Source organism: Monodelphis domestica, chromosome 1 (assembly GCF_027887165.1).
Source record: "Monodelphis domestica isolate mMonDom1 chromosome 1, mMonDom1.pri, whole genome shotgun sequence".
Classification (NCBI taxonomy): domain Eukaryota; kingdom Metazoa; phylum Chordata; class Mammalia; order Didelphimorphia; family Didelphidae; genus Monodelphis; species Monodelphis domestica.
In genome coordinates, this window is record NC_077227.1 from 483,306,993 (window position 1) to 483,570,391 (window position 263,399).

The window sequence follows — 263,399 nt, forward strand, 5'->3', positions numbered from 1 at the left end:
TAAAGGGAATAGCATGTGCTGTGTTTGTAGGTAACCAAATAGTAAGTGCATACTAGCTAATAAAGGACTCTCTGCTAGAGGAAAAAATGAAAAGGTTGGATAAAAGCACAACTATTACCTGGCTTGGTGAGAAGAATTAGGCCTTCCTTGATAGATTTTAAGAAATGATCCCAGGGGGCAGCTGGGTAGCTCAGTGGATTGAGAGCTAGCCCTAGAGATGGGAGGTCCTAGGTTCAAATCTGGCCTCAGACACTTCCCAGCTGTGTGACCCTGGGCAAGTCACTTGACCCCCATTGCCTAGCCCTTACCACTCTTCTGCCTTGGAGCCAATACACAGTATTGACTCCAAGACGGAAGGTAAGGGTTTAAAAAAAAAAAAGAAATGATCCCAGTGGGAAATAAAGAACACTGTGGAAGCAGAGAGATTCCAAACCTATGATAAGAAATTGGGAAACAGAGGGAAATGAAACCAAAGAGGAAGGGAGAAAGGGTTTTGATTGTTGTGGGTTCATAATAAGTCTAAACTACATATTAGACATCCTCAAAAGAAGAAGCACCAGTACCTGCTATGGAAGCTGTGACATTCAGAATTCCACAGAATGATCAAGAGATTCCATAAAGAACAAGGGAAATGAATTTTCACTAGTAGGAGCACCAAAAAAGATTATGTAAAGAAGATGGAACTAACTTCTCAGTTCCTATATTGCTTAAGTTTTCTCTGCCAAGAAAAGTGAATTTCAAAATGGGAAAGCGAGAATAAAAGTGGTTAACAGGGAATTAGAATCTAAGTGAGGATAGGGTAAGAAAGTAGCACCTAGCTTCCCTCAATGAGTTTAAGTCACAAGACCTGAATGAATTACATTCTAGTTTGTTGAAAGAATTTGTTTTTGTAATTACTGAGTTACTGCTGATGAATTCTGAGGAAGCTAGGGGGTACAGTGGATAGAACACTGGAAATGCAGACTGAATCTTAATTAGATGAAATTTAATAGGGATAATTGAAAGGTCTTGAACTTGGATTTTAAGAAAATTCAATTGTACCAATACAGGATGGGGGAAATGTATGCAAGAAGCAGTTCATTTCAAAAAGACATGGGGAATTTGATGTATGGAAACTTGAACTTGGGCCAACAATATGACATGATAGCAAAAAAACTAATTTGAGGTTTCAAAGCATTATTGGAAGCATAGTATCCAGAGTAAGACAGATGATAGTGTTCCAACCTAAACTGGCTACATCCAGAATAATGTGCTCTGCTTTGAGCACTACATTTTAGAAATAATTCTGACAATAACAGTCTAGTTAGCAATGGCCAGAATGGTGAGGGGCCTGGAGAGTACACCCAATAAACATCAGGTGATGAAACCATGCATGTTTAACTTGGAGAAACCCTTGGAGAGATATGCTAGCTAGCTATTCTTTTTAACCTTTCCCTCCTCTTTTAGAATTTAGTATTGGATCCAGTGCAAAAGTGTAAAAGGTAAAATTATAGCTGAGACTGAATATAATAATTATTTTTGTTGTCAAGGATTTAATTTATAAAATCCTAATGAAAAAAACAAATCAGCTGGAAATTTTATGTTGTTTTAATTGATAGTGGAGGAGATTAAGGAGAAGGAAAAAGGAAAGGAGTAGGTTTTCTGCTCCCCCCCCCCAACCTGGCTAGTACCCAGTGGGGAGATTAGGAGATAAGGTTTTGGAATATGAAGGAGGAAAGAATCAGCCTGACCTCCAAAGGGGCTCAGCTAAGATGCCGGAACCTGAAATCAGCTCCAGGGCAAAACTTGCCACCAAACTCAGACAATAGCCACAACCACACCAAGATGTCGGAATGCCTAGCATGCTGCCAGCCAGAGTTGTCTCTCTGGGAAAAAAGGAAGAAACAGGAAGTGACGTGCCTTATATAGACAGTTTTATATCACTTTCCTATGTCTCATCTGTACCAATGATGACTTAGATTGACTTAGGACAGCCCAGAGGTCTATCCTTTTTTTTGTACATGTCTGTTGAAGGCCATTTCTTCATATAATTAAATCTTGAGTTTGATGCAGACCTTCCTAATCTTGTTAAACTAAGAAGGGTAGAGAATGTAGAATTTCCAAGACCTGATTCTGTTATTCCAAGTATCTCCATTGTTATTGATCAGGAAATAGCTAAATCAGATCTTCTAAAGAATGGTCTGATTAGGGTGGAATAGTTTTAATATTCACAAAAGACCATGAAGGGCTAGACAATTGGGGTTAAGTGACTTGCCCAGTCACACAGCTAGGGAGAGTCTGAGGTTAGATTTGAACCCAGGACCTTCCACCTCTAGGCCTAGCTCTCTATGTACTGAGCATTCAGGCTGCCACCTATGCTAGTTATTTTTAAGTCTGTAAAGGGTTGTACCATGGAAAAGGGAAGAATAGAGCACAGGCCCTGGAGTCAAGAAGTTCTGAATTAAAATTCAGCCTCAGATCCTTACTAGCTATGTGACCTTGGGCAAGTCACTTAACTTCTCTCTGCCTCAGTTTCTTCATCCACAAAATTGAGAAAATAATAAAACCTACATTCCAAGCCTGTTATGGGGATAAAATGAGATAAAAATTTGAAAAGTGCTGTGAAAAACCTTAAATTGCTGCTGCTGCTATTACTCCTCCTCCTCCTCCTCCTCCTTCCACCTTCATCTCTACTGCTACTACTACTACTACTACTACTACTACTACTACTACTACCATTACCATTAGCAACTACTAGGATGATGACAACAACAAAGATGTTAGTAAAGACAGCTACAACAGGAAAGCACCACATTTGTCCCCAGAGTGGAGAACCAGAAGGCATTATTGTGGAATTCTGAGACAGGCAGATTTAGGTTTTATACAAGAAAACACTTCCTAACAAAGAGGAAGGGAATGCCTCAAGAGGCAGTGAGTTCCTCATCTCTGGAAGTCTTAAGTAGAGGCTAGAAGATGGCCTGGGAATGCCAAAGAGAAGTGTTGATGATCTCAAATAAAAACAGATCCCTGATGGCCACATATTGAATTAGAAAATCAAAAACTTTACATTGCATTGCATCTTTAAATTTGTTTTATTAAAGATTTACCAATCACATTTTGATTTGGGATGGACCTCACCCCTAAATGTTGTTGGCAGCATGGGCCTTCCTTTTGCCAGTTTGATAACTGAGGAGGTTTCTTATCAGCTATAAGATAGATTAGATGATCTCTGAGGTGTCTCATTCCTGCCTTGGTCAGGAACTTCTGTCTCATTTTTCTCAAGACCTTACTGACAACCAACTTATTGTTCTTCCTCTCCCCTAGAGATCATGGCTTCAGTGGCCTTGTCTCTTTTTTTTTAATATTATATTTGCTTTTATCTTATATAAAACAGAGAAACAGCTTCAAAGAACAAAGCCTCAATTTGTGCCAAAGAAGCCCACAAGAGTCTAAATCCCTGACTGGACTTTTATGCTATAAAATGCTTGGATATTGTTAATAGCCAAGGCCTTCTGCACTGAGGAAGAGCAGTTGCTGAGAATAAGGACAGGGGAAACGAAAAGAATGAGGAAGTTTAAGGGATCTTTTAAAGGACCTGGTTTCCAGGATATGCTTTAAAAACACAAAAGATGTAGACTCTAAATGATCACTTTATTGCAAATATTAATAATATAGAAATACATCTTTTTTCTTTTTTAATCTTCACCTTCTACCTTAAGAATCAATAGTGGGTATTGGTTCCAAGGCAGAAGAGAGGTAAGGGCTAAGCAATGGGGGTTAAGTGACTTGCCCAGGGTCACACAGCTGGGAAGTGTCTGAGGCCAGATTTAAACCCAGGAGCTCTTGTCTCTGGATCTGACTCAATCCACTGAACTACCCAGCTGCCCCCTGGAAATGGGTCTTGATTAATGATACATGTAAAACCCAGTGGAATTGCTCATTGGCTATGGGAGGGAAGGAGGGAGGAGGGAAGGGAAAGAATATGAATCATGTAACCATGGAAAAATACTCTAAAATAAATAAATAAATAAGTTTTTTTATAAAAGAATAATAAAAACATATAAGAAAGGCATCTCTTGTCAATGGGTTGCTACATGTCCTTAGGCAAGTCATCCCCCTCTCTGGACCTCAATCTGCCTATATGTAAAATGAGGAAATTTTAGTATTCTGTGGTCATGATGACAATGACAAAGTCAAGTCAACATTGTTGGGGGAGGGGGTTCACTAAGTTTATATGATAAATTTCAGCTATTCAGAAATAGATCACTCTGGAACTTGGGGCGTGAATGAGAGAAAAATATCGAAAGAACATATTCTCCTCTCTATTTGGGACCTCACAGACTACAGACTCAGCAAATAATCAGAGGAGGAATGGATGAGCAAATGAGTGAATGGATGAATGTCTCAGTGACTAGAGAAAGCAGAGGTGGCAAGCAGCTATGGAAGTGGGGGGGGGGGTGAAGGAGAAGCCAATCTATTGTCTCGGGAAGACAGGAGCAGCCAGATTAATCTTGCTCTTGCCCCCATCTTCCCAGCTCCTCTCACATTGTGAGAACAGTCTAGAACTCAGGACCCTGCTCCATCTCACTTAATAGGTACCTTTTTGCCAGTCATGCCTGCTCCTGCCTAACCTTTTCTTCTACATTCTCTGAAAGTTAGAAACATCTTTTGTATTCCAAAGGCCAAAGGGCTGAACTTGCCTTTAATTAAAATGCACATCCTTTAATTAAAGGCCCCATAACACATGAAGGGCATTCATTGAAATACGATGTGTGACATAGTCATTACCCTGCTGTTAATTACTAATTAATGAAGCTATTTCAATTAATAGCTTCCCCACTGTCACTCTCCCTTTGACAGGGCCCCGTGCTGAGAGCTGTCCTGGAATCACAGACACTCATAACTCCTGGAACATCACCAAACGCTGCTGGTTGAATATTCATGCTGGAGACTTTAACACTTTTCAATTAAACATAATAAAGTAAAATTCCTGTCAAAAGTATATATCAAACATGCATCAGCTCTTCCCTTCTCTTCCATCCTCCCACCCCCCATTCCCAGCTTGTCTGAAATGACTAAAGAAGAAAGTGGAGTTGTGGTTTTGCTTTCCCTCTTTTTCCCTCAATCAGCTTGGACTAGGGTGTGGCTTTGCAAACGCAGTTGAGGCTCAGGCCAAGCTGATGGATCTGTGGACTCTGCTACGTTCTTCTCCTTTTTTCTCCTTATAGTTCTCTTTCCCCACCTTGGCCATGATCTAAATGGCACAAGCAGGGCTTCTTCTGGCCCTTCCTTTCAGGGGCAAGGTTAAATCTCCTTCCTCCTTCCAGGAGGTGAACCTGGACTATTGTAATAACCTCCTGGCTGGTCTCCCTGTCTCTGCTCTCTCTCCTCCCAGATTCATTCTTCACATACTGCCAAAATATTCTTCTTTATACCCAAGTCTGATCAAGTCTGTCCCCCTTCACAAATCTTTGGTTGCTCTCTATTGCCTATAAAATAAGAAAGAAATTCCTTAGTTTGGCATTTAAGACCGTCCAAAATTTGGCTCCAACCTACTTTTATAGATTTATTTTATTCTCCTCTTTGTGATCGCTAGGTCCCAAGCAAATTGGATGACTCACTTTCCCCCATCTCAAATTGCCCAATCCTGTCTTTGTGCCTTCATTTACATCATGACAATTGATAATTGCAATTAAACGATGTTGTGGGTATTGGTTATTTATCATATTTTATGTATTTATTTATCTATATTTCTTCCTATTTTATAGATGAGGAAACTGATGTCCCAAGAAGGTAAGATTTGCCCACTGTCACAAAGATAGTACTCAGTGGAGCTGAGTTTTGAAAGTAGGTTTCCTGACACCTTTCTCTTTCTAGGCAGTTAGATTGGCCTAGACAAACACATTAGAACCAAAGAGAGAAATTTCCCAGCCTTGGTTCAGCATTATGAAGCCTACTGGTTTTTATTATGCTTTTAATTATAAAGCAATTATGAACTGATCTGACCATTTTGGAAAAACCCTCTATAATTAGACAAGAAAAGTTACTAAATAGTTCGTTCCTTTTTACCCAGAGATCCTATTACTGAGACTTTATCATAAAAGGGGCTATTGAAAACAAAAGAATAGATCTAAATGTAAAACACCATTTATAACAGCATTATTTGTGAAAAGAAAAAAAAAGCTAGAAACCAAATATGTGTCTGTTCATTAGGCAAACGGCTGAACAAATTGTGATATATGGGTGTAACAGAATTATTACTGCATTTTAAGAATGACAACTATGAAGAAGTAAGAGAATCAAGGGAAGATTTGTATGATGAATAGTGAACAAAGAAAAACAAAAGAATAATTCACAAAATGATTGCAACAACATAGGGAAATTTAGGCTCTGTAAAAACAAAAGATATGATAGCTTTATTTTAAAATGTTAAACTAAAGTCAACAGGGAAAGGCAATCAAAACCCTGCCAAGTACCATGTTCAGTCTCAATACTATATTGTCAAAGGACTCTTTTCTGTTAACAGTTAATAGACTGGCTATCTTCTAAGGAGATGCTGGTTTTAGAAGGGGATAGGGGCAAAGTTTTAAAAAATGTATAAAAAGCAATCAATTTACATGTTTTTAAACAAATTGTAAACAATGCGGAGTATGGGGTTTTGCACATGATATTTTTATGCATTTGTTTAGTTAAACATTTTGTGGTGGTGCTGGTTGCAATATATATATGTGTATATATATTTCTATATATATATATATATAGAAATATATATAAAGCAATCTAACTGCAAAGGCTGTTAAGGGTTGCTTCTATTATTACATTTATAGCTCATCTAGGCTCTAGGACATTTTTAAACTAATTCCTGCTCTCACAGAGTCAGAGTCAAGTAAATCAGTCAGTTGGTCAATAAACATTAAGTGCCTACTACATGCCGGACATTGTGCTAAACAAATGTTTAGTACTTCTGAACAACTCTACCACTGAGTAACTTGGGCAAATCTCTAATGTCATTGACTCAAGTTCCATCAGTATGTTTCTTCCTAAGATTACAAATTGAGAGTCATTTTATTCAGCCAGGAAGTCTTAAGTAGTTTATAGGAAAAGGGTATTTTCTAAGGTAGTAGTTGCTCATGCAAAATATTTTTCCAAAAGTCTGTGACACACTCTCCCACAAGTACATCACAGAGGAATATGAAATCAAGCTTAGAGGGCACATTTGGGAGAGGGGGTAATTTACAGGTTCCTTGTTGCTGGAAGTCTTTTTTTTTTCCCATTGTTGGAGTTCTCAATGTATACATCCTTTAGACATGATGCAGTTTCTTCAATAGGTTCCTTGTAGAGCCATGAGCCTACATCCAATGTGTCCTAAACTCCCAATGAAGACATTGCCATCAGCTGATGCAGGGGTGTCACTTGGAAGTACATACAACATTCTTGAAAACCTTCAAAGTTCAAAATATCTTCCATTGAACAAAGGAGGTGGAGGGATAGAGATCTTACCAAAACCAAATTCAGGGCCCCACTTCTCTGACTTTGACACCATGTCTCACTTTCTCTCATTTTAGAACTTCCCTCAGCCTGGACTCTCCAGGCTGTAGCTTTTTCACACTTGAACATCCCTCCACCACACCAGCTCCTTCTTCCCATAGTAAGTTACTCCTGGGGCATCTATTTTCGGGAGGAGTCCAGATCAGGCAACATCTATTCTCCTTCTGGCTCTGCTTCTGACTTTCCAGATTTTGACACTATGCACTCCCCCTCCCATGAATGCCTTCATCCCCTCACCTTTTTATCTCCCTTTAGTATATTGTCTTCCATTAGAATGTAAGCATCTTGAGAACAGAGATTGTCTTTCTTCATGCTCATATTTGTATCCTTAAGGGCTTAGCACAACACCTGCCACATAGTTCATACTTAAAAACTTATTGCCTGCCCTTTCCCACCTCCAAGCAGTACCTCCTTCTTTGGGGGAAAGCCATATTCCAATTCCCAGAATGGCCTCAATTACAAACTAGTTTTATAGTTTTTAAACATCCCCAGGGATATGGCCAAGTTCTATCAGCCTATTCAATCTTTCCTCATTTTACAACTTTATTCCAGTTCCAAGTACTTTTGATAATTAGTTTAAAGCCTTTGATTACACTAATTACACTGTGGCCAGCTCAGTGGCTGATGAACCTATGCCAGGAATCACCTTAACATGAAAAACCCCAGACTCCCTGCTGACAGCTCTCTGGACAAGACTGGCTATCTTGTCATCCTGTTGGTACCTCCCTTTTCTCTCTTCCCCTCTCCATCTTCCCTTTCTGTGCTATCTTGTCTCTTTAAAATGCACATTTCTTAGAGGCAGCTGGGTAGCTCAGTGGATTGAAAGAGAGGCCTAGAGACAAGAGGTCCCAGGTTCAAATTTAGCCTCAGACACTTCCCAGCTGTGTGACCCTGGGCAAGTCACTTGACCCCCATTGCCTAGCCCTTATCACTCTTCTGCCTTGGAACCAATACACAGTATTGATTCCAAGATGGAAGGTAAGGGTTTAAAAAAATAATTAAAAAAAGTACATTTCTTGTGACAATAAACATGCATAATCCAATGGAATTGCTTGTCAACTCTGGGGTAGGCAGGGAGGAAAGAGGAGAGGGAGACAGTATATGGATTATGTAACTTTGGAAAACTTGTGTAAATTTATTGGAATAAAATAAAGTTTAAAAAAATTTTAAATAGAATATAAACTCCTTGAGAGCAGGTAATATCTTATTTTCCAGAGTTTTATATTCCAAATAGCATATTTCCTGTCATATAATAAATGCATTATCTATCTGTCTATCTTCCATCTACCAATCTATCTTTCTATTGTTCATCTTATTACTGGAATTAGTATGGGATAGCTTGAGTAAATGAATTAACCCCATCCTAACAACTTAAAGTTTAGAATGGAAAATTCCTCATTAATTGATGGGCTCAGGTATGAGCTACCATAAATTCTGACTTGCCATAAGGGCCTGGGTTCCATTTCCTTTGGATTAGGATGAAACTGGTCAAGAAGACAAACTAGGAGCAGCAGAAAGAGGGACTGGCTCCTACCTAAAGGCCACCATGGAATTGTTCATCACTTCTCTTTGATTTGGTCACAAAGATATTATATATGTATGTGTACATATATATTTAACATATTTTATACAGTGCATCCTGTTATATAATTATACATGTATTTATATTATATACATACATACATACATATATGTGTGTGTGTTGGAGCCAGGTCATAACAGAGAGGCACAGTGGTAGAACAAAAAGAATCCTGGCCTAAAAAGTCCAGAAATATCCATTCTTGTGATATTGGACCAGCCACCTGACTTTTCTAGACCTCGATTTCATCCTTTGTAAACCAGAAATGACAATCTTTGCCCTTTCTAACTTCCTGGCTGTTTGTGAGGATGTATGAAAGTCCTTTATAAACTGTGAACTGATTGTATGATTTGGCTAAATATAAGAGTTTGGTGAAAAGGAAAAAAAAAACAGTGGTCTGGGAGCAGGAGACTAGAATTCTGGTCCTGGCTCCTTCACTGACAAGTTATCTAACCTTGGGCAATGCTTTTCCCCTGCTGGGCCTCAGTGTCCTCATTGTAAAAAAAAAAGTAGGGGATAATAATGCTCGCACTTCCTATCTTACTGGATTGTTGTGGGAAAGGTTCTTAAAGCTCTAATAAAATAAAATGTCTCTAGTTATTATTTTAATAATGAAACCAAACGGAAGGACCCTGGAGCCTTTCTTTCTCGTGTAGTAATGATCCAGGAAGGGAGCTGGGGCTGGTCATCACTCAGGACTTCTCAGTCTGGACGTGCAGACCGAGGCCTGGTCAACAGCTCCCTCTGTTGGACAACAAGGAAACTCTCCATCATGTCCTACTGAAGAAAATATTCTCCTAACTGCTTGTTCCTTCTGGCTATGGATCACTTCACAAGCATTTCCTAACCCCTTAGTGTGTTTCAGTCACTGCACGGGGTCCCAAGGACAGGCACAGGGAATGGGATAGCATTGGGAACCAATGGCAGCAGAGAGGGAAGTTGGCTCTTGCTCATCCTATTGAATGAGGAAATCCTCTCTGCTAATAGAAGTTGGCACTTTCTCTACAACTTGTAGACTTAGAGAGGTGCCTGGAGAACTAAGAAATTAAGTGACTTGCCCAGGGCCACACAGCCAATATGCATCAGCCTGATGTCCCTGCCTTGAACCCAGATCTGCCTCTCCTGAAACAATCCTTCTTTTCTCTTTTTAAAATACAGTTAAGTGGCAGCTAGTTGGCATAGTGGACAGAGTGTCAGGCTTGGAGTCAGAAGGACGGAGCTGTATAACCCTGGGCCAGTCACTTAAACCCAATGCTTAGCTCTTGTTGGTCTTCTGTCTTAGAAGTAATACTAAAATAGACAATAAAGGTTTAAGTAAATAAACAAATAAAAATTCAGTAAACATTGATTAACTATATACTATGTGTAGGACACAGCTAGGTGCTAGGCCCTGTGGGCATACAAAATTTAGATAAGGCACCATCCCTGCCTTTTTAGAGCTTTTAGGGTAGTTGTCAGTTAATAAATATTAAATTAAAACAATTATTAACTATTCACCAGGGACTGTGCTAAGAGCCAGAGAAGACACAATAACTGTAATATTTAACAGCACATAATACAGGAAGGTTCAGAGAAGGCCTCCTTGAGAGGGCAAGTGCTCAAGGTGAGTTTAAAAGGTGTTAAGGATTTGACACATGAAGTGTCAGGAGAGATTTCCTAGCATAGAGAATCAAGGGAGAGAAGGCATGGAGGAAGGTACAGGAACCAGTTCTGAGGACAAAGGTTGTATTACAGAATGCAGGGTGAATAATACTAGATAAAGCTACAAAGAAAAGGTGGTTTAAGGATCTTCAATAGCAGGGAAAGAAGCATATGAACTGTTATGGGGTATGGATGTGTACCCCTGGGTTCAGGATGGATACCTTTTGCAAGAATGAAGACTCCAAAATTTAGCTTAAAAACAAAAAGAGAAATTTATTAGTTTAGGGAGTAATGTTGAGTGAGAATGGCCAGGAGGAATAGCAGGAGGGGAGCAGTTTCTTGGGAGGACAGCATGAAAGGAAAGGCGGTTCTCTGTAAACCTCAAAATTCCTCAGACTTATGAATGTTAGGGGTTTCCCCCATTGGGGAATCTTCTACTTAAAAAAATTCCCTAGCAGATGGTGAGAACTCTACTTGAGTGTGGGGGCTCCTAGCTATGGGAGTGTCTCTGCTCCACCCTACTTAAGACTGCTTTAGGACAGAAAACTGTTTGCTAAACAATGAAAGTACTTTGATCCATGCTTATGGAAGGGACAGGAAGTTCTTTGAGTCATGGCTGTTTTAGAATTGATACAATGGGATACTAAGTACCTATAAAGGTGGGGCAACTTGTAAACTACTTAAACCTAAAAGGGTGATAACTTATTCAGAGGTTTTTTCTTAATGAAATTTGTGCATTTTTTCCTGACTTACTAAAGAGATTAAAACTACTCAGCTGTGAATTCAAAATGGGCGGTCCTTTAGAAACATCTACAGTGATTGGTAGATGTAAGGACTTAGGGGAGGTGACAGAGAAGATTTTGCCCTTAAAAATAAGAGCTCAGAGAAGAGCAGGGAAAGGATCTCGATTTCTGACTCTCATTCTGAAGGAGAGCTCCTTGAGGAGCTCCTCTGAGGGGCTCTGTCCCCCTGGGGTAGGAGCTCTGGAGGCTCTTGAGAGAGGCCCTTTGAAACAATCTCTGGCTGGAAGACTCTTTGAGGAAGGACGCTGGCCTAGTGTCACTAGTATCCTTGTTTAGTCAGACCTTGTGGTGAGTGTTAAAAAACTGACTGATTTCTCTTTTAAGACTCAGGTCTAAGCCATATTGGCTTGAGGCCCTTCATACTTATTCCTTTCTTATTCTCTCTCTCTTTCTTTGATTACTCATTGTATTGTTAATTAGAATCTCTATAAAACCCAATTGACTTGGGTATTTGAATAATTGGTAATATTTCCCTGGCGACCACCTTATATTTGATTTTAAAACCCAAGACACTGTAGTGAAACATATTTCTGTGGTCAAATTTACTCATCCTCTCTTATATCTATCACAATTTATATCTTCCACTATTTTAATCACTACAGTTTAAGGGCTTAACCATTTTAAATCTCACATCTCCCATCATCAGTTCTGGGGCTTTTATACTTTTCACAACAGATGCTATGCCCTGGTGGGGACCTGACTTAGAGTGGTAAGCCCTCAGGCATTTGGTGGGGTGGTCATCTGACTGGGGTCTGCCTGAAGCATAAAGATTCATCTCTTTGTCCATCTTAAGTCTTCTCAGGGGTGGGGGTGTCATTGGGTGTTTCCAGGTTCAGAGTCACAAGGATACAAGGGCAAGGGAGTTTCCCTGATAATAGTTTATGGGGTACAGTGCCCATGTCAGAACTTTACTCAAGACAATATAGAAGGGGCAACTAGGTGGTACAATGGTTAGAGCACCAGGCCTGGAGTAGAGAGTAGAGAGGATCAGAGTTGAAATCTGGCCTCAGACAGTGGACAAGTCTCTTAACTCCAAATGCCTTGCCTTTCTGTCTTAGAGTTGTTTCTAAGGACAGAGCACATGGGTTTGAAACTGCTACTCACTGTGTTAACATAAGCAAGTAACTTAACTGTGTGACCCCAAATTCCTTATCTGTAAAGTAAGTAGATTAGACTAGATGATGACTCAGGACTCATCTAGCTCTAATTCTAAGAGTGTTTCACTGTAAATAATATAATTGAAAAAGCACTGAATATGAAGGGAGCCAAAGGAATTGAGGTTTTATTTGGGCTCATCCTGAGCTTTGTGATCTTGAACAAGTCATCAAATCTCAGTTTTCTGATCTATAAAAATGAGATAATACTGGTGTCAACATGGAAATATAGAGATCCCCAGTTTATTTAGTTTGAGTATAGAAACCCCAGGTTTTGACCTTGTCACAGGAGAGTTTCCCCCTGAGGGAAGGTCCCTCTTCACCAAGACAGTGAACTTCCTGGTAGTTTGGGTGGGAACAGCTAATCCCATCCAATATTGAACATCCCTTTTGTCCCAATGGTTTCTTCCCCCTAGGCTAAAGTCCATGACCAAGGTGACCCAGCCCTAGGCTGAGTCTTTCCCTTTTGTGTCCATTGTAGGGCCCCAGCCCCTCACTATTATTCCTGTCTGGAACTCTTCATTTTCCTTTCTTACCATTGTAAAGTCAATCAACTGTCCCTCTAATCCTAAAGCCCCCAGGTCACCTAGAGTGGTATATAGGTTCCCCAAGTTCTTTTGTTCCTCCGAGTCCATCCTGAGTCGGTGGCACTCCCAGAGGCTGGTGACCAGGGCTTGACTCCGGTGCAGTCTTGGAAATCAGCTTTGTTGTCGTAGTAGTAGCGCTAACCCCTTTTCCCTTGATTAAAGAGTGATTTTGACTATTTAATAGTTCTGTGTTTTTTCTAGTTGACACTGGCTTCCATAAGAAGTTTGGAGAATCAAATGAGAAAAACATATGTGTCAACCTGAAATACAGGGACCCAAAAATCTAGGTCAATTTGGGATCTAGGAACCCCAAGTTTAGTCAGCTTGAAAACTGAAGACCCCAGTTCTGGTGAGAATACACCCTGGAGGAAGTTTCAGACTGTCAACTAGAAAAAACGCAGAACTATTAAATAGTCAAAATCACTCTTTAATCAAGGGAAAAAACGGTTAGCACTACTAGGTTATGACAACAGAGCTTCTTCCTGCACAGAATCTGGACGTCCTGGTCACTGACCCCTGGGATGAACAAAGGAATTTGGGGAACCTATATACCATTTAGGGAGTCCAGCGACAGAGAATTGACATCACTATAGCTACAAGGAAAATGGGAGTGTTCAAACTACACTGACAGGATGTAATCAAGCTTGGGAAAAGAATCATAGCTAGAGGCTGGGGTGTAAAAGAAGGGGATGCTTACAATAGATACTGAAGGATGGTTCCTGCTCAGGTGTGGATCTTCCTGGGAAAGGTTCTAATACAATAGGGGAGACTACCTAAAACAAAGAGCGTCCTTAGCATATGCTTATCTCACCCAACCAGGATTTTCATTTCCCTGAGTGTCCCCCACTCAGTCTGAAACTTCTAACTTGGGATTCCCTTCTGGGTAGATTCCCATGGGAACGGGGAACAAGTACAAGCTTTGAGGTCTCCAATCTCTAAGCTAGTCCTGAAAATTGGGGTTCATCAGATCTCACTAGGTAACAAGTTTGGGATTCCTAGATTCCATGTTGAAAAGACTGAATAATAGACCCTAAAGTAAACAAAAATCCCAGTTAGGTGGGGCTAAGCAAATGCTAAATATCCTTTTTGTTTTAGTAGTCTCCCCCACCCCCATTGTATCTGAGATCCTTCCCAAGAAGGACCATCCTCTAAGCAGGGATCATCCTTTCTGTGTCCCACCCTAGCCTTAGGCTATGGTTCCTTTCCCAAGCTTGATAAGTGTCCTGTCTGTGTAGTTTGAACATTCATTTCTTTGTAACCACAGTGGCACGCCCAGGGACCAGTAGCCTGAGTAGCCTGAGCAATTCTGCTCTGTGTGGTTTAGGGGCGCTGGGCTCTGTGTGGTGGCCTAAATATTGAACACTATCCCTCTCCTGATTAAAGACTTGGTTTTTCTGACTATTTAATAGTTGTGTTTCTCCCAAGTTAACAAGGGGTGTGGGGAGCAGAGGGAGAAAGGGACTTGCTAATGTGAAGGGTATATGCCCTAAATCTCTACCATCAAGTTGAAGCTGACTTTCCCCTCTGCTCCTAATCCTGTCTGCACGACTATTCCATTCTGTTATCCACATTTCATGAAATGTAGAATTCTGCCTCTTGCTAGGAAGGGCAGACATTCAACAGTTCATGTGTCTCAGAAACCTTCTGAGAAACTTAGTTTATAACCTCCACATACTTATATCTTAAGGAAATTTGGGAGAGTTCTCTTCCTATAAAAAAAATTCTATAATTAGCCAAATGACTTAAAACATAGACACATATGTGAATGAGCTAAAATGAAGAGGACAGTCTTAATTTTTACTAATCTTTTAATGACCATCATTTAAATAAAATTCTGTCTGGTTTAAATATGTTGCCTTTTTCTTCAAAGAAGACTCAGTGAACATCTGGAAAAATGTCATGGATTCTCCAGTCATGAGGTTAACCAGCACACTAGTTGATTAACAAAGAGTTCCATTAATAACCACTTTTACTCAAAAGAACTTAAAGCATGCCTCCCACTGTGATCTCAGAAGCCTCATAATAGCTTTTTGAGGTAGAAATGGGCAGCATGGCTATTATTATTTCCATTTTACACATGGGGTAACTGTGGCACAGAGATAAACAATGTCTTTCCCAAGGCTTTATAAGCAGGCAGAATTTCTACTGCTATCTCTTGGACTCCTTAGACAACATTGCTTCTCTGGGGCAAAGCTGGCTAGCTTTCCCTTGCAATGAAAGAAGACTATCCAGCTCAAAAAAATTTGGCATCTAATTGGGTAGTACTCAAAGTCCTATGGATCCCCTACTGCAGAGGAATCCCACAGCCAGCTGCCAACTAGCCATGGCTTAACTAGAATGTCTACAGCATTCTCAGAATGCAAAGTAAGAACATACAGAGTTGCTGAGGGAGAGAGAGCAAGAACACGTGTGTTTTGAATCCACAGGCTCAAACAGGACTCACAGCTGATATACTCTTCTACTGACATGAACAGAGTTGTTCAGACAACTGTATGTCTAGGAAATAGTGGGAAAGCTCCCCAGAGATCCTTACCCCCAGGGATTTCACACCTGATAAACAGTGCCACAAAGTTTTTCACTTGCATTTGGTTTTCCTCATCAGTGGAACCAACCTTTTCCCTTAGAAAACTGGCTATCTTTTCCCCATGAACAATCACATGGAAATGCAACTCTTTGTTGATTGAGTGGTCAGCTTCCAGCAGGAGGCTCAAAAGTTAAAGTTCTTCATAGGCAGAGCTGAAATCCACCCTCTGGGCTTCTCCAAATACCAGGAACATACACAGTCCTAGATTACTTATGATGGCCACAAGATTGAAAACTGAAGTCCAGGAGCCAGTGGTTTCAATCAGATATCCTCCCATGCACACCCCAACAACACCTGAATCAAGGAGAAAAAAGAAGAAAGGATTTACAACTAAAATGACTCATAGCATGCTCGATCAGAGAGGTTGAGAGTGGGATATGGAATCAGGGATGCTGTGGGGAAAACTGGGATTGATCTCTCAAGGATTTGAGATGTGCTTTGTCAATGTGGAATCTAGAAGCCCCAAACTTGTAGCCTAGAAAGATTTAATGATCCCCAGTTTACTTAGCTTAAATTAAAGATGAAAGCCCCAGGTTTGACCTTGTCACATGAGAGTTCCTTCCTGAGGGAAAGTCCAGCTTCACTAGTCTCAGACAGACAATAGACCTTAAAGTAGTTTAAGTGGGGATGGTTAATCCCATCCAGTGTTAAATATCTCTTTTGTCCCAATGGTTTCTCCCCTTAGGCCAAAATCCTTTACCTAGGTGGCCCAGTCCTTGGCTGGATCTTTCTCTTTTGTGTCCTTTGTAAAGCATCAACCCCTCACTGTTATTCCTGTCTGGGACTCCTCATTTTCCTTTGTTACCATTGTAAAGTCAATCAACTGTCTCATCCTTAGTCTACATGTTCCCCTAGAAAGCAATTTGAGCCTCCCAACTTTAATGGCTCCTTGGAATTGTCCAATCTAGCTCCATTGGCCTTCCCAGGGGTCGGTGACCAGAGCAACCAGAGTTAAATTCTCTTATTCTGGGTAGGCATGTGGCACAGCTCTGCATAGAGGCCTAACTTAGCACTGTACACCTTTCCTTAATCAAAGAGTGGTTTTTCTGACTATTTAATAGTTCTGTGTTTTTTCTAAGTTAACAGTTTCAAACAATCCTAACTTCTGGAATCTTATTTTCAGATCAGAGTGTCATGCTTTTAGGAGGTGCATTAGCAAGAAGATCCAAAAAAAAAGCAACTGGGTTGGAGAAGTCTCTGGAAATTGCCTCATGTAGGGAAAACCTGAAGGACTTGAGGATGTTAAGTTTAGAAAAGAGAAGCTTAGGGGAAGAGGAGGAAGCCAGGATATGAGAGCCTATCTTCAAATGTTAAAAGGACTATCATGTGTAGGAGGGAGCCCTATTCTGTATGCTACTCTAGAAAGTAGAATTAGAACAAATGGATAGAAATTATAAGACAGACATTTAAGGAAAAACTTTCTAAGAACTAGAGCTATCATCTACTTTATAAACAATATTCAAGCATGAGCTGGGTGACCACCTGTGAAGGATACTGCAGAGAAAACTTCTGCTCAGGATAGGAAGCCAATCTAGAAAACCTCTAAGATCCTTTCTTATGCTGGATTCAGCTCAAAGGATTCATGAGATCCCACTGTTCAATTTTCAGTTTAAGCATTTACATCTTGGAAATCAACAATAAATAAGGACTTGATGTGTTGAATTGTTGACTGTCTGGACTTAATAAAATACTGGAGAAATTTTTTAAAATACATATTAAATTTAAAAATCTATCATGGGCACCTCCCCACCTCCACCAGAACACCAGCTGTTAAAAAATTTACCAGAACACCCCTGCATCTGACCCTGAAATTCTAGGATAATAACACATTTTAAGGATGTTATCCAAGGCTCTATCTGCACCTTGTGAGAACAAATGTCTATTTTTAGCTGATAAACAACCTTTCAGGGTAACAAGTCCCAGGTGCTCATTGCCTGTCCAACATTTGGCTAAACACATAATTTAAGTCAATGTCTGAGTCTCAGTCTGGAACACGAGAGTTCCTGTATCTATCGTAATGTTTTCTGGGGTCCTCCAGAGGTCAGCTCGTACAGGACAGCATTAACTTTTAACTATATAAATGAAAGAAAATGGGCTAGGTTCATTCTGTTGATAGGGTCTCCTCAGAAAATGATCTTGATTTCCCAGATGGGTTTGGTTCTAGGAGTACAGTCACTTATACCACAATTTTCATCAGTATGTTAGGAAGAACTCTGAACTCTGGCTGAGCTCAGGACTTAAACTCTGAGCTCAGTGCTACTTACCAGCCAAGGCTCCAGCTGTGTTTGCTACACCTGCAAACAAGACAGAAAGGAAAGGAAAGTGTGAGCAAACCTTTCTGCTGATGCTTATAGGAATGGGTCCTGTGTCACCTCCCTATTTGTGCTTTCCTGGGGGATACAGTAGCAGGGGTCTGGAATCCTTAGACCCAGCCAAGTGGCCTTGCCTCCTAGGGAAAAGCTGAGAAACAACATGGCAAAGGTCTCCCAACCAAGGAATGTTTATAAGGCTGGCTCCTTTGGGACGAATTCCTCCCCAGGGGTGGGGGAAAAACTGTCTCTATTCAGAGTCAAAAATGCATCCTCACCAAATAAAAAGCCAGCACAGGATGGGGCCAGGTCCTGAATGTTAACTGAAATTCCACTATTGTAAAACAGAAAAGAAAATGAAGGTAAGTTCTAGCAGAAGTGGAACAGTGAATTCAGTAGGTGAGACCCCAACACTAGACTAAATCTTCCAGAGTGATAAGGAGGAAAAAAAATAAAAGGAAAGAGGGATAAATTCCGTGAGGGAAAATAAACAAAACCACCAGAAAGAGAAGACTTAGATCACCCCAGGAAACTATCATAGTCTTTGATCCATTAGCAAGGTCACCAACTAGGTACATAGAGACCTTCAACTCTGGGGTAGCTTTTGACATTAATTTGCTTTGTGACCTTGGGCAACCCATTGCATCTCTTGGGGCCCCTGTTTTCTCATCTATGAAATGGGCACAGAAGCTCTCAGCATGGCAGCAAAAAATTATGAGTAGAAAAGGCAGGAAAAATAAATAATAAATCATGTAAATATCAATTGTAATGTTCATATTGGAATAGAGTAGTCATTCACTTAAAAAGCAATTCTAAGTGGTTAATTCAACAGAAATTACCTGAGCTTACTATGTGAACTACATATTGTTTCTATGGAAGAAAGAAGGGGGAAGTGATAAGGAGACAGATGTCGTGTGACCGTATATTAAATTATCTCTAAAAGATACAATTTAATTTATATGGATCATAAGTGTAAAAACCAAGCCTGCTTCACAAACGTTTTTCCCTTTCAAAACCCTTGCTTCAGTGTTCATTTTTATGCTCAGTAGCACATCTAAAATTAAGAGACAAGTCACTATACTCAGAGATGCAATAGTGACTTTAAAATTTGTATGCAAAATGAATCTGTTGAGTACCTACTATGTGCTGATCACTATGGTAGATGATTAGGTGAGCATGAGGATGACACAGAATAGACAACAATCTGGTAGACAGAGAAACCTCTTACCTGTGGTTAAAGGTCTGGAGTCCAATAGAAGCTGATGCAAATATAATAGATTTACAAAAGCTCCTCGTGTGACCCAAACACAAAGCAAACACACTGGACAGACCTAAACCCATCACCTGTTAGAAGAAGAGAAAGGTCACTAGCACTGACTCAGAGCATCAACTTCAGATAATGAAATCACTCCCTATCTTGGGTGGGAGGAGGTCATTCTTAATTCTCTGAAACAATCTTTATGAGTAAATTGTCCCTGAATGGCAGGACCACTGGCCTCCCAATCAGGTTTTGCATTCAGCAGCAGCTGGCACCACTGCAAAAGTTCCAGCTGCAGATCTCAGACAAGGAAGGAGGTAAGTGAGCTTGCTAGTTTGTCCATAAAGAATATTGATTTTTAATTAATCAATAATTCATTATATATAGTAAATAAAAATAATTAATAATAATAGGAATTGCTCTCATTTTGTAGGAAAACTGATTTATAGAGATATTGTCCAACAAGTCAGACTAGAAAGGCCTTGAATTTAAACCCATTACCACATGTTTTAATCTCTGTCACCCTTTATAGAGAACTCTAGGTGAATGAGACATCCTCTGACGCATGCCAGTTGTATACATGTTGATCTCAGTCAAGAAAACAAGCAACATTAGGAACAGGAATCCAGCCATCAGGAAAATTTTCTGGGCAACCAGAAGCCAGACAGGGAGGATCTGAGATAAAAGTGAAACTTGTTTTCATACCTGCATCAGTTTGCGCACAGTGATGGTTCTATAGCCTGAAATGGGGAAAATGAGATTGTTATTTCATACTATATGCTACCGAGAATCTTCAATTAAATATTTTTTGGGGAAAAAAAGCAAAAAAGGTTCATCAGTGCTTGATTGGGTCCTCCTGACCAATTCAAGGACCATAGAACAGTCTGCTAGGAAATCACAGTGCTGGCTGTGCAACTATGTCAAGGAAAGAAATGTTTGTCTCCATATCGTCTATGTTTGGGTTTACATCTCTGCAGGACAAAGTAAGCTGGGAGGAAGGGGGGACCTTGTATGGTACCCCCTTGAACGGGTATGTGAGTATGTGTACTTCCATGTCTGTTCACCATCATCTAGGAGTATCAGGATAGCATGGTTCAGTAGAACATGGATTTGGATGAAATGAGATGAGAAACTTGAAAGTGCTTGGAGAAGTTTCAAGGCATAGTATTATTTTCTTTTTCTTTTTGAGAACTAAGTATCAATTCCAAGACAGAATTGTGATAGGAGCTAGGCAATTGGGGTTCAGTGACTTGCCCAGGGTCACAGAGGTAGGAAGTATCTGAAGATTTGAATCTCTGGCTTCCCATCTCCAGATCTGGTTCTTTGTCCACTGAGCCATCTGGCTGCCCTGCCCTTAACAGTATTATTTTCACATGCCACATGTCAAACCATAACAACTAATTAACACCTAGATAGAGTATGGTCACCAAAAAGATTAGTGATGTCTTCTAACCAAGAGATAGAAGAGTTTACAACTACTATCAAGGCTTTCCTTTAAAAAAAAAAATCAGCCAAGAGAATTGCAATCTTAAATTGATTGTTTTCCAGTCCAGTCTCCCACCTTTTTAATCACCAGGTCTAGCCCCTTTGTTTTACAGAAGAGACTGAGGTAAAGAGAGAAGTGACTCACCCAAAGCTTAAGCAATTGGTATTTAGTCATCAGCTAGGACTAGAACCAATATACTTAGAACTTATACTTAATTAGGTTCTTTTTTGCCTTCCATCCCGGACTTCAGTGTTTATAGAAAGGTTTAAAGATGAGATGGAAACTACTTCCATTTGGCTCTGGCACCTTGCCTAGGCGAGAACACTCAACAGCTTTCTCACTTATTATATGTATCACAACTAAATGATGTGGTTTCAATCCTATCTTTACAAAGGAAAAGTCACTGGGCAGGGGAGGGTTGGTAAGGAAGGAGAGAATTTGCAACCTAGTTTTTTAAAGGTCAAAAATAGAATATATTTTTAAAACCCAAATGGCATATAACAAAGATTCATAGTTTTATATGATATACAGTATTCTTTATATGTTCTTCAAATTTTCATGTTTATTGATATTCATCAAGTTTATAATAATAATAAAGATTTAAAAAAAAGGAAAAAGGCAAGCTCTAGGAACTACTGGACAATCCTGTCCCTTTTTTGCTGATGAGAGGTACAAGCATATAAGGTGAAAAGGGTGCAGCGCCACTCTCCTAGTTGTTCATTTAATGACTTTTCCTCAGCCCCGGCCTCTAGCTCTCCACACATTTGGTGGGGAGGAGATGGGGTAAGGAAAGAGGATGCAGAGGGGTTCCAGGAGAGGGGATGCCTATCTATGATTGCTGTATCTCAGGACCTGTGGAATCAAGCTAGCAGGAAGCAGCAGAGAACAGCAGACACTCCTTACCCTGACTGATGAGGTGATCCGAAAGAAAACCACTAAACACGCTGGTAGGGATTGCAATCAGCCAGGGGATAACATTGAACACCCAGCCCTGAAAAAGATAAACCACCCCCAGAGGGAAGATTAAGTAACCTTCCTGAGGCCAACCAGGCCTTTCCCCAGAAAGTCAAACTAATGGTTCAAGGATTCAGTAGCTTAGGACATAAGTCTCTGCCACTGACTGCCCTGCCAAAAATAACCAGTCTGGGCGTGGAACTGAAAGTTAGGACAATCCTGTTAATAATGGGTGGCCATGGCATTATCACACTAGTGTAAATGCAGAAGGTCAAGGTAACAATGCTGGTATTAAAGGCTGGGAATTGGCAAGGGTTTATTTCATCAGCACAGAGATTTCAGAAGATCCATATCAGAATCTGAATGAAAAACAAGCCCAGTAAAATTATGTTTTTGGTGGTCAACACAAAAAAGAGAGGAATAGAGCTAGGCAGAACCACAGAGAAGCCTATCAATAGAGTTTGGAGAGGTGGAGTATTAGGGGATTTGTATTTTCCTTCTATTTGTGTCTCTGTACAGTGGAGAGAAGGAGGGAGAGAGGGAGAGAGAGACAGAGACAGAGACAGAGACAGAGAGACTCTGGAATCTAGATCACAGGGAAAAAGTCTTGGGCTCAGTAGAAACTACATGGCATATAGAAAGGCCTGAGATCCTTCCAGGGGAGAGCCTGATCAGGTCCAGACTCAAAATGTGTCATTATCTGTGCTCAAAGTGGGGAAGGAGGAAGATAAGGGACACTGGAGATCTATCCCTCAGGAATCAGAAATAGAAACAGGCTCCAGAACAAGAGGGCTGACGTGCTTTGGGAGAGCTTCCTGTAGGAAGTTTGGCCAGCAGGAGACACATTTTTCCTTTATCATGGATGGATCCAACTCCTTCACTCATCTAGAAGTCTCATCCCAATGCGGCTGCAGCAACAGGGACTTGTCACAAAGACTTCTACAAAGCCCAATGGAAGAAGTTTTGATAATAAATGTTCATCAATGAAATTCCCTAATAGCTGCTCCTAGAGCATAAGGTTTAGTTGCTTTAATGCTTTTTGTTCTGAGAATGAATATGTCCTTGGACCTCCCATTCCACAATGATGCCACTGATGGTGATTGATAGGGGATTCGAGTAGCCATAATAAGAAAAGAAGCAATGTTGGCTAAAGACATGGGGGTGGGGGTGGGGAACCAAGGTAGGGACTAGACTTGTGATTTTATTGGTATAGGGAACTTTCAGGTGAAAAATTCCCTCTAATGATGTAAGTCGGCACCTTCTCTGAACCTTATAGTCTTGAGACTTATCTATAGTTTCACATAAGCAAAAATGTTTATAGAAGCACATTTTGTGGTGACAAAGTAGTCAAGGAGATGTTCATCAATGGGGAACTAGCTAAACAAATTGTGATAAATGGATATAATGAAATGTTACTGTGCTACTGTAAGAAATAGCAAGAAAGATTTACATGACCTGATTCATTGTGAGAAAGAGGTAAGAAAACAATACACAATGGCTAAAGTCACATAAATGGAAAAAAACCACCATAAAACAACTGAAAAGAAATGCCGTAAAATTATAAAGAATAAGTTTGTCCCCAAAGAAGAGATATGATACAACACCTCCCCATTCATTTGCAAATGTGTGGGGACCACAGATAAGTGTGGAATGCTGTATTTTATGTCAGATCTTTATGTACTAATCAGTTTTGCTGAGAGGAAGGCAACTTCTTCCTTTTTTTCTTTTTAAAAATATTCTTTGTTAAAGTGAACAAGTTTCTGAGAAAGATAAAGGGGAAAATCTAGTTGATGTAAATACAAAATATGTGTATGGGGATCCATGGGTGTGGAACACTGTATATGATGCCAGATTTTGCTACCTCTTGATCAGTTTTGCTGAATTATTTCTCTTCCTTTTATTTTTTCTTAAAAAACAAAAACAATAACAAAAAAAACCCCTGTCATTTGGCTAGCCCAGTGGGAGATGATGGGAAATCTAGACAACCTAAAAATAAAAGTAAAAAAAAATCAATTTATTAAAAAAAAACACCTTTATCTTCTATCTTAAAGTCAATACTGTATATATATTGGTTGCAAGGCAGAACAATGAAGGCTTAAGCAACCTTCCCAGGGTCACAAAGCTAAGAAGTATCTGAGGCCAGATTTCTCTATGACTGGCTCTACCCATCGAGCCACCCAGCTGCCTGCCCTACAAAATCAATTCCTTAAGAAATAATGTTGCCTAGAACACTGAGAGGCTAAGTAATTTGCCCAGGGTCACAAGCAAGTAAGGGTTGGAGGCAATCTTCTTGGATTTGAGGCTGGCTTTTTATCTACCACATACTGCCTCAATGTAAGGTAAATAAAGCACATGTCATAAGGTATAATAATGGACTGTAGGTCAACGATAACCACTAATCTGTGCAATGCCAGGACCAAATGCAATTCCTTCCAAACCAAGTGTTTTTATTGCTTCTATATGTATCTTCCAGCTTGAACTGACTCTTCTTCCAGCAAGAGGCAACTTTAATCCTTTCACTCCTTGAGAGGGAGGTCAACCTACCTTAGCGTTGGGGAAAGTTTCCTTAAAGAAGGTTGGCAGCCAGGAAAGGAGGATGAAAAATGAACTGGCAGAAGAGAGCTGAGCGAATATGACTGCCCTGTTAAGAGAGGAAATTGAAAGGGAATTTATAGGCCCAGAGGGCTGTAGAATGAAAAAATTAACCCCAGTATATGCCAAGCAAGCAAAGAGAAGAGTTAGTAGTTGTTTTTTTAAGCATTTGCCTGAAGAAACTGCCCACTAAGTTTCTGAAATAGGTATCCTTGATATAAAAATATGGAACTACTATTACCAGAACCTGAACTTGGAGTTTTGACTCCTATAAATATAGGCATTTGCCCTAAGTCATGTATATGCCTTCTGAACTCTTGTCTTCCTTTTACCCAGAACCACACCTTTTCAAGATGGCACAATGAGTTTGGAGATAGAATACAGCTTTAGTGCAAAGCAAAATTAACCACCTCCCTTGGGGTGGAACCCACAATCCTGGCTCCCTTCCTTTCTACCACATTCTAACCAATCATACAAATATTTACTCACCACACAGGAGGTCTTCTAAATAACTGTCTCCAGGGAACCTTTTTCTGCTTGGAAATGGAAAAGCCTTTTGCCAAAATTCCCAAAGACATTACAAGTTCTGGAGGAAAGAAATACTTAAAAGCAAATCTTCATTCAGTATCATTGAATATACCATACTCACTTGGAATTAATGGAGCTCATTTCCAATAAGTATATTTATTGTATATAAAATATAATTGTATAACCCCCAAAGCATGGGAATCAGTCAATCCTTGCAGGATGTCTTTGAACACTGTACATTTAGTAGAAATGAATACCCTCATTCACTTATTCAGACTGTATTTGCTGAGAACTTATCATGGAACAATAAAACAGTCCTCTCATGGCATTCATATTTGTCCCTAATTCGAGCCACCCACAAGGAAGAAAAAAAATCAAGAAAAGTGAAACCAATCACTTTATAAAAACGGTCTTACTCCAAGACCACAAAGACTAGAGTTGGGCCTTGTTTCCCAACCTTTAACTAACCTTTTCACAGCAGATGCGATCTGATTTGGTTTTGAGATATCCTAAAAACATTTATTTTTATCCAGTCACTTATAAAAGCGAACTTTTCATTCCATATTTGGTAAATTTAGAGGAAGGGAACCAAACCTGTGATTGAAATTTGTATAGGAAACTTCTAGGTAAAGAAACTTCCTCTAACCATACAGGCTGCAACTTAACTGTGAAAGAGTTATTCAGAGCACAAAACAGTTAAGTGGCTTGCCCAAGACCATACAGCCAGTAAGTTCAAACAAGGGCTTGAACTAGTCTTCTGGGCTTTAAGGACTTGAACCTAAGTCTCCTGAGCTTCAAAGCCAACTGTCTGAGTTATGAAAACTCAACTAAATTTAACTTTTTTTTTTTTTGAGAGTTCTAGAAAGTTTCTTTTGTAGGACAAATTGAAGTGTCTGGCTCCAAATGAAAAGTTATCTTGTTACAAAGCTAAAAGACTCTCTTCCTGATGAACTCTTTTATGAACTCTTCCCACACAAGGAAGGCACTGTGTCACTTTAATACTTTTCCTTTCAGATGCTAACCAATTTTAATGGAAAAATGGTAGCTGGACCACAAAAAACTACTCCTGAATACAAAACTCATAATTTTGGAAAACAAATGCTAAAGATTGTTATTATTTATAATTGGGAAAGATGAAATACAAAAAACATTTTGCATAATTGCACATGTATGATCTAGATCAGATTTCTTACTATGTCAGGGAGGGAAAGAAGGCAAGAATTCAGAATTCAGAGTTTTAGAAAACTAATGTTAAAAAGTATCATATGTATATATATACACACAAGGAACCACTTAAGAAGCTGTCTCAGAATCTGTTTCTGGAGAAGAGTCATCTTGAGAAATACCTTTTTTCCTCAGCAGGTATCTGTACATAAAATAGACCCAAATCAAAGTGAACACACCAGAGAAGTAAAAGACACTCTGCCAGCCATACCATTCCAAGAGGAGAGAGCCAGCTCCTCCAATCACCAGGGTCCTGAAACAAAAGGAAAAGAAGGGATAGTAGTTATAAAAGTCACTAAATTGTTCATACCCACTGACCTAGTAATCCTGTTACTTGAGACATATCCCAGAAAAAACAATATATAGATCAAGAATCAGAGCATACTTCTAATAGTTGCAACAACAACAACAACAAAAAACCCACAACCCAACTCTAAAAACAAAGAAGATGTCCCTGGATTGTGGGAAGGCTGAATAAATTGAGGTATATAAAGGTAATAGGACATTATCATTATCCTTGTAAGACATGATGAATATGGGGAATTCAAAGAAACATGGAAATATCTGTAGGAGCTGACTAGAATCAAAAGAAAAATATATGAATTGTCTAAAATAACCTTGTGGGCAGTGATGTGGCTTAGTGGATAGAATGCAGGGCTTGAAAGCAGGAAGACATCTTCTGGGGGCAAATCTGGTCTCAGACATTTACTATCTGCATGACCCTGGTGTCAAGTTACTTCACCTTGTTTGCATCAGTTTCCTCATCTATAAAATAAGCTGCAGAAGGAAATGCAAATCACTCTAGCATCTCTGCCAAGAAAAGCCCAAATGGAGGCACAGAGTCAGACAAAACTGAAGCAAATGAACAAAAGATAACACAGCTGAACATCAGTCAAATTCTATAACCAATACAGGTCTGAGGGAATAGATGATGAAATACCCTTCCCTCCTCGGGGTTGAATGCTGAATATTTCAACTTGAGACTGTCATATGGTTGTTCAGTCTTTCAGTTGTGTCTGACTCTCCATGAGCCCATGTGCCATAACTATCTCTGGGGTTTTCTTGACAAGGATAATGGAACTGTTTCCCATTTCCATCTCCAGTGGATCCTTTTGTTAGGCAATTAGAAGTTAAGTGATTTGCTCAGGGTCACAAAGCTAGGAAGTGGTGGAGGCTAAAAAGATCAGTCTTCTGGAGTCCAGGTCCAACGCTCTATCTACCAAGTCACCTAGATGCTATTAAGTTTGACATCCTAGTTAAAGTTTTGGGGATGTTTGGATTTTCATTCAATTTCTCTTCTCTGTGTACTCCTGAGGCTCACACTTAAAGAGATCATTAGTACAATATTTCTCACCTATTCCTCCACCCTTAGCTACATTCCAATTTTAGAAAAGGGAGCCAGGGAAAGCCCAAAGGTGAGAATGAGGAGGGAGGGTATTCTAAACATAGGAGTTAGAGTCAAAATGCATGAAGTCAGGAAATGGGGAGTATCTTATTTAAGAAATAATAATAAAAAATAATAATTTTAATAATACCTAGAAGACCAATGGCATTGGATCACAGAGTGTGTGGAAGGGGGCAAACTCCAAGGAGACTAGAAAGGCTGGAAGGGGCCAGATTATGACAGGCTTTAAATGCTAAGCAGAAGAGACAGCTCTGTGTCTCAGTGGATTAAGAGCCAGTCTTAGAGAAGGGAGGTCCTCAGATACTTCCTAGCTGTGTGACTCTGGGAAAGTCACTTAACACCCATTGTTTAGCCCTTACTGTTCTTTTGTCCTAGAATTGTTACTAAAACAGAAAGTAAGGATTTTTTTTTTTAAAAACTTAAGCAGAAGAATTTATATTTGATTCTAGTGGGTGGTAACAGAAAGTACCTGAAGCTTATTGATAAGAAGGGTGACACAGTCATACAAGTGAAGAATGAAGATAACACTGAAGTTAAAGGATATGAACAGGCAGTTTTCAAAAGAAGAAATCAAAGCTATCAATAGTCACATAAAAATGCTTACAAACATTAATAATTACAGAAATCAAATTAAAACAACTTTGGTACTACTTCACATTTATCAGATTGGCTAATAGAATAACAGAAAAGGAAAATGACAATTGCTGAGTGGATGTATATGGAAAAATAGGGATACTAATGTACTGTCAGGGGAGTTGAGAATGGTCCAACTATTTGGAAGAATCATTTGGACATATTCCCAAAGGGACCACTACTAGGTCTGTATCCCAAAAAGATCAAAGAAAAAGGAAAAGAACGCATATGTAAAAAAATATTAATTTTTTTGAACCCACATCTAATTCTGTGGTGGCAAAGAAGTGGAAACTGAGGGGATGCCCTTCAATTGTGGGTTGGCTGAAAAAGCTATAGCACATGATTGTGAAGGAATACTATTGTGCTGTAGGAAATGAAGTGGATGGTTTCCAAAAAACCTAGGTATGATATATATATATATATACACACATATGTATGTATATATATATATGATGCAAAGGTAAGTGAGCAAAACTAGAAGAACATTGTACACAGTTACAACAATACTATAATGACTATCAACTGTGAAAGGCTTAGTTATTCTGTTCAATCAATGATCCACAACAATTCCAAAGGTCTCAGAATAAAAAATAAAATGCTATCCACCTCTGGAGAGATGGATTCTAAGTATAGAATGAGGCATGTTTTCTTTCATTTTTAAATTTTTGTTGCTTTTTTTCTTTCACAGCATTGCTAAAGTGGAAACAGGTTTCGCATGACTTCATATGAATAATGGGTATCATACTTCTTGCCTTCACAATGAGTGAGGAAGAAAATTCAGAAGTTAAGATAATTATTAAAATCTTTATTTAATTAAAAAAAACTGAAAGACCACACTGAAGTTGCAAGTCTACGAAGCTGGGAGAATGCTGTTGTTGACCAAAATAGTAAAATTTGGAAGAGGGAAAGATCAGGGGGAGGAAGAAATAATAAGTTCAGTTTTGGACACAGTGAATTTTAGATGTCCATAGGACGTCTAGACCTCCTATTGGCCGTAGGTGATACAAGATAAAGTCTGGAGAGATAGTAGGGCTGTACAAATAGATGTGAAAATCATCTGTATAGAATAGATAATTGATTCCAAGGGAGCTGATGAGATCACCAAGTAAGAGAGTACAGACAAAGAAGTGAACAGGGCCAGGACAGAGCCTTAAGAAATTTCCATGATTAGTGGGCATGACTTAGATAAAGATCCAGCAAAGGAAGGTAAGAAGGAATGGTTGGACAGGTAAGAGGAATTCAGGGGAGAGCAGTGTCACAAAATCCTATAGAATAGAGAATTTTCAAGAAAAGAGGATGATCAAGTATAAAAGACTAACACTAAGTATCAGACACTTTACTAAGAACTTTATAAATATATATGATCTCACTGGATCCTCAAAACAACCCTGGGAAGTAGGTGCTATTATTATTTCCATTTTAGAGATGAGGAAATTGAAGTAAACAGCAGTTAAATGACTTACACAAGGCTGTAGGTGTAGTAAGCATCTGAGGTCAGATATTAACTCAGGTCTTCCTGACTTCGTTTCCTGTCTCTCTATCCACTACTCTACCCAGCTGCTCTTCAGAAAGGTAAGAAGTCTGAGGTTGAATACTGAGAAAATGCCACTAGATTTGGCATTTAAGTTATCATTAGTAATTTTGGATCAAGCTGTTTTAATTGGTGAGATTGGAATCCAGGCTGTGGAGAGTTACAAAAAGAGTAAAAAGAAAGGAAAAAGAGGCCCCAATAGCAAATTCTTAATCATGAAAGAGAAGAGAGAGATAGGATGATAGCTAGCAAGGACAGTCAGATCAAGTTAAGGCATTTTTTTTTCTTAAAGGATGGAGGAGACATGGACATGTTTGTTGGAGCAAAGAAGCATCTAGCAGAAAGGGAGACATTTAAGATTAGGACAAGAATGGGGATGAAAGAGGGAGAAAAGATGGAGAAATCTGGAGAAGATAAGATGGAATAGGTTCAAGGATGCATGAAGAAGGGTTGGTTTTGGCAAGGAAAAGGGCTAATTCTTCATATGATATAGGGATAAAGGAAAAAATTACAAGGGAACACATCGAAGTGATGTGAGATAAGGAGGAGGGGGAAGAGGAAGCTTTTGGTGAATGGCCTCAATTTTTTTCAGTAAACTATATGAAGCAAGGCCCTTAGCTGAAAGGGTAAAAGGAGATGCCATAAAGGCTTAAGGATAGAATGAAAATGTTTGGAAGGACTGCTGTGGTGAGTGTGATAGTGATCAATTTGGGAAATGTAAAAAAAAATATCTTACAGCAGTGAAGGCACAGTTGAAATTATGCAATAAAAATTTGTGGTGGGCCTAGTGAGCTTGGTTTTGTCATTTTCTCCAGTTTCTCTCAGGAACACACAAATAGAGTTGAAGGAAGTAAATGGTGGAAAAAAAGTCAAGTTGGAGACTTTGCAAGGGATGATTGGCACTAGAATTAGGTATGGGGGGAAGGGCTGATGGCCTGACATACACTTGAGAAGTGGAGGAAGTAAAGGGGCAGGGGAGGACATATCAGTCAGAGATGATCAAATAATGGAATTTTGGAATTCATGAACATGAAAATAAAAGATGAGAGGCTTTTAGTGGAATGCAAACTCAATATGAGTCAATAGCATGACATGGAAACCCAAAAAATCTGAAATACTTCAGTTGCATTAAGAAATACATAGCTTTCAGATGCAGGAAGGGTGGGTGGAGGGGAGGGAGGGAAATAAAGTGATTAGTGTAACCAAAAGATAAGTAAATAAATAAAATTAAAATTAAAAAAAAAGGAAATACATAGCTTTCAGGAATAAAAGAAGGTGATTTGCCCTTGTTTGCACCTTTGAGAACTATGTTTAGATGGGAGGGTTGAGGGGAGGGTGTTATATTGATAAACTGGACAACATATAAAGGAAAAGTTGTCACCAGTTCCCTTAAAAAATGTCCTATGAGAATAATTTGAAGGAATTCTGAATGGTTAGTGTTATAAGAAGGGAATTTGTATTTTGATTTGATCAATCAGAAATTTAGACTTCCCTTCCATTTGTTTTGAATTTGGGTCAATCAGCAACCGGGGAATTAATCCCACAGGCACTGCCCCCCTGGGGGGTGTGCCAGGCTAATTGAGGAATTGTTATTAGTTCCTGGTGGGTGATATATAAGAGCTAATGGGTGAAGGGAAGGGCATATAAGGTAAGAACAGGCAGGAAGCAGAAGGGTTGTTTGGTTTTTTTTCTGAGACAGACTCTGGGGGTATTTCTTTACCTCCTCTCTATATTTCCCTCTCTTATTATGTTTATCTTACTATAATAAAGATATTAGAGCTACTAACAGTCTTGTGACTTAAGGGTTAATTTCTATAAATGGCAACACCACATTTTATTATTCTTATAATTTAGTCAAACCCATTCTAACCATTACAGTGTAAAGAGGAAAAGATCTCTTTCCTCAAGAGGATAGGATGTCTATGAAGGCCTGCCATGTGGAAGAGAGATGAAACTTGTTCTTTTTGTCCCCAGAGGGCAGAATTAGGAGTATGAGGTAGAGGTGACAAAGAGACAAATCTGGGTTTGATATAATGAATAACTGCTTATAATAGAGCCATCATAAAGTGGAATTGGGCTGCCTCAGGAGGAAGCAGATTTCCCCTCACTGCAAGACTGAGGAGGGGATTCTTTGTTGAATGTAGGTTGGACTAGATGTCAGGGGAATTCCCTTTCCAGCTGTCAAATTCTGTAAATCTAGAATTAAGAATGTTGGATCTGGAAAACATCTTAAAGACCAAACTCTTATTGACAGATGGAGAAACTCCAGAGATGGAAAATCACTTATTTAAGGTGAATTAGTCACAGAACTCATACTAGAACCCAAGTCCCCCAACTCCCAGATCAGTGTTCAATCCACTGGGCCAACCTGGTGCTGACTAATGTTCTAATGCAAACACCAGAAAAATCTCAAGTTAAAAGAAAAAGTTTGAAGTCTCAGTCAAACCAATATCCAATTCTGCAAAATTATAATAATAGTAAAACCATCTCTAGTTATCCTGTAATAAATTTTTTCTGTTTCTTCAGAACAAAGTATCCTAAGAAGCAAAAGAATGCTGAAATGACTTCCTTCTCCCCCATCCCACCTGTCTTTCTCCATCTGCCTCAGCACAAGGTTATCTGTCTGTGCCCAGAGGAAGGCAGAGGCTGGGCTATTATCCAGTCAAACAAATTAAGCCCTACCTGGAAATCATGTGGAGCTTGTGTTTCTATTTTCCTTGCCCTATGGTACTGCTGCCTCATCTATGCCACAACACATGCTGTCCAAAATTATATCGGGACAGCTACAGAGGGAATTTGAAAAGAAGAGAGGGAGCAAGGAATGACCCATCTCATGTCTCTCAGCACAGATAAAAAGGAAACAGATGAAGCAACAGTCTCCCCCCCAAACCATTTGCCAACTAAAAACCCCAAACCCTCTTGACACTAAGAGAGGGGAATGTGCATAAAGGAACAACATTTCAAAGGGCATGAATAGTTTCAGGAACAAGTCTCTGTTCATCTCCTGGAGCAACAGCCTCAGGCTTCCAAATCCAGAAATGATGCCCTCCAGGATGCCTGTCATCCAGAGATCCAGATGTACCCTGTGTTGATGTCCTTTGTTGCCACAAACAGTCCCTGGTATTTCTTCCCATGTGTCATTCTTGGGAGGCTGAATTGTTCATGGCTCAAATTCAACAGCAGTTTAGCTTGAGGAACATGACACGATGACATGAGCTCATCATCCATTTTTTTCTTTTTTCTCTTCTCCCTATCCCCAATATTATTACTGTGCTAATAGAACCTACCCAAACTGGGAACCTGCACCCACAGTGCTATAAGTGAATGCTCGCTCACTTTCTCGGACTTTCTGAGACAACAGGCTCGTCAAGGCAGGAAAATAAACCCCTGGAACAAAAATAACAAAAACAAACAGACTAATCAGACAAAAGAGAAAGATTAATGCCTTCCCAATCACTCATTCTTTCACTCACTCATTTGACAAACATACTTATTTAATTTGGTTAGATGATTTGCCTTGGAGGATACCTGGGTGGGTCTAACCAGCTCCCCACTCTGAGTGTGGTTAAAATAATCATCATCAACATAACAGAAATTTATATAACACTTTAAGGTTTATCAAGTGCTTTACATATACTATTTCATCTGATATCCCAACAAAACTATGAAGTAGATCCCACATATGCTTGTTATTATAGCTACTTTACACATAAGGGAATCAAATCTTAGAGTAGTTAAATGACTTGCCCATGGCCACAAAGCCAGTAAATGATAGAAACTCTAACAAAGATTTTTTTTTTAATTATAGGTCATGTTCTTTTCTGACCTGAGAAAAGTAGAGAAAATTCATGGAGAGCACAGGAAACTCTAGCACTTGCAAAAAATGGAATGTCTGACCTTTAAAGTGTTTGTGACCTTCAAGTGACTACAAAGGTAGAGAGAATGTCACAGAAGAACTGAGCATGACTGTGAGAAATATGAATGAATATCTGCTCTGCCTCCCTCACAAGGCTGTCATGATATTCAAGACAATGCAAGGATAGTTCTTTGTAAACTTCAGAGTGTTATTCATGTTAGGAATTGTTGCCTCAAGTCATCAGAATGTTTGAGAATAATAATTCTTTATAGGGGTGGAGCCAAGAGAGCACCATAAAGGTAGGGACTTATGTGAGCTCACCTAAATTTTCCTCTAAACAAGGATAAAATATCACCTCAAAACAAATTGTGGTATGGCAGAACCACTAAAAGGATTGGGTGAAACAATTTTCACACTCAAGACAATTTAAAGGTCAGTCTTACTGAGTAAAGGCTCTGGCCAGTGAGCCAGCAGATGGGGACACAGCAGGCTGAGGCTTCCAGAACTCTTAGCTCACAGATGGTAAGAATATCAGACAACTGTTCAGAAGGAATTTACAGGGGACACTGCCAGCACTGGGAGCAGGACTCATTGCATCACCCATATGTAGTTTTGGATCAAAGTTCTAGGGCAAGGAAAAGCACTAATAGAAGTGAGGACCATAGTCACAGGTCCAGGGGAGAAAAGAATGCTTGTGGTCAATCACAGACCATAGCACAGCCCAGAAGAGCAGTAATCACACCTCTCCTCAGATAATACCACCTTGGAAGAACTGAAAACTTATAGCTCCCTGGAATTAGCTCTAAAAATAGCAGAATGGAAAACCAACAGCTTGGAACAGTATATTGTTCACCTCAGAACCAGAGACCAATTTTAATATTAAGGTCAAAGTCAAGAAATAAGCTAGAAAAATGAGCAAGTTATCAAAAACAAACAAAACAAGGAATCTGAACATAGAAAGAGACTATGGTGAAAGAGATTAAAATACAAACTCAGTAGGAGACAAAAAAATCAAAGCAGTTACATGTAAAGCATCAAAGAAAAATGTGTATAAGTGTTATCCTAGAAAAGAATTTCTGAAGAGCTTGAAAAGAATTTTTAAAATCAAACAAGAGAAGTAAAACAAATTGGGAAAAGAAATGAGAATGATGCAAGAAAATTATGGAAAAGTCTCAATAGCTTGGTAAAAGAGACATCAAAAAAAAAAAAATCCTGAAGAAAACTACCCCTTAGAAAAACAATATGGGGCATTTAGGTGGCTCAGTGTGAGAGCCAGACCTAGAGACAGGTCTTAGGTTAAAATCTGAGCTCAGATGCTTCTTAACTATGTGACCCTGGGAAAGTCACTTAACCCCCAGTGCCTAGCCCTTATTGCTCTTCTGACTTGAAACCAATACACATTGATTCTAAGATGTAGGTAAGGGTTAAAAAAGAACAAAATAGGCCAAATGGTAAAAACTGGCACAAAAAATTCACAGAAGAAAAGAATTTCTTTAAAAAGCAGAAATGGCCAAATGGAGCAGACTGTAGAAAAGAATTCCTTAAAAATTAAAATTGAGCAAGTGGAAACTAATGACATCATGAGACATCAAGAAACAAATCAAAATCAAAAGAACGAAAAAAAAAATAGAAGAAAATGTGAATCTCCTACTAGAAAAACAATTGACTTGGAAAAGAGACTAAAAAGAGACAATTTAATTATTAGACCATCCAAAAACCATGATCATCATCTTAATGTCCTAGAATCAGAGATGCTAAAACAGAAATTGAAAGAATCCAGGGGATGTAGCAAAATTGAGACACTAATACACTGTTGAGTAGAGATGTGAACTGATTCAACAATTCTAGAAGGAAATTTGGAGCTATACCCAAAGACCTATAAAACTATGAATACCCTTTGATCCAGTAATGCCAATACTGGGTCTATATTCCAAAGAGATAATAAAAAAGGGGAAAGGACCTATTTATACAAAAATATTTATGGCTGCTATTTTTGTGGTGGCAAAGAATTGGAAATTAAGGGGATGTCCATTAATTGGGGAATGGTTAAACAAATTGTGGTATATAATGGTGATGGAATACTATTGTGCTATAAGAAATGTTAAGCAAGATGATGTCAGAAAAAGCTGGAAAGATCTGCAAGAACAATGAAGAGCAAAATAAGCAGAAATGGGAGAACATTATACAGAGTAAGAGCAATATTGGATGATGATTATCTCTGAAAACTTGGCTACTCTCAGCAATGCAAGGATCTGGGACAATCCTGAAAGATTTGTGACAGGGAATGCTATCCAATTCCAGAGAAAGAAATGTTGATGTCATCTTTCACATCAATATATTTTTGGTTTTATTTTGGGATTTTGGTTATGTATGACTTTGTTCTTACAACAATGACCAATATGGAAGTATGTTTCACATAACAAATGAAAAAAAAAGAAAAAAAAAGAAAGAATCTACCAATCACTTCATGAAAAAGATCCTCAAATGAAAACTTCCAGGAGTATTATAGCCAAATTCCAAAGCTCCCCAGTCAAGGAGAAAATACTAAAAGCAACTGAAGAGAAACAATTCAGATATCATGGAGACAGGATAAAAAAAAAGTCTTAGAAACTTCTACATTAGAGGATCAGAAGGCTTGGAATATGATGTTCAGGAGAGACAAAGGAGCTAGGATTAAAATCAAGAATCACCTACCCAGTAAAACTGAATATAATCCTTCAAGGTAAAAAATGTATATTTAATGACAGAAAACTTTGAAACATTACTGATGAAAAAAAAAGCAACAGTTGAATAGAAAATCTGACTTTCAAATGTAGGACTCAAGAGAAGTATAGAAAGGTATATGTGAAAGAGAAATCATAAGGGATTTAATAAGTTTAAACTGTTTACATTCCTACATGGAAAGATGATCCTTGTAACTCCTAAGAACTCTATCATTGTTAGGGCACTTAGATGTAGTACACATAGACAGAGGGTATGGGAGTGAGTTGATTATAATGAGATGATATCCAAAAAAAACTAAATTAAGGGGTGATAAAGAGAGATACACAGGGAAAAGGGAGGGGAGAGGTAGAATGGGATAAAGTATCTCATATAAAAGAGGCATCAATGAGCTTTTAAAGTGGAAAGGAAGATGGAGGTGAGGGTGGTAGGTAATGCTTGAACCTTACTCTCATCAGAATTGGATCAAAGTGAGAATAACAAACATAATTGGGTACAGAAATCTATTGTACCCTATAGAAAAGTATGAAGGGAGGGGAACAAAAAAAAAGGAGAAACTAATAGAAGGGAGGTGGATTAGTGGTGACAAGGAGCAAAATACTTGAGTAAAGGAGAAAGGAGAGGGAAAGTGAAAGAAATGAGGGAAAGTAGGATGGAGGGAAATACACAATAATCAGAACTGACATGAATGTTAAGAACTCACTGACAAAATGAAAGCAGACCTACAGTTAAAGTAGGTTAAAAACCAGAATCCTATACTATGTTGTTTATAAAAGAAACACATTTGAAGTAGAGAAACATATAGAGAGTAAAGGTAAGGGGATAGAGCAGGATTTATTATGCTTCAGTTGAAGTAGTAAAAAAAAAAAAGCAGAGTTAGCAATTATTATCTCAGACAAAGCTAAAATAAAAATAGATCTAATGAAAAGAGATAAACAGGGAAACTACATTTTACTAAACGGTACCACGGACAATGAAGTTATCAATGCTTATATATGTTCCAAATGGTATAACATCCAAGTTTTTTAAGGAAAAGATAGATGAGTTATAGGAGACAATAGACAGTAAAAATATATTAGTGGGGATCTTAACTTTCCCTTCTCAGAACTAGATCTTTCTAAATAAAAAATAAAAAAAGTTAAGGAGATGAATAGAATTTTAGAAAAGTTAGATATAGACGCCTTTACAAAAAATTAAATAGAAACAGAAATCAATATGCCTTTTTCTCAGTAGTAAATGGCAACTAAACAAAAATTGACCAAATATTAAGGCATAAAAACGTCAAAACCTAATGCAGAAAAGCAAAAATATTAAATGCATACTTTTCAGATCACACTACAATAAAAATTACATTCAATAACAAGCTACAGAAGGAATGCCTATATTACAGAAATTACAGCAATTTCTCATAAAGATCACACATTATGAACCAGAGGAATTTACATTAAGAATGCAAGGTGTAAGAATCTAAATTTAGGATTTATGCCAAATATAAGAATTCTAAAGTAATATTGAAGTTGCTGATTTAACAATATTACAGCTTAAGTCAAAATGACTTTTAGCAGCTTTATTTACAAAGAGGTGGAAATAGTAAAAGTGGAAAAATATAAAAAGCCAGAAAGTACTGCCTAGCTACCAATACCCTAAATTTAATCCTAATGCTCCAGACCAGATATACAAATCCAAAAGCAAATCTCAACAGAATCCAAAGTGCTAATTAGGAAGCCAAAATCTAAAGAACCAGGAGATGCTAAAGAATCCACCGAGAATCTTCAGTCTACACAAGACTAAGACCACCAAGAATCTCACCAGAACTCATGCTGAAGGGAGCATACCACTGAAGCGCCAATGAGTAGAGAGGGTCTCCTCATCGAAGAACCAAGGAAGGAATCACTCCACTCACCACTGCAGGATCCAAAGGAAGATCCAAAGTCTCTTCAATCACCAAGGCAGGCATGACTAAGCCAGAAGATCCAAAGAGAGAAGTCCTGAATCCAGAAAGCCATGGCCTTTTTATACTCCTTTTCCCACATCACTTCCTGTCTCTTCCCCTCTTCACAGGAACCAATCAGCTTCCAAACTGCTTAGCCCTACTCAGGGCTGAACAGTCCCCTTTGGAGGTGAGAGTTTCTGACTTGTGAACTCTTCCACCTAGTGACAGGTCAAGTATTAGAGGTGTTTTCAGTTTTTGATTGATTAATCTAAAGGTTGCTGACTGATCTTCACAAAGGCTGATTCAGTATTAGGAAAACCATCAAAATAAGTGCATATGTAAATAACAAAACCAATAGAAATCATACAATTATATCAAAAGGATCAGAAAAACTTTTGACATATACAACACTAATTTCTATTAAAAACACTGGAAAACATAGGAATACATGGAGATTTCCTTAAAATGATAAGTAGTATCTACCTAAAACAAACTACAAGCATTCTTTACAATAGGGATAAGCTAGAAGTCTTCTCATTAAAATCAGGATAAAGCAAGGATGCCTATCAGCAACACTATTATTCAATACTGTTCTAGAAATGCAATAAGAGAAGAAAAAATAGAAGAAATTAAAATAGGCAATGAACAAGCAACAACTATTACTCATTGAAGATGATATGATGGTGTATACAGAAAGAATCTTAGAGAAACTAGAAAACTATTTGAAGTAATTAAGAACTGTAAACCTTAAAATTTCCCAGACCCTACTTTATAAGATTGTATTAAGACCATTCCCCATTTGGGCAGTGAACTCTACTTAAAGCAGGAATGTGAAAATTCTACTTTACCTACTTGGGTCTGCCCTAGGTGAAGATAAAGTTGTAAACTCTTTTCTGAACAATGAAAAGTACTTAAACCCATACTTTTCTTAAGCTAAGTACCTATAAAGGTAAAGCAACTTGTGAATTTACAAGGAACAAAGAACTGGAAAACTTACTCAGAGCTTTCCTGGTGTGAATTACTCAAAAATCCATACCTTCTTAGGTGTGGACTAAGAATGGGCGGTCCTTTAGAAACATCTACAGTGATTGGTAGATGTAAGGACTTAGGGGAGGTGACAGAGGAGATTTTGCCCTTAAAAATAAGAGCTCAGAGAAGAGCTGGATCTGATTCTGAGGGAGCTCATTTTGAGAAGACTCATTCAGGGATCTCACAGAACTTTAGCAAGGTTGCTGGATATAACATAAATCTACAAAAATCACATGCATTTCTATATGTCATCAACAAAAGTCCAGCAGCAAGAGATAGAGAAATTTCATTTAAAAGAACAATATAAAATACCTGCCAAGGCAAACACAGGAACTAAATGAACACAATTAAAAACTCTTTTCATACAAATAAAATCAGATCTAAACAACTGGAAAAATATTAATTGCTCATGAGTAGGCCATGACAATATAATAAAAATGACAATTCTGCCTTAAGTAATTTATTTATTCAATGTTATTCAAATCAAACTACCAAAATTATTTTATAAAGTTATAAAAAAAACCAAAACTCATCTGGAAGGACAAAAGGTCAAGAATGTTAAGGAAATCAATTGAAAGAAAGAGGCCTTGACATACCAGATCTCAAATAACATTATAAAAAAGGAGTAATAAACAAAACAACCTAGTAGTGGCTAAGTAGATTGGGACATCAGTGGAATAGATTAGGTATATAATACACAATAGTAAGCAATCCAGTGTTTGATAAACCCAAATATCTAAGCTTTTGGGTTAAGAACTCACTATTTGACAAATATTGCATCTCACATCATATACCAAGCTAAGGTCAAAATGGGTACACAATTTAGACATAAAAGATGATATCATAAGCAAATTAGGAGAATATGGAATAGTTTACCAGTCAGATCTAAAAATAAGAGAAAAATTTATAACTGAACAAGAGATAAAGAGCATTACAGATATAAAATGCATAATTTTGATTATATTAAAAAGGGTTTGCACAAACAAAACCAATGGAGCCAAGATCAGAAGAAGAAAACTAGGTACAAATTTTATACTGTTTCTCTGATAAAGGCCTCATTTTTCAAATTTATAGAGAACTGAGCCAAATGTATAAGAATGCAAGTCATTACCCAATTGATAAATGGTCAAAGGACAGGCAGTTTTCAGAAGAAGAAATTAAAGCTCTCTATGGTCATATGAAAAAAGGTTCTAAATCACTACTGATTAAAGAAATGCAAAATTTTATTTGTTTTTTATTTATTTTTGAAAATTTTATTTAGTCAATTTAGAACATTTTTACTTGGTTACAAGAATCATATTTTTTCCCTCCCCTTTCCCCACCCCTTCCCATAGCTAATGTGCAATTCCACTGGGTTTTACATGTGTCCTCAATCAAAACCTATTTCCATGTTGTTGATGTTTGCACCAGGATGATCATTTAGCCTACATCCCCAATCATATCCCCATAGACCCATGTAATCAAGCAGTTGTTTTTCTTGTGTTTCTACTCCCAGTTTTTCCTCTGAATGTGGATAGTGTTCTTTCTCATAAATCCCTCCGAGTTGTTCTGGATCATTGCATTGCTACTAATTTGATTGTGCCACAGTGTATCTGTCTCTGTGTACATTGTTCTCTTGGTTCTGTTCCTCTCACTCTGCATAAATTCCTAGAGGTCATTCCAGTTCACATGGAATTCCTCCAGTTCATTATTCCTTTCAGCACAATAGTATTCCATCACCAACAGGTACCACAATTTGTTCAGCCATTCCCCAATTGGAGGGCATCTCCTCATTTTCCAATTTTTTGCCACCACAAAGAGCGCAGTTATGAATAAAGAAATGCAGATTTTTAAAAGAGCTATCACCTCACACCTATAATATCAACTAATATGACAGAAAAGGAAAATGTTGGAGTAGATGTGGGAAAATTAGGGCATTAAGCACTGCTGATGGAGATGTGAATTGATCCAACCATTCTAGAGAACAATTTGAATCTACTAGGTCTATATCCCAAAGGGTTAAAAAAAAAGAAGAAAAGGAAAAAGAAAAAGACCAAAAATATTTAAAACAGTTCTTTTTATGATTTGATTTATCTAGATCTGATAGAGGAAGGTTCAGGTCTCCCACTAGTATAGTTTTACTAATTATTTCCTCCTTCAATTCCACTAGTTTCTCCTTTAGAAATTTGGATGCTATACCATTTGATGCATACATGTTGTTTACTGATATTTCCTAATTGTCTATACTGCCTTTTATCAGGATATAGTTACCTTCCCTATCCCTTTTAATCAGATCTATTTTTACTTTGGCTTTGTCAGATATCATGATTGCATCTCCTGCCTTCTTTCTCTCAGTTGAGGCCCAATAGGTTTTGCTCCAATCTTTAATTATAACCTTGTGAGTGTATACCCACCTCATGTGTGTTTCTTGTAGATAACATATGGTAGGATTTTGGTTTCTAATCCACTCTATTTGTTTTTGTTTTATGGGTGAGTTCATCCCATTCACATTCAAAGTTTTATGATTGCCACTTGTGTATTCTCCAGTATTTTGATATCCTCTCCTAGTTCTGTCCTTTCTTCTTTTGCTATATCCTTTTAAACCAGTGGTTTGCTTTTAATCAGTCTCCCTAATCTCCACCCTTAATATGCTTCCTTTTCTTCCCCCTCCCTTTTTGTTCCCTTCTTACTTTTTTTATCATGTTAAGTTCCCTCTCTATTTCCCTACGTTTTTATACTCCCCACCTCCCCTACACCCCTTAATTTTCCCTTCTCACTTTCCCTGAAGGGTAACATAGAATTCAATACCCCAATGGATCTAGATGCTCTTCCCTCTCAGAATTGATTTCACTGAGAGTAAGGTTTAAGTATTACTTATTAGCACTGTAAAGATTAAAATTAGGGAATATGGGGAGACTGAGGCAGGTAGAAATTAGTTTCTCTCTTCAAGGAGTATTATATTTTTTAGAGGTTTATTAAGGATTAAGGATTAAAGAATATACAAGTAAGAAACATGTGCCTAGGCCAGAGGCCTAGACAAAATAACCTCACATTACGCAAGAGACGCGTCTGCTCCAAAACGGAAGTCCAAAAGAGCGCCCAAAACCCTTTGCCACCAGCTTAAATCCTTCCTTGATCTCGGCCCACCTCAGAATTCCCGTGAGATTACAAAGCATTTTGGGGAAGTGGAGCAAAGGCTTGTGGGGATTGTAGTCCTGTATTCGAGTCTATTTTTTACAGCACTCTCTTCCTCTCCTTCTTATAAGAGTATTCTTCCCCTTCCCTTCCCATGCATATCTTTGTGTGATAAAGATTATCCGATTTATCTTATTTCTTCAAGTATCTCTTGGTGTCATTTTCAATTCCCCCCTCCCTTTTTCTTTTTTTTGCGTATCAGCTTATATCGCTTAAAACAGTTCTTTTTATGGAGGCAAAGATTTGAAAATTGAGGAATGTCCATCAATTGGGGCATGGCATGACTAAACAAGTTGTGGAATATGATTGTGATGGAATATTACTGTGCTATAAGAAATGATGAGCAAGCATTTCAAAAAATTCTGGAAAATACTATGGTATAAGGAAAGATGAGTGGGATAATTTCAGAAAGAACTGGGGGGACCTTTGTTAACTCATGCAGAGTGAAATAAGCAGAACAAGGAGGATGTTATACACATTAACTGCAATATTGTAGAATGATCAAAAGTGATAGACTTTGCTACTAACAGCATTACAATGATCCAGGACAATTCTGAGGGACTCATGAAAAAGAATGCTATCCACGTCCAGATAAAGAACTATTGAAATAGGAATACAGATGAAAATATATGATTTATCATTTGTTTATTTGGATATATGTTTTGGAGTAGTGGTTTTTTAAGATTATTCACTCATAGAAATGAATAATATGGAAATATGATTTGAGTGATAATACATGTATAACCCAGATGGCTTGTCAGCTCTGGGAAGGGGGAGGAAAGAAGAGAGGGAGATAATATGGATTTATATAGTTTCAGAAAACTTATGTAGAAATTTATTAAAATAAAAAATTCACATAAAAATAATAAAAATAAAATTATATGGAAATGTGTTTTACATGATTATAGGTATAACTGAAAAAACATAATTGAGGATATTAGTAGCAAAAGTAATAAAAATCATATGATTATTTTTTAAAAAAGAAAAATATGGGAAGACATATGAATTAATTCAAAATGAAATGAGCAGAACCAGGAAAAAATTATACACAGTAAAAGCAATATTGTTGTAAAAATTATACACAATAACAGCAATAATGAACAACTGTGAATAACTTAGCCATTATCAACAATACAATGATCTGTAACAATTAATTCTAAAAGACATATGATAAAAAATGTTATCCATCTCCAGGAAAAGAAGTGATAGAATCTGAATTCAGATCAAAGAATACTTTTTTAAACTCTTTTTTCTTTTGTTTTGCTTTGGTTTTGTTCTACGTTTTCTTTTACAACATGACTAATATGGAAATGTGTTTTTCATGACTGCATATGTATAACCTAATATCAAACTGTTGGCCTTTTTAATGTTGGGGATGTGAGGGAGAGAGATTTTGGGATTCAAAATTTTGAAAAATAAGTGTTAAACATTGTTTTCACATGTAATTGGAAAAAAATAAGACTTCAAATAATAATAATAATATTAACTTCTTATATTTGGACACTATTTCCTATGTATTTTCTCACTTGTTTACCACTACACATTCATTCCCCCTTTGTGTTGTGAATCTTAAAAATTCTCAGACCCTACTTCATAAGATTTGGTCAAGACCATTCCCCATTTTAAACAATGAAGGTACTTGATCAAGGATGTGAGAACTCTACTCCACCTATACTTAAGCATACTTTAGGGGAAGATAAAGTTGTAAACTCTTTACTGAACAATGAAAAACACTTAACCCATACTTATAGTGAGGCCAAGCACTTAAGCTAAGTCTATTTTTAGATCTAATAGAAAGGGGTGCTAAGTACCTATGAAGGTCAAATTAATCACTAAAAGGTCAAGCAACTTGCAAACTTGCAAGGGGCAAAGAGGTGTGAACTTACTCAAAAGTTTAGTCTACTCAGGTGTGAATTATTCAAAAGTTTAGTTTACTCAGGTGTGAATTAAGAATGGTCAGTCCTTTGGAAACCGTCTACTGTGATTGGTAGATGTGAGAACTTAGGGGAGGTGACATAGGAGAAAATTCTCTTTAAAAGGAGCTCAAAAGAGGTCTCTGGGTGATTCAGCTTGCCAGAGCTGCCTTGAAGGGCAGTGGTGGCTGGCTGAAAATTCAGTTTGCCAAAGCTGAATTGGAGCTCGGACTAGTTGGAGTAGCTGGGTCTCTCTGAACACTAGAATCTTGCTTGGGACAAATCTTGTGGTGAGTGGATTAAAGAGTGAATGATCTCTCTTAGGGCTTAGGCCGAGGCTGACCTAAGCTGGCCTACCCCTTTTCTCTTTATTTCCTCTCTCCCTTTCATTAATTCCTTAATTTGTATTAATTAAAATCTCCATAAAAACCCAGCTGACTTGGGTATATTTCATATTTGGGAATTTTTCCCTGGCGACCACTTTATATTTGATTTAACTCAAGACAATATCTTAAAACCATATTTCCGTGGTCACAGTTTATACCAACCACTCTTTTAATTATTACAGTGTTCAATAGTAGGGAGTTTACTACAAAAGCTATATAGATTAACAGGTGGGATAGCCACTCATATATACTCTTTGCGTGGGTTTAGTCTTGCATTCTGTTTGGCTTTATGGGACCTCAGAGACTAAAAAAGAGAAAAAGGGGAGGGGGGTCAAATAAAGAACAGTTGCCTCTTAGAGACTCACCTTGAAACAGCCCCATGAGTATTCGGGAGAGAGTCATAAAGACCAAGTGGGCACTACTGATGTGGGAGAGCAATGGGGTAACAGCTGTGATGAAACCCCAAGCTGATGCTGAGATCAAGATGACTTTGTCTCCTCCAATCCTGGAAGAGAGAGGAGATGGAATTTACATGGGAAGAGGATGGCACAAAGGAAGAGGAAGAAATGGAGGAAGATCACTCTTTTTTCCCTCTGACTTCTCTTTCAATCTGTCTTTTCTTGCTTTTCTCTTTCCCATTATTTTTCTCCTTCCCTTCTCCCTCTTCTCTTGCTTTTTTCTCTGATTTCTCTCTTTCCCCTCCCTCCAACTTTCTTCCTGTCCTTTTCTCTGCTCCATTTCTCTTTTCTCTCTCTCTCTTCCACTTTTTCATTATTCGCTCTCCCTCCTTCCCCCTTCTCTTGCTTTTCTCTTTCACTTTTGTCTCTCCCTCTCTCCCATTCCTCTCTCCTTTTCCCTCTCTTTTCTCTCTCTCCCTCTTCACCTTTTTGCTTTGCTCTTTCTTACTCTTACCCTCTCTGTCCCTTTTTCTTCTCACCTCCTTGCCCCTCTACCCCTTCTTTCTCCCCTTTCCCTTCCATTTCTCTTTCTGTCTCCTCTCCTCCCTTTTTCACTCTGTCCTGTGGTATACATGGTTAAAATGACAAATATGAAGAATTCAGAGATACATTGGGAAGATTTGGATGAAATGAGGCTAAAGAAACACCAAGACAATAATATACATGAATACAATGTGATAATGAGATATAAAAGCATTTGAAATGTGATGAATTGTGATTCTCTCAGTCCTAGAGAAGTGATAAAGAAAAGTACCTTCTTCCTCTTGGTTCCTCTGTCTTTTGGCCTTTATGTATGTATGTATGTATGTGTGTGTGTGTGTGTGTGTGTGTGTGTGTGTGAGAGAGAGAGAGAGAGAGAGAAAGTATGTGTATAGATGGATACATTTCCTACATTACAAGGTAGGGGTTTAATGTTCAGGATTAAGGAATTATGAGGGAATGACTGCAACATAAAGAGAAAAGGTGACAATAAAACTTTTTTAAGAGGAACTAGAAGAGAAGTTCACAGTTGATATGTCACAGCAGGTGAAGCCTTCTATTAGTCAAAACCACTAAACATCCAAGAAAACCAGTAAATGAAAGAGTCTACAACTCTTCTGCCCTTTTACTTACTTAGGTTCCTTCACTTATCTTTTCCTAACAAGATCTAAGAAACTGACTTTGATCCCTTAACTTATATTTGCTCTGAATTATGAGGATAACTTCTCTATGTATCTATCTGGAATCCTTTCTCTTTCATTACAATTAAAAAAGAAAAATGACTATTTCTTTCTTCTACATAATTCTCTAACCATTTTTTTCCTACTTACTAAATATTAACTAAACTAAAGGCAAAGTTCCAGATTCATTCCTTAAGAAATGTGGGGGAAGTGGGGGGGGGGCAGAGAAGAGAACAAGGATGAGGGGAATTATATGATACCAAACACAGGGAACATTCAAAGTGGGAAAAAGTGAACTCACCGATCCCCAAGGTGGCCTCCCATTATCTGAGTTAGGCAGTAACCCCAAAAGAAGCTACTCAATAAGATCCCAGACTGCTTCTTGTTCCAACCAAAATCTTCATTCATTGAGACAGCACAGATGGGCATAGAGACCCGGGCACAGTATAGAAGACATGTCCCCAGGAGTAACATCACAGTCCAAACCTGGCATTCAGGCCTAGGAAAAGCACCATGAAAGCAGTCAGATTATCAGGAGAGCTCACCCAAGTGGGAAAGGGAATTTTTTTATTCCCTTTTTCTATTTTAAGTTAATCAATCAGGAACTTGAAGTAGCCCTACTTAACATTTAGTAAGTCACTAACAAAGAGAGTTCACAATTACTTAGTCATTAACACTTAGTCCTAAAAAAACCACAAACACTGTTCCCTCCCCCCAAGTGGTAGGCAAATTGGGAGACTTTGATTGGTTCCTGAGATGTGTTAGACTGGCCCACAGTGAAAGGAAGGAGAAGCCAGAGAGATAGTAAGTGACATGGAGAAAATTGCTTATAAAATCCTGCAAGGACATTCTGATTCACTTTTTCTGCCTTAGTGGCTCTTGATGAGGGAGGACTTCTGTGTTGGTGTATTTGTGTTGGAGGGATTCTTTTGTCTTGGACTTCTGCATTGGAGATGATTCTTGTCAGGAAAATAGACCCCTACTCCCATATACTTGATTGGATTTTTAGTGATAGTAATAGGTTTAAGATAATCAGTATTGTGAATCTAAAGTGATTAGTGTAAATTCCATTAATATCTTAATACAATCATTAGAATTCATGATTTTAACAAGAATTCAAGGACAAATTTCCTCATATTCATCATTCCTTACAGTAGCAGGCTATTTGGCATTCAATTCAACAGAAAATGTTTAAGCCCTTAGTCTATGCGAAATATTCTATAGTAATCTGGAAAGGATACAGTCTAGATAACATTTCCTGCCTTCATGGAGCTTACATTCTAGTGTAAAAAATAGACTCGAATACGGGACTACAATCCCCACAAGCCTTTGCTCCACTTCCCCAAAATGCTTTGTAATCTCACAGGAATTCTGAGGTGGGTCGAGATGGAGGAAGGATTTAAGCTGGTGGCAAAGGTTTTTGGGTTCTCTTTTGGATTTCCATTTTGGAGCAGAGGCGTCTCTTCCATTATGTGAGATGATTTTGTCTAGGCCACTCTGGCCTAGGCACGTGTTTCTTATCCTGTCTTTTCTTTAATCCTTAATAAACCTCTAAAAAATATAATACTCCTTGCAGAGAGAAACTAATTTCTACCTGCCTCAGTCTCCCCATATTCCTAAATTTTAATCTTTACACTAGCAAAGAATAAGGACACAAATGCAAACAATTATGATGCAAAAAATTACAGAGTAAGTGAATAGGAAAAGTGCCAAGCAGAGTGCTTTGTGAGCTGAGGTTGTGCTCCTCTGTTAAAGATTGGACATGTCAAAGACCTCATGGAGAAGATGCTTAAGCTGAGCTTTAAAGGATGAAGATGATGGGGCACACTAAGCAGCTCTGAAGACATGCAGTTCAATTTGGGTGGAGGGTATTTTAAGTAGAGGATAATAAAATAAGCTAAATCTTAGGTAAAAGGTATAGAGGACACTAAACTGTGAAAGGCTCTAACTGCCAGATTGACTTCAAATTGTACTCTATAAGAAATGAGGAAGTATTGAGAGCTAAGTATCTTTTTTTATTTAAACCCTTTTTAAAAAAACCCTTATGGGGAAGCAGGGTAAAAAGAAGAAGGTAAGGGTTTTTAAAAAATAAATAAACAAATAATAGAAAATAAAAAAACCCTTACCTTCTGTCTTACAAAAAAGAGTTGCTATTAGGGCAGCTAGGTGGTTCAATAGATAGAAAGCCATGCCTGGAAACAGGAGGTCCTGGATTCAAAGTATCATTTCCAAGGCAGAGGAGAAGTAAGGATTAGGCAACTGGGATTAACCAGAGTCAAGGAAGTGTCTGAGGCCAAGTCTGAACCCAAGACCTCTTATCTCCAGGCCTCGCTCTCTATCCAGGGAGCCACCTAGTTGCCCCAAAGTAGCTTTCTAATAATATCCATTATGCAGTTTCTCTAATTAGGATCGTTGCTAATAATTGTCACTAACACTGTAAAATCGTTATTCTATACCTAACAAGCATCAACAAAAATTATCCAATTAAAAAATTAATTAAAAATACATAGTCATAAACTCCAAATAATCTATAATTTTCTAAAGCAATGTGAAGGCAGAGCCAAGACGGACAAATAGGAAGAACAGTCCAAATCTACCCCCAAGATTTCTCCACATAGATCTAAAAAATGTACCAGATGAAGGTCTAATTGGGAAAACCAAGAAAATGTCAGAGTGAATCATTTTTCCAGTCCAGGTCATCAAAAGAAGGTCGAAAAGTCAGAGGGAATGTAGTCCAGAATGCAAGAAGAGGCTGTGCATCAGGATAAGAAGAGGTTCCAACTTTTGGCACAAAAAAATCTTTATTTTGTGCAGGATAATAGGAACCAACTGACAGTTCTGTTAATCACTACCCAGTTCTGAGTCCCACTGAGGAAGAAACCTATGCCTAGAGGTGATGCTTAAGAGGCTGTGAGGGCCCTAAACTATTTTTCAAAAAGAAGCTCTGATATGAGCAGAGTCTCAGTTGTAGCCTTCAGCCCAAATAACCATGAGTCCCTGTCTATTTATATTTATTTTTATTTATATCCCCAGTTCTGCCAAGCCCTCCATTACAGTACCTGGTGGGTAAAAGATGCCTGGATCACTTTCAAATGGGCAGTTGGTTTGAAATAGCCAAACATCATGTGTTTTATAAGGGAAGGAATGTGGACTGGAGACTTCTCACTCAGGAATATTTTTTTTTTTAATTTCCTTTCACAGAGATGTCCTAGGAACTGGCTAGAAGAAGGCTCAACTGAATCAAACAGGAAGGAGAAGTATGAAATGTGGAAGTTTCAAAAAAAAAAAGAAAGACTAATTTCAAAGCAGAAGCAATCTACCTCAATTGAGCTATATGCATCTCAGGGAGAATCTACATGCTCCCCGCTTTTGAGACCATCATATCACAGTTTCCCAGGGCAAAGAAATTAAAAACCAAGAATCTCCTCAGGTATTATAGAACTGAGGAGTGACTTCTGTATTTCTGCTGTTATATATAACCAAAAGTTGACCCACCCTATAGTAACTGTTACAGGAAAGGGGCCTTGGGTAATCATTACTTCCGTTTTTCTGGTAATTAAATTTTTATTGGAGCAATTCATATATCTAGACAATAAAAAGAACTAAAGAACTTACTCTGAATGGTGGCTGTTTCTCTAGGATCCAAAATAAATAAATACTCATTTTTTTTTTAAAATCTAGACATGGAAATTTTTTAAACATCTTTTTTTGTATTTTTTCTGGAAAGAGGAGAGATATATTGGGAAATGTAGGCTATATAAAACAAAATGTTTGAACAAAAGAAAAAGTTTACAGGTGGACAGAAAAGGTTCCAATTACTCATTTTCAATCACTCTCTGTAGGACAAAGTGAATGGGTCAGGTCATTCTTCTGGGAGTTTAGTTGTTACTATTGTTGTTAAATATTGAGAAAGGAATATAAAAATGAGAACATCAAATAAGCAAGGCCTTGCCCAAACAAAACATATTAATTCTGACCCAAACCAATATGTAATACAGGTAATTAAGCCTTTACTAATACCAGCTTATATTCCAAAGAAATGGGCTAATTATGAATGAGATACTGTATGCCAAGCTCTTTAAATTATATAAAGGTCAGCTACTATTATTATGTTTGGAACCCATTCTTACCTATTCATTAAAAATAGGTTGATCTTTTTATTATCCTAGTTTCTATATTTGAAAGTATTAAAAAAACCTATTAAAATTCTTGTTTTTTAATAATTCATTTTAACTTTCTCATTACTCTGAATAAATCCTAAAGATAAATGTTTTACATTAGAAAAGTGGATTTATTTTTTAAGTTTTATTGATGTGTTAAAATATTTTTATTGATCTTTTGTTTTTACATGATAATTATTTCAGGATGTACTCCCCCTATAACTGTCCCACCCAAAGAAAAAGCAGGTAAGCAAAAACATCTATATAGCAAACATACTGGAAAGTATATAAAATATTCAACACTCCTAGTCTTTTACCTCAGGGGAGGGAAGTATGCATTTGCTCCAGGGACAAAAGTGGACATTACAGTGACACAGGCTTCCACTTAATTTTTTTATTCTTTTCATTACATTATTTTGATCACTGTATATAGCATTTTCCTGGTTCTTCTTCCATGAGTTCTTATGAGTCTTCCCATATTGCTTTAAATTACATATTTGCCAATTCTTACAATGCAATGATATTCCATCTATTCTTTTCATTTCTCCATATTTATTTTCTATAGCACTTTTCACAAATGTTTTAAATGTTCTCTTATCTCTTTAAAATCCCATTCTCCTTCTTTACTCCAGTCTCTGATGAAAAAATCCTCTCCTTAGCAATGCTAACCCCTTTACATATATCCTTAAACCTAATAATTCCTTTCATCCCAATCAGCAGATTACCCTCACAATAATCCTTCTCTCACTAATCTTTAATCTCTCCCTCTTTGCTGACTCCTTCCCTGACTCCTAGATTTCTCTCATTCTTAAAAGACTGATTCATCCCTACCATCCTCCTCAAGCTGTCATCCTATAGCTCTCCATCCTTTCAAAAACTCCTAGAAAAACCTGTCTATACTTTTCACCCCTCTACTTCCTCTCCTTTTACTCAATTCTCCACCCTTGACAATCTAGGTTCTGATCTTATTACTCAAAGAACTTGCCCTCTCCAAAGTGAGCAATGATCTCCTAATTGCAAAATCTGATGACATTTTCTCAGTGTATAGCTTTGATCCTTTTGAAGACTCCTAGGTTTTCCTGTCACTCTTCTCTCGTTTCCCCTACCTGTCTGACCACTTTGCTGGATCATCATGAATATCAGATCCCTTAACAGTTTTTTAAAATTAATTTGTTTGTTACATTAAAGTTCCCAGGTATCTCCCTCCTTGCCTCCAACTCCCTGCACTAGATAAGGCATAGTTTGACCCCCCAAAAAGTATATATAAAACTATGTCTTGCTTGTTTCTATTTATCAGTTCTTTCTCTAAATAGAAATCTCTCATATTTAAAATATATAGAGAGAACTTTGTCAAATGTATAAGACTCTGAGCCATTCCTCAATTGATCAGCAGTCAAACAACATGAACAGTTTTTGGATATATATATATATATATATAAATAGCATTTTTACATGACTATACATATAGTCATATAAAAAATGTTTTAAATTATTATTGATTAGAGAAATGCTAATCAGACCCTTTAATTATGTGAGTGTTCCCTAGGCTTTGTCCTGAATCCTCTTTTTCATATTCTTTAATTTCATACTCTCTCTCTCTGGGCATTTCCAGTTTGCTTTATTGTCCTCCTCCCCTTGGGTACAAGTGTATTTCCCCACTAATACAAGCAAAACCTTGAATTGTTTTATATATATTTATATATATACCTATATATGTGTATATGTTCTCTCTTGAGGATAAAGTCAAGTTTGCTTTCATCTTTGTATTCTCAGGACCTAGCATAATGATTAGTATATAGTAAGAGCTTAAAAATTTATTGTTAATTGATACTCATAAGCTCCCATGAGCTTAATTATCATTTCTATGCAGGCAACTCCTAGATCTAAATATCCCTAGATTTTCTCCTGAGCCTCAGTTCTGTTTCACCAACTACATAATGGACATTTTCAAATCAATGTCCCTTAGACATCTCAAATTAAATATGTCCAAAACTCATTATTTTTCCTCTCAAGTCCATTTTTCTTTCATACTTCCTTATTTCTGTTGAGGGGGCCAACATCCTTCTGGTCACACAGGGTTCTCAAACTAAAAGCTATTTCTAGCTCCTGTAAGAGTTAAAATTTTGGGGAAAACTGAGGCAGGTAGAAATTAAAACTCTCTAGAAGTATTATATTTTTAGAGATTTATTTAAGATAAGGAATTTAGGAAGAGGCCCATTTAACCTCACCTACATCATGAGAGAGACGTGTCTGCTTGGAAGAGGAAACAGGAAAAAGCCTTCAGTAGGCAGAGAACTCCTTTAAATAATTTGTGATCTCGCCCAGGTGAGAATTCAGTGCGATTACAAAGCATTCTGGGAAGTGAGCAAGGACTTCTGGGGACTGGAGTCCTGGGTTCAAGTCTCCATTTTTACACTCCTCACTAACTCTTATCTCACACATCCAATCAGATGCCAAGTGTTGCTGATTCTACCTCCACAATATCCATATACTTTCTCTCTATTCACGTGATTACTCCTCCAGTTCAAGTCATCACCTCTTGGCTGGATTGCTACAAAAGCCTCCTGTTTGGTCTTCTTCCTCCGAGTCTCTTCCCACTCCAAACTCTCCTCCATATAGAAAAAAACTAAACCAAACTAAAACACACAAGCCTGATCATATCATATTCCTGCTCCAAAAACTCCAGGGGCAACTTCTTACCTTGAGGATAAAATACAAACTACTCTAATTATCTTTAAAGTCATTTACTTCTTGGTTCCAACTAACCTTCCCAGCCTTATTAAACCAGCCTTCTTGCTCTTTCTCCCCCATGACATTCCATCTCTCATTCCCATGCCTTTGCAGAAACAGTGCTTGGAATGCACCACTCCTTTATCTCTGCCTCTTAAAATTTCTAGCTGCCTTCACAGCTCAGCTCAAAGCCACTTTCTACACGGGACCTTTCCTGATTTCCACGACCACTGCTAGTGTTGCCATAAAAAAATTATAACATTTGTTCTACATATATCTGGATATAATATAAATGTGTATTTATGATATACACTTAAATGTATACATGTTGTCTCCCTTGAGAGAACAGAAACTAAGTTCCCTGAGGGCAGGGACTATATTTTTTTTGTCCTTGTATCCACAGAACGTAGCACCTGGCATATAGAAGATGCTTAATAAGTGCTTGTTGGGTGATTATATTCCATATACAGGGTAGATTTCTGTTACAATATAACAGGCAGCTGTGCTTTTAAACCACATGCTATTTTCTCAGAGGTCCCTGCTCTTCCAAAAGAGTCAACAGCAAGTCTTGGACAAGCTGTCATAAGCGGACGGAAACTTTCACCCAACTGCTACTGCGTCTTAACAACTCCCTTCTTAGCCCATGCTTGCCTTCCTTCCTTCCTGGGGTGTTCATGTGAAGCCCAGCTAGTCTAACTGAAACATTTCAGCTCTTTAACCAATACATTCCACTGTGAGCACTAGGTAAATATCTAAATATGAAGTGACACAGCCAGGATTGTTAGGGTTATTTTTTTTTTTAAATGCTAGCCAGTTGGATACAAACCCCATGTGTTTGGGTAAGGTAACAGAATGTTCAGCCAGCCCATCAAGTGTGTCTGGGAACTAGAAGTTTACATCTCCATTGTACCCTTGTTTTCATCCACAAAATACCCCTATTCTGTGAGGTTCTGTTCAGAGGTGACCCAACACCTCTTTTCCTTTGGTTTTCATCTAAGCAAAGCAGGGTCTAGTTTAAACGAGGGCACCCTGTTTAAAAGTATTTGCCTCCAAGGCAAATATTCTACAGGATAAGAAAAAAAACTATAAGTTCAATAAAGAAAGGGTGAAAGTACCACCAAAGCACACATTTCAGTAACCAAATGTTGTCAGAGGATTTTAAATACATAAAGAAGGCCAATGACACAAAGTTTCAGGCCAGGGTCAGTTATAAAGGGAAGTCAGTCTGATTCTGGGGCAAGGTCTCTCTACTCTCATCCACCCTGTCCTTGTAAAATTGTACGCCTAGAATACCTTTGATCCCTAAAAAGTTACAGATATAAATAGAATCTTCCATTAAAAAAAACAAACTCTTTTCAACTTCCTTCCTTACTTATGGTTCTGAATCAATTGGATACACCTATGGTATAACCTAAGGTTCAAAAACTATTCAGAATATTGGACTTCCTATATAACCTAGGCACTCCAGAAAGGTCAATGAGAGAAAATGAATGTGAAAAAGTAGGTGTTTACCTTTCTATGGAAGAGTGGAAAGAGTACTGGATTTGAAATCAGAAGACAGGAGCAACTAAGTGGTTTAGTGGATTGAGAGCTAGCCCTGGAGATGGGAGGTCCTGACCTCAGATATTTCCTAGCTATGTGAACCTGGAAAAGTCACTTAATTCCAATTGCCTAGTCTTTACTGTTCTTCTGCCTTGGAATCAATAATTAGTCTTTAAATCAGAAGACCAGAGTTCAAATTCCTTGTTACTTACTTTGGTGACTTCGGACAACTCACTTTCCTTTCCTTCATCAGTAAAATAATGAGTCTAGAGATTCTTTTCAGTTCTAAATATTTGGGTGAGAGTGACTAGAATTATCACAAAGACTTAGAAAATCATCTATAATTATCCTGAAATCCTTGAGAGAGCTGGGAAGAATATTAGAGAATGCATTGAATTGAGAGTGAGAATTGCCCCTTAACAGCTCTGTGACTTTGAGCAAGTTATAACATCTTTGGTCCTTAGTTTTCTTAGTTGTAAAATGTGTTATCTAATAGTCTTTTCATCTCTGAAATCCAATAATAGGTATAAGCTAAATGACATTAGGAAATCAGTCTATTCAGAAATCCATTTAACCCAGTGGAATTGCTTGTTGGTGGAAGAGGGGAGGGAAAGAACAGGAATCATATAACCATAGAAAAACATTGTAAATTAATTAATTAAATAAATATTTTTTAAAGCAATTTATTTAAGCATAAAATCACCTAAAGGAGGCTGCTGGATAGCTCAGTGGATTGAGAGCCAAGCCTAGAGATGGGAGGTCCTAGGTTCAAATCTAGATTCAGACACTTCCCAGCTGTGTGACCCTGGGCAAGTCACTTAACTCCCATTGCCTAGCCCTTACCACTCTTCTGCCATGGAATCAAAATTCCAAGATGGAAGGTAAGGGCTTAAAATAAATTAAACAAACAAACAAATAAGTAAATAAAATCACCTAAAGCTTGAAGGTGGCATAAGACCACAAGAGATACCAATTTGGATTTCCTTTTAAAAAATCATCAAAAAAGATTATAAAAGTGGACCTCTGAAACATACTGCACAAATTAAACCTGAAATTAAAGACAGTAGCTCAATAGATAAAGGGTTCTCTATCTGACAAAAACTCTTTCATAAAGCTAAAAAATAATAATCTTTCATCATATTCCACAATAAGCTCCAAAACAATAAAATGTAAACAAAAAAGGTAACAAAATTCAAAACTAGAAGAGAATGGATGGAAGTATCTTTCACAACTAAAGACAGAGTAAGGTTTCATAGGCAAAGAAGGGATAGGGAATATAAAAAAAGAGAAAAGATAATTTATGTGAAACATAAAATTGTTGCACAAATAAAATCAATGCTACTTGAATAAGAAGAGAAGATACAGAGTGAGAAAAAACTTATATTAGATAACTTTATTTTATTGGATTGAGATTAGATCTGTGATTTCACTGATATAAGGAACTCTAGGATGAAAGAACTTTCTTTGCTAAAGTAGGCTGCTATCTTCCTTATTATTGTATTATCAAGTTGACTAATGCAAAATGAATTGCCTAGGATCAGGAGGAAAACTTGAACTCAGATCTTCCTAATTCCCTGGCTAGGTAGATCTCTTTACTAGCCCATGATGCCTCTTATAAAAGCAGGATATCCAAGATACATAAAGTATTGACACAAACATATAAGCCTAACAGGCAAGTTTCTCAATCTAATCCACTCTAATCAAAGTGATCAAAGGGAATAAAGTTTTAAAAATAATGAATTCAAACAGTAATTACATGACACATTCTCCAAATTATCGATAAGTATATAAACTAAAACAGTTCTGAAATTTAACCTGTCACCTTTCAAACTGGCAAAGATGATATAAAGTAGAAATAGTCTATGTTGGATAGTGGCATAAAAATAAGCAACCCTAATAAAACTTTTAAAAAAGAAATAAATGAAAATTACTTTAGAATAGAAAAGATACCTTACCCAACCACACCCACCCCAAAACAGAGAGCTACTTTGATCTAATAGGAATGTCTTTAAAACCACAGTAGTCCTATACCACTCAGAACTCAAATTTCCATTTCTTAAACAGAATAGCTAGTTCAGTTCCAAATACAAGCCAAACAGAACAGAAAGCATATATTGTCTATACTCCACTCCCAATGTTAATTGAGAGGATAAAGAAGGAAGAAAATTGAGAAGAAATGCAGACAGCTGTTATAGTTATTGAGCCCTTTCCTCATTTACAAGTAATCCTTGGTGGTAATATTCCTGCATTCAATCTCTTCCATAATGAGAGGCCATCTTCCACATCACTGTAAAAATAACATTCTTAAAGAATAGATATGAATTCCTAACAGTGTGACCCTGGGCAAGTCATGTAATCCCAACTGCCTAACCCGTACCACCATTGGGCCTTGAAATTGATACTTAGTATCAATTCTAAGATGTAAGGCAAGAGCTTAAAAAAAACCCAGATATGACGATGTTATTCCTTTACTAAAAAAAATAGTGGCTTCCTATTTTGTCAATAGGATTACTATGCAAATTCTTTATCCTGGCATTCAAGTTTCTCCCATGCCACATGGCTCCAACTTACCTGTCCAACCTTATTTTACATTATTCCCTATCACACATTTATTTATTTCTACTAAATTGGACTATTCCTTAAATAATCCACTAGCAGCCTCCATGAATTCACCTAAGTTATTTTGCAAATCTGGAATGTGATCCCTCCTCATCTCTACCTGTCAGAATCCTTCAAGGCTTAGCTCAGTATGCCTCCTTTCTTTAGCAAAGTCTCTGTGATTCCCTCTACCCACCCAATTTTTAGTGTTCCCTCTTTTTCCCAAGTAACCCTGTATTATAATTATCTAGTATGTATTGTATCCCACCCTCATGGAATGGAACTTCTTTGAGGGCAGAAACTAATTTTTGTCTTGGTATGGTATCCCTGGTGCCTAGCAATAAACATTTGTTGAATCTATTTTAACTTTTAGAACTGAGTTCCAAAGTTTCTTTCTCTTGATTATTGATTAGTTAAGGAAGTTCAAGGTTGTAAATATAATGATGGGGCTCAAGATACAAGCAAAACATTTCCTTTTATATGATGAATCCACAGATTTCTATGTGAACTGGAAAGACCTACATGAACTGATGTGGAGTGAAATGAGAAGAACCAGGAGCACATTATACCCAGTAACTGAAACACTGTGGGACTATCAAATATGACTGACTTTGCTACTACAAGCAATGCAATGATCCAGGGCAATTCTGAGGGACTTATGTGAAAGAATGTTATCCATATCTAGAAAGAGAACTGTGGGCGATGAAATCCAGAAGATAACATAGGATTTATCACTTGTTTATCTGGGTATATGATTTAGGGTTTGGGTTTTTAAAGATCACTCTATTACAAACATGAATAATATGGAAGTAGCTTTTGAGTGATAATATATGTATAACCCAGTTGAAATCCTTGTCAACTCTGGGAGGTGGGGAGGAGAGAAAAGAATCATGCAAACAAAATTTTTTAAAATAAATAAATCAAAGTCACACAAATTTCTTTTTGCTTTAAACTTCTAATGCAAAAAAACCTCCTTTCAGAGCTGACTAGAAACCAAAATTCAGTTCTTCATCCAGGAAAAGATTTCAGATCCCTTTATCTACAGCCCTGTTGTTTCCTGTGCCTTGCCCTTTCTGTCAATTGCATGATTGGAAGAGAACATGACAACCACCAGCAAATACTATGGTCAATTTAATCCTATTCCACAAACCAGGAAAGTGTTTGGTAACACAATAAAGGAAGTAAATGCTAAACTGCTAGCCAGTCTAGCTGCAGATAAAGCCAATCTCATCTACCAGAGTGAGCTGGTCATAGGACACAACTTCCATCATTTAATTTGGTCCTAAATTGATAGCCTGAGTTTGCGTACTCTATTTCTTCGCCCTCCAACAGGCAGAATCCACATTCTTCCATTCTCACTTCAGACAATGACCTCTAGAATTCACTCCAATGTCAAAGAAAAGACTAATCGTCTATTCTGAATGTTACACATCTGTTAGAAGTAATTTAATTTAATTCAGCATTTATCTAATATCTAAGCAATTTCTAGCTTAGAAAGAGCTGAGGAAGAGAGGGGAGGGAGAGGGGAGAAGAAAGGGAAGAGGAAGAGAAGGGAGGGAGAGGGGAGAAGAAAGGGAAGAGGATAGAGGAGGAAAGGGGAGGAGGAAGATAAGGGGAGAGGGAATGAATGAATACCAAACTAGCATAGTCTCCCCATGTCCTCAGATATACCCCTTGCCCAAGAAGGTTTGAGGGAACATTTACAGGAATTTTGAAAAATTCATGATATATTAAACAGAGTTTGAGGTTAATATTTCAGAACAGTTCCTTATAGAAGTAGAACAATTAGTAAATTATTCCATTCCTTAACCATTCCCCTCAAGAACTGAATATCTTTTCTGAATGAAGGATGGATCAGAGCACCATTACTTCAGAAGATGGGGAAAGGTAGTGACAGTAATAAGATAAGAGGTATTCTTTGTTAAAAGTTTGGTTTCTTTAGGCTGTTAGGTGGATCAGTAGATAGCAAGCCAAGTCTAAGGTTGGGAGAACAGGGGTTCAAATATAGCCTTAGGCATTTCCTAGCTGTGTGACCCCTGGACAAGGCCTACCCCTTACTGCTCTTCTGCTTTGGAACAAATACATAGTATTGATTCTTTTTTTTTTTAAGACCCTTACCTTCCATCTTGGAGTCAATAGAGTGGTAAGGGCTAGGCAATGGGGGTCAAGTGACTTGCCCAGGGTCACACAGCTGGGAAGTGTCTGAAGCTAAATGTGAACCTAGGATCTCCCATCTCTAGGCCTGGATCTCAATCCACTGAGCTACTCAGCTACCCCCACTTAGTATTGATTCTAAGAGAAAAGGAAGGGGTTAAAAAAAGATTTCATTTCTTCCCTTAATCTATTTCTCTAATTAAGGCCTTTTTGTTCTCAACCTATAACCTATGTTGAAGAAAAGAGAGGAAATCTAAAAAGGGCTGTTAGATCAGAGAAATATTGTTTCTTACTGCTAAAAAAACTGAAAAGGGGCTTTTTAATATGATTCTGCACCAAGAAATTGTATACTGATGAAGTATCAAAGGCATGACCCCCCACCTTCTTCTAGACAGGAGAATAACTTTCTGTTATCCTTCACTGTCATGCCTTATGGGTTGGCTTCCATCCTGGGGCTGCTCCCTTCTTAATCTCACCCAGCCACAGAGGCCTCAAGAAACAGAGTTGATGAGACAAAGATGCCACAACTGCCTTGGAGTTACATATTTTAAGTGAGGGCAAGAATAAATCTTTTACTTCATTTCTTCTCTGGATCCCCTTTTGCCTTGCCAATAGCAGGCATTCAGGAAGTACAATGGGCATTTTGTAAAGAATAGTATGAAAAGGGCTGAAGAAGTCCTAAGTATGTGGTTGCCTTTAAACAATTATGACAAACAATGGGAACCCAGGTCTAAAATCTATCACTAATAAGCTGAGTAACCTTGGGCAAATCACTTCTAAGTGGGTTTCAGTGACTTCAGCTGTAAAATGAATATAATAGTGTCTACCTAGCTCAGAGCAGTATTATAGTGATGTCAAACAGCAATATTTTATAGTGAAGCATCTTGAATCAATCAATTCACAACCATTTATTAAGTGCCTTCTATGTGCTAGATAGTCTGCTAGGTGCTAGAGATAACAATGACAAAAATAAAACACTTATCCTCAAGGACCTTACATTATATTATGAAAAACTAGCAAATACATATTTAAGAAGATATAATATAGAAAGTAATACAGAGTCATGGCAGAGACTAGCAGCCAGGAGATTAGGAAAAAGCTCATATAGGAGATGAGGCTTGAGTTAAGCTTTGAAGGAAAGTAGGAATTTTAACAGGCATGGAGGACAGCTTGTGCAAAAGTACAAAGATAGAAAGTTGTCTGTAAGGCACAGTAAGTAGGCCAGCTAGGATGGACCACTGGGTACAAGCCAGGGGAGTAATGTTAGTCTGGAAGGGTTATATAAAGTCAGATTTTGATGAGTTTTAGGTGCCAAACAGAAGAATTTGTATTTTCTCCTAGAGGTAATAAGGATTCAGTAGAGCTTTTTGTACAAAAAGGAATGGCAGGTCAAATCTGTGCTTTAAGAATACAATTGGGGGGGAGGGGCAGGGAGGCAGGGGGACTGATAGGTAGCACAGTGGATAAAATGCCACACCTTGGAGTCCCTTTTATCATGCCTCCTTCAATTTCTCTTGATTGTTGAAACCTATTATAGTAGTTTAAAATTATTCTTTTATATTAATTCAACCCAGTGTTCTAGCCTGTTGACATCTTTTTATAATCTAACCATTATCCAACATGTTAGCTGTGCTTTTCAGCTTTGTATCACCTATAAATTTGGTAAGTATACCATTTATACCTCCCTCCCAGTCATTAATAAAAATGTTACATAGCTCGGAGGATCTGGGTGCAAATCTGACCTCAGACACTTTCTAGCCATGTAACCCTGCTACATGTCACAAGTACCTCACCCGTACCAGTATAGAAGGACTTATATATATATATATATATATACACATATATATAAATAATTTTTGGCAGCTGTTTTGGGTTCATGTGGGGAAAGACTTAAGACAAGAAGGAGGAAGGCCAAGTAGAAAGTTATTTCAATAGTCTAGTCAAGAGGTTAAAGTCCTGAATTAGGATCATGATAGTAGAAAAAAAGCATAGATACAAGAGATATGGTGATGGTTAGTATTTACACTACTTGGCAACTGGTATGTGGAATGAGAGAGGAGTCAAGAACACCTCCTACTCTGGGAATCCGGGAACTGGAAGCGTGGTAGTACCCTCAAAAGAAACAGGAAAGTTAAGAAGAGCAAGTTTAGGGGGAATGTAATGAGTTCTGTTTTAGGCAAACTACTCTGAGATTCCCAAGGACCATCCATTTTGGGCGATACAGTATTAAGAGTTCATCAGAGAGACTAGATCTAGATATGGAGACCTATAACCAGCTATTATATATATATATATATATATATATATATATATATATATATATATATATAATTATATATAGATTATGGTATTAGCATCCTAAGATCATAGATGAAGATCTGGAGGGGAAATCAGAAGTCATCTATTCTAACTCCCTTCTTTTACAGATGAGGAGATACACCCAAAATAGTTAAGTGACTTGCTCAAAATCACAAATGTATATAGCAAGTGATAAAAGTGGGATTTGAGCTCAGGTTTCTAACTCCAAATCCAGTGTGCTCTTTTCCTTCTTTACCATACCTTTTTTAAACAACATTTATAATTTACTAACTAAAGCAAATCTTAAAGACATGAACTATGCCAGAATCTAGTATTTCATTGATATTTTGTGCCTGAAACACCCAGGATTTACCAGATGAAATGAATTATCAAAAAGCCCTATAACTATCATATGTAACTTCTTCAATAATGGAGTTAAATCATTCTTCACCTTGGGAATCCTGTAATTGTGAAACAAAAGTGGTAAGAGGGAAGAAATGAAGAGGGTGGATGACCTGCCCAGAATCATAATTATGCTTCAGAGTACAGTTCCACTGTCATTACCTGGTCACTGGAAGAGAAAAGTTGGCCTCAATTATGATTTGTAACTAGCAGCTGCCTATTCATTTTTCAAGTGTTATTCTTTCTCCTCCCAACATATCTTTATTGCACTTTCATGGTTCAACATGTACTTTACTCACCTATGCTTTGTTACTTGTTTTGCCATTTTAATTTTGAGGGCTTTTCTTTGATTACCTAGGTTTCATTCCTGCATCAGGCTTCCAGAACCATTCTCACCACAATCTATTTTATTTCCTCAAATCTTCATCATTATGCTAATTAAAATGTGAATGGCAAGGTTATTTTTCCTTACATCTAGTTCAATTTTCTGAAACTCTATTTTTCTGATACAAAGAAGCAATTTTCTATAGACTTTCTTTAGCTATGACTAGATTAGCATTGGAATTCCCAGGATGTGTTTTGGAACCTTAATCTCTCTCCATAGAAAAAGTAAGTAGTTGGGAGTTGGGGTTTTGCTGAGGGTTCTTCAGAGGAATTAAAGACCAAACACCACTTCACTAGAATTCATAGACCCTAAAAAAGCTGGTCATTGAAATCCATCCAATCCCCTTTATTTTATGGATGAGGAGGACTGAGGTAAAGGGAAGAAAAATTACTTGGTCAGGCTTCCACAGAAAGTTACATAGAATAGGTATGAATCCAGGACAATCCAGTACTCCTTTTAAAAAAACTCCTGAAATTTATCTTTTCAGTTTTATCTCTCAGAAATTACTTAATTCATCTGTAAAATGAGTATACTTTATTTCTCATGGTTGTGAGAATCTAATGAGATAATGTGTAAAGAACTTAGCAAAATCTTAAAGGCTAGTTATTCTTTCACTCATAGCATTCTAAACTTCCCGAGGTGATATTTTATATTTGAAATTAATTCCTTGGTACCAAAAAAACTCCTTTCCACACCAAATACCAAACATTGATTTTTGAAGTCATATGTATGTATATGTATGTCTATATGCATATAAGTATATATATATGTACATATACACATATGGAATATAAGTTGTCACTCTAGAGATGTCTTTTTACCACCACCACCACCCCTCCCCCATATCTACCTACCTACTCATCTTTCCAGTCTGGGGTCCCAGAAGGTTTGAGCCTAATCCTTTCAATCTCTCCTATTTTCTGCTAACTGCCTATCCCAAAAGGAGTGTGTCAAGCCACTACAGTCATCTGGGTATGAAGCCCAGTTTAAGGAGCTGCCTGCATGCAAATCTGTTGGAAGAGTAATATTTGTAGGTTAGAAGGATGCAGACAGGGAAAAAAAAAACAGGCCAATAACAACAACAAAACACACCTTACAAAACCAAGTAATAGATATTACTCATTCCCTAGAATTAATAATATTGTACTTGTGGCCACTATTTACATATTAATGCCTTACCCTCTCCCAACTCTCTCTCTCTCTCTCTCTCTCACACACACACACACACACACACCCTCTCTCACATTAAAACTGTTACTCTGAAAATAGTAACTTTTAAAACTAGAGAAGTCAGACCTTTCAGGAACCTAAAATATAAACACTTCAGGTTCTGGCCTGGTTATTCCTACCTGGACCAATAAGTCTCTGCGCTGACATCTCTCTTAATTTTTTCAGGACAAGGTGCTTTGGACCCTACCGGAGGCTGGAGCGACAGAGGATGCTGATGGTGACAGTGGTGATGCACTGGTGCAGTCCCCAGTTTGCAATGCCCTGAAGCCATAGTGTTCCCAAGAGAGTGGAAACGAGCAAGAGAAGCTCTTCTAAGCATCTGTGGGGGTGACTCGGGGCCGTTTTCCCATGACTGCAAAGGCGCAGGCTGACAGTCCAGCGAGTGACCCAGGCAGGCTGCGCAATACCCCAGTCTCTACAGGGAGTCGAAGGGGAAAAGAGTCTGGGGGCGGGCCGGCTAATGCCGGGAGGTGCCAACCCAAGACCAGCTCGGGCGGCGAACCTTCTAGTCCGCCTCCTGACACTCCCCCAGAATCTCGCGGGTCAGGTCTGCAAAGAGAGCCAGACAGACTCTGGAGGAGCGCCGCGTCAAGTCCACGTGTCAGTCGGAGCCGCTCTTCCTGTCCGGGCGTTTCCAGGACGAGTCTCCCTCCGGACTGCCACAGCTGCAGAGTCCGGTTGGGCGGGGCTCCCTGCCAGCTGGCTGGCTGGCCAACTACAACTCCTAAGCATCCACCTTCCCTACGCCCAGCTAACCAGTGCTCCTGGCCTGGGGCGGGGCGGGGGAGGGGTGTTGATGAAAGGCGGGGCCGTTTGACGGGGGAGGGGGAGGAATGTGAGGAAGAGGCGTTCCATTCGCCGGCAGGGACGTTGCTGCAATTTCATAACTTGAAATGTGCCAGATCCCGAGCTGGTCCGTTTGTTTTCCCTCTGAGAAAGAAGTTCTGGACCAGGCTAGTAGACTTGAGGCTGTTGTACCTAGCTTTCGATCTTCGGTGAGTGGGAATGGGTGTTCTTGTTCAGTTTCTATCTCACCGTATTTGATGGGGAGTTAAGGAAACCGGAGTGGGGAGGGACTAGAAGTTGCGGCTGGGAGGACTTCTAAGTTGTCTAAGTTAAGGAACACCTCAGAGCCTATATGGCCAACTTGAGAAAAGGAAAATTGGAGGAGAGATTCTAAAGGACTTCTGTCTTAAGATAGGGCTATTTTTTTTAATTGGGATTTCACAGATCTGAGGAGTCACTTATTTTAAACTTTTCATTGGGCTTGCCTAGTGCTTTCTAACATTCATTAAAATAGCCACATTTTTTCATTATTAAATGCTTTAAAAAAAAATCTATGACACAAAAACAGTTTCCTCCCTTATTAGATATTCCTAAATACTGAAAAGGGAGTTCGTTTTTACTAAGGTTCTCTTCCCACCCTTTGGAGCAGGACCTGTTATTTTACTGGTATAGAGCACCAGGAGATTCCTTCACCCTTCAGGATCGGCATCTTTTCTGAAACTTAAGGTCTTGGAGAGGTTAAATTACTTGCCCTGGCTCACAAAATCAATGTGTATTGGGGTCATACTTGAATCTAGGTCTTCCGACTACCCACAACACCTTGCTGCCTTCAGAGGGTGGGAGGGAAAGCATAGTCCTCTCCCTTTGATGAATCCTTAAGCCACTAAATATTAAAATGTGGAAGATTTATGCTAACAGAAAAAAATTCTTATGGCTTTTTACCCTATTCATATGATATAATACAGTTTTACAAACACTTGTATGTTTTTAAGATAGCTGGTTCCATGGGAAACTCAGATTTCAGCAAAACTGCCATACCTCAGGTGAAAATGTGAAGTTTCCTTTGTCAGTCACCTACTCCAGTTATCCAACAATTATCCTTCCAAAGATAGTCGGTAAAAGATCTGTTAAAGCTGATAATGTAAACGACAGTCCCAAACCATTATCAGTGCATGATACATTTCTTCACCTTCATCCACCAGCCTCTTTGTGGCAAAGTTTGCAAGGCAACTGGAAGGTTAGGAGTTAATTAAAATTCAACTAGTAGCAGTTATGTATAAAGCAGTTCTTGAATTGCAATTAATAGTTGGTTTCCCAGTATCAGTGTTAATATGCTGTTTTGTACAGTGACATGAAACCAGGGTTCTTTTAAAAATACAAGTACATGGTTTAAAGCTGAGTTTCTTGCAGATTTTTAGTGAATATTTAGCAAAACTAGATATCAATTAGGGCTTATCCAAAAGCAACAGCATCCAACAGTTATGTTCTTTTTGCTCCCATGTATTTTACCCCTGTAATTGCCAAAAGGGAGTCTGCACAGAAAAATTTATTTATAGAGATGGAGCTCCTAAAGTCTCAGCAAACAAGTAATAAAGGGATAGGCCTTTTTGCTCCATCGGAACTTTTTTTAGTCCTTTCAATCAATTGGTCTGTTGCTCTAAGCTCTTACTACTCAATTTTCGTTTTCTTCACAGTAATTTTGCCCTGTTTCATTTGTACTGCTTAAATACTTAAGACTTTAGTCTTTCTACATGCTTTTTTATTTTAAGAGTTCTAGAGACACTGAATGCTTGAATTATTTAAATTTTAATGTTGTACTGAACTTAATGACACCTGAGTCAAATAATAAAGTTTTATTTGCTCATGCAAAATGTATACTGGCTTCCCACTCCTGCTCCACATTCATTCCTATTTGAACTTACTTCTTGATTTGATCCTGCCTTCTTCCAATTTCTCCTTGTTTTGTAGTTTCCCTTGTCTCTGTACAGAAATTTATTTAGATACGGTTTTGGATTACAGTTTCACTTCCCTCCTGTAGTCATTCATTTTAAAAACCTCTTCCTTTTAAAAAACCCAGTAATAGATAATAATTATTAAAATCTAAAAAGATGGTTTTTCCCCCTCAGAATGAAAAACCTGGGTACAGAACACATTCATTATGCCAAATTTATATGATCTGATAATCTTTTCTTCCCCTTTTCTGATTTTTCAGTGTTATTTTATGATATTTCATTAGTATAGGATTTTTCTGCACTTTATTATATTCATTTTCTTCTTCTAAGCTTATCAAAATTGTATGTTTGTGTAAGAAAAGAATAATTACCTACTTCCTGAGAGTTGTTTGCTGCTTTGACTGCTCATTAATCATTACTATCACTAACAGAATCATTTCTATTATCCAGATTCACAAAGATAAACATAATTGGGTATCAAGTTTTTCTGATAGCCTAATTAGCTTCAGTTGCTAATTAAGTTATGCCTAATTTTAACCATAAAAAATTTTTTATTTCCATGAATTCTGAATTGGAAATAAGAGAATCTAAGAAGACAAAAGGGACAGTTTTGAATACTTAGGATTTTAAAAGGTTTTGAACAAACAAATCCAATGCAGATAAGATTAGGAAGTTAATTGGAAGAAAAAATCTTTGCTGAAAGTTTCTCAGATAAAGAAATTATTTTTAAGATACATAAGGAACTGGTTTAAACTTAATAAGAATAAGAGCCATTTTCCAATGGTAAATGACCCAAAGATACGAACAAGCAGTTCTCTAGGAGAGAAATAAAACTCTATACTCATAGGAAGACATGCTCCAAATCACTACTTATTAAATGAAAATAAGGCAATTCTAAGGTTATACCATATTGGCAAAGTTAACAAAAAGAGTTTGATTGATGCATTGCTGGTGGAACTATGAAATAGGTCTGGCTATTTGGAAAGCAATTTGGAACTAGACCCCCAAAGCTACTAAATTGTGCATAATCTGTGATCCAGTGATACCACAACTAGGCCAGATAGAACAAAGATGAAAAGAACCTATTTGTACAAAAGCATTTAAAGCACTTCTTTTTATAGTCAAAGAGAACCAGAACCTAAGATGGTGCCCATCAATTGAGAAATGAATCAACAAATGATGGCATATTCTAGCTGTGTGACCCTGGACAAGTCACTAACCTCTACTACCCAGCCCTTACCCTTCTGCCTTAGAACCAATATACAGTATTGATTCTAAGATGGAAGGTAAGGCCTTAAAATTTTTTTTATTGTGGCATATTAGTATAATGGACATTTTACATCCATATTAAATTCAATAACTATTCTATTGTACTTTAAGAAATTATGAAAGAGCTTTCAGAGAAACACAGGAAGACTTGTACAAGTTGGGGCTGAATGAAATGAGAATCAAAACAATTTATGTAACATTGTAAAAACAACTTTGAAAGACTTGAGGACTCTGGTCAATGCAATGACCAATCACAATTCAAGGCAACCAGTAATAATAGTGCATGCTATACATGCATCTTGTAGGAGGGGTGATGACTAAAATATTTGGAATGAAATACATTTTTGGATATGGACAGAATGGGAATTTGTTTTGCTTGACTGTGTATTGTTTACAAGGGTTTTCTTTTTCTTGTCCCCCAATCCTCCTTCCACTGGCAGAGTGGTAGGAAGAAAAAAAAAACTTGATAATTTGAGGGGGGAAAAATTGGTCACGAATTGTAGCACAAGCTATTTTATATATATATGTATATATATATGCTGAGATCCCATTCTGAGAAAATCAAAATGTTATGGTATAATAGAGCACTGCATGTGGAGTAGGATAGCCTAGAATAAATCCTAGCTCATGATGACCCCAATACAGAATATGAGCTCCTTGAGGGCAGGGTCAGTTTTCTGTTATTGTATACCTAGTTCCTAGTACATTGTCTTTTGCTTTATAGACACTTAATGAATATGTGATCCTATTAGTAGCTCAATGACTTTGTAGAAGTTACCTTGTCTCAATCTGGTAGCCTCTCATTTCTAAAATGAGAGTAATACCTGTTAACATGAAATAACTTAAAAAGTGCTTTACAAACCTAGGATACTATATAAATGCCATCTTACTCTTAAATAACCCTTTATCAGAAGTATTAATAATATAAAGCCACTTAAGATAGATACTAATGTAGAACTAATTTCACAGAACTGAGATTGAAAGGAACCTCAGAGGGTAGTCCAAGAGTATCTATCTCCCTTTAACCTTCCAGATACTGCTTGAAGACCTTTAGTGATGGAAAACTACTCCCCTCAAGGTAGTCTTCCAGGCCTGAACAGCAGTAATTGTTAGGTTATTCTTTTATCAAGGACAAATTTGCTTCTCCAGTATATGTCCATTAAATGTTTTCTTAGGGGTGGAAATTTGGAAGGATAATCAGTCCTGGTATCTAGGAAGTCACAGCTTCATGGTCTTTTAGGCCATTAGGCTTTCTTTCCTAACAGATGTCTTCCCTAAGTCACTTAACATCTCACAGGTATACTAAAGTAATAATAATAATAATACATTTGTTTTTTTATGAATTATTCAATATTGATTTATAAATCTGATTTGATTGTTAAAGAGCCAAAGTCTGAGCAGGACCTGATTATTACTATTCCATGAACACAGACTAGGTCTTTAAGACCAAAACTCTTAATAAAAATTCTAAAAAGCATGTTCCTAAGTTTCAAAAACTGGGCAAAAGTACATAGTATGCCCAGTGTAAATTCATTGCTGCTACTGAATAAATAAGTACTGGGTCAGGAGCATCATCTTTGTATATGAAAGGCAGTACATTTTCTATTGCTTTCCTCTCCTCACCCTTGATTTTGTTTTGCTTATATAATGATTTTTAAAATTTTTTATTTCCCTATCCTTGCTCTACCATAGGGTCTCCTGCCTTATGTTGTTTATAACAGGGATTTTTTAACTTGGAATTTAAAAATATTTAATATATAACTTGGTTTTCTTTGTAATCCTATATATTTTATTTTATGCATTGAAAAACATGCTTCTGAATAGGGGTCCATAAGCTTCATGCACAAAAATAGTTAAGAATCCTGATTTACAACTCCATCACTTTAAGACAAACCAAACCTCTCTTAACTAACCCAAAAAGAATCCTGTACTTGAAGACAAATGAGAGATGCCATACTGAGTCAGACCAATGATCCTAATCTAGATTCTGTTCATATATAAATAAAAAATCCATACTAAATATCCAAAGTTTGGATTACTGAATCAGTGATTCAGTAAGTTATACTTGTTGATAATAAAAGTGAAATTTTAAAAGACAAGGGATTCTTTATCCTATTTAAATGCAGACTTTGTGTTTAACATAAATAACATCTGCCATAGTGTTTTTTTGAGAAGTAATCAGAGGATGCTTATAACTGCCTCTAAGAAATACTGACCAGATACAGACTATAGAACTGAAAAGGGAAGGCTTAAAATCAAAAAGGACAAATTTTTAAATGTAAATTCTTACATAAGGGACTACTGAGAAGCAATCCCTACTTTTCTTTTACACTGCATCAAGAACATCTTTTTAAAAAACAAATTCTGTAATCTACGTTTTTACTCTCAGCAGAATAGGAATTTTGAAAAACAGACATATATATTTCTTCCACTAACAAATCTTAGCACTTTACAAAATTAATTTTCAAATGAACATTTGTCCTTTAAATCCTCAATTGTCCCTTTTTTAAATACATGTTTTTCCCTTGAGGAAGGAAATGCAGAGACTACAGGTATCTAACCTGGACTCTCAAGCGCGCCACAAATGAAAATTATACTAACATTTAAGAAAACCAGTGACAGCTATACAGACACAAGGAATATGGCAGATGGGTGCAAAAAGGAAAGCATATTAAAGTTATTCTACTATTATTTGGTATGTAGGATCAAGGAAAAAAAGTGGTCAATTATCAAATGACCAAAGCCCAGTAAATTATGGCTCACTTTTATTTACTTAAAAAAAATTTTTTAAAGAATCAAAGATCAAATTATTAAATTAAAATGGGTACAAGGATTTAAAAAAATATGTTAAAGGTGAGAACACAAACAAGATAAAAAACTACTGAACAGAATCAGTTCCCAAGTTGTAAGGGACTTCAATGGCCTTATAACCAAAAACAATCCCCTCTACAAGACATCCCAAAATCCTTGGCCAGTCTTTGCTTGATGACTTCAAGGGATGGGGAAAACATTACTTCCATCTTTAGATAACTGTATTTGTTACGCTTTCCTTACCTTAAAAGTCTAAATTTTAAAACCTTTCTTGTACCCTTTAAAACCCCATGATATATTTTTTTTTTGCTGTCAGCAAAATATCTTTTTACAAAAGCAAAAATTGTAACAAATGATTATTCAAACAAAAGATGTGCAGTCTTATCAATTTAGAACTATCAGTAAATGACATACTTATCAAGATGTTAAAGGTGAAAAATGGAATAAAAACCCCCCACTAAAGCAAAAATCACTAAGAGAAAATTATAATCTCATACAGAATATAAAATTTATACGGTTTATACATTATTAATTTAACAATATGTACTTCTAAAACATTAATTACAGCAGTTATGTCAATGACATTAATCCACATGGGGTATTTAGCCATCCAAATAAATATTTCAACAAAGCAACAACTGATTTTGGACTTATATCAAGATTTAAACATTGCTAAAACTAAAAACTACTTGCTATATTAAGATTTATCTAAATTTTCAAGCCCCATTGATTGTTACTAAGCTCCCTCACTGTTTTAAAGCTAAATAAAAAGCCCAGCAGACAATCCAATTCTCTTTGCTCTTTTTAATTTAGTCTTTCATTTGTACTAGGGCTCAAGAACAACCCAGCAGGGGTACCTTAACCTATTTGCAAAAATATAATTAACATAGAATTTTAATAAAAGCAAATGGTTCCCTCTGCTTCCCATAATGAACAGCTTATAGATGTCATAGGAAAATAAAGATACCACAAACCTAAAGACTTTCAGGTACTGCTTTGTATTTACAGAGTCAAAGATCATAAATTCTCAAGGAAAAGAAGGAATATAAAAGAAGTTTGCCTTTCAAAGGCTTAAAATGAAATCTCATTCCTAAGTTCTCTGTGTACAACCATTCTTCGGCAGTATGTCCTAAGTTTAAAAGTGGGGCCAGACTAGTCTGGTGAGACTATTTTGAAGTTTAGCTTTTCTTTTATACTTTTAAACCTGGAAACCATATCAATCAAATGCAATGTTTTACTAATCTAGATTGAAAGGATTCTAAATTGGAGAAAGGAAGAATAAAGCTTACTACTCTTCCAATAACTATAGGATTATCAGGTATAAAGCAAGCAACTAGGAAAGAACACTAAGGAATTTTAACTTCGAAGGCACTTTCTACAAGAAAGCATAAAAAGCCAAAATAATATCTGTAAAAAACACTGCTACATTTTCTAATCAAAACAGTGAGATCCAAATAAAGGATTTTCAGAAAAACTAATACTTATCTTAAATATTATGATGACAAATTTAAATTGTATTATGAAAAAACTAAAATGATCATAAAGAAGCAAGTACTCTATCAATGTAAACTATTAGTTTACCATTAATTGAGAACATTGTTTCCAATTCATAAATAAATATATCACGGGAAAATAGAAATTTTTTTGTATTTTAAAGATGGAAAAGATGACAAGAGGGAAAAAAGTCCAAGTTTCCAATTTTCACTAATATCTAAAAATCAATAGATTTTTTAATATAACTCATTAAATGGGACCACAAAATCCCAACAATTTGTTTATAAACAAACACCTATTAAAGACATTTCATGCATATGATAAAATCCATTCATTTACTGATGTCAAGGATAATTCCTGTGTATATTTCAATAACTATACATTTTCATAGTCCCTACCATTTAAGCATATTTCAAAATGATTATATATTATACATATTATTTATATAAACTATCTTATATACACTAATAACAAAAGATGACTAGAGACTATACTTATCTTGGTGCTTTCTTAAAGAATATGCAGCCTTTATCTTTACTCCTATTTTTTTCTTCCTGATCCTAAAATTTTCATTTGGATATTAAAAGTGCCTTTCTATCCTAATTTATCTGAGTTCAAAATCTTCTATAATAAAGAAATGTCATGTTAAAAATATGAAAATGTTTTCAGGTGGTTGGTACAATCAAACAGGTGAATGAAAATTCAAGAAATGAATGAACTTCACCTGACTGCAGCATTTATTCTACTGTGGTACAACCATGGCTGAAATACAGAGTCCACAGAAACTGTCCCTATATTTCATACCAACAAAATTTTAAAGTTCGGTTTCCAAAAAAGCCAGGCTAAAGATAAACTTGGCTATCACTGGTGAAGAATTACAATTTGACTTTGCAACCTGCTATTACATAACATAAAACAGACACATAACTGAACATGAAATACTGCCAGATTTAGCTATTCCATAAAATTGAATGTAGGAAACAATGTGAATACAACCCAAGTAAAATAGCAAAACAGTTCATTGTGGATGACAGCAAATACCAGAGATACTTAATTACAAATAGTCTTGTCATGTATAAAACTTCAGTTAACCAGATAATCCAATTAAAAGGCAAAAGAAGGCAAACAGGATTGAAAATAATGCATTGTGGCTATTAATAGTTACTACTTTTCTTTAAGCCTTAAATGCCAACACAAATTTTTCCACATTGAATATTCAAAGGGAAGTTAAATCATTGTAATCTACCCGAAATTATAATCCACATTAGACTAGCATCTATTATATGCACATTAGTGCACTGAATTGTTATTCTTCACTGCTTTATCAGATTCATTTTGATTATTTAGCAGCACAGAATTTCATGTAGATTATTAGCATTAATTTAGGAAAGTCAGTGCTCAAAAGTACACTCAAAACATATATTTATGTCACAAATATATTAGTTAACTAATGTATATGTAGTATGCATATAGTATTTATCCATACACAAAATGTTGTGAAATCGAGCCATTATGCACTCCTAAAAAATTGCAATCCTATAATAGGAATGTAAAATTCTAGAGCTGAACCAAAGAACAAATAGGAGTGGTACTTTGTAGAACTCTGTAGTACAAGTTCCATAGCTATTAATCATTAGTATAGGAAAGTTTGAGAACAAATGAATTTCCTAAAAAGCTCATACCACTTTCATAGAAACACAAAATGTTTAAAAAGTTCACCACCAGCAAAAGGACTATCATTCCCATAAGAGGATTCCAGAAGTAATAGATATGGTCATTTTTAAGGCTGCAGTTAACACTGTTGGTGTCACTACAAAAATCCCATTGTGACAAAACTATTATTAAAGAGATTACAGATCTCTTTAGAAGCCATTTTGGTCATTCTTGAAATCAAAAAGAAACCTTTATTTTTAGCAAGACTGACTGCAAAAAAGATGGTTCATTGATCCATTGTGAACAAGTCTCTCACCATATAAAACACCAAAATATATATATATATATATAAAATTAAAACATACAACCCCTGCCCCCACACAAACTCCCCTAGAAACCATACAACCCAAAAATACCAAAGAGAAATCAAACACAACACCCTCACAAAAAGAGTCTGAGTTACAATTTACAAGTTTATACACTTTTTCCTATGCAAAAAAAGGTACCCAGAAGAAAATGCTTGATGAAAACTTGACAGAACTTTGGGGTTAAGAAAATGCATTATTTGGCTACTATAACTTAACATAAAGCAAGTAATCAGTGCTCTACAAACATTTTAAGTGTGAGGCATTCAGTTGAACTGATACTCTTTACTAATGCAGCACTTGAATGGCTACTAAACTAAAATCCTTCAGTGGCCAATCAGAAAAGCACTGGGATGTTAAAATGCAAAATGCAATTTGTCTAATTCTTAAAAATGTATCATAGTGCATAGCCTAAATCAGACTTTCAAAGAGATACAGCGCCTTTTAATGCAACATTTTTTTCCCAGCATTTAAAGGATCATTTCTCCCTTTAAATAAGATGTTTGCTCAAAAAAAAAGAAAAGAAAACAAGTCCTGTACTGTAGTAAAAATCTTTCAGTCACAGACTGATATAAATGAAGAATACTGTGCAGTAGTAAAGTTGCTTGCTGTCCTCCTGCACATATTTTACTTGGGTTCCTCAATTGTCCCCTTGCTGAGGTCTGTCATTTTGGGGTATTTTACTTTCTTCTGGTCCAACTCATTTTGAGCCCACAGTAGTAGCTTCAGTAACTTTGCCAACTTGGGTGTTGACTCACGATTTTCATAGTCTAGGACAGCTTGATTAACTTCACTCCACACCTAGAATAAAAAATATTCAAATAATTATGTACTTAAGAAAAAGGAAATATAATAATCAACTAAGCACTTTTCTCAAATGACCCCTTTAAAAAGCAGAAGTTTGAATAAATAGTAGCAAAAATTTAATAGGCACTTACTATATACAAAGCATAGAACTAAGTGCTGAGTCCTACATAGCCATAGTTCCTGACCTTGAAAAGCTAATAATCCAATAAAGGAGTTAACACATATACACAAATAACATGATAGATATGAATAAAGTGCTACAGAAATTTATAGAACATAAAAATCACTTTTAGGAGATATAGAAATCAATGTCGAAGAGGATGTAGCATCTGATGTAAAAATAAGACCATGCTCTAGAGTTGAAACGGACATATAATCCAACCCCATCATTTTAAGGATGAAAATATTAATGACCCAAAGAAATTAACAACTAGCCTTTTGATAATCAGATGTCTAAGAGTATTATAAGCAGAGAGAACAGCATGAGAATAGTATAAATAAATATATGAGCCCTAATCAGGAAAGTAGGAGTCTAGTGAAGTAGAAATGTAATGTTATGTAAATAAGCATTAGAAGATGTGAATAAAGTTAGGATCAGATTATAAAATAGAATTAAGTGCCATGCTACAGAATTTGGCTTTTATCCTGTGGGCAATGTTTTGCTACAGACTTTTTGAACAATGAAATAACAAGATAACAATTTTGCATTTAGAAAATAATACTGTGGCATTTACAGAATGGGGAGAGGAAGAGGTGAGAAGAAAATAAAAGTGGAGGCAGAGACTTGTTAAAAGGTTATTCCATTAGTTCAAATAAAAGAGAGCAAGCAGCTCAAAAATGGGATAGCACTGAGATTTAAGAAATAGTAGCCTACATTTACAAATAGTTCTTGATTTATGCAAATATGCATTACATAAATTTGACTTTACATAAAGAATTCTGAAAGAAATCCACATTTTAAAAAGATCACCTATCAACCACATTTTCAAAATGCAAAGAAAACTGAAAGCAGTTCTGGGCCTTGGCTTGAAACCTCTCATGCTAAGCGAATATCTATTTCATCAAGTCAGTCTGAGCTCTGAGACCTTTGCTGAGGTCCCCTGAGTGTCACCCATCCTTTCTTGTCTGTCTATTCCCCCACCCCCATATTCTTCAGGGTTCTGACCAGGCACCCATATAATTGACTCCAATCCTCAAGTATGCCTCCTCCTGCTCTAGCTTCTGTGTCCCTGACCTCCCCCTGTCCATGAACCTGTGCCAGCTCCCTCCTTCCACAGGGTAGTGGTCCACTTCTGCCTCCCTCTCAAATCAAGAACTGTCTGTATATAGAATTTGAAAGGTATGCCAAACTATAGTATAAATATGATTTTTGTTGTTTGCTGCCTTCTGTGGCTTTCTTCAAATTCCACCTAAAACCAAACTTTCTATGAGAAGTCTTAATATCTCTTTGTTATTGTCTATTGATTTTTTCCAGTTTATCCTGTATAGTTTGTATATTTGCTTGTTGTTTCTTCCATTAGCCAGTGAACTCTTTGAGGAAAGAGATTGTCTTCTGTCTTTCTCCATATCCCCATAGCTAAGCACAATGTCTGGGACATAAGTTGATGCTTAATAAATGCTTGGCTGATTGTTTTTACTTGGATTAGTGATTTCATTTATATTGAAAACTATCCAAGTCAAGAAAGTCCCTCCCAGTGTAGACTGGCAAGTTTTAAAGTCTCAAAAATATACCTTGGGGGAGAGTGAAGAGGGTGAGGAAGAAAAAGAAACTTATAATAATTAAAATTTCAGTGACCCGGAGGCCAACTACCACTAAGTAAATCCAGGTAGAGACAAGCCCCTCAAAGAAAGGAAGTTAAAGTGACACAATGGAGAGAAATTCTCTTCGGACAAGCCTCACTGTAAAGACAAGAAAGAAAAAGTAGATAGGCTGATGATGTAAATATCTTCCCTGCAAAGAGAACCATTTACAATTGCCTAAGGAAAGGGACAAAAACTTTTGAAATTGCAGGAGTACATGTCTAAGAAGAAAACTGATGAACTTTGAAATCTTCATAAGCTAAAACAGGAAAAGTATAGTAGTAACTTCTGTGAAGAATGTGGGCCAGTTCAGTTGCTTTCCAATTAAAAAACAGGAGTGACTCATATAAAAGTAATAGTGAACAAATTTAGGACTGGCATATTAAAGAATATCTTGTGATATTCCTGATTTGATTTGGAGAGATCAGGCACAGTGAATTGGTAATCAAGATCTTGAATTCCTTAATGTATCCAAAGCCTTCTAGCAAGCCTTTTCCAAAATATACCCCAAACAACCTCCCCAGTCCCCCCCCCCCCCCCCCAAAATCAAACCTAACCACCAAGCAAAGGCAGTAAAAAGAAATGGAGCAATAGAATAGTAAGAAAGGTTAAAATGTACCAAATGCCCTGAAATTCTTTTAGATGACTGTAGTAAAGACGAAAAAAATAAGAAAAGGACTTCCAAGGAAAATAAAGTGAAGAAATCACCTAAAAAGTCATCTAAAAAGGAAAAACCTCAACTATAACTCCTTTCTAATAGCAAAAAATATTTAGTGCTAATGTCAAGGTGGATAGCAATACTAAGAAAAATCAAAATTCCAAAAAAGAAAGTGAATCTGAAGAATTCAGATGATGAGCTTTTCATTTAAAAAAAAACAACAAACAAACAACAACAAAAAAAAAAACCTGAAGAAACTTTCTACAGATGAAGAACTAAAAGAGATGGTAAAGAAACTTTGGACCAATGTCAACTTGGAGAAAGTTAAAACAGATTAGCAAAGGGGGTATATTAACTCTAGTCTGCTTATGATTAGTCTGAAAGATTTTATTAAAAAAGACTATTAAGGAGTTAATGTCATGAAGTAGAGATAATTTTAAAAATTGCTCATCTGAATTGTTTCCCCAAATTCAAATGCATGATAAACATCAGAACAAAGAATTTATTTCCTTTTTAAAATTTTTGTTTAAGCATTGTGTTAAGCAGGATTAACTGTTGACTTTGTATCATGTTATAGAAAAATTTATTGAAATTGCATTTCTATACAGTTTTTTAAAAAGTTTTTGCATGGCAATGAACATTTCCTGCTTTTTTTTAATACTTGTGTATGATATTTTGGATTTCTATGTATAAGGTAATGCATGAACTCTTAGGACTGTTGTAGCTTTTAGTGTGCTTAATATAAGTAGCTTGCTAAATCATGTTAAAAAAACTGCTGTAACTATGAAAAATGGCACCAAAAAAATCAATCCATGACAGTACATTCCAAAATAACTTCTATACAAATATGGTGCTTAATTTAAGAAACATTAAAAATAACTGATTTGTTCTATAGCAAAGATAGAAAACCATGCTATAGAATAACAATATAATCTTTTTTTTTTTTTAATGAAGTATTTCAGTGATCATGGGGGTAAGGGCATTCCTTACATCAAACTAACAGTCTGGGTTTCTTTTTATAATTTTAAGAATATTTTATTGTTTTTCTAATTACACATAAAATTTTTAAATATTCATTAATTTTTTTTTTAATTTCAAACTTTGTCCCTTCCCGCCCCACCTCATTAAGAAGGCAAGTAATTTGACATAGGTTATATATGAACCATCATTACTCAAGAGTTTCTTGAAAACTAGAGAAGGTATTACACCCTTTTTCATTCCCATATATTTGATATATATAAAATACATAACAATTTTAAGTAGAATTCTACTTCATTAACAAAAAAATCTGAAAAAGTAGTTTTAAGAAATGTCTTGACACTAAACATTCCTAATTCTCTTTTTTCATTAAAAAAAAAAAAGAAAAAACCTACAAACTCATTTTACTACACATTACCTTTTGCCGCTGCATCATGTTAAGCAAATCTCCAAAGGGTGATTCTTCAGGATTATCAAAAGCAAGCAAAGCCAAAGTGCGTTCCATTTCTGTCAGGCATTCTCTACTTTCTTCTCCTTGTTCTGCTAACTGTGTCTGTGCAAATTCCAAGGCTGCTTCTGTTTCACGCTGCCGAATCAGTTCAATCAAATGTTGTTGCTATACAAAGGAAAGTTGTTTAAAAATCAGCTAAAGATAACATCCCGCAGTGAAGCATTTTCTATTAATTTGTTAAGATGGCCTAAAATGATGGATTTTCCAGTACTGCCGAGTTTACTCTTTGATAGTTAAAAATTTCTTTAAAAAAAAAAACTTAACTAGCACCTGAAAATTATAAACAAAAATAACAGCAGAAGACCCCCCCAAAAAAACCCAAAATCATGATTTTAGAAGTAATAAGTTATTTCTTATATACAATTTTGTTTATTGTCAGTAACTCTCACTAAATGTCTTCAAGCTCAAGGTGTTCCCTCCTTAAACTTACCTGTAAATGAAAATAAAGATACCGATTTGTGTCTAAGAGCTCTGGATGTAGGCTATTTATCAATGCAATAGCTTCCTGAATCTGACCTTTCAATATCATCTCTCGTATTTTGATTCGCTCATCTAATGTTTCTAGATCAACACTGGGCTCAATTCCAGACTCCATTCGAAACTTTTCAGCAGCTTCCTTAAACCCCTCTGAAACAGAAAAAAATACATGTATTACTAAATTAATTTGATACCATAAGGAAATTCATTCTTGGAGGCCCTTTTGTCTTGACTAAATCCTCTAATATCAACTAGTTACTTAACAATAAACTTTCATCTGTATTATTTCACAGGAATAATTTACTTCCCCACAGCCATTCCCTACCCATCTCTCAAAAAAAAAAATCTATGAAAGGATGTCATTCTAAAAAAGTGACTAAATTGTCTAGTCCTTTAACTTGAGAGAACCCACTGCTAAGTTAAAAACAGAAATAAAGATCTTATACAAAGCAAAATATTAATAGCATCAATTCTATGATAGTAGCAAAGAACAGCTAACAACGTAGATTACTAGACAAATGGCTAAACAAATAATGGATTACTTCATTATAAGAACTAACAAATATGAATTCACAGAAACAGGAAAAACTTAATGCAGAAGGAAGAACCTGGAAAGCGGTATATAACTACAACATTATAAATAGGATAACAAAGAACCATGTGCAATTTTCATTGCCAAAAAAATCTGGCTTTGGAAAAAAAAATTTCAACTCTTTCCCTTCTTTATAAAAGTCAGGGTGCATGGATATGGAATCTTGCACATATTATCAGACTTGGCTGATATTTTCATCAGTTTTGTTGAATTTTACTACAAAGGATGGCTAAATTGGGAAGATGGAAAGAAAGGACATATTCTAAAACCATGATAATATAAAAGCAAAAGTTGTCAACAAAACATTATTTCAAGAAAGAACAAAAAGTTCTTTATACAATCACAAACCCCATCTCCTCCACAAAGCAAACATTATATCCATAGAATCATAAAGATGGAGGTAGCTTTAGAGATCTTATGCTGCTAGCACATCCAGCAGTTAAGTGACTTTCTCAAGGCTATGTTACATGCCTTAATACAATCAGAGATTTTCATTGCTTATAAATGACACAAATATGCTTTGGTGTGGATTACTTCAAAAAAATCTTGGTTTATTGGCAAAGATCCAGAGAAGCCACAGATCTGGTTTCATATGAATAATACAACCTGGATAAGTTATAGAAGTGTTTGCTACCTCCTGTACAAGTAGTAGTCAAACAGGGGTGTTATTATCTGCTAATACCCCTGTTTCTCAACATAACTTAACAAATTATATTATCTTTAAGAAAGAGCTCAGACTAATTTAACGAACTAGAAAAGGTAAGTGGCATTCAAGATTTAAGGATGCAAAACATTTCAAATTTCTAGATTAACATCTAATCTCAAAAACAAAACAAAAAACCCAAAACAAAACCCCAATGAGCTGACTGTGCTCACTTCAAATATGTGAACAATATTTTTTTGGAAAGTAGACAGTGATCACATTAAATTTTATGTTTAGATTGGCCACCAAGTGATGAAACTTTTTGGTCATAGCAAATCATAAAGACTATCAACAAGACTTATAAATGGGTAGGGTCCTCTACTGGTAGAAGTACTCATACCATAAAAATCATTGGTCTTTTTTCCCACTAAAATCTGATTAAGATGTAGTAATACTTTATTACTGAGAAAGAAAAAAAGATGGTATTTATTTCCTGTATTCCCCCCCTTCCTCCCAAGTACAATATAAGCTACTTGAGGAGAAATGGTTTCATTTTAGGCTTTGCATGCCCAGAGTCAACCACATAATAGGTGCTTAATATTTGATGAATTGAAATGTTTTTCAATTCAAATTCTAAACTGTAATTACACAATAAGTGCCCCATATTTTATAAATAAAATTAACATCAAGATCTATGAGACCATGGAAAAATTGCAAATATCAAGTATTTTTGTTTTGTTTTTTTAACATTGAACCAGATTTGCATCATTTTAGGTGAAATATTCTTTCTCTCTGTGAGCAAGTAATGGTTGTAACAAAGTTAAGTAATAATTTTAACATAAAAAATAGTGAGCCAGTGTGCTAGTCTATCCTTGGTCACAGAACAGAAGTAATTAATTGAGGACGAGAATAAATGGTTTTCAAATGAAGAAACAAAATTACAAGCCACATTTAGCAAAGATTTTGGGGGGGATTCAGGGCTTTGATTCAGATTGCCTCCAATGAGGCAGCCAGTCTGTAACCTATAGGCTTAGTGAGCTAATTAAGGCACTGGAAAGGTTAAGTGATTTATAAATCCATGGTAAGACTAGTAGCATCTGTCTAAGGCAGTATCTTCCTAAATCCAAAGCTGGCCCCCTATTCATATAGATGCTGCCTTTTTATATACAACCATTATAAAAGCCTAAAAGTGATAAAGCTCTGCTTTTATATGATAATGAACAAAGAAAATTTTGCAAGAATCTATAAATACCACGCTCTGAATTACCTGTAACAAGATAGTTCATAATGAGTCGGTTCATATCAGCTCTCTGTATATGTAAGTTATTGAGTTTTTCCATCCACTCATCTTTAGTAATTTCATCGGGTTTTTCTGCATAACTCATTTTGAACTCTTTCTATAAGAAAGAAAAATTAAGAAATTTGATCATAATATGTATTAATTGGTAAAAAGCTTATCTCATGTATATCAGGAATAAGATAATATTTATTTACAGTCAACTACTAGATTAATAAAAGCTAATTAAAAACAAATGTTTATGCTCATGATGAAAACTATAAATGCCCAGAATTTATAATCCTGCAGAGGGAAAAATTTAACAATTTCTGAAATTTATTCTTTCTTCAGTGTTATGCAACATTAATAGTTACGGCAGATAGGACCAATTAAGATTTGAAAATTAATTCAAACTGGATTCTTGCAAATATTTTTTAATTGTAATAGTTAAAAAAAATTTTTTTTTACAGCAATTGCTAATTTTGGTAGATGCCTGGGAATTTTTAAGTCAAAGATTCTCTTTAAAATATAAGTTCCATTTTCCAGAGACCCAGGCTCAACATTTAAAAATTAAAACCATTACTACAATAACTACAAGTCATCTTGAATCTGAACAAAAACTTCCAGTAGAGATAAACGAAACTAAATATGGTGTCCAACATACTTTCCTTTCTCTTACAAAATCCATTCAATTTTACACTTACACAGTTCCCACCAACCTTAAGAGTGATCCAAAAAAAGGCACTATAATAATAATAAATAAAAGTAAATATGAGAACCACAAACTCTAAACCCAAAACCTAAAGCTCAACTAGTTGGTACAAAACTGATGAAGCATGAGTAATTTCCTAACCACCTTTACTCAGCACTACTAGCCTGTCATCTTATATTGGATCAACTACCTATGCCCTGTCAAGCTCTTTTAAGAGTAAGAAGAAAGTTTTATCTAAACTCTGTATTTCCCATAGCATTTTAAAGGCTTATTATTACAAGGCTTTCCTCACAACAGTCCTGAATGTACAAACGTCAGTGCTCTCATTTCACAGACGAAGAAACTTAAGATCCTACAGATGATCAGAGTTAGAGCCTAGGGGGGGAAAAAAAAACTTAAGGGACATCTAGACCAACTCACTTATTATACAAATGAAGAAGTTGAGAAGTTGACTTTCCCATGGTCACATAGCTACTGAGTGGCAGACCCAGAATTCTAACCCAGGTTCTCTGACTCTCAGATCCTAGGAATTCAAGTCTTCCGTGCCTCCGATTGCATTTTTTACCCCAATACACCATGCCACTTTTTCAAAGAGAGGATAAAAACGGAGGTTCCCTCATCCCTTTTGAATGAGGATTTTGCACACCCTAAAGATAAAACACACTTTAAAACCAAGGGGGCTGTCTTACTTCGCTCCAGAGGCGCCTCCACGACATGTAGACTTCCTACCAGCAGGCGCCACTACCTTCGCGGCCATCCAGACCAGCAGCCTCTGAGCGCAGCTGATAAGACTGCTCGGCCCGCCCGGCACCGCTTCTCTTCGCCGCCCTCCTTCCTCCTTTCCTCCTCCTCCTCCTTCTTCCCATTTCAATTGCAAGTTTGGAGGCCCGGCCAGGCCCAGACCAGCCACTCTCCCGAGACCAAAACAAACAGCATCCTAGAACCCCGGCCCCGCCCACCACGGAGGACGGCGTCGGACTCCAGGAGCCCGGGGGCGGGAGGAATAGAAGGAGACAGAGAGGAGGCCACCCTCGGGCCCGGCTTCCTGGGCCCCCCGCGGCCCCCTCCCCGCCGACGCCATCTTACCGTGAGGATCCCGCCTCCTTGGCTGCGCGGTCTCGGCGACGGCCCTTTCTGCACGGCCGATTCGAGGGAGGGGGTCGGGGAAGGGGGAGGGGGAAAGAGGTGGCGGCAGAAGTGCCTGAGGAGAAGGAGGCGGAGGCCGCAAAGGAGGGAAGATAGGCCGCCCACCCCCTCCCGCTCAACGATCTCTCGCGAGAGTTCCGAATTGGCAACCAATGAAACCTTTCCGTGTATGGTTGGGGGAGGGAAGAACACCGGAAAAGCGAAACTGTCGCTTCCGCCTTTACGCAGAAACTTTCTTTCTGCTCCCTTTCCAACTTCCTCTCAGCATCTCCCCCGGGGGGGAGGGGGGAAATCTATGGGAAGGGACGAGAGCCAATCAGAGGACACTTTCAGTTGCCAAAATGGATGCTGTAGGTGGGCATCGCGTAATAATTACGTCACCTAGTTTGTCTGAATGTGGGACCCCTGAGGCCGCTAACGTTGTTAACTCCTCCCACTAACAATAATTGTTGGTTCAGAACCTGGAGCTGGCACGGAAGCTGGCGGTTCTACCCGGGTGTGTGTCCCTGACTGTTGAACCGAGGAACAGGTGGGAAGTTAGGGATGTGAATAAAAGTCCCACAGGTCTGCCTAGCCGAAGCACGGGACGTGGGTAGTAGGATTGTGTTAAAAATCATTGTACCCTTCTTTAAGGTTCAACCTAATTTAGCCAATAACAAGGTTACATCCAGGACAGTCATTTCCTCTCCCATTTTGGAGGGCAGTAGGAGATGGTGAAGTGGAGTGATTTATCTTTACAGTTCATGAGTTGGTTCAACTCAGGTCAACCTTTTTTTCAAACTGTTTTTACACCACCGACTTGTGAGCTCGTCTGATTCTCCCATCTCTTTCCCTTTCCCCAGTAGTTAGTGCCACTTCCCCGAGATTACTAAGTATTTACTTTGCATACATTTTGTATCTGTATAATACTGGTACTTCTTTCTCCACCCTCTCCCTTGAAATGAAAGTGTCTAGATAGTTGGATCTGAGTTTCTTTGTATCCTCTGTAGCCTACTTGACAGTTAAATACTCAAATGGCTTAGTCTTTTGGTTGGGAAGTTCTTCCGGTGATGTGAATTGAAAGTCATCCATGCCTGACCACTCAGTGGTCTTGAACATATATATCTTGACTCTTGAACATATATATCTTCCCAGAAGATAGACTTCTCTAGGTAAGGTCCATCTGTGTTGGAGGCCTTCCTCCCTTTTCTTTTCCCGAGATTGGAAAGGTATCATGGAACACCCTTGACTATGTGTTCAGATCCTTTCTTACCATTTGCAACTAGCCTACTTTCTCTATATGCAATACAACTTCTTGATACCATCTGGTCTAATTTCTGGTCTAATTTATAGTTTCTCATTGAAACCTATATTACTCCCTCTCCCACCATCCAACCAGAGTGTTCTATTTATTGTTCCCCAGGACATTCTCATCCTATTCCTTTACATTGGCAATCCCCCTGTCCCCCCCCCATCCACTCCCTACATCCGCTCTCTGCTGCTTAGAATCTCATAGCTTCTATAAAAGCTTACCTGAACTAATGTCTCCTACGTGCAGCCTTTCCTGACCAATTCAGCTATTAGTACCCTCAAAATTATTTTGTATATATTTTGTTTTTAGTTACATGCCTACATCATGTTTCCCCTGTTCATAATTTTATCTTTGTAACCCTAGCACCCAGCAGAGTGCCAATGACAGGGGCTTAATAAATACTTTATTAGTTGATTTATAGAAGATATATAGGTTCACAACCTAGACATCATTCTTGACTCACATCATCTCTCATTCCATATCCAATTTGTTGCCAAGGCCTGTTGATTTCACATCTCTCAAATATGCCCTTTCTTACCTAACACTGCCAACACCTTGGTACAGGTGCTTATCTTCTTAGACCTGGCCTATTACACTATCCTGCCTGGTCTGCCTGCCACAGATCTTTTCCCACTCCAGTTCATGTTCCATTCAGCTCTCAAAATGATTTTCCTAAAATACCAACAAAGGTCACACATTCCCCCCCTTCCAACTCAGCATAATATAGTGACTCTGTATCCCTTCAGTATTAAATTCAAAATCCTCTAATTCAAAGCTCTTTCTAACTTAACCTCCTCCTTGGCCTTTCTGTCTTCTTTTCACCTTATCATTCAGCCAATAAATAAAATAATTGCTTATGGCCTCTTTGTATTTTTAACATACTCTACTCTCTTCTCTCTTTTTAAATAGCATCATTACTTTCCTCCCCATTTACCCATCCCTCATTAAAAACAAACAACCTTTTGAAGAACATACTCAACTGAAATAATGTTATATATTTTCCATTGCCAAAATAGATAGATATTTCATTATTCATCTTGAGTCCATAGTCTCCATCAAGTATTAGGCATGCTTCATTTTCTGTCGTCTATAGTCATGATTGGTAATTTAATTGATCAGAGTTAATAAGGCTCTTAAGTTTTTTCCTTTGCATTATTGTTGCTATATAAACTGTGCTTCTGGTTCTGTTTATTTCAGTTTGCTTCAATGTCTTCCTATGTTTCTCTGAAACTTTCTTTTGTCATTTCTTGGCATTAATATATTCTATTACATTCATATATTGAGAGGTAATGAAGCATCATGACTAGAAAGATCTGGTTTCTAGTTCTAACTACAACATACCTTTCTTAGTAATTGAGCAAATCATTTAATTCTTAGTGCTCTAAACAACTAGCTCTAAGACTAGCTGAGAATGTCACAACCTGCATCAATAGATAGTGTTTCTTTTCCTAGAAGATCTCTCTACCAATAAAATCACAGGTTTAGTCCCTTTCTTTCATATACTATATTTTGTTCAGCCATTTTTGCCCCCTTGTTTTCCAGTTCTTTACTACATTAAAATGTGCATCTATGAATGTCTTTGTCAGGTGCAGTGGTGGTGGTGCAGTGAATAAAGTATGCAGGTTGAAGTCAGGAAGACTTATCTTCTTGATCTCAAATCTAGCCTCAAACACTAGTTATGTTGACCTGCTCAAGTCACTAAACCCTGTTTGCCTTAGTTTGCTCATATATAAAATGAGCTTGAGAAGGAAATGGTGAACTATTCCAGTATCTTTGGCAAGAAAATCCAAATTGGGATCAAGAAGAGTTGGATACAACTAAAAAAACGACCAAACAACAATATAAATATCTGTAAACATGGATCCTTTCCCTTTGCCTTAAATCATTTTGGATTATAAACTTACAAAATGGTATTGCGGCATCAAATGTGATAATCATTTTTAATTCTTTGAAAGCAAATATGCTATTTTGATCTACTGATATTATTAATATGTTAGTCTTGAAAAGATGGGCCTTTTCACAGGCATTTACATAGCATTGTACTAAATTTTTTAAAAACAATTATCTCATTTGTTCCTCACAACAATTCTGTGAGGTAGATGCTATTATTATCCCCATTTAACAGTTGAGGAAACTCAAGTGACTTTCCCAGGAATACATTAGCAGTAAGTATCTTTTGAGTATGGACTTGAACTCTGGTCTTCTTGACACCAAGCCTAGTGCTCTTTTTACTACATAGCCATGGAATACTCACAATCAGATATCATGGAAAGCCATGTCATGTTTTCCCAAAAGCAATCCAGCTCACCTCATCTTGTTCACCTCTGGGACCAATTCATGATTTCTCTTTTTAGTATATTCCCAAGTAATGCAGACTGATATATTGATATATATATATATATGGACAAGAATATCAATATCCAAACTCAAGTTGAAATAATAGCTATTATTAATCCAATTGGTGTGTCTTGTATGAATGGATAATCCCAACTGCTTTAATTGATTACAGATTTATTCCAGGACGTACTGCAGTGTTCTGGTACTTGATACAATCATCATGCCATCTACAAACAGGAGTATCTGGAAGACTTCACCATCCCCAGAGTAACCCACTTTGGTAAATCCTGCCTTGGATTTCTTCCATCATGGCAGCAAATACCTTTAAGAAATGTATATCTTTTGGTTTTGTGCCTCTTCTGATGTTTTTATCATCAGAGGGTCATTGACCAGTTATTTTTTACTATTGTATATTCCAAGGAATTTTAAATGATTTTGATGTGTAAATAGGAGACAATTTCCAAGAGAGCATTTAAAAATTACATTTCATCTAAAAAATCAAATACTTCTTTAAAAAATAAAAAAAATAAACATAAATCATGCAATGGCACTTTATCTTTTCTACATCATTTAATAGTGAAATGGTAAAGATGTGGTCTATTATTGAATATTGTTTTTGAAAGCCCAATTGTTGCTTACCAGGACCCTATTTAAAGATACCTTCAATTCATGTAGAGATGACTTCCATAAAGATTTTGTAATAGATGGGAGAGTAGGTATATAGGTTGACAGTTACTGGTGTTCTCTTAGTTATAAATGTCCACCCTTTTTTTATTAATAAAGCTTGAGATGTAATTCTATGTTTTGATATCTTCCCCTTCTTCAGATATCTGGTATATTGATTTCTTATATACAAAATACCTACTCATATGAAACTATTCATTTTAGCACTAGAAACAAATTTAAGTGGATATTGATTAGGGAAGGACTTAAATTATGGAATAGGAATGTAGTGAACTATAATTTAGCCAAACTATAAAATGGGCCCCTTTGAGCTCTAAACATAAGATTATGAATATGAAGAATTCAAAGGAATATAAAGTCAATAAAGGTGATGCATAGTGAAGAAAGAGCAACCAAAAGAGTTGTAAACATTGACAACTGTGTAATTAAAGGCAAGGCAATGATGATAGCTACACCTCTACTTTATACAAATGGTCAAAAAAGACCATGAAAACAAAGTAACTACTACTATGCTAATTATGGTAGGGAATAGGAATCAAATAGCTAACTTACACATACCATTTCCTGTCCATTTTTTAAAAACGGGAAATATTCAAACAGGTGAGATGGTATCAGGCCCTAGAGATTTTAGTTCAGTTTTTGTTCCTTTTTTAATGTTTGAATACTTTTATTTGTTGAGGAAAGTTTCAATAAAATTTATTTTTAAAAATAATAGCTCCCAGTTCCATGGTACCTAAAGAATTACAACATGCATTTCTTAAAAAAGCTCTGAGGTAAGTTGTACAAATATTGATCCTCTTTATAATTTGTAGGAGTATATGATATGTACAGATTATTATAATATACAATGATGTATAATAAATATATTGGAGAAATACAATGTTCTTTGAAGTGTGAAGAGATTGTCAAAAATAGGGTTCAGGAAAAATATAATGTTCATAGTAGAAGAAAAAAGTCTTTGAGGCAATATCATAAACAATCATAAAGTGGGAAAGGACCTCAGAAGTTCAAAAATTGTTTAGGATTTCTTAATTTCCTTTTTAAATGACCTTTCCTTTTCCAGATGAGGAAACTAAGGCTCAGAGAGAGAACTAGCATTTCCAAGGTCACACAGATAATAAATGGTAGTGCAGAAATTTGATCTGATTTGCCCTGCTTTCAGTGTCAGCCCATTTACCATTATACCACACCACCTCCTATGTCAGAAGACCTGAATTCAAAGTCTGGGTCTGCTTCTTACTATCTGTGTGACTTTGAACAAATTACTTACCCTCCCTGAGATTCAGCATCCCCATTCATAAAATGAAAGGATTGGACTAGACAATCTCTAGAGTCATTCAGCTCTAAATGCTAACAACTTTTTTTTTTTAACCCTTAAGGTCCATCTTAGAATCAATACTGTGTATTGGTTCCAAAGCAGAAGAGTAGTAAGGGCTAGGCAATGGGGGTTAAGTGACTTGCCCCAGGTCACAGGATGTGTCTGAGGCCAGATTTTAATCTAGGACCTCCTGGCTTTAGGCCTAACTCTCAATCCATTGAGCCACCCAACTGCCTCCAGAACTTCTCGCTAAGGAGATCTGAGAATATTAAATGGAAGAAGTGTATTTGAGATGAGTTTTGAGCATAAGTAGGTTGTCAATAAGCCAAAGCCAGGATAGTGTATACAACAGGTCAGTATCATGAATTAATTTATTGAAATAAAAATGACTGATACTTGGAGACAAAACCTTAACCTATAAAAACTAGTTCTATTATTGGAACTTCAGGCTTCAGCAAAAGAAAGCTATTCCAAAGTCAGAGTATCAGGAATTTAGAGCTGGAAGGTACTGCCATATGTCCACCCCCCCATTTTACAGATTGCCCCTGTGAACCTTGGGTTAGCCTTATCCCAACCTCCTTTATCTCACAGGTGACTCTCCCCTGATGCTTACAGATACTTATCACTACCTAATATGGAATACATTTAAGGCACAAATGGGAAGAAGGATTGAAGGACTGCTGTTCTCAGGATTCAAATTTAGGACACTGATATGAACTTGGAGAGTTCTTTGGACCCTTGAATGGAGGACATTGCTGAGTTCGAAATGCTTGGATTTATAATAATGATAGATCTTTTTTATTTTTGGTAGGTACGCCTAACTCAAAACTGTTACACTAACCTTTACCTTAATTCAGGCCCTTATCTCACACAGTGTAGTGTTCTCCTTGGTTTCCCTGACTCTGTTCTCCTAATATGTTCTTCACACAGCTGTCAAGATAATCATCCTCAACTATGAAATAGATCTCCTAATTGCCCTCCTCAGTACCTATAGGATAAAACCCAAAGGTCTTAGGCTGATATTTAAAACCATCAGCTACCTAGTTTCACTCTTCTTCATCCCTCTGTTCTAGCCAAACTGTGATGCTAGATACTTTTTCATACTGTCCTTTCCCATCTCAGTAATTTACTCAAAGGAACATACTCCTATTAATTCTTGTTGAAATCCTTTCCTTCCTTGATAGAGGTGCTTCCTCTCACCTCTTTCATGCAAGTAATCTGTCCCCAGCTGTAAGCAATCTCTCCTCAAATTTTTTTTGCTGATTTGTCTGTAACTTTTCTTTGTAACACATATCCTTCTCCCTATACTTTTTTGTGTATTTATGTCTCCTGTACAGTAATAGGTACCACGAGAATAGGGATTCTTGTCATCTCATTTTCTGGGGAAAAAATAATTTTCTTACATGATAGGTGCTTATTGAATTTAACTGAAAATTAGGTTTGAGGTTAATTGAAAAAATTGTATAGGATTTCTTCCTTTTCTAATAATAGATCACTTCCCAATGACTCCCAACACCTCCCCACTGAAAAAAACTATCTTGAAGCAAAATATATCTCAGCAAAGTAACCGGTCGTGCCATACCTGTCAAAGTATACCTAATTTAGCGGCTCTAGTTCACCTTAGGCAAAAGAGAGGGAGACATGTTTCCATATCATTTGAAATTACAGCATTGATTAAGGTTCTAATATATATATATTTTAAACTGTTACCTTCCATCTTAGAATCAGTACTATGTATTGGTGACTTGCTTGGGGTCACACAGATAGGAAGTGTCATTTGAACCCAAGACCTCCCATCTCTAGGCCTGGCTCTCAATCCATTGAGCCACCTAGCTGCCCCCAGTTTTAATATTTTTCAATGTTTTCTTTACATTTCTGTGATCATGGTGTATATTTCTCTCTTATCTCTGCTTATACCTCTCCACATCTGTGCATAGAAGTCTTTGCAAGTTTCTCTGAAATCTTCATATTCCTCCTTTCTAATAGTGGTATGTGAATATTACCCACCAACTCTTATACCAGTCTTTTCATTTGGTGTGTATTATAACATTTCCCTTCCCCCCACAGTTCCTTTGCTTGTGAATTACAGTCAACAAGTGTGGACTTTAATCATGTCCATTACACAGTCCAAGTTTCACTGTGATAAAGGGCTAATAAATGAACCACCTTTTTTCTACAGAAGTCTTTCCCAAAATTCCTCTTAATTCTAGCACCTTCCCTCTGTTTATTTCCTATTCATCCTGCATATATCTTGTTGGAATGTAGTTGTTTTCAATCTTGTCTCCTTCATTAGACAATAAGTTCTTTGGAGATAGGGACTGTCTTTGCTAATGCTTTGTATTCTGGCACATATTAAGCATGCAGTAAGTGCTTATTGGGTCAGTTGGGTGCCACAGTGTATAGAGCACTGGGTTTGAGGTTAGAAAGACCTGAGTTCAAACAGGTCCACAAACACCCAGCTGTGTGTGGTCCTGGGCAAGTCACTTAGGCCTGTTTGCCACAGTTTCCTCATCTATAAAGTGAGCTGGATATGGAAGTGGTTAACCACTCCAGTCTCTTTGCCAAGAAAATCGCAAATGGGGTTATGAAGAACCTGACACGAGTGAAAAAACAAGTGTTTATTGACTGCCCGCCTGCCTACATACTACTTTCTCAAGATTTGATCAGGTAAGGTTTTCATTTTTATGGTGGTGCAGAAATAGCCCTTTAATGAGCCAGAGTTTACGAAATGGAAAGAAAATACAGAACCGAAGAACTAACATCAACTTTCTCTCAAGGCCACTTGATTTGGGAGGGGTTGGGGATAGGGCAGGGCGGGCCATCTTCCTCATTCACAACCAATCCAGGACTTGTTTTAATAATTAGGTTATCATTTTGATTTCTCGGGAAAATGTTATAGGTCTGAGCAGTGAGCTCCGCCCACGATAAATGGCGTTTTCCGGAAAGGCGTAGTATTGGGAAGAGAAGCAAGATTGGTTCCTGCGGACGCCACCGCCCCCTGTTTCCGCTGCCGCCGCCGCTTCTTCAGCCTTGGCTACTGCTGGACAGACGCTGTTTTAGAGCCGGGAGAAGGAAAAGCCTTTACAACACAGTACCTGAAGGGATATTGCAGGTAAAAAGCTATTCTCCCCAGAAGGACAGCAGAAGAAATTTTAAAAGTTTAAACCCCATTCTCCCCTCCCCCCCATTTTTTTTAAAACCGTAAACCTTTCGTCTTGGAATCAATTCTATGCATTGGTTCCAAGGCAGAAGAGTAGGCAATGGGGGTTAAATGACTTTCCCAGGGGTCACACAGCTAGGAAGTGTCTGAGGTCACATTTGAACCCAGGACCTCCCGTCTCTGGGCCTGGCTCTCAATCCACTGAGCTACCCAGCTGCCCCTCCCCCTCATTTTTTAAGAGGTCAGTGATGGAAGAAAGAAAGGGGCCCGAAATTAAAGGAGATGGGAAATTATGGAGGAACCACCCGTCCTTGGTTGGCTTTTAGGGCCACCCTGGTAAGCGCTCGGAGCAGGTAGCACCACCCGGATTGTAGAGGCCCTTCCCTCGGCTTTTTATAACTGAATTTTCACTGCAAGTGGAAGGGAGAGGAAGCGATAAACAAAATTCCGCAGAAGTGATCACTGGGCTTAAGGAGGAAAAGATGCGATTCAATTTCGACCTTTCCTGTCTTTCAGAACTAATCCAAATGTGAAAAGAGCTGCTTTTAGAATTTGATGTATCCTGTGATTTGGGGAGGGATGTCTCATGGAAACATTTAGCCTGGATTTGTATAGCTGTACGAGGAGTTCCAAAACCAAACCTGTATTTTTCCTAACTTCCTAAGATGCTGACAATTAAGAGGAAAATAAAATAGGCATTTTGTTGCTTTTAGTTTTTTTTTCTGATGGAGTTTTTTCTTTTGGAATCTGCATTCAGCCTGTGAACATTACATTGATTTCTGCAGAGGACTAAGTAACAATTGTTTGGACTTTATAAGGCTGATGTTCTATTACTACTTTGAAATTTTGCTAATTACCTTATTCCTTTCATTTAAAAGAATCTCTGGATAAAGTACTTCTCTTACCTGGACACAGTGTACGTAATAAATGTACATACCTTTCAGATGCCATCGCGGAAATCCTGATGTCTCCTTGTCTGGGTTTCCTAACCTCCTTTGCCACTCACAATTCTGCTGACTACATTTTTAATGTCCCTCATCAACTCATAGATGTTTGCATGGTGTGTGTCTAATATATGCACATTTAACATGAATATGTATGTATAGTAAAAGTATTGATAAAAATTAGCTTGATTTAATCTTTAAAATTTCTCAGTTCTCTGGGAATCGTTGGAGAAAAATGACTTCACCCATTTGGACCAGCTTTGTTGTGTTTTGTTTTTTCTTAAACTTATGCCTAGGCTAACAACTGGCAGTTAAAAATCAACCAACAATTGTCACTAATTTATAGCTTTGTAATTTTTTTCCACCTTTTCCTTGGGAAGAAGGGTGTTCATAAGAAGATGAGTAGTAAGTAGCTCACCACACTTTGGGTAGGAGAAGTAAAATCTGAAAAAAACTGTAGCCTAAGACTGAAAGTAGGTTCACTTAGGATTCCTTTTAATTTGTACTGAGGCCCATGGTGTGCACTGCCCTTACTTTGGAGCCTTTGGAATAATCCATTATTTTTTTAAATGAAGGCTTGACTTCTAGCTAGAAGTGGAAAGGATAACATGCATAAGAAATGTTGGCGCTGTTTCCCACTCCAAATCATTTACTTTTAAATGCCTTGTGGACTATGTTAAGTCATTTATATTTATATGCAGAGAAAGCCTAGATGTGCTAGGAAAGTATTTTTCTATATACTCTCCTGCATTTCTCCTGGTTCTGCTTCCTAAGCTGGGGAAGAAGCCTAGAAGAAATGATCACTGAAATCCATGGTTTTAAGTTTTTAATTCTTTAGCGATTGTGTTCTCACACTTCACTCTGAACGATTTCAGGCCATATCTGCTATTTGGATGCTAGGTAAACTGTTGAAAATTATTGAAGAATATGAAAGAAAATTCATGCTGTGAAGTTTACAGACCCCAGTACTTTTGTCCTAAAAATTCTGCCTCTAGCAAATTACCTAATCCTTACCTTTAGATGGAATCTTTTTAAAAAGTACTTTCAATTGTGTGGTGGATTACTTATCCTTGCAAAAATTCCCAATTCTCATTCTCAGATTTTGCCCTCACACCTTGTAGGCTTTGGAAGACCTGATTTCAAATCCCTTCTTGTAAGACCTTGGGCAGACTCACTTAATGTCTGGGTCCCGGTGCCTCATTTCTAAAATTGAACTAGATGACCTCTAAGGTCCCTTTCATCTCTTAAAATTGATATGTATAGGCATCCAGAAGGGAAACCCCAAAGTACAAAAGGTTCATCGAACACTGCTCAGCACTATCCCGTTCTGGAGGTAAATGTGGGTTGATGGAAATCATTAAAAATTAACAAACAAAAACAAACAAAAAAAAACCTGTCCTAATGTAGTAGGCCCTAGAAATCTTGGAGTTGTTTCTTGCACGGGGAAGCTGCATGACAAGCAGGATTTTAGGAACATTGGGAGTGGTTTGTTGGAACTAATCTGGGGAGATTTGTAAACTAGGTAGCCTAATTTGGCCCAAGCCTAAATTTGTAAGCAATTCCCTACTACGTAACGGACCGCCCCTACCATCTCCTTCGGGTTCCCTTTATCCCCTGGTCTCCTAAATATCCGAATTTCCGATTTGGGGTTAACTCCCATTTCCGGTCTTCATTGGTTTAGGGCGGATGATTCGCCGCGCCTGCAGTAGCTCCTCCTCTTAGGTAGGGGTCGCCGTGGTTCCGTTTCCCGATGGCTCCCGAAGCGCACGCCTCGGCGCCGCTACCCTTCTCGCCGTCGCGCCTCGTTGGGCGGCGTCTCAGGCAGCCGCCCAGGCTTCCCCACCACCACCACCACCCCACCCCCACTCCCCGGCCCATTAGCTGCATTCGGTAGGAAATGGCTGCGAGATCTGGGAGGCCTTGAGGCCCGCCGGTAAGTGACGACCCTGGGGCCCCCGGGAGGAGGGCCCCAGCCCTCGCCGTGTGTGGCCAGCACAAAGGGAAGGAGGGACACGAAGGACTCGACCTCACCGGCCCCCTCACATAAGGGGCCTGCGTGGGCCTAGCCTTTCGGCTTTCGAGCTCGGGCCCCGCGGAGAAAATGGCGGCCATCGCCTCTTCCCGGGCGGGGTAGCGGGCCGCAGGGCGCCCCCTTCTTGCTTGGACCTGCGATCCTGGGGGATTGGCGGGAGTCGGACGCATTCTCCACTCCACGCCCCTAGCATAGGGCTTCCTTGTCCAGCTCTGACTTTTCCTCGTTCGGGCTCCCCCCCCCCCCCTTCACCCTTCCCTCTCTTTCCTCCTACCCCCCCCCCCTCGCGTTTCCTTTCTCCTGGCTCCTTCCTTCCATGACCGCATCTGGCTTTATAATAGCATGAAAGTATACTTAATAATGGGATTTGATCGACAGGGTGCAGCTGTTTTTCGGGAAGCCCCAACCTCCCAGAGCCCGATTTACTGAGCCGCACCCACCTCCTGCCCGAGCTTTCTCCGGAACTGTTCCCAGCCTCATTTTGCGTGGGATTTGGGGGTGGAAGAGTGGTTTTTGACCAACTAGGTAGCCACGGATTGTTAAAAGTAGAAATGGATTTTGAGTCCATTTGTCCTTTATTAAAAACTTCACATTTTTTTCGGGTAAGCCCATATTTCTTTGAACAATCCAGAGGTTGTAACCCCCATGAGTATTTTCGAGTCAACAAGTATTTACTGAGTAACTTACTTTCCACAACACCCTTAGGCTCTCTGAGGATAGACATGAATTGTACAGTAGTTTCTGCCCTCCTATCTTTTGGAGGAAGATTTTTGGAATGCTTGCGTTTCAATGGACCCTAAGTGTCCACTACACCGCAACATTTCTTGAAAATTATTTGAGAGATCACAATTTGTTATTTTGCACTTGCATGCAATGTAGTCTTGCAGATGAATTTCGTTTTAATTGCCAACTCACAAAATTATCCAAAGTAAATCAAATCATCATCCTTTTACCACTTGCCCTATGTTGGGTCTGTAGAATTGCCATAAGATTTTGGGATTAGAAATAAAGAATCTACTAATTATGTAATGGCCTTGATAAGGTCTTATGATAGTTTTTAGTGTACATACATATTTTTTAAATCTCTGAAATACTTTAATGGGCAGGTGTTCCTTCCATATTTCTTTCTTATAAAACTTTAAATCCAAAAGTAATGCTTGCGTTGCTGAAGTGACTCCTTGGAGGCTTCTGAATACAAATAAATTATGGTAATGAACCTTAGTGGGTGAGGGAGGTTGGAAAACTGCTTTTTAGTAAAAAATTTAGACAAAGTGAGCATACATTTTTGTTATTTACAGTTTCCCAAGGGTTCTATTAACTTGCATAACTGCTGTGTTACATATTTAAAATCGTCTTACAAATCGTGTGGAATAAACAGTATTGTTTGATACAATCAGCCATGCAGATGACTGTATAAACCCATTTCCAAGACCTGAAGAAATCAGTTTCTTAGACCCTGTTGCGAGCAGTGTTAATGATTATTTTCAAAGTAAATGGAGGCTAGTTCTAAATTACCTGCCTTCCTCCACCCCGTGCTCCAGCGTGTAGGTGAGAGGTAACCTGATCATTTGTAGTCTTTTAATCTCATAAAAGTGCAAGACTTTTCTCTCTGTATTTGATCTTAATCGACTTAATTTTTTTTAAGTTCCCGTTTAGGGTCTTTCTGTATTACATTATCCCCATGATTTGGGATTCTTTTTCTTTGGGCATGAGGCCAAGAATAAAACAGCTTCTGGACTTTTTAGATTTGTCTGGAATTTTAATATAATTTATAGTTTTGAAGAATTCTATCCCCCCCCCCCCTCCCAAAGTCCTTGTTTCAGGGCTTTTTTAAAAGTACATTTTATTTAAATATTTGGACCTAATATAGCCATATCTAAATCACCTATCCTTTAAGATCTTTTCTGCTATGATTTCTGTTAGAGGCTTGAATGTATTTAGAGCTTTGTAGACAAATAAATTTAAAATCTTATACAACTTATTGATTTTTTTTCCTACTCCAGCTTACCTCTTGTGAATAAATCTCATCTGAATTCCTGCTATAGTACCAATTGAGATGCTTGGCATATTAGGATATAGTAGGAATTCCCAACTTTTTCATCATTCTTATTATGTCTAGGTTTAGACATATAATGGTATAACACATCTGAATTATCTTGTATGATATAGAATATATTATAGAATTTCCCATTTTGAGATGATTTGTATTATGTGAGAGTCAGAGTTCATTAACTGAACTCTGACTTTTCCTCCCAGGACAGACATACTCTTCTAGGAAAGGTGTTTAGTCATTCAAATTATGGAAACAGAATCTTGGCATATTAAAGATGGAAGGAACCCTAAGAGTGTAACAAGTTCAACTCTCTCATTTTAGACATAAGGTAAGCTTGGGAAAATATAAGGTAAGCCCCCATGAAATGTTAAAGGGGGTCTGTTGATGGGCTTCTAAATGGTTTATACGGGGATGAATACTTAAAGAAACTAGCATCTAATAGTATGCTTTTTGTAGCTTTGTAAGAGTGGTACATTACTGGATGTATCTTTAAATGGTATTTCAATAGCTGGGTACATATTATAAGTTATAGTTGTATGCCATATGTATATATTTGCTAAATTTATTCAACAAATATTAATTGAACTCAACCATTAGGTGTTCTGGTAGATCAAATTAGAAGGTAATAGTAAAAGTGCAAGATTCCTATATGAGTGCAATACAGTATAGTTTATATGAGAAGTGCTATTATATGAATTTACAAAATAATATATATCACTGTTGACTGGAGTAGCCAGAAAGACTTCTGTAGAGAAAATTGGGCTTAACTGAACTTGAAGGATGAGATAGGATTTGGATGAGTGTGGCTGAATGTCAGGGGGCAGAATTGGGAATGAATACGACTTACTAAAATCCTTTGGGAACTTTCAAGTTCTGATAAAACTGCAGTATACACATTTCCCTACTTTGATAGTTTTCCCACCTAGAATATAATAATTATTATAATGAGCCAAGCATTTTACTATAGCCCTATGGAGTTACAGTTAACATTTATTAGTTGTCACTGGTTTGAGCACATGAGCTCACTAAAACTCTAGTCAAATGGAATTACAGTTAACATTCATCATCAGTTATTAGTATGAGCACATGAAAGAACTAAAAAGAAACATACTAAATGTTTTTATCCTATCGCACCAGGTTATTCTATAAGGTTGACTCAGCATTTCTTTTACTCTATATTTTGAATGTCTTAGAAGAATAGCAAACTTTTGATTTCAGACTGCCTGTTTGGCCTGACCTTTTATGATACTTGATACTTTATGATACTTGTGAGTGTAGTGTGTGTGTATACACACACACACACACACACCCTTTTATAGGGGGAAGTACAAATTGGTTATAGTAAACATAGCATTTTAAAATCCATACATTTATTTAAATATCCACAAATATTTCTAGGCATTGTGGTAGTCTTTGGTAAAGCTGACACAACCAAAACAGTCTTGGCTCACAAGTTTACATTATACTTTCATGATTATATGTAGCTAAAACTTAACTAAATCATAATTGGGTAGGTGGTCTTGGTTGTGAAAGAAATGATTGACTTTCCTATATTTTATACCCTTATCTAATATTTTAAATAATAGTTCTATAAAACCTAGGGAATCCTTAGAATGAACATTGAAATAATGGCATATGGTGTTATTTCTCTATATAGAAGGGCAGGGAATTTTTGTATTCCCAGCACTCAGCCACAGTACTTTAAAAAGGTAATTATTACTGTTATACTAGAATGAGGGAGTTTTCTCTCTGATACTATATTGTTAATTACTGTATTAAAATACTATATTGTTCTTGGACACTTTATAATTGAGAGATCTCAGAATGAAAGTGTATTATTACAGGGTCCAGTCCTTAGAACAGAAGAATATTTTAGTAGACTTTTTTTACCTTTTGAATGGTAGGCTAAATTAAAGACAGGGTGTTATCTAACTTGTAATCTTAAGTGTTCAATTGGAACAATAATAGCTAAAATATCACTTGATAAGCAAGTACTAATTCCCTTGAATTGTGATATGGAAAATAAAATTTCATAGTGTGCAAAGACCAGTTGTGAGCATAGCAACTTGCCAGTTTTAGTACTTTTCATTTATATGTATAAAAATGTTACCACAGATAAATATTACTTGGAGTTCAACAAGAACTTCCAAATTTAAAGAATTTATGTACTTTTTCTTGATTCTTGTTTTCATATTCCTGGGTTTAAATTACTTAAAATTTAAATATTTAAAATAATTTTTGTCCATCTTAAAAAGAAAAGTATTTTTGTGATGGTAAATTGGGAGTTCAGTACTTGACATTGGTAGGTAAAGAGCAAATTCAAAAGATAAGAACTAGCCAAAAACCTGGTATAAAGGAACCAGAAAAGTGGAAAAATTATTATTGATGCTTTTCTTTCCTATCTCCTTCAAGTTAGTGAAAGAAGAAAAAAAGTAAATATGGTGAGGAAGGAATTTTTGTATTAACTACTCTGTGCCTTTTGTGAAAAATCACACATTTTGCAGTTTAAGAACTACTAATTTTTAAAAATTGCTATGAAAAGACTCTTGTTAGTAAGTAAAATAGGGGAAACATTTGAAAAATTCTAATATTGATATAATCCTTCTCTCTTTGTTCGATAGTCCTTCCTCTTTTCTCCTCTCCAGTCTTTTTTTTCTCTGGCTCATAGTAGTCAGGAGGAGCAGCATCCATTTCAGGAGTTTTCCAAGAAGAATTTCCTCAGTGTTTACTTGAGAAAAATTATATCAGGTAAAGAGCTTTAATGCATATAACTGATAGGATGCTTAGTTGCATATAGTTAGTCAAAACTTTTGTCATTTTGAGAGAAAGGAATTTCTTAAGCATTTACAGGGAAGGGAACCAGTTCTAAGGATAAATCTTTTAATTTAGCTTTGGAATATCATACATATTCTCTTATGCCATTTAAATTAATGATTTTTTCATAGTAAAAAATTGCTTTTTTTGAGCTAATCCAAACTGAAATTAGACAAATGAGTCCAGAATATGTTAAATGATAGATTAGGGACAAAAATGAATACTAAGAGAATATTATTTGAAGCTATAATACAGAATAATAGTTTTCATTCAAACAAGGACAGTAAGTTTTGTAATCTTTTTCCTTCCCAGATTTTTGAGGATGTGCGTTTTTGAAAAAGTTTTTTCTTTTTGAAAAATAATATCTGTGGACTGGGATTATTTGAGTATTTAGAACCATTTCAATATAATTCTTCATTCTGGAAAGGTCCTACTTTGCAAAATTGTTAAGTTTTTTTTTAATGGATTTAAAGTTATCAGTATTGCTAGTATTGAATCAAAGTATACATTTGATTTTAAAAGTTGTAACTTGATTAACATATTTGAAAGTGACTTAATTTCCTAATTTGGAAAGATAATCTCAATGTATCAACAAAGCAGTAAGGAAAAAAAGACAATATGTAAGGACTATTAAAAGTTGGTTTGTAAATTAGGTTTTTATTCCTCATCTCCCTGCATGACTCATCTTATCTCTTGCCCCCCAGTCAGAAGGGAAGTGAAGGGTGCTGCTGTTGGACTGCACCCTCAACTAGCATAGGCTATTAGCCTGGTACAAGGCTGTTGCAAAGTAATAAAATGACCATCTCTGAAACTCCCCTCCCTGCAATACATAGACTTACTTACTGAGAAAGACAATACCAGGTCTGGCCACTTGGGTGCACTATAGAAACCCTTGGAAAGGCTGAAATTTGTGTTTTACACTGTTTTGCCCAAGTCCTGAATTAAAAAGAGACTTTCTTTAATCCAGGTATAGATTCTGTCAGTAGAGTAGAGCTTGAAAAATGGCTTTGAACTTGGTCTATAGTGTCATAATCTGATAATGTGAAGCCCATTTTTATATATTTGTAGTTCCTCATTGGCCTATTCATCATCCTAATTTTAGTCTTCTAATTTGACCAATTCTTAATCCTAATATTCAGCATGCATTTTTGCCTGTTGTTAAAACTGCCTTTAAATGTCAAGGGGAAATGCATAATTTTGAGTTTATTTTGTTGGTTTTATTTACATTATAAATATATTAAATATAAATTTTGTCTCATTTGTTCATCGGATTATAGAAATGTATTTGGTATAGTTTTATTTACATTTATAATAGAATTAAAAGCATTTTCCAATTAGGAGTAGACCTCTTTTTGTTGAGTAATAGCTCCTAGTAAATGTTATTAATTTTGGGATGTTAGATAATTTCTAGGAATCAAATTGACATTAATTCCCTTTTAAAAAATTAGTTTTATTCATGCACTTCATTTCAGCAGACTCTTTTTGTAAAAACATGGAGGAGCATCAGTTAAATAAAACCAGCTAGCATTTTATATCTGATAGCACATGCAGCTTTCCTTGACTAGTCTACCACAGGGAAAGGAGAAAAAGAGGGAGGTGTTTTTTTCTAGAGCCCATCTGTGTCATTATTACATAGTATTCACTTTTGTTTTTTCTTTTTATTTACATTGTTATAGTCTTTGTATATATTGTTTCTTTTATTCTGTTTCATTCTGCCTCTCTCCATATGTTTTAAGTTCCTTATATTGGTCTTTTCTTAGAGAAGAGCAATATTCCATTTCATTCATGTACTGCAATTTGTTTTCCTATTCCTTAACTATTGATAATCCATGTTTTTGCTACCATAAAAGTGCCATTATTAATATGTTGTTATATATGGGACCTTTCTTTTGTCTTTGATAGCTATAGGATTTTTGGATCAAAGCAAAAATCATGTTTTAAAAATATGTTTTTGTGATATCTTCTATATTGGCATTGCTAAGTTTCCCACTGTATCCCAAAGAGCCATCTCTTAACTTGAAAAGAAGGTGTGGGGGAGTCAACAAAACTAATCAATATATTGGAAAAAAATCTGACATGCAATGTTTTGCCCACAGAAACCCCTCACCCCCACTTCTTTTATCTTTTCAAAGGAAAGATGTTATATCTCTTCTTTGGAGGCATGCATATTTCTTCATAGTTTCACAATATTTATCTATTTTGTGGCGGGTGATTATTCCATACATTGATGTAAATGTAAGAGTGAACAAGTATATAATTTTTCTGACTCTGCTTACTTAATTTTGGAAAATTTTGATGATTTTCCATAATTTTCTATATACATCATATTCATGGTTTCTTCTATCAGTAATATTTCATAACATGTAGCATAATTTTTTTATCATAAATGATTGGCATCTACTTTGATTCTAGTTCTTTGTCACCACAAAACTGCTCCTATATTTTGGTTCCATTATATTTGGAGGTCTTTGTCTTTGACCTCCTTGAGATATATTCATAGTAGTGGAATGTCTGAGGCAAAGGGTATGGACATTTTAGCCACTTTATTTGCATGAGTCCACATTGCTTTCCAAAGTAGCACAATAACAATACATTGATGATGCCCGATATCCATCAATATCCTCTTTGACTTTTTCTGTTAACTAGCTTTTGGTGAATTAGGTGGGAGTACACCATTAGATGGAGTGTAATGCTTTCAATATTAAAATGTAAATGAGAAGTTCCTAAAATTTTTAAACATTAAAATATCAGGATTATTTTTAAGGAGGTTATTTTTAATGTGTAGCTTTGAATAATAAGGATAATACAAATAAGATGAAATGCATCCAGGTGAGGAAGGGAGAGAATTGATAGTTCAAGAACTCTTTTCTTCCTATTCATTTCCAGTCATCCTCTCCTTTTATAGAGAATCAGTCAGTAAAGAATGAATGACCAGAAGGGGCAACTGAGAGGAAGGATTTACATGGACTTGGAAACAGCAACTAGTTTTAAGAACAAAGGCCAGAGAGAAAGTTGACAGGAGCAGAGCCAGAGTGATAACAGTCAAGTTGCTCTTTGTTAGTTGCTGTGCCCCTGTTGTAACTTAAAGTCAGAAGTTAAAAGAGATGTGCTTGTAGACCCAGTGGGAAGAAAAATAATCTTTTCAGAGATCCAAAGTAGGGCTAAAAGCAATGACTTGACTCTAGGTTGTACTATTTAGATTCTAAACTCCAAGGTCACATGGCTTGATGAAAGGGAGAGTGACTAGGCAGGCACAAACCAACTGAACCATCTAAATCTGTACACTTTTGAAATAAGTTGTGCTCGACACTTGTATGCAAAATAAAAGAGAAAGGACTATATTGTATAAGTTTCCTTGAAATGCTTGACAACTTCTGTCTCTTTATCTTTAATAATATGTATTATGCATAATATATTATTTATAATAATATATATTAATAAAATAACTAATGAACCTTAATTTCTCACTTAATAAGTGTATGTTAATTTTGGGGGGGTGGTAGAGTAGGATTGGGGGCACAAATCAGAATTTGTTTTGAAGGGCAAATTGGCCATTTGATCAGTTGAGTTAAATATAGATTTTGGAATGTATTGTTTTCTCTGCCTCGTTTGGATCTTCTTTTTAATATTATCTTTTCCTTTTGCCCCTCAAAAAAACAGACTCATCACAAAAAGTTCTGCACCTAAACTATACAGTCACTTTTGCAAAAATGCATCAAATGTTGCCTCTGACTAGCTGGAAAGGAGTAGGGAAATAACACTGGATTGGATTCTAGTTCCAGATTCTATGAGAATATCCTTGGAGTAGAAGTCTTAGCACATTTATCACCCATTATTTCTTTTTGAGTACTCTGCAGTCCATCCCCATGCTCTTTGCCAGGGTGTCCTTCATCCTTGGAATGTATTCCCTCCTCACATTTTAAAATTTTTAGTTTCCTTTAGTCTCTAGTTTCACCTTTAATGTATACACAGACACACCCACCTTCAAAACTACTATTGAATTCCTCTCCAAAATTATTGCATATCTGTTTTTATCTATATTTTATTTTCCCTCATTGCTGGAAAGTAAGCCCTTTTTTTTAATCTTCTCTTTCTGTCTTGGAATCAATCCAAGTTATTAAGTAGCCTTTCCGAGGCAGAAGAGCATTCCCTAATGCTAAGCAATTGAAGTTAAACTTGCCCAGGATCGCATAGCTAGGGAAGCATCTGAGATCATATTTGAATCCAGGACTCCCTGTCTCCAGGATTGGCTCTCTGTCCATGAACCATATAGCTACCCCTGGAAAATAAGCCTTTTGAGGATAGGGACTTGATTGACTTCTGCATCCCTAAACCTAGCACAATGCCTGGCACAAAAACATAGATTGATTGAAATATTTAACAGCTTAAAAATAATCCATCTAATCATAACAGCATACCTGACTTCTGGTCAAGGAAAGTGAAATTTTACTCCCTGTGTTTGGAAAGTGAAAGTAAATTAGCATTTCTGGTTTTTCTTATTGTGGTTTGTGTACCAAGTATGTATGACCTTGGTGTATGATTCTGAAGTTCCTATTTAGGAATCTCATCCATTTTTCTTCCAAAACCAAAGTACCTCAGATCATTTTCCATAATTTCACATAACATGTTTTTACTAAAAGTTTGAACATAGATGAAATTGATGTGTCCATTAAACATGCAAAAAGAATTTGAAGACCTATTTAGAGTTTAATTAAAGAAGGCTCTGAGAATTAGACAAATTAAAGTTATTTCTGATTTAGACTGCTGAAAGCTGTTCATTTACTTTGTGACAATTCAAGTGTCATCCATAGCTACAGTAGAATTGGGTCTTGTTTAATCATGGGGTTATATTTTTTAAGGTTTTATAGTTTTGGAAAACATATAGGGCTAGTAGAGCAATTAGGAAGCTAATGAATGTGTGCTTTCTGCCAAAGAACCCATTTCAGGGCATCAAACCACCCTACCACCACCACACCACCCCTTACTCACTTGAGCATTTTAAAGGCATTTTTGGAGATGAGCAATCACCAATGCTATGAAGATTGAAAAATTGAGATTGTGGTTGAATACTTCTAAAGTTTTCTTTCCACATTTCAGTGACCTTTTAAGAAATTACATTTGAATGTCAGTTTTTTCTTTTATAGGTGACTTTTGATAATGGCAAGTAATACTAGATAACTTAAAAATATTAATTACTAGCTTTGATTCCACCTAATTTAAAAGAGGAGTTTTTAACTTGGGTCCACAGGCCCCCATTAAATCATGGATAGATTCTGGAGGTCTCTTGGACTTTGTGAAAAATTTTTTTAGTACTTTTCACTGTCCTCTAACTGAAATCTAGCAATTACTTTTAATTGCAAGAATGTAGCAACAAACATTCTGATAAAGGAGTAGCTTTCAACAGACTACCTCTTTTTTGTGTAGGTTTAATAACAGACTATTGATGTAGACCACATCTGTAAATGGAAAGAAAAAAGCACTGCTTTGATCCTCTTTCAGTAAGATGGTGACTGAATTAGTTTTCTGAGGCTTTTTAGCTATTTTGGAGAAGTACTTTCTGTCTGAATGAACTTTTTCCTGAAATGTGCTTCCCTTCTCTAGTAACTTGACCCAGGTTTTTCGCATAGTACTTTATTTAGCAGATATTTAGTACATTTACTATGCCATATTTCTTTGTCTCATTTCTACTAGCCTGTAAGTTCCATGAGTGCATGGATAGTATTTCTAATATCTACTTAAATAGATGAATACTACAGATTGTGGGGGTGGAGGACCTATGTTGAATTATGTTGAATTTTTCTGAGATGGTATTACATTTAACATACAAGTGGTTGTATTAAAGACAAAATTTCAATACAGGTTGAATCACATTTTGGCTGCATAACTCAGTACTTTTCTCTTTGGCCTTTTTCACTGTCCTTTTCCCCTTTAGTGTTCTTGGGGTACCTTGTTTTTGGAAGAAAAATGGATGAGATTGATAAAAGATGGTAAGCCATTAAGAATCTTTTACACAACTTTGCCACCAGATGGAGCAAAATAAATATTTTTTCATTGTATCTTTCAATACCAAGTGGTATTGTAATCTCTTGTTACTTTAAAAATGAATGAAACTGATGGACCCTGTATACTTTTTTAAAGTAGGTAAATATATTAATTCAACAAGCATTTATTGATGACTATGTTTTGGTACTGTGCTATATAGTGAAAATACAAAGAATAAAATATTCTCTTTCATCGAGAAGCTTATATTCTGCTTGGGAAGAGAAAAGTGAGATACTACATTTCCTAAGCTGAGTAGGAGTATGTGCTAACCAACAATTGTGAGAATCTGGATGGGCCTCCTGTTGGGGAATCACACAGATAAATTAGAATGATGTCATTGATGAGTCCTATTTAATTGCAAGCTATTCAGGCAACAGAATTGAGACTATCACTATTGTTTTTACAAATTTTCAATCTTTGTTTTGTAAGGTTGACCAAAATTTGTTTTCTTTGAATTGAGATGTTTATAAGATACTAGAATCACAGAGAATTCTACTTTTCCTCTTCTGATAGCTAGCTTGTATATTAAGTTGTAGATTCTGAAGCAGGTAAATTGATAAGATGATAGTAATTTTAAGGGAGGAAATAAGTGAAATTTTAAACAGTAATCAGCCCCCTTAATTTTGGTATTTGACCTTTTTGTTATAGGCAATAAAGTCTAGTTCATATTCTTTACAAAGGGATTCAGAGGGTATCTATGGTAATAGTAACAATTTTAGAGCATCGTGAGGTCAGCTATACTTAACCAATAATTTGGTTTAATTGTGACTGTAGTTAATAGGAAGAGCTAAATGAATGATGCCTCAGGGATATCTGCAAGTAGAGAAATTTGAGGAAGGAAAGAACTGAAATGCATTGCTTTTAAATTGGATTTAAAAATCAGTGTTTCTGAAAGAAATATTAGAAAATTAATATTAGTTCAATTTGATTTTTATGTTGAGATAATTTTATTTTAGGCCAACAGGTAGGTAGGGAATAAGCATTTACATATAGTATGTTTTATGTACCAGGACTATAGTACTATCTTATTTGATCCTAAAAATAATCTGTGAAGGACTCCCCATTTTACAGTGGAGGCAAACAAATTCAGTGACTACTGGGGTCATACAACTAGTATAAGTGTCTGAGGTAGGATTTAAACTCAGGTTTTCTTAATTCCAAGCTCATGCTCTCTGTTCACGATATCATCTATCTACTAATAGGTATAATGCTGTTCATTTAATTGCAACTTTTTGTAATTACTCAAAGCCTTATTAAATTTAAAATAGTGTGACATGTTTAGTAACCAACAAAAGAGAGGGTCATAAGATTATAGGATTTAGAGCTATAAGGGACATCAGACGTCACCATATTTATCTCCTCATCTCATAGACAAGGAAACTGAGGTCCTTGGGGGTTAAGTGATTTGCCCAAGGTCATTCAGGCAATAAAACAGGGAACTCTATAAAACCTGTGATTTGGCCTTATTCCATATAATAGTAAAGATATTTTATTTTTACCAATTACATGTAATAACAAATTCCACATAAGTTTTCCGTAGTTGTATATTCCAAATTGTCTCCTTCCGTCTCTCCTCCCAGACCTGGCAAGCAATTCAGTCTGGGTTATACATGTATTATCATGCAACACATATTTCCATATTCTTTTTTGTAAGAGAATAATCCTATAAAATTGAAGCCCCCAAACAAAAACCCAAATAAACTTAAGTGAAAAATTGCATGCATTGATCTGCATTCCAATTTTAGCAGTTTTTTCTCTGGAGGTGGATAGCGTTCTTTGTCATAAATTCCTCAGAATTGTCCTGAATCATTGTATTGCTGAGAGTAGCTCAATATTGCTGTTAATGTGTACAGTGTTCTCCTGGTTCTGCTTATTTCATTCTGCATCTGTTCATGTAGGTCTTTCCTTATTCCATAATTTTGTAGATTCTTAAAGGAATGTTCCTATTTTTTTAAGATTACATTTAAAAAACTATAATATATGATTTTTTCATGATCTTCTACAGTAAGTAAAGTAGCCTAAAACAAAAATAGCTATCTTGATTTACCTTTGACTTGTCCAAGGTAAAGAGAGATAAGAGATTACAAAGGAGGAATACTTACTGTTTCTTTAAAAAGAATGCTTTGGAATGTTACAGTGTAGATTCCAAAGTAACTAGGGGAAATAGCAGTTGTTTAAGGAAAAGTCAGTTGGAGTGAATTTGAGGAATAGGTAAGATGTGTGAAACCTGAGCTCCAGGTAGGACTTGGTAATGAGGAAGATAATGGTAGATGAAATAGATTAAACAGATTTATGAGGATTCTGGTTCATTTTAGTAAGAAATGACTAATTTTTATGTTGACTTAATTATTCTTTTAAGATTTTATGACCACGTAGTTAGGGATATGTGAAAGAAAATATAGAAGATAGTGTAATATTTGTAGTTTGTTTCTAGCTCACCTTTTCCCCATTAATCAATGGACATACTTTTCATTTCTAGGATTTAAATAATTTGGGTTTCTTTGAAACAGATTAGAATTCTGAAAAGATTTGATATGACACATTTACTAGTGATTTTGACATATTGATGAGCATTGGATTTAAATTTGCCATACTGTGATTAAGAAATACTTTTATATCACCAAAGCTTATAATTTGGTTCTACAAAAAGTACCATTCAAAGCAACATGCTTACAGCAATAATGGAATGCTTGTTTTTGTGGAGGTGTCTATTATGTGAACATTGTGAATAACAGCTTTGTACTGGTCTCTATTAATTTCTACATTAACAATTTTCAAACTTTTTGGTCTTGGAGACCCCTTTACATTCCTAAATTATTGAGCCTCTAAGAGCTTTTGTTTATGTGAGTTACATCTATCTAGGGGGTGATATAAACAGCCTTCATAGTTATAGCTAATTATAAATTCATAGTTAATGTAGTCTCTGGACAAATCTATTGTATATGAAAGAATGAGAAGTGAAAAGACAATGTCTTGGTATATGGTTCCAAAACCATACTTTTGAGAGTGAGAACCATTGCTTTAACTTCCATTCTTTGTTGACCTTTCTTTAAATCACCATGTGCCTAAAAGAGAGAGCTCTTAGAGTAAGGTGAATTGGTGGTATTCAAGATAACCAAAACAATGGAATATCAGATTTTATCCAGAGAAAGAAAAGACTATGGGTAAGGGGAGGGCGGGGGCCAAGAATGTTTGTTTTCAATTATTAGGAAGAAGTATTGGATTAGCCTTGTTCTGTTTGGCTGCAGTTAAACGTATTAGAAGCAGATTTAGGTTTCTTTAGCAATTGCAGTTTTTTGAAATTGGGACATTATACTTTGGGGAAGTAGTGGGTTAACCTTCATTAGGATTTCCCATTTTCCTGATATATTTGTAAAGGGAATCGTTTTCGATAAGGATTTGACTAGATACCTGATTTCTCTTTCAAATCTTTAGTTTCTGTAATCCCTTGCCTATGAACTAGAACTTTTTACCTACCAATCTAACTGGCTCAGTATTGTTTTTACCTGTCATTGTTTTTATCATGTCACAAGAATCTATAGTGAATTCTTTATTGCTTAGCATAAATCAAAGAGATTTTGACTTTCAAAAATCTTTAACTTGGGTCTACCTATCCAACTTTATTTTCAGTATGTTTTATTTTAGTTACCTTTTTTCCTCCTAGGTTATATTCATTCTCATCTCTAAAATAATAGTCTGTTCTAGTGCTATTTCCAAAGAAGAAAAAAGACTTTTTTTCTCTTGTCTTTCCTTAATTTATATCTAAATTTTATATCCTTTAAAGTTCTGTCTACTTATCTTCAGCTCATTTTTTATTTCTCCTCAACTGTTGTACTCAGAATCAATGTTAAATCATTTGGCATTTGATTTTTGTTTCCTAATTAGTTTGGAAATTTCTTCAGGATCAGAGGGTGATGCTCTAGTTCTCCTTCCATTACCAACATCACCCCCTCACACAACACTTGATACTAAGTGGTTACAATTTTTCTTGTAGTGGAAAATTACTTAACTTCACAGATAGGAGGTTCAAAAGATTTTAAGTCATTCTGTAGGTGTTACATGACTATTCAGTGTCTATGGTAGTGGGAGAGTAGTTTTTGTAAACATATTTTGATTTCTTTCAGGACCTTATTTGAAGCAAAATTTTGGTACACCTAGATCCTTTGAGTTGACATCAAGACACGAATCCTGTTTTGTTTGGGGTTTGTTTTTTGTTATGTTTACTTCATTTTAGATTTGAGTGTGTATTTTCCCAAGTCTCTCATACCTGTAAATATTTTGTGAATTTGGCTTTGTGGTTCTCCACTTCTTTCTTCATTCACTCTTCCATTTTATTTAGAACTGCAAGAAGATATCCAATTCAGATGTTGAGTCAGGTAAAGTGTGAAATGGTATCAATTCTAGTTTCCTTACACATAGAAGTCTTTATTTTAATCCATCAACTTTTGTTAAGGGAATAGCATTAATATTTGGCTTTGAAATTTGTTTTGGAATATCCCAGACCACAAAGGTGTTTGGATTTTTGATCATATATATAAATAACCACTTTATCGCTGACCTACACTAGCACTTAAACCAGAAGTTTAGAAACCCCTTAATTTCTTAAGGAATAACTTTTTATGCAGAACCTTTGGATTAATTAAATAGAATCCCTTGATAGTTTACAGTTTAAGTTTGGAGGATAAGCAGCATATTTAGCAGAAATGGAAAGATCTGCACCATAAGTTTTGGTTTTCATTTAAGATTATTTACAAAAATTGCCCACAGTTTTATAAACATAGAGAAATGTTAATTGATAATCAAAAGATTTCTTTCTGTAAAGGCTGGGTGAATCTATAGTCAATAATTTAGTTAACCTTTTAGAGAGTGTATATGACTATATTGCAGTTATTTAGTTGACATATAACAAACTAAGAGGGAAAATGTAGAATTCATTTTTTATGTGTAGTAGAGCACTGTGATTTAAGGTGCTTATGGAGATAAAAAGCTTAAGACATGATCCCTATGCTTGTGGAGCTTATTGTCTAATAGTGTGATAATGTCACTTAACAAATAATTGTTACAAAACAATACACAATGAATTTATAAAAGAGTGGGAGCCAAAGTGTTATCAATCAACAAACCTTTATTAAGCACTTACTATGTGTCATGTCAGGTACTGTGCTAGCCACTGGGGGTAAAAAAGACAAAAATGAAATAATCTTGAGGTTTTGCTTAAAGAAACAAGATCTTCTTATAAGTATATGTAGAAGAAATAAAAGGAAATTAATGATTAGGATCAGGAAGGAATGCCTGTAGAAGGTGGTGGTACTTGAGTTGCATATTGAAAGTGTCCCACTATAAGTGTGAAAGCTTAATACTTTTGGGTAGTTTGGGATCAAGAAAGGCTTCCACTAGAAAGCAATGAATGTTTGAATTAGATTTTAATGGATAGGTAAGGAATACCTATTTTGATAACTTAATATAATAATCATTTATGACCAACTTTAAGCTTAGTGGATGCTGAGTTGACCTCATAAATTGAACTATCTAGAATATATATGCAGGCAAGTCTTTATTTTTAAATGTCTTGTTTATTACCAGAATGACTTAACACATGAAAACCTACTTTGTTCAAGGATGAGTTGCTAAGGGAGAGACGATAGATTGGGATCTCTTCTCAAGAAAACTGTAGTTTTAGTGGGGGAGATAGGACACATATACATAACTACATAGAAGTTGGAATACAAATGCATAAGGGAAGAACAGTAAGAGACTGTTATATATATTGCTTTCATCCTTTAAACAGGTCTTCTGGAACATGAGCAGAACAGTCAAATGTAAAGCGGTAACTGGGTTTTCATTATCAGCTTCTTACTATATACTGTTTGTGGTATATGATACAAATCAAAATAACCCATCATCACAAATAAAGTTAATTTTGTATTATTTTTAGGGCTACACTTATAGAACTCTGGTATTCCTGTGATGGAACATGCTGTAAATCCAGAATCATCAGTGGCATTTAAATCTGAGTCAAGCTTGGACAATATGGAAAGTAATTCCCAAGGTATTTACTTTTATTAAGTAGAAAGCTATTTACATGTGATTCTCAAAATGTTAGTGAAAAATCTGAAAGCCAACTTTTGAACTCAAGTATGAATTTAATATAAAGATTTTCATTTCCATAGATGAAAATTTGTGTTTCTTTATTGGTTGCCTTTTGTACACACATAGTGTTCAGAATGAAATTTGGCAACAAAAAAATATTTAAATCATGGCTTTGCCATTTATTTCATAGCGCAAAAGCAAATCATTTCTTTGGGCTTCCTTCAGTTTTCTTATCTATAAAATAAGATTCAATTAAATGACCTGTATGATCCTTTCCAGCCCTGTATTTGTTGTGCTCATGCCATATTAATCAGAAATGAATACATTTTATTTTGTTTTATTTTTTTTAGGCTTGGATGATAAAGGTGACCCAAGCAATGATGAGGCTCCAAAAGCAATTAAGCCCACAAGTAAAGAGTTTAGGAAAACGTGGGGTTTTCGAAGAACTACTATTGCTAAACGTGAGGGTGCAGGAGATGCTGAAATAGATTCACTTGATCAGCAACCACAGCAGCAGCAACAAAGCCTCTCCCTTCGTCGAAGTGGGCGGCAGCCCAAGCGAACCGAAAGAGTAGAAGAATTTCTTACAACAGTTAGAAGGAGAGGAAGAAAAAATGTTCCTGTTACCCTGGAAGATTCAAGTGAACCAGCCTCCTGTCCAGTTACAGATGTAGAAACTGCTTCTGAAGGGAGTGTGGAAAGCACTCCTGAAACTAAAACTGGTCAGAAGTCTGACTCCAGGAATGTTAAGAGTCAGTCTACTATAGTTGCAAAAGGAACAAAGGAGGAGGAGGAGGAGGAAGATGACACTTCTGATAGTGATAGTGATGGATTGACTTTGAAAGAACTTCAAAATCGTCTTAGAAGAAAACGTGAACAAGAACCCTCTGAATTGACCCTAAAGGGTATACAAAATCGCCTAAGGAAGAAACGTCGTGAAGAGGATCCCACAGAAACTGTTGATGTTGAGGCAGGTAACACTGTGGAAACTGAAGTGCCCAGTAAGCAAGAGCCTGAAACAGTGGATCAAGTACCTATGCCCCAGGAGTCTAAAGAAGAACAGGACATTAAGTTGGAGGGGAAGGTTCCTCAGGGAATCAAAGATGAAGAACCTGAAGAGCTAGTGAAGCGGAAACCTGAATGTGAGGTTTATGACCCTAATGCATTATATTGCATTTGTCGGCAGCCTCATAACAATAGGTAGGTAGTTGGTACACAGAAAATTGTATGTTTTTTGCCTTTAAGTCTGTCTAAGTGATATAAGATTTAGTATTGAGACAAGCTTTATTGATAAATCCTATCAATCATAGAAGTTATTTTAGTTGTTTTCATTTATCTCCAAATTAGATTTTTTAATTATTCCAGTTCAATAAATTGATGCTCATATTTGTTGCGTTTTTCATTATCTAATGCTTTTTTATGTTTTCAGATTTATGATTTGTTGTGACCGTTGTGAAGAATGGTTTCATGGCGATTGTGTAGGGATTTCTGAAGCTCGTGGGAGGCTTTTGGAAAGGAATGGGGAAGATTACATCTGTCCAAATTGCACTATTCTGCAAGTACAGGATGAGACTGCTTCAGAATCTGATCAGCAGGAAGCTAAGTTTAGGCATGAAAATGCTGATGGCACAGAACTAACAAGTATAGGAACAATAGAACAAAAATCCAGTGAAGATCAAGGAATCAAAGGTAGAATTGAAAAAGCTGCCAATCCGAGTGGCAAGAAAAAGCTCAAAATATTTCAACCTGTGAGTATTTTGCCTTCTTATTTTTAAAAGCTGGATTTTAAAGAAATGATATCAGTTTCAGACTTGTTATTGACTAAAACCTTCAATCCTGGAATTATTCTTCCTGAAACATTCTGAAACTATTATTGATAAACAAGTACTTAATGGATATTATTTAAATATGGCTTATTTCTTATTTAATATTTATTGTTATTAAACCTGTAGAAAAATGTGGTGTGTCACTATTGCTGCTCCTTTGATGACCAAACTTTGAGTAATTCTTATGACTTGTAATCTACTTTATCACAGAATTTCTCAGAGATATGAGGACCACATTATAATTCTAGAAACAGACTGAAGTCATCCTGGTCTTTAAAAATTAAAACCATCTGGAATATAATTTTATATGTGAGCAAAAAAAAAAAGTCATATACTCAATATAATTCTGTCTGCTTTTTTTCTTTAAAGTATTTTCACATAAGATTTTCTTATTTTGAAGCCAAAGTCACATAGCTTAAACTATTAAATGTAAAAAACGGGTTTTGTTTGAGTGAACTAACTAAAACTAGGGATTTTATAAGGATAAATGAATTTCTTTAGAAAATGCATTTGGTTTTGTTTTTTGGCTCTAATTTTTTGTATTTGTAAAAATGAGCACCAAAGAACAGGTATAGGAATGTGAATAATTCAGTTTGACAAGTAATGATAAAGTTAGGAAGTGATAATGATGATATATAATGATATGCTTACTCTAGTGTCTCTAACCTAAAACAGAATAACTCCAACATGATATTATAAAATATTACAACTTCCTTAATAGTTCTGATTGTTTTATTTAAATATATTGTACATTTCAATCTACAGGTTATTGAGACTCCTGGTGCCTCAAAATGTATTGGTCCTGGTTGTTCCAGTGTGGCTCAACCTGATTCAGTATATTGTAGTAATGATTGTATTCTTAAACATGCTGCAGCCACCATGAAATTTCTGTCTGCTGGCAAAGAACCAAAACCAAAAGTAAAAGAAAAGCCGAAACTGAAACCCGAAAAATGCAATCTTCCAAAATCTGGTGTTCAGGTAAGTTGGCTACTGTGGAAAAACAAGTGAAGTATGGTTTTTATTTTGAGGGAAAAGAAAAACATGCCTAAATGATATTCACAGATTTTTTTAGCTAATAGTGTGACCTTCCTCTCTACCAAGCTTCTCATCAGAGCTTTCAATAATGGAACAGATATTAACCACATTTTAATAATTCCTTCTCCCATCTGCCTTCTAGTCAAGGGGCTAATTAATGCATTGGAGAAGAAGTAGGCAGTGCAAGGAAGGAGGTAAAAAATAGGCTCTTTAATATAGCTAAATGATCTTCCCTCAGAGAATTGAAAACTATTTACTATCCACAATGGATAGGTAGCAAGTAAATGCCAGAATTGTTGCTAATTTATATAAGGTTGTCCAAATTTCTGTTTGTTTACTAATTATGAAAAGTGAGATAACTATGTGGCTTTAAAATAAGAGGTTTAGAATTATAAGTCCTTAAAAGATATATATATATTCCAAAAACACAAATCCTATCTACATCATCTGCATCAAATGGTCACTGTTTTTGAACACCTCCTGTCACCTCTAAGCGCAGCCATTCCAGTTTTGGACAGCTCTCGTTTAAATTTGTTCTTATGTTAATATAAAATTTGCTTTTCTATAACTTGATTCTAGTGCTCCCTTCTAATACCAAGCAGAAAAATCTCAATTCTTTCATATGGTAATCCTGAAGACACTTTAAAAATTCAGTCATTTCTTTTGCAATGGTTTTGAATTCTTCACCATCTTTGATGTCTTCCAGTTAGTGAATGTTCTTTCTAAAATGTGGCACTCAGAGCTGAACATATTAATTTCAAATTTGGTTTGGGCTGCAACTTTATCCTTCAGTGCATGATACTTTTATTCATTGCAACCTAACATTAGCTTTTTTGCTTATTATATCACAATTACATGATGGTTTTACTCCATATGATGGTCCCTTAACATCCCCACTGGGAACAGTATAATAACAAATGTTAATTATAATATAAAATTGAAATCAAATCTCATAACTTTTAGCCGTTTTACAAATAGTGATTGAAATTTTACTGATTATACAGGCAGGTATTAAAATTTCTTCTGTCCAGAAGAGGCCAGCTCCTGACAAAAAAGAAAACATTGCAAAGAAAACTGTGGTGACGACACCTAGGAATGAAGGACTTGTTAAGGAAACAACTTCAGAAAGCAGCACACCATCCTGGGCAAGCGATCACAATTACAATGCAGTAAAGCCAGAAAAGACTGCTGCCATTTCATCATCACTGTTATATAAATGTATGTATCACACAGGGATTTGTCTCATCAATCCTTTACGTTCTATTCTAAATAGCCACCCAGTTTTGGCTTGTCCAAGATTTGGAAGTTTAGTCGTGTTTTTATTCTGCTCTTAAAACACTTTCTTCACCTTCAACGATTCATACACATGAATACATCAAGGTTCAGTCCACTTCTTAATCTTTTGTGACTTAAGGTGTTTTGAGAAAAAGAAAATGTGAACACATACACAACACACATACATTCACAAAACATAGTTGTCTACATATGGTTGCTGAATGTTTGTCCTTGATGATTGAGTTCTTAAAAACCATTTCTAGTAGGTGGTAAGTATTTATAGTAATGTCAGCAAATTTTGCCTTAATAGGTTCAACACTTCATCCATGTTCATCAGTGCTCAATACCAACAATAATTTTATTGCTGTACAATTAGATTTCCTCCACAAAAGTCCTCTAACACCTCATCGTGGTGTGGAGGTGACCTTGAGTTCTTGAAGGCCATGCCATTCAGTGGTGGAGTGCAAGCTCTGGCAGCCCCTACCAAGCTGGAAAGGCTTCGAGAGTGTGGGCCCAGCGACGGACGGACTTGTATGTCTGCTGTCCAAGGACCAGCCTAGCTAAATTCGGAGAGGTTCTTCGCCAGATTGGCCATAGGCTGACGAATTTTTCACCCACAGTCACTCACAGACCATCTACTAAGTTGTAGAGGGGTTGGGATCTGTGTCAGGGAAGAAAGTACCCAGACCAACAAAATCCCAGATCCTTAAAGTACATAAAGCATGTATATATATATATATACACATATATATACTTTTTTAATTATTATTTTTGTGTGCACATGTCAACAGCACATAATCTATTCTAATAAGTTGTACATTTTGGAAACTTTCTGCAAATAACCTGAGATGGTACTCTGTTTATGAGATTTTCAGGTTTAACTTTTTATTTCTGACTGGGCAGATTAGAGGGTTTTGTTTATTTTTTGCGTGTCTAATTCATATACTACATTTATTCATATAAACACTAAATTTTACAGAAGATCTGACTGTAGTATATAAAGGTAAGTGAATAGTGTATATTTTCAGAATTGTAGCAAATATTAATGAAGGTTAAGAAAAAAACTAGCTTTCTATTTTCAAGGAATTCTGAATCTCTGGCCTGTATTTTCTAATTCTCCACTTTTGGAATGTAAGAATTAAGTTCATCCATGTCTGTTCCAGAGTAATGAAATTACAACATTCAAATACATTCTTAAAACTAAACCAACTTACATCTGTTTTGTCAGCAGATGATATATACCTGTATCAGTCTACAATCTGACAGTTATTTTGGAAATTAAAAGAGGATAGGCAAAGGGGAATAAAAACATAATACACATTCACCTTGTTTTTGGTGGCAAACTTTGATACTACAACTGATTCTACTGGAATTTCATATCTGAACCTTTGGAAACTTACCTGTGTTTTAATAACTGTATATAATATCAGGAAGTCATCTCCATGGAGGGAAAAATAGGTCTTAACTGTCCTTATACCATTGTCTCTTTTTTTCCACCCCCATTAGCCTCATTCTAAATTTCTCTGAAGATTGAGAGGGCAAAGTCCCTGTCACAGATTTGGAGCTATAAGGGGAATTAGAGACCATCAGAGTTCAATAAGAGGAGAATTATATGAGATGAGGTCCATCTGTGCTTTCTCTACCCTCTTTCATTTCTCTTACCTATCTAGTTTTTTAGCCTGAGGCACATCTCACCTATATGTGTTATTTCCAGTTATAGTAAATGAATAGCAAAGTTCGAATAACCCATTGGTTTGATTCTTATAGAGGTTTATATACTCAAGGATCTTCACTTGCTAAATTGGGAAAGAGGGGAGCATCTCAGGTGGGTTTTGAGGTGGAAATGTTCAACGGAAAAGGGAAAATGGGGCAAGAGTGGGATGGGGTGGGAAAGGGGAAGGTTGGTTATTATGTTTCTTGTTACTCCAGGCAGCATTGGATTTGAAGCTAGAAGACCTGGATTTGAATCCTTGTTCTGCTACTTCCTGTGTGACCTTGGTCAAGTCACCTGCACACCTCTGGGCCTCATTTTTTCCTCAAGTGTAACATGAAAGGGGGTTGATGATCAGATGATCTCTTAAATTCCCTTTTCGGCTCTACACCCTATGAACTTCCAAGATCATACCAGGGAGTAAAATACAAAAAAATCACTCATTGTGTGACTGCTACTAAACCCTTCTAGCCCTTCCTTAGAACTGGTGACCACCCATGGCTTTTCTTTCTTTTTACTAAAATTGTGAGATCTAGTGTATTGTTTGGGATAACGGAACTCCAGATTAGATCATCTTCAGTTCAGTGTAGAATGTCTCATACATATAAGAAGGGGAGGGGAGAAGATATAGAGTAACATCTTTATAAATAGCTCTCAGCAAGGTGTTTCCATTATATACAGATTTTCTGACTTGATAGTTGACTAGTTCTATATTATAAAAGTCAGCATTTGAAAGTACTTGTTTGGGGGTTTTGAAAAAAATGCTCTCAATTTACTTGCTTCCCCTAAACAGTATTGAACATGGGTTATGGCTGCTGCGACAGTGTTCTGGGCCTCACATAAATGAGAAATTTATTTTTCTGTTGGAAGAGGAGCAATGATTCCATAAATTGAAGCTTCTAATTCTTCATTAACATTTTAAAATGTCAGAAGCAGTATGGGAAGTGGATAGAGAACTGGAAGATCTGGGTTCAAGTCTCATCTGAAACATACTGTGCCTTCCTAAGCAAGTCATTAACCTCTAAGTGCCCCTGTGGGAATCTTAAGGCTTTAAGTGACAGAGAAGGTGTCCATATTAATTGATAGAAATAGTCTTGAAAGGAGTTACCTATTCTAATGAAATAATGCAGTCAAAAATATTAAAAATTAGTTAACATGAATAGTTTTTTTTTTTAATCTTCAGCATTTTGGTGCTAATTCTTTCAAAGTGCTGATATGGGTCTTTATTCTCATTTGTGTGAAGTTGGTTTCTGTTTGTGTATCCCTTTTTGTTTCTCCACTTCTGTCCCCAATCATTTGTAAGGCATAGAGTTGAAAACAATTTTCTTAAATTTTTGATACTTATAATCCCCTCTTTGGGTAGTTTATAACTATAAAAAAAAATTGTAGTATTGAGGTTCAGAGGCACATTTCTTTCCTACTTTTTTTTCTCTTTTCCCCAGTTTCATTGAGGTTATTCATATCACTGGCACGGTGAATACACACTGCTTAACACAAAAATGAACTTTAGACCACCTTCCAAAATTTTGCTTTGGATCTATGAGCTATCCTCAAAATGTAGGAGCCAGATGAATTTCTTTGCTTTTAAGAGCGAAAAATGGGGGTAGGTGGGAAAGCTGCATGTTTGACAGAGGACATTGGACCCCACATTTACCCAAGATCTACAGAAATACCTCAAAGAATCATCTGGAAAGGTTCAAAGAGTGAGTTGCTCACATCTGACCAGAGCACATCTGGGTTCTGTTCATGGGGGTGGGGGGAGTGCTAGAGGCCAGCCCCACCCTCCCTCTTGCCCAGTCTCTACCTCTGTGGTTACAGGGAGTGGAGCACAAGTTGGAGCAGGTACAGTGGTAGCAGAGGGCTCTGAGGAGCCCTAATGGGTTGGCTGCTGCTGCTGCCCACTGCCCCAAGGACTTCTTTTCAAGTTGCTGTGATAGTAAAAGTGAATCTGCATGAGCTGGAAGAGTGAAGTGCGCTTCTGTAGTTGGGGTAAGATTTCGCTGAAAAGAGTAGGTGCCAGGTTCACTTGGCACACAGGATTTGTCCAGCCCTGATCTACGGTAACATTTACATTTTGTTTTGAAAACTTAAAGCTTTACATACCATATTCAGATTATTTCTATTTAACTTATTAAGAGATATTTAAAATTTTATAGATATAAGCTAAAAAGTATTAGAGGCAAAGCAATAAGGAGAGATTTCCAGTGCCTCTATTTCTGGTTGTCCCAGTTAAAAAAGCTGTGTCAATGAATCCCTTTTTTGAAATTTAGAGGACATATTAAGTAACCTGTGGAAGTAAAGCATTCATTCCACTGTTGAAATCTGTTACGTGGACAGCCTCCATACAAAAAGATAATGGGGGTGGGTATACTCCTTAAAGAGGTTTCACTGAAAACTTAAAACAAAGCTATAGCATATGAAAAATACTTTGTGGAAACACAAGCATGGTAAATAAACCTGATTGGTTTATTCAGGGTCTGCTTTGTGTTTATTATGGGTTGTTTGTTGGCAGCAATGAAATAAAGGTAATTTTACTACCTGTCTGGGGTGGAAGGTGGGCTAGAATGAGGTTTGGGGATGTATTTATTAGTTTGGGTAATGTAGTTTTAAAAAATCCTAGACTTGGGCCTGTGCATGGGAAATTGGTTTCTCACTAGAAATGTAAGCTAGGCAGATCACATCTGGGCCCCTCAAGTTTCATCTTTAAAATGATTAATTCTAAGCTTTCTTCTTGCATCAACATTTTTTCTATTCAATCAGGGACCTCTGCATGCAATACAAAGCATTGCAGTAGTAGAGTTGATGAGAAGTTCACAGTCTCTAATACCCAGTTGACAACATGGAAAGGGTTAGGACAGGAGATAAATATGAGGCACACAAAGCAATATGTGAGTTCATTAGAAGTTTACAGAGGTTCTGCCTAGGTTGCCTGGGAGAGAAAGGATTAAGGGAAATTTTAATGGAAGAGATTGTATTTGAGTGGATTTTTAAAAGATAGGTAATTGAGTAAGAACAGTACAGGAGGACACCTGATTAAAGATGTGTAGGGAACAGGAAAACACTGGGAGACAGGCCAGTATGGTTAAAAGTGGAGAAAACAATGGAATTACATAGACTGGAAAGTGGAGTGTATAAATACATAGTTTTTACTTTGTCCTTACCATGCCCCTAAATAACTACTAAATTTCTCCCTTGATTTCATTTTTATGACAAATGATTTTAGACCTTATTTAAATATTAATATGTAGTGGTTTGTTTTTTTTTTTTGTTTTATACTATAACCATTGCATTCTTTGTAGAAAAAAAGATAAAATAGGACAAATTGACCATTATGACAAATTGAAAGCAACACATTTGACTTATGCCTCTCCAAATCATTTTTCTCTTAATTCCCAGGATGAGGGGATCAATACCTTTTTTAGGACATGCTTAGTAAGATGGTATACATTTGAATTAGGATTATTTAAAGATTAATACTTTAAAATTTTTTTGATAACTTCACAGAAATCTAGTAACTAGTATTTCATGTTTTCTTATGTAAGTGGGCTACTTACATTTTAAAAGTAGTTATCAGCAGGAAGACAATTATATTCCTGAATTAGAGCTTCTAAAATCATAGAAGCTAGAAGCAAACTTCTAAGACTGAATTTTTGCTCCTATCATTCACTTAAATGGAAGCTTATGGGGCTTTCAGGAGGAATGAACCAGAAGGAGATTCAGGAGAAAGAAAAAAAAGGTAAATGATAGCATATTTTAATTAGTAGTATTTATAGAATATACATTAAGATGACATTTGGGATTTTGTAGAATTATCTTAAGAGGGTGAACTATTTAAGAAGCTCCTATTTTAAATGATGACTCAATAGCTAGCTAAATGATAAGATTTTTATGTTTTAAATTTTGTCCGTGCTAAAATTGGCCCAAAATTGAAACTAGATTAGTAGTCAGTTTATTTTCTTGTCTTTAGACCTCCAAAGCATCTAAGTAAAGAGGCCAATCTGGACCTTTATTCAGAAGTTTAAATTATTTCACTTTTGTATTTGAAGTAAAAATAGATTCCAGCCACCAGTATTAATAGACTTATTTTAATGTCTTGGTGACAACAGAGTGTATGACATCACAGATTAAGAACTGAAAGGGAACGTGTAATTCATCTTGACCAAAGCCCTCATTTTCCAAATAATAGTAACAACTAAGATTGATATGGCACTTGAAAAAAAGCAATGTGCTTTATTAGGAGTATCTTCATTTGATTCTTCCTGGCACATATTAGGCCCTTAATAAATACTTGTTAATTGACTAATACAATAATCCTCTGAGGAAGGTGGCGTTGTCCCTATTTTACAAATTGAGGCAACCTTGGTCCAGAGGATCTCAAGTGACCCAGAGTTTCACAGGATAGTAAAGAGAACTGGAATTTAAATATCCTGGTTCTCTTACTCCAGATAATCTCACTAAAGCATACTTTTGTTTTTTTTTCCAAAGTACTCTATAATAGAATTATAAAGAGACTGGAAAAATAATTAGTGCTATAATTGTATTTTCACTAAAAAGTAAAAGTAGCTTAAGAGAAAATTGAATTGAGAACTTTCCCATCCACTTGGGAAGAATGTCCATATCACAGCTTTTTTACTTTTTTATTTATTCAGATATTTAATTTATCCATTAATTTCTTGAATCTACTCTTTAAAAACCCTTACCTTCAGTCTTCAAATCAATGCTGTATTGATTCCAGTGCAGAAGAGTTGGTAAGGACTAGGCAACTGTAATTAAGTGACTTGACAAGAGTCTCTGAGTAAGTATCTGAGGTTCGATTTGAACCCATCACCTCATCTCTTGCCTTGGCTCACAATCCTCTGAGCTACCTATATTCTTGAATCTACTCTTAGGTGGGAATAGTTTTTTTTTTTTTAAAGTTCAGGCAATTTTGGAGTAATAAGAGAATTAGGTAGGTCTAGAATTTTGAAAAACTTGGATTGAAGTGTTGCCTCTCACATGCTGGCAGTAGGACTCGCCAGCCCTGTCTTCTGCACCACAAGTAGTAGTGGCTTAACAAAGGCGGTTTAATTGACTGACTTGACCCTCTCAGTGCCCCAGGCAAATTGCAGAATAGCCATTTTGTTTCAAGATTATAAAATTTAGGGTCTTAATTGTCATAGGACTTTTCAGCTTGCAGAGGGATGATGGAGATAATCTCATTTTGCACATGAAAAAACTGGTTCAGAGAGATTTTTCTGTAATTCCAGAAGTTACACTACAGTCTGTCCTTACCCAGGATTCTTGCCACTTCACCATCAGGACTCTATCCAAAGAAAAAGCTGTGATGCCTTTTCAGATTTGCCCAATTTGGTACTTTAGAACTGATACAAATGATATTGATTAGCAAAAAGTTTCTCGAGAGTTGCTTTAAAATGCAGTGATATGCACTATCTAGACTGATTTGGAGACAGAGGATCCAAGTTAAGATCCTCACTTTACCAATTAGGTTTCTTTGGGCCATTTGTAAAATGGAAGGAGGCCTATAAAGTTTTATGTTTAAAACTACTTAACTAAAACTAATCTACATTTCTTATTTACAACTGCCAGTTCAAATTCCAAAGGCCTGAATGAATATGATTGTAGTATTTAACTTAGTAAAATGTGGCTATTTTCAACTAAGATTATTAATATATTTTCCCTCTCCCATCAATAAATCATAAGTTTTCTTTTAGAATAGTTCTAAAAATAGTCTCAACACTAGTGCCACTTGTAATTAATTGATAGAATGTCAATTCTACAAAATATAGTCAAATATAATTGTAGCAATAAGTAAAACAATTTGGATTAAAAGACCTTAGGTTCAAATAGTTTAATTTGCTACTTGTTAGAGTGTGGACAGGTCATTTGTACTAGGCCTCAAAGGTTAGATTAGATCTCCTTAAAAGTCCCTTTTAGGTATTTTTACCCCCTTTCCAATATTTCCCATCTCCCAAAAGGTTGTTGATTTCTAATTCTGAAGTAATTACTTCTTTATGCATTTCTTCTGGTTGAAAAATCACTGAAATTTGAATTCTGTAATTTTAAATGTAAATTTTCTTAAATTTTTAGTGCTTTTAACACAAAATACTATGTCCCTTTTGAAAAAAATGCTTCATTGCCAGGAAAAACTTAGCAATTGTTGGTAATCCCCATTAACATACTAGTATGATGCCTTGTGGTATGGAGGTAACCCTGAGTTCTCTCATTATGCCAGTGAGTTTTTCTACCCTGTTGGAAAGCTTTCCAATATGGTATTTGCTATATGTGAAAATACATCTAAGTTCTGAAGAAGCTGGTCGCAAGAATGTTAGCCACCAGATGTTTTTTGTCTTTGCCTTTTAATTCATGAAGTACATAGTAGTCTGGATCTGTGATAATAGGTTTGGAAATTACATTCATATTACATTAAATAGCTGAGATCATGAGGATCAGTTGGATTTTTTTCTACAAAATGGCTTGCCTGGTTCTAGATGGGAGCAGGGTTCTTATAAACTTTGACATTGTAGGGGGTTCCCTTATTATTTAGACTTGAGTGCTCCCCAAGGGGATGTCATTTTAGAAGTTGAGACAAGTCCCCAATTCTGAATCTTGTCTACTCTTAGTTACTGCTGGCTTTCTTCAAGCCCATGAGAGGTGAAGAGCAAGTGAACAGTACTGACTAAAGGAGACATAAGATCAGCAGATGGAAAGAGCAAACCAAACCTTTTAAGCCAGGTTTGGATCAAGAGATTACTAATTGATAGAATTATCACATTTCCCTTAGATTTTCAATTCATATTCTAGCCTTGATTCATGTAGCTTTTATAGTTTACAAATAAAAGTAAAAAAATTTTGAAATGTGATCCATTACTACTCTTAGGTCAACATTGATAGAAGATTGCTGAACAATTGGGGACACCTGAAAATTGCATTTACTTAGCAAATTAGTAGATCCTGAATTTTTAGGGATCCTAGATTGAGGATTAGAGAGGGATTTGATATAAAACTAATATTTTGTGCCTTTTAAGTTGGGATAGACATTGTTTAAATTGTTTTGCTTTAGAAATTAATATAAGATAAAGCCTTGTGAAAGCCTTTCACAAGGTTTTCTATTGCATACTTCATCAATTTGATTTTTGTCTGTCTCTAAACTATCAACCATTTAAGTGAATGTTTACTTTTTGAATTTTGCTCATTGCCAGAAGTATTCGGCAGCAAATGTCTTCTGCAGAGGGATAAGAAAAATCTTAAGTATACATTTTTACTTTAACAACTGAAGAGTAGATAATGCATGTTATTTTCAAGAGCGGAGCTAAAAATCCTTGATGCAAATCATAGAATATTGGAATTTCTGCAAGCAATATTTATTTTTCAGTAATTATTAGCAACTAGTATTCATTTTTCAGAGATGATGTAGGATTGTAACAGAAAAAGCCAAATAATATTTAGGAGTCATTTTATATTGCCACCAAACTTAATTCCCTCTCTATTTATCTCCCTTTATATGCTTTCTAAGGAATTGGTAGGGAGCTAAGTTGGCAATAGAACCAAAAGGTCTGAATAGTTGGCCTATTTCCATTGCCTTGTGAGGTTTAAATGAGTTGATTATATGTAAAACATTGCAGACTTTTATGTACTGTATTGTGGTCTGTTAAAACTAATTTACCTTGTCACTTAAGGATATAAAAAGATGATTTTAAAAGACTTCTTAAAGTGATGAATCTAGAAGCAGGAAGAGAAGACTTGGATTCAAATATGACCTAGGACACCATGAGACACTGGGCACTTAAGTTTCTCTCAATTTCCTCATCTGTAAAATGAGGTCAATAATAGCATTTACCTCCCAGGCTTATTGTGAAAACAAAATCAAGATATTTTTAAAGCTCTTATTTGTAATTTTATTCAAATGTAATACATTAAGGGAGAATGAATTATCATAGACTCAGTTAACAAGTATATATTTTAAAGCCCTTACTATCTGATTAATATTAAAGTAATTCTAAAAATGTTAAAGCTGCTATATCCCAACTCAGCCTCATTTTTATAGATGAGGAAGCAGTTTTAAAAATGAAGTGAAAAATGCAGTTAGTTAATAGCAAAAAGGACTAGAACCAGATTTGTAGACTTTGGTATTCTTTCCTTTCTGCCCCCAAATAATACCTCCTTACCTTCAAGCCACTGGAATAAAATTCTATGATACTTATTTAGGCAGGAGGTTTTTTAGGGCTTTTAAAAACATTATTATTGAGAATTTTTTAATAGACCATGACTTTTATTTAACCTGAAATTGCTCAATTTAAAATGAGACTTAAGTTCTTTTTTCTAAACCTATCCATAACACTTAAGTCCTATGTATTTGTTTTTGAAAGGGGATTGTGGCAGCTTCACAGTGATAACAAGAAAATGAGTGTAAAACTTTTGTTATGTTATTGATTAAAAAGAAGCCAATAATACAGTTGAGATCAGGTTGGTGATAAAAATTTTTTCCTTAAAGAATGTACTTTAAATTATTTGTAGGACTATTTAGTATTTGCAGATCCCAGTTTAATTTATACAGCAGAATCATCATCTACTTGTTCACTCTTTCATAATGGGAGTCCCATTCAAAAGTATTATTTTCTTATCTAATGTACCATTATTATCTACATGACCCTTTAACCCAATAAAAGGGTACTTATAATAAAGTTTGGTTATTTTACTCTGTAATACTGCCCCATTTAGCAAAAACTTAACTGAAATGTAAGTAACCTTAAAGTTTAGCATGCCACTTTCTTATTTGAGGAAGGTAAATAATTTTGAGCATAGTGTTTCATTTTACTTTTGGTGGGTGGAGTGCAGGGTGGTTATTTTATGCATGACTTCATTAAAAAAACTCATCCATAAAAAAAAGTACCATCAGTATCAGAGTGACATTTTTTAAATTGATGGATATAAAATGGAGACAAGTGAAATGAGTTTGAATGTGAGTTAAGATGTTAGACCATAATGCTAAATGATTCTGATTTTCAATAACATATCTAGTGCATGAAAAAAGTATTAAATCCTGAAAACATCATTGTCGAGATTCGAAAGTAAAATTATTACTGTTATTGATAGCCTTACCCTACTGAACTGAACCAAAAGATATCTACTAAGATTTTTAAAGAAATTGGATGTGACACACCTGTAGCTTTGTATGTATGCATATTTATAGACACACGGACCTTAGGAAATTTTTATTTTTTTCTGGATTGCATACTGAAACAATTTTTAACATTAGTTATCTGACATTTGGGGATCCAAATTCCTCCCTTCCCCTTCCTCATTTTTGAGCACATAAGATAGTATTCTGTACATTTATAGACCTTTTTGAATTTAGTAAAAACTTATCTTTCCTCACACTCTGCTCACCTTTTGCACAGCTAGAAATTCTTCCTCAATCTGTTTTGACCTCCCATATACTTTTAACACATTCTAATTTGTATTTATATACATGTTTTATCCCCTATTGCAAAAATCTTCAGGGTAGAAACAATGTCTCTGGCTAGCACAATTAATGCTTTTTGAATTTTTACTATCTTTAAGTCCAACTCTTTATTAAGTACCACAGTTTTATTAAGCCTTACTACCCCTCCTACCATCTCCCCCACTCTCATCCATAGCACTTTAATTTGTACTTTTTGTGGAATCAGATTTCGTTTTGTATTAAAGATATACCTTATCTGAATTTTCAGTCATAAGGCAGATGAGCATGGTGTTTTATATGACATAGATATGAATGTTGGGTTGAATTTAAGTACTTGCTATGGGCAGGGTATTGTGAATAAACAAACTGCCCTAAAGATTAGTGTAAATAATATGAGTGAATGATTGAATGTGGATAAAACCAAATAAGCATTGTTGGACAGTAGACATCCTGACACGTTTTTGGTATGGTTTCCAGTCTTTTGCTAGATAAAGATAACAGCTTTAGAAACAACACATATACACATCTACTGTGCTCTGCAAGATTCTTTCTGATTCTTATATGTTGAAATCTTAAAATAGTTGTAATATGAAATGAAGATTCTCAAATTAGAAACATCACTGTATTCTGGTTAGACTACACTCAGTATTATAGGCTGTTAAAGTAGAAAGCAAGGCAACATGATTTTGTAAAAAGATGCTCTATCAGGATGGATTCAGGCCCCACCTCTGAGTTATTGATTGACTTTCAGCAAGTTATTCATAATTCTCCAGACAACTTTTTGTTTAGACTCTAAAGCTGCAGAATAGGTGATGGATCTTTATTGCCAGGTAGACTTTTCCTTACCAAGAGTTCTTATATCAATGAAATGCTCCATCTATAATATAAATGGTGGTTTGGTTAGGCATCGCATATGATTGGAGAAATCACCTATTTCTATACCCATTTCAGTGTGTAATAATCAACTCAACTTGAAATAGGTCATTTCCCTCTGGATAATATGACAAATGCCTCAATATTCTTATCTTCCTAGCCAACTTCCATTCTGTGAAACTGTTGCCAACTAAAATTTCACTGTTTCACTGCCCAATTCTTGGTAAAATCAGCTTGCACATCTCACCCATTATTTGATCTGTAAAATGAAGTAATAGATGATAGCTAATCTTTCCAGTGGCAAATTAGATATTACTGGTCCATCCTCCCAAGTCTTAACAAGCACTCATTCTACCTGGGTCCTATTTGGCCTAAAGTTTAAAATGTTTTCCCACTATTTTTATTTAATTCCAATTTTCATTCTGCCAACTTGGTCTTCAGATGTATTCGTGAAGGCAGAAAATATAGCTATATCACTTCATTTTATCTAAGTTTCTGTTCAAGTTCTGCTAGCTGGTATTTTGGCATGGATAAGACTATATAGATTACTATACAAAACTTCAGCAATTAATATTTGGGTATAATTTTTTTTCAGAAATATCCTGGATATATACCTTTACAAGAAAAAGTTGTTAGAATAAGCCTAGATTTAATATCCTTGTTCAGATTGACAGTTCCAGCCATATCATCTTATAAGCTTATAAGCTTTGTTATAAAATTTGAAGTATTAGCTTCTGGCACAATTATCCATTTCTCTATACCTTCCTAAAATTTCGTTTGCACTTAAAATTACTATATGATATATTGTACATGCTTAACTGGAACCCAATATTTCTCACCAGTAAAATGGGGGTAGCATTACTTGCAGTATCAAGCTAATTGAATTATGAGAACAATGTCGGATTAGTCTTCAAAGAGCTATATGAATGGGAATTTTGACCTTTTGGAGGGTAGTACTTAGGGTTAAATTATGTTCCCTAATATGTAAGTGATAGTTAGCTTAGACCTGAATATTTTAGTCTGACACTTTAAGATTTTCCATAAACAGTATATAATTCCCTTTTCATGTGGGTTTATTTCACACTTAAGATTTTAAATTATATTGTAGTTAAGATAGTTAATGTACTAAAATCCCTTATGGTTAAAGATTCAAATCATAAAGGATATAAAAGTTTTTTGTGAAATTGCAATAAGAATTTTTCAGAAAATATTTTCACTTGTCCTATTAATCTTTTCTGAATAAATGGATTAGAATTTAGAATTTATATATTTGAAGTTTTTCAAAATGAGCTCTTTAATTTTCTTAAATCTACATATCTGGTTTAAATTATGATGTATATTCTGATGTGAAGTTGAGTTAAAATTCCCTGGGGTTTTTGATGAAGACTATGCTTTTCTGTTTTGTTACAGAAGAATGATAAAAAAAAACCATGTTAACCTCAAAAGAAAAAAAAACAACAGTATTTCTAATAACCCTAAAGAGAAGATGGTTGTGTTCATGATTATTAGAGATATATAATTACACTGTTATTTGTTATTTTGGTTTTAAAGCACTCTACAATATAACTAAATTGAAATAATACATGTTTCATACTACTGTAGTTGTTAAAATGGTACAAAACTTCTCCCACAACTAGTTGAGAGAATTGAATATTACTGTAAAAATTAATGTATCATTCCATCTCCTTGTTTGATTGGTATCTTCATACAATGGCATTTTGAAATCATTAGTGGGCATTCAATGAAATGTTGTTTTATGTTCATGACTTGTACTCAGCATTGAATTTTTTCTTATAATTCCTTTCTGTAACAGTACTTTTGACAAATGAAGATTTTGGTAGTTCCCTTCCTCACATTTCCAGAATTCTTTGCTTTACTAAATATTTGTTATTTACTGTTAAGTGAATTTCATTATATTTCTGAAAATATGAATTATTCTAATTTCTTTCTCCATAGAAAAAATAGATTTTTAAATGATTTTTAGGTTTGGGGTATGTTACTGCTTACCATGTTTGTTTTTTTCCTTTGTAGCCATGAAAGAAGAGAAAAGAATGGAAGATAAAATGGCCACACCCCTTCCAGTGACAAAGAAAGTCATTCCTTCAACTTCAACTTCAACTTCTGTTGTTGGCAAACAGACCTCTTCTTTGCCTAGAAATTTAGTTTCAAAGAAGGCCCCTTCTTTTATTAATGCTTCAGTTACTAAGCAAGCCGTTAAAAATTCACCTGGAGGTTTCAAAGGTGTCATCCCCAAGAAGTCATGGTTGTCTGGCAGTCCATCAGGCAATGTTTCAAATACCAAACAGTCAGGATTGGCTTCTGCTTCTGTAGCATCAGCTTCTAAAAAATTAAATGTTTCTTCTACATTAGCTGGAGGGCCTAGAAAGCCAGTAACACCTACTGCTAATCCTGCTTCCTCATCCACTACAGGAAAATCGGGAGCTAGTCCTTCCCAGTCCCAACCTAATTCTCAAATTCGACAAAATATAAGACGATCCTTAAAGGAGATTTTATGGAAAAGGTGGGATATTTTGCTTTTGAGGGACATATAACTTCAATTGTGTATAAGTACTGAATTATACTATTATTTAATAAGATGGAAACTTTGGAGAAATACTTTTTCAACTCCAAACCATAGCCATAAAATTTTTATATTATAATTATTATGTACTATGAACACTAGTTTGCTGAAAGCTTCTTGCCATGAAGCTAAAGTTAATATTCCATATGTTGAAATGAAAAGTTTTTGACACCCGATTTTCAATAATTTCAAGTGTCATCCAATTTAATTATGTTAAACTCAATGTTTTATATAGTCTGTCTTTTGATTATTCCAACACAGAGTCAATGATAGTGATGACTTAATCATGACAGAAAACGAAGTAGGAAAAATTGCTCTACATATTGAAAAGGAGATGTTCAACTTATTTCAAGTTACAGATAATCGGTACAAGAGTAAATATCGCAGCATCATGTTTAATCTCAAGGATCCTAAAAATCAGGTTTGTGTGCTCCTTGCCTATTGGGATACACAAAAGCAAAAATAGATACTTATTTTTGCTGTTGTTTTAGCTGAAGAAAACTCCCACAGCCTTCAGTTAAAAAATATGAAGTGCCTAATAGGTGCTAAATTTTTTAAAAGAGAAAAAAAAACACACTGCTCCTACTTCCAAAGATTTTAAAAGAATACCATAGTATCTGTATGTAGATAACTAGGATGCAAGATTGAATATAAGAGCAAAAGAGATATCACTTTTATCAGAGGATATGAAGAAATAGTTCCTGAGATATTGTGGTAGTTAATTTGGGCCTCCTTGAAGAAAAGAATTTTAGCAAGCATAAATGTAGAACTACTAAATTCCAAACATAGAGAACTATACAATCTTGAGTTTATGAAAATGCATAGAGGTAAATGGGCACAGTTAGTTGGGTGAAGTATCCACTTTTGCATCATAGAATACACGAAATAGAGTTGTGTAAAATTAGGTTAGAAAGACTCCTTGGAGTCAATTTGTGGAAATCCTTAAATGCCAGGTTAATTAGTTGGTATTTTACACCATAGGGAATAGGCAAACACTGAAGGATTATTAATGAGAGTAACAGAGTTACTTTGATTAAGATTAATTTGACAGCTGCATGAAGGATGAATTGGCCAGATGAGCAATAGGAACAGTCATAATAACCTATGCAAGGAGGTTGGGGAGGGGGAGAGTCTAAACTAGGTGGTGATAGCATCAGTTGGAGAGAGGATGAGTGGACACAGAAGGTTATGTGAGTAACAAGATTTGACAATTGACTAGAGAAAGGCAGAGAAGGATGAGAAATTTATCTTATATATATATTTTTTGGCCTAATTTGAGATGCTGGTAATATGTATGAGATAGAGAAATTGATAGGAAGATCAAAGTTAAGCTTTGGTGGGATTGATAGGCATGACCTACAAATGCAAATGGAAATGTTTAACAGACACAGTTGCAAAATGAGGTTAAGAAATTAGGAATCTATAATCTATATTTCTTAATGATTTATAGAGTTGTGGAAGTCAATGAGTAGCCAGAAGAAATAATATATAGAGAAGAGGGCCAATGACAGCTTTTGTGGGAACACCCACACTTGGAGGCAAGAGGAAATTAGATCAAACTAGTAAAAGTGGCCAAGAAGGAAAAGTCAGATAAAACTTCTTGTCTCAGAAGATGAGAGATTATCTAGGAGAATGTACCATAGTATTAAAATGTTACATAAACAAGAATGAAGTTGGGTGTGGGGGATGGTGCAACTGGGTAGCTCAGTGGGTTAAAAGCCAGATCTAGATATGGGAGGGGCCTTAGGTTCAATCTGGTCTCAGATACTTCCCAGCTGTGTGACTCTGGGCAAGTCTCTTATAATACAGTATTATATACAGTACCAATATACAGTATTGATTCTAAGGTAGAAGGTAAAGGTTTTAATAAAAATAAAAAAGAATGAAGTCAGATGCCAGTTGGATTTGATATTTAATTTGGGTGATTTGGGTAAGACATTTCAATAGAGTAAGAATGGCAGCCAGACAAGAAGTGCTATTTTGTGACTCATTACAGAATTTTGCATTTTAAAAAAGTTTAAACGGGCAAGTAAATATTTATAAAATATCTGCAGTGAGTGTAACATGGCAGTAGGTGTTACACAAAAATAGTCTATCAATATTCTTTCTGCCCAGAACTTTACAATCTAGTTGAATTTATTCCATCTATAAAATAATTGACAAAATGCATTCATTTCAACCCCTTTTGATACCTTTGCTACCCTAGTTTAGGTCCCTTATCATATATCATGCAATGGATATTATGAGAGTGTCTTTGTTTTTTTCTGCCACTAGTTTTCCTGTCAAAATAATATATCACTGTTGTCAAATTCATCTTTCTAAAGGATGACTATAATGACATCATTGTTCTGCTCAGAAAAAAATTTTTAGCTTCATATTGTCTATTCAGTAAAGCAACCCCCTTAATCTGATATTCAAGTTCTTTTTTGCCATGGCCCCAATTTATCTTTCTGCCTTTAATGCCCACTAATGAACCCTACGTCTCTGCCAACCCAAACCCAAGTGTGCAGATTCCTCCTTTCTACTTTGATGCTACTCTTCCATTTTTGCCATTGATCAATCAATATCTTATTTATCCTTACTATCCATAGTATTATGTGCTATTGCTAACATGCTGCCTTACCTGAAAGAATCTCTTTATTTTGTTCAGCCTAACACATATGTTGTTTTGAGCCTCTTTTGTATATTTCTACTAGAATACAAATTTTTAAAAGCAGAAATCATTCTGTCCATCTTGGTAGCCATTTTTACAGTACTATGAACATACTACTTCAAATATTTGAATATGAGACATTTTTTTATAGGGACTTTTCCATCGGGTTCTTCGTGAAGAAATCTCTCTGGCAAAACTTGTGAGAATGAAACCTGAAGAACTTGTATCTAAAGAATTATCAATGTGGAAAGAAAAGCCAACAAAATCTGTAAGTATGAATTTATAATTTAAAGACTAATAAATTAGACACAACTATTTCATGTGAGAGTTTGATACAATATACTTGTTATTCTTTTATCTATAACCAATGAGAGCTTTTTGTTATAGTAGTCGGAATTATACTGAACTCGGAAGTCAAAACACCCAGGTTTGAATATTGCTTCTGCTACTTAATTGTTGTATAACTTTTCACAAGTAATTTAGTTTAAGATTCAGTTTCTTCATTTATAAAAATGGAGAAGGGAAAAGTCTTCATTCTTTTTTTTTAAACCCTTACCTTCCTTCTTGGAATCAATACTGTGTATTGGTTCCAAGGCAGAAGAGTGGTAAGGGCTAGGCAATGGGGGTCAAGTGACTTGCCCAGGGTCAGATTTGAACGCAGGATCTCCTGTCTTTAGGCCTGGTTCTCAATCCACTGAGCTACCCAGCTGCCCCCCAAAAGTCCTCATTCTTATACTACCTATCTTTTAGGTTGTAAGAATTTAATAACATAATTAAAAGTGCTATGTGAATAATATTGTTTTTCATGTAACTTTTTTCCTTTTAGATGATAGAATCCAGAAATAAATTGCACAGTGAGAGCAAAAAGTCTGTCATGAAACAGGAAGCCATACCAGATATGGAAGATTCTCCACCAGTGTCAGACTCAGATGTAAGTGTACCAAGCCTTTGTCTTATGTTAAAAGAATTCATGATTTTTCACTAATATGGGCAGTTTAAAACCCCTTCTTTCATAAGAAAAAAACATTCATGAGTTTTTCCAGCTGAAAGCATTATTACCGTGGTGAATAGCCCAGAGATTATCTGATCTGAACTTGGTGAATCTGTTCCTCCAACAACAGACTCAGGATCTTATCATATGGCCTATACATGAAGTGTTTATGGCTTGGTGTAAGATCTGTCCCAGTCTAGACTCAGCTGCCATAACCTTTGTTCAATGGAGTCAATATACGTCAATGATGGCGAACCTTTTAGAGGTAGAGTGCCAGGCTTCAACCCCCCCCCCCCCCCCCCCACACACACACACACACATACAGGGGAGGGAGAAAGCATTCCTATTTAGCTACTGGGCAGAGGGGCAGGTGTTGTGGAAAAATGTCATCAGGCACAGTGGAGAGGGGGAAGGGAATAGCTTTACCTGAATCTCTCTGCCTTTCTAGTAATGAATTGGGGTGGGGGAGATGGCCACATATTCATAGAGAGCGCTCTGTGTGCTGTCTTTGACACCCATGCCATAGGTCGCCGAGTTGTTTCAGAAGTAATAAGATCCTTCCAGGTGTTGTGTGTTGAGTCATTTTTCAGTCATGTCTGACTCTTAATGACCCCATTTGGGGTTTTCTTGGCAAAGACACTAGAGTGGTTTGCCATTTCCTTCTCCAGCTCATTTTACAGATGAAGAAACTGAGGCAAACAGGCTTAATTAACTTGCCCATGGACATAAAACTAGTAAGTGTCTGGGGCTAGATTTGAATTCAGGTCAGTGCTGTATCTACTGTACCACCTAGCTCTCTCATTTCCACAAAGTGGTATTAAAATAATAGCAATAATAAAAGTAAGCATGTTTATTGCATTTTAAGATTTGTCAAACACTTTAAAAAATCTTATTTGAGCCTTAAAATAACCCTAGGAGGTAGGTTTTATTAATCCCTGTTTTATAGATGAGGAAAATAAAGCAGACAAAAATTAAATGAATTGTCCAATATCACACATCTAGGAAATGGGACCGTCTTCCTGACTCTCCAGGTCCAGAACACTATCTACTGTGCCCCCTAGTACTTGCTTCCTAATGGATGATGTACTCATTTTTCATATTTAAACACATATGGATGGCTATAACTGTATTTTTTGTTGTTATTTTTTAAGGAACAAGAATTGGCACGAGCTGTGCCTGAAAAAAGTAGTGCTCCTCTTCTTGATGTTTTTAGTAGTATGTTGAAAGACACAACAAGTCAACATCGGGCTCATCTTTTTGATTTGAACTGTAAAATTTGTACAGGTAAATAAAATTTGATGATTAGCTTAAACGTATACATAATTTTATCATTTATGGAACTAATTTTTCACTTTTAAAAGGTACTGTTGATGTTTTTATGGCCATAGATAAAAAATGCTTTCACTTTTTCACTTGGTTAGCATATTTGTAGGTATCAAAAATTTAAGTCTTTTCTTTAATTTTTCAGGTCAGGTTCCATCATCTGAAGATGAACCAGCCCCAAAGAAACCAAAACTGTCTGCTTCTGTTAAGAAGGTGGAATCAAAATCAAAATTTGACAGCTCTGGTTCTGGGCTAGTTACTAATGCTGTTGATGAATTAATATCTGAAGCAACAGTTGAAAATACTTTGGAACCAGAAGTTGAAAGTATTTCCCAACTGAATTTAGAAAGAAATTATTTTCCTGTACCACTTGGGCATGGTAATGTAGAACCCTCTTCAATGGAAGAAAATTCATTATATCCAATCTCCTCCTCTGCTGGGGTTGTCACTACTGTAACAGTATCTGGTAGGGATCCCAGAACAGCACTAAGCAGTTCAGCTACTATCAATACCTCAGCATCACGTCCTGGCTCTGGCCCTCTGACTGACAAGCTATTGACTGGAGAAACAAAACAAGAAGTGCTGAAACCTGTTTTGACACCCACAGCAGTACCAAAATCCATATTGGCCAAGCCCTCATCTTTGCCGGACCCCAGATACTTACCAGTTCCTCCATCACCAAATATTAAGTATGTACTTTTAATATAAATTTAAATTATTAGTATTCTTAAATACTTAGTTTATACATGTATACTTTATATCTACACTTTTAGGATTGGCTTAGTCGAGCAAATGAAAAACTCAAAATTTGAGAGCATAAAGTTTTTATACTTGAGTTTTTTTTTTCGGCCTAAGTTTGGAATTTAAAGATTTGGTTAGAGAATAGTTGAGGTGGAAAAAGAGACTTAAATACATAACAGTGAGTTTGTAGTCAATTAAAACAATTTAATTTCTATTTAAAAATCTCATTCTGTCTTAGATTTTATTCATAGAAATATAATGGCTAGGGCCTTGCACTTTGTATTGAACAGATGGCATGTATTGTGTGGGCTCTGTTTTTTAAAGGGATATTGACCAACTGAAACATCCAAAAAGCTGAATGGCCTTCAGAGGCAATCAAGATAGCCTTTTAAAGCCAAGTGTGGTGGCTTACACCTATAATCCTTACTCCTAGAGGTAGACAGACATTGTTGGAAGTCTACAGTTTATGGATCACTTGATCCTGCTATATCACTAAAACCAATCTGCTATTCACACTAACTTCAACTCCAGTATGATTAACCCTAGGAGCAGGAGCCGAAATGGAATCAGTGAAAGCTCTTATGCTTATTAGTAGTGGGATTTGTCTCTTAAGTGGCTACTATATATCTATCCTGGTCCAGTTAAAGAGACCTAGACTCAAAACAGAAAGTTGGCCTCTAAATCATATCCTAGGGGAAATTGTTGTAGAAACTTAGGTGTTTAACTTAGAAAATAAGACAAAGGAGGGACAAACAGTCTTCAGATATTTGGTACATTGTTGTATGGAAGGATTGGATTGATTTTGTGTAACTATGGAGAGCAGAATTAGGATCCAGGGTTGGAAGTTCTAGAGGGGGCACATTTTAATTCAATATAAAAGGGTATTTTTGGAAAATTAGTAGCGAAGTGGAGTGGCTTGCCTCGAAAGTTGAGTTTCCTTTCAATGAGAGTATCTGATCAGACTTGAATGACTGCGTGTCAAATTTCCTATTGACAGAATTTCTAGATTGTGTAAGAAGTTGAACTAGAAACAAACTCTTGTGCCGCCAAACTCATATCCTCTAATTTTTTATACATTATTTAAAATGTAAAGTTATTTTATTAGAAATTGAACTGAAAAATAAAGAGCATAGTATATGCTCTTTATATATATATATACATATATATATATATATATATATAGTATGGCTAAAGTATATTCATGCCTAAATTATAACAAGTAATTTATATTTTTTTTATTTTTAAGCTAAAATTAAATCAAGTCTCTTACAGAGAGAAGTAAATTGTGGTTTTTATGGTTTTGTTTTGCAGTATTCCAGAGTCACGATCCCCTCAAGAAGGAGATACTTCCCTCTTTCTCTCTCGTCTCAGCACCATTTGGAAAGGATTTATTAACATGCAAAGTGTAGCGAAGTTTGTCACTAAGGCATATCCTGTCTCTGGGTGTTTTGACTATCTCAGTGAGGTTAGAACAGAGCGTTCATTTATTTCTTATTCATGCAAGAATTCTGAAAACTTGTTCATAATTAATAGAAGAAAAAGCCCAAATATCTCTTAGCCAAATAAGATATAGCTTAAATTCTTTAATACTTCTAAAGAGCAATGCTTTTATGGTGGTGGGTATTCCCTCCAATACAGATTATAACCCCATCACAATCTAAAGATGATTTGAGTTACTGATTTATTGCCAACCTTTTGGTAATAAGGTTATCTATTCTAATTCATCTGGTCATAGTTCTGTTACTGGGGTGGTAGGACCTGCTAGTGTTCTGCTGGAATGTCCTTTGAGATCTCAGGGTAACTTCCATATCACATTGAGGCATTGAAGTAGGTTACCTGAGAAATGCATCTCATAAGATCAAAATTTAGAAGTGTTTCTAATATGATCAAGGAAGTAAAGTGGAGATACAAATATAACTTTGATTACAGGTTCAGAATTAGACTACTAGAACTATCCATCTTCACTAAAGATGAAATCATATTCAGTCCCATCTAGTTAATTCAGTATTTATATTCTACTATATATCAGCATTTAGCTACCATGTATCCATGGACAAGTTCTTCATTCTATTACAGTCAATTTTCACTTCACCTTAATACTGAATAGTGATAGTTACAAGTAAATGCCTATTTAGGGAATAAAAAAAAAAAAGAATCTTTAATCCAAATCAAATCCTATTGCTCTTGTTCTTAAAAGTTGGCATTAGTTAGCATTTAGCCTATAGGAATATATCTATGAGCTTCTTTTTTTTTTGGTAGGAATTTTTTTTCTTTATTGTGCTTATTTTTTAAAATTTATTTTTATTTTAAAATATTTTTCCATGGTTACAGGATTCATTTTCTCTCCCTCCTCTCCTCCCTCCCCCTTTGAAAGCTGACACATCCCACCAGGTTATACATGTGTTATCACTTGATACCTATTTCCATATTATTCATTTTTGTAATAATCTTTTAAAACCAAAGCCCCAAATTATTTACCCATATAAACAAGTGATAAATCATATTAATTAATTCTTCTGCATTTCTACTCCCACAATTCTTTCTCTCTATGTGGATAGCATTGTTTTTCCTAAGTCCCGTGGGATTGTCCTGGATCATTGCATTGTCTATGAACTTTCTTAATTAAATAGTTTTTTTTCCTTTAAGTATTGAGTGATTTTTTTTTTGTACTAATGTTTTAACTTCACTTAATTTTTCAAAATACCTCTTGTTTAGGACCTGCCAGATACAATTCACATTGGTGGGAGGATTTCACCCAAGACTGTTTGGGACTATGTTGGCAAACTCAAATCTTCTATATCAAAGGTATTCACTTGAAATCCATTCTGTCCATTTTTTAACTCTAATTTGGTTCCTATTTTGAGATCTCCCATAGAGACTTATGCATTTCTTCAAGTCAGTTTTTTTTAAAAAGCTTTGTGAAGAAAAGTGGTAATTTGCATATGTTAAATGACTTAAACATCTTGACTGTTTTGTGGGGCATAGGGAATTCATTATCAGCTCTAGTATGTTATAGCAATACATTGTTTCAATCCATTAGTGGAAAGAACGAATCTGGAAACTCTATGAGACGACTCTCAGGCAATTTTACTATTCCTACTTGAAGAAATGTAAGGACAACATAATTGTAGGCACCAAAATCTGGAAATCAGTGTTCCATTTTATATAGCACTTATTTTAAATAAAAAATCAAACTATACATTCCTCTCAATTTTTTCTATGCTATCACTAGGTCAATTTTTTTTCCCTTGTATTTTTTATGTTATAGGAGCTGTGCTTGATTCGTTTTCATCCTGCAACAGAAGAAGAAGAAGTTGCCTATATTTCTCTCTACTCCTATTTTAGCAGCCGTGGTCGTTTTGGGGTTGTAGCTAATAACAACAGGCACATCAAGGATCTCTACTTGATTCCACTGAGTGCTAAGGATCCCATTCCATCAAAACTCTTGCCCTTTGAGGGACCAGGTAAGCTCAGAATTTATGGGTGGCTAATAGATACACCTAACAAATGGCTCAAGAATTCCCCTCCTTTTTAAGAAGTTTGTGAAAGGGTAACACTGAGATCCTCAAAAGAGAATTCCTCTTGTCCTCTATAATTTTTAAGAAAAACAATGAGAGAAGAAACAGTTGAGAACCTTAAGATGAAATAACTGATTATCTCTGAAATAAACATAGAGTGCTTAGTATTCCACCAATAGGCACATCTTTGTCTTTAGCTTAAATATTTCTAGGAAAAATGCTAGAAAACAATATAAAGCAAAAAAAAAGGTCTTACCTGACTATTTCATGTCAAGTCAGTGACAAAAATCAAGCTTTTTTCAAGGACAAGAGCCAGTGGAGCTGCTGAAGAATAAAAAGGTAATGCTTTATATTAGTTTGTAGCTTATTGCGTCAGACTCATTCTAAGTAGAACTCTTCTTTTTTTTCCTTGATATATTTGACTCGGGAATGAGCAAACTCTGTGGTCTTTTTTCATAACCCTTTGAAGTAAGTTCTTTCAAAAATATCACGTATTGGAAATTCATTACAGACAAAAAATTGGAATATTTAAAGCTGCTTGCAAATTTTGTCAATTACTTCTCAGTGGTTTTCATTAAATAGTTTTTATTCTATTTGACTAGTTGGAGTTTGCTCATCCCTTACAGGAACATGAACCTGTGGAGGACTGTTTGGGAATTAACCTCTGAACTACTGTTAAGGGGATATTGGAAAGGAGATGCATTAGTTCCCTATACACAACTTCATTTCCTCAGACACCATATAGTTGAAGAAACTAAAGTTAGAGAAGTAACTAACTAAATAAAAGACTAAATTATGGTCATGACATTTCTTAGAAAATGCTCATAGACTATTAGGGTTAGAAAGTACCTTGGAGATGGTGTAGATTGTTATGTAAATGGGTAAAGCATCTGGAAATGCATACACATTAAATATTTTCAGCTAACTATTTTTGGATAAGTTTTTCCTGAATTCTTAATTTCTGGTGCCAAAATTATATTACTGCCATTCAAGTCAAAACTTTTAAAAACCTAATCTATGACTGGCCTTTAACTTTTCCATTCCCTTGTCCAGTGTATATTTCTCTATTTTTTCTGATTTCGCACCTTCACATTTCTGGAAACCATTACAGAAGGCCACTAAAATGGATCCCCATTCAGTTGGTGGTGGCAATAAAAGTCCACTATTATAGTCTTATGAGATATGTTCTGATCCTGCACTATGAAAACTACAGTTAGTAGGACCTCACAAAAAAACTTGGATTGTATAATCTATTCAACTTCCCTGTTTCTGAGGTCGAAGCTTATTTTCATCAGTGGAGACCTGATCAGAGATACCTAAATACAGAAACTTGCATGCCCTCATATTTGGTTGGTGGGGATTGCTTTTTTATTTGGGGAGCCTTGTCAAAATATGAGTTTTCTTTATATGATCATGTCTAGGGAATAAGTGCTTACAGCTAGTCTTTACATTATTTCTAAAGACTTACCCAAATGCTATATGATTCTTTAAGTAAAATATATTTTAAAAGCAAAACACTTGGCGGCTTCATTTCTGCTATATAAGACGAAGAAATGCCATCTGACTGGTGAGTCAGAACCTGTGCTTCAGGGTCCCACTGTCTGATTCTAATGAAGAGTGCTGGCTTTCCTGCTAGCCAATAGAAATGAAAAGTTCTGCTTTCCAGTCCTGAAGTGTGAAGAACAAGAAGCTGGGGGCTCACTTACCAACCATCTTTGAAGAACCTCTGGTCAGTCAGTAGGCTAGAGACAGCTTCCTGTAGAATGCAGTTTAATTTGTAAGCTTCTCTCTCCCCTTAGTCTAGACATTTTCTCTCATAATTAAGGTATGTTCACATTGTGAAGAAAAAAAAAATTTTTTTTCAACATATCTCTGGGAGAAAGTGGGTTTTTGGTAAAGTTACTGGACTTGTACTTCCCAAAATCTTACAACTTTTTACCAGGCTATACTATAGATCCCTACATGCATCATTATTTTACAAATTAATGATATATGTACAAACATGAATGTTCTTTTTTTTCTCCCAATATAGAACAATGAATTTTGTATCTGTAATCACATAAGAACTTATGGATTCATTTTAAGATATTGATAGAACATTCTTAAATTTTTTTCTCTTTAATTTCCCCCTCCCCCCTCTGTTTTTGAGATCTAAGTTTTATGTGAATGTTTTTAGCACTTTTTCAGAAAAGCTAAAACTAAAGGAGGTTCTAAAATTTGAGGTTGTGAAAATGAACTAAAATAAAGTTTATACATTTTTAAACCCTTTAAATTTTTTTCAAAATTAAGCTTGCCAACAGATCTTGTCTTCACTCATCAACACATTTTTGAACTAAACTTGTGATTTCCATTGGTATAGATAGCTCCCAGTGAGGAAACTTCTTTTACCAATATAAATTGCCAGTTGCTCTGCAATTTGTAATCTTAAAAGAGTTGCATGAAGTATTGAGAGAGGGAATGATTTTCCCAGACACTGTGTCACATGCTAGACTTTATTAAACCCAGATAAATCCTTCTGAATTTTAAACTAGTTTTCTATTTACTACATTATGCTACCTCTTCAGTATACACATCAGTTTTATACGTATTACCTTTTTGCCTTTTATCCCAGACCCAGCTCTATCTGCTAAACCAATAATTAACACTAGACACAGTACAAACATACATTGTGTTTGGATTTAGAGTTACATAGAATTAATGGCACTCTTATCTTAGTAAAATAGCAAATAGAAATTTTCTAGTCTTTTGTTAAGTAAACTTTTTTTAAATAATATTTTTAGTGAGGTCATAGCTTGCAGAGGGAGTTTTCCACTGTACAAAAACATTTCATATACTTTTAACAATATTTAAAGCATAGAAAATGGTATTCCTTTGTGGTTTTTCACCAAAGACTATCTTTAGTCCCTTAAAAAATGTGTTTGGTTAGATTTATTTGAAGATAGGTTTATGAAATATAATCTTAAATAGTTTAAAAATATTCTCCAGGAAAAAAATTTGCCCTTTATCTTAAAAAGGTTATTCAAACGAATGGGTAATTGAGGAAACTTTTCATTGACTCTTCCCATCCTCACTTTATCCAATAATTCCTATGGTCTCCATTTCAAACATGATCCACCAATATCCAATGTTCCCTTTTCAGATGAATACCCCCAAAACCAAGCAGTTTCAGTTCAAAGTGCAAACGGATAGCTTTTTTAATGCAAAAACAGTATTACTTTGAGTCAATTTGATCTTCCTAAATACTTACAACTGCTGGTTTTGGAAACATTGAAAACAATTTGAAAATATTACTTTCTTAGTCAGATGAGTATGTTCTATAGAACTGGTCAAAGTATATTAGTAAAGCTCACATTTTAACAAATGAAATTATGTCTTAAAGTTTGCCCATATTTGAGCTATATTCTTTGAAAGAGATATTCTAGTTCTGGGTTGGTGAATGCATGGCATAGGTGTTTCTGCATGCCAGAGGGAGCTGCTCTGTTCCTCTCAACGGTGCCCAAGGACATTTTTCACATACCCTGCCCCTTTGCCCAGTAGCTCAGTGCAATGCTTCCTCCCTCCCCATCTGGGGAAATGTTGGGGACTCATAGGCAGCATGAGGGTACAGTTTGGGCACCCAGTCTATAAAAGGTTTGCCAATATTGCTCTAGTTCATAGATTCATTTTCTACCATCTTAAGCTTCATTTTAATCTAATATGACCTGAAATGGAAAAAGATACATTAGTTTAAACACAATATGCCAAACCATCACATTGATATTTCTGATTGTACAATCATAATAAGGCAATATAATGACTTAATTTTTTCCCATGTTTTGTATGGCTTCTTGATGTGTAAGATGTGGTGAATAGGTGGATCCTTCTTCTAAATATATATTTTTATCTATATGTGTGTGTGTGTGTGTGTGTGTAGACACACACACACTCATATATAAAAATTAGAAATTTTTTTTGGTATTCTGACATTAGCTAAAAGATTCTGTGAGTGAGCTTTTTTCAGGTAAGCAATCTTTTTTTTTTTTCAGCTCTTATGTATATATGTATTAATGTGCCTACACGAAAGATTGTAACCAGACTTTTCAAATAGCACTGAATGGAATTTATTGCTCTTTCTCCCTCTTCAAAATCAATAAAAATGTTTTATGGAAAGTGGTCACTGTCTCCTTAAATTTACATAAAGTAGGTCTTGGGTAGCATACCATACATCCATGGCCTCAATATCAACAAAGTTTCTTTGTCTCACACTCAGACTTTTATAATCAACAAAAATACTTTTCATATTAGTACATCATAATTCTCAAAGTATAGAAGGTGATATTGAGAGTAAGCACACTTCGAGGCATTTAGGCATTGGACTTCTCCGGCATTCTGGTGGACTGACATCTGAATGAAGATCACGACTTCTGTACTTTACCTGAACACCACAATGAGTCATTGATTCCTTACATATTTTGGGACTTAAGAACTGAAGGAGGTGGGAGGGGAGGAGACAATTTCCACTGTCTTTATTTGTCATTTCCCTTTAACCCTTTCCATGTCATACTTGATAATTGCATATAACTTTCCCACACAATTTCTGTTCCAGCAGGTGCAACTATTTTGTTTTGATGGGTTCAAAGTCATGTACAAGTAGAGTAGTAACCAATTATCTTATGGTGGAACACAGCCAGTTAGATTTTGGGAAGATGGGATGGGGGACAGGAAGAAGAAACCTTCATATCATTGTGATCACTTTAAAGGAAGAAGGAGATTCAGTTATAAATGTATAAGCTATTTTAAGAGAATTAAATGCACAATCTTTCCTTTGTAATTATTTAGAACATACAGTAAGGGTGAGTTATAATCATCTTTAGAAACTTCGGTGGTTTCCCTTTTCCCCTCCATTACACCTCTCAATACAAATGATGCCTATTTTGCTGCACAGATCTAGTACTGCTACTTAATTTTACCTTAATGAAATTAATCCATCCATGCCTTTGAAATAACACGTGTGTGTGATTTTAAGATTCTCTTCCATTGAATATCCTCAGTTTTCTTAATCTGTAAAAAATCTAGTTTTTAAATTTTCACATTGTCTTAAATTAGAAGCAAACCTCTATGGAAACTTAAGATCTAAAATGAAAAGCTACATATGATACTCAAGTATTGGCCCTTTTATCTTCAAGGGGTTTAAGTAGATGGGAAGTAATAGCACTGCCCAGTCTCATTCTAAAAGCCTTCTCAAATCTTTTAGCCAGAAATAAGGTGTATTACTTTATAGCTACAACAAGTTTGTGGGGTAATTTTTCACAATAGCTTTATTTCACCTTTTAAAAAAAATAATTTAATAATAATTCTCAAAAGGGAGGTGGTAAGTAGCAGTCTTCATTTATCTATGGAGAAAACAAGTTTGGATTTTACAAATCCAAAGAGGAACCTCACTCATCTGGGACTATACCAACTGAAGTTTTAACTCCCTGGTTTTAGTTTTCATCTTTTAAAAATTAATTAGAATGTTAAACTTTTTCCATCAATTTCTACAACTTTTCAAAATAGAATACACTTAATTGTCCAAGTAATAAATGAACAGAGCTGACAATTGGAGGGGCGAGTAGGCAAGGGCTCTTAGAAGTAAGGAAGGAAAGTTGCCCTAATTAAATTAAAGCCAAAATGAAATTCTCCGTAGTATGGCATATCTCGAAGACTTAGTAATTTTCTGGGAAAATTTGTATATTGCTGTAATCATTTTGATTTTTTTTGTTTGTAGGCCCAAAGGCATTAAAAACAGTTGTTAGTGTAGACAATGACTTTTAACTACAGTTAGTGCTTTTCATTTATCATTAATTCAAAATAGAGAAAAAATTTTCAAGATTCTATATCTTAAGAAAGCTCCTTCAGGTCTTAGAACTGACTAGATTGTATCTTTTCAGAATTTTACATTTGGATATGACCTACATTATTAATAGGCAGAAAGCTATTGAATTCATCTTCATTATTTCCAAACTATTGCAGTGAATATAATTTAATAAGACTTTAAAAGTTTTAATAAATGAAAACTTATAATCATTTGAAAGTTCACTAGATTTTGGGAACTCTTAAGTTTTAAGTCAAAAACATTTGTTACATTTAAATGGATAGATGACAACATTTCAAGAGATTAAGATCACAGGTATATTTTAAATCTATAAAATGAATGAAAACACCTAATTTGAGACCTTGTAATAATAGTTCACTTCTATGCAGACACGCAGATTTATTACAAAGATAAAATAGCTTATAGGTTCATTTTGTTATTCTTGGGAATAGTTAGGAAGTGTTGTCATTCAGTAGTATATTCAACAATTATAGTTCTGGCAATTTGAGGAATCAAACCAATTGGCCAGGTTACATTAAGTTTTTTGGTGTTTGACCAGATAAAATAATTTCATTAGTTATAGATTTACTGCATCTAAAATAGAGCCTTTTAACTTGCTAAGTAAAGTCCCTCTAGTTCTGCATTCAGAATACTTCCTATTTTTTTTTTCTCCTAGCTTAGTGTGAATGACTCATCTAGGCTTCAGTATGTGTGCTTTATGGTACCTGAAGATTACTCCAAAATTTTTATCATTTCTTTCTTTTTTGGCCTGGCCTAAATATTTGAGAGCAATATTTACCTGTAATGTTTTCAATAAGACCTATTCTTGTTTTATGCACAGTGAGTGCTCAAATAATTTTGTTATTTTGTGGATGGATTTTCCAATAAGGATTAGAATATGGAAGTAACAGCAGATTTGAAGGACAGGTTGTTCTCTATATAATGTGTATAAGCTTTAGTCCCTTAGAAAGTGGGGGAATATACCAGGCTAAAAAACATCAGTATCAGATGCTAAGCACTTTTTAAATATCAAAATTTGACACTACCAGTGTTAAAAGTAATTAAGGCAGAGCACAGCCCTCAACTCTTTGAGTCTTTACTAAAAAATATTTTGTAATTTTGCCCAATACTTTAAAATTTTCACCCCAAAGTCAGTGCAAAATATATGGGGTGTAATATTTGAAAAGCAGAGCCGGATTAGCTAGTGTACCATATACATTTCTCTTGCCCATATAGTCTGAATTTTGGCAGATTTTCAAAACCATTAAAAACTATCAATTAATAGGCCTAGCAACACTTCAGTGGTTTTTGTTGGCTACTCCTGAAAAATTCTGATGAATTAGAGTGACAAAATTTGCTAAAAATAGGTGCTCCTATATGTAAATTTTATATAATTTGACCTTTCCTATACTAATATGGAATTTGGCCCCTAGGAAAGGGTTTTATATACATAAGATACAAATAGTTGGTTCCCTGTAATGATGATTATACTGATTTACCACTAGGCATGCTTTTTTGAGGGTTCCCTGCCCATATTTCCTCAAATGGGGGCTAATAGCCAAACGCCATATTTTTCTGCAGTTTGATTTTATAAAACAAACTCATTGAGTTATATGGATTTAGGGATCATTCAGTATTCAAGGGAGAATGTTCCATATATCAACATTACTAAGATTATTGGTTCATTGAATTCAAATCCACTACTTTGATTTCATTATTACCATTTTCAGAGATAACCAACAAAGACTAAACAGATTATGCTTAATGAAATTACAAAATGAAAGTCTGAAAAGCACAAAATCAATTTATTTTTTCAAACATACATAAAACATCTTGGCAATACTGATTTCCAGGAATCAACACATATCTCACTTTAATACCCTAAAGCATAAGTTTACTATATATTTGCTTAATTGTCTATAGGTTTACTTAAAAAATATTTTTACACATATTATGGAGTTAAATCATTGCTTGCCACTGGAACAGAAATTTGTTTTTTTCATATTCTACCATTGCCCAATTTCTAAAATGCTTTAAGATTATTGAAGACAAAAAATGTTAACAGTAAATATTTAATATTCATCTTAATTTGTAAGAACCTTATACTTTAACCAAATGAGACAATATATGTAAAGTGTTTTGCAAATTTTAAAGTACTATGTACGTGGTAGCTATTAGTACTATTATTGCTATGCCCTAGTTTAGAAAAGAAATTTATACTTCTAAGAAAGTTACTATATATCAGTAGAAGCCTTTTTCCTTTGCTTTATGAACAGATGTCATACAGCTGACTGAGAATAAGTCATACATTAATTTTTTAATGTTATTTTTACTTTTAGCTACTTTTATTATATCAATAGTTTTTTGCATAAATACTAAGCATGACAAAGCACTAATTTAAGAAGGCACTTGAGTATTGGAAATGTTCTGTGGTTTTACCCTTTTTTCCCATAATGTAGACTATTATTAACCTTTAAGGCTTGTGATGACTAGTAACATTTTAGAGTGTTTTGTGTGCCAAATGTCCCTGTGATTTAGTTTCCTTCCACTTATACAAATATTTAATTGTTTTATAAATTTCAGAATGTATGTATTCTATAACATAAAGAGTGCTTTGTAATGTAAAATTGTAGAACTTTTCATATACCCACTAATAGTTTATAAGAAGAGATTCTACTAAGACTATCTAAAAGAAGAAATTATTGTTAAATAATAAAACTTAACTTTGATGCATCCTAAAACATATATACTTTTCTCCCCTAGGTCTTGAGTCACCACGTCCAAATATAATACTGGGATTAGTAATCTGTCAAAAAGTAAAGCGACCTTCAAATGCTGGAGAGTTGGATAAGATGGAAGAAAAAAGAAGCAAAATTCAAACACAGGAAGAAATTGAAGTTTCAGTCTATCCCAAAGGAGTTACATCTTCCCAGTCTGAAAAGAAACAATCAAAGTATCAGCTCTATTCTGCAGATACTAGTGTTAGTACCACACCACCTGGATCCCCACCACCACCACCTCCTCCACCACCACCTCCTCCACCACCCCTCCCGGATCCACCAGCATCATCATCAGTATTAAAAATATTGTCATCACTTAAAACAGGGACTACAAACACCACAACTCCATCAGTTTCATCAGCAACTATTACAACTACAACTTCCTCCCCTGGTAACTCATCTAGTTCAAAAACAGCCTCACCCCTAGAACACATCTTGCAAACTCTTTTTGGAAAGAAGAAATCATTTGACTCGGCTACTAAGGACTCTGAACTTACTTCAACGTTAAACCAAGAATCAAAGATGGATGAAGGTGTTCCAGCAACTCCTTTGTTAGATCCAATTGTTCAGCAGTTTGGCAAAATGTCAAAAGATAAATCTCTAGAGGAAGAAGAGGATGATAGACCATATGATCCTGAAGAAGAATATGATCCAGAGAAAGCTTTTGAAACTCAAATTACTGAAAGTGAAAAACGATATGACATTGAAAAACCTTCTGAATTATCAGAGAAAGAAGATGTGGCTTATGACCCAGAAGATGAAACTATTTTAGAGGAAGCTAAAGTTACTATTGATGACTTACCCAATAAAATGTGCACAGATAATAAAAATTCCACAGAGAGGCCATCTGAATATGTGACTGATATCTCTGCTCCCTCTTCCTTAGTAGAACAGCAAAAAATGCTAGAAGAACTAAATAAGCAAATAGAGGAGCAGAAGAGGCAACTAGAAGAACAAGAAGAAGCACTTAGGCAGCAAAGGGCTGCAGTTGGTGTTTCAATGGCTCACTTTTCAGTGTCAGATGCATTGATGTCACCACCTCCAAAATCATCTTTGACAAAGACTGAAATATTTCAGCAAGAGCAACAAAATGCAGATAAATCAGATTCATCTTCAATATCAAGTCAGTTAGCTCATTCAGGAAACCAAAGTTCAGATCTAAGACAAAGTAGGGATCCACGACAGGCTCGGAGAATAGCTACAGAGAATAATGAAAATGAAAATTTGCTAAAGCCACTTTCCAGTTCCTCACATAGTGGGACATCTATGAGAGAACCTCCTGCAGCTGTTAATTTGGGTCAGTTGCCTACACCATCGCAAGAAGAAAAAGAATTGAATCCAGTTACTCAGTTGGTATACAGTAATGATAAGTGGGTTACAGGTGAAAAAGCTACTGTTCTTGATCAGGATGGACAGAATGATAAAAGTGAAAATTCAGACAACACAGCCAAACATCACTTAGAAAATGCTCATCCATCAATATCAGAAGTTTCATCTAAACCTTTACGAAAAGTACTCCTTCCAACACCTCCCAATACATCTTTTCAACCAAATTTCCCAGTGCAAAATGATGGGCAGACTTTTAATTCACCAGCTGGAGCAAGTGGCCCTTTCTCAAATACAGTATTTTCATCTCAGGAAAAATCTCTTGGTTCGTCCCAGTATGAAGATAGGAGAAATCCTCAGTTTGTGGAAAAAAATGATTCCTCAGCTGTTCAGGATGAGGGAGAAAGAGGTTCACAATCTAAACTTGATGATAACAGAGTTCTTTCATTTCCTTTATCTGGACTGAAAGGAGGTCCACCTCAATCACAATTTCAGGGACAAAATGAACCTGCATCAAGGAATTATGGAGCAACTTCAGGACCTCATGGACCCAACTTTCCAGGCCCAAGGGGACCAACACCTCAGTTTTCAGAAGAGAATAATTCTGGTACTGATGGACAAAGAGGGCCTTCATCTGCCAGGTTTGGGGGACAGAAGGCACCTATTCCTTCATTATTCTCTGGACAACATGGACCACCTCCTTTTGGTGACAGCAGAGGTCCTTCACCTTCTTATCTTGGTGGACCTAGAGGAGTGGCGCCATCACAATTTGAAGATCGAAGGGATCCCCATGGAGAAAAAAGGGAATTCCAAGATTCCCAGTATAGTGATATGACCAGCCCTCCACAGTTTGAGGGGCCAGAACAATCTCAGTTTATGGGAAATAGAGGCCCGGCACCTTTCCCATTCGGAGGACAAAGAAGACCTCTACTATCTCAGTTTAAAGGACCCCGAGGAGGCCCTCCTCCTAATCAGTTTGGAGGTCAAAGAGGACCACCACCTGGCCATTTTGTGGGGCCAAGGGGTCCCCATCCCAACCAATTTGAAGGCCCTCGGGTTCCCCATCCCACTCAGTTTGAAGGCCCTCGAGGTCCCCATCCCAACCAGTTTGAAGGTCCCCGGGGACCCCATCCCAATCAATTTGAAGGTCCCCGGGGACCCCATCCCAACCAGTTTGAAGGTCCCCGGGGACCCCATCCCAACCAGTTTGAAGGGCCCCGGGGACCCCATCCCAATCAGTTTGAAGGTCCCCGGGGGCCCCATCCCAACCAATTCGAAGGCACCAGGGGTCCCCATCCCAACCAGTTTGAAGGGCCCCGGGGTCCTCATCCCAATCAATTTGAAGGTCCTCGAGGCCCAGCACCAAACTTTATGCCAGGACCAAGGGTTATTCAACCACAGCAATTTGAAGAACAAAGAGTAAATTCACCACCAAGATTTGCAAACCAGAGAGGTCCAACACCCCTTCAGTTTGGGCCAAGAGGAGCTGCTCCATTTTCAGAAAAAAATGAACAGCCTCCTTCAAGATTTCACTTTCAGGGGCAATCTCCACAGGGTATAAAGCCTGCTCCAAGACCACTACTTGAACTTCCAAGCCATCCACCACAACACAGGAAGGAGAGATGGGAAGAAGCTGGTCCATCTGCTCCTTTACCAACAAATGTATCTGGACAGGCCTCAGAATCAGAATCACAATGGCCATCATCTGATTTCCGAGATGGCAAAAGTCATGAATATAGAAATCAGGCTTTTGAAGGGAGACAGCGAGAAAGATTTGAAGGAGGCACAAAAGAAAAGTCATCAGATGAACCTGAAACTCAGCTCTCAGAAAATAGACAAGGTAGAGGTTTTGAAGATAGAAGAAGGGACCGAGATCATGGGAAACCTTGGGAAAGGGATCGTGGCCGAAATTGGAGTAGAGATAGGGAAAGAGATTGGGACAGAAACAGAGACTGGGAAAGACACCGGGAAAAAGACTCTAATCGAGACTGGGACAAAAATAAAGAAAGGAATCCAAATAGGGATAAAGAGAGGGAATCTGAACGCAACAAGGAATGGGAAAGGAACAGAGAGAGAGGCAGAAATAGAGATCGGGACCGTGAAAGAGACCGAGACAGAAGACGAGATCGAGACAGATCAAGAAGCAGAGACAGAGATCGTGATCGAACAAGAGAAAGGGACAGAGAACGAGATAGGGACCGAGAAAAGGAGAGAGAACGAGATAGAGGAAAAGACCGTAAAGACAGAAGTAAAAGTAAAGAAAGTAGTAGGGATTCAAAGCCAGAAGAACAGAAAGAAGTTCAAAAACCAGCTGAAACAGAAGGTTCATCAACTTCTATTCAAACATAAATATTTGAGAGTAATTTACTCCCCGTACTTATGTGACGTGTGTGTGTGTAAATATTTATGGAAAAGACTTCACGTGGGGTTTACCTGTATATACTCAATGTTGGGGGGGGGGGTCTCTTTTAAAGCCAGCCTTACAAAATGTGTTCAAGGAAAATAGTTTTTGAAACTGCTATGAAATCAGATGGAGTGGAACCATTCTGGACTTCAACTTACTGTAATTTTTTGTACAATATGTTTTCTTACGAAATTTCACATCTTTACAATTCTGAAATGATTTTTTTACTTAACTCTTAAAATTTCCATTTAAAATTAATACAGAAATGGGAAAAAGTATAAAAAGCATATTGCTTTTTTCAGATTAAAAAGTTATGTTTTCCAATAACTTGACTGTATTGTAAAACTTTTAAGGGAACTTCATTGGACCTTAGGAGCCATACCTTTACTTACATCTCACATGTAGTATTTCTGCGTAAATTTTTTTTTACAGGTTTCATAGTATGTGCTTTACAAGAGGGCCATGTATTTCTGTCCTATGCTGATTTTACTGTAGGTGGACTGCATGTATTTATGAAGTGATTGTGAAAGAACACAGTATTAGTAGTTTGTAATTAATGGAGTGTTAAGAAATACAAAGCTTCTATCAGTGACACTATCTTTTCAATGTAAAGGATAGCGTTCAACCAGGAAACAAACTAAAAAGAAAAATCTGACTTTTCCCCTTGATTTTTCTGTTGCCTTATAAAAATACTGAGTTTGATAAGATCCATATCTCCCAGTAGAAATCTTTCAAGCTTTTAAATGTCAGTTAATTAGAAAATGTTTAAATTCTACAAACACAAGCAAAAAAGTTAGAAACCAATTAAGTATATATTTTAAACTGTTTCTTTGATTTGAATAATCAGGAACATTTCGTTTGTAGAATAGTGCTTTTTCAGCAGTTTGTCAGTAATTTCAGGCAAAATCTACCTAGCTTAAAATTGCTAACATTTGTCAATCTACAATACTGATGGTGTATGTAAAAGTTTACCACTTAAAACAGAAAAATGTTTGCATAAAGTTGATGAAAGGAAAAGTGACATAAGTTGAAGTACTACAAACTTAAGTGGAAAGCTTTTTCACTGTGAAATACAGTATACCGCTTCTTTTCATCTATTTTTCAAGTACTAAAGTGTGAAATAGAGAAAACCTTGCTAATTTATTTGACTGTACAAATACACTTTGATAATTTTTTTATATTTTCATAAACTACTTTTGCAAATATAAATTAGAAAATATTATCATTTGCTTCTTGGGGTCTATTACTCCACTTACACATCACTACGGATTTTACAGTTTATATAGGCACAGATTTTTAAGTTCTAAAGCCATCAGGAACTTAGTAATTTGGATGATTTGTATCATAAAACAAGAGTTAGAATGTTAAATAGGTGTAAAGCTCAAACATCTAATATGATGTAAGTTTTTTAAAAAAAACTAAACTATTTCTAATTTAAATACACAAATGTAAAAAAAATCAAGTGTGTTTGTTTAGGTTTACTTGATAGAAATTTCTGTAAATTGTATTTTATATTGCAAAGTATATCATTGTACATTAAAACATGGAACTTCATAGGTTTTTGTTACTGTAATTAGAATAAACATCTACAGAATGTTTTTGAGTCTGTTATTACCTGTTCTCTACTATTTTTTCTAGAAAAATTTTGTAGTGGAATATAATAATTTACTGACTTACTTTCTGGACACCTTTCATAAATTTAAGCTTAGAATAGTGCTTTATAATGCAAATTAACTTGAATGATAACTAAAATTTCAGTACATGGATTAACAACAAAAAACTAGAATTCAACTAATCAAAAATCTCAGACTTAAAAAAAACTTACTGCATTATTTAAGGTAGAAATAAATGAGGGAAGAAAAACTCACCTTATCTATATAGTGAAAAGAAAAAATTAATATGCTTGTAAACAGCATGGAGTAGTGAAAAGAGCCCTGATTTTGTTGTTGGAGGACCTATCTGATTTTCCACATTTTCTACTATAAGTCCTCCATTGCTTTACTTTCCACATCTGCAGAAAGGGCCTATAGCAGTATGGCCTATACTATTTCTCAGCATCAGACCCTTTTTTTCTTGTCTTCAAAAAAGATTCTTAATAATTAAAGCTTAATTAGGTTCAGCATAATAAACTTTCTATGGCAGGAAAATGGACTAGTAGAGTCTAAACAGACTGAGAATACGTTCCCCAAGTTTTTTGCTAGATTCATAGAATCACAAATCTAGATGGCTTAAAAGCCATCTAGATTAATATTTGATAATGAAGCATGCTAGTTTCTATGAGATGTGAAAGTAGGCAATAATAGCTAACATTTTAAGGTTTGCAAAGCACTTTATGTAAACTAGAATCTCAACCTTATGAGGTAGGTGCTATAATCTACATTTTACAGATGAGGAAACAGTGGTAACTTTCTTACATTCACAGCTGATAAGATAGTCTCAATCTCAGCAGCTTAAATTTTAGTAGGAGAAATGAAACAAATTTATCGAGGAACCTCGCATCTGAAATCTAGCTAAGAACAAAATGAGCTTCACCCCCAAAATGTGGCAATTGTTATACATTTCAAAATCAATGCAAACGAGATAATTTCTATTAGAGTTTCATCTAATAAGGTATATATTCCAAATGGTTAAAACGTTTTGGTCAAAGGGTTAACCCTCAGTACACTAAGCTAGGATGACATGTGACAAAGATTTTGGGCAAGAAATATGATGGGACCAGACCTATGATTTCATTGGCATAGGAAATTTAGTTATGAGAAAACTTCTGCAATTTAAAGTTTTAGGTTCCTAGCCTGTGGCAAAACCAATATATGTCAGAGGTAGGAATTGAATCCAGGTTGGTCTTCTGACAATTTTCACATTTTTTGACCTCTTTACTCCTTTGCCATCTTAAAACACTACTGAGTTCCCCTCTTCCCTAGAGAACCCTGTTTGTGTGGGTTTTATTTATTGGTATTTACTGTATTAAATAAAACAATAATATGAAAACAGGGTACCCCCAGAAGTCCATAGATCACACTTTGAGAACCACTGCATGCTACTTCATGATACACATGATACCTATTTCCATACAAAGAATCTTTTTTTTTTTATCTTGTGCTACATTGTGTAGTAGAAAATAGTAATAGCAAAAAAAAGGAGGAATCAGTATGGTCTGGAACCATCAGAAATGGCTTTACAAAGGAATCTAGCATAGAACTAGACCGGAAACCAGAAGATGACTTTAAAGAGGTAAAACAAGTAAAGAAACAGGTATATAAAGCAGCAGTGATTGAAATAGCTCATCAGTTCTCCCGAGTTCATCCTCAGCTCCTCACACAATATCCAGATTATTGTCAAATAATTTCAACTTTCCAAACATCGCGTCACATTTTTCTCTATTCACACCATCATAACTTCTTATATTTTTAGAAAATGGGGATCATGCCAAAAAAGCATCTCAGTTGTTGCCCTAAAGTCTATCACCTGTCTGGAAGTGAGTAGCATGCATGTTTCATCATGAATCCCCTGGGCTGAGGTTGGTCATTACATTGATCAAAGTTCTTAAGCCTTTCAGTCATGTCTTTACAATGTTTTCTTGTTCTGCTCATTTAGATCTGAATCAATTCCTATAAATCTTGCTGGGTTTCTTAGAAAGTGTTCCCTTTATTTCATATAGTACAATAGGATTTTATTACATTCACATACCATAATTTGTTCAGCAATTCTCCCAATTGGTAGGTACCCCATCAGTTTGGTTTTGTATATATGGCTTTTTCCTCTTTATTTGACCTAGTAGTGGTATCATTGGATCAAAGGGCTAGGATAGTTTAGAAACTGAGGGCATAGTTCCAAATTGCTTTTCCGTGTACACTGCACCAGCGCCTTTTTGATCAGCTTTGCCAATTTTATGGGTGTGATGAGTAACTTCACAGTTGCCTTGATTTGTGTTTACCAGTGAGTTGGGACATTTTTCACATGGCTATTAATGGTTTGGATTTCTTCCCTTGAAAACTACTTTTTCCATCACCTCTTGTATGGACCATTGCAACAGCCCTAGTCTGTTGGCCTCCTTGCCTCATGCCTCTCTCCATTCCAAATTATCCTCCAATCAGCTGACATTTTCCAAAAGCATAGGTAGGATCATGCCATGCTCCCCTCCCCCAACTTTTTCAAAAAATGCTGATAACAAATTACCTCTAGAATTGTGATAGTCAACCTATGGAACACATGCCAAAGATGGCACACAGAGACCTCTCTGGGCACACATGTTGCCCACCAGAGTTAGGTAGATGGACACAGATGGAGCTGCTCCCTTCCCCCTCTCCACCACACCTCCCTGCCCCTCTGTCCAGCAGCCCAATAGAGCGCTTGCTCCCTCCCCTAAGTGGAGCATCCAGGCCATTCCTGTCCCTTCCTCTGTCTGGAATAACTGGTGGACACTGGGAGGGGGGAGGGGGAACAGGCCATGGCACATTATGTCTAAAAGGTTTGCCATCACTACTCTAGGATCAAATTTCAAATACAAAATGTTGTTTAGCATTGAAAGTCCTTTTCAACTTTGCCCCTTCTTACTTATATTTTACTTCTTTCCATCTACTCTTATAATCCAATTACACTGGATATCTGGCTTTTTCTCACACACAATCCTCCATCTTCCAACTCTGTCTTTACAAGTTCTGTGCACCACACCTGGAATGCTTTCCTCATTTAGCTTCCTAGGTTCTCTACCTTCTTTCAAGACTCGAATCTCTGTCTCTCACACACGGTTTTTTCCTGTTCTCTATTTTCCATCTAAGATTACTTTCTATTTACCTTGTATTTAGTTGGTTGGATAACCCAGAGAGACCATTAAACATGTCTTGGACAGACACTGTACATAGACAATGAGCTATATCCAGAAATGAATAGGAGAGAACAAGTAGGATTGCTTTTGGGATATTGTACATACTTTCAGTGAACATGAATTTCTCCCTGAAACAAAGGCTCATCTTTTTTACACTGATATTAATGTACAATGGTGAGTCATGCAGTGTTGCAGTTGCTAAATGATTAAATTTGAGAGTCATTGTGATTGTATGTAAATGAGAAAATAAAATATCTTTAAAAAATAAAATTTAAAGACAGCATTTAGGGTAATGGAAAAGTTCATGGTGGGACTTGAAGTTGTGATATATTATAAACTGATAATTATCGAACAGAAGCAACATGTTAGACGTGGAACAGAAAAACTGAACTGGCCATTAGGCATGAGCAAAGGATAACTGACGACTATTGATTTACATAATGTCAAGAACCAGAGGTAGCCTTCCTGTACATTGGTTGAATCTCTTGTGGAGAATTTATGGGAGAACATAGATAAGAGCTGAACAAAATGAGAGAATGTGGATGAGTTGTAATCTTCATCAATGTATTCATTGAAAACTTCATAGATTAAACAAAATGAATTGGCCATTGAGATACACAGTTTTTGGAACAGGATCAAAGTCATAGATATAGGGCTAAGAATGAATGAATGAATGAATGTTAAGAGGTCACCGAAACCAAATCTTCATTTTATATGTGAAGAAACTAGGGTCCAAGGAAGTGAAATGATTTGTCAAAGGTCACACAGATGTAAAGAATAGAGCTGAGATTCAAATGAGGTTGATTCCAAAACTGGAGCTGGCTTCATTGTATCAGGCTGATTATTCTTTTGCTGGCATTACTATGTTTTGTTTTCCCATAAATTTGTTGTAATTAAAGGGGTAGATTAGTACTAGTGTACTGGGAGTATATTAGTTGAGATTCCCAGCAGATTTAAGGGGATAATTCAGAAGCCTAGAAAAGTGGAGATGTTATGTTGCTGTGTAACATGTTGGCATCTTTCTTTTAGCTTTGTTAGGCAATTATATCAGTTTTATAATTATGCTAGTTTTTCCTTGAAAATTCAAGGAATTTCTAGAGGAGTATCATAATATGGTGGTTAAATGGTAATGGGATGCTCATAAAATCGAAAGTTTTTTTTTTTTCATAAAATCTTGAGACAAATTTACCATTATTTATTTATTTATTTTCGGTTATTCTTAAATTGGAATAAAATGCCTTCCTGTTGCCATCTTAAAACCGTGTATGGATGGGCATTAGCAGAATAAAATTAATGTTTTAAGCTTATAAATAATTCGAAGGGATAATGAAGCCAGTCATTTAGTCAGTAAACATTTATTAAGTGCCTAAACTATGGACCAGGCATTGCCTTAAGTGCTAGAGTCAAGACACAGAGACACAATTAGTAAGACAGTCCCTGCCCTCAAGAAGCTCACAATCTAATGGAAGTGACAACATGAATAAAATTATGTATAGACAAGTTTTACAGGTGTTAAATTAGAATATTCAAAAGAGGAAAGGCATCAGAATTGAGAGACCTTTAAAAGTTTCTGGTAGAAGGCAGGGTTTTAGCTTGGTCATGTAGGAAGCCAGTGAAAAGAAACTACAGGATAGATGAAAATTAGACCCCAAAGGTTATAATTTCTTAAGGAAGAGTAGAAAGGAAAATTTACAAAAGGGAAGTGGCATGCTAACTAATGAGTTTACCAGGGTTTTAAAGAACCGAAAGGACTAGAGACCACCACCTAGTTCACTACTCAATTTTGTGGATCAAACTGTTACCAGCCAGAGTGGTGACAAGTGCTCTCTCCACACTATATACGGATGTGCCAAACGTGTAGTCCCTCCGAGATGTCAACTTAATCTTTTTAGGGGGTTTGAGGTCTGAAAACTCGACTCTCAGTAAACAAAGTAACAGGTGAAGCAACTGTTTCTTAGCTGAGGGGAAGGAGAGGAAGAGTGAGCTAGGGAAACACTTTCCCAGGAACGAAGCTACGAGGTACAAAACCCTTAACTTTTAAAATGTAAAATTACATAAGTACAAGCTGGAATGATACTACAGCTACCGGGGTTGATATTCCGAGCTTTGGTCGTGTTTTTTTCCCTGAAAGCTGAGCAGAAACTACACCAGCTGGCAAAGGCCAGAAAACCTTCCTAAGCCACCTCGCCCAAATCACCTGCTCCTCCCCCACACTCCCGAGTCTCAGAAATAAAACCACCTCCTTAGGAGACCTGGGCCTCCAACAGCCAGTGCATGTGGGCCTGTCCGTGGTCCAGGGACCTAGCGTGGAGTGGCGTGGCGTGGCGTGGCGTGACGCGAAGGGTCCCTTTCCAGACCTCCGGCTGACGCGCACCACGTGCAGAGACGTTTTCCCTTCCCTTGCTCGTTCACAGCTTCCCACAGCAGCCCGGACGTGTAGGCGCGCTCCCGCTCCCTCCCTACACCCACAGCGGCGACCCGTGTGCACGCGCACGTGCGCAATCCCGCACACGTTCCCCTACCCCCGAGCTAGCGCCTTCTCTACTTAACCTCGTCTCTAGCTCCCCAGCTCCTAACCCCGGGCCCCCTCCTGTTTTTCAATACTTCCTCCAATCTCTCCAGTCATAATCCTCTGTCCCCCTCCCCCTTCGTCTTTCTGTGCCCTGGAACGGTCGCGGTCACGGGCTGGTGGGTCAGGCAGTTGGTCACTCCGGGGTGGGCGGGGAATGGAAGAGGCTAGGTTAGCCCCGCCCCCCGGGCCAGTGAGGCGGCGGGTAACGGGGCTAGGGGGGAGGGCCTTGCTGGGGCCCGGGGGGAGGGGTTACCGTTGGCTAAGGGGGCGGGGCAGAGTTGGCGTGCGCACGCGTGCTGGGCTCTGCGAAGGGTGAGCGGTTTTCCCTCCCCCAACGGGAGCTTCTGCTCGCCTCAGTGGGCTTCTTGCGCGCGGCTCGTCGCCGCCGCCGTCGCCGTCCCGGGGTTTCTGGTGCGCGCCGTCCCTCCCTCCCTCGTTTTCTTTCTCCCTCTAGGCGCGAGCCGCCGCTCCTCCCTCCCTCCCTCCTTCCCTCTACTTTCCCTCCCCCTCCCTGCTCTCCTCCTCTTCCTAGTGGGTCCCGACGCGGGGAACGGGGCCTCCCGGGCCGCCCCGCGCAGACTCCTCCCCCCATCCCTCGCTCCCGTAGCTGCTGCTGCTGCTGCTGCTGCTGTTGCCGCCGCCGCCGCCGCCACGCCTTGTGGTTGGGGGGCGTCCAGGTGACCAAACCAGGGGGAGGGGGCGGGGCGCCCGTGTCAGCCGGGGGGGCGGGGGTTTGGGACGAGCCCCGCCCCTCTCCCCCGCCTCCAACTCTGGGTGAAGCTCATCCCCTGCCGGGGTTGCTGTCGTCCTCTGCAGAAGGCGGCGGGGTGGAAGCCCCACAGCACCCAGGTCGCCTTGGTGTTTGGAAGTCATGTCCGGTCCGGCCCCCCGAGAGCCCCACACGTCCACCCCTCAGGCGGCGGCCGCGGCCGCTGCTGCTGCTGCTGCTGCTGCTGCTGCTTCGGCCTCGGCTGCTGCAGTCGGCGGCGCTGCTGCTTCCGACCCCGCCCCCGCAGCCGAGGGCCCTTCCAATGACACTTCCTTCGGAGAGCAGGGCCTGAGCTTCACCACCACAGACCTCAACCTGGTGGAGATGACGGAGATCGAGTACACACAACTGCAGCACATACTCTATTCCCACATGGAGGCCCAAGCCAACGAAGGGGAGCTGGAAACCCGGCTAAATTCTGCCTTCTTCTCCGCGAGCAATCCCTCGAGCCAGGCTCAGTACCAATCCTCCAGCAGCACCAGCCAGCCCAGCTACTCCTCCAACAGCACTGGGAGCCAGTCAGTGTATCCAGTCATCTGCCAGTCAGGCCTGACTTCTGATGGCAGCTTTGTGGGGTCAAACCAGTGTCTGGGACACATTGATTTCCAAGAGCTGAGAATGATGCTGCTCAGTGAATCGAATTTACCTGTGACAGTTGCCAACCAGGTAGAGAAAACACCCAACAGTAGTTCTGTAGAGGTCACTGGCCACAGTGTGGTAAGAGTTAAGCATGGAGAAAATGTTGGTGGACCAAATAAAGAAAATATAGCTGTTGAAAATCTGGCTCCCGTGCCAGAAACTAGATCTAAATCTGCAGTCCGAGTTCGGCTGGAAGACAGATTCAACAGTATCCAGACAGAAATTCCCAGGTGCCAAGAGCCTCAGGAATCTGGAGTTACTCTTAACAAGTGTGTTTCAGATCTTTCTTTTTTTTTAATTTCATAGTAGATTTTTAAAGTTGCTTCAAATATATTTTCATGAATTTGAATACAAAAATTTCAAGAACACCTAAAAATAACATGCTTAGGTAATTCATACCATATAATTTTCAAATAGCTTACCATTATATTGTGCTTTACAGATTACAGAGTGCCATCCTGGCATCCTGTTTGGTGGAGTGCAAGTATTATCTCCACTTTAATATTCCCCTTCCCCTACCCATGGAGGAGGGGAAGTTTTCCCTATTTAAATAAATCAAATTTAAAATTTAATGATGAAGAAACTCACATAAAGTGACTTGCCCAGATTCACACCAATAGTAGTGATAATAATAAATTTAGATTATGTTTGTAAGTTTTGTAAAATGCTTTATTCAATCTTCAGACATTCCTGTGAGGTAGGTACTATAGATATTATGGTCCCCACTTTATGGAAGAATAAAAAGACAACCAAGATAACTTACCTAGGTTCAAAGGCCTAGTAAATGATAAGGTTGGAATTTAAACCTAGGCTTTTTCACTCCTACTCATATGTTCTTTCCAGTCCACCACTGAGGCCTCCCATCAATGTATGTATTTATACATTTAAAATTTCTGTATCTTGTTTTTATTAATATCTATTTTTTAAACACCTTCATTTCCAAATATATCCCTTCCCTGCTCTCATTGTGAACCATTCCTTGTAATAAAAGATTGAAAGAGGGAATTAAAAGTAGTTTCAGAAAACCAATCAACATTGTAAGCCTATCCTCTACCTTGTTGAGGTAACCTTGGGCATTATAATTACATAGCTCTAAATTTCATTTTTAATGCAATTGACCTATAGCCTTTTTTAGTTGTGCTTACTTCACTCTTCATTGAGTTCCTTATTTAGAATTCTTCCTATTCACCATTTATGAACTCTGAAATTACTCTTCATTGCATACATATACATATACACATGTGTGTATAACATGTATATATTTATGTGCATTTATATAATGTAATATAATGTATGAAGGACCAGCCAGCCTTGGACAAAAGAAAACTTCAAGTCCTTCCTCTTAAGATATACTCTGTGACCATGGGCAAGTCACTTAAACTCTATCCTAGGCAACATCCAAAGACCAAAAACTACTGATTTGTATCTGTGGAGGAAATTTTCCAGACTATTGAAATCACAGATTAAAATATGCCAAAATCCATTAAGTGAACTTTTCCAATTTATTGTATTCAACAAACACAGCTAAACCTTTATTAGGCACCTATTATATGCAGGTTACTGAAATCTAATAGTACTTGAAATCAGGGGCCTACCTGCTGGGGCTGGATTTGTGGTCAGCAGAGGTTCTCCTGTTGCTAACCTTGTCATTGCCCATTCTAACTAAAGCTTGACCATCTTCTCTTTTCCCTTCATGAGTGGTTTGGGTGAAGAAATAGAGCAAATGAAGGTGGCAGATATCCCCTGAGTTGTTTTCACTGACTTAGAAGAGAAGCATAATTGAACCCTTAAAATAAGAAATTAAAATACCACCCCCCTTTTAGTGGCGAGTAAGGGGAGAGAGCACAGTCACTGAGCTAAGGTCAGTAACAGTAACTGACCTATATTTAGAAAATCAAATGTCAGTCAGTGACTAAAATATGTCTGGAAGAGTATCAGTTGCATATTCTTGATTTGTTTTTTCTGGGTTGTCCTTTTTGTTTTGGCAGTTTGGTAACCCTTATTCGACATCCATCAGAACTAATGAATGTTCCTCTTCATCAGCAGCAAAACAAATGTACCACATTAGTGAAAAATAAAACTGCTGCTGCTACTACTGCTTTGCAATTTACATACCCATTATTTACTGCAAATGCCTGTTCTACTGCTGGGAATTCTAATCTTTCACAAACACAGGTAGGGAAAATGATTAGTGAAGCTCTGAAGTACTAACTTTTGACGGGTTGCCATGGCCAAAGAATTCATCACCTATGGTGGTTGACCTACTGGTGATGAACCTTTCCATACATAGCTGGGCTGGCCCTTGGACAGCAGACACACTCTTATTGTCAGGATCATGTTCCAAGCCTTTCCAGCTTGGTAGAAACTGCCAAAGCTTGTGCTCCACTCACATAGTCCTTGAGGACCCAGGGTCATGTCCATGCCAGAATAAGGCATTAGAATAGGTTTTTTTGTGAAGGAATTTTTGATAGATTTTATTAATCATTTTCTTAATTAGGCCTCAGATTGTATTCTTTTCATTGGACCTGATAACTTTTTAATAGAGATATTTTGGGAATATTTTAAACTCCACAATATGTAGCTTGCAAATTTAAAGTCTCAAAGTTGTATATCCATAAATGCTGTTATTAGTATTTACTTCATGTTAAAATACATTTTACTTGTGGCAGCACAGAGGAGATTAAGATGCATATTGATAATAAAATTAATTATATTGCTATTCCTTCATTATATTCCAGAGTTCTAGTAACTCATGTTCTATACTTGAAGCTGCCAAACATCAAGATATTGGGTTACCCAGAGCATTTTCTTTCTGTTACCAGCAAGAAATTGAATCTACTAAACAGACTTTAGGCAGTAGAAACAAGCCTTTACCTGAGCAGGTTTGGATTAAAGTAGGAGGTAAGATATATGACATAAGATAACAAGAGTTTCTTTCTTTGGCTAGGCTATGCAGTAGACATTATAATAAAAATTTCATTAGACATTGGTTTTGTCACATAGGAATTTCCCATTACTGGAAAACCTTTTTAGTATTTTATCAGTGATTCCTAACCTTCCCACTCTTCCCCATATTCCTAAAGTGATCATGTTTCATATTTTGAGCATTCCTTCTTGAGCTTGAACATCTGAATTGTGCTTACCTCATATAGCAGTATTTTGCATTGTTGGGCTTTTTTCTTTTTAATAACTAATTTAGTAAATATTTAATAATGAATTTTGTAATAGTTTTTAATCTATTTTTTTAAGTTGCTTAAAGCACATAGTAGTTCTTTCTTTTTCATTTTCTCTTCACTTCTAATTGAGGAGTCTGAAATCCTCTATAGGTAAATTTGCCATCATAGCAGATACTGCAATGAGGTACTTAGTATAAAAAAGCTTTTTTCTAGACCCAAGCAATTGACCTTTAACAATGGTTTGGGGCTCTGTTTTCAACAAATTTTCTATGAAAATAATTCAGTAGAACAAGGTATTTTGGTCTCTGGTAGAATAATAGGCACTCTGTACAATGAGTACGATTTTATATTCTTGGAATTATAGTTGAGAGCTACTGAGTTATAACTGAATACTGCAGGTCTTCTTTTGCCACTGAGCAGCATTTGTACTAATAAAGAAACCTGTTAAATGGAGACCTGTTTTCTAAAAATATTACCTTAGAATTCTTTACTTCATTTTGCCACAGGGCACTAAAATCTCCCACTTGGAGATTCATTTATGCTTCATCTTAAAAAATATAAATCTCTTAGAGATAGTTAAGTGGTTATCAGTTTTTCAACTCTTAGTGTGAATTAGGTTAATCAGATTGCTTCCTTCCTAATAAGAAATTGAGATTTATATTGAGAGAATGGGAATTTTTATTGAAGTTTATGAAATGTTATAGCTTGGTAACCTTAGTGTAGGCCTGATGCCAAAGTTTGAACATGCAGACATGGAAACTTTAGAGCCATGATGGGAAAAAGCTCAGGAGGGACATAAGTTGATATCAAGACAAATTTGGTTTATATTGAAGTTTTATCCAGGGTCAGTTCTATAATTTAACTTTTTACACTTCAAACACTTTTCACCATGTAGAAGTGGAGGGAAAGAGGAGCTTAAGCTTTAGAAACCACTCAATAAAACATTTCTAGAGCTTTTAGGGAAAGGAATAAGATAAAGGTGTTTGCCATGCTACCTCTTTCTCTAAATAATCACTGTAGGGAGAAAGTATTCTATGGAATTCATTATGGAGAGGCTTGACTGGTTTCTAAATGATATGTATAAATTCAATTTCTGTTTTTCTAATTTGTGTTAAGATTTCCTCTAGGGTAAGAAGGTATTAAGTTGTATTATGTCCTTTCCATTTTTGTTCTTTTCTAAAAATTCCATTAAGAATATCAATTGTAATACTATTGTATTATGCTTTAATAAAGGGAAGAAAAGATGTTTTTCTTCCTTGGAGAAAGCAATTCTATATTTAGGTATTAATATTTAGTTCTCCAATTTTTATTTACTCTGAATACTAGCAGATTTGAATAATTCCAGCTTATATATATTAAGTACCTAAAGATTCTTTCAGAAATAGGATCAGGAGGACCTCCTGCTTCATTAATTATATAATATTTTAAAAGTATTTCATTGTTAATAGATAGACATTCCAAATATAGTAATATAAAATAGACTTGAGATTTAGTGCTAGAAAGAACAATTAATTTCATTGCTAAAAGGGAGTAGCATTTTTACTAAAGAGGTACAGTAGTTAATTTTAAATGAATTTATTAATTTTTCATTAAAATTTATATTAACTACAAAATATTAATTTTTCTATTTTGTACTTAATACAGAATCTAATAATACAGAAAATCAAGGATTAATATATTAGGTACTAATTTAAAGGAGAATTATTAATTATTAACCCATTAAAAGGAGAATAAAAAATTAAAGTACTACTTTTTTTCTTGTTTTGCAAAGAAGAAGCGTTATGTAAACAAGCAATAAATAAAAGAAATCGAAGTCGAATGCGTCAGTTGGACACAAATGTAGAAAGAAGAGCTCTTGGTGAAATTCAGAATGTAGGAGAAAGCCAGAGCACCACAACTTCACAGGGTGCTTGGCAATCCACAGAGTCTACACAGTCAAGCTTGAGTGACCAGACACAAAGTGGGCAACAGGGTGGACGCTCTCAGCGCAGGGAGAGGCATAATCGAATGGAAAGAGATCGAAGGTAAGTTAAATGCTTTAGTAAATTTTATTCACATTATTTTAAAAATATTGGTTTCTCCTAAAGAGCTTTTGGATAATTTTCTGCTTACTAGGACCTTAACTAAAGGGTAGGTAATAGGAAGTAAAACTAATCTGTCACATTTCATTATTTAAGAGTAGTTTTGGTAAAACAGTGAGGGATAAGGTTGAAATTAATGGCTGGAGTATCAGTAAAATAAATTCATAGATTAAATAAACCTATCTATAGTATTCATATTCCTATTCTCACGTCTTCCTCATGTCCTTCCTCCTATAATTAAGAGTTGCCCATTTTAATTGATCTTAAAATTTTACTTATATTCTTCACTGAAGATGATTCCAGTGTGTCATTGAAATGGCAGTGACTTTGAGTTTTCAGAGTTTGTGCAAGTCCTTCAAACAAGCTCTGGCAAGTCCTTCAAAACTAGAAAGTCTTTGGGTTTGGTTCTGATGATCATTTCTTGTCTGAGAACAGGCCTAGCTAAGTTTGGAGAAACTTATAACTATGACTACAGGGTAATTAATTTTTTGACCATAGTTTACCTCATGTGCTTCCCCCTCCCCCAATTGCTAATGCCTTCCCCAACTCCCAATTTATTTTGTACTTTTTGTGTATTTATTGTATAAATGTATATCTGTACATGCTATCTTTCTCTATAGAACATAAGTTCCTTGATGGCAAAGATGGTTTCATTTTGTCTTTGTATGCCTGGCTTCTAGCATTAATTGAAGCACATAATGAAAGCTTATTAAATGTTTTTTGTTTGATAGCAACCCAAAGATTTCCTATGACACTGCTATCTTGATTCTCTTTCTACTTAATCTCACCTTCTTAGTCTCCATTGCTGGTTCATCATCTATATCATGCTTCCTTACTGGTGGGTATGCCCCAAACCTCTGTCCTATATCCTTTTCTCTCTCACTTGCTAGCCTCATCAGCAACCATAGGGTTTTAATATCTTTTTTTCTGACACTATCCCTCAGATCTCTAAATCCACCCCCAGTCTCTCTTTAGTTCCAGGCCTGTATCTCCAACTGCTTTTTGAGCACCTCAAACTCAACCTGTCCCAAAACCCATCCGTCTTCTGAAATACCTGGTTTATGTCAAAAGGGCCATCATATTTCCAATCATTGAGGTTAAGAACATTGGAATTAGATTTTCTAGATTCCTCACTCTCTTATTTCATGTATCCATTAAGTTGTTATTTTTGTCAACCATCCCTTTATTCACATAGCCACTACCCTAGTTCATATCCTTATTAGTTTTTCCCTATACTCTTTCAGTAACTTTAATTGCATCAAATCTTTCCCTTCTTTAGTCCATCCTCCACAGAGATGCCAAAGCACATATCTGCCCATGCCACACTCATATGGAATAAACTTTATTACCTTTAAGATAACATGTGAACTCTAGTATTTAAATAGCTTAGCCCAACTTACTTTTCCAGCCTTAATAAACTTTATTCCTGTCCCAAAATGGTCCAGCCAAAGTAGCTTTTCTTACTATTCTTTATATATGATATTGTATCTTCAGTGCTTTTGCATGGGCTGTCCCCATGCCTGATATGCATTCTCTTCTCTGCTTCTTGAAATCACTCATTTCTTTCAAAGCTCAACTCAGGCACTGCCTTCTACATAAAATCTATCCTAATCTTTCCAACTATGAGTGCTTACTCCCTTCAGATCTTGCATTTATCTTGATATGTACTTCTATGTATATATGTTGTGTCTCTTGATAGAATGTAAGCTCCTCAAGGGCAGATATGGTTCATTTTTGTCTTTGTATCTCCAATGCCTAGCACAGTGCCTGTCATATGGAAGGGGCTTGATAAATGCGTGTTGACTGATTGATTAGTAAAGGGATTACAATCTGCATTGGTGGAGGCAGTAGCCACACTGACGAAATCACAGATCCTTCAAGTACCGTCTTGTTTAAAATTTTCTTTATATTTGAACATATAAATAATAGCTGGCTTCAAATAGTACTTTAGGTTTGCAAAGGACTTTTAATGTATTGTCTTATTTGATAGAACAATCCTGTGAGATGATACTACAAATATCATTACTATTTTATTGATGAGAAAACTGCTACTCAAAACAGTTTTGACTTACCCAGGTTTACATAGCCAGTAAGTGTTGATGGATTTGAAGTGGAGTTGGAATTTGAATTCATGTCATTCTTGATTTCAAGTCTACCCTCCACTCTATCATGTTGCCCTCTCTATGTAAAAACATAGATAATTGAAAATTATCATAAATTCAAAGCTGAATCTTCTTATTCTAATGCTTAATTAAAACAAGTTAGTTCCATTTTAAAGGAGAGCTATATCAGATGCATATGAGCTATAATTATTTTCATCATAGTCATTGTGCTTTTGCTTTCACAAGCATTCCAAGTGTCCCATGAAATGTTTCTTCTTGTCTTTGAGTATGCAATGAAACTATCATTGTTTGCCTCTCCAGGGAGAGCTGTGAACCACACTTGCATTTAGTTTCAACTTATTTATGTCTTTTTGGTTTTAATATAGCAAGAATGTCAGTATGAACGTGTTTCATTCCTGCAGTCCTATATCATTTCAGTTGATGGGCAAAGATCTTGTACTTAATGATGTCAGTAGTCAAGTTGATATTTGTAGATGGCATGAAAATAGTGTGATTCTTAGTACTCTGTACTCTCTTTTCTGTTATTTGGCCACCCTTACTGTGTACGTGGGAGGAGACTGCCTAGGACTGAGGACTATTTTGCTTTTTCTTTGTATCTTGGCTTGCCATGGCCAAAGAATTAATGCCCTCTGGTCAATCACCTCATGGTGAACTTTTTATGTCCTTAGCTTAGCTGCCCATTTTATAGTAGGACTGATCAATCATAGGATCATATTTGAAACCTTTCCAGCATGGCATATTGTGCCAGAGCATGCACTTCACTGATATACCCTTTGAGAATTCAAGAATATCTTTGCACCTTGGTAAGGCTTTTGAATAGGAGTTTTCCAGAGGATGAAGAAGTAAAGAACATGACAAGATCCTTCCAAACTAAGTCAATATAGGTATGTGTACAGACACATACATAGCTAGATATGTGTATAGATATGTGTGTATGTCATGATGCTCAGTGACTTCATTATGAAGATGAGCACAGGGAAGGATTGCAAAACACTTTACAACATATGATTTGGAATTAAGAGAATCCAGTGTCTTAAAGATAATTCCAAAATATTAGGTCTATATTTCAATGAATACTTTTATAAGGAAAGATTCAGGAGGTGCAGAACACCAAAATACTTCGCAGAAAATAAAATTAACCAATATCATATTAAATGACTGTGAATCATTTCTGAATTAGCTCTCTTTGTAGAGTTGAACCATCAATTAGAGCAAAGATCAAAATCAACACCAAATTGAAAAAAAAAAGGATAAAGTTAAGACAACATTATATGTAGAAACCGCAACTCAAACTCAACTTATTTAAACAAGCTGTTGATTCTGAAAAATGGGAAATGACTAAAGGTAAAAATATTGGCTCTGGTTGTCCCCATTTCTTAGCACTATAAATAATAGTAAGTTATTTTTTAAAAACCCTTTAATTGCCTCATCCAGTGAACACATTTGATGACCTTGCCAAGCAGTTATAGCAGCCAAGGGCAACACCAATTTCAAGTACAAGTGCAGCTATAGAACATTATACACAAAGCATGGGGGAGGTTGCCTATAATATTACCTTACAAAACAATTAAAAGTAGCAAAAGGAAAATGAGTCTTCACAAAGCTGGGCATGAGACCCAATTACATCAATTTGTCCCAATAGCATTTATAGATGAAACTGGAAGGAGGATAACAAATATACAAAAAAAAAATGCAACAAATTTGAGATTCAGCTTATAATGATCTAGACTTCCTTCATTGATTACAATAGAACCCATTACATTTGAATTCATTGTACCTCAGTAATTCATAAAGAACAAGAACTGCACTTCAGAAACTAACACTGGGAAGAGTGGCTGGGTCTGTTGAAGCATTTGCAGAAGAAATCTGCTTGAGGCAATGTAGCTTTGGAGGCAACTGAAGGATTTTCGAGATTTATCAAATGGGGAAAGATAACAAAAATAGGAGGAAAAAATCATAGATGATAGTATTACCAAGAAAAGACAACAGTATCAACGGCTACTAACTCATTTTCCTACTTTATTGTTTCTATGAAACTTTTATGAAAATGAAATTATTAAGGGTGCTCTTGATGCACGTTTGAGAAGGGGACAGGAAGACTCACAGACCATTTTTTAAGATACCACTTCTTCACTCACACAACTGATTGAACAGTAAAGAATACAAGATCCAACTGCATCTTATTACAAATTACAAAAATAATTTGATTTGATTTAAAAATTCTACGCAAACAGTGTATATGTTAAGATAATATGAGATTCCTTGATAGATTTAACCACTGAGGTAATTTTGTTCAATGAAACAGTGATTACCAAGTGAAACATAAAATGGGAAAATATATTTGCCAAAGGGATTTACTATTGTCATTGAGGATGTCCTGAACAAACTCCAAAAGGAAGACTGAATCCCAGTGGATGAACTAATTGCACCTACCTCCAGGACATTACAGGCTTTCCAGAATGAGATTCACAGCTGCAAAAGAGATTGACCTAGAATTCTACAGTAGGATAAACCAAGTGGAATAAGAATACACACTACCCAAATTATAACATATAGCTGGATGGTCAACCTATTAAATTAGTCACTACTTACATCTTGGATAAGGCACTACATGGACAGTTTTCTGGGTCCAGAATTGAATAGAAGGAAGACCATGTGCTTAACTGCATGTGGGAAATTATGCAATGCTTTCCATGATCCCAAGCTGTTCCCTGACACACCAACCCATTTTTTTAATACCAATATTCTCCAGGTGATGCTATGTGACTGTGAATGATGGAATACCTCAATCTCTGAAGAATAATACTTGTGTGTGATCCAAAGGGCATTGGAGAGATTCATGGTGGGTGTGTAAGTAGGCTGTGCATATTACCAATGATGACTTGCCTGCAAGAAGTATAGTAAAGTATCAACAACAAAATATATGCTTGGAAAAGGAGGTGGGATTTCCATGTAGCATGAGTGAGTTATCCCAGCTGGTTGATTTACTTACAACACTGGTATCTATAAGAGGCTAAGACCTTCCAAGAAGACCTCTAGTGTTTTGTGCAAATCCTCCATGGTAGATTTATCGAAGGCTAGACTATCGAAGGCAAGACTCACTCAAGATGAGACATCAGTATGCACTAGTGGAGAGAGTACACACATTGATGACATCATGAAGCCATATAGGGCACATACATCACTTCAGTAGACTATAAGTTTTCTATAAGTATTTATACATTACAAATGTATCCTTTGAGAGGCAGTGTGTCATAGTGGATAAGAGGGCTGGCCTTGGAGTCAGGAAGACCTGGGTTCAAGTCTTCCCTTTGATCTATACTGCTGATGTGACAGTGGGCAAGTCACTTGACCTCTCAATGCCCCCAGGCAATTTTATTATGCAATAAGTATGCAGAGAAGTTGTTGACCTTCATCAGTGAAAGGAATTTCCACACTGGGAGTGCCATACGCTGATGAATCATGGGTCCAGACTTTCAAAAACAGAAAATTTTTCCTACTTGAGTATCCATTTCAACCTCAATTGTGCAGTTGTGCTACTAGCATCTAGTGATTGCTCACTTGCTTTGTGGATGTGGTTAGCAATATGCAGATTGGCAAATAGGGCCATGTTTATACATTTTCACAGTAACAGCATCCTTAAGACTGTGGATACTGATGAACCTAAAATTTGGAAGTTAAAATGAAGTCTAGAGATACAGTGCAAATTAACTAAACTTTGACTCTAGCAAGTGATATTATATATCCTTCATTCCTCCCAGATTGTATGTGAAATAACATTTGGAGATAAACTACTACTATTTCAGGTCTACATTTGGCATACTTGGATTGCTTAGTAGTACCTTAGTACCATTAGATTTTACCCATACAACTTAAAAGCATTAATACCTCTAAAAAGTGAACAATTTTGGAAATATTTTACTAATCCATAAATTTTTACTTCAAATTATACATGTATTAATCTACTTCAGTCCAACAAAATTTATTAAGTGCCTCTTGTGTGCTGAGTGCTTATGAGATATCATAGTATTTAAATACCAGTCTTTTAGAATTATAGTTTATCAATTATTTAAAAGTTTAGAGTATATTTTTAAAAATGCATCAAATTCCCTATTACCAGAGGAATGCATCTTTAAGACAATAACTTAAAATTAGCACTCTGGCAAAAATAATTGAAAACGAAGTAATATTCAGTGTTGATGGGTTACAAGGAAACAGGCACTCTGCTACATTGTTGGTGGGACTGTAGATTGGTATAGATTTTTTGGAGATAGCAATTAGACAAAATATAATAAGAGCCACAAAAGTGATCTTTGAGATAGCTGGTCCTCGGCATTCTCATTCCTAGGACATCCTAAGGATGCTGTTAAAAGAAAAATAATCTGTATAAAAATATATTTGTAGCTGATTTATTTGTATATTTAAGCAACAAATGGAGAATGGCTGAGTAAATCATGCTATGTTAATGCAGCAGAGCATTATTGTGCCATAAAAATAAGTTTGAAGAATAAAAAGAAAATGGAAAGATCTATATGAAGTGATACAAAGCAAGGTCAGCACAATGAAAACAACACACATTGATATCATCTAAAAAACAATAAAGACAACAACTCTAAGTACACAAATAGACTGAGAAGGGGAATAAGAAAAAATACATTATTGTTTTTTTAAACTACTATGTTTTTTTCAATGAAAAATGTAAATACTTTTTACTTTTAAGGCTTCAAAATGATTTGTATTTGTCGAGAGTGTTAAGTTTATAATAAAAAAATTTTTAAAAGAAACATCATTTTAGATGGCTAGTTTCATTTAGTTTCTTTCATGACTACTTTGGGTTTTGAATGCAGGCGCAGAATTCGGATTTGTTGTGATGAGTTGAATCTTCTAGTTCCATTCTGCAATGCTGAGACTGATAAGGCAACAACTTTACAGTGGACAACAGCATTCCTGAAATATATTCAGGAAAGACATGGAGATTCTCTGAAGAAGGTTAGTAATTAGGCCAAAGTAAATTTTCAGAATTAAAATTTAAAAGCCCACAAATAATTAAAAGTACTTGGCCTTCTTTATTTTACTAGTTATTTTCAGACTGTGTTTTTTAAAATTTTGACATAAGAATATTATATATAACTTCAGGAAATTGATATACATTAATAACGTTGTAGCTCAATGGACAGAGAGCCAGGCCTGGAGACTGGGAGGTCTTGGGTTCAAATGTAGACTCAGACATTTCCTAGCTGTGTGACCCTGGGCAAGTCATTTAACCCCAATTGCCTAGCCCTTACTGTCTTTCTGCCTTGAAACCAATACTTAGTATTGAGTCTAAGACAGAAGGTAAAAATTTTTTAAAAATAAAATGAAAGTTGTAGCTAGAAGGTAAAGCTATATATATATATATATATATATATATATATATACACACACACATATATATATATATACATACACACACACACATATATCAAGCTGGCATTCCAAATTTACAGTATATTATTCGAGTTAATTGGTTATTAAAAACCAAAAAAATATTTGACTGGTCAGGAGATGATACAGGAAAAGTAAGTTATAGTCATTGCCCTAAGAGAGTTTGTACCCTAAATGGATAAAGACATATATAAATAGAAAAAAATTAAGTAACAAAGTAGTAATTGTTAAATGCCAGACAAGTAGTGATACCAACAGTAAATTCTCCCTGGGAGAAGAAATTAGTGTAATCTCTTCTAGAGTAATCAAGAAAAGCTTCAATGAGGTATGAATCACAAATGTACATATTATATGTACTTTAATTGTCGCATTTTTTATGTAAATGGTATTTCATAGTTACTAAATTTGGATCTTCAAAAGCAATTAAATGCTAGAGTGGTGTTGGACAGTTTTGTCGACCCCTTAGTGTTTCATACTAAAATTATTTTTTACTGAGGTGGTTTTATTTTGATGTGCTATGCCTTAGGATGGTTATCTATGCTATAGATTTTAATTATTTGTTTCTGCTGGTCTGGCAAGATGATTTTCAGTCATACTAATAAGAGTAATTGAACCTTGGCAGACCACACCTATAAAACAATGGCTTATAAAATAGAATACAAATTTTTTACTTTACATTGAAGAATATACTTGTTTAATCCACCAATTACTGGACAATGCACCCCATTTTCTATAGGAATCTGATTTGGTAACTAAAATTAGACATGTATAAGCAAGTGTGAAATTGAAAGGATTAAGATATTTCTAACTGGATCATGGTAAAGCCTGATAGATCCCCCTCTCCCACTACAGGGCCTATACTTGTCCAGGCTACAGAGAAACCATCAACGGATAGGGCATCCCTCTCTTGGACAGTGCTTGCTTGGGGTGATACCAACAGTTTGTCTCTTCTTCACCTTCTTTTTCTGTTGTCCTTATTACTACACAAATCCCATGAATCACAGTTTCATCTATTTCCTCGTTTTCATCTTTATAGTTGGTACACTTAACCATATTATGTATCAGTTATGTTGGATTTATGTCTATATGGAGTGTTTATGCTAATTTATAATGTGGCTTCTTTTATGTTGTAGTATATTTGTTTATGTTTGTTTTAATTAAGTGAATTAAGTGATTTTTAATCCTTTTGAAATTTACCTCTTATTGATTTAATAAACTTTTTGATGTTCAGCTTTGCAAATATACCAGATGTCCTTAATACCTATAAGAGATATGGGATTTTTGGCTGATTTTAGAAGTGGAATTTATATCATTACCAGCATTATAATCTGGTAACCTATATACTACTTTGCAAACATCTGAAATTGGACACATACATCTAGCTCTTCTAGCTTGTTTAGGAAAAACATTTTATTGGTGCCTTTGTTTTTACTAGATTTTCTTTTATTCTCCTTTCACTCAGCTTTTTCTTATTTAAAGAAAACAGTTTAACTAAATCAATTAACACAGCAATAGTATTTCATAACATATACTACATTCTGCATCAGTAGTCCTTATCTCTCCCCTGAGGAGGAAGTAATATTTCCTTGTGAATTTTCCTTGTATCAGATTATTCATTACAGTTCCTCATATATTAAACATCTTTAGTGTTATTTATATTATTATAGATATTGTGTCTATTTTTCTTTAGGTTCTTCATTGCATCACTTTATAAAATTCCTACCATATTTCTTGGGGTTCTTCATACTTATTTATTATTCTTATACCATTACATTCACATACTGTACTATTTGCATCTGTACCCAATTAATAGGCAGCCATTTTGCTCCCAATTTTTCTTGCTACCAAATTTTGCAATTGGAATATTTTGTTTTGCATTAAATAGAATCTTTCTCTCATCAGCTTCCTTAGGGTATGCTCAGTAGGGAGATCACTTGGTCAAAGATTTGAACAATTTACTGATTTTACTATCATAAATTCTAAATTAATTTCCAGAATTATTTGACACAATTTTAGCTCCACCAATAGTGTATGAGTGTACCTCTCCAGCAGTGATTATTTCCATTATCATTTTTTGTTAATATGGTGGGTGTGTGCTTTGTTTACATTTTTCTGCTTTTTATTAGTGATTTTTTGCCATTTGCTTTTCTTCTGGATACTATACTTTTCCTTTGTTTACCTTTCTATCCTTAAATTTTACCAGCAGCAGATAATTAGCCAGTTATTATTGGTTCTTTAGAAATGAGAACATAAATAAAAATATAAGTGTCTTTTATCATAATCTTAATCACTATTCCCCCCCATATGAAATTCAAAGCGATTTGACCAGTAAATGTCACATGGCCAAAGATCATGTTTGATCCAATTCTCATAATTACTCAAATTATTACCAACAATTGAGGTTGAAATTATAAGTAGCATCAGAAGAAATAGATATCTGAAGAATGATAATAGAATATATAATGTATAGAATATATAATGTATAATTCTGGAAGGAACACTTAATTTTATAATTTAGTTTCTTTAATCAAATAAAGATGGCTTAGTTTATCTACTCCATCATATGAAATAAGTGATTGTCAAAAGTAGAGCTAAATACTCTATTTTCCATTATATGTACATTTCCATTATGTATGGTGACAGACTCTGTATGTATTGTCTGAGGACCATACCAGCTAAATTTGTAGAGGTTCATCACCAGAAGGTGGACCCCCAGGTGATGATTTTCCTTGACCACACATAAAATTCTCTATTGAAGTATGGAGAGGTTTCCATTTGTATCATTAAAGTATAGATATGTATAATATCTGTTCATATGTGTGAAGAATGATGCATTAATATCATATCAGACATTAAACATCAGGTTCAGTCTAAATGAAATAAGAAATCCAATATATGAGCTATTTAATTGACTCAAATTATTAACTCAAATAAAAATAATCCTAAAAACAAAGGTATGTTTGTACTTCAAATGAGTATTTTATGGTATTTTGGTTTATTTGAACATTAGCATCCCTTAGGGCAAATATAATTTATTAACCTGAGGTTGTGCATGAGCCATAGCTAATGTTTGTCAGTTCTATGTATTGGTAAGATACTAAATCTGATGTTCCTCTTTGACTCCTTGGAATTCAACCTTTGTTGCTAGCATGGAGTCTTATAATTACAAAATGTGAATATTAGCTTTGGTCACATGACATCTTTTTTACAGAATGAAAAAAGTTATAAAAATAATTATTTGTATTTTTTGTTCATATAAGCTTATACTTAATAGTAAAATAAAAAGAAGTGAAGTTAAATAGAGATCAGTAAATATCTCTAGCAACATACCTTATACTTGGATCATTCAGTTGGTTAGGATTTTTGAGACCTGTTAAGCTTTCCTTGGGGCTATCCATATTGTAAAAATGCATACCTTGGGTCAGCTAGATGGCTCAGTTGGAAAGGGAGCCAGACCTGGAGACAGGAAGTCTTGGGTTCAAAGGTGGCCTCAGATGCTTCGTAGCTATGTGTCCCTGGCAAGTCACTTTACCCCAATTGCCTAGCCTTTAACAGTCCTTTGCCTTTGAACTAATTCTAGTTATGGATTCTAAGACAGAAGGTGAGGGTTTAAATTAAAAAAACAAAACATGCCTTGCAGTCAGTTGGAATGAGTACAGAACAAGTATTGATAGATTTGCTATTCATTATCATCTCTAGAAAAAAACATTTAGGATGCATGAGAATGGACCAGCAACTGCTTCTTCATTTATGAAAAAAATACAACCAATTTCATTATAAAGTACTTTTATATATTTAGGAGAAAGTATCATTTTCCTTTATCTAATGTCATCATTTAATTCCAAGCATTGTTCTAAAAGACAGATCCCATATTTCTAGAATATATACATCTGTAGACCAGATTTAGTGGACCTTTTATGTGTTTTGGTCTCCAATTGTTTTTTGTGTTTTTGTTTTTGTTAAGGAGTTCAAATAAGAAAGTAAAAGTGTCTTACCATTTAAAAATTTTAATAGTAAGTGGGACATTTGGGATACCATCTAGCTAATCCAGCTGTCATACTTTATAGATTTATAAACTAAGGGTTAAGAACTCATCCAAGAACCAAATAGCTTTTTTTTTCCTTTTTTAAACCAATACCTTCTGTCTTAGAACCAATACTTTGTATTGGTTCCCAATCAGAAAAGTGGTAAGGTCTAGACAATATGAGTTAAGTAACTTGTCTGGGGTCACACAACTAGGAAGTGTCTGAGGCCAGATTTGGCCAATTAGCTTCTTAAATGATAGAGACTTGAACCCAAATCTTCTGACTCCAGTCCAGGATTCTTTCAGGATGTTGCCTTGCAAATCCACATAACCTCTCCCCAGAAACATTCAGTTTTGTTCATTAGCTACATTTCAATCTTCAGACACATGCCATTTTACATGGAGGAACAGTAACTTATATTAGGAGATGAAATGTGAAATAATATGTCATCTTAAATTGTTACAATCTTCTAAAGCACTTTAACTCCCAAGGAAAAGTATCAAAAGAATTCATGCTTGGGAGTATAAGATGTAATGATTGTGTTTAGTATTGGGTGGGTAATTGGTGTCTAGTTTTTTAAAAGAAGATGGATTTTAAAAATAAAAGGTGCCTTCTAATTATTTAATTAAGAATTTTGCACAAGAGTTTAGTGCTATAACCTTGCTTTCTCTAGTATTAAGTGATTATAGTAATTGCATAATAAAGTAGTAGTCATGTTATAATATTACTAAAAACCAGTAATGAATAAGTAGAAAATCTCCTCATTATGAAAAATATCCATTACTTTTTCAGAATAGATGCCTTTAGTTTTTTATTCATGTTAAGATTTTAACTAAAAACTAACCATAATTTGGGAATTATGATTTACTTCTCATTTATGTGAACATTTATTTGAATAGCTATTTAATAAGCCTCATTAAGAGAATTTTATTTGTAATTTTTATGAATGTTAAAATAACATTTTGATAGTCTAAATGTTTATATTGTTATTAATTTGAGGCTTAGTAGTTTTATATATCTGAATGCTACTTGCATAAATTCAATATATTAAATTAATTATCATTTCTTGGCTTTAGGAATTTGAAAGTGTATTTTGTGGTAAAACGGGCAGAAGGCTAAAGCTGACCAGACCAGACTCGTTAGTAACATGTCCAGTGCAGGAAAATCTACAGAATAGCCCAGCTATGGAGATCAAGTAGTTTGAACTGAATACTTAGTATTTTTACTAAATATATGGCTGTCCAGGGATGATCCATATCTATTTTCTACAATTCTGGAATTCTGCTCTGATGATCTATTTTATATTGACAACATTTGTTAATGGGATTCCAGTAGTAGTGACTTACTGGCAAAATACATTTTGTAAAAATACATATCTAGAACATTCAATATTTATTCATCAGTGTCCTCTTAGACCTTTGGGGGACCAGCAGCAACAAGAAAGCATCTTGACAATAATTAGTAAGTAATTCTTCAATTATCGATCAAATCCATCATGTTTTTCTAACATGATATGTTATAAAAATATCAGAACAATCTATATAGATTTGTGTTCGGCCTTATTAAAAGGTACATTGCTTTTATTTTATTTATATTTCAAATATGCCCACTTAGCAATTGGAACAAAGTTAAATTGTTCTTGACTATAAGTAGTTTGGAAATGATACTGTATTTGAGTTAATTTGCCAATTATCTATCCCCCTTGGAATTATATTTTCAGTCATACAGTGCTGTTTATTTGCATTGTTTGCAAAATACAGTACTGTTTTAGACCATTTTACCACAAGCTTTCCAAAAGTTTCTCTTAAAGCTGCTTTTGCCCACAAATGGTATATTGTAAACAATGGATTACTTATATGCACAGAATATTTTCATATTGAGAGTAATTGCTCTATGTGATAATAAACTACAGTGTTTTGAACTAAAATTCTTTCAGATTTGAGTGGCTTTATTTATTACAACAGATGACACCAACAGGCTTTAATGTACATACAAAGTCACCTAAAATAAATACTGTAAAATCACAGATATTCACAAATTTTTAGTAACTTACTTTCAGACAAAAACAAGTGTTAAAGAGGTAAATCTGGCTAGGGCTTTATGTAGATAGTACATCACAAACTTTTTAAAAATTTCATTTTATTTTTAATAATACATCACCAGTTTAATATTATTGGACGCAATGAATTTATTTCTTTTACTGGGATTCCATCATAATCTTTGGCAATATGCACAGTATTTGTGAAAAAGTGAAGTTTGGTATGAACATGTTGCTGAATATCCTTTGTCATCCTATGGAAATATAAAAAAACTCTCCCCTGAAGATTTTATTTACATACTTAAACCCCCCCCCCCTTAGAAGTGTTTTAGATGTATTGCTTATGACAAGTTGAGGTATAAAATCAAGTTTAATTCTTGTACACAAATAGACAATTATGTGTAGGGAGAAAAGATACTAAAAAAGAATAGAGCCCTTCTGTGAGAAGGAGGACAGATTTGTTGCCTTTAAAAAGTATTGAAGGAAATAGGTTAAGCTTTTCTTTTTCTTTTTTTTCGTTTGTTTAAAGAAGGGCATCTGTAAGGAATTAAAAATGTTTTCATCATAGTGCTTCATTGAGCTGAATTACCATATACAATTTTGAGCACATTAAAATCAATAAGGGAATATTGTCTATCTGTGGAACACTTTGTCTTTTCATAATTCAATGCTTCCTCAAATATTCAGTATTCAGTCACTGGTCCATTTCTTTTAAGTTACATTTTACGAGCTTCTAGGGCCAGATTTTTCCCCACCTCCTATAACAGCCCCTTGACAGGCTGAGGTATCACAAATCCCTGGAGTTCCCTGAGCACCAATTGCACCAGGAATACCAGGATCACCTGGAAACCCAGGTTCACCATGGGCACCATCTCGACCATCTTTACTAGTTCCAGGAACACCTTGAGGCCCTTAAGAAAGATTTCAAGGAGAAAAAAGTTAGGTATAGAGTTTGGATATGGTTCTTATATTATCAGTTTAGTAGTACTTAGCTTTTCATTTTAAAACATAGCACAGTTAAGTAGTTATATTTATTTATGTTCCTGCTGTCAAGTTTCTATGTTTACCCTTTGCCTTGCTCATGTCTTATTCAGGACTGGCTATAACCACTCCATGAGTAAGACATGTTTATTCATTCAAAATTTAAATGACAACTCTTATGTTTGACAGATTCTAGGGTTAGTGAGAGGTTGCCAGGTATGAAGAAGTTTATACTTGGATACCAGAGGAAGATCTTAGATGAGGTTCTTAAAGGAACTATATATAGTGAGATGGTTATTTCAAAATATTAAAATGGTTTTTAGTCTTTAATAAAAATTGTTTATTTTTATTAAATGTTTCATGGTAAAGAGGGAAATCAAGAGAGTTAAGATTTTAATATGGGAATTATTTTATTTTTGCTTTTAAGAATTCTACCTTTGTTGAAGACAGTATTATCCTCATAAAAACTAAATAGATTCAAACAAATGTTTCATTTAAATATTCTGTCAGGGAACTAGAATGCTGACAGTAAAGCTTTAACCTGTATAAAGATGCTAAATATTGTCATACCTTGAGGTCCTTGATCTCCCTCAGGCCCATCAATGCCTACACCAATAGCACCTTTGTCTCCTCTGTCACCTTGATTACCTGTAATGAAGCATTGTGACATAAAAATTATTTAAAATAACTGAACAAGATCCCAATAACTTTGAAAATTTCCTAGTACAGTATTATAATACCAGTTACAGTTAAAACACAAATGTTTAATACTACCTTGGGGTTTTTGTTTTTACAGTGCATCCAATTTTGATAGCATTTTATATTTGCTATTACTCAAAAGTCCTCCTTTGATGCCTCATTGTGGTGTGGAGGTGACCCTGGGTTCTCTGAGACTATGCCAGTGAAGCACAAGCTCTGGCTGGTCCTCCCAAGCTGGAAAGGCATTGAATATGGGACCAGCCTCACTAAGTTCAGAGAGGCTCATCACAAGAAGCTTGGCCACCAGGTGATGATATTTTTCTGACCAAAGCAACTCATGAAGATGTCTACTATGATGTGGAGGAGCTATGGTCTGTGTCAGTGAAGGAAAACCCTTTCTGATGAAATCACAGATCTTTTTAAGTATTTAAATATTTAAACAATGTTACAGACAACTTCACTTACAGGAATAATTGTGGATCCTACAAAATGAGATATCTGTTTAGTGTGGTTTTACAACATTTATTCCTAATCAGTGCTAGGGACTTGTTAATGGCACCTAATTGATTTCAATGAAATGAGAAATACTATGAATTACCCACTGTTGTAAAAAGATAGATTTTTAAATAAAAAGTTCTTTGGTCCTTGTGGTAGTATTTTTGGGTGGATTAATCTCTCATATTTTATCTCCAGGGAAGGCAAGATGACAGAATATATAAATAAGGTAAAATCTGAAGCACAGAGAACACAGTCACCAAGACTTCATCAAAGGGTTTTGAGATAGCCCCTTCATCACCTTGGTATTGTGATTCAATTCAAGCATTTATTGTGGTCCCTTGGCACTGTGCTATAATAGCAGCCATAATAGCTAACATTTGTAGAGCACTCATCATGTGTCAGGCACTATGCTAAATGCTTTACAGTTCTCTCATTTGATCCTCACAACACCCTGGGAGGTAGATGTTATTATCTTTATTTTACAGAAGAGGAAACTGAGACAAATAGAGCTTAAGTGCCTTGCCCAGGATCATATAGGTAATAGGTGGCTGAGTTCAGATTTGAACTCGGGTCTTCCCAACTCCAGGTCCAGCACTCCATTCACCATGGATACAAAGAAATAAAGTAAAAAGTAGTTCTTGTCCTCAAGGAGCTTACATTTTAGAGAGGTGGCAACATAGATATACACATACACATATACAAACAATACAGAGTAGGTGGAATGTATCTTGGAGGAGAAGGCACTAGCATCTGAAGGGACTGAGAAAGACATCTGGGAGGAAGAATCATTTGAGCTGAGTCTTAAAGGGGGCCAGAGATTCCAAAAGTCTGAGGATAGAAGAGAGAATATTCCGCATGAGATGGGTAGTACAAAAGCACAGAGGTAGAAAAAGGAACTTTGTGCTAAATGAACAGAAAATAGCCCAGTGTGACTGGCCATAGAGTGTGTGAAGTAATATGTCAAAAGACTGGAAAGATAGAGGTCAAATTGTAAAGAGATTTATATGCAAACCAAAGTTTATACAGCATGTCTCGAAATTCCTAGCCCCAGTTTTAAAGTATTAATAGCTTTAATAAGCCTTAATACCTTAACACTGGACTGAATTTTAGGAGACACTATAATTCTAAAGGCAAGGGGGAAGAGGCAGTAAAGGGGGTTGGCATCACTAGAGTTTATTGAGTATGTGTGGGATGGGCCATATTGGTTAAACCCACACTTTAGAAAACTCATTTTAACAGCTGCATGGAGAATGGAATGGAGAGAGAAATAAGGCAGGGCTTCCAATTTAGAAGCAATTGCAATAGCCTAGGCAAAAGGTAGTAAATGCCTTAACTAGGATAATGACCATGATGGAGAGAAGGGGACATTTGAAAGAAATGCCATAGAGAAATCGTTAGACTTGGCAGCAGATTGGCTAAGGCATATGAAAAAGGAGTTGAGAATGACACCAAGGTTGAGCCTGGATGACTGGAATGATGGTGCTACTTTTAACAGTAATCGGGAGGTTTGGATGGTAAGATGAGTTCTATTTTGGAAATACTGGCTTTGGGATGCCAATGGGACATCCAAAAGGTTCTTTTTAGAGTTCTCCCAAATCAAAAATGGAAAAGTGACTTCTTTGCAACCTTCTCTGGTTACAAACACAAGAGTTTTGCCTATATCTTATAGGACCAGCCCTATTGGGATGCAGTTTGGTTCCCTTAAAATTTCTTCAACTTCTTTGGTTTTTTCCAGTTAGCCAGACACCTGAAATATTTGATTAGATGTAGACAAGTACATAGAAGTATCTCCACTGTGGCATCTGCTTTATGGTGATACCAATTATTGCCTTGGCTTATTCACTGGAAAACTGAGTAGCAAGAATCCTTGAATGAAACAAACCTTTGGGTTCTTCCTTTCAGTTTTAAAATGAGATATTTTTCATGAGGATCTTAAAATACTAAAGAGTATTTTAAGTAAGTAAAAGCCACAAAGGTGTTTTTTCTTTTTTGCTGTGGAGGTGGAGGAAAAGAGGTAAAATTTTCTTCTAAAAATACAAAACATTAAGCAGTGGATCTCTAGGCAGATGATTCTCAGATTTGGCAATTCTTGTCATTCTCCAGTCACCAATGATCTTTTCATTGCCACATCTAGCTTTTTCTCAGTACTTGACCTCTCTGCCTCCTTTGATGCTGTCAGTCTCTGCCCCACCCCTTCTTTGAATAATATTTCATGTAAAAAATAAAATGCATAAGATTACAAGGGAATCCATTTCACATCACTAAGATGCCTGTTACTTTCTCTTCCTCACATCTTACATGAAGTAGCCCTTTCCTTTACCAAGGGAAACTTCTCTACATATACAAGTGACTCCATACTATCTTGTGATTGTTCTCATTAATCATCGATCTTGCCTATTGGCTGCTTACCTATTGCCTACAAACATGTTCACATTTCCCCCATCATCATACTAAACTTGATTTATCCATCCCTGCTAGCTATTCTAAATTACTTTTCTCCTTTTTGTGGTTAAACTCCTTGAGAAGATTGCCCACAATGTATGTATGTCTTCACTTCCATTCTTCTCACTTTCTTCTCAACTCTGCAGTCTAGCTTCCATCTACATCATCCTACTGAAATTGCTTTTTCCAAAGTTACCAATGATCTATTTTTTTTCTTAGAGTATTTTTCCATGGTCGAGTGATCTTTTAATTGCCACAGCTGCTGGTTTTTTCTCAGTAGTTGACCTCTCTGCCTCTTGATTGCTTAGTCATCCTCTTCTTAATACTGTCTTCTCGCTAGGTTTTTGTAACACTGCTTTCCCCTGGCCTCCTACATTTCCCACTTGATGGTCAAGCTATCAGAACTTAAAACTGTACTAAGATTTTTGGGACACCCTGTACAATTTCACTTGGGGACCCCATCAACTCCCATGGATTCAACGATATCTATGAAGGTGATTTTCAGACTTATTTTTCCAGCCCTAGCCTCTCTCCTGACCCCCAACCTCACATCTCCAATCATTCCCTATTTTTGTGGAAGCCACCACCATCCACTCACCAGACTCAAAACCTAGATGTCATCCTCTTTCATCTTCCACAATCAATTGCCAGGTCTTGCCATTTCTAACTTTGTAACACCTCTCTATACACCCCCCCACCCCCCTTCTCTCCATGCACACTGATAGTGCAGGTCCTTATCATCTCTCACCTGGACCACTAGTAATCTGCTGGTGGGATCTTTGACTCAGGTTTTTCCCTTTTCTAGGCCATATTCCAGGCCATATTCCACTTAGCTATTAAATTTGTCTTCCTGAAGCATAAATCCAACCATATCACTGCCTCCGCACACTCCCTCCCATTCAGTTAACACCAGCAGCTTCCTATTGCTTCCAGGATCAAGTAAAAAAAAAAACCTCTTAATTTGGCTTATAAAGCTTTCTTTTACTGGGCCCATTCCTACCTTTCTAGGGTTTTTTGTTTTTTTTTTAAACCCTTACCTTCCGTCTCTCCAAGGCAGAAGAGTGTTAAGGGCTAGGCAAATGAGGGTTAAGTGACTTACCCAGGGTCACACAGCTGGGAAGGGTCTGAGGCCAGATTTGAACCCAGGACCTCCTGTCTCTAGGCCTGGTTCTCAATCCACTGAGCCACCCAGCTGCCCCCCCCCCCACCTTTCTAGGCTTCTTATATCTCACACCCCTCACATACTCTGATAGAATGACAGTGGCCTCAAGTACAAAATTCCATTTCCTCACCATGCATTTTCACTGTGTCTGGAACTGCTTCCATCTTCATCTCCACCTCCTAGCTTCTCTGGCTTCCTTCAAGTCTCAGGTTAGAGCTACAAGAAGCCTTTCTTGATCCTCCTTAACGTCAGTGCCTTCCCTCTGCTGGTTATCCTCAACGGATGATAAATGTGAGAGGGGCATCTGGGTGGAGCAGTGGGGAGTGTCAGAAGCACTTATCTTCCTGAGGTCAATTACAGCCCCAGATGCTAGCTGTGTGGCCCTGGGCAGTGCATTCACCTCATTTGCCTCAGTTTCCGCATGTATAAAATGAGATGGAGGAGGAAATGGCAAACCACTCCAGTCTCTGTGCCAAAAAAATTCCAAATGGGGTTGGACTTGACTGAGCGACAACGGTGACAAAGGGGTGGAAGTGTGTAGTTTGTGTCCGTCTCTCCTGTTAAATTGCAGGCTCCTTGGAAGCATGGGCTTCTTGCTTTTGGACCTCATGGGCACTTAATAAGTGCTTGTTGACTGCTAGTTCACTATATTGAAATCGTTATCAAAATATTTTTTAAAACAAGTTCACAAGTCTCTATCAGACCATTTACTGCCTTGGTGGGGAGGGGGCAGGGAATCAGAATCACAAAATGTCAGAAAACAAGCGTCTAAAAATTGTTTGTTTGTTTTAGTTTTTAAAAACAAGTTCACAGGCCCCAGGTTAAGAGCATTTGTACCAAGGAGCAGCAACAAGGTGGCTCAGTGATAGAGGTTTGGGCCTGGAGTCTGGAGGTCCTATGTTCAAATGTGGCTGTGTGATCCTGGGCAAGTCACTTAATCCTGATTACCTAGACTTCCCTAGAGAGCTCTCTTCTGCCTAGGAACTGATACTTAATATCTATTCTAAGACAAAGTAAAGGTTTAAAGAAAATTTATTCTAGTCTTAGTAGTTATAATAATGTCTATGATTCAGAAACCTGTTGTCAAAATATTTAATAAAAACAATTTTTAGACCTCATATGGTTGACAAAATGAATCTCTTAATATTGTTTGCCCCCTAGTGTTGACATTCCTAAATCACTGTACATAAAGAAAATTCTAAAATAATTGTTAAGTAGACTAAATTCTTAAATTATTTTTAAAATGTTTAATGCGATAAATTCAATAACTGTGAGGGAAATTTTTTGGAAATTCTGTATTTTCTAATTCCAAAATTTGTGCCTTTGAAAAAAATTATGTAAATTTATTTTAGTGATAAAAAAAGAGTTGTGCTGCTGGTAGTCATGTTTTTAAATGAAACAGTTAACTATGTGGTAAGTATGGGTATACAACTGCCCTTGCGGTAATAAAGTGAGTAGATATTGGAGACCATTTTTTTAACCCTCACCTTCTATCTTAGAAGCAATACTATGTATTGGTTCCAAGGCAGAAGAGCAGTAAGGGCTAGGCAATGGAAGTTAAGTGACTTGTCTAGGGTCACACAGCTGGGAAATGTCTGAGTTCAGATTTGAAGACCATTTTACAATGGAGAATTTTGAAATGCACAATAGTTTACATGTAAAATGTAAATTACATGTAAATTTTTTTTGTTGTTTGTTCTATTTTTCCTATGTTAAGATTTGCTACATTCAGAGTTCTGCTAAGAAAAAGGAGTCTCAAATCCTATTCTTTGAACTATACATCAGCTACAGTATTCAATTAATTTTCTTTCCTACACTAGACATAGCTTAAAAAAACAAAAAAACAACAACCACCACCACCACAAAATACAATCCACGAGGAAGAATAAGAAATCATGTTAGGTAGTGAGGTAGCACAGTGAATTGAGCATGGGGCCTGTAGCTATGGAAGACCTGAGTTCAAATCCTACCTCAAGACACTATGAACCTGAGCAAGTCACTTAACTTTTGTCTGTCTCAGTTTCCTCAACTCTAAAGCGAGGATAATCACAGCACCTACCTCCCAGAGTCAGTGTGAAGCTCAAATGAGATAACATTTGTGAAGCACTTAGCACAGTGCATGGCACCCAACTTCGTTACTATTATTACTTACATTCTGTTTTCATATTTTGTCTGTTGAATTACACTTTCCTTAGCCATTCATCACAAACCTTGGTGTTTGTCAGGAAATTCAGTGTCGTCTCTAAATACAGTTTGCATGTGTATTTCTTAGTCTTACTTCATCTGACAAGAACCTAAGTTTATTCAATATTCACATGTTGGTAGAATTGAAATCAAGACATAAGTAATCAATGATTGACCTTCAAAGTAAGGATAGGGCTTGGTTTGGGGATTCCCTCCATAAATGCAGATTGGCACCTTCTCTGCATTTCTTCACTGCTAAGTGAGAGCAGGGAGAAGTTAAGAGATTTGCCCAGAGTCACAGAGAGGCAGGACCAAAACTCAGCATTTTCTGGCTTTGAAGCTTACTGTCAGGAGGGCAGCTGGGTGGCTTAGTGATTTGGGAGCCAAGCCCAGAAACAGGAGGTCCTGAGTTCAAATTCTTCTTAGCTGTGGGACCCTGGGCAAGTCACTTAGTCCCCATTGCCTAGCCCTTACCATTCTGCCTTGGAACCAATACACAGGATTGATTCTAAGATGGAAGGTGAGGGTTTAAAAAAACAACTGGCCGTCTTTATCCACTGTGCCATACTGCTTCTGGTCTCCAAAATAGAACTTCATGTTGGGATTCCTCAAAGAGTATCTTCATTGCTCTTCCCTATTTTGTGGACCTTTGGCCTTGCAACTTTTACATTTTTTCCCCAGAAGATTTCCCCACAAACTCATCCTGATGTGGTCTTGAAGTTATTTAATCTTTCTGCTGGGCTTAAGATGAGGTAAAATAGACAGAGAAAAGAGGAGACAAGATGATCTCTTTCCCTTAAAGAATTATAAACTAGATGCCATTTATCTCTCATTTTATGTGCATGTTAAATTCATTCTATAGCTAAAACTTGAAAGAAAGTGGATAATGTAGGTCAGCAGAGAGTAGTGAAGAAGACACTTCAGGCCAGGAGCCTGCTGAGTAAAGGACAGAAATCAAGAACATGATTATTCAATTTGCCTAGAATTATTCCAAATCCATATGTTTCATCACTTTTTTATCTTACCTTCCATCTTAGAATGGAAGAATACCGTATATTGGTTCCAAGGCAGAAGAGTGGCAAGGGCTAGGCAATGGGGGTTAAGTGACTTGCCCAGGGTCACACAGCTAGGAAGTGTCTGAGGCCAGATTTGTGTTTCATCACTTCTAACTATCTCTTGGTTCCCCAAATTCAGACCCCTACTCTCCCTTTTGGTCCTCTTTTGTTCTTTAGCACCTTTACCTAAGAATATTTAAGGTCAAGGAAGTGAGTAAAATAAAAATATAAAATATAAACAGATAAATAAAAATATAAAGCAATCTGTGGCAGTTTGGTGCAATTCTGATTTGAGGGGAGCAATTAAAATTGAAAGAACCCTCAATGGAATTCACAATATCAATAGAGCTGTACTCACCTCTGGGCCCTGGATCTCCTAGCTCTCCCGTTGGACCTCGATACCCAGGTGGCCCTCGAGCACCAGGATGGCCAATAGATCCTGCTGGACCTGGAGGGCCTGGGGGACCAGCTGGACCAGGTCGACCAATTGATCCAGGAGTCAGAGGCTTCCTTAAGTTAGCAGCTAACTGTGCGATTTGTTCTTTTTTTGAAGGGAATGGGGAGATGGAAAAAAGTGTCAACTTTTGTTAAGTACGCCAGATGGAAGAGAATTCATTTCTATATTATCACAGATATTTTTAGAAAAAGCATCAAAACTTTGCACAGTCTTTTAAGAGCCAGACTCAGTGTTAAATTAAGACATTTCTCCTTTAAAGATGGAAATGTTTTATTGTTCTTGTGTTGAATCACAGAGCCAACACTGGTCTCCCTTTACAAACCATTACACAGGAGCACCATTCAACAGAACTAGGGGGAGGGCTAAAAACCACTTTCACCGGTCATGGAATTCATCCCCAGATAAATTATGTTCGTGCCACCTAGGATATATTCTTGTCCTAAACAGTCACTCCGATTCTACTAAGACAACTTTTGGGGTCTGGCGCAGAGACCCAAAAGTGAAACTTAATTTTCTATTGTTTCTTTTACATCAGGATTCGGAGTATTTTCTGAGGTCTCCCATTGAAACATTTTAACTAGTTATCCTCCCAAAGCCTGAATCTCTATCTCTGGCCCATGATGGCGGTGGTGACAGTGGTCACTTTATCTTTAACAGTTTACAATTTTCTAAGCACTGACACGCCTCTTATCTCAGTTGATAAATCCAATATCCTGAGGTAAGAAGTAGAACAATGGCCCTTCCCCACTCCACCCACAGGTGCTAAGGACAGTCCCTTCTCTCTATTCTTCTCCATTATCAGCTTCCATACAGGAGGATGGGAATGGGGTTTTCTTGATACCTAACTGTTCTGCCTCTAATTAAACAGGTGAAAAGTGCAGCTTGAGATCTGCATTTTATAGAACTGTCCAAGCCCATACTCACCACTAATCATTCCTCCACACAGTTCCCTTATGTGTTGTTCACTGGCTTCTTTACCCTGAAATCACCAATTTTTTTTTTAAAGCAAATCAGACCACAGATCATCTTTTTGATACCCAATGTACAATTCAACTGGATCAATAAATTTTCATCCTTGCAAAGAGACTCTTCCCTGTGTGTGTGTTTAATCCTATTCATCACTGGTCCAGCCCTTAACCCCATTTCTGATCCATAAATTCAACCACCATTCAGATTCCAATATGTATCTATTTTCAGAAAGGCCAAAAAGAATACTTACAGGAACCCCAGGTTTTCCAGTAATTCCAGGGATACCTTGCAGCCCCTGGAAGCCCGCTGGACCAGGATGGCCTGGAAGCCCTTGGACACCAGCAGTTCCATTAGGACCCTGAATACCTTTAGGGCCCAGCTCGCCTCTACTACCTGACTAAAAAAAATAAAATAAAATGAACAAAAACAGCCAAAACCTAAAAGAGGGGGAAATTCAGAATTAGACTATACAAACCGTTTCTTAGTTTTTGTAGGCCCATTTGGAAAATAGTCCTTTGAAGGCTTTTCTCAAATACTTTTCTGTCAGACAAAAGCTTCCTAGAAAATGTCTTTCATATCAGTCACTCACTCATAGGTGCCTTACAGCTAGTACTCATAAAGTATTGCTTACTAATTACCACAAACAACTATTTGCTGAGCGCATCAGTTGTGCTTTATGTATTCTCAGCCTCAAATTGACACATTTTTTTTTGTTTTTGAATTAAAAAATTTTATTTTCAGTTTCAAATGCTCTTCTCCTCTACCCCTTCCATTGAGAAGGCAAGAAATACAACACCAGGGGCAGCTAGGTGGCTCAATGGATTCAGAGCCAGGCCTAGAGACAGAAGATCCTGGGTTCAAATTTGATCTCAGACACTTCCCAACTGTGTGACCCTAGGCAAGTCACTTAACCCCCATTGCCTAGCCCTTACTTGTACTTCTGCCTTGGAACCAACATACAATATTGATTCAAAGATAGAAGGTATAGGTTGAAAAAAAAAGCAATGAAACACATAGAGGAAGAAATCATGACTACATTATATTTATTCTAAGGCAGAAGGTAAGGGTTTAAAAAATATAATACCAATTATACATGTGAAAATATGACAAAGTTAAGAGTGGTCTAACCCCAGTCACTCCTATCTTCCTAAATAATTTCCCATTTTTGCTTTGTTTACTACTCTGGATTGGTTTCTATTCAAGCTGTCGCTTATATAATTGGAAACAAATGAACCATAAATTCCAGGGAAACAAATGAACCATAAATTCCAGTCCAGAGAAACAAAAGGCAGGTAACTGGTTAAGTGCAATCTCTCCTTGCCCCATAGAACCACCCTTAGAAAGAAAAAAAAGGAATCATTGTAAAGCTCAGGAAATGTTGGAGTCCTTGGAAATGGTCCTCATATAATCAGATCCATTTTCCAGCAATATGATAAACACAAATAAGCATTCTGAAACTTTCCAAGGTAAAAATCTTCAATAATCTCTTACCTCTCCTTTCTGTCCAACAGGACCATTAGGACCCTGGAAAAAGAAAAAAAGGGGAGGGAGGGGAGGATTAATGCTTAAAAGATTGCTGCCTTTTGGGTGGGGGGATGGGCTAAAAGCCACAAATATACCATTTTAGTAGAAGCACGTGAACCAGTTACGGGCATGTTGTCTTTTTAAAAGTATATTTAATGGATACTTTGCCTTTCTATTCCAGTCATTTCACAATATGAGCATGTTCTTAAATGCTCATACTGATGGAGCAGCTACATAGCAGCACAGAGGACAGCATGCCATGCCTGGAATCTGGATTCAAATCTAGCCTCAGCTGTTTCCTAGTTTTGTGACACCTAACCCCAAGTGCCTAGCCCTTCTTGCTCTTTGGTCTCAGAATGGATGCTAAGCCAAAAGATAAAAGTTTTAAAAAAGTAAAAAAAAAATTACACCAGATTCCTTGTGCTGTATGCTTTGGGAGTCTACTCCCTTCTCCAGTGGAGCACCATAAACAATGTGTCTGTCTCGTTGGCCACTTGACCAGAGAGATGGATTTAGAAAGCAAACTAACAGTACTTATTCCCTTTAACAGGAGGAAGTGAAATGAGAAGCTTGTGTGAGATAGGCTGGATCTTCCCGTGGAACTATCGCTTTCATCCTGGATACAATTCAGCCAAGTGGAAGGTTTCCTAATGTACAATCAGGGATGGTCTCCCTCGTCTCCCTTTTCTCCATCCCCAGCAGCCAAGGGGTAGTCAAGCTCAGATCTTCACATTCCAGAAAGAATTCTTATGTTTGTAATTCCTTAGCCTTGAAAAAGTGATTTCAATGATAGAGTTTAGGCCTAAGATCTTGAAAATTCCGTGAGCTGCTGTGGTGAGGCTCCAGCAAGTGCCTGATGAGAGGCGTGTCTGTCCATTTCATCCAAAGACACAGAGGAAATTGAATGGCCATCTTTGAAAGACCGATTACCTTAAAGCTGGATAGATTTTCCAAAATCCATATTAGGCCCATAGTCATTAACAGTAGGAGACCCAATCTAGGTAAGTCACTGTCCTCGGGGACAGAAATTCAGCAGCAGAATTCCTCTCGGCTCTGAGGGAGCCAGTGGAGGTTGTATACCTTTTTTTACGTTCAGAACAATCCATCAAAACACGTGCAAGAAATACTTCTTTTATTTTATAAGATGTAGCCAAAATTTATGAGGAGAATCATTTCCTCCAGCTAAAACTCTACATCAAATAGTTCTGTAGTGAAAAAGAATGCATAGATGATCTCGGTCATCTCGCTTTGGAAAAGTTTATTCTATCTGGGAAATAGTATCTCAGTGTTATAAACATCCTTCTTTTATATACTTTATCAGTATGGTTCTCAGGGACAACATATGATCCTGCCAGACTGTAATGGCTTCAGATAGAGATTCACCACCCTGTGTTTCAGGACTCGCCTTGCCAAGAGGGCAAGACTGACCACAAGTTGATGGGAGGTTTGGTTTTTTTGGCCACAATTTAAGAAGCCACGTAGTAAGACATGACAAGGTTGTTTTATGCTTTAATGGATGGAGTGTCCTGCTGCTGATGCATCTCAGGCCTTTTGAAGGATTAAAAATATAGTTATTTGGGAATAACTTGAAACAGCCTGGATCCTCTACTTTCCATTCCTAGGACACTGTGTACAGCTGTCCACTAAAAATAAATGGTGTTGCCTATTGTGATTCAGCGTTGTTAATTTCCATGTTCTTACACTCAGAGCTCTTTCTTTTGAATTCTTATCTACAAATTCTAAATTTCCCTTTTAGAGTTCCCTTTGGACTTGGATGGCTTCCATTGCTAGTGGATTTTAAAGATGAATTTAATCAAACATACCAGTTCTCCTTTGTCCCCAGGAAGACCATCAGCTCCAGCAATACCCTGAAAATGACACACCTCAATATTAATAGACCCAACTATATGGAGATGTCACCCTCAGTCCAACTCTGACATTAAGGAATTGAGTGATTTTAACAGAACAAATTTGATGCAAGCCAATGTCAATAACAATCCAATCTCTGAAATGCATAAACATAGAGTATTTGACAGTGAATATCTTATCGTATGATTCTACTTTATTAGATCATTTTTCCAGTTAAATTAATTAGTGCCTGGCTAGATTAGAGCTATATTGTTTCAGATTTGGGGACATCTGGGCTACATCCAGTGGATATGTCATTACTACTGCCACTTAATTTTGGTGGGGTAGGATTTTAAATTGAAATCTCCTAATCTCTTGAATATACAAAGCAGAAGAATCAGAGCTTCAATCCAGGAGTATGAAAACGGGATTGAAAAATTGGACCTGAGGACCTGGAGACATAACCACAAAATTTTCCCTCCAGATGAATGAAGATGCGTGCATTCAAAGTAGCTTGGTTCTTCTCTCCTGGCCTCCACTACACTCCCTCAATCTGTCCTTTCTAGCTAAGTGGGGATAACCTGGAAATCTATTACAATGGTGGTGTTAGACTTAAAAACAAAATCACTTCTACCTCTGCCCCTGAATCAATGACTATGTGTATCACTGTGGAAATTTTTTTTTCTGGGAATGATTTAGACTAGATGGCCACTGAGGCCCTTTCCAACCCTGAAAATCTGTGAACACTTGATTTACTCAAATGGAGATCAAATCTCTAATTTAAGAGATAAGGATTCTTAGGAATCCTGCATCAGTCTCAACATCTCTCCTCTGCCCTCTCTCTCATATCACTATTTTGGACACTGAACTTTCTATTTGTCAGTGATAGTCTGGGAATTGAATTAGCATGCAACCTAGTTGGTTGTCTTACTAAATCTTTAAATTGGTCATGCTAGAGATAAAGAAGACTCTAGATAGAACCAGGACATGAACCACAGGAAAAGAGGGAGAGAAAAAGCCAACCAAAAATAAGGGTAGATAAAAAATGCCCACATTATCCACCCTTATAGAATGTCTCTCATATTAAACTTCTAGTTCTCATGAAAACCTGGCTTCGACTTAGAAACTCAGTTACATGGACTCCAAAAAAAACCATTGTGAGATGTTTGGGAGAGCAGTCTCCTCTAGTTGAAAACTGAAAGGGACTTCCTTCCAAAATGAAACCTGGTTTGCAGCGACAGTCTCAGTTCCATATAGGGTGTATTATAGGATCCTTGGGATGCTAATAGGATTTGTCAGTAGTTAGAACCTGGAAATGACGTCAGAGCTGCTAGTTAAATCTAGACGGGGAAAGGCTGAATCAGTCCTGCTCCACCCTGGATATAGGTCAATGGATCATCTTTGTATCGACAAAGGACTCTGATTGGATCCATGAGTTTCTGCCTCCTACCATGAGAGGGCGTCTGCCACTAAGTCATCACTATAGAGACCTAACAGTACCTACTACCTAGTTGGTATCACCATCATCACTGAGTGCTGTGTTATTCCTTATATGACTTGGGATTGCAGCAACTGATGTCAATATGTAGATTTTCACTGAGGATGAAGCCCGGAAGTCACTTTTAAAATATGATCAGCACAAGATATTTCTGCAAAAGGGTGAAATGTGAAATAGTCTCCTCTCCGTGGGATTTTAATGCCCCTGTCAATAGGAAAAGAGCCTGCCCTTGTTCTAAAAACTCAACAGAAGCAGCAGTAGCTGAAGCACCCTCATATCCTCAGCAGAGAATGCCTAGCAACATCCTAGGGGAAGTTAGTCCTAACAGCTATTTCTGTGGCATAAAGAACCACACGCACTTTTAAAGTTGTTCAGCCCAACTTTCTCCAAGCACCTTCCTTTGTTACCTGTATAGTGGGCTTCAGGCAGGTATGAAGACAAAACACAGGGTCTAATAGTTGCAAAGATTAACCTGCAGAATTGTGGGACACTTGGATATGCTGTTTGAGGCACCTACCTGAGTGCAGAGAAGCTGATCACCAAAAGGATGACCACCAGGTGATGAATTTTTACAGTTACAACTTATAAAACCACCTAGTAAATTGTGGAGGGCTATAATCTGCATCACTGGAGAGCCCTGCTGAAGTCACAAGCCTTCTACAAGTTTGCCCATTCTGGAGAAAAGACCAGAAATTCAACCATTCCTTTTATATTTTCACTAAGATAGAAAGGAGAAATAAGGGGCAGCTAGGTGGTTTTGTGTATAGAGAGCCGGGTCTGGAGATGGGAGATCCTGGGTTCAAATGTGGCTCGAGATACTTCCTAGCCATGGGACACTTAACCATAATTACTTGACCCTTAATGCTACTTAGTTTTGATTTTAAGATGGAAGGTAGGGATTCAAATGAAAGAAATTGTTTTAAGGCTTCTAACACCATCTCTACCCCCCCAAAAAAAAAACCATAATAGCTACCCCTACCATCCAGGTATCAAACAGAAAGAAAGTGGGAAACTTGTTTTGGAAAAAGCCCAAGCCTTAACACGGCCATGCTTTTTTGCCCCACGAGGGTTGCTTGCGACAGTTTATGTTCCAACAGCAGAACACTCTTTTCCCAAGTGGTGAGGTCTAGAGGTTGGATAAGTCGTACAGGTGACATTCACTATACTCATCCCAAGAGAGGTATCTATGGTACACCTATCATCAGGGAACGGAGTGTCATTTAAAGATACACGTGTGAATTATAAACCAGTTTGGAGTCAGAGAAGATGAGGAAATCTTCTATTCTTCATGGAAAAGCCCGAGTGACAGACTAAAAGAAAGAAAACTTGTTTTTTTTGGACTATATGTCAATAGGAACTATCTAATCTGAAAGAAAGATCAACAAGGAGCTCACCTGGTTTCCTTTGGGACCCACAGCTCCTCCTGGACCCTACAAAGGGGGAGAAAAAGCAGCTGAATAGAGGAATGACACCAGTTCCTAATGTGGTAAGGGCACAGACACTGAGCCAGGAGCCAAACTCAGCCACAGAGCTCTAGGACCTTGCTGTTCAAATGTAGTTTGTATTCACAGGGAATTACAATAAGATTTAAGAAAGTATTTAATAGTTATTGGGGAAGATTCTTTCCCTTCTCCCCTTTGAAATATAAAGATGAAACATACTTAAAATTTTCCCCATGAATAAAAAGCAAATACAAAAATTGTTCTTAATGATCGTTAGCATGAATGGTTTTTCCTTTAACTGAACCTTACAGGAGAACCTGGCTCATATTGCTGTGCATTCTTGAACAGAAGCAATGAAAGCCTTTATTGATATGTTCCCCAGCTTAGCAACTATCCTACCTTTCTGGGCTTCTATGTCATCTCAGGGGCCCCTAGAGCTTTGGGGTAATTTTTCCCAACCTCTGGAATGTCTGGCTTTTAGGTTAACAAAGGGCTCACTGTCCTAACTCCACAGGGCCCTGACTTATACTGAACTTCCATCTTCAAGGATAAATCCACTGAAGCATTAATTTCCCTCCATTTCCCTACTTGACAGCCATGGTGCGCTGGAAGGTAGGTGTGTCTATGTTCAGCGGGAATCTATCATGTCCCAACAAGACATTCTTTTAAGAGAAAGGGGCATTTTATTGAGTCGGGGGAAGGGAAATCAAGATGCCTGGATTATCTTGAGATATTTGTGAGATAATTCAAATTCACCATGTTTATGTTATAAGAACATCACATTACACAATTTGTTAAGGTATTTCCCAATCAGTGAGAATTCACTTGGTTTTTAGTTTCCAGTTGCTATGAACACTTTTTGTGAATGTAAAACGTGGAAACAAAGTAGAAGCCCATTGATTAGGGAATGACTAAACAAGCTGTTATATACAAATATAATATAATAACACTCCACTAAAAGATAAATGAAATAGATGTGCTGAAAACAGAGAACCATGGTAAGAAATATGAACTGAAGCTAAGTGAAGTAATCAATGGAAATGGAAAGAAAACATCCCATCAATTGAAACAGAATGTTGTGAAATTAGAATGACAAAAGAAGATATCTCTTGTTCTCTGTAGAGGTGGCCTATTTCACAAAATGTCGGGTTTTTTAGAGGGGTTGGTAAATTTTGCTAAATTCCTTTTCCCTTTTTAAATTCTTTGTTCTAAGAGATGGTTTTCTGGAAGGGAGTTAGGGGACATCTTGAGAAATGTAGGTGATATAAGAACAAAATATATTAATATAAAGGTTTTTTTTTAAGGTGATGCTATAGTGATAAACTTAAGAACTCTGATCAATGCAATGACCAACCATAATTCTATGGGACTTATGATGAAACATGCTGCCCATTTGTGATGGAAAAGTGAGAGACTCCTATGTTTTTTGGATATGACCAATATAAAGTTTCATTCTTCTTGACTATACTTATTTGTAATGACGACTTTGTTTTTCTTTTTCAATTAGGCAGGAGGTGGGAACCAAAGAAGGCAAGTTTTCATTAACTGAAAAAAAATTAATTTGTTAAAAAGCACTCCTTTATTATTTTGGTATACATATAGCCTTTCCGTCTTTCTTCTTTAATAATTCTACATTGTTTTTGGAATGTGAGACACTAGTTTGGTATTTTTTTCTAAGAGTAAACAAATTGATTTGCCACAGTTGTGATTGTTTTTACAGTCAGTGATTGTCATTGAACAGCTTTAAGAACACTGTGGAATAGTAAAAAAGTAAATATAGAGGATTACAAGTTAAAAAAAAACAACCTCCTAGCAGGGCCACTAAATTCTTGTGTAACTTTGGGCAAGTGATTTCCCTTCAGGTTGTTTTGTTTTGTTTTTTACTATAAAAAGAAGTTGTAATAGAATATCTCTAATGTCCTTTCTAGCTCTAATATTTCGATGATGTCTCTACCCTGTTAAATATAGATGTTAGGCAAAGAATTCACTCTCCAATGCCATAATCTTCTCAAGGGAGGTGGCACAGAAGAACTAATTCATTAATTTCAGAGAAAATCATAACAGCCCTTTGCTTCTCTTAGGATAAGAATATTTCACTTACCCTGTCTCCAATACCACCTCTAAGGCCCTGGGGGCCTGGTAAACCAGGATCTCCAATGCTGCCCTTTGGACCCTGTAGTCAATACAGCAAAGGGCAAGTTGGTTATTGACATTTCTGAAAAATGACTCCGAAATAACAAAAGTTCCTCCCATGATGGAGCTCATTCTCTGTATTCATAACTCAAGAGATAATTAACATTAGGCACAAGGGAATACAAGGAGGGAAGAGTTGAGCAACAGTCCCATTTTTTTGTGGCAATAAAGGTTGGGTAACAAGGTTATATCCTCCAGGGAAGAAAATTTCATCTCTTAATGCTTCTCAATCTGGTCTTTCTCCCTTCCCACTAGCCTGCAAATTTCTGAGTGTAGCCACAACGTAATTTTTCATCTTTGCATCCCTTATACTGATTGTAAAACAGGGTGTTATCATAGATGCATAATATATTTTTTATTTAAATTGAAAGCTCTTGTTCATTAAACCCACCACAAAACTAGATTCCTTTCCCCTCAACACCTGCCTCAGTTTATCTTGCTACACAGAAAATTTTTTAATTATACAGAGGTGTTGGGGTGTTGGAGAGGAGAGAGAGAAGGTGACAGATCAGCAAGGACAAATATGAAAGACAGACTAGATGACAATGCTCTTGAGAACAGCACGTTTAATCCATAACTTTAGATAATTCACAATAGTGGATAATCAGGAAAGGCAAAGCAAAACCAAAAAATGACTTCTACTTGGCCCCTGGGACACATTAAGTAATATTTTCTGCATGGTAATATCCTCTCCCTTCCTAATTATGTCTCTCAGTCAGTGGAATCACCCCAGGCTCTGATAAGTAGGTTTTCACCTTATCTTGCTAGAATCCGGATTTTTATCTCACTTCCTGCTCATCTCCAAAATCCAGTCATCATCCCTACCTCCTCCCTGTTGGAAACTTGGACTCATCCTCTAGAATGGGCCCTGAAAGGGAAACACTTAAGTTTTCTGGATCCACGCTCACCTCTCAGCCATGTCCAAGAAGTGCCACTGTGTACATACCCATTCCCCGACTCTTGCTCTCTTCTTCCCTTTATACTTTGCCTTCCCCCATTAGAATAAAAGCTCCATGAGGGGAAGGACTGGTTTGCTTACTTATATTTGTATCCCTAAAGTTTAGCATGACCCTTGGCACATAGTAAATGCTTACTAAATATTCTACCTATCCAAAATCAGGCTGCATTTCCAGAACACCCAGTGCCAGGTGCCAGGTGACTAATGTAAGCTGACCATGTCTACCAATTCTATGCGTAGCCTGATCCATTGACTCTTACCCTCCCTAAGTGTTGTATTAGACTCCAGCCAGGAGTGGTCCAAAGTTGTAGCCACTACTCAGTCTTCCATCCATTTGCTAGGAAAGGGCCAACAGAAAGGGGACCTCCACACTTTTGCTCTCTTCCCTTGTCCCTTGACCCCTTTTCTTACGTATAGAAATGAATAGTTCTTCCCAGATATTATTCCTGGTAATTAGGCCCAAATTCTTTACCAGATTCCTTGCTAACCAAATAACTTTACTGACCTGAAAGCCTCTGACTCCAGGGGGTCCCAGTGGGCCCTGCAGACCAAGAGCCCCCTGAAAGACACAAAGAAATAAACATCCTTAAGGAATGAGGTTCAGAAGCAGTCACTGAAAAGAAGCAGCACAAATAATTTTAGTGGAGAGGTGGGTGACATTAAAGGGATGTAGCAAAGGAGTATGTAATAAAGAAGGAAGGGGTTGCTTCTTTACCCCTCTACTTCTAATTTGTCTAGAAATTCATCATGATGGGTTTTGGGGAAAAAGCCCTTAATCCAGAGCCCCCAGAATATCAAGGATCTGGTAAAATAAACAACAGGTTGAAAGATACAAAGACAAAGGCTGAGAGAAGCTGAGATTTTGATCTATAATCAGAGAGAAAGAATATAGACCTGCTTACCAAATCTAGTTATGGATTTCACAGGAGTGACCCTTCTTCAAACTTGGGAGTTATTTTAGAGCTAATTAAAGGTCATCCTCTACTTGACACAGATAGGAGCAAACATATAAAACTTTTTCAGCTTGTTCCCCAAGAGCAGGCACAGGCTGTAAATACTGTGAGTTCAAGAAGGACTTATGGGGGGAAATGAGATGAAAGAAATCTAGGGCTACTGAGGGGAAAATTGAAGGTAATTCAGACCTTTTTGACTTTTGAAGTTATGAGAGGAAAAGCTTAGCCTCCCCAAACCAGCCCTGTCAGACTTGGAAAGCTGTGCTCCCTATGGAAGGTTATGGGGTTGACCCAGGAGAAATGGTCTCTGGGTATGATCCTTCCCCTCAAGTGCTTAGCTGAACTAAGCCAAGATAGCTTCTTAAATGGTACCAGTTCCCTTGAATCAGAATGCAGAATAATGTGGGAACCCATAACTTTGAGGCAATTATCTCTTTCACCTAACACAAAGGTGAGTCCACAGTTACTTAAGGGGAAGGGGAAGAGAACAGTCAGTTTTCCTCTCTGGTCTTTCCTGGTCTTCTCAGGCTCCATGTTCCTGACATAGAACCTAGGAAAAGCTATCTAGGGCCATGCTGAAAAGCCTAGATGCCTTTGGTGTGTCAGGGAAAGCATCTTTGCTGTGGTTGAATGACTTAGCCATCCCTCTCAGTACTATTTGCTTTGGGTTATATTTGTAAAGGTTAAAACTGAGTCACTTCTTACTCACCGAAGATCCTCTATGTCCAGCCTCTCCTCTCTCCCCAGGAATTCCAGCATCTCCCTATAAATACACAAAAAGATAAAGATCAAAGAGGGTGTTTAATAATATGAAAATGATATAGCTACGAGAGTACCAAAATCCCACACTTACATCTCCCCCATCCATGTACCTCACCATAATGAAGCAGGGACAGACTCAATATTTTCATTAGCTGCTGTCAATTGGACAATAAACGATTGGCTGAGTCAGCCAGAAAAATAGGTGAAAAGATATTGGAATAGTAATAAAATAATAGCTAGCATTTACATAATGCTTTAAGGTTTCCAAAGCATTTAAAAAAATATTACCTCATCCTCACAACAATCTTGGGGAAATGGATACTATTATTGTTCCCATTTTACTGATGTGGAAACTGAGGCTGAGAGGTTAAGTGACTGGTCCAGGACCATGCAGCTAGTCAGTATTTCATGTAGGATTTAAATTCATGTCTTTCTGATTCTATGTCCAGACCACTATACCACCTAGCTGCCTAAAATTAAGAGACCTTGAAAAATTCCAGGAGAAAAAGAAACAGCACTTATACTTACAGGCATACCAGGCTCTCCTGAAGGGCCAGCTTCCCCTAGCTCTCCTTGCTTACCCTGCAAAGAGAAAAGAACTCTCAACAACAGTATACTGCTTCCTTTCTCCATCTCGAGAAATGCCCATCCCTCCACCAATCTCTGGCTAATAGAGAGTTAAGCCAATGAAAATCCTTAAATAATCTCAACAGTGGGAGGGTCTTTAGCTAATAATAATAGCTAGTATTTGTAAAGCCTTTAAGATTTGTAATGCATGTTGCAAAGATTATCTCATTTTATCCTAACAACTCTGAGTGGTCCACATTTTACTGATGAGGGAATTGAGGCAGAGAGAGGTTGTGACTTGCCCAGAGTCATATACCTAGTAAAGGTCTGAGTGTAGAGGTGCTCTATTCCCTGTGCCACTTAGGGAGTCATCTAGTCCAAACCCCTCATTTTACAAATGAGGAAACTGAGCCTCAGGGAGGGGAAGGAACTTGTCCAAGTTTACTTAGCTAGTAGGTGTTGAGGTTAGGACTGCAGACAAAGCTTCTTGATTCTGGAATGGCTCTTTCTCCTGTACCAGTGGTTCTCAAACTTTTTGGTCCCAGGGCCCTTTTATACTTTAATAATTTGAGGATTCCTTTATATTTCTAAAAACTATTAAAGATCCTAGAAAACTTTTGATTATTTGGGATATGTTTATTGAGAGAGAGGATAATTTAAAATATTCATTAACTTATTTAAAATAATAATTATTAATTTATTACATGTTAACATTTTAAATGAAAAATAACTATATTTTTCAAAACAAAAATAGTGAGAGGAGTGGGGCTATTTTATATGTATTTGCAATTCTCTTTAGTGTCTGGCTTAAAAGAAGACAAATGAATTCTCATATCTGCTGAATTCAACCTGTTAGGATATTGTTTTGGTAGTTTACAAAGAAAGCATAGTCTTACACAAATAACAGTTGGGAAAGGATGGCAAATAACATCTTATAATTTCTATGAAAATAGTTTCAGCCTCCTCAAGTCCCTGAAAGGGTGTCTGGAACCCTGTGGTCCTCACGGTATAGGGATGCCTGCCCTATACCATGTTGCCTTTAGACAGGAGGAGAGATCCCAAAAGAGAACTGAGAAGACCACCAGCCTTTATGGAATGACAACTGGAAGCTTTGGTCATGATGACAAACTTCCTCAGCCCTCCCACTGAAACCATGACCTTGGGAGAAAGAAACCACTTACCAGCTCCCCCTTCTCGCCTTTGGCCCCAGCTCGTCCGGGCAGCCCCTGGCCAGACAGAAAGGAATGCCAGCTGGTCAGAGAGCGAGTGTGGGCCTCCAATCCTAGTACTGTCACGCATCATTCTGAGCCCACATATATCCCACATGCTTCTGGTTTTCTACTTCATACATACACATTTTGCCTCTTCCACTAAACTATAGGATCCTTGAGGACAAGGGCTCTATTTTCCCCATGATAGACGGTACAGAACTGGACACAGAGTAGTTGTTCAAATGACCAACTACTTGTGGGACATTAAAGCAAAAACCTCCAAGTACTTAAACTTCTTCCCTGTGCCTTTTTAGCTTAGCACAGTACCTAGCACATAGTAGGCTCTTAATAAATGTTTATTGGATTCAGCCCCAGGAGGAAAAAATCCCTCCATGGAGCACACCTCAGAGAAAGACTGGTCATTAAATAGCTAGCAATTTCTGCTCTATAACCTCCCCTCATCCCTATTTACACTCATTCCAGATATGGGGAATTGACCAGGAAGGAAGGCAGGTGTACACAGGGTTCCACAGGTCCCCATCCCCACCATAATGTACATGCACGTACATATGCATTCCTACACAAATATTCCTGCCCTGCCACTAATGACATGGCAGTTCTCTGCCCTGGTGGCTTCTCACAAAAGAGACCCTGCAAATCTATGGAGCTCTTCTCAATGACTCCTGCCCATCCCACTTGCTTTACTTACTGTTCATCCCTTGGATGACCATAACATAGGCATTCTGAGCCCTTCTTCTAACCCCACTCCCAACATTCCAGTGCCTGCCATGGAAGACTCTTGTGTATACTTACAGGGAGTCCATTGGGACCCTTCTCTCCAGGAGCACCAAATCGAGCTGCTTCACCCTGTGGAAACAGAGTAGGAGAGAGAATGAAGCTGGGAGGTGGGAAAGGGAGGGAATTGGCAAAACTCAGACTATGGAAGGGCTCGCACACGAAAGCAGGTAAGAGCACATAAGTTTATGCTGTCCTGTTTTATTCTTTTCATTTCTTTTAACAATCACTTAGCATCTTAGATTCAATACTGTGTTTTTTATTCTAAGGCAGAAGAGCAGTAAAGGCTAGACAGTGGGGGTTAAGTGACTTGTGCAGGGTCACACTGTGAGGAAGTATCTGAGGCCAGATTTGAAGCCAGAACCTCCTATCTCCGGACCTGGCTCTCGATCCACCAAGCTGTTCCCATGTCTTATTCTTTTCAAAATGTGAGTCCCAATTTCACAAATGGACTGTGAATCCCCTGGTGACAAGGACTGTCTTTTCTACTTCTGTCTATTTCCCCCACAAAGAAGATAAGCATACCTTTTTGGTCCTCAGGAAATGCCCCCCCCCCCCAGTACTAAGCTAAATGTAGAACTTCAAACTTCTTGATTGCTCAGATTCCTTTTCTGACCATTGCTAGGCTCAGTCTCCACAGCCTGTCATCAGTTACCCACAATTACCTGACCACACCATGTAGCACATGCCACAGGCATAGCCTCAACCTGGCACTTCATGGGGTTGGACAGTAAACATCTGGCTATTTCATGGATTTTCTCCAGGGCTGGTCACATTCTCTAAGGACCAAAGCCAAGGACTGAGCCTTGGAAGCTGTCCCAGAAAAGATATGAATGAAATAGAAATGATTCTATAGGAAGAAGAGATGTTGACTACACACCTTCTCACCATCATATCCGGGGATCCCATCTCTGCCATCTTTGCCAGGCATACCCTGAAAATAAGAAAAAATATCAGTCCTTTCTCCCTTCATTGCAGGGGTGGGGACTTTGGGTGCGGAATGCCCCTTTACTGTCAGCCAAAGTTGAAGAGATTACTGAACTCCTTTTTTTCTCTTTTCTTTTAAAATATTTGTTGTAAGAGATGTCTGATTGGGTAGAGGAGGAAAATACACACATACACACAAATATGGAAAGAAGATACTGGACCTGTAAGTTCATTGGTAAAAGAAATTCTTAGGAGAGAAAATACTCTCTATGAATACAGGTCAGCACCTTCTCTGCAGCTTGGAGCCTTAGAAAATTGCTTGCCATATGAATAACATGGAAATAGGTTTTGAACGATGACACAGGTATTGGGATTGATGAACGATGACATTGGGATTGCTTGGCAGCTCCAGGAGGCGGGAGGGAAAGGGGGAGGGAAAAAATCATGAATCATGTAACCATGGAAAAATATTCTAAATTAAAAAATGAAAAAAATGCTTGCTTAGAGTACTGAATGTTAAGTGACTTGATCAGGACCACACAAACAGTATATCTCACAACTGAGACTCCTATCCACTATGCCATATTGCTTCTTGTTATTTGGAACGAGATGTGTTGGGTTTTTTTAAAGCATAAAAAGAAGATTAATATTTGTGAAAGAACAATAAAAGTGATGGGGGCAGATGGCAGGCAGTGAGGGGTAGTAATAGGAACAAACCCCTCATACTCTAAAATCTTGTGTTTCTCACTAGTTAGCACTAGTTAAGCATCAGCTGAAAAACCTGTAGTTCCAGCATTAGTCAAGCATGAGTTGTAGATTGATCAGTTACCCATTCTGTGTCCTGGATCTATAATGTTCTATACTGGGCATTCATTTTGTGCCTAATTTCTTTATTAACTGCTCGTGTTGTTCTTTATTTGCTTTAGTTCTGAATTGTTAGATATAATTAGTTACCTATAATGGCTCTCCAATGTACCCCCATATTCCCTCCCACATGGACAAATGATGACAAGGTGGACAATGAGGAACAAGGGGCCTGTGCACTGGGGACTTTGGCATTCCAGAGGAATCCTTCAAACAGGTGCATGTTCCTTATTCCCTATGAAGTATGAGTCAAATCCCCAAACCATACCTCCACCATACCCATTTTCCAGAGTTTTCAGGAAAAGTGAAGATTTCTCTGGAATGGATGAAGACTAGCCTCCAGACCCTAATAAATATGCCAACCCTGGTTGCTGCTACTCCATACTCTGAGCTGCCACTCCGCAGCTGGAGAGCTGCTACTCCATCAGTTCCAGAGAGGCTACTCTTCTAGCCCCTGGGTTTATCCATCAGTCCTAAGGCTACCTGATTAGCCCCCAGACTATTCCACCAGCTCTTAGGCTGTTATACCACAATAAACCTTTTCTTCAAGTAAAATTATTTTCTTATTTCTGGATTGAAAAGAGTTTGAGCCTCCCTTTCTTGGGGTGAGACCCTGCTATATAATTGGTTGTGTGTTTCTTCCACAACAAAAGGATCTGACAGGTTCCAGGCTTTGAAGCACACGTACTTCTCCCCTACCTCTTTGCTTCTCAAAAACTTACCCATCCTTCAAAGCCCAGCTCAAGGTCTACCTCTCACCTCTGCACTGTATCCTTTCCTGACTACGCCTGCTTTTGCTGAGCTCCTTTTTCTCCAAATTCCTATTGTACTTTATCTGTACACTACATGCTTTACACCTGAATCATATTCTGTCCTTTGATGTTCTACATGTATCTTAGTTACTGAGACAGACTGTAGGGTTCCTGCAGGCAAAGACCACTTCTTTTTTCATTTCCTCTATGGTTGTATATGTATAAGCAGCACCTTCCCCACCCCGCTCCCAATGAACAATTCCCTGAATTGAATGAAATGGTTGTAAAGACTGCTCATCCATAATCAGCCTGAAAAGTCCTGAAATCGGAGGCTATATAGCTCCTTAAAGGAGAATTGGAAGTACATCCAAGCATCTTTACCAACAGATGGGGGCATGATGAGAGCAAAGCTTCTATTCCTAGCCAAAATTTCTCAGTCTTCCTCATGATTGCTACATCCCATAAAGGAAGGAAGACCCAGTCAGGAGTGCCTTCAGGGGTTTAGGGTCAAGTAAAAGTTTGGAGTAGCATCACTGGAAGAAGATGATAAGAGAAGGGGGGGGGGGTGGAGAACAGGAGGGAGAGCAAAGAGAAAGAATGGAAAAGTTGATGGTAATGGCACAATTCCAGGGAGGAGGTGGTGGTAATGGGCTGCCCCTAGCTCCATGGCTCTTTGCTCCTCTGAATTCCTCTGCTGAGCATGCCCCCTGTAAGCAAGAGATGCTGCTCTGAAAGTCCCCAGAACATCATTTCTGGATCCTGGAATCTTTCATTGTGCATCTGAACTCAAAATACATAAAACAATTAAGTTCAACATGGGCCTAATATATATTTGTATTGTAAAGACATTTCAAAAGGGTATTACTCACAGGAGAGAAAATAAATTTGCAGACAACAAAAGCCAAGCCAGAAGAACAAGATGTGAAAATAATTGTTGTCTCTTTCTACATGTGCTGCCATTGCTACCAGGATGTATAGCAAGACTGAGGCTAGTTCACTGAGATAAAAGGGACTTACAGGCTCTCCAATAGGTCCAGCCATTCCAGGTAATCCTTTGGGACCCGGCCTGCCCTAGAAAAGCACACAACAAATTAATGACCATTTAGTAGCAGATGAATAGTCAAACAAAATAGTAAAAATGGGAATCACTGCCTTTGCAAACATGACCACTGTTAATGAAGGCCCATGTTAGCTCAGGTGGTAGAGCACAGACCGAATGAGGCTGAGGTCATAAAATAGGTCCCTTCCAAGGGAAACTGGTCCTATTCTGTCCCATGGCTACCATGTACCTCCTTACTAAGGAGTACAGAGTAAGCCTAGACTTACTGAGTCTTACTGTCTTTTACCACAGAGTGTGCGCAATATTCAGTGCAATCCAATCCCAACTACTAGTAGAGGAGGTAGAGAGGGAAAACTCCATCACTCAGAGCGAATGTTATATTGGTGGGTGAGAAGCATCATCTTTAGGCCCTAAGCATAGCATTATTGCAATACTCAATAGAGTTTTGACATCTTTATTTTTTTTAGGAACCTGAAAAACCAGTGGAATTGCTTGTCAGCTCTGGGAGAGGGGAGAGAAGAGGGAAGGAAGACAACAATATGAATCATATCACCAGGGAAAAATATTTTAAAAATAAAATTTAATTTAAAAATTTTTAAAGAACCTGCAAAGAACTGATTGGTTTTAAGGAGTTTGTGGCAAAATCCAGCAGGTAAATCACTCATCTTGAAGCCTGTCATGACACTGGGAAATTGGATGTCTCATTTAACTTACAAGGTCACCCTTGGGTCCACGGAATCCCTCTGGTCCTCTCTCTCCTCGATCTCCCTGAAAATTGAGACACAGACCAAGATTGCTTTCTTGACCACAGAAAAGATTGTCAAAACACACAGAATGGCATGATTTGGGGGGCTTCCTGGTGGTTGCAACTGAGAATTTTATGAGTCCCTTACAATATTTAGTCTACAGTCAGCAATCAACACATTGTTATCAGCAGTGATAATAACAACATTAGCATGAGTTCCAATGGGAGTAGATAGGAACAGTAACACTATTACTGTAAGCATAAATAATATCCTGATATTTCAAGGACCATTGTTTTCATCAGCTTGGGAAGTGATCCTCTCCACCAACTCCCAAGCCTTTGTGGATGGTTTTAAATCTCTGTGCTGAAAAATTCATCACCTCGAACCCAACCAAGTGCATTTAGCTAGATTGGTCCTCAGAAGAAAGACATACAGTCTGTCACTGGCCCCAGATTTGAAGTTTTTCTATCCCAGTAAGAGGCATGGTCTTAGAGAACCTAAAATCACCACCAGACCACGATTGAAAAGCAGAGAGGGGTGGGTGGGAAGGAAAGGGAAAGAGGAAGGAGAAGGGGAAGGGAAAGGGAAAGAAATGTTTTTAATGGAAGAAATGGTAGTGATATTGACATGCCCAGGCTCTGGAATTCTAGGTAGTATTTATACATAATAATTATATTACTCATTTTAATAACATTCTTATTACATTGACTTGTGATGATGATAATATTAATCATGTTAATAGCAATAACCACCAGTTAAACCTTTTTTACAAAATTTGCAGATTCATTACACGCCATTATCAGGTGAGAACATATCCCTTATCGCTCTGCTTATCTCCCCAGAAGATCTAAAGAGGTGATTGTGGTGTGTTGAAAAATAGTTACATATTTTTAAAAGATGGATTCAGGCCAGATTAAACTGAGCAATAGTCTACAACAACATCTGGATAACTGTCATTTAAACAAGAGATTCTTTAATTCAACTGTGGCTTCTGTAGTACTTTGTAAAAGTCCGAATGAGTAAAAATGGCTACCATAACATTAACCTCTCATTGGAAGAGCCATTTTAGAGCTTGCTCATGCATGGGGATGGGGAAGGGAAGAAAGAGCAGGAGAGAGAAGAGGAAGGAAAAATGACTTTATAGTTCCCTTCCCCTAATAACATGGTAGGGCCTCTGAGGAACTCTCAGCCGGCCCAGGGGTCATCTGGAATCAATCCCGAGAGAGAGAAAGACAGAGAGAGACAAAGACAGAGAGAGACAAAGACAGAGAGACAGAGACAGAGAGAGACAGACAGAGAGACAGACAGACAGACAGACAGACAGACAGAGACAGACAGACAAAGACAGACAGACAGACAGACAGACAGACAGACAGACATAGAGACAGAGAGACAGAGACAGAGAGAGAGAGAGAGAGAGAGAGAGAGAGAGAGAGAGAGAGAGAGAGAGAGAGAGCTCTAATGATCCTCGATTTCAACTCTGTCCCCAGGATGAGCTATTGATGCTAATCCTCACATCCATGATACCTATTCTGGGGCCAAATTTTGTGTAGAAGTTTCCAGGAAACACTGATGATTCTAATGTTACTTTTGATGGGGGAAGGAAGTGATTGTTAAGAACTGGAAGCAGATCCTAGGATTTGGGAACCTGGAATGAAAGAAGCAGAATGAAATAGCTCTTTCATATGCAGGAAGATACTTACAACTTTCCCAGGCGGTCCTGGAACTCCTGGGGGCCCTCGGAAGCCAATTGGTCCCTGTAAAGAAGTTCATACATTAGAGGGATACTGAGGCACTGGCCAGGGCAACTTTGTGCAGCTGGGGGACCTTCACTCACATTGAATCTTCCCAGTAAGGGACCCAGTCCAGGCCCGTATTCCCTCTGTAAATCTCCCAAGGATAGGGAAGACATTCCTGGTATATTCTGTACTACAATTGACTCTAAATAGCCCCTTCCATCCTGATAATAAATAATGAGTACTTTAGTAGTGTTTTATGGTTTTAAGGTGTTCTTAATGAGTGCCAGGCTTGGAGTCAGAAAGAACTCAGACATCTACTAGTTTTATGATCCTGGGCAAGCCACTTAAACTTTGATTTGCCTCAGTTTCCTCATCTGTAAAATGGGAATAATAATAGCACCTACCTCCCAGGGTTGTAGTAGGGATGAAATGACGTAAATTTTTTAAAGCATGTAGTACATTGCCTGGCACATAATAAGTGCTTTATAAATGTTAACTATTACTGTTATTATCATCCTTAATCCATGTTCAAGGATCAAGTCAGTAGAACAAATACTGGTTCTGGAATCAGAGGACCTATGTTCAAATCCCAACCTTGGTATTTACTCCTGTGGTGACATTGGGTAAGTCATTTAACTTCCCTAGATTTCAGTCTCCTCTTCTCTAAAATGAGGGGGCTGGAAAAGAAGATCTTTGGGATCTCTGCCTGCTCTTCTTAATCTGTGATCCTTTAAGTTCTACATCCTCTGCAAAGGTAAGATCTGTCCAGCGCTCTTTTAATCAGTACCTATTTATCTTGCATATAGCTTATCTGTACATACTTGTTTCCCTGATGTCTCACCCATTCTATTGTAAGCTGCTTAGCAGACCTTTTTTTAAATCTCTTTTTATATTTCCAGTACTTAGCACAGTGCCTGGCACATAGTAGGTGCTTAAAAATGTTTACTGACAGACTAATTCATCCTACATCGATAATATCTTTAAGCATCTTTCCCTCCTCAAAAATGCTCAGTGATTCCGTTATTACTAAATAAATATTGCATCTAGTTTCACAGGCTGAATTTTAGGAAGAACATTGACAAGTTGGAACATTTCTAGAGGTGATGACCAGATTGCTGAAAAATCAGGAAAGTATGCCCCATGAAGATACCTTGCAAGACCTGGGGATTTTTAGCCTAGAGGAGAGATGTTTAGGCTTAAGAAAGTTGGGAAAACACGATCATTTTCTTCAAGTATTTGCAGGACTCTACTGTGGAAAAAGAATTCACTGTATTCTCCTTGGCCTCAGAGGACAGAAACAGGAATAATGGGTAGAAGTGTAGAGAAATGGATATAGGCTCAATACATGGAAAAATTTATTAACAATTGGAGCTGTTCAAAAGTAGAATGGCCTGTCTCAAGAGGTAGAAGGTTCCTCATCACTGTATGTCTTTAAGTAGGTTCTGGATGATTGCTGCTGAGGAGGTGACTGTTAGAGACACTTTTACCTAGTGACTTCTGAGTTCTTCTCCCACTTTGGGATTTGGTGATGATTCTGTAAAGTTGTACCTGGTGCCCAAAGTCTACCATAAGACAGTCTCGATTTGTCTTTCTATTTCTATTTCCTTCCAGTCTTTTCATGAATCCATTATTCCAGACAGACTAAACAACTTTCTATTCCCCAATCATATCAAATCATGTCAAAAAAGAAGAATCTCATACTAGGTGGGTGGAAAGCTGGACTTCCTTCATATTATGAGACCATTTTTGAAATCACACCTATGGAAAGAAAGGCCGTAGTCCAGGGCAGTATATCATCAGTCCTGTGCTCATGAAAGGAAAGCAGGAAATGGGCAGTACTTACACGATCTCCAGGTGGCCCTAGTGCACCAGTCAGTCCCCTTAAGCCCCTAGGGCCCTGTAGAGAAAAGGCAGCAGATGAGACTGAAGGAATAAGTTAAATGGAGAGGACATAGGGGCAGGGGCAGGGGCAGGAAGAAACCATTGCAATAAATTGTGACCTTTGTGGATTTTGAAACAAAGATTTTTGGGGCAGGAGAATCTCAGTAACAGAGATCTAGCTTGGAATCATCTTGAATAACTTGGTTTTACAGCTCTAAGATTGAAAATTATACAAAGGCCTCTTGGCTCAGGGTCATGGGCAGAATTTTGCAAGCATGGAATTCCTCTTGGGCTGAGAATATAGTGCTGAGGGGAAGGGTTTTCTTATTTAGGAAAAAAGCTAAATGATTGAGAGAACTCTTTTGGCTAGAGATGGCCCAATGAAGCATTTATTTCCTAATAATGTCCAATATTCATGGTGGGCCAAGAAAATAATTTTGAATCGTGGTTCATTTTAGTCTGAAATTCCTGAAACTACTTATTTAAGTGAAAACTTTTGCCTTGACTATACCAACTAGCAAATGAAAGTATCTTTGAATTTCTAAAAGTCTCATATTTTATACCAAGGGACCACAACACAGGAAATATATTTTCATGTGCCAATGGCTCTAACTAAAACAGAAATGTTTTTCATGAAAATAGTTCTTGAAATAAAAGGTTAAATAATAACACAACTCATGAATAGGTCTCTTATTTTTTTTTTTGATGCAGCATTTGATAAATTTTACAACTTAATGTAATTGGCTTAAATGGTGATCAAGGCTAGAGAAAGCACATGAAAGGTAGAGAATAGAGGGAGTTGAGGAATTTGACTTTGGACCCAGCTTAAACTACAGCTTGAATGAGGGATTACACCCCACTCTTCAGATCATTGCACTTGAACCTTTCCCAAGCCTTACCTGTAGACCAACAGTTCCAGGTATACCAGCAGGCCCTGGAGGACCAGGATCACCCTGCAAAGGAGACCACAACTAGTTTAGCAAGGTCAAAGTCATAGCCTATCTGACTCTTCTCCATCCCTTCTCCATCCCTAGCTTCAGTATCTTCTGTGGCTGTTCTGCCTTATCCCACCTTAGACACACATCTCAACCATACCAAAATGTACTCATCCTCACATATATGGGACATGAATTTGTTTAGTCTCTATTCTGTAATTTCTTTCTCTCCTGATTGTTTGCTTGAGATCATAAGTATTTTGTATCTATTTCAATGCTCCCCACCAAAAAGTTCTTAAAGATTATGGATAATGAAATTATATTGTCACCATAACCCTCCCAGCAAACCCTTAATGCTGTCAGCCACATTTTATCCTCTATGGCAAAGAGAGAACCCCAGCTCAGTACTGTTTACCTTCTCTCCATCTTTCCCCACTTCTCCTTGCTCCCCTTTGTAACCAGTGGGTCCCTGAAAACAGAAGGAATAAAGGACATGTTAGACTTCCCAAGATCCTAGGACCTAAGCACATCCTGAAATTACATGTCAATTTTCAATTAATCCAGTGCAGAAGGGCCAGGTTAACCAAGCTTTCTCCATCTGAAGCCAAGCCCAAGAATGTATTGGAAGGTTAAAGAAAATCAACTGCAATAACAATAGCCAGAAAGGACCTCTAATTTAAAGATGGGAAAACTGAGGACCATAGATATCATTTAGCTGGTACAAGGTTGCCCAGTTAGTTTTGGTGCTAAAACTGTTTTTCAAACTCCTAACCCATTGTTGTCTTCCCCTGTGCCACCCCAGCACTTTTTTCCTCTGGGTGACTGAGCTTGACTAATTGGACTTCAGCTCATCTATGCCTTGCTTCTGGCTAGAGATCCTTTTCGTAATAAAACTGCTTTGAAAATAATCATCACATGTGAAAAGGGACAAGGAAGGGGAGCTGTACTTGGCCCCAAAACAAGTTTCAGTCCAACCTCAAAAGCCCCTTACACCTTGTTCTGCCAAATGGCAGTAAACCAGAGTCCTGCCCTGTCAGATTCATCAATTCAGTCCAATAGACACTTCTATGGCACCTACTGTGTGCAAGGGAATAAGATTGTGTTGGGTATCTTTTGAGGGGAAGCTGGTGTTGATGGAGTCAGAACCAGACCTTTTAATAGTGTTCGGGGATTCCTAATATGGTGACTTGTTCCACCAACACAGGTCAACATTTGATCTGTTTATCTCGGGGCTCTGGGAGATTAAGTGTCTTCTGATCTTAGGATCACATCATTTGTCTATGTCCAGTATTCCATACAAACTAAAAACAACATTCCAGACAAACAGGACTTGAACTCTGACCTGCTTCCAACACTAGCTCTCTATTGACTAGGACTTCAAAAGAAAAGAAAAGAATGGAAAAGAAACAGAACAGAAAAAGAGAAAGAAAAGAAAAGACCAAAAAATGAAAAATCCCTACCCTCTAAGAGCTGGCATTGTCTTGGACAATTACACCCCAGCGTTACAAACACTGGAAGTCCCAGTGGGACAGCTTTACTGGGTTATAATGGCTCCCTACTGACTCTTTAAGGCTCAGTCCTGCTTCAGGTCTGTGATGCCCAGTAATTTTATTTCTTGTTTTGAGCTGTGGACTTACCTTGAATCCTGGCATTCCTGGGGGCCCAGGGGGGCCAGGTGGACAGATAGATGGACACTGCAAGAGAATAAGAGATCTAAGGTCAGAAATTTTTCTTCTTAATTCACTCCTCTAAAAAGCCTGCCCTAACCCTGACTAAAAAGCAAAGGCAGCTAGGTGGCTCAATGGATTAAGAGCCAGACCTAGAGATGAAAGGTCCTGAGTTCCAAAATGCCCTCAGATACTTTCTAGCTGTGTGATCTTGGAGGAGTCACTTAAACCCCCACTGCCTAGCCCTTATCTCTCTTCTTCCTTGGTACCAATACATAGTATTGATTCTAAGATGGAAGGGAAGAGTTTTTTGTTGTTTTTTTTTTCAAACCCTTACCTTCCCTCTTGGAGTTAATACTGTGTATTGGCTCCGAGGCAGAAGAGTGGTAAGGGCTAGGCAATGGGGGTTAAGTGACTTGCCAGGGTCACATAACTGGGAAGTGTCTGAGGCCAGATTTGAACCTAGGACCTCCCATCTCTAGGCCTGGCTCTCAATCCACTGATCTACCCAGCTGCCCCCTTGTTTTTTTGCTTTTTTTTTTTTAAAGACATGAAGAACAAATTGATTCAAAGGTCTGGGAGCTTATCAGATACCTTAGGTGATATTTGCCATCCATATTTAGGAATATCTCTGTCTTAGGACAGGGAAAGAAAAAGTCAGTTGCTTAAAAGGAAGCCAGTACACATAGATGGCTTCCAAGATGATTGGATGGATGGATGGATGGATGGAAGAAAAACATTTGTTAAATGATTACTATATGGGGGAAGTTAGGTAGCACACTGGATAGGCACCAGGCCCAGAGTCAAAAGGATCTGGGCTCTGACTTGGCCTCAGATACTTCCTCACTGTGTGATCCTGGGCAAGTCACTTAACTCTAATTGCCTATTCTTTACTCCTCTTCTGTCTTAGAATATATACTAAGACAGAAGATAAAGGTTTAACTTTTTAAAAAAGATTACTATATGTCAAGCATTTAGCTAAACATGAAGGAAACAAATAAAAAAGTTAGAGTGTCCCTGCCTTCAAAGAGTTTATATTTTAATGAGGGGAGGCAATACTTGCAGAGAGCAGTGGTGGCAACATTTGTAAAGAAATGGTAGGAGTCACTGTGTCGTGAATGCAGCAACAGAAGAATCCGTTGATACACTCTGTCCAGAGGCAACTACAGTGTTGATTTGGATGCAGAAGCCTGACTCCTCACCAAGGGGGGAAGGAACACACACTTATGAAGCACCTACTATAAGCCAGGAACTGTGCTAAGCACCTTCCAAATATTATCTCATTTGATCTTCACAGTAACCCCAGGAAGTAGGTACTATTATTACCTCCTTTTTACAGTTGAGGAAACTGAGGCAGATAGAGGCTGTGACATCCCCAGGGTAAGTTACACACTTAGTAAGTGTCTAAAGCAGGTTTTGAACTCACATCTTCTTGACTACAAGCCTGGTGCTCTGTGCCCTGTGCCACCTAGCCACCTTGATAAGATTCAGACTCAGAAATGACAAAGAATGGGAGCAAATGCAGAATATCCACTCGCCTCACATCAGTGACCCTCAACTGAAGCCACAGAAGGTTGGTTAGATGGAGGAGGGGGATTGATTTTTATATCTTTTCCTTCATTTTCTCCTGACTATCCTACATGGTGTATACAGACAGAATCTATTCAAGAAAACCCATTATTTTAACGTCTAAATTCTCAAGCTAGATTGAGAGGATAGCTCATTTGTCAACTCCCCAAGGGACTCCTGGTTCTTGAAAACAACAAGCTCTCTTCACATTTAAAACAACAACATGCTTTACATAATGCCCATTCCTCCCCGCCCCCCAAATTGTCAGGACATGCAATATTCAGTTATAGTGACACGGCAACTTCTGTCAAGCAGATTCTGACTTATTTCCATTTTTCAGAGGAGTAAACTGAGGCTTCAAGAGGATAAGAGGATATTCCAAAACATACAGAACATATTAGTATAAAAATTGGGATAAAATTTCAATACTCAGTCTCAAAGCTTTCTTACAATGATAGCTCATATTTCTGTCATACTTTAAATTTTGTGAAAGTCCTTCCCTTACAACAGCGACTTGAGGGAGATATTGCAAGTATTATGCTAAGTAAGTTTCATAAAACAGGTTCTTGTTTTATGAATTAGGGAATTGAGGCAATTTGGTGGCAGAGCAGACAGAGCACTGGACCTGGAATGAGGAAGATTCAAACCCAGACTCATATAACTTAACTGGGTATATGACCCAAGTCACTTGACTTCTGTTCATCTCAGTTTTCTTAACTGTAAAATGGGAATAACAGTAACACCTTCTTCAAAGGGTTATTGTAAATATCTTATGAAGTAATATTTGTAAGGTACTTTGTACAGTTCCTAGCACATAGTAGGTACTTAATAAATGTTTTTTTGTCTGTTCTCCTAAATAGATGCCAAGAAGCATTAGGGCAGAACTGAAGTCTTCTGATTCCACATTCAATACTAGTTGCCTTTCCCACTACAGATGATTACTGTGATAACCATCAGGCTTGCTCCTTTTTGTCTTTAGTACAAAGCAAGCACTTTAATTGGGAGTCCAAAAAGGAAACCCTGGGAGAAAAGCTATGAAGTTCTCAAATAAGATAAATTCAGCCCTGCCACCAAAAGACTGCCTGCATTTCTTTGAAAAAGTGAAATCAACATAGTTTATTTTTGTCTCAAAAAGGAGAAAAAACCTACCCTCCCCAATTTTTTTTTATCCATGAAAGTGAGGTGTTAACAGATGTTGTCACAAACAACAGTGCCGCCAATTGAGTCTTTTCAAAGAGAAGCTGGAAATAGTTTGCAGGAGGGTGGGGATAAATCAAGCCCTATTTCTTTCACTGGCACAAGCTGAGAAACCAATCCTAGAATCATAGTTTTAGAGCTGAAAAGGACCTCTGAGACCATTAACTGACGTGTCAAACACCATGATGTGAAACCAGACTAGATTAAAATGACATTGAGGAATATTTAACAAAATAAATTAAAATGCAACAGAAACTAGATAATGCTAATATGCAATTTTCTAAGTCGGTATGTGACCCACAGGGAAGATTACGTATGGTTTAGTGGCTATGTCCATTAGAAGGACTTTGACACCACTGATTTAGTCCCAACTCTCATTTTACAGATGAAGAAGCTGAGGTTCTGAAAGTTAAGAGACAGGCTTCTGCATAGGCATGAAATAGATAAGATCCTAAGAGAGCCCTTCCTTACTCTAGTCCAGTGCTCTGTCTACTATTCCCCCTAGCTTCCTTGCAGTAAGAATGAGCCCCAAGCTCATACTGGTGCATGATGATCCTCAAGGCTTGTATAAGATTGCCCAAAGATTGATTCCATGTTTAATTCAACCTTGTAAATTAAATTCCAATCCATCTTCTTCCCAGCGGAAGCAAGATAATGCTTAAATGCAACATGATATACTCTTTTCTTGATATATTGGTACTCTGGGTAAGGAACTTTCTGTAAGAAGGATTCAACATGGCCCTACAAATATGGAATATTCTGCAAGCGTGTCACCTTTCAGCTCCCTCCTTTTTCCAGGAGCCTCAAAACATTTTATAAACATTCCTCAACTTCCTCAGCCTTATTGATCCTATTTGAGAAAAGGCAGAGAACATCCTCTACATTCTCCAGAGGAGTTCAAACAAACAAACAAACACAACAAATTAGCAATATTGAACACTTGTTCACAATCACATTGCAAAGCTAGGGCTGGATTCAAGAGTAAAATTGAGAGCTCCTTGCCTGGCCCTTTCCATTCACCTCTTTCTCTTGGTTACTATATACACAAGCCCATAGGAATCCCTCTAGAAAACAAAGAGAAATTCCTACCTGAAGGTCACCAGCACCATCTGGAAGAACCCCTGGGTGTCCCTGAAATAAAAATAAAATGTTTGGGGGATAAACTATAGTATTTTGATCCTTCCCTTTTTATCTTATTCCCCATTTCCACTAGAGAATTGAGGACTTTGGAATTATCATCTAAATAGCCTTATTTATCCATTTTTGGACTTCCCAGTTTTATCATGAACTCTGAATTAAAAGGTACTGATCTCTTCTACTCACTGACCTGCACCCACAGTGCCTAGACAGGGTTCTTAATGAGTGCAGTGATTGCCAGTAAGTTCTTATTCATTGATCAGTGGGTTGAGTGACAAGCCTCTCCAAGGTTCTCTGATTAGAGAGAAAATAGGAACAAGAGCAAGCAGGGGCTCTCTGAATGGGGTACCATCCATTCCTACAAGTCTAGCCTCTGGGCACCCAGGGTTAATTGTGGCATAAGAAAACAAACCCAGGCTCATCAGCCCAGGTTTGCAAAGCTGTCTTCCTTAGAGGGATAGTAGTATACTAACTCAGTTCTCTGCGAGAAGATTCCTATAGAGCAGAAGGTCTTACTCTAGCATCTAGTAAATTGTTTTTTTAATGTTTATATATTGATAACCTAATTTAAATTTGATCTGTTTTCTTTAGAATCATGAATTTTATTTTATGCATTTAAAATACTATTCTGAGAAGAGATCTGAAGTCTTTACCAGATTGCTAAAGGGGTCGATATCACAAAAAAGTTCAAAACTTCTTCTCTAGTGAATGGGGATGAAGTGAAAACCTTCTAATCATCTCCCATAGTCATCACCATGGAGCAATACGAGGGGCTAACAAGCCATTCCCATTCTTCTGGCGAAATAAACAGAGATCAGCTTGTGCTGTGCATCAGAGGCAGGCTCAGAGCCTGACAACCTGGTTAGGACAGAAGATGAAGGATTTTCCTGTGGTCAGAATGATAAATGGCCTTAGGATTCTGCTCTGTAAATCCTTACTGAGAAGAAGGAATACAGCTGGCCTAAATTCCTGGTCATAACTCGAGGTGTTGACTCATAGCAAGTATTCAACAAACATGTGAACGCAGGGCACATGAAGGACAGATCTGGCTAGATTAGGAGAGGTCTCCCCTTCTGACACTCCAGGCAATCCCTTTGCTTCAGGTCCTAACCTCTCCTATGTCTTACAGTTTTTTTTTTTCTTTCTGGGAGCTTGAAGAACTTAATGCACTGCTTTGGCTAGGAGTTTCAGCTTAGCAGAAGGATGAGATCCTGGGCCCATCCCAGGATTAACTTTTTCTTCTGTCCACCTTTACTTTCAAAGCCTGCACCCCTGACCATGAAATCCCTGGACTTTCTTTGCTCTCAGCAAGTCTGTGGTAGTACTTACAGGAGGTCCTGGGGGACCTGGGGGACCAGGCAGCCCTGGGAGTCCAGATGGTCCCTAGGAAAGGGAAGAATTATGGCTCAGAAAAGGGTACAACTCTCACTCCGAGGCTGAGAAAGACAAGCAATAATCAAAGTTTCCTCTAATTCCGCCTATCCCCTGTCCCACAGCAGATGCCAAGCCTCCCTTCCCGCTTGAGGATCTGTCTTGCTGTCAGTCCAGGGTCTGGGATGGCATTTCTGCTTTGCTGGTCTTTTCCTGAAGTTGAGCATCATTAGCATATCTCTAAAACTATGGGCCAAAATGTATGATTGAAAATCTGTTACCCTAAAAAAAGAACTACATATCCCAAGAACCCACTGACTTCCTGTCATTATGTACTTCCTGTAGACAGAGGATAAAGGGCGTGGGCTGTGCTCTGATAGGGAATCAGCATTGATGATGGTGAGTGGGGTTGACTAAAAAATGGCTAACCAGCCATGGGCACATGGTCTTTATTTGGTATCTTCTTTATTCCTTGATTTCTAATGATAATTAATAAATCTCTTAAAATACAATATTATTATTGAGATTTAATTTTAACTTTTACAACACAAAGGCAAGGGGCCAATGGGCTTATGTCACCTTCTCTGTACTGCATCTAGCAAGGCACCTTGGACAATAAGGAGCTACAGGTTTTTCAATAATAGGTGTGGGTGGATAGCACAGTGTCCAATCTCCTAAAGGAGTTACAATGTTGTGTGTACATGCAAGTGTGTATATATGAAATGACTAGTCTATAAATATCTGTCATTATGTACAGAAATACTAGTTTAACCCAGAACTATCAACATGGTTTTAGCACAACAAATAGTCACTCACAGGAGGACCACGAACTCCATTTCCTCCTGGGAGGCCACTCACTCCAGCCTCACCCTGGAGAAAGAGAAAAGCAAACACATCAGAACTTGCTTCTTTCAGATCCAGTCTTCTGTTTGTTAGTGGGGCATAAAGAGGGGCTTTCTGCTTAGGAACCTTGCTCTGGAGCTGAAGAACTAGGAATGAACAAAAAAAACTCAGAAGTGTTTATTTACTATGTGCCAAATGATGTGTTAAGCACTGGAGAGACAGAAAAATTGAAAGAGCCCAGGCTCCGGGAATTCACATGTACAAGACAGCATGTAAAAGAAAGTTCAGTTATAATCAGGTAGATGGAAAAGTCTGGGGTCCCAAGGTGCCTAGGCATTTATAGGTTATATCAGCAGATCAGATGACTGCAAGGAATAGAGGCAGGTCAGAGAAGCTCTGGTAGAACTCCATCTCATCAGAAGGAATGAAGTTATTGGCTCCCATCTCATTCAAGTCCTAGAAGCAGTTAAGCCATCCTAGTTAAGGGAAGGAGGAGGGCACCTCTAATAAGTCTTCCCTCAGAGGTTTTGGAAGGGTTCTGGGACAGCAAGACCTGAGGAAGGGAGGAGGAAGGGAAGATAAAGATAAAGATAAAGATAAAGATAAAGGCTCCCTGAGAGTGGTATTCTGATCTGGATAACATCAGAGGCATCAGGATAGATGGGAGCCCTGGCTTTGACCTCTTTAAGAGTAGTATCAACCTGGGCTCCTCCATGGCTCCATTTGAAGTAGAAATTCAACAGGATGGGCAATGATATCTGATTCTGGGGCTCTCATCACTGAGAGTTTCAACTAGTTACTCCAATGTAAGGAGCTGGGACTTTGGTTGGTTTTCACAGGATGTCTGGAGATAGTGGTGGAATTTGTGGGGAGAGAAGGGGTTGCCAAGAATAAAAACAAATTCTCAGAGTTATTTCTACTTACTGGAGGTCCAGGAAGTCCTTTGCCCTACAAATAGGAAAGAAAAAGTGAAGATTATTCAAGAAGTAGACGCCAAAAGCGAACATGACTGTCCATCTAGCTCTGATGAAATTAGGACTTAGGAAATGGTTCTAGTGGACTGAAAGGAAAGATTGGGTGGAATTCAGGATGGGTTCTCTCCAGGGGCAGTGCTATGCTCTGGCAGAATTTCTCAGGGGGTAACAGAACAGTAATAGGTCAAGCCCTTGGACATTTGGTCCTGAAGTCCAGTCAGTTAGGAAACTCTAGTAGGTCCAAAGTAGCATTCTCAACCAGGAACACAATGGTTTCTAGGTTTTTGGCTTAGTTCTCTTAACATGGTCTCACTGCCAAGACACTGCTGACAGTACCCAAGATTCCCAATGATCTTCTACCAGCAACTCTCCCCAAGTCCTACAGATAAAAAAGGAGTGCTTACCCCCAACCCAGGAGGACCTGGAGGTCCAAGGCTACCCTGTGGAATGAAAACATTTGTTGTTATTATTCAGTTTTAGCAGATGTTGTGACCCTTGCTTTTCTTGGCAAAAATACTGGAGTAATTTGCCATTCCTTTTCCAAATTATTTTCTAGATAAGGAAACTGAGGCAAACAGGGTTAACTGACTTGCCCAGGGTCCCCAACTAGGAAGATCTGAAGCCAGATTTGAATTCAGGTCTTCCTGACTCTGGACCCTTACACTCTATCCACTGTGCTAGCTAGCTGTCCCCATGAAAGCATTAGTTGGTGAGAGAGTTTTCTTTGTTGGAGAATTTAAGAGGGGGAGAAACTTTAAGAAAAAAAAAAATTGGACATGTCTATCTCTACCTTATCTATCCAGAGCCCTGGACTTGGAGTCAGAAAGATTTGAGTTGTGACATTAGGCAAATGACATGGTTTGCCTCAGTTTCCTCAACTATTAAAATGAGTATAATAATAGCATCTACCTCCCTAGGTTGTTGCAAGGATCAAATGAAATATTTGTCAAGAACTCAGCATAGTGTCTGGCACATAATAGGCACTATTTAAATGTTAATTCTTTTCCCTATACTAGGATATCTAGTCATTGCTTTTTTTTTAAACTCTTACCTTCCATCTTAGAATGAATATTGATTCAAAGGTAGAAGAGCAGTTAGGGCTAGGCAGTAGGAGTTAAGTGACTTGCCTAGGGTCACATAGCAAGTATCTGAGACCAGATTTGAACCCAGGACTTCAAGGCCTGGCTCTCTATCCACTGAGCCACCTCACTGCCCACCTAGGCATTACTTCATGCTTTCTAAAGGACTCTCACATACATTATTCACTTGGTTTTCACAGCTACCCTGATTCTCCATTTGACAAGTGAGAAAACTCTAGCCTAGAAAGATTAATTGACTTGCTTGGAATGACACAGCTAGTTAGTGACAGACCTAGACCCTAGAGCCCTTGAATTCCAGTCTTTCTCTTATATTGCAATTTCTGCACTATCCAATAAATTTGGAGTCTAGTCCTCCATACTAAGTTTCCCGAGTCTAGTTTTCCCCTGTCTCCTCCTTAAATCTGGAAGCCCAAACTATAGTTTGGAGAGCAATTTGCTCTTCCAATTCCTGGCCTAAAATGAAAGATCACTGCCAAGGACATTGAATGTTTAATGGTGAACTCTAAGCACAAAGTTAAACTGGAATATAGCGTCAACTGTTCTGTTTCTCATAGTTGATAACTTGGGGAAATACTTTGGAAAAAAGCTAACTTCCGAGGTGCTGAAAATGGGGGTTAGAAGGATGCACAGAATGGACAAGATGACCTCTGATGCCCCTTCCATCTTAGAGAAGGCACAAAACAGGCAGCTGCTCAGAAATCCCATCTTGAATGAATGAATGAATGAATGAATGAATGATGGTAATAGAACTTAGAGATTGTTTTCTTTCATCTTCTTGACTCCAGCTCTATGGGGGCAGGAGCTGTGTCTTATCTAACTTTGTACCTCCCCCTGGCACATAGCAATGTTCTGCCTATGGTAGGTACTTCAGAAATGTCTGCTAAATGACTAAGTAAAATTTTAAATCCATTCACATTTTTAGCAACCTGGGATACTTCTCCTATGTCCGCCCAGATAGCCTCCTACATAGATGCCCTCCTCTCCTCCAACTCCTGCCATCTGAAAAAGTCCCAACTTCCCTAACCCGGAATTTACATTGAGAATTCTACCATTAACTCAATGAAGTTACTCTCACTGCATATTATTCATGATTCCTGTTAGTGGTTCCAATCAGGGGCTACCTGGTGCCACTCTGCCCAGGTGCTGGTGGTGGGGCAGGGCACAGAGGGGGACACTGGGAAGGCTAGGAAGGTAGCCTCTGAACAGATAGGATGAGAAGTTATTTTCATCCTGACACATTAATTGCACATTTGGGTCTGATTGAGAACTCCTGCTGCAAGCAAGTGGGGGGAAATCCTTTAGAGAGCCCTTCTAGGGACATTAGACGGAATTAGATTTATTTCTAAAGGGAATGAGTCCACTTAATGCTTCCTGACAGCCCAGACTGGAAAGAAGGAAGCAGGACTTCTCAGTGGATAATTAGAATAGGGTTTGCTTTCTCCCCTCCATGTGGGAGCCAAAGTGCAAAGGAGAAGGCATGTAGGTGAGCCCTCTGAAAGAATGCAAAATGGGAGTCTTGAGGGCACAGAGTATGAGCTTGGGACTGTGAAAAAGGGGGCCAGAAGATGAATTTAGATGGGTGTCTTTCTTGCTAAAAGGAAATGAGGGTTTGTGGCCCCACAGAGAGTCTGTGTAATCGGTTGGGCTGCAGAGAAGCCCATCAGCCCTCTGGCAAGCAGAAGCTGTCACATCACAATCAGTACACAGGGAAAGGGAGTCCCCAACAAGTCCCCGATTCTTCTCTTAGAAGCTTCTGCCTCCTCATGGGCCAGGAAAGGGATACAGGACTTTCTGCTCCTTCTGTGTTCCCATTCTAAATGGGGCTTTGTTTGCTCTACCTTGACTCCAGAGCTTCCACCCTAACCATGCCCTGTTGACAATCTCTCTTTCTACTCCAACAACAGGAGAAGAAAGTGATTTTCTCCAGCGACTCTCCAATAACCTTCCCAGACTTCCTCTCCAGTCTCCATCTCCAAATCTTACCCCTTACTTGTAATTAATCCCCACCCACAATCCCAGGCCATTTATTACCACTTAGATAAAAGGTGGGAGTCTCTCATCCAACCCTTTTTAACTGTAAACTAAGGCCCAGGATCACACAAGTAGTAAGCACAAAAAATGGGATTTGAACCCAGGTCCTGTGACTCCAGAGTCAGGGTTCTGGCTGCTGTACCATGCTGTAATCTTGTTGAATTCCTTCTGGCTTGAGATCCAGCTCACTGGGTATATTTTAGCTTCGTTCCTCCAGCAACTGGCACAGATATTAGATTTTGTCCTGAAGGGAACTGTTTCATTCTTTGCATGCCATTGTCCTCCCCACATTTTGACTTAAATCCAAGGAGGCAAGTCCCCAGTGAGTCAGTGAATTAAGATGAGTAACATCCTAAGCAAACTCAAATTTACAAAGCAGATAATTAGGGATCCTCCTAGAAGGGCTCCTTAAAATCAATCTCAGGGAAGCTTGGTAGCACAGTGGCTAGAGCTCCATCCCAAAGTACAGGAACCTGTGTTCAAATCTGGCCTCAGATACTTCCTGGCCATGTGACCCTGGGCAAATCACTTAACCCTAATTATCTAGCCCTACTATCTTTTTTGTCTTAGAATTGATACGAAGACAGACTGTAAAGGTGTTAGGGAGAAAAAAGAAACAAGGCGCAATCTCCCCAGGGTACTTAATTTTTTGTTTATGAGACATTATCTTTGTCTAAAATATAGTAGGCTTTATGATTTCACTGGCATAGGGGTCTTCCAAGTGAGGAAATTCCCTTTTTTAGTGCAGGTGAGCATCTTCTCTGTAATTCATATTCTTAGAGATTTGCCTAGAGCCTTGAGATGAAGTGACTCACCCAGGGTCACACAGCAAAGGGCACCTGATAAAGATATGCCTTTTTGGGTGGATAAATCACTGGAGAGGGTGGCTGAAGAGAAAAGATTCTTACTGCTAGAGCTAGACACTCTAGCTAGAAAATAAAATGTTTAAAAAATAAAACAAGTCATTAAGGAAATAAGGTTTAACTTATACAGACAATTTTAAAAAAAATTTCTATATGGTATTTTTTAACCCATACCTTCTGTCTTAGAATCAACACTGTATACTGGTTTCAAGGTGGAAGAGTGGTAAGAAATAAGCAATAGGAGTTAAGTGACTTGCCCAGAGTCATTCAACTAGAAAGTATCTGAGGCCACATTTGAACCCAGGACTTTCTGTCTTTGGGCCTGATGCTCTATCCACTAAGCCACCTAGCCACTGCTCTATGTGACAGGTAAGACTTGAAAACTTTGACCCTTTAACGTCCTCTGGATGCATGAAGCCTTTAACATTAAATCTGCCACATCACTGATCATGTTACCTGTAGGTCTCTGGGAATGGGATTTTTTCCCCCATTTAGATGTTTATTTTTAATAGAGAGGCACTGTGGCATAGTGAATACAGAGCTGACTTCAAAGCCAGGAAGACTTTCTGACACATCCTAGGGCCCCAGGCAACTCTCTAATCTGTCAAGAAGTTGCTGACCTGTTCCGGTAGAAAGGCAGCTGTTTGGCACAGTGGATAGAGTGCCAGGGCTGGGAGTCGGGAGCTTCAGACGCTTCCTATCCGTGCGACCCTAGCCAAGTCATTTAATTCTATTTGCCTCAGTTTCCTCATCTGTCAAATGAACTGGAGGAGGAAATGGCAAAGCACTTTAGTATCTTTGCCAAGAAAACTGCCAAAGGGTCATGAGTGAAATGACTCAACAACAACAATTAGTGGAGAGAATTCCCAAAAACACTAAAATCACAGGTCCAGAACTAATAACTAAAAATACGGAGTTTTTAAAAAAATAGCTCTTGCTGGTGATCACGGTCTAATGCTTCCCACATTGCCTGTCACTAGACTTTATTCTTTTTAGGTACATATTCCTTATGGGAGGTGAGGTACAATTGCTGTCCCTGAAGAAAGAAACACGGATAAAAAGGCTGAGACCTCCCAACTGTCCTGCGAGCTAGCTGTGGGTGCAGGGCTTTGGGAAGCCTGCAAGCTGGACCTTCCCCACTCCCATTCTCTGATCATATATGCTATTTATTCCTGGGGGGCTACAGGAGCAAAGCAGAACTCAGTCCTGCTGTCCACAGCTCCTGTCTACCTCATCAGCAAATAGAGGGGCAGCTAAGTAGCAGAGTGAATACAGAGCCAGACCTGGAGTCAGGAAATCCTGGGTTTAAATCTGGCCTCAGACACTTCCCAGCTGTGTGACCCTGGGCAAGTCACTTAAGCCCCATTGCCTAGCCCTTACTGCTCTTCTCTCTTAGAACTGATTCAAAGTAGAAGGTAAGGGTTAAAAAAAAAAAGAGTTGAGACAGAATTAAAGACAATAAAAATGAGGCTTTGGTCTGAGGTGGTCAGAACCAAGGATGTGATTTTTATACATAATGGCTCTGAAGAAATGAACAGATGTAAGTAAAGTGGGCACAGAGGGAGGATTCTAGATGGAAATATTCTGGAAAGGATAAAGCCTGCCCTGAGCACCCACATCAGGTCTCTTTGGCTGGCGGCTCTGCAAGGCTATGGGGGCAAACTGTTCTTTATTTTCTGCTCTGCTCACCTGCCTGTTCCCTTTCTCGTTTTCTTGCTTCTCAGCCTCTGGCTCCTCTGAGCTGGATGGATGAGTAGGAATGAGGTTTCCTCATATGTGCCCCGTAACTGCCCGGGGACCACTTCTATTCTTACTACCTCCTGCCACCAGACAAGCAAATACTTCAATAAAATAGGAGGGCTAACTAGACGTTTCAGGAACTTACCCTTTCTCCAGGTGAGCCTTTGGGACCAGGGGGCCCATCCTGACCCGTCAGACCCTGAGGAAGAAGCAGAAAAGAGAGGAATCAGCCGGGGAATACTCTGTCTGGTACAGAGCAATGAGCAAGGACAATCTGCTATGTTTTCATTTAAAAAGCAAACACCCAAGAAACCCCCAAACAGCAGGAAACGCAAGTGTCTCCTCCTCAATATTCTGGGCTCTGCTGCAATTCAAGCAAACAAATACAGAGCCCAAGTTAGCATCTTTCTGGCCAGACCCATCCTGACCAGACTGCCACAAGTGGTGCTGGAGGGAAAGGAGAAGGGAGGGGGATTTCTGTCCTATAAAAACATGTGAAATACCACACACACAAATAAGCTTTTCTTCATTTTCCATGGGCAGGCACTATGAGAACAGGGAGAGGTGCAGGAACAAGCACCGCTTATGGACTTATGGTCCCTTTTTGCCTCTACAAACCAAAGTTACGGAGGCATCAGTGAGAAGACATTTCTTAAGATTCTTCACCTGAATGTCAGAGGTGAAATGGTGCAAGGGTAGAGAGCAAAGGGGAGACAGAAGAAGAGGAACAAAGAGGCCTGGTTTTTGCACCCATCTAAGCCCAGGCTTTAGAGCTAGAATGGAGCTAGAATTCTAGATGGAAATATTCTGGAAAGGATAAACCCTGTCCTAAGGACCCACATCAGGTTTCTCTGGCTTTTGCACTCATCCAAGCCCAGGCTTTAGAGCTAGAATGGAGCTAGAATTCTAGATGGAAATATTCTGGAAAGGATAAACCCTGTCCTAAGGACCCACATCAGGTTTCTCTGGCTTTTGCACTCATCCAAGCCCAGGCTTTAGAGCTAGAATGGAGCTAGAATTCTAAATGGAAATATTCTGGAAAGGATAAACCTTGTCCTAAGGACCCACATCAGGTTTCTCTGGCTTTTGCACCCATCCAAGCCCAGGCTTTAGAGCTAGAATGGACCTTTGAGACCTTGGTCCCTGGATAATTAAGAGTTGGCTCAACTTTAAACTTTCTAAGGAGAGGAAAATCATAGTTCTTATGCCTGCCAACAATCTGCCAAGCAATCACAAATCAGTGGTTATTTGGATTAGAGCCCAAACAACTCCCAAATCTGGAGACTTCCTGTAATTTAGCTCCAGTTTTCCCGCATGAATGGGCAATGGGAAAAGAGAATTTCTAACTCACTCCTGGAAGCCGTTTGGAGAAATCTTGGGGCCCCCGCAAAAGAATTGGATTCCATGCAGGGCAAGGCAGCATGTTGCCTTACCTGGGACAGGATAGGAATGTGGGGAGGGATGGTGAACCCCCAGAAGGATAGCAAAAGAAAGAAACTATGATACTTACATCTACACCTGGCAGCCCAGGCAGCCCAGCTTCTCCAGGTTTCCCTGGCTTCCCTGGAGATCCTTTGGGACCCTGAGCAAGAGGAAAAAAAAGTAGGAACGAAGACAATCTAATTCCATGTGATGGGCCATAGTGCTTGGCTCATGGTTGGCACTTAAAAGTTTATTGACTTGTGTCCTCATGGGATCTTGTGCCTTTATCCCATGTCTTCTGCAGAGGCTGTTGGGTAAACACCTACTATCTTCCTAGACATAGACTACCTCTTCCAGCAAGGAAGACTGGTCAGCTTTCACCCTTGTCTATACGGCCAAGCCTGACCCTAGATGCATCATCTGTCCAAGATTAATGCACCTCTCCCTCCTTTCTCCTTCAGTTCTCTGTTCTAAACTCCTCTGGAACAGCCTCCTAGAATATAGCAGGGTTAAGATCAAGGAACCAAGCTCCACCTTACTCTAGTCATGTTGTATCTCAGTGTTTTCATATCCTAGATTTTCTCCTCTCCTTTTTCACATTCTTCAGTCTCTTTCAGGCATCTAGGTTGTGGCTTTATTCACTATAACATCCCTAAGGGTGGGAACCAAGTCCCCCTTTAGTTCCTTTTAGATTTACCCATTCTTATCCCTTTTCCCTGGGCTGCAGTGCCTAAAACTGAGCTGAGCTCTGAAGCCAGTGGTTTAATGACCTTTAGACCTCAAAAGCCAGCAAAAACTGGAAGTCCCAACCTGCTGGAGTTCAAGCAGCACATTTCCTGCCTATAAAAAGGACTCCTTTAGCTAAAAAGATTGAAATAACTCATTGTCCCAGTGAAAACTTTCCCAGTGCCTTTTCACTAGGAGAATCTGAGGTCCTTCTCCCTGGACCACATTATTCCAGGCAATGGATCAAATGGGTACTACAACAGGATAGCAGAGTCAAATTAGATAACATTTGTAAAAGTACAGTACCTGACATAGATTAGGTTCTATATAAATGCTTATTCCCTTCCCTTTCCTAGGAAGCCCCTAGACCAAAGAATGTAACAGACTCCCATCCATGAAGTCTTTTGTTCCCTAAGTCTTCCCTTCCTGCCTTCTCACCTTGTCCCATGCCTATTTCCCCTTTTCTGTCTCAGTTCTATTTCAAGACACCCAATACCCATTACTCCTGATTTCCCTAGCCTGGGAGAGGAACAGAAACAACGAGGTTAAGGACTGTCCTGCCACACTTGATTCTACATCAAGTAAGATATCCTGGATAACAGATCAACAGCACAGTCCCCCCAGATGATATAGCTCATTCCCCTCACTCCCCTAAATGTTTCTATCTCTTTTCCATATGCCTCCACTATCAATGCCTGGAGGATAATGGCAGTTACTTAATTAGAAAGACACTTACCGGGGGGCCAGGAAGACCTGGAGGACCATCTTCACCCTATGACAGAGAAAAAAGCAACACATATCCAAAATGTTAAAGACAGATCTAGCCCAGCTTCTCTCCTGCCTCTCTCTAGATGTGGAATGGAGGTGTTTTGGGATGCCCAAAGCCATCCTGGGAATCTCATCCAAGCTGCTTCATTGATGGACACACTCTAAATTTAACTTCTGTGCATTTTAGCTCTCAGAATAGGGAGAGCAGGATCCTGAAAATTTTCCAAGATGGAATCCTCCTTGACCAATTCAGAAATAAGAGGCTGGGAGCTAGGTGTCACAGGTACAGCGGAGATTTGGAGAGTCTAGCTGTGGATAGCTGTTGGCACAGACATCTCTTTGCTCTCAGGCTCCAGGGTCCTCCCATTGATTATTCCATCTCTGAGAGAAGATTATGAATTGATTGATGCAGGGAAGTTTAGGATATGCAGCTATAGGAAAGATCATTTACTAGAAACAGAACAACATGAATAATGACCAGAAACAGGACCTGGTTGGTCTAGTCATTAATTTATTCAATTAATTTTGCAAAGCAATTTGGGTGTAAATCCCCAAAGTTATTAAACTATGCATATTTTTTGAACGAGTGGGCACATACCATAAGGAATGAAGGCAGAGGTAAATACGTACCCTATATACACAAAAATATTTGTAGTACTTTTTGCAGCAAATAACTAGAAAGAAAGCTAGTATCCATCATTTGTGGAGTGACTGAACAAATTATGGTGTACGAGTATCATGAAGTGTAATTGTGCCATAAGACATGACAAATATGATGGATTCAGAAAAATCTGGAGAGAATTGAATGAACTAATGAAAATTGAATTGAGCGTATCCAGGAGAATGATTTACATAATGATTACAATACTGTAAAGCAAAACAATTTTGAAAGATTTTGGAATTCTGATCAATGCAGTGGCTACATATGCCTTAGAGGACTGAGGGTGAAGTATGCTCCCCATCTTTTGACATTGAAGTTATAGACAAGGGTGGCAGAATGACACATGTGTGATGAACAACTGTGAATGACTTAGCTATTATCAGTAATGTGCTTCAAGACTCATGATGAAAAATGTTATCCACTTCCAGAGAAAGAACTGATAGAATCCGAAGGCAGATTGAAGTAGACTATTCCTCACTTTATTTTCTTCATGGGTTTTCTTTATGTGTATTCTTCCACAAAATGACAAATATGGAAATATGTTTTGTATGATAGCATATGTATAACCAATATTGAGTTGCTTACTGCCTTGGAGGTGGGGGAAGGTAGCAAAGGAGGAAGAGAATGTGGAATTCAAAAATGTTAGAAAACAAACACCAATAATTATTTTTAATGTAAGCGAGAAAAAAATAAAATATTACTGGAGAAAAAAAGAATGACACATACATTATCAGATATAGCCAATGTGCAGGTTTTGCTTGATTGTACTTTTTATTTTGAGAGGTCTTTTATTTGGACAAGAGGAGTTGGTGGGTAGTATTAGTAATATTTTTTTTTAAAAAGGGAAAAAGGCAAAAAGCATCAATTAAACATTTGAAAAGTATATATATGAGTGTAGAAGGAAATTCTTTTTATAGATTTTAAAACTATATATAATAGAACTTCTTTCTTTCAATAAAATTTTCTTTTCTATTCTTTATGCATTAAAATGTTCATCTTTGCTGATATTTTTAAGGCTCACAATAAAAAATAAAACTGACATTTAAAAAAATGGTCTGGAAAAATTGCCAACTATACCTCTTTTCCCAGAATTGTCACTCCAAGTGCCCAAATTCTTCCCTATCTCCCAAGGATTGGAAAAGTTATAGATGTAAAATGTTCTGTCTGCTGAAGAATAATATCTGGGTATTCATGAATGTCTCTCACTGTCTCCCTTTCAGCTCTGTCTGGGAGTAGTAATTCATTCCTTTCTGAAAAAATACTGGCCTCATGTAGAGTGAGAAGAGACAATTATCTATCTACATTATGTGACTTTGGGGATTCAGAAAAGCCTGTATATCAAGATTATTTCCCTCACTTATCTCTATGTTTAAAATGCCACCATTAAAACCACTGCCCAAAATGAAGACATGGAAGTAGGATATTATACCCCAAATGTTTATTTTGGGGAGTGGTTACAGAATAATGTTACAAAAGCTATTATCAGCCATAGACATCTCAATTCTCCTTTGTTTATTGGATTAGCACTAATGGAAGACTGAGGAATAAAAGAAAAGAAAGGAAGAAGATATGAGTATGCTAACCTAGAGGACTAATTAAGTTGGAGGTCCTGAGCAATAAGGCCACTGGAGGCCCCTCAGGGACTAAGAAGACTAAAACTAAGACCAAGAGAAGTAGGAGAAATGAGGGGGTAAAAAATGGAGCACAGAGGGAAGTCAAGGGATCACTATGTTTCACAGTTTTGCCAAGAACCATCAAAGATTCAATATGGCAGACCTAAATCTAGTATTCCCAAAAGGCCAAGACTCTACTTGCCAAAGGGACCTTTCTTTCATTCGTATTGAATAAGAATATTTTAGAATGAGCCCCACCTCCCACTTTCCATTTCCTGATTCCATTCCATACTGAAGTTAGCAGTCTGTCACAGTCTGAAAGCTCAAGAGACACAGTCCTTTCTCTATTAGACCTACTTGCTGCACATATAGGATAGGGGCTAGATACAATTAAGCCTCTATTCCTTTATAAAACCACAGGAGTTACTGTGGTAGGAAAAATTACCACCTAGAAACCTCCTCTGTGCTCATTTTCAGGAGCTTGCTTTGCGGCTTACTAAACGTGGTGGTTTTACTAAAATGGGAAAAACCAAATTCCTTAGTGCCAGATCCAATGTCTGATCAGCAAAGATTTGGTGATGGGGTGGGGGTTGGGGCAGGGATGCAGAGACAAAGGAGATACAAATGACATTTTCCCAGAAATGAGTGATAATATTTTAAGGTGTCTATTTAGGTGGTAAAGTCTAGTAATCATATCTACCCTTACACATTTGGGCCCCCCAAAATAGATGGCAATTCTCTCCTAAATTCATCAATAAGAGGTCTTTTTCATAGCCTTCTCCTGAAACCTGCTAGTAGCAAAAACTTGCAGGCCTTATAAAGAGAATACATGATGGTACCATTGCCCCCAATCCCCACCAAGGGAAATAAGTTCAGTCTGAAAACCAGCAAAAAGATCTAGCTCTTCTCTTTGTCACAATTCTCTTGAGACACGTGGTACTTAAAGCAAAGCCTCTTTTCTTCCTGAACCCCAAATCCCTAATTCTTCCTCAGGTCAGAGATCAATTCCTCAGACAAATGCCCCGTGACTACAAATTTTCCCATCTTAGAAACTCTGTGGCAGGTTTGACAATGTTTAGGAAAATACTTTCTTTTGACTCTTCCATTTTCTACTTGTAAATTCTATTTATTGAAAATGATTAATTTCTCAATAAGCACTCTGGGAGCCTATGTTAACTCTCCTACATTCTTTCCCCTTTGACTTCCCACTGACATTTTTCATTCTACTCTAAGAATACTCACATCGATGCCGTCTTTTCCAGGAGGTCCAGGAGGTCCTTGAGGTCCAGCGGGGCCCCGGGGTCCCACTTTCTGATATGGGAAACGGAAAGATGGCATCAGATAAAAGTCCCATCAAAGACAGGTAATTCCTTGACCCTGTCCACTCACATTCCAGCACAGCAATCAGCCAACTAGCATTTATTAAACTCCTACTGTGTCAGGCACTGTGCAAAGCGTTGGGGATACAAAGACAAAGAACGGTCCTTGCTCTTAAAGATCTCACAGTCTAATAACAGTCTAATAAAAACATGCAAGAAATTAAGAACAAACAAGACAAATTGAAGGTAGGCTCGGAAGGAAAGCACTAAGGTTAGGCAGAACTGGGAAAAGATCTTAGAGAAGGTGAAATGTTAGCTGAGTCTTAAAGGAAGCCAAGAAAACTAGCGAAGCAGGAAAGTTTTTAGGGTTGAGAGAATTCTCCATCTCATGATGGGACATCTGATGAGACCTGAAGCTGAGATAATTTCCCCCTTTAGAGCTGGCTCCTTACCAGACCTGCCAGGTAGACAGAGTCACCTAAAAGGACAATGGTTCAGCCCAAGCCTCTAGCTGGCTCCCAGACCAGGGCAGATAAAACACTAACAAGTGCTGAGACCACCTAAACTCGGAGCAGAATTAGGCCTGGCAGGTGGGGGATGTCTAGAGGGCTGCACAATGCTGTCTGTGTGCCCTGAAAGAGGCCTCTCTGTCAAAGTGGCTGAGGTGTGGAATATTTTATTTTTATGCTTTGGTAAGAGAGAGTCTGTACTGTGGCCTGGGCTCCATAGGGAACCTGGTCCAGCAGAGCAGTTCTGGGAACAAAGGTCTCATTGTAAGCCATGCCTGGAGAGCTGGGGCTCCACTCTCAGGGGTTTCTCCAGAAGACAGGAGACATAGAGACGCCTGGCAGAAGGACTCTGTCAGACACCAGGGACTCCCAGGTGACATATGAATTAGAGCCCTCCCTGGATGAGGTGGGCACTCACTGGGGGGAAGGGTCGTGGTGCTGAGCGGGGAGATCCTTCCATGATAACAAGGACCTCCACTGAAGGCAGAAAAAATGGTTTGTTTCTGCATTTCCTCTAAATGCTGTTAAGATATTTAGACTGAACCAAGTGTGAGCTTAAGGGCAAAACAGGAAGAAAAAGGTTTTTTAATTCTCCTCGTTTTGTTTTTGTGAGTGGATGTGTTGGCTCTAATAGTATCACCCACTCTGTCTTCCCAGGAGATAATAAGTAGTCGTCTCTGGTCTGCAGAATGAAGCCATCCATTCATTCATCCATCCATCCTTCCCTCCCTACCCCAGATAAGGTCTCCAATTCTCTCTCCAATTCATCATGAAAAAATGAAAACTGGGAACACCTACCTGTTAACCCCTCCATCTACGACTAGGAGGGGAAGCAATATCTGCCCAGGTTAGTTCTTTCTCTGCTTTTGCCCCAAAGTAGACAAAAGAACACTTACCTGAGCTAAGGAGGTAGCTACAAGTTGACTGAGAAACAACAGCACCAGGACGGAGGTTCTAGCCATGACTCCTGAAGAGCTGAGCTGCTGCTGGCTGCCTCTTTTTGTGGGTTCCAGAAGTCTTCTCTCCCTCACCTTCCAGTGCCTGGCTGCCTGCCTGAGCCAGCCAGGCTCCTTTCTCAGCGTCTACCCGATCTTCTCCAACAAGGGGCTCACAGGCAAGGACAGCCTTGCTGGGGAGGGGAGGCCAGGTTACTGAGGAGGCGGGCTGGGGAGAGCAGGGGGCTGGCCATCGCGGTGAGTGGCACTGGGCTCTGAAAGGACACCCATTCACACCCTTTCACACAAGCACCGCATTCAAAGCCCCAACAGAGCCTTCCAGATCCCAGGGTGGGTCTTCTCCACCTCGAGATTGAAAATCAGGAGTGTAAAAATAGCCAAATAGAATACCTATTGAAAAATACCCAGAGGGCCCTGAACAGAGCTTGGGACATTTTTCATCAAGATGGTCTTTCTTTTCTTTTTGCCAGCCTCACAGAATTCAGCCAACATTCTTAGTCAGACCTCCTTAAATGGAGACTCTCTCCATCACAGCACTACTTCAAGGGGCCATCACTGCTGAAATACTAGGAAAAGTCCTGCCAGACAGCCCAGTGATCCTTTTAATATGACCCAAACCAGCAGTATGACCTTGGGCCCCACCAAATCTCCAGATCTTTGGTGGTGGTGGTGGAGGAGGGGTGGCGATCCAGATGTAGGAACATAAAAGTTCTTGATCTACGTTTTTATCCTGAATTTAACTCTCATCCACAAAAAGGGAGGATATTTTCAGGTACAAAGTAGAACAGAAAAAAGGATTATGTGTAAAATTATGATTTTCTATTATGTACAACTTGCTTTCAATATATAAATTCAACATCTTACTGTCAAAACTGTCTAGTTTGCCTGTACTCCCCTCTGAATCTCCTTCTATACCTTTCTATTCACTTAAAAATAAAACAACTTAAATTTAAAAAATTTTAAGTGTTTGTTTATCAGAAAAATTATTTTACAAAGGTATTTGAATGTTATAATATACTTTCTTTTTTTTTTAAATCCCTACTTTCCATTTCAGAATCAATACTATGTATTGGTTCCAAGGCAGAAGAATGGTAAGGGCTAGACAATGGAAGTTAAGTGACTTGCCCAAGGTCACACAGTTAGGAAGGTCTGAGGTCAGATTTGAATGCAGGACTTTCTGTTTCCAGGCCTGACTCTCTATGCACTGAACCATGTAATGATTAAAATTTTCTGAAGACTATACATTTATTTATAATTATTTTCGTGTGTGTGTGTGTGTGTGTGTGTGTGTGTGTGTGAGAGAGAGAGAGAGAGAGAGAGAGAGAGAGAGAGAGAGAGAGAGGTGGGGGAGAGAAAGAGAGAGAGAGAGAGAGACGGAGGGGGAGAGAGAGAGAGAGAGAGAGAGAGAACACATGATTCTTCCAGGGTTCCCTAGTTTGAATTTCAAAAGACTTAAGTGTCTGGTTGGTTGAGAGATGAGACAGTGTCTGCTAAGTGTTAAATGGTCCAGAGAGGGGAGAAAGAGCAGCTTGAGTTCAGGAAGAGAAAAAGCACTGTCTGCACTTCCTCTACATTTGCTTTATATAGCTGGTTTTCATCACTCCCCCTGGGACCATCTGATTGAACAGACTAAAACTTCAGTCCAGGTCCTGAGTCCTGACTTCTGGATACATGATCCATCTCATGGGGACTTCTGTCAGTGCCCGCCCAGGTCGCCACTAGCCACAGGTTCCCAGCTATTCAAAGAGTGAAGTTGGTATCAAGAATCAGTTTTCAAATGGAATAAGTGAATGCAACTTATATTTAATTCACACAGCCATCTAGCTGCCCCTATTGTTGCTTTTTTAAAAACTAGAACTTCTAGATCTGAGGATGAGACTGAAATCACACATTGTGACTTATTTCCCCAGAAATCTTTGGTTCACAAACCAAAGAACATGAAACAGCAGGCTCCTATGCAAATGACTCCCCCCAAATTTAGATGTATGTAAAAATATAAATGTATTACTATGTGTATATATTAATATATATTTACAATATATTATATACTATGCATATATGTATATTATATTATATACTGTATAATTGAAAACCCGTTACCCTAAAAAAGAACTGCATTTCCTGGGAGACCACTGACTTTTTGCCGTTACATACTTCCTGTAGACGGGATATTAGCGAGTGGGAGGTCCTCTTGGGCCTCTTTGGCTTGATTCCTAAAATACAACATTTTTATTATTGACATTAATTTTAATTTTTACATTGATGGCAACCACTAGTCAGAGAAGAACTCAATTTTTTTAAAGATAGCCTTGATAAATTTATAAAGCCATGTTTCTCTTGTCAAGGCTTTTGCCCCCCCCCCCCCCCACCTCCCACGACCCTCCTTGAGAACTCCAAACTCTCTACCAGAGCTGTTGCCTTACTCCTGATGGTTTTTTTCTTTTTATTTCCCCACTTTTTGCCTGGTTGCCCTCCCTACTGGCTGGGAAGACTCTTGGCTGAGAAGAGATAAGCCGCTTCTCTTGCCCATCTGCTTGAGCCCGTGTTCCTCAGCTGCTCACTGCTGCTTCTGGAATTGCTGCCCTTGATTCCACTCACTCCAGTTCTTGATATTCTTGATCCTGATCACTCCTCCTCCTACTTCGGTCCCAGCCCAGTCCCAGACTGCTGATAACTGCCTCTGTGTCTTCAGAACTCACAAACTTGGAGTTGCTCTCCAGGCAACTGGTAAAAACTGGGGTGTATTTTCCTTAGGCACCGATTAGCCTCCTAACTCCCTCTCCACGTGGCTGGGGAAACAAACTGCTTCCTAGTGTTTTACCTTGGAGGGGAAGGGAAAGGAAATAAGTTACTCTTCCAAACAGGAAGTAAATTACAAGCATGGTGCATTCATTGAAAGAGCAGTGCATTACCTATTTTAAACAGCTTCCAGCTTTAGGATGTTTTTTCATGAGTGCACTGATCCTTTCACTTATCTTGTCTGAGTTTCAGGGGAAAAATTCATCTCCCTATAACCCTTTGCTATTTGGGTCTGCCCAATCTCTAAGATTCTTCCAATTTGGGATTCCTTCACACTATCCTCAGCAAGGAGTTCTCCCTTCCTATGGGAGATCCAAGAACTCTGACAAAAGGAATCTGAATGAATAGAGAAAGGAACTTTAAAGAGACCGGAGTTGAAAATTTTAAGCCTTTTCAGACTCCGCTGTTTAATGAAAATCTCTGTATTTTATTGTATTTTGTTGATTGTTTTGTTCAAGACTTAATTTTGTTGTTTTAAGTTCATATGTTAATCTGATCAATACTATTCTGTTACACTGAATCATTTTAGTCTACTGGGTTGTAACTATTAGTTATATTCTGTAACCTTTCCCCTATGACTATACTGAACAAATATTATTGAATAAGCCCATAAAAAACCAACAGCTTTTCCTTCCTTTTTGGCTTTGTTAATTGTCACATAAGTAATGGATGGACTTCATCAAAACTGGTTACTATTGTATAACAATCTTTGGAAATTTTAATTAGCTAAATATCTTAAATTGATTTTAAGGGGTCTTCAAACATGAATTTTAGATTTTTTTTCAACAACTCTGACTGATCATTTTGCCTGCCTCTGAGTTACTTGTAACAAGAGGTAAAGGGTTCATTTTAGTAGCTAAAGTGAAGTACAATTATAGTCCCCATCTCCCACATTTGCAAAACTGTGAATGGATGGGACATAACAGTCTCATATCAAAGGAGCTGGGAAGTTGATCCCTGGATGGCTCCCAAGAGGGAGCATCTCTCATTTGTAACTCTTCAACTTACTATACCCTTCCACCAGAATGATCTAGATTCTTGGTGACATATTTAGACCCAAAATCAACAGTATAGAGATTTGTTTTTTTCTAGACTCCCCTGCCACATTTTTGTAATGATGGCAGTAATACATTTTAAAAAAATATTTCAGCCAAGGTTGAAACATTGCTACACCTGAAAAACTTGTGACAAATATCCATTAGCTTCTAAGGTTTTTTAAAAATGTTATGCAGCAGACTCATGTGAATCCTAATGATAGTAGGTTTGTTTGCTATTGCCATTAAATGGGCTATTATAACTTTGGGCTAATTGGGATAAATGGGCTAATTATACCTTTTGAATGTGCATTACCTGTTGTATTACTGTTCTTTATAAAAAATTCTTACTTTGTGAAAATCATTTGCTTGCACTCACAGTGGATCATGGCCAGGTTTGAAGAAGGGCATGGATCTCATTTTTGGGTGAGAAACCTTTGTACTCTATCTTTCTTTAGCTGACATAGTGTGTCAATGATTGTAAGCTATATATTTTTTATTTTAAAAACTTTTATTATTGCTTTTGCTTGCATGTGCAATATAGTATTTGTTTTCTTTTTATCTCCTTTTTGTATTTGAAGCAAGTCACCAATATTGAGATGATTTTCTTTAACTTTTTTGATTTTGCAGTAATATAAGTTTAAAATATATTTGCTATAATATTAATACATACCCAAAAGATTTAGACTGTGGAAACTTGCCATTAATTGATAAATATTATGGACCTGTGATTAATGATTGTGTCTGATTCCAGGAGAAGGGAACAAAAGAGCCATTATACAGTGCCAAGAAACACAAGGTCAAGGAGACCAACCAATCCCAACGAGGTTGATGAAAATCTGCACAGTGCCAAGTAGCACAAGGTTAAAAAGGACCAAACCAATCCAGGTCAGATTGATGAACTTCCAGACCAATACAAAAGGACTTGTTCCCAGTGTGAGATTTGAGGTTGTGGCGCTTGACATATGTTAAGATGCAGGATGCCTTGTATCCACACTCTTTGTGAAATTCTCACAGACAAGTGCCAAAGTTTGGCTGTCATCCTGGCTCCCCCTATTCCTGAGAGTGAAGGTAAAATCAGACCACAGACCAGGGAATGGCACTTCCATATCACACAAAAATCTAGTCCTTTTTTCTCTCTTATAGAATTGCAACTTCCTGTAGTCTTGGCTGCAAACAGGTAAGTGAAATATTACTGCATTTGTCCTACGTATTTGTGGTATAGAAATTACTTAATTGGGCCCTATTTAATGGGCCTATTATAGATTTATTTTTCTTTACTAAAATTTTTTACACATAAAACTTTGATATTCTATATTTCATCCAGAAGTTATTTTTTCTCTTTTACTTGGACTTTTAAAAAATGTTTTATTTCTCTTGCCAATTGATTCATATACCTCATTACTTAGCCATGCATCCCTAAGTGATCCCTGTGTTTTTCATCACCCTCTTCAGGGGAATGTATTATTATTCTAAAATGCAAGGTTTAAATTCTTTTTGAGAGTAATTTTAGGATAAGAAACATGCTACCTCTCCGAATCCAGAAAGTGAACTGTTTGGAGAAGACATCATGAAGATGCTTATACAGACAACATGTTGCACCAAAAGATCCATAGTGAACTTTGGAATGTGGTGATTTGAACTGTGTGGGGTTGAATGCATTTTTTTTGTATGTATACTCCTATGCCAAAGGGGACTGCCCCCTAATTAGCTTTTTGTCAATGTGCCTAGCAATCATTGGTTTTGTTCTTTTTCCTCTTTATCCTCAAATTATTGTAATTTAAAAGTTGATTATATTTACAAGATCCATTGGAGAGACTAGTCTTCCACAGATCTCAGGAAGGAATGTATAATTAAAAACCCTAAAAAAGAACTACATTTCCTGGAAGCCTACTGACTTCCTGTCATTACGTACTTCCTGTAGACAGAGGATATTAGCAAGTGGGAGGTCCTCTTGGGCCTCTTTGGCTTGATGACAGTGAGCATGGTGGTGGTAAGGTGGGTGTTTGAAAATGGCTAATCAGTCATGGGCATGTGGTTTTTATTTTGTATCCCTTTTATTCCTTTATTTCTAATGATCATTAAGAAATCTCCAAAAATATAATATTTTTATTATTAAGATTTAATTAAAATTTGTATAATACTATGTATATATGTAGGTTTATAGTACATATGATGTATGCATGCACACATGTGTATTCATATAGATTTTTATTATATTGCACATACATGTTCATATAACTGTATAACATATTCTATACTATGCATCCATTTCTAATATAGTATACTATATACATATTCATATATTTGTATTATACAGTATATACATGTATATATTAATATATTTATAATATATTCTACATTATGTATATGTACACATATATATGCATTCATATGTTTATAATGCATTATATACTATGTAGCTATTTATAATATATCATATATTATGTATATGTTCATAATATATGCTATGCATACACATATGCATTCATATATTGATATTATATACTATGTATGCATACACATTTGCAATATATACTATGTATGTTTATAATATATTATATGCAATGCATACACATATTCATATATTCATATTATATACTATGCATATGTGTATATGTATTAATATATGTTTGTATTATATAATATGCATACATGCATTTATTAATATATTTAGAATATGTCACATGTATATATACACATATACATGTATTCATATACATTTGTAATATATGTTATAATATATTAATATTATATAACAATACATATCATTATTATATAATATTAATATAATAACAATATATTGGAAATATATATGAATACATTTGTATATATCTCTCCATATATAGATCTCTCTCTCTGTTTCTATATCTGTTTCTCAGTCTTTCTGTCTTTCTCTCTCTCCCTCTCTCTCTGTCTCTCCCTTCCTTTCTCTGGGTCAAGGAAATTTATCACCTCCCCCTCCTGAGGAGCTTTACCTGTCTATCAAACATTCTTGACATACCACAGTTGCGCCAGGGTTGCATCGGGTGTACATTCTGGATGTTAATAAAAGTTAAGCTTTGATGCAGAGCCAAGAGGAACCATGGCAAATTTGAAAGGAAGATGTAGAGTAGGCAGGTGAGGGGAAATGAGGAAGAGACTGGCAAGCTAGGCACCACACGGTCAGGTTACTTATAGGAACATTGTCTACCCTTCCAATAAACTTTATAAAATATATATCTGAGTAGAAATATTATTATTTAATTATTACCTCTCTCTCTCTCTCTCTCTCTCTCTCTCTCTCTCTCTCTCTCTCTCTCTCTCTCTCTCTCTCTCTCTCTCTCTCTGTGTGTCTGTCTCTTTCTCCAGATCCCAGCCCAGCCTTCCAATCAGAAGGAAGAGGTGACAGAATTGAGAAGGACCATCAACAACAGACAAGGGTTCCAGGGACTGAAGGATAGTATAAAAGCTAGGTTAGCTAACTTTGTGATCAAGTCTTTGAAGGGGAGAAAATAAGACCAGAGCAGGAGGTATGACATGGGAACTCATGGAAAGGTAGAGTTTGGGGAGGTTGTGTTTAAGAGGGTTCAGGCAAATGGAGAAATGGTGATCAGAAATAGGAATTTCAAAATTATGGGGAGCAGAGACAGGACTTCTGTGAGTAGAACATAAATTTTTGAGGGTAGATTGTTTTGTTTTTGTCTTTGTATCTGCAGAACCTAGCATGGTGTCTTCCATATAGGGGCATGGAATATTTTAAACTTGAATTGTGCCAAATTAGTCAGAATACTAATAATAATGGCTAGCGTTTATGTAGTACTTTATGATTTACAAATATTTTCTCATTTTATCTTCACAACCCTGTGAGGAAGGTGTTATTATTATTCTCATTTTACAGATAAGGAAACTGAGGCAAGTGTCAATTAAAGGACTTAACAGAGGTCACACAGCTAGTGTCTGAGACAAGATTCACACTGAATATTTTCTGATTCCTTTTCCAGCACTCTAGAATCCCTTTCCTTCCCAATAGACATCATTCTACTGAGCCCTCAAGTTTGATTCACTCATGCCTACTAGCAAGGTTTCATGCTTAGCTCTCAAAATTCATCACGAATAAATTATTGACCACTGGTGAAAAGGCTCCCTTCAAACATTTCTCTAGGTATTGAACTACAGATCTGAAGGACAAGAGAATGAGGTGTATCTACTGCTCTGACCTCAGATATCTTTATCTCAGGATACCTTTACTTGTTTCCCAAAGTCAAATATTCCAGAAACAATTCTGATGATCAGTTATTATTAAACCATTTGTATCTCTACTACCCAGCCACTCCTTCCAGCAGAGTATATTCAGGTCCTGGATACTCTACATCAACTCCTTAAAGCAATTCTTATTGAGGTCATATGGTACAGTTGAATAAAATATTGGATTTTTTTTGGAAGACCTGTGTTTAAATTCTACCTTTGGCACTTGATAACAGTGTAGCCATCACAGATCACTTAATTTTTCCATCCATAAAATGGGGATAATACTGGTAAAATAAACCTCAAAGAGTTGTTCTGAGGTTCAAATATATCTTTGTGATGGGGTCAGAGATATTGGGAGCCTCTACCAAATGTACCTTACCAAACCCCCAATTTTACTTTCCAGATACTATTTATTTATATTTACTTTAGGGAGTTACAAAGAATTTTACAAATATCTCCATTTTTAAAAACCCTTACAATGACTCTGGAGAGGGAAATGCTATTGTTATCTTCATTTTGTGGATGCTGAACAAAAGCTAAATGATTAATCTATAGTCACACAGAACAGATATAGTGCCGGGCCTGTAGTCAGGAAGACCAAATTTCAAATCTAGCCTCAGACACTTACTAGTTGTGTGATCCTGGACAAATCACTTTACCCTGTTTGCCTCAGTTTCCTCATCTGTAAAATGATCTGGAGAAGGAAATGGCAAACCACTCCAGTATCTTTGCCAAGAAAACTCCAAATGGGGTTTTAGTTTTATATACATACTCTCTTACAATAATGACCAGTATGGAAGTATGTTTTGCATGATGATATATATATGTTATATATATATATATAAAACCCAGATCAAATTGCATACTATTTCTGAGAAAGGGGAGGGAGATGAGGTAGGGAGACAACTTTGATCTTATCATTTTGGAAAACATATGTTGAAACTTGTTATTACACATAATCAGGAAAATAAAATATCTTTAAAAAAATTTTTAAAGAAAGAAAATTCCAGATGGAATCATGAAGAGTCAGACACAACTGAAAGGACTGAACAACTGAATAGTCATACAGTCAACATCAAAGGCCAACTTTGAACTCAGGTCTCCCTGACCCCAGGTCTAACTCTTGATCCAGTGTAGGACCTATCTGGCTAGTATGGATTAATTTCTTAGTTGAGGAGATGTCTATGCTCAAATTGATGACAAACTGTGTGACTTTGGAAGTAATTTCTTTCTGGGTCAATTCCTTATCTGTGGAAAATAATAGGGTTTAAGATGACTGATATAAAATTCCTTTCACATATGAATCTTTATTTTTTAGACTGAGGTTTTTGTCTTATATGTTTATTTTTCTCATCCATCCTCCTTGTTTTATTTTTTCTTTATTATAAACATATTTTACCAATTACATGTAATAACAAATTTCCAAATAAGTTTTCCAAAATTATGTGTCCCAAATTGTCTTCCTCCCTCTCCCCCCTTTCTGGAGCTGGCAAGGAATTTGATCTGGATTATACATGTATTATAATGCAAAACACATTTCCATGTTGTTCATTTTTGTAAGAGAATAATTGGATAAAACCAAAACTAACAGTTCTTTCTCTGGAGGTGGATAGCATTCTTTGTCACAAATCCTTCAGAATTTTCCTGGATCATATTACTGAGAGTAGCTAAATCTATCACAGGTGGTCATTCCACAATATTTTTGTTACTGGTACAGTGTTTTCCTGGTTTTGCTTATTTCACTCTGCATCAGTTCTTTCTGAAATTATCCTGTTCATCATTTCTTATAGCACAATAGTATTCCATCACAATCATAGACCACAATGTGTTCAGCTATTCCCCAATTGAGGGACATCCCTCCAATTTCCAATTTTTTACCTCTACAAAAAGAGTTGCTATAAATATTTTTGTACAAGTAGGTCCTTTAACGTTTAAAAAAAAATCTCTTTGGGATACAGATCTAGTAATGGAATTACTGTATCAAAAGGTATGCATTATTTTATATAGCCCCTCAGGCATAGTTCCAAAGTGATCTCCAGCATGGTTGGATCAGTATACAACTCCACTAGCAGTGCATTAGTACTGTAGGCAGTCTAGCCTCCCACAGGGGATGGGGGTTGTAATGGGAAGCAATTAGAGTTTCAACTTGCAGCTCAGGCTTCACAGAGAAACTGCTCCACTTCAGGCATCACAGTAACTGCTCCGCCCTGGCTCAGGCTTGGCTTTATTTTTATAGCCTCATAGTTACATATCTACTTGGCACACAGTTTCATTTTCAACATACATGTTTCTATAGATTATAACAACAAACATGAAGCCTAAGGAGATAATAAACAAAACACTGCTGATAAGTGCCGGGTCAGAGGGTAGAATCAACATGGCCCAGTTTTAGGTATCTTTTAATATCAGGCTATCATTTTTCTAATGTTTCACTAAGGTATCTAAGATGGATTTCCTAGGCATTATTTAGCACACCAAATCAGTGAAGCATAGTGTACCAGCCTCTCCCTGAAGGGTAATTAATATACTAGCTCAGGAGAGCTTGTTCCTGGCCTGTGCATAGGGATGGGGAATTCTGAGCACAGATTTGCCAGAAGTTTTATACCTAGAAAAGAGGGTCCTATCTAAGTGGGTACATAAGAATCTTTAGGTTTAATTTTGTAAGTGGCATCTCCTGGTGATATTATGGGGGGATAGAGTGGGACATTTGTATTAACCCTGCAGGCATTTTGCTCTCATCTATTTTCTCCTGGGGAACAATTCCAATAATAAGGGGATGTTAATAAGAGAAGTCACTCAGGGGGGTTGAGTGGATGTTTCCATCCTTCTTGGGGGCTGCTTTGCAATCCCCAATTTCCATGTGTGACTGTGTCAAACAGTGTGGTTTTGATGGCTCCCAGCACATTAGTGTCCCAATTTTGCCACATCCCCTCCAACATTTATTATTTTCTTTACTGTCATATTGGCCACTTTGATAGGTGTGAGGTGATACCTCAGAATTGTTTTAATTTGTATTTCTCTAATCAAGAGGGATTTAGAACATTCTTTCATATGATTATTGATAGCTTTGATTATCTTCATCTGAAAACTGCCTATTCATATCCTTTGACATTTGTTAATTGGGAAATGACTTGTATTCTTATAAATTTGACTTAGTTCATTATATATTTGATAAATGAGACCTTTATCTGTAACAAGGAAATCACTTTAAAAGACTGATATATATTAATTTAAGGTCGCCAAGGAATCAGCTATGTAATTCCTAAATGAAAAACTCAAGTCAGCCGTCAGCCTTTTTTGGAGTTTAATTACAATAGGAGTAAGAAAGGAATTAGAGATAGAGAGAGAGAGAGAAAGGGGAGAGAAGGGAATAGGGCTTAAATACCCCTTCTGTTTAGGCTGGGCCAAAAGGCCCAAGCCCTTAGATAGCTGGAGCAAAGAAAAGAGACCAGTCCCTATTACTCACGTGTCCAAAATGGAGAAACAGTCTCAGGGGCCCCCACCTTCAGCTTCCTTCAGAGCAAGCCTTCTCAGAGCCCAGGAACCACACCGACCAAAACCTCCACCTCCTCCAGTCACCAGACCCTCCTATCTTTAAGGAAACCATCCAAGTTGCCTCCCCTCAGTCCTCACATCTACCAATCACTCTTCATCAATTTCCCTGTCAATGGAGGCTCTAGCTTAACCCAGGACCGCCCAGAGGTTTCTGGCTTTTGCACATGTCTGTTGAAGGTCATATTTTTCAAATGATTAAATCTTTACTCCTTTGCTACAGCCCTTTCTAAATCCTGTTAACTTGAGTAGGGTAGAGATTTAGAAATAATTAAATTTTGATCTAGGCTGCAGCTCTTACTCAATCCTATTAGGACTGAATAGGGTGGAGTATCTCCATTGTATCAATTCTAAAATCAATCAAGACTCAAAGAAATTCCTGTTCTATGCTTAAGCATAGGTCAAAGTCCTTTCCATTGTTCAGCAAAAGGTTTCTGTCCTAAAGTAATCTTAAGAAGGGAAGAGAAGGAACTTCCCATGCCAATGGGATTCCCATTCCAATAGACTATCAGTAAGAAATTTTCCAAGTATGAAATATCCCAATGGTGAAATTTCCAACATTTATAAGTCTAAGGAATTTTGAGATTTACAATCCCCCCTGATGATCATTGGGAGACTAGTCTCCCCATTGATCATTTAACATAATCATTTTGTAGTTCTAAATTCACTTCTAACTAAAGATATACACAATATTCAATTTTCTAGGAGAAATTAGAATAGTGAGAGAGGAAATAGAAAAGAAAAGAAAGCAAAACCAATGTTTGCTAGGCGCATTGACAGAAAGCCAAATTAGGGGCAGTCCCTTTTGGCATAAATGTTACAATAAATGTTCAATCAAAAGTTCAGTCCAATCAATCACATCCAAAGTTCATTCTTGATCTTCTTGATGAAGTGTAGGTTTTTGGCATCTTTCTGCAGCAGTTCATTCTCTGGATATAAAAGTTTCAAGCTTCTTTCTTGAAGATCTTTTCTCGAACAAAATCAAAATCTTTAAAAATTTTTATAACAGTAAAATCTTAAACAAAAGTCTTGGATTTTTATAAAAATACAATCTCAAACAAAAAATTCAAAAATTCTTAGATTTTAAATTAAAATACAATCCCCCCTGAAGTAAGTATTTAAAAAAAATATCAAGTTTAGCTCAGAATGCAATGTTCAGTTATGGGGGTGCATGTGTCAATTATCAAAAGAATAGAAAAATAATCAAAAACGTAAGAAAAATTCAAAATAGACCTTGTATAGGTCCAGTTTAAAGTAATTTCTATCCCACAAGTATGTAGGACAGAATGCAGTAATATTTCACTTAGCCATTTGTAGGCAAGACTACAGGAAGTTGCCATAATATAAGAAGAAAAGAATTAGAATTCTATTTTGATGGGGAAATGTCTTTCCCTTGTCTGATTTTTTCCTCAGGGATATAGGGAGCCAGCATGATAGTCAAGCTTTGTACTTGTTTGAGTATTTCGAAAAGAGTGTAGATACAAGGAAGTCCTACGACTTAAACATAAGTTAAGCGTCGCAACCTCGAGTCTCACTTTAATATTTCTTGTGTGCTCTATTGGCACTATTCAGGTTTAGTCTGTGCTCCTTGTTTTTATCCCTTTTCCTGGAATCAGACACAAACATTAATCACAGTCCTATAATATTTTATCAATAAATGGCAGGTTCCCATAGTTTAAAGCTTTTAGGCATATATTGATATTATAGCAAGAGTATATATATTAACTTGTATTACTGCAGGGAAAAAATGTTAATATTAATTATGTGTACCTTCAGTACAAAAAATGAGAAAAAAATCAAATATTCTGATAAAAAAATAAAAGAAAAGAAATAAGAAAAAATAAGAAAAAAAATCAGTAATTCAATATATTCTTGAGAAAAAAAACAGCATCCATTTGTCTATGGATTATTATCTCCAATTCATATGATAAGATAGAGTCACAATTCATATGATAGGATAGAGTCAATCAGTCTCAGCAGAAGATGCTTTCTTCACATGTGAGCAGTGAATCCAAGAGTCTCTTTCTCCAATCTTTATAGATGTTGGAGTAGTTAATAATATTTGGAATGGTCCTTCCCAGGAAGGTTCAGTTGCTCCAGTTCGCTTGAAATTCTTGATATAAACTTTATCTCCTGGGTTCAGGTCATGCAGAGAAAAGTCTAATGGTCCAGCTTGTACTGCAGCTCCGGATTCATGAAGTTCACGTAGTTTGTGCTGTAACTCCTGTATATAGGAAGCAATAGTAATATCTCCCCCTAATAGCGATGTATAAGCCGGGGAGAAAGGCTTAGCCTGTATAGGCGGATGTCCAAAAAGCATCTCAAATGGTGAAATATGTAAGTCTCCTCTAGGCCTGCTTCTAAGATAAAATAGGGCCAGAGGGAGAATTTCAGGCCATTTTAAATGGGTCTCAGTGCATAATTTGCCAATCATAGTCTTAAGTTCTTTATTCATCCTCTCCACTTGGCCTGAGCTCTGGGGGTGATATGGAACATGGAATTTGGGAGTTATCCCCAAGCAAGAATATATTTGATTTAAGACAGAATCGGTAAAATGACTCCCTCTATCGGAGTCAATACGTGCTGGTAGGCCAAAACGAGGAATAATTTCTTTTAAAAGTATCTTTGCAACAAAATCTGCTGTGGCTCGGGTCGTAGGAAATGCTTCCGGCCATCTGGTTAGTTGATCTACAATTACTAGACAAAATTTATAACGTCCAGCCTTTGGCATTGTTATGAAATCTATCTGTAGATGTTCAAAAGGTGTGTAAGCCAGAGGACGTCCCCCAAAGGCTTTTCCACAATATGCATGTTGGTTATATGCCTGGCAAATAGGACAGGCTGAACATACTTTAGAGGCTACAGTAGTTATACCAGGGGCTATCCATACTCTCTTGACAGAGTCCACGATGCCCTGGGTGCCAAAATGACCATTTTTATGAATAGATTGGCAAATTTGGTTATAGAAACTTCTAGGGAGCAGGGGTTTTCCTTCAGATGACACCCATACTCCATTAATTTGTTTTGCTTTAAATTTTTGTTTCCATTTTTCCACTTCTTTTTCATTATAGGAGAGTGATAAATTTAAATTATAAGTGGTTGTTAATGTTAAAATTAATCCAGGTCCTTCTATGGCTGCTAGTTTTGCAGCGGCATCTGCTCGGTCATTTCCTCTAGAGACAGGGTCAGAGCCACCTGTATGGGCAGAGCAATGAACTACAGCTAGGGCTTTAGGCAGTTTGAGAGCAGAAAGAACTTCATTAATAATTTCTGCATTAGCTATGGATTTTCCAGCTGAGGTTAAAAATCCTCTTTGGAGCCATAGCATCCCGACTGAGTGACAAATGCCGAAAGCATATCTAGAATCCATATAAATTGTTGCCTTTTTATCCTTGGCAATTATACAAGCTTGTTTTAGAGCTATGAGTTCTGCTCCTTGAGCGCTAATGTTAGAAGGTAGTGAAGCTGACCATTCAGTGGCAAATTCTGAGACTACGGCAGCTCCAGTGTAACGTATGCCATCCCTCATAAAAGAGGAACCATCGGTAAATAAAATCAGATCTGCATTGTCTAAGGGAGTGTCCAAGAGATTATCTCGAGGCTTTTCTGCCATGGACACTAATGTTTCACAGTTATGTAATGGTTCTCCTGAAGTGGGTAAATCTGGAAGCAAGGTGGCAGGGTTAAGAGTTGAACAGCGTTTCAAGGTAATATTTTCACTATTTAATAAGGTTATTTCATACCTTGTAATTCTCTGATCCGAGAATGCCTGTGTTCTATGTTTTACCAATAATGCTTCAATCTCATGTGGGCACATTATTGTTAATGGACATCCCAATACTAAATCAACGGTTTTTGTTACTAGTAAGGCTGTAGCAGCTACTCCTCTAAGGCATGGTGGTGCTCCTGCTGCTACTGGGTCTAGTTGGGCAGAATAATAAGCAATTGGGCGCTGAGAAGGTCCCAAAGTCTGAGTTAACACACCAGAGGCTACTCCTCTTCGCTCATGCACATATAAAGTAAATGGCTTGTTGTAATCTGGGATGCCTAGAGCAGGGGCAGACATGATAGCCTTTTTCAGATCTGTTAGAGCTGACAAGTGTTCAGGCTCTAATTTGAGGGGTTCAGGAACCGAATCCTTTGTTAATGCTATAAGGGGTTTAGTGATTTCCCCATAGCAAGGAATCCATTGTCTACAAAACCCTGTTGCTCCTAAAATTGCTCTCAGCTGTTTCTTAGTGGTAGGAGCACTCAATTTTTGAATGTTCTCAATTCGTTTTGGAGAAATATAACGAGCACCCGCAGTCAAGATGAATCCCAAATATTCTACTTTTTGGAGACACCATTGAACTTTATCCTTAGAGATTTTATGTCCTCTTTTGTGCAATTCCAAAAGAAGGTGTTTGCTATCTTCTTGACATGTTTTTGCATCTGTTGAAGCCAAGAGTAGATCATCTACATATTTGATTAATTTGCTATTTTTAAATGTTATATTGTCTGTGTCTTGGCTCAAAATTTGCTCAAATAAGCTCGGACTTTCGACATAACCCTGTGGCAGCCGACACCAGGTATATTGTGAGCCCTTCCAGGTGAAAGCAAAAATATGCCTGGAGTTTTCATGTATTGGTATGGAAAAGAAAGCTGAACACAAGTCTACTACTGTAAAGTATGTAGCTGTGCTAGGAATAGATGAAATAATAGTATGTATGTTAGAAACTACGGAGTGTCTCTTTATAACGTGATTATTCACTGCCCTTAGATCCTGTACGAATCTATAGATGTGCTTGCCATCGGGTCCTTTTTTTGGTTTTTTAATTGGCAGGATGGGCATGTTGTATTCAGATTTGCAAGGGATTATTATTCCCTGTTCTATTAATGAGTTAATAACTGGTGTAATACCCTCAATTGCCTCCTTTGAGAGGGGATACTGAGGGATAGAAGGAGGTGGGCTAGATTTAGTTTTTATCTGCACAGGAACAGCAGATTTAAGTAAGCCTACGTCAGAAGAAGATGTGGCCCAAAGAGACTCCGGTATATCTTTAGGTATTTCAAAAATGGAAGGTTCTTTTGCCTCCTGGTTTTCCGAGAGAAGTACAGGGAGTAAATTTAAAGATTCCTCTGGTACTTCTAATGATAATGAGCCATCTGGGGAGCAGGTTATTGTGGCTCTGAGTTTGCATAGAAGATCCCTCCCCTGGCAAATTTAAAGGGGAGTCAGGCATCAAAAGGAAGGAGTGTTGTACCTCTAGGGGTCCTACAGACACCATTCTAGGAGGAAGTCTTTTAACTCTTTGGGTTATTCCTGATACTCCCATTACATTCTCTGAGCCAATAGAATAACATTGTAAATCAGGTGTTCTCTTTAATACAGACCAGGAAGCTCCGGTGTCTAATAGACAATCATAATAGGTGTTACCCACTTTTAAGGTAACATGGGGTTCATTAGTATGGGGAGGGCAGTGGATAGGGACAACGGGTAGTAGGACATCAGGGTCTGGGAAATCAAAGGTTGTATCCTCTGATTCCTGTGCCCCAGCCCCCCCCCCCGGGCACCATCATTGTGTTTGGGATATTCCTTGGGCACCCCCCTGAAGGGCACCTCTCTGAGGGTCATTAGTACCTCGAGTAATTTTTGGACGAGCGCCATTTCTCATATATTGTTGAGTATTATCATTAAAATTTTCTTCAATTTGAGCATTGTCATTAAATTCCCAATTCCTATTTCTATAATTCTGGTTTCTAAAGTTCTTATTTCTATATTCATTATAGTTATTTCCATAGTCATTATTATAATTTCTAGAATTCTGGTTTCTATAACCATTATCATAATTTCTATAGTTATTATTTCTAAAACCATTATTAAACTGTGTATTCCTTCCAAACATCTTAAAAAAGGTTCTACATTCCATCATTTTGTGGCCCTTCTTCTCACAGAAGTGGCAAGTAATGGATTGATAATTGGATTTCTGGAGAGGGGCAATTGTCGTTGGTTCATTATCATGCCCACTTTCTAATTTAGTTATCCTATCTATTAAATATCTTATTTTTTTCTTCATTTCCTCCATGTCATCATTATTTTCTTTCTCCTTTTCTTCGTTTCCCTTAAAAACATATATAGCTGTTTTTCGCAATTCTTCAAGGTCCATATCTGACCATCTTGGGCATTGTGTTTTAAAATAATTTTTAATTACTTTGCAAGAATTGTTTACAAAGATAGATTCTTCTAACTTGTCTTAAACTATTCTCTTTAGTTAAGTCCCAATCTAAGTATCTGTCCCCAAACTCGATAATTCTGTCCATAAATCTGGAGGGTGTTTCGTTTTCCTTTTGCTTAATTTTTTCCAGTTCCATCCACTTATCTGTACTGTCTGCACATTCCTTCATGGACGTGAGGATGGCCTCTCTACAACGGTATAGTTGTAGATAGTCCTCAGGATTATTATAGTCCCATTCGGGATCCTGAGATGGCCAATGTGCTGCATTATGCCCCCGGGTTTTGTTGACATGAGCAATTATTTTATTTTTTTCATGTTCACTTAAAAAAGCCTGTAGTAAGCTCTCAACGTCCTTGTAAGACGGATTATACTGAAAAAATATGTCTCCCATCTTTTTTGTTACTAGAAAAGGATCTTGTTCATATGTGGGGATATTTTGTGTAAATTCATTTATTTCTTGGGGAGTAAACGGTATCCTATGTCTTAAAGTCACCAAATCCCCATTTCGTCCTATTTCAGGTACTTCTCTTAGAGGAAACAGGCCTCTAGTTGGATTTTGCACCTGTGGGTCAGTTTGACAAGGACAGGTTTCTCTAGGAGGACAAGATCTCCCTTGCATTGGAATTTGGTTTTCTGTAGGAGAAGGAACATGAGAAGCTGGGATTGCAGGGGAAGGGTTTTGGGGATTAAATTCAGACAAGATTTGCACTACACGAGAGAAGCAGTCTGTTAACTGGGCTATAGGGAAGGTGTTTTCCATCTCTATTTCAGGGAAGGAAATTTCCTCATTCAAAGGTTCAGAAACAGGTCTGTTTCTGGTAGAGTGGTTGTTTGCCAATTGATCCTGTAAGAAACTTTTTAGATCTTCTAATTGGGCTTGCATTTTATCCTCAATTTTTCCTATTTTATCTTCCATATTTCCCATTTTATCCTCAATATTTCCTATTTTATTCTCAATATTTCCTATTTTATCCTCAAGTTTTTCTATTTTATTCTCAATATTTCCTATTTTATCCTCAATTTTTTCTATTGTATCCTCAATTTTTTCTATTTTATCCTCAATATTTTCTATTTTATCCTCATTTTTTTATTTTATCCTCAACATTTTCTATTTTATCCTCAATATTTTCTATTTTATCCTCATTTTGTTTTATTTTATCCTCATTTTGTTTTATTTTATCCTCATTTTGTTTTATTTTATCCTCAATATTTTTTATTTTTTCATCTCTAAATATAGTATTGAGGAGTACAAAAATGACAGTACCTATTAATATAAAAATTTGGAGGTATCCTTCATTCCTCAATGCCCCTACTTCTTCAGCTGCCATATAATTGTCAAAGAATGTAGTACTCATTTTTATATGTATATTTTGTAATTTCACAAAGCACGTGGGGAGCAGGGCAAAGCAACAAACTTTCCACAGGGTTTTTTTTTTTAATGCAGGAAGTTGTTCCTTAAGGGAAAGGATATTTAGAAACAGTTCTTCCAGCCAGGACTTTAGAGTCCTGTTGCTGAGATTTAAAACAGCTGTTTTCTGTCTATCAGAGTCACACAGCTGGGAAGTATCTGAGGTCCGTTTTGAACCCAGGACCTTCTGTCTCTAGGCCTGGCTCTCAATCCGCTGAGCTACCCAGATGTCCCTTAAGATTAAAGGGAAGAAAAAGAAAAAACTGCTGATTCCAATTTAACTTAAGGAGAAAAGAGAAAAAGTTTTTTATACTCACGTGTTCTAGCAGCTGTGTCTTTAAGCCAAGTTTTTTTGTTAAAAAAAAAAAGGACTAAGTGGTGAGACGGTATAGTAAAAAGGCAAGGAATTTCAAAAGTTTTATTGAGAGGATTCTTTAGACTCCCGTGTGGTCAGCCACAATGTAACAAGGGAATCACTTTAAAAGACTGATATATATTAATTTAAGGTCGCCAAGGAATTCAGCTATGTAATTCCTAAATGAAAACTCAAGTCAGCCGTCAGCCTTTTTTGGAGTTTAATTACAATAGGAGTAAGAAAGGAATTAGAGATAGAGAGAGAGAGAAAGGGGAGAGAAGGGAATAGGGCTTAAATACCCCTTCTGTTTAGGCTGGGCCAAAAGGCCCAAGCCCTTAGATAGCTGGGGCAAAGAAAAGAGATCAGTCCCTATTACTCACGTGTCCAAAATGGAGAAACAGTCTCAGGGGCCCCCACCTTCAGCTTCCTTCAGAGCAAGCCTTCTCAGAGCCCAGGAACCACACCGACCAAAACCTCCACCTCCTCCAGTCACCAGACCCTCCTATCTTTAAGGAAACCATCCAAGTTGCCTCCCCTCAGTCCTCACATCTACCAATCACTCTTCATCAATTTCCCTGTCAATGGAGGCTCTAGCTTAACCCAGGACCGCCCAGAGGTTTCTGGCTTTTGCACATGTCTGTTGAAGGTCATATTTTTCAAATGATTAAATCTTTACTCCTTTGCTACAGCCCTTTCTAAATCCTGTTAACTTGAGTAGGGTAGAGATTTAGAAATAATTAAATTTTGATCTAGGCTGCAGCTCTTACTCAATCCTATTAGGACTGAATAGGGTGGAGTATCTCCATTGTATCAATTCTAAAATCAATCAAGACTCAAAGAAATTCCTGTTCTATGCTTAAGCATAGGTCAAAGTCCTTTCCATTGTTCAGCAAAAGGTTTCTGTCCTAAAGTAATCTTAAGAAGGGAAGAGAAGGAACTTCCCATGCCAATGGGATTCCCATTCCAATAGACTATCAGTAAGAAATTTTCCAAGTATGAAATATCCCAATGGTGAAATTTCCAACATTTATAAGTCTAAGGAATTTTGAGGTTTACATATCAGAGAAATTAGTTATAACAATTTTTTTCCAGTTTGTTGTTTCTCTTCTGATCTTGGTTACATTGGCTTTGTTAAAAACCCTTATAAGTTATTTATATTACGTCTTTTAACATTCTCTATCTCTTATTTGGTCATAAATTCTTCCCTTTTCCATAGATATGACAGGTAAACTATGTTTCCCTAACTTACCTATAGTATCATTGTTTATGTCTAAATCATATACCCACTTTGACCTTATCTTGGTATGGGGTAAGAGTCCCTAAATTTATATCATGTTGTCCATAGAAAGTGATAGTTTAGTTTCTTCATTGCCTGCTTTAACTTCCTCAATTCCTTTTTCTTTTCTTATTGCTCAAATTAGCATTTCTAGTACAATAGCAAATAGTAGTGTTGATAATGGGCATCCTTGCTTCACTCTTGATCTTATCGGGGGAAGGTTTCTAATTTATCCCCATTGCAGATGATACTTGCTAATGGTTTTAGAGAGACACTATTTATTATTTTAAGGAAAGGCCCACTTATTCCTATGCTTTCTAATAGGAATGATGTTATATTTTGTTGAAGGCTTTTTCTGCATCTATTGAGATAATCATGTGATTTCTGTTAGTTTGGTTATTGATATAGTCAATGATGGTGATAGTTTTCCTAATATTAAACCAGTCTTGCATTCCTGGCATAATTCCTACTTGGTCAGAGTGAATAATTCTTGTGATATATTGCTGTAGTCTCTTGGCTGCTATTTTATTTAAGATTTTTGCATAAATATTCATTAAGGAACTTAGTCTGTTATTTTCTCCCTTATTTGGTCTTCCTGGCTTAAGTATTAGCACAATATTTATGTCATAAAAAGAATTTAGTAGGACTCCTTCTTTGCCTGTTTTGCCAAATAGTTTATATAGTATTGGGATCAATTGTTCTTTAAATGTTTGATATAATTCACTTATGAATCAATCTGACCCTGGGGATTTTTTCTTAGGGAGTTCATTGATGGTGTAAACCTCAAAATTTCTTAGACTTATAAATGTTGGAAATTTCATACTTGAAAAATTTCCTATTGATAGTGGGTCTTGACTATTGGAATGTGAATCCCATTGGCATGGGAGGTTCCTTCTCCTTCCCTTCTTAAGATTACTTTAGGACAGAAACCCTTTGCTGAACAATAGAAAGGACTTTGACCTATGCTTAAGCATAGAACAGGAATTTCTTTGAGTCATGATTGATTTTAGAATTGATACAATGGAGATACTTGGAATCAATCTCCACCCTATTCAGTCCTAACAGGATTGAGTAAGGGCTGCAGCCTAGATCAAAATTTAATTATTCCAATCTCTACCCTACTCAGGTTAACAGGATTTAGAAAGGGCTGTAGCAAAGGAGCAAAGATTTAATTATTTGAAAATATGACCTTCAATAGACATGTGCAAAGGCTCTGGGCGGTCCTGGGTTAAGCTAGAGCCTCCATTGGCACAGGGAAATTGATGGACAGTGATTGGTAGATGTGAGAACTGAGGGGAGGCAACTTGGATGGTTTCCTTAAAGATCAGGGGGGTCTGAAGACTCGGGGGTGGTTGAGGAGTTGGCCGGGGTGGTTGGGGTGTGCTCTGAGAAGCTTGCTCTGAAGGAAGCTGAAGGTGGGGGCCTCTGAGACTGTTTCTCCATTTTGGTCACGTGAGTAATAGGGACTGGTCTCTTTTCTTTGCCCCAGCTATCTAAGGGCTTGGGCCTTTTGGCCCAGCCTAAACAGAAGGGGTATTTAAGCCCTATTCCCTTCTCTTCCTTTTTCTCTCTCTCTCTCTATCTATCTCTAATTCCTTTCTTACTCCTATTGTAATTAAACTCCATAAAAGATTTACTGCTGACTTGAGTTTTCATTTAGGAATTACATAGCTGAATTCCTTGGAGACCTTAAATTAATATATATCAGTCCTTTAAAGTGATTCCCTTGTAACAATGGCTTGTTCAATTTCTTTTTCTGAGATATGATTACTTAAGTATTCTCTATTTCCTCTTTTGTTAATATAGGCAATTTATATTTTTGTAATTGTCCATCCATTTTATCTAGATTGTCAGATTTATTGTCATGTAATTAGGCAAAATAGCTCCTAATGATTGCTTTAATTTCTTCTTCATTAGTGGTGAATTCACTCTTTTCATTTTGGATACTGGCAATTGAATTTTCTTTCTTTTTTTTAAAAACCAAATGCTCTATGTATTTTTCATAGAATAACTCTGCTAGATCCTGAGTGATCCTGATTGTAGCTCCATAGTATTTGAATAGTTTCTTTCTGGCTGCTTGAAGTATTTTTCCCTTGGCTTGGTGGCTCTTGAATTTAGCTATTCTTTTTTGAGCTCTTCCAGACTCTGTGTATTCCATATTTTTCTTTTGGACTTTGCATGTGTTTCCTTTGCTTTCACTGTCCCCTTCTATGTCTGCACTTTGCTCTTTGTCTCCATAAAAACTCTTTGTACTTAGATACTTTTTGGGTTGTTTGCTCATTTTCCCTATCTAATTATAGGTAGGCTCTGTTTTTCTGGGAAGTTGGGGTACCCTCTTAAACTTCAGTCCTTCCTTGATGCTATTTTCAACTTATTTTCTGGGTTGTTACAAATTTACCATATGATCTGAGGACTTGATCAGGTCAGGTACTGATCAAATTCTAGCCCCAGGCTTAGGCTCAAGATTTGTTGTCTCAAAGGATTCTTGATTCAATCAGGCATACCCCTGATTGCCCTGTCCTGGAACTCCACCATTAGTTTTGGGCAAAAAGATCCTGGGGAAGCTCCCCCTGAGAACTGTGTCCTCACCACAAACTGTGGATTATGCCCTCATTCCATGCCCAGGCTGGGATTCCTGGCTTCATTCTGGGCCCACGTGGATCGGCCCCCTTCAGCCCAGATTGCCCTGGGCTGGGACTCCAGACTTCTCCACAGGTTTGAGATTTCAAGGGATATGAGTTGACTTGGATCACTACTTGTACTGGCAAGATCTCAGGGTCTGCCCGGTAGGCAGGGCTTAAGCTTGGAACCTGTGAGAGCAGATGGGGTGGGGTGGGAGGGGTGTTGTGACTTGCTCTTGGCTTGCTCTTCACTTGCTGCTATGCTTCCTGCTATCTCTGCTTCCCTCTCATCTCAGTTCCCCAGATGGTCTCTGCCTACCTGTTGGGTTTTTCTTTATTTGAGGGTTGTTTCACATTGTCTCCTTGTTTGTTCTTTCACTCCTTTGTTTTGTGATGATATTTTACTCTTGGTCAGAGAGGATTTTCGTGGTTAAATAGAGCTGCTCTTCTAATTACTCCTCCATCTTGGTTCCTGTTTTATTGTTTTTTGATATCTCATGAAGCCATTAACTTCTATTTGCTCAATTCTAATTTTTAAAGAATGATTTTCTTTCATGACCTTTTGAACCTCCTTTTCCATTTGGCCAATCCTGCTTTTAAATCTGTTATTTTCTTTTTGTTTTACTTTCATTTTTCACCTCCCTCTCTTATTTGATTTTTTTGAATTCCTTTTTGTGCTCTACCAGTGCCTGAGATTGTTATGGGGGTTGATGTGTACCGCTGGGGTTCAGGAAGGATACCTTTTGCAAGAATGCAAGACTCCAAAACTTAGCTTAAAAACAAAAACAAAAAAAAAGAGATTTATTAATTTAGAAAGTAATGTTGAGAATGGCCAGGAGGATAGAAAGGTGGAACAGCAAGATGGGGAGCAGTTCCTTGGGAGGACAACATGAAAGGAAAGGTTGTTCCCCTGAACGACATCAGTTCTGGGGTTTTTATACTTTTTACAACAGATGCTATGCCCTGGTGGGGACATGACTTAGAGTGGTAAGCCCTCAGGCATTTGGTGGGGTGAGGTGGTCATCTGACTGGGGTCTGCCTGGAGGCATAAAGATTCATCTCTTTGTCCATCTTGAGTCTAGAGGATGTTCAAAGGTAGATAGTCATCTCAAGACCCTAGGAGGGGGTCATTGGGTATTTCCAGGTTCAGAGTCAAGGGGATGGAAGGGAGTGAGGGAGTTTCCCTGATAATAGTCCACCTGCCTTTCTGGGGTACAGTGCCCATGTCAAGATCAATTCCCATTTTTCTTTGAAGTTTTTCACATGTGGGTGCTTTGAGTTCACTGTCCCCTACTGAATCTGTATCTTTTTCTTCTTTGTCTCCATAAACATTTTCTTTAAAAAAAATTTTTTTTATTTCTTTTTTTAAAGTATTTTCCCATGGTTACATGATTCATGTTCTCTCCTTCCCCCCTCTCAGCACTGACAAGCAATTCCACTGAGATACATATATTATCACTCAATATCTATTTCTATATTATTCATTTTTATAATCTTTTAAAATCCAAATACCAATCCTAGATCCATATAAACAAGTGATAAATCATGTTTTTCTTCTGCATTTCTACTCCCATAGTTCTTTCTCTCAATGTGGATAGCATTCCTTCTCATAAGATCCTCAGAATTATCCTGGATCATTGCATTGCTATTAGTAGCAAAGTCTATTACATTCCATAAACATTTTCTATGTCTGTTTCTTTTGTTATTTGTTCATTTTCCCAGCTTTTTCCTTGACATTAACTTTTATCATAAATGTGGGCACTATTTTCAGGGTAAAGTTCATTCACTCTCTTAAATATCAGGTTTTCCTTGCTGTTTCTGGTTTTCTGTAAGTTTCAGTTCTTCCAAAGTGGTATGAGGGCCTGTGGACTGAGAGTTCTGGAAGCCACTTACTGCTACAGATGCAGTCTTCTCTAGGGCCTGCTGATAGCTTGCAAAGCTCAGAGCATTGTTAGCAACTTAGCCTGGGTCCTGAGGCTTCACAACAGGCTAGAATAGGCTAAGTGTTATGGACTTGGGAGCCTCTCTTCAGGCTTGTGCTAAGGCTTGGGACTTCAAGGGGTGGGCATGGGGTGTTCTGCTGTTGCCTTAGGCAGAGTCTCAGGATCTCAAAGTTGACTCGTGCCCAGGTTCAAAATCTGGAGTAGATGGGGTGTGGGTGGTTTGTACTACTCAGCGCATGGCTTTTCTCCCACCTCCCCTCTCACCACAGTGAAGTAGACCCTCTCTGCCTACCTTCCCAGTGGTTTTCTATAGTTGTGTTACTTCACTCCATCCCCTTGTTGGTGCTGTGACTCCACTATTCGTTTTGAGGTGCTATTTTCAGTTTGGTTTGAGATTCTCAGAGTGGTTCTAACTTTCCATGCTGCTACTCCACTCTGTTATTAATGCCATCTTTTGGGCAGGTAGGTGACACGGTGGATAGAACACTAGTCTTCGAGTCAGGAAATTCAAATCCAGCCTCACATAATAGCTATGTGACATGGGATACATCACTTGACACCTATTTACATCATCTATAAAATGGAGGCACACTGGAGAAGAAAATGGCAAATCACTCCAATATATTTGCTAAGAAAACCTCAAGGACATAAAATCCATGGGGTCATGTAGACTCAGACATGACTGAACAATAATGACCTCTTTCCAGTATTGTGATTTAATACATACTAAGTCCTAGACCTGGAAATTAAGAACTGGTTATGTGAGCTTAGCTAGTTAATTAACCTCTTTGGGCCTTTTTCCTCATCTGTAAAAAGGATAAATAAAGGATAAATAATGGCTCAGTGGATTGAGAGCCAGGCCTAGAGACAGGAGTCCTGGGTTTAAGTCTGGCCTCAGCCACTTCCCAGCTGTGTGACCCTGGGCAAGTCACTTGACTCCCATTGCCTAGTGCTTACCACTCTTTTGCCTTGGAGCCAATCCACTGTATTGATTCTAAGACAGAAGGTAAGGGTTTAAAAAAGGTGGGAGGATACTTAGATTACCTTCCTTACAGTTGTTGGAAGCATCAAATAATACATGTAAAGTGATTTGCACAAAGTGTGGCATTTCTCTTCATATATACAGATATCTCTTCCACACGATCCATTTCAAGGGTTAGGAGCAAGGCACCCCCATGATCTGGAAAACCATGTAAAATTTTTTGTCCCTCTCTTTGTACTTGAGAAGTCTGAAATTTTTTTTTCATTTTCTTTTATGGGTTATTTACAATACCTTATTTTAGGATTTGAGTTAAGTATTTTGGTTGTAGACTTTATGTAGCAAATATTAAGATGTCTCTAGCCTTTGTGTGCCATTCACTGGCTTCTGTAGGCTTTTTGTAAATAATTGCATGTATTTCTGAGTCTCTCAATTTTTTCTGTTATCTGTTGGCCTTCCTGTATCTGCAGCTTCCACAAAACTCCCACAGGACTTAATTTCCTATGCCAACCCATGTTCTAGAGAAAGTGTGATGGGTAAAGCTTGATGGAGAAGGGATACCTGTACATATAGATGGATTCAAGTACACATAAGAAGCCTCTCATATAGTCTTCTGGGTCAAACCTGTGACTTCGGTGACCTGGGGACATCCCACTAGGGATCAATGATTGCTCTGTAATATAATTTTGGAGTGCTTGAGGATGCTGAGGTTAGGTCTGACTTGAACCCAGGTCGGCTTCACTGAAGCCAGCCCTTTATGCCTTACACTACGCTATTCTTCAAGTGCTTTACAGCAACAAGCATTTACTAAACACC

At 37.3% G+C, this 263,399-nt stretch overlaps 5 protein-coding genes across 34 annotated transcripts; 2 read left to right on the plus strand and 3 right to left on the minus strand.

The window, feature by feature from the left end:
* Window positions 1-15,081: 15,081 nt before the first annotated feature.
* On the minus strand, window positions 15,082-64,691 carry SLC17A9 (solute carrier family 17 member 9). 3 transcript variants are annotated; one of them, XM_007475577.3, is made up of 14 exons: window positions 64,044-64,254; window positions 63,549-63,704; window positions 46,727-46,924; window positions 45,173-45,312; window positions 33,083-33,182; window positions 26,349-26,479; window positions 24,964-25,060; window positions 24,427-24,523; window positions 21,832-21,919; window positions 20,148-20,182; window positions 19,413-19,528; window positions 18,463-18,518; window positions 18,140-18,169; window positions 15,082-16,169 (listed from the first exon to the last, which is right to left on the minus strand). In XM_007475577.3, the coding sequence occupies exons 2-14, from the start codon at window positions 63,554-63,556 to the stop codon at window positions 16,006-16,008; spliced, it is 1,260 nt and encodes a 419-aa protein (XP_007475639.1). In that variant the 5' UTR covers window positions 63,557-63,704; window positions 64,044-64,254; the 3' UTR covers window positions 15,082-16,005. The 3 variants fall into 3 exon arrangements, with proteins under 3 accessions (XP_007475639.1, XP_001376443.4, XP_056668844.1); XM_001376406.4 differs by lacking the exon at window positions 63,549-63,704 and having other exon boundaries at window positions 64,044-64,690; XM_056812866.1 differs by lacking the exons at window positions 18,463-18,518; window positions 63,549-63,704 and having other exon boundaries at window positions 15,997-16,169; window positions 64,044-64,691.
* Window positions 64,692-64,793: 102 nt separating this feature from the next.
* DIDO1 (death inducer-obliterator 1) lies at window positions 64,794-154,529 on the plus strand. Of its 17 annotated transcripts, XM_056812855.1 has the most exons (22): window positions 91,220-92,596; window positions 93,161-95,521; window positions 97,877-98,001; window positions 100,295-100,421; window positions 110,654-110,731; window positions 110,869-110,905; window positions 112,318-112,356; window positions 112,465-112,578; window positions 112,970-113,819; window positions 114,049-114,367; window positions 115,211-115,423; window positions 116,485-116,698; window positions 130,813-131,302; window positions 131,624-131,783; window positions 134,167-134,283; window positions 134,842-134,946; window positions 136,158-136,290; window positions 136,475-137,018; window positions 138,382-138,535; window positions 139,786-139,875; window positions 140,339-140,534; window positions 149,185-154,529. In XM_056812855.1, exons 8-22 carry the CDS (start codon window positions 112,497-112,499, stop codon window positions 152,874-152,876), a joined length of 7,359 nt encoding a protein of 2,452 aa, XP_056668833.1. In that variant the 5' UTR covers window positions 91,220-92,596; window positions 93,161-95,521; window positions 97,877-98,001; window positions 100,295-100,421; window positions 110,654-110,731; window positions 110,869-110,905; window positions 112,318-112,356; window positions 112,465-112,496; the 3' UTR covers window positions 152,877-154,529. The 17 variants fall into 17 exon arrangements, with proteins under 17 accessions (XP_056668837.1, XP_056668831.1, XP_056668833.1 ...); XM_056812857.1 differs by lacking the exon at window positions 110,869-110,905; XM_056812853.1 differs by lacking the exons at window positions 97,877-98,001; window positions 100,295-100,421; window positions 110,654-110,731; window positions 110,869-110,905; window positions 112,318-112,356 and adding exons at window positions 84,229-84,383; window positions 87,655-87,762; window positions 90,076-90,291 and having other exon boundaries at window positions 92,384-92,596.
* Window positions 71,229-84,143, minus strand: GID8 (GID complex subunit 8 homolog). 2 transcript variants are annotated; one of them, XM_001368115.5, is made up of 5 exons: window positions 83,795-84,143; window positions 81,988-82,117; window positions 79,439-79,635; window positions 78,916-79,113; window positions 71,229-75,055 (listed from the first exon to the last, which is right to left on the minus strand). In XM_001368115.5, the coding sequence occupies exons 2-5, from the start codon at window positions 82,103-82,105 to the stop codon at window positions 74,882-74,884; spliced, it is 687 nt and encodes a 228-aa protein (XP_001368152.1). In that variant the 5' UTR covers window positions 82,106-82,117; window positions 83,795-84,143; the 3' UTR covers window positions 71,229-74,881. The 2 variants fall into 2 exon arrangements, with proteins under 2 accessions (XP_001368152.1, XP_007475638.1); XM_007475576.3 differs by having other exon boundaries at window positions 83,398-83,797.
* Window positions 154,530-160,498: 5,969 nt separating the features above from the next.
* Window positions 160,499-194,246, plus strand: TCFL5 (transcription factor like 5). 11 transcript variants are annotated; one of them, XM_007475585.2, is made up of 8 exons: window positions 160,499-161,005; window positions 161,145-162,005; window positions 163,725-163,911; window positions 164,475-164,637; window positions 166,684-166,936; window positions 173,964-174,105; window positions 175,393-175,579; window positions 179,642-179,768. In XM_007475585.2, exons 2-8 carry the CDS (start codon window positions 161,200-161,202, stop codon window positions 179,647-179,649), a joined length of 1,746 nt encoding a protein of 581 aa, XP_007475647.1. In that variant the 5' UTR covers window positions 160,499-161,005; window positions 161,145-161,199; the 3' UTR covers window positions 179,650-179,768. The 11 variants fall into 11 exon arrangements, 10 of the variants coding, with proteins under 10 accessions (XP_007475647.1, XP_056668843.1, XP_007475644.2 ...); XM_007475583.3 differs by lacking the exon at window positions 160,499-161,005 and having other exon boundaries at window positions 161,018-162,005; window positions 164,559-164,637; XM_056812861.1 differs by lacking the exon at window positions 160,499-161,005 and having other exon boundaries at window positions 161,018-162,005; window positions 164,559-164,637; window positions 166,687-166,936.
* Window positions 181,101-236,634, minus strand: COL9A3 (collagen type IX alpha 3 chain). Its single transcript, XM_007475579.3, has 32 exons — window positions 236,112-236,634; window positions 234,630-234,698; window positions 231,082-231,117; window positions 229,708-229,779; window positions 228,343-228,396; window positions 222,868-222,903; window positions 222,414-222,437; window positions 221,463-221,516; window positions 220,605-220,658; window positions 219,228-219,269; window positions 215,343-215,399; window positions 214,121-214,174; window positions 213,670-213,723; window positions 212,733-212,786; window positions 210,854-210,907; window positions 209,119-209,172; window positions 208,362-208,415; window positions 205,682-205,735; window positions 204,820-204,873; window positions 203,977-204,021; window positions 202,757-202,810; window positions 202,176-202,229; window positions 201,019-201,072; window positions 199,464-199,535; window positions 197,315-197,350; window positions 194,398-194,442; window positions 192,542-192,574; window positions 191,301-191,447; window positions 191,006-191,060; window positions 189,983-190,165; window positions 182,155-182,232; window positions 181,101-181,514 (listed from the first exon to the last, which is right to left on the minus strand). Exons 1-32 carry the CDS (start codon window positions 236,175-236,177, stop codon window positions 181,327-181,329), a joined length of 2,040 nt encoding a protein of 679 aa, XP_007475641.1. The 5' UTR covers window positions 236,178-236,634; the 3' UTR covers window positions 181,101-181,326.
* Window positions 236,635-263,399: the final 26,765 nt, after the last annotated feature.

Excerpts from the sequence above, each read along its gene's own strand:
- SLC17A9 (XM_001376406.4), bottom strand. The coding sequence starts at position 64,243 with ATGCTTAGAAGAGCTTCTCTTGCTCGTTTCCACTCTCTTGGGAACACT. Across the intron at positions 33,183-45,172 it reads ACTCATGGGGCTGTTTCAAG|GGGTTTATTTTCCTGCCTTG; the intron begins GTGAGTCTCTAA and ends TTTTTGTTCCAG. Across the intron at positions 20,183-21,831 it reads GGATCACCTCATCAGTCAGG|GCTATAGAACCATCACTGTG; the intron begins GTAAGGAGTGTC and ends TCCCCATTTCAG.
- GID8 (XM_007475576.3), bottom strand. The coding sequence starts at position 83,424 with ATGTCGTGGAGGCGCCTCTGGAGCGAA. Across the intron at positions 82,118-83,397 it reads GGAGGCGCCTCTGGAGCGAA|AAAGAGTTCAAAATGAGTTA; the intron begins GTAAGACAGCCC and ends TCTTTCTTATAG. Across the intron at positions 75,056-78,915 it reads ACATGATGCAGCGGCAAAAG|GTGTGGAGTGAAGTTAATCA; the intron begins GTAATGTGTAGT and ends TTTTTATTCTAG.
- DIDO1 (XM_056812859.1), top strand. The coding sequence starts at position 112,497 with ATGGAACATGCTGTAAATCCAGAATCATCAGTGGCATTTAAATCTGAG. Across the intron at positions 116,699-130,812 it reads ATCATCACTGTTATATAAAT|CCATGAAAGAAGAGAAAAGA; the intron begins GTATGTATCACA and ends TTTCCTTTGTAG. Across the intron at positions 137,019-138,381 it reads CCTCCATCACCAAATATTAA|TATTCCAGAGTCACGATCCC; the intron begins GTATGTACTTTT and ends TTTGTTTTGCAG.
- TCFL5 (XM_007475585.2), top strand. The coding sequence starts at position 161,200 with ATGTCCGGTCCGGCCCCCCGAGAGCCCCACACGTCCACCCCTCAGGCG. Across the intron at positions 162,006-163,724 it reads TCTGGAGTTACTCTTAACAA|TTTGGTAACCCTTATTCGAC; the intron begins GTGTGTTTCAGA and ends TTGTTTTGGCAG. Across the intron at positions 164,638-166,683 it reads GGTTTGGATTAAAGTAGGAG|AAGAAGCGTTATGTAAACAA; the intron begins GTAAGATATATG and ends TGTTTTGCAAAG.
- COL9A3 (XM_007475579.3), bottom strand. The coding sequence starts at position 236,177 with ATGGCTAGAACCTCCGTCCTGGTGCTGTTGTTTCTCAGTCAACTTGTA. Across the intron at positions 219,270-220,604 it reads CAGGTCCCCCAGGACCTCCT|GGACACCCAGGGGTTCTTCC; the intron begins GTAAGTACTACC and ends TTTTTATTTCAG. Across the intron at positions 208,416-209,118 it reads GTGGACCCAAGGGTGACCTT|GGCAGGCCGGGTCCCAAAGG; the intron begins GTAAGTTAAATG and ends GTGCTTTTCTAG.